Source organism: Falco cherrug, chromosome 12, assembly GCF_023634085.1.
Source record: "Falco cherrug isolate bFalChe1 chromosome 12, bFalChe1.pri, whole genome shotgun sequence".
NCBI lineage: Eukaryota > Metazoa > Chordata > Aves > Falconiformes > Falconidae > Falco > Falco cherrug.
In genome coordinates, this window is record NC_073708.1 from 3,320,760 (window position 1) to 3,564,480 (window position 243,721).

General features: G+C 40.2%; 1 long non-coding RNA gene across 1 annotated transcript; it reads right to left on the minus strand.

Moving 5' to 3' along the window:
* Nucleotides 1-88,731: 88,731 nt before the first annotated feature.
* Nucleotides 88,732-190,578, minus strand: LOC129737192 (uncharacterized). The gene is made up of 9 exons (XR_008734765.1): nucleotides 190,443-190,578; nucleotides 184,693-184,791; nucleotides 150,697-150,819; nucleotides 129,688-129,788; nucleotides 114,384-123,670; nucleotides 113,137-113,635; nucleotides 105,452-105,684; nucleotides 93,440-93,556; nucleotides 88,732-92,234 (listed from the first exon to the last, which is right to left on the minus strand). It is a non-coding gene; the product is annotated as an uncharacterized LOC129737192 (long non-coding RNA).
* Nucleotides 190,579-243,721: the final 53,143 nt, after the last annotated feature.

Here is a 243,721-nt window from a genome sequence, read left to right on the forward strand (position 1 = left end):
TTTGTGTGATGGGGTTGGTTTATGTTCAGTTATCAGTTTTAATCCTCTCCTTATCATGAGACTTTTTGGAGCCATGTTCTAAGCCAAGATCAATGATAGAAATAAAATCAATAAAAATTCCAAAGCATTGAAAACCCAATATACGGTTAATCTTAACAGATAACTTTGTTTAGGAACAGAAAGCATCCAAGCCTTTTGAAGGGCTGTGGCACTGCCTGATGTAAAGCACAAGGTGCCACATCTGTCTTTAACATCACAAAAAAACCAGACCAAATGTTTTCTTTGGGATAGTTTTTCTTCTTTCTTGCATTCAGTTGCACTGAAATTGAAAAGGAATAATTAACAATATGTGTTTAATGCCACTTTCCTAAAGCACACAAAACCCTGAAGCAGGAAGAAGGTGTTGAGGGAAGTCAGGACTAAAGCCAAAAACCAAACATTTTTATTGCACATTTTTAACATTCCTCCTTGGTATAATTCAGTATCAGTTTTATTTAAGTATTTGTGGCCTACACTCTTTCCATTTCTTAAATGGAGGAGTCCATCCATTGCAGATAACAAGCCTTCCAGAAAGCCTTGAACATACTTGAGATGTGCGTACTCTGCAGGACACCCAGGACATGTGGGACTGAAGAGGTCCATGCAGCTCCTCCTCCCCAGGCAGGATACCCACAGGCAGCGCGGGCTGTACGCCGAGCATTTGGAGGGAGGACAAACAAATGCTTACAGATGCTCCTTCCCCCAGACAGAGCAGACCCAGCTACTGTTGAGGCAGGTTAGAAGTGAACGTACTTCCTATACCAATGACAACATTTCTTTGCCCTTTGTGTGAGTGCAAGGTGCTGTTCACCGGTGTCTCTTACTCCATACTGTTTCCTCAGTCTGACCAAGAAAACACCTTACAATTTTAGAAGACAAACAGATCCTACTAGTCAATGTCCAGTGGAAAAAACACTAGTCTACAGATGACCTCATCGGTTTATTTCTTTAATGTTTATTTCCTTTTTTCCATATTCCACAGAATAAGAAACACACAATATTGTTATATTGGATTAACTGAGACATCAGAAAGCAAATGTACCTTTTTTCTGGTTATATCTCTCCTCAATGAGCTCCTAACATTGCAGCATGTTGCCAAAGAAATAAGAAAGAAGATTAGATATAATTCAGTTCAAAGCTACTCTGATAAAAATCCAACAAAGGAATCTAACTTATTTCAGATATTCTGTCACTCCTTATCCACCTATTACTGCCAAGAGCTACATTGCCAACAGATTGATGGAAGATTTAAAAAAAAAAAAAAAAAAAAAAAAACAACCACCTTCTGATCCAGAAAATCCATGTCAGTGTGTTTGCACCATCTGTCATGCAGATTCAGAGATGCCCAACTGAAGACGGGCTGCTGTTGATCCATCTGTAAAACATAACCTAGACCAATTGCATAACTTATGGTAAATTTGGAAGGCTGTTCAACAGAAGATATCTGAAACACAGCTTAGCATTTTCCACATCCCATCCAGTGTTTTCCTTTTTCTCCATTTTTTCAGAGATCCTCCACACAAATGATTTGTGACATGCTCCCACTCAGTGCATCCTAGTGTCTTGCTTACCCTTGATGGAGAAATGGGTGAAATAACTAACTGGACCGGTTTGTTTCAACTAGTCTTTCGTATTTTCCTCCTGCAATTTATTTTCCACAGAAATTTGTTTTGACTTCCTTCTGATTAGGCAATTTTGTCTAATGTAATTTTACTTTATCTCGGTGGTGGGAGTGGGGAAGGAAACAGGAAGAAAAATTTAAAATCTTCGGTGTTTAGGCTTATTAGAGAGACTTTTCAAACACCCCACTAATGAATTGCTTGAGATCACATAAGTTAAAAAAGCAATTACATGTAATGATAAATTACTTCTTCAGATGTGTTGCAGGTGTCACATCTGATGCATAGTAGAGATGTACAGTATGTGTCAGCTGTTTCACTTATATTTGGATTACTTTCAGACAAAGCAATCAGAAATATCTTTGCTTTCCTTGCTCTCCTCTCTACAGTGCTAGTTAAGGGATATAATATGTGAACATTTCCATTACTAGCAAGAATACATTGATTAAACAACAAAAAAAACCCCAAACCCTTACATTTTTAGATGTCATTAAGTCACACATTTTCACAGACATCCACAAGCCTCAAGGGATTCCATGAGGAGGAAACACGAGGGGCTCAAGTAGTAGTCTAAGAACAAATTAAACTAAAAATACAAGCTGTGATCCTATTAGAAGGCTGCTCCATCAGCTGACTGACCTTACTGACTAATAACAACTTCCTTTTTTTTCTTTTTTTTTTCTTTTTTCTTTTTTTTTAATCAGAATAACATACCAGATGGGGAACCCAACCAATATTCATCATCATGTGCAAACCCAGAAATGGCGTATCTATAATATGAAAAGATAACGTACCATATGTGCTCCAAAAATTAACCAAAATAAAATGCAGCTAATTCACTTCATTTTCATTTAACTGGTCTCATCCTCTGAGCTTTAATTTGCAGGCACTGAAGGTGAAACTCAAACTGCTAATCTTAATCATTGTTATGTACAAAGATTTATGATTATACAAGTTTTCACAGAAACAAAGATGATAATTTACAAAAATATAATGAACATAGCATTAAGTATTATGCATAGGGAAATATTTCAGTTAGAACAAGGAACTGGATAGCTGAAGTCCTTGCTTCTGCCATTCATAATCTATTTGAAATGGGGTTTGGGGACAAGTACAAACACATCTTTTGAAGATCTGACAGGTGTTTAATCCTGTAGCAAAGTTGTGGTTTGCAAAGGTGTAGATACCGGAGTGAAAGTAATTAATAGGGAAGTAGCCATGACTACAGTTAGAGTGAAAATTACAGCAACGGGAAGTATTAGGTTTCTGAAGACTGTTATTGTAAAGTACGGGAGTGCAACCAGAGCTGAGCCGGGGGAATGAAGGCATGCTGGCACCCCCGCTTGCCCGAGCACCACCATAATTGACAATTTAAGGTAGGAGACCTTGGTTTTGCACTGAGACTTGTTCACATGCTCTCATCTTCCTACTCTGGCCCAGCAGAAGAGCAATGGTGATTAAACATCCCAGCCGTTCGCTAGTGAACAGATTTCCCCTATGGTAGTTGCTTTAGATCACACACTGAACCCACAACTGCCTCGGAGACAGAGTGGGTTTGTTAGAGGAACTTAATGGGAGAAACCTGGCCCTCCTCTACTTGCCAGCTATTTCATAAAGGATTTCAATCATGCCTGCATGTTAGCAGGCTTCTTGGGGATTATATAAAGAGGCTATCAAGCTGACCATCTCAGACAGGCAGGGCGAGGGACTAACTGTTCTCCAATTCCAATGAGCTGTGGTTAATGCAGCATCTGCCTTGTCTGTCTTCTGCCTGCCCATGTATTAACGCACAGCTTTCTGCCATTTCGTGAGTCTCTCAAGCATATAATAAATAGAGTTCCAACTCGCTGGAACCTCCTGCAGCAGCTGATATTATAAGTTGTTTTTCTGTGACTGCTCATTTGGAAGTTCCTGGTTTTGGCAGGACAGCAGAAATAACTATGGTTGAAAACACACACTTGGAAAGTCAGTGGCGTTCAAACAAGCTCCCACTAAAGCTGATAGCAAAGCAAACTGGCTCAGGAGCGGTGTGGCATGAGCTGCACATGCATGAGTGCCTGCACACTCCTGGGGCAGGGAGGGATGCTGGGAAAGAAGCTCCAGCCTGGGTAAAAAGGATGGAGGATATACAAGCATGCAAAGGTTGAGGGTTATTTTTCTAGTGTTCTGTAATTTTCTGCCACTTGATAAAGTAAGACAACAAGGGAAAGCTCTTTTCTCCTCTCTTCACTGTAATCAGAGGTTGGCTTTCATTTGTCTCACGTGAAGTCATAAAGCTTATGGTGGTAATTTTTCCTTGAAATAAGAAAGTTTGTGCTGTTCTTTATCTGTAATCTTGAAAGAAACTGCTCTCGTCTGAGCCAGGTGGAAGCTGTAAATGACACCTTTCTGACAGCCAGGCCATTTCTAAAGCTACTCCCGCAAGTTTCTTGCTCCATTATCCAAAAAAGACTGATCTTATTCCGCATCTTCTGCTTGGCAGACAGACTAATGCATCTCATGGCTTTATTTAGCCATGTATTTCAATGAGACCTATAGGAAGGTGACTGTTTTAGTGAACTCTTATCCACAGTTTATTGTGGTTGAAATTGGCCATTGGATTCAAAAAATATAGGGGGAGGAGGAGGAGGGTGAGGCAGAAGGTCTGGCAGACACACAGAGCATTCTCCCATCAGCTGTTTTGCTTAGGGCAACCAAAGCTACAAAACCAAGAAACATATCCACTGTTACGGGGGGGGGGGAAGTGCTAGCCTGTTTTTTTTAAAACTCATTTAAAATTAGAGTACAGACATCACAATGTATGGATGTGAGATGAAACCTACAGTGTCTACCAAGTGCAAAATCAGACAAAAGTGCAAATGTGTCAGCTCCTGGATAAGAACGGGTAGTGTCACCACCTCCTCCCTGACTCTATCTTTTAAGATAAAAAGAGCAAGCCTCACCAAGTTCTTGTGGGGAAACAACATGCATGGACCCTATGCCCCATGGCCACTTCAGGGGTTTCTTCCCAGTGCACTGGTGTCTGCTGTGAGGCTGCTTCAGACTCCTGCTGCTAATTCTATGGAAAGCTCAGTCCTAGCAATCAGGACCCTAAAACCATCTCCTGCCACTCCTGACTTTTTAGTACCAAATCCTATATGGGCTTCAGAGCCCAGAGTTCCAGCTAAAAAGGCTGCCCCATCCAATAAGCTGTCACCATGTAGCTTAGAGGGAAAAGAGATGGATATCTTCTCATATTGCTCCCAAAGCTATTAAATACAGGGAAGATCAGTTTAGCACATATCCATTTTGGAAAGTCGTCACGGACCTGCTTGTGGGGTTATTACTCTCTGTAAAACTAACTCCTGCAATCACTGCTGGTGCTGCTTCTCTTCCTCTATAGTAAGTTAAACAAATCTGCTCTCTAGGCAGTTAAACAAATACAAATGGCAATACTATTCCCCCCACACTATAATCTACCATGTTGTTTCCAGCAGCCTATGAGAGTTAAAGTAAAAATCCATAAGAGTAAATTCAGCGCAAATAAACCAAAGCTAAAAATCCATAAAAGTAAGTGTGACACCCAGAAGCCAAATGCAGTTGGCAGGCAGGAGCAGCCCTACTCTGTCATCTTAACAACCCAAGTCATTCACTCCAAATCCCTGCTCTGACAGGTAATCGCCTCTTTCACTTGCTCCTCCTCTCCTCCAGAAACAGCTACCAAGCAAAGCAGCAGAGAGTTGCTGGCAATCTTCAACATTTTTCATAATGCAATTAATGGAAATGTTCCTTCTGCAGAGTAATGCTGTCAAAAATATACTGTTCTGATTTAAAATGACATATAGGACTATGTGTTTATTCAAGTGTTTCCTGCTGACTTTACCTCTGGCTCAGTACTGGGTGACTGAGGTACAGTTTCCAGAGCCATTTATTTGGCGACCTAGCACCCACAATAAACTTGTGCATGGGAAGAGCTGCCGCTTCCCTGAGGAGTGAGCAAACCTCCCTGTGGCTGTGGATTCTTGCCTGTGACCATATCAAAATTCACCTGGGATCCAACGTTAGCATTTGACAAATATCCTCATATCAACAATCTTTGCATTGCAAATACAATATACATATAGGCATATCAAAGATCAAAGCTTCTAAAGCAGCTGTATGAATTTGAGAGCTGCTGTATTTCCTTACTTCAGGCCTTCTACAGAGGGCTTCTTGTTAAAGAATATGGTTGGGGGCTTCTTGTGCACAGTTTAAAGGAAGGTGAACATCACTGAAGCCATTGCACAGTCTGTTATCTCCTCCCCAACCAGCACTATCATCACCTAAAAGCTTTTCAAGCTGAAATAAAAGTGGCTTGGAAGGAGTTGTGAGATTGCTGTGAAAAGGCAGCTTGAAAATAGATTCTAGCTGAAAGGAAAATCTGTCCTGGGAAACTTTCATCTACTGATCTCAAACAAATCCAGAGGGTTTGCTTTCAATGCCTGCTGAGATCTTAAAGGCATTGTAGTTGTTAATGATCCCTGTATCACATGAGCACACTGACATTGCAAAATGAGCCTGGACCAGTCTCTGACTACCATCTTTTCAACAGGAAAAAAGATGACAGGTGGGGTCAGTTCATCACTACAAATAAACCCCAGTTGCAGCTACCCAAGTGGCAAGGTGTCTTTTAATACCCTTCCCTCCTCCTCCCACCAGTCCCACAGCACAGCCAAATTTTCTGGACTTCCCAGCCCAGAATTCTTATTTACTACCCCAAAACTCCACCAAGTCCAATGTTCTTCCCTAATCTTTCCACCTTGGAGCTCCTTTTTGGGAGCTGCATTTCTTCCTTCTCACTCATTCACTCAGTACTTCATTTGTTCTTTCAGTATTGTTCTTCCCATCCTGGTCCGCTTTTCCCTTGGCTCATGTCCCTTCCCACCCAAGTCAACTACATCATCCTCCAAGCTTCATCTTAAAAGCTCATTTGCTTGCTGCAATCTCAACTGCCCTAAATCAGGTGCTGCTCCATAATGTCCCCAGTGCTGCTGCTGGCCACCAGCTGCCATCACCACTGGCCAATGCAGAGATCAGACCTGCGCTGTGTCAACTGCCTGGATCTCTTCTTAAAAGCTTCAGGTGTGTCTGGAAGGCTGAAAAAGAGGTGCCATCTGCATTTTTAAAAGCTTGCAATAGCACTGATATGAGCTGCACTGACAGCAGGAGCTTTTTGGGGCGCTCATGTCAGGGCAAAAGCCACCAAACTCTGGAATAGCACAGAAGTTTGAGAAAACTACTTACTTCTCAAGAAATTTATTTCCCAATCCCTGGCACCTCCTTTTCCTCTGCAGAAGGTGCAAAGGGTGTCAGGGGAGATAAAAGAAAAGAAACTATTTGTTCTAACTTCAGCCCTTTAAGTGTCACTTACTGCATGGAATATAATTGAAAAAGGACTGTGCCAGAAACGTAGGCATGTGATTCACTGCTCGGCTGCAGGTTTACATGTCATTGCTGCCATGCGTACAGTGCTCTTCTGCTGCTTCAGGTCATTTTGCACACTGATTCGTGCTGTGAGATTTTTTAGCGCTCTCTTTACAAACAAGGCTCTGGGAAATACGAATGCAAAACAAGTGGCATTCAGGGCTTGCTACTCATATATATTTTGCTAGGGAAAAAAAAATTGTGCGTGGCTTAATTACTATTCAAGCACACAAAAAAAACCTGCTTACCCACACAGGTGATTGTTTTATATCATTAGTAGTTGATCTGTGGAAATACATTGATATTTTGGTTTCCTATACAAATCCACATGGAAAAGTTAATGATTCTCTATTGGTCCAAAAGGGATGTTTTGCATTTTTCCACTCTGTGGAAAGGCTGCAATAAAACTCAATCACAATCTGGTTTGGGCTGAACAAAATCTTTTATTCCCACCATTTTTAAACTTGTGACGGCCTGTGAGAATAAACCCAACAGCATTATAGTTTCTGTTCAATACATATGAAATCGATAACACAACTATATAGCTTCACCAGGCACAATACCATCAGCTTTACAACAGACATGCCAAGTTCAGCCTCCAAATAAGCTGAGATTCATTAGTTAGCCCCACACTCAATGTAAGGTCATATCCAGAAATTACAGAATGAAGAGAAAAATCCCTTGAGAAAGGGTCAAGCATAACAACTGTAGCAGCTGTTGCCTGGGCAGAAAGCTGCAGGCATGCAGGCATATGAACGAGAAAAAAAAAAAAAAAAAAAGTTATAAAGAGCAGTATAGGGCTGGCACAGGTGGTTTGGGAGGACTAATGTGTCCAGCAGAAATTTATCCAGCACGATGTCAGTAGCAATATGCAGCCTTCCATTAGGCAGGGTCTCTGGTGTGATCAGCGTTCCTGTCTAGAAAGGCTTAACTAGGAAAGCTATTTAGAAAATGTTTTCCATTTAACTCCCCAAATTCTTAACTTTTTAACATGAAAAGGAGAAGGTGTATCTTAACTAAAGTCAAAATTTCTTGCAGGAAAAAGATTGTTCCCATAGGACATACCTGTTAATTAAAAAACATTTTTCCCTCTGAGAAAAACCAACTGATTGGACCTTAAATTTCTTATCAGCCTTTAAAGATCTCTGCCTGTCAAGTAGCTGCTGTGAGATGCCTGCAAAAGGAGAGGGATGGGAATTTGAAACTAGATAGAAGGGAAGAATTGATAGCAGGAATTATTGTATTGTCCCTTTTCTTCCCCTCATCAGTTTGCTTTCCTTGCATGTACATGTAAACCGAACTCTGATGAAAGGGCCTCACAAGTCTTTGGATAGCGAGTGAAGATCATAGCGGCCCACAAGCTTTTTAATGAGCTCAGGAGGTCAAAACTCGCTGTGCCAGCACCTCATTGCCCATCTGTCCCTGACGGCAATGGGCAGAAGATCAGTATTGGTGCGTGGGGAGCAGCAGGGCCCCAAGTCGCAGGAGCCCTGGTTGTGCAGCGCGGCCAGCCAAGGCGCTGGGTCCGCTCCCAAAGCCACCATGACCCTCTGTGGCCTGTGAGGTCTTCAGTGGAGCAGGAGGAACCATCATGCAGGCTTTTCTCCCTTTTGTTTATCTTTTTTTTTCTTTATTGTTTGTTTTAGTTTATAAAGAAAACATATCTTTCTGTAGTGATTTTAAAGTATTTATAATAACCTCACAAAGTTGGGGACCACATTTCATTTAGCTTTGAGATATAAAAAAAGGTTGTTTACTCTTTTTCATTTGAATCAAATATGCACTGTTTCTATAGCAACTCCAACACTTCATAGCCCTAACTGTTGCACAGGCAGAAAGTGTTTAACCCTTTGAAGTGTAGGGATCTGAAGCCTTCAGAATCAATACCAAAATAATTACCCTTCTTCATACTGTCAGACTACATCTGACAAAGGATGGTGCAGGCTTTTTGTTTTATTTTGTGAAAAATATCCTGCCCAAGTATGTGGCTTATTAACTCATGTGAACAAGAGAAGCAAGGAGTCATTACTACACTTGAATTTATGACCAAGGTGATGCCTCAGTGGAAAAAAGCGTTTCAGCATTGAGAGCTTGCAGTGCTAAACCCCCAAATCTAAGAATTTAACTTAAAATGTGTGGAATCCTTAACAATAGGTACAGAGCCGATCAGGACAACTTTATTTTTAGAATAACTTGATATAACAGAAATCCCAGGTTGGAAGCTGCAATACATGGCAGTCCTGACCTCACACTTCATTCATCGCTCTGCCAAGCATTCATATTCTGGTAACATCTTCACAAAACAACTTTCTTTTCTTATTTCTCCTACCTCTAACCACACAGCCCCTTTTTTTCAAAGCTGGACCTCAACCAGCTTATGGCACGTTACACTTCCCTCTAGTTAAACCTCTTATATCCCCAGCTGGGTAATACAAGTGTAGATAGCATTGAAAAAGATACCTAAATGTTCTTAGCTTTTAGGGTGGTTGTGTTCTGGATTTAAATGGTGTGACTAAACAAATGACTCAAATATGCAATATCATAACATATCTGGTGATGAAAAATTCAAGGACAATCAATCTGAGACTTATGATGCTGTCTTCACCGCCAGAATTACCTGCTAGAAATCAGCCTCATTACTATCCTTGATTTAAAACTGAGGGTCTGATGAGGTGGGAAATTTATAATGTTTCTGTATTTATTGCTTTATGACTTCAAGAGCAAGGGCTCCCATCTTTTCAGACTTCATTACATTGAATGAATTGTGTAATGCTTTTATGAAGCATCACTAGAAAAATAATGTTTTAGTAAGAAGAACACAAAGCGGAAATAGAATGAAGAAAATAATTTTAAAATAACAAAAGCAATTAATAAGTTAAACCATGCTATTTTTAAATATAGTAGCAAAAGTGAGTCATGAAGAACCCTTTTCTTTTTGAGCTAAGATAAACATGTGTGTGGATAGACTTGCAAATATTTTTTCCCATAAGAGGTGTGTTTTGCAGGATACTTTTTACAAATTAGATTTTTTAAAAATCTATATGATTTAATAGATTGATAGATGATTTAATAGAATAGATGCTGTCCACGTCTATTGTATCCAAATCTAGAACTCAGAAGAGCTGATGTTACCAACAATCTAATTCAATGCATGACTACAATGTCAGACACCAGAAAAGAAAATGTCAGTTAAAGCTTATGTGGATTACAAACATTGTGTCTGCATTTTCTGCTGTGTTCATAATACAGCTAGCATTGCAAGTTGCAGACCTACGTAGCTGGCATTTAGGTAGGTCCTTAGCAGTACAAACTCCTCATCATCTTCAGCACAGATTTACCAGGGACTGTTGTCACAGGCTAAAGCCCATGTTATATTGTCAACCCTGTTGATGATGCTGTCCTCTTGACAATAAAATCCTGTTGACCAGTCCCCAGGATTTGTTGGTTTAAAGCTAAACTGCATTTGGTCCATCCGGGATGCCCCAATTATCTGTTTGTCCATGTTGCTGCCTTCACCCATCAACAGATAATTTCAGGAGACTGGTCAAATCACAACCTGAATACGAAGAACAGGACAATGTATTTTCCTTGAAGAAAACAACACTGTGACTTAAAGAGTGTTAATTTTGCTTTAGCCTCTCCCATCTTTTACTCCCTACTTGCAGCTTCTAGGGTAAGCTGTTGTGTGTGAGAAAAAGATTCAGAAACCAGAAAGGAAACTGTCCTTCTATACTGCCTTATAACAGGTTATGAAAGGACTAAAGCAGATTATGGATCTTTTCTATGAGGTTTGCAGAGGTTTCCATGAGACTATTTTTTTTCTATATGTCTACCAGAAGCCATAATAAAGTTTTTCCTTGTATGAGACAAACCATATGCTATTCCTAAATAATTTCAGACAAATTTCAGTGACACACTACTAAGGAAAATATCTTTCTCAAAGCAGGATAGTTTCAAACACTGGTTTGGTGAAATTATTTGCCTTCTTCAAAATCACTGTAAAAACTTCATTGCTGGGTCCAAGGAAGAAAAAAATCTGACAGTATGCACAATGGGAGCTTTGTAGTCTATCCTTTCAGCTAAATTGCTCCATTTCTTGCTCTTCAAGCTCCAAATTGGACAACTTGCAGTGTATATATTCTATATGGCAGCTGTGTGTTTTTAAATACCTTATATTTCAGATCTAAAGGAATAAAAAGGATGAGAACTGACATGCAATATTACCAAAAGGAAAAGAAAACCCTCCATGTCATAACAGCTTGAATACCTATACACCATGAATATACCAGCAGAGCATACTTTAGCTGATTAATTGGTGGACAAATCTCTCACTGGGAATCACAGCACCAGTTGCCAGATTTGCCTGAGACTTTGTTTTCTAGCGTTCAGGCTGAGAAAGTGTTGAAACATATAAATTACTCTTAGCAGTCCTAGCAGAAGGACTCAGCACATCAGTGACTGACCCTGCAGATTGTGATGCCAAGTTCGTGGCCAGGCACTGCCACAAATGTGAGGATTCAATCAAAGTGCAGAACAGAATGATTCTGGAGTTTGATTGCAGCAGGCAGGGGTCATGATGAGAAACAGTGGTTGTTCACCCAGGAGAAATTTGAGAAGAGCATCCTGTCCATGCAATGTACCTGAAGCCATTGTATTAGCATTCACAGGAAAAGCTTGCAAGGAAAAGGGAAGAAAATGAAAGTAAAATGAATGCATAAATGGCTGCAAGGCCCACCAATGTATGCATTTTTATGGAGTAAAGATGAAGCTACATGTGGATGTGCATATGCAGAGGTATTTGTGAAGCATTCTTCACTTTCGTTGCCAGTAAAAAATCAGTGCAAGACAAATAAAGTGTCAGAGCTATAAATAAAGAGGATATTACTACAAGGGATCCTTAAAAAAAAAAAAAAAAAAAAAAAAGAGCAACACCCATACAGGCAATAAAGTCACAAATTTAACACAGCTGACAAGGTAAAATTGGTTGCTTCACTCAAAATATTCTTTAACGTTGTGATCCATAAGGATGATAACAGAAATATAAAATGAAGCTGGCAAGTTGTAGTCATATTAAAGACAAAGTGGCTTAATAGGGAGACTGTCCTTAAATGTTTTTCTGGAGTGGAAGTTTGACTGAATCAAAGTATATGCAAAACAATAGACATGGTGGTTCTCTAATGTGATTCTTTTAAGGTAGACTTGATTGTAAGATTTATTTCCATAAATTTCAAAGTATAGATGGTCCTGAACAATAAACAAAGGTTTTACGTTCTACCTGTGAGTCCATAAGAAAATGACATTACGTCTTTTAAAAGTTGATTTTAAGAGTCAAGCCATACCAAATTTTAGCGAGGAGGGTTTTTTTTTAAAAAAAGGTAGACAATTCAAATGAGCATTACTGCACTACAGCAACCTTTTCATTGAAACCAGACTTACTGAGCTTAACTGCCTATACACTAATTAAAGCATCTGTCATCCTGTTAGTCCTATTCAGCTTTACACTGGAAGCGTTGAATGGGGTTCACAAAGCTAAGGCAGTGATAAGTGTTAATAGTATTTTATTAGTTCTCAGGTGTAATGAAGATATTTCTTTGGCTGCAGCCAAGAGCCTCCGGGGAGAAAAAGAAATTATTAAGAATGGTGGAAACACAACATCATAGCATTGCTGCTTCACCATTTACGTTCTGAAGTGTGACCATAAAGCTTTTGACTACTCCTCATGCAATGGAAGGATGTCGACACATTCATCTAGAAGTTGCCTTTATGCATTGTGTTATCTAGAGTGGTGTACTTTGAGGGAGATGCAAGCAGCTCAGTGAATTATTGGAAGGCCACGTAAAAGAATGGGCAATGAAGTTGATTCAATGACTGGCACTGGGGAAAAAAATGTCAGGATCACTTGGGGCAAGAATAGCATTTATGGAATGCTGTTTTCTGTAAATAAAGAGCCTTCAAAAAGAGGTGATGGTGACTTACCAGTTCTATATGAATGGCTCTGCCACTGTCAATGGAAAGGCGGCTGCCGGTGGAAACCTTCGTAACAAGGATACTCAAAGGCAGGACAGAGAAACTCAGAAGTGCAGAGCTTGGAAACATTCCTTCTACCACCTGTGAGTTTGTACTTTCAGCAGATCTGCAACGAGACAATCGCCTCTGCCCTGCGCAGGATCTGAGCTGCTGGAGGAGCCAAATGCCAGAGGACGTCACTCCCTGCTCAGCTGCTGACCTGCTGCCATCTGCGGAGAGGTTGCTTCATTTTCTCCTTCTCTACTCCTCCTCTCTGTACAATGGGACAACAAGATTCAGTCTCTATGATCTGCTGACAACAGCATTATATAAACACTAGACATTGACTATTAATTAGGGAACTATGAAGAAGAGTTACTTTTTAAAAAAAAAATGCTATCTCTTAGCAACTCAGCTTCTCCAGCTCCAAGAACTAGAATATGACAATGTCATATCATTTTCCACAATACATTTGAAATTTGGCTTAATTAAAGCTTATGCTCTAGCTGGGTTACCAAATCAGTAACGGGCAGTTACAGTGATAAATAATTTCTGTCCATCTATGTAACTGGGTTAAAAGTCCTGCATTAATATTTCAGTAGTGCTGTGTATGAGACACAATTGGGCTCAGGCAATTGTTACCAGGTTCTGAGCACTTTCACTGCCAGGCCATTAGTGTAGTCCAGATCAGCTCCCCGGTGACTGCAAGTGAGCTGCCTGGAAGGACAGCCATGCAGAGACCAGAGCTTTATGCTGTAGAGAGATTCAAGACTGGATGCATCTTAAGAAACAACTCTTAAACGCTGCAAACCCAAACTCCTTTCAGGGCCTAATGGCATTCCTGGGATCCCCCTGGTTTTTCACTCTTCACAGTTGCCATGTTACAATAACTTCTTGCTTGCAAACATACACAAAGACGTATGTACACGATACACATGGAGCTGCCGCATATTCTGCAAAATCCATCAGAAGCAGTGCTCCAATATAGTTACCCAACCACAACACAGCTCAGTGCCTTCAAAATAAAATAGCTCAGTTCAGCTGCATGAAGACCACCCTCAGGTCCCACTGCCATCATTTTTACATAAGGTGTCCATCGAGTTGCAATAGGTGGGCTTTGAAGAGGAATGAGCCAAGGCGGCTGGCAAAAATGTTCTCTGAAACTCCCCAAAATTGGACTGTCAATAGAATCCTCATCTTGGTGGTATAAACAGGGGTAACTTCAAAGCCAGCACATTTCTACCCATTCACACCAGCAAAGTTGGGTACAGTTCAGTGATGCTCAGCTTCAGCGGATCCCTGAGCCTGCCACGCTCCAGTCACACAGTTTGTTTGCTGACACGAGCCATGAATCAGAGGACTTTGCCTACCCCAGCAGTGTTACCAGCAGTTTGATGAAACCAAAAAGCCCACCATGAGCCCTCCGAGCATGCACCTGTGGTGCACAGCGATGGTCTACACCCACCCATGCTCTACCAGCCTTCAGTGCCACGGTGCACCACAGTGATTCACGTGAGATCCACGGCTGCTAGCACAGGCTCAGTACAGGCTCAATGTATACACAGGTATATGTTAGAAGTCTGGTGCAGCGTAAAACCCACAGCTTTGTAACATGGCCAGAAACAGACCATGGCTCTCCCAAGCCCCAGCTGAGCACTTTACCTATCTAGTCACTATCCCACCACGTCATGGGAATAAAAACCCGGCATTCATCTCCAGATAAATATATGATTTTATTCCCATAAAAGAAAATGAGGCAAAGGAATAACCACAGTTCTGTTGCCTATAGCATATGAAATACATTTTTAAATCCTCCCAGTTCATGGTAAAGGCTCATCATCTTTTTACATGGTAGAAGATATAGTTTTTGAAACCTTAAAATATTTAATTTGCATCTTTTTAAATTCAAGGCAAAGTTTGGATTGCAAGGTGCAATGAGGAAGGGGAATATTTTTGTTCTGGTAAACGCTAGTGTAGCCTGTTTCTAATGAGTAGCAATCAAGAGACACTGCAGGGACACAGAACATAAAATAAAATAGCGAGAGAAACCAATATGCTGCTATTCCTGGCAGTTCTAAAAATTAATTCAAAACTGCATCCATTACAGGAGTAATGGAAAAGTAGAGCTCCATGTCTGTAAATATTAGGACCGTGGCTGATAGCTTCATTTCCTCCCCTACCTCAATTAAATATGGCAGCTTACAGCTAAATTACACAATGTGGCCACAGTTTGTAAACAAAACAATCGATGTTACAAATGTTTGTGCCTAATAGATATACTGCTGTATCAAAATTATGTCTTATGCAATAGCTGTACACTTCCAAATAGGTATATCTCTTATTAAGCATTTGATTATTAATTTCTCCATTCCCTGTGCAAAATGATACAACAGAAAGAAGCCTTCTACTGTAACATCTTTTGCAAATGACACCCAAATTCTTAATAAAGTAGCTCCCAATCTGTTTCAGATCTAATTATCCCAGACAGTTGTATGTTGTCAGCCTGACCCAGATGCTTAAAATGCATTAATGTTTATGCTTTAAACTGGAAAAAACAATCATTGAGTATGATAATCCAAGAATCAGCCTGTGCCCCATTGCACCTCGGTGGATTTGACTGCCTGATCTTTTCTCATCCTTGTGTAACCCCAGCATCCCTGGTTCATTTAATTCCTTAAGCTTTAATTAAAAAACAGCAAAGAAAGCCAGGAAGACAAAGCAGCTGAAAATTCCTTTATAGCTAGCAGAACCGCTAATATCACTTTGAGAAGAGACAACAAACACCACGTTCGAATACAAAGGTGGCCCACTGAAACTTAATCTCTCTTCTGTTGTATCCTTCTGAGGAATTCTCTACAGAGCTGGTCTTTTATTTATGTCCTTGTGTCAGGGGAAGAGGAAGCCCTAAAACTTGTGCAGGAGTTTGTGCATCACAGTCACTACTTTTTTATCTGGTTTCCTCCTCCTGTCTTCAAATGGTGAGACTGGAGCCTGCTTAACTTATGCCAGGAGAATAACAACAGGATATTATTAAGGATGCACATTTTTTAAAACACAAATTCCTCACCTCAGTGGGGGGCTACAGGGAGACTTTGCCTTAAACCAGGAGTCGCTAGTTTGGTTTGATGCTGCAAGAGGTGGAAATGGAAGAACGATATCAGAACCGAGTTTCACTGGCCGAGCGTGGTCGGTGCCAGGAGAGCCCAGCTGGCTATCACCATATGGGTGAACAAAAAGTAATGTGGCTTCTGACCCAGTCTCAAAATGCTCTCCCACCACAGGGATAAACAGGGGAGTCCCCAGGGGCCCAGACTGTCTCAAGAATAAGTTTTCCTGCCACCACATCAGCTTTCCAAAGTGATGTAGACTTGATGCACACATAAGCTCTGTCAGCACCAGAGACCACGTGTAGGTCACTATGTTGTCTGGAGCACACAGGATCAGCCAACATACACCACCAGCAAACCCACTGATACAGACTAAGACACGGCAGTCTGGACAATCTAGGCTGCTGAGGGCCTCAGTGCAGTGGGCTGCTTTGTCAGCCACCTCCTGACTTGCTGTGGCGACCACGAGCTATCACCAACACAAGCTGGCCACAGAGCTACAATGCTGAAAGGGAGGTTTTCATGAGAAAGAACCAACTCTCCTGTCCCTCGGCAGCTTATTGTGCTCATACTTCCCTGCCTGGACAAAGCCTTCAGCACCTGGTGGGACCAAAGCACAGCACTGGCTCTTTCAGTAACTGTCAGACTAAGGAATCTCACATGCCCATCACAAAACATCTGCCTATTCAGTGCCAGCAACCCTGCCTGGTAGAAAGAGGAGCGTCAGCACTCAACACTGTACGCTCCAGCTCATGCACAGCTTTAGCTACAGCTCCAGGAGCTGGAGGAGAAGCTTTGCTCATGTTCTGAGTGGTTTTCATTGTTTCAGATGAAGCTGTGGTCTCTGAAGGTGGCCAAGGAATGCTTTTCCCCATTTCAGGATTCTTTGGATTATTTTAGATTTTGTCTTTTCACCTAATCAGACAAATTTTTTATCATCTATAAAGTCATTTCCTGACTAACTTTAGGCCAAGGGAAAGGTTTTGTCTGAGTATGAACCTCCTTTCCTTTATTTTTTGCACATGTACTACAATTAGCTTGCATTTCAGAATGAAGTCATAAGTAAATCAATAAAATCTACAGGAATCTTTTCAGGTGTTTTCAGGTAATCCTGAAATAGAAATGAAAAAATCTATTAAGATGCTCAACAAAAACAGACTTCCTCACAAAATTTTTATTTTAACAAACTGGCATATTTAGATAATGGATAATAAAAATAATCCTAACCAAGTTCGGTAATTTTTATAAAACAGTATTTAACATTACTCAGTGTGATTCTGCATTTCCAAAAGAAAGCTGTACTTGCTAAATCCTTTTGGCAGCCACAATCTCCTTACCCACTAGGACTGTTAGAACCAGTCCTGTCTAATACATATATTTTGCACAATTGCGTTAAAGGCCACTGAAGCCAGAAACAAACAGGTGCAGCCATTACTGAACAGCGAATGATATTTTATGTCGCAATAAGAGCCAAACAGAGCAGAAGGGCCCAATGTTTTAAACCATCTAATGCAAGCAAAATTATGGAGCACATCAGTGAGACCCCGCTTGGAGCACTGCATCCAGCACTAGGGTCTCCAGTACAAGGAAGACACGGACTTTTTAGAGCAGGACCAGAGGAGGGCCATGAAAATGATCCAGGGGCTGGAGCACCTCTCTTATGGAGAGGGGCTGAGGAACTTGGGGTTGTTCAGCCGGGAGAAGAAAAGTCTGCAGGGAGATCTTATTGCAGCCTTTCAATATATAAAAAGAGCTTATAAGAAAAACAAAGACAGACTTTTTAATAAGCCCTGTAGTGCCAGAATAAGGGGCAACAGTTTTAAATGGAAAGAGGTTAGGTTTAAATTAGATATAAGGAAGAAATTGTTTCCAAATAGGGTGGTAAGACACTGGAGCAGGTTGCCCAGAGAAGTTGTGGATGCCCCATCCCTGGAAGTGTCAAAGCTCAGTTTGGACAGGACTTGGAGCCACCTGATCTAGTTGGTTGTTTAGGAAGCTGATCTAGGAAGATGCCCCTTCCCATGGCACAGGAGTGGATGGGATATCTTTGAAGGTTCCTTTCAAGCCAAAACAGTCCTTGAGTCTGTGATTCTGACCTTTGACCTTCATTCAATGTAAATGTTAGTCTTTCCCAAGAATTGGCGACTATGCCTTAAATTCTCTATTTTCTGACTGGATTTTAGCTGTAATGTGCTGACATTGACGTAAAGTATACTTTTGCATTTCATTTTTATATAGTTGACTTCTTTAGTTCAGTAGTTTTATGGCTTTCAATTTGACTTTTTAAATACGAGTTTATAGCGTTTCACCTTTCTCTCAAATGGATAAGCCTGTAAGAACTTTGCTGTTTGATTAAGTTATCATGCATGAAGAACCAGAAAAATTTAAGACAATTGTTCATTTAAATGGCTGTTAATTACATCCTCCTGACATAGTTATTGTACTATAAGCACACTTTGGATAAAACTGCTGTATTATCTAATTGAACTCAAAAATATTTCTGACATTTTAATGAACACACCAATTAGTTTTATTTTACAAGACTTTCAAATGAACCACAGAGGATTAGAAAATGACGTTCAAGGACTGCATATAATTAAATTGCGTATCACAGAAGGGGGGAAACTTAGTATCATGTTGTAAAAAAAAAAAAGTAGGGACACATTTGCATTCAAGATGTGTTAGAGTAAATAAGGTCTTTGTAAAACCGAAGTCATTCTTTTTTTACCACCAAGGTTCACAGCAGTCAATGGAATGACAGCATCATTGTCACCAGCCACAGACTGTAAGCCTGGGGATTCCAGAGCAGTTACACTATTCCTTGTTAAAGAACCCATTTTGATTTCGCTTTTATGGAAATTTTGCATATTTATTTGTAGAAGTCAAGTGGAACTTCACAGAGCTGGTGGAGCTACACTGCAACGAACTAAATGTGAGAAGATAAATAGTTGTCTGGACTTCAAAACAATCACAGTACATATGAGGTTTTCTATGTGAGAGATCAACCAGGTAGGAACACAACTGCAGGCATTTAGTTCAGTTAAATTAAACTTACAGATTTCACAGTTATCCAGTCATCTGGATGCGTTTGAATAAGACACTGAAGCAGAGGGCCAGATCACATGTATTTTCCAAGGAAATAAAGGGTTCGATGTCATTGACCTCTCTACAGCAGTAAAGTCATGTCAGAGGAAGTAGATGGTCAGAGCAGCCCATTTTTCCATGATCAATATCTCTGTAAAACAATCCTAAGAGTGAAGAAAGTATAAATAAAATAGGCACACTGAGGTCTATGTACACACTTTAGTATGCAACAAATTGTGCACTCGTTAAGCTTTGGACTCTTTAGTCATCGGTTCTTCAAACTCTTTAAGCTTTCTGATAAGCTTCCCATCTCTCTAGGTACTTTCCGTGCTCCAGACACTAACGGCAAATGCAGCATCCCAGCTGCACTGAGTGTCGCGGTTTAACCCCGGCCGACAGCTACGCCCCACACAAGCTGCTGGCTCACTCCCCCCAGGTGGGATGGGGGAGAGAATCAGAAGGGTAAAAGTGAGAAAACTCGTGGGTTGAGAGTTTAATATGTAAAGGAAAAGCCATACATGTGAGCAAATCAAAACAAGGAATTCATTCACCGCTTCCCATCAGCAGGCAGGTGTTCAGCCACCTCTGGGAAAGCAGGGCTCCATCACAGCTAATGGCTACTTGGAAAGACAAATGCCATCGCTCTGAACATCCCCCCTTCCTCCTTCTTACCCAGCTTTATGTGCTGAGCGTGATGCCATGTGGTAGGGGATATCCCGTGGGGCAGCTGGGGGCGGCTGTCCCGGCTGTGTCCCCTCCCAGCTCCTTGTGTGCCCCCAGCCTCCTCGCTGGTGGGGTGGGGTGAGGGGCAGAGAAGACCTTGGCACTCCGTGAGCCCTGCTCAGCAATAACGAAAACATCCCTGTGGTATCAACACTTGTTTTCGGCACAGAACCAAAACACAGGCTCGTACTAGCTACCATGAAGAAAGTTAACTCTACCCCAGCCAAAACCAGCATAGTAAGACAGAGACAGAAAAAAAATCATTGCTTTCCTGGTCACAGAAGCCATCCTTTGAATTTATAACAGATCAGCATTTGCTTCCTTTATACGAGGAAAACCTGCTGTGCTAATATTGAAATCCCTCACTGTATTGGTCTTGCTTTCACCTTGATGGGTAGTGACAAAATAAGCATAGTAAAGTGAAAAAGGGGAGGGAGGAAAAAGGAAATATCAGTAAACTTAGAATAACATTCAGTTATAAAAGTGGATACAAAATGCTAATAATTCAGTGCTCAATAGCATCCATCTGAATTTCATTATACTCTAAGCAGAATTTGGTATTCGTTAAAAAGGATGAATGTGCTTAAAAGATACGTTGCTCACAACCATCTCACGAAAAAAAAGATGAATAAAATTAACGAGCTGGTCTCTGTATCAAAACAAAGATGAAAAGGAAAAGAGGAAAAGCAAAACTCAAGGATGAATATTTCAAACCACTCTGGAGGGGGTTGCTGCTTAGACAAATAAAGCCGCAGGATCTCGGTTTTTCTATGTAAATCAACTTACGTCAATGGAGTTACTCAATATGTACCACGATGTATGAGCAAGTTTGGACAACACTACATCCTGGCTGATGAGATGTAGAGAGAGAGAGTGGTAACCCTTGCTAAAGGATAGGAAACCAAATGAAATATTAAAAGAAAACACTGTTCCTAGGAGAATGTGAATCAGAGAACAGGCTTTTGCTCTATTTTTTTCTGTCAACACAGATGATATAAAACTGTTTCCAGCAGCTTTTGTTTTATTATATTATAGCAAAAGATGTGAAGGGGGTTAAAGGAACTATTGAAACTTATTATCTCTTTGGAAATTGTGGGATTAGAAAACTGAAAACTCAAACAGGAAAATATCGCTAACTTAAAAATACCTCTCTTTACTAAGACACAGATTTTCCAACTTTTTTCCAGTGAAAAACAGAAAGTTTTATTCTGGGAGATTTTGTTTGCTTGCTTTGGACAGTGCATCTTCATTTCCATCCTCCAAAATGCAGAAGAAAGAGGGGAAAGCCATTGTTATAGTTTTAGTTAAATGTATCTGGATAGTTAGTAATGCCTCCGCAGTTTTTCAGGTTCTAGGACGGTGTCATACCCCTAGAAAAACCTTAAAATTCTCACACTCATCTGTCTTAACAAGAATTTAGACATTAATAGAAATTTCTTATTGAAGCAGTAGAGAGAATTCAGCATAAGCCAGATAAGTAAAATAAATCAATAGCTGAGTAATCTCAGAGAAACACAACTGATCCAATTTGTCCTGAAATTAGGTATCTGCTATCATCTTCAATTTGCCAGATCCCATACAAACATAAAATAAAAAAGTCCCTAAAGCAATTTCACATCCTAATCTTGATAATTTTGTAACACTAGAACTATTGAGTATTGTAGCATTGTTCCCAATCTCCTCCAAGGAGTGAAGAACTAGATCCTCTATTTTAAGTTACCTGTATTTACTTTCCTAAGTCATTTGTTCGTTCCCTATATGTAGAGGCAACTGTGCAAATTTAAAGCCTGATATTTACTCATTATCAATCCAAACAGTGATCAGGGCAGAAAAAATAATAGTATAAGACCCCTTAATGAGTCAGGCACTCTCACTAAATGTATCTTAACATCAAAGATTGCGAAAAAATATTTATCAACATCTAAACCAATTCAGAACCTACTTAATAGGTATGGCTGAAGCATGGAAAACTGCATATAACATTCAAGATTCAGTAAATCAAATAAAAGGTTTTCACATCGGAAAGCTGTAGCTGCAGCCAGAAACAACAGTATTCCCAAAAGTGTTTCCTAGAATGTGTATTTTCATATTGCTTAAAAGCAGTTCTTTAAAAGACTCATTCCTCGTGCAGGATGGAGAGATCAATAGAGATTTTAAAGATAATTTGGAATTCACTGTACAGAACAAAGAGGCACTAAAGTTAGATAACGTCTTACCTGTGTCAGCATATGTATATTCCGCTTTATTTAGCTGTGCTTTGGCATATTTTGTCACTATGTATGCAACGCAAGGTTGGTTGACTAAAACATAATGTCCCAAATATAGTTCTTCTTATTTCTCATGCCTATTTTAACATCTTCAGTGAAGACACACTGCTTCTCCACAGCAGAACGTTCAGTCCGTTACCAACATACCTAAACAATATATATTCACTACATATAGTGTGAAGTCTAAAAAATAGTAAAATTTCTAATCCCTTGTTATTCACCGACTAAAACATGCTTATAGCTTCAAAGAAAAAGCTGTCTACAATTATATTAGTTATCTTCTAACTTTATATTTGCATTGCCGGAGATCTATGAATGTGATCTCCACTGTCAGTGTCATTCTCTTTACACCAAAGACAGTCTCTAAGAGCAATTCCACCCCACAAGGCTGAAGACTGCTGTCTCCATCTTTAACCGGAGAGGAAAACCATGGAAGTGCTTGTGCCATTTCACTGCTGTGGACCCCTCCCCTGCATCTGTGGCTACCTGGGCTTGGTACTTGGCAGACCTCCCTTCCCAGGTGCAGACCCTGATGGCTCATCAGAGCTCCTCTGGTCATGCACAACCAGAGCGAGAGTAAAGCTGAGGTTTCGATAGAGCTCAAATGAGTGTGGAGGATCCCAGTGAAACTGGACATTCCAAAAACATCCAGGAAAATATTTAAAGTGCTTCAGCTCATGTCTGCAAGCAAAGAGGCAGGAACGATAGCTGGAAGGGAGCCATATCTCTGATAACTGCTGATTCAAGAGCACTTCGTGTGTTTAACAGCACATGCTGGGAAGGCTGACTACACTCCTCACAGTAATAAATCTGAGACTGACAGATTTTCATCAGGTTCCGTAGGGAAACAAGGCCAATTGCAAATTGCCAGAGGCTGCACAAGTATCCTGGGAAAGTGTCACTAAATGCTGTTTCTATTCTTACCTCCTTCCCCAATCACCTGCTGTTGGCACCAGTTGGAGGCAGGACACTGGGTTAATTGGATGGCTGGTTTGATTGAAGTCAGCTGTTCTTGTGAGATGATCATGTCGTGCCTTGTACCCCGATTAGTGTGTGAACTCATTGGCTGACTTGCTCAGGTTTTGATGGAGGGGTGTCAAGATGAAGTTTCCAGCCGTGTTTCATTCAGAATTAAAATAGGGATTCTGAGAGTAAGGAGGGTTGTACGATCAAAAGCCAACCAGCCTCACACAGGGCACTGGCACACACCAAGCAGACGTTTGCACAATGCTGTCAGGCTGCCACGAACAGTCGAAGGCCCTCAGCCATCACCAGCATCCTGCTCTGCGTTTTGCCGATGCCAGAGGTCAGAACTCACCAAGTCAAAATTGCCACTTGATGCCTGCACCCGACCTCCTGCCCGGGGAGCCGGGGCACCCCTGCCCCGAGCACCTTCCCTCCTTCTTGCAGGCTGGAGGGGACATGGTTGTGGATGCAAACTGCTGCCCCTGCAGCCATCACCGTCAGCAAGAGTAAAAGCAGTAGATCTGATTCATGCCTCCTCCAGGCACTCTGCCATGGGCCTGGTTTTCATCTTGCATGGCAACAGCCCAATGTTTTTGGGAAAGTGAGGAGAAGCTGGGGTGAGGAGAGGCAGTAGGAACACCACAGAGGAGAAGGCATCTATCTCATGCAGGGGCAGTGTAGGGAGGGAGATTCTGATAAAGTGACTCTGGAGAGATGGGGATTAGTAAGGTTGGGGAATGGACATCAACCATTTTCCTTCACCATAAGTGGACCTTGGACACCCCAAGCCTCACCACTTCCACTCCAGACTTTCCGTCCCAGCATTTCCCCAAGCACCATTGGCCTGTCCCAGCCCCTTTCCTCTGCTCTGATGTGACAGGACCAAAGTGATACCCCCTTCCCCAAGACCTTCTCTCCTTCTCTGCTGTGCTGCAAAAATAAATTTCAACTATACTGCCAAGCAGCCTTAAACTGCTGCTGCTAACAAGGCACAAACACATCAGAAAGAAGACTTGTCTTCTGCTGCTCATAAAGCCAAATATTTAGCAGACAGCAGGAACATAAGATGAACAACAGACAGCAGGAACACAAGCCATGAAAAACTTTTGGATTTATTCAGTCCTCCTGGGTCAGTCTTGGAATTGTGAAGGGTTATGTACATGTGAAGGTACCCAACTCCAAATGCAACATAAAATCCAGAGGCAGACTGCTGTAAAACTTCAATAAGGAAATGAAAATTTGACATAAAAGTAAGGCACTGAATGCACACTACTGAGTACCAAGATAGAAAATACTCTAGCAGCTCCGGTGCTAAGAAAGGTTCAAAATACCCAAAAGACAATTTATGTACTCAGGCTGTCCTGGAGGGGGGTTCTAAGAGATGCAGTATCACCTGTGTGGGGGTAATTTCCCATTCCACTCCTATCCTGTGAGACAGTAAGGTACCTGATTAGCTGCTGGATGAACCTGAGTTGTGGAAGACAGCACTCATAGTGGTGAACAGAAAAGCTGGGTTTAAATAAATGATGACCAGTATCTCTGTGCTAATCCACAAAAGAAAATAATTTAGTTTTAATTTCAGGCAAAGACAATGATGGATATTAGTACCTGCACTGAGCCCACGAATGATGGGTAAAAATACAAAAATACATATAAAGAGCCACAGATGTATACCTGTCAAATACTCAAATGACTAATAGAGGAAGAATCACAAAAAGAAATTAAGCATGCAGTAGACAGTGGCATGGGGTGGGAGGATGTCTAATTCTTGTCAAACAATCACAAAAGAGAATTAAGAGCCAAAAAACTGGAGCAGGGGACTGTGATTCAATTGCAAAGGCAGTGAAGACAGCGGTTTTTGAATACAGCCTCAGAGTTTAAGAATTTGAAGTTACTGGGTTATTAAAATGCCTTAAACAGCAGGTAAACTAGCAATTCCTTCCTTTACAGGCACCTGGTGTTCCTCACACAATAACACTCTGTTTTGACATCCCCGTTCCTTGGCACAGGCTGTCTGTCAAGAGGAGGAGCTGACAACAGAGGGATCCTGGTGTGTCTTTCACAGCTGTTGCTGTATCGACCTTAAAAAAAAAAAAAAAGGCAAGCGATAGATAAGCTTTATCTTCATGGAAGTGGCGCCTTTGCTGTGGCATCTATGCGGGCTGTGGTTAGCACCACCCTCCAGCTCTGCTCTGAGGAGGCGGCTGTCATTCCAAGGCACACATAGCCCCAGCTAGGTAGCTCTGAGAAACATCCACACCTGCTCCATGAGTATCCTGGGCCTAAAATGGAAAAGCTGTCAGGGCTGTATCTTTTCACAGGGGTCAAAGAGGAGGACAGGACTTTAAGCCCTTTATCTGTGTGTGCGTGCCTTGCAGAGGATGAAACCGAGGAGTAGTGCATGGAGCAGGGACCACCTATCCTAACTGCTTCCCCACACCAAAAGAGTATTTTAAATACTAGCATGCAGAGATGCACCAATTTTTCACCTCCTCCAACAAAGTGGTATGTCAAGAGACCTGGGCTTTACAAGAATGGTCTGATAGTCTCCAGCAAGTTGAACCTGCTTGTTCAGACCCTCCCTAGGATCAGGTCCTTCAAGTCAGATGCTCACATCACTACCTGAGCACTTAAAGCACAGCAAAGAGATTGTCCTGTCTGTGAGTGTCTCTGTGAGTCCTTCCCAGCTCTTCAAAAGCAAAATTATCTCTCAGGAATAAACTCATTAAGCCATGTGAAATAAATCGGCATAGTAGTCTTTTGCAAAAAACATTATTTACTTGTTTGGTTGTTTATTTAAAATCAATTTGTGGAAAGTGATAGGTTTCTCTAGAAACCTCTGAGCTGGATGAAACTGGATTCTCTATGAAAAGACTGTTCCATCTGAAGATGTTAATCTTACCTTTATTGTAAAGACACATAAAGGCATCTTCAGATACTATCATATCTTACCTTTTCTAAGCATCTACCTGTGCTTTGAAATGATCACCATACTTCAAAAGAAAAAACACCCCAAAAGTCCAACACCTAGATGCAGTTATTTTCCTTTATAGAGAAGCCTTTCACAAATGGCTTCAGGTGTACATGTCAGCTTACTCTGTGACAGCAAGTCGGGCAAAATAACCTACCCTTAACGTCAGTGTAGTTACGTAAGTAACGTAAGTTTTCTTTTCTTCCTTCGTGCTGACAAATGCTATTATAAAATTAACAGAAGTTTTAGCAAGGGTATTTTTCAAACAGACCTCTATTTAATTCTATTAGTCCATTACAAAAGCATGGTCAGACTGAACCGGTAAGGAATTCTGCACAGAATTGCTAACTCTCCTCTGGCACAGAAGTACCTGCCTTGATAAGATAGTTCAGAAGAATTTTTGTCTGGAGACACAAACCAATAATTGCTGTAGTTAGTGGCAATACACTTTTTAAGATTTATTCTTCAAGAGGCACCTTTCAATTTAACAAATGTACTACTACGTGAGAAGTATGTTATGATGCTTGAACCTCGTCAGCATGTTCTGATCCCTGCAATGGCTGAAGGGCTGTGCAAATTGTATGATTCGAAGCCTTGAAGTATGTTATTCTTCCTTTTGTTACTCAGTTGGATTCGAGTGCTAAGAAACCCCACAGCCCTAAGAAATCTGTCTGGTGAAGTGTCTGCCTTACCTTCGAATGGAGTGTTTAGGGAGGAAAAATAGAAGACGCAGTAACCCGAAAAGTTAGCTGAAAAAGTCTTTTCCAGAAAGGTTTTGTAATTTCTGCTCCAACAGTAGGATCCGGAGAGAGGTGGGGAGGGCCACCAGGAGTATTTTGTTAAAAACTGGAGCCTAGAAGTGTCAATAGATCCCCTTTTACTATTTACTTAGATTATACTACTTGTTCCTGAAAGTCAATGATTCCCTTTTCAGTTCCTCACATCTAAGTTACACTCCAAACAAGTGGTTCCTTCTTCCCTTTTCACTCATCTCTTCAGCCTCTGTTCTATCCATATTACTTCAGTTGAAAACATTCATTTTCATTTATTTTTTTTTGTGCAGGATAAGCATTTTGTGTTTAATGGTGATGGGGCACCCCCTGATAAAGCCTGTAGAGTGAAAAACCACAATGCCTAAAACAAGGTTCTGCACTCTGAACTGCTTTTTAGTCACTCATCACCTAGAAATCTGGAACTGCAGAAGTGTGGGACGTGTGATGAAGATAGATCAATGAATTTTTAATGAGCAGTCCTTCAATATTTACTTGGTGAAAAGACAGTGGATACTTTATCTTGCCTGTCATAACAAATATGTTCCTCCTGGCAACTCCGTGTCTTGTGTTCAACACTACATTGACAAATGTACCTCTTCCCCTTTTTTGGAGAATGCAGGCATAATTTTAAAGGGAATAGGCCTGGGGTTTTTTCTCTGTTCTTCTTTTAGTTTTATAAATGCAGTGCTTATCCTAGAGCTAAAGACAACTCCTGCAGTTTAAGTCTAAAACTCCTATTCAAAGTCACGTCAGTACTCTCCCTGTAAATTCTTAGCTTCATGCACTGCTCAATAGCATAAGTCAATTGAAATAGAAAGGTTAATGCAAAAGTCCTGAAGTCAGATAATAAGGACCAGCTTCTCAGCCAGCCTTGCGCCAAAATTGCGTTTGTCACTCTAAATATGACGACAAAGTGATACCTCCTTATACATGGAGTTTATTAAAATGATTCTTCTGTCCCTTGCCCCAGCAGCATCTTCCTTGCAGACCCCCAAAAAGAACCTGAGTGGGCTCAAAAAAAAAAAAAAAAAAAAAGAAGTCAGGATGGTAAAGAAAATAGACAACTGTCCTTCCTGCCTTCCCTACTGTTCTTCCAGCAACTTTCCCCTTGTCAGTAGTGTTTTAGATGACCTGGAGTAGCTTGGTCATACAGATGTGACTGCAGGAAATGACAGTAGAAACTGATGGTTCCCAGCTTTCTGAGACACCTCAACAGTGATGGAAGCACATCACATTTCCTGACATTATTTCCCACTATTTCATGTGGAATTGCCAACCAAGAGGAGAGTTAAGAGTAGATTCATTGGGCAGCGTTTCCTCCTTTCACAATCCATCTTGAGATGAAAATCCAATTTTCAGGTCAAGAAAAACTTCTTAAGCTACGGATGAGTCACGGGTGACAAGAATAATGAATACGGGAGATGGCAGAAGGAATGGATCTGGTATGGTTTGTATGGATGAGACACATAAGATATGACGGGGAAGGAGCACGGTGTGGGAGTCACAATGAAGCAGTGCAATAGTACGTTTGCTCGGGCACAGCCAGCTCTGTTTTACTCGCAGATCACACAAAAATGCATAGATGTTTGCTCCTCCATTCTTCTGACAGAAGCAATAATATAAAAATATATCTATGGGTATTCTCTTTTCCCCTGGTCAAAGTCCAGCCAGATTCACTATTTATCATCATTTATTCCAGTAGATAGAAGCCACACCCAGGCCAATTATCTTCCTGTCACAGCTTGTAAATGGTGTTTTGGTATCATGGGATTCCTGTTCAGGAGCTTTGTTTTGATTATGAGGCCTCTAATCTTTATCAGATATTACACACCACTCATCACTGTCAGTATCCAGAGCAACATCAGCATCTGTGGCATTACTAACAAACAGGACCGTCTTCAGCATGTGAATCATCCTGCAGCTTATCCTCCAGATTCATACTTGCCTGAAAAAAATTAACTCTGGATAATTCTTTGGATGACAGCTGTTCACCACCCTCCACAGAATATGGGGGCAGGGAACGGTTTTATGAGTAATAAAATTAACTACTTGGATGGCTTTAAAAGGCTTTCATAGCAACAACACTTGAGGGTGGCCCAGCAAGACTTTTGCCAGAGTTGATACAAAGAATGCAATTCCTGATTATTCACAAAAGAAGCAGGAGACAACACTTTCAGAAATCCTCCGTAATGAAAACTCCTACCACATATCACAGACTTAGTAGTAGGGTGGGAAGTAACTGCCATGCCTGGCAAACTGTCACTTGCAAAGTTATGTTCTCCCACACAACGCAAATGCACCAAAGGCATGGTTCTCCCTGCAGGTCTGATTGCAATGTGCGAGTCCAAAAAAACCTTCAGACACCCCACCTGAGTGAAATAACAATGTAAATGACTTCTTATCACATTTGATGCAAATACATGCCAATTTCCACACCACCTTTCTTTGCTTCTGGTCATCTGTTAGGCTTTAGTTCTGCGTCAAAATAAAACTGCTTTATTGAACAAGAGGAGGTAATTACAGCAGTGCCAAAACCTGTTGAAGCACAAAACCTGTGAGATTAAGGTGACTGGTGAAGTTGAAGGTATTATGTGTATAAAAAAAAAATATTCTTCTGATTATAGAGAAGAATTTATAATCATTTTTCATCTTAATAATTTTATAACAGAGATATTAATGGTGTGGAAAAAAAGGCACAGCTTATTAGTGGAAAGTGTGATTTTTCTGCTTTGCTCATATTTGTAAATGAATTTCATGATAAAAGTTCCTTTTCTCCACCTCTACATTTCCCTATGAAGACCAAAAAGACAAAAAGGGAGGGATAAAAATACAAACTAATCTGGACATATCTAACTCAGCATTCTTTGGTTTTGATTTTTATAATCCAACAACCAAACAAAAAGGACATTTTGAAATTGAATGAAAGGTTTTTATAAGCAGAAAAATGAATGAAAAATGCCCTAGCTTTAAAAAAATTATAAACCCCTATTTTCAGCTTGAAAAATATTATGAATATTATAAACCCTTGTCCTTGGTTTCTAATACCAGCTATGCCAATAGAGGTGGAAGTAGAGCCTTGAAAATTTTGCCAATAATTTTACCTGGTTTTTCAACTAGACTTTTGCTGGCGGTTGACTAAAATAATGAGAGCAGTAGTATCAAAACAGTCCTGTAAACTTCCCTGGACATCTCATTTCCCTCCCTTTTTATGACTCTCACTTATGAACCTTCCTCTACAGCTCAGACATCTATCAGAATACAGAATCTGGAAATATACTTATTACAGCAGATATTATTGAATATTAGTCACTTCTGCCCACCTCTTTTCTTACTACAAGAAATACCAATGGCCAGCTAAAGTCTCCAGGATGACAAATAGGCTTTAAAGCATCATCTTAAATTGACAGTGTCTTCTCTTGTTATAGGACATTAGCAACTGCAAAAGTAGCTATGAAACAGCTATGAAACAGAAGAGAAACAGTACAGCACAGACCCCTTGGGCTTTTATTTTTCCTCTTGCTAGTGCATTGTGATTGCTTATTTTGATCCTATTATCACATGTAGAGGAGATGTGAATGCAAATTAGTGGCAATTTCATGTGACTGAAACCATATAGTGACTCGAAACGCCAGCGAGCAAAACCAAGTCTGAGATGTCTGCTATAATCAGATCAGATTGGAGATGATATGGAGCTATATGGATCCGTATAGTGGATCCCTTTAGCTACCGCTCAGCATGGTGTGACGTTGAGGCCAGCTGCACGAGCCTGCTCTGTTGTGTGGCTCACACGACCATCCTGATCTCAGAAGCATTGTTCCTCCTGCAGCACAGGCTGTTTTACAGGGAGCAGCTCACACTCTTTCAGCACAAAGCAGAAGGCACTGCAAAAAATTGTCAAGGTAACATTCTTAAAAAAAAAAAAAAAAAAAAATTAAAGTGAGCCATCTTCCACAAGTAGGAACTCACAACCACAGGGGATTTTGGTAGGCAAAAATTTAGGTCACTCCAGAAAAAGTTTAGATAAAATGGTTAACTTAAAAGGCCTCGTGTATAACACCTACACAAGAAGCCACTGCTTGCAGGAAGGCAACAAGGTTTGCCTAGGGAAGAACGGTGCTAAGCTGGCACTGGCCACGGACAGAAAATAGCCAGGATGCTTTGGTTCCTCCCTCACTTGTCTTTTAATTTAATTCTTCTAAACATTCCTGGCTGCGAGGACCCAGGAGAGCTTGATGTAACCAATGCTGGAGCCATCAGTCTCTCAGGATAGAAACAGTCATCTTCTGCTCCTGTCAGCTTGGCCAAGGAGGATCCCTTCATCCTCCCTGCAAGAGAAAAGATCTCAAGGCACACAGCTGCGATTTATATTTCAGTCACACCAAGCTGTACATTTTCACATTAGAAATATGAACTATGGAAGAGATTTTTAGTGCTATTATTTATTAGACAAGTTCTCTGGATTTTTATCATCCATAACTCATGGCTTTGAATGGATTTGCTGCTGATTCCCCTAAGTCATGTACAGAAGGTCTTGAAGTACAGTATTTCTAAAATACCAATTTTAAAATTTCACATTTACATGCATTCCATCTGCACACCGAGAACATTAAATATCATAAACGTAGAGTTAATGTCTCATTTTTAAAAATTATGTAGATTTGTAATTACATTAAATGAGGGAGTTCTGACTTTTAGAAACTATATTACAAGTCTCTTTCTATTGCCAAAGCAGTCAGGAATATCCTTAAATAAGTTTATGCTATAGGGACCCTTTAATGATACATCTGCCGAAACTGGGAGGAAGAGGAAAAAGTAGTAGAATCATAAGAAATGAAACTTCAGTTCACTATACATTAATAAAAATCTCAGCTATTGATTATCAGCAAGACTTTAATGAAGTTTTTGAAAGTTATCTCCATTTACACTTAAGAACAGGCTTCCATTAGTTCTCTCCAATACAGAAAGAAAATTAAATACATGAACTAAAAATTTCTTACACAAGTCTATCTTTCATGACTCTTGGCTTGAAAACCATTGTAAGTATCTGAAAATGTAGTATTATTTCTATGTGAATCATTTACTTTTTCAATGTTTACCTAATCATGTTCATTTTCACGAACAGCAAGACTGCATGGATACCTGTATCTGACTAATTTTACTTCGTTTCATTTTTTATATTGATAAATGTATCTACAGACTTTACAGTAAACCGGTTGTGAATTGATCATCTCTTGAAGTCTTAGGGAAAGGTCTGGGAACAGTGCAGGTGTGTATGATTTAGCTAACATCTGGTTATTGGGGTTAGCGCAGGAGTAATTGGTGGAAGTCTGTGGATGACCTTACAGTCATTTAAGGGCTGGCACATATAGTCCACTTTAATGCTGCAGCATAACTCTTATGCAGAGTTTATTCTCCAGGTTAAATATAATTCAAGTTAGATAGCAACTATAGGGACTCTGTTCCTTTTAATTCTGCAGAATAACGCTTCATTCCAAGGTAAGCGATATCTCAAATTTATGGGAAGACTTACAAAGCAGTAGATTTTCCCCTGATTGCTTTTCGACTGAAATATGCTCGCAGACCAAAAAGGGTTCGTGCCATTTAGCAGTGCTGCCATGACAAAAAAAACTTCTTTGAGTAAAACAAAAATGGACACACGAAGCAATGTTGGCTCGTGCCTTAGACTGCCTTACAATGTCCTGGTTTGATTTTGAGACCAAGTCTTTACATGCTTAGAAGAATGCAAGTTGAATCCTTTCAGGGATGGAGAAGATGGAAGGATAATGCAGAAGGTTAATGGCCACTAGCAGCTGTCAAGCAGCCTTACTTAATTAAGCCTTACTTAATTAGGAGCAGCATGTTTCTTACATATGTGTGTACCTGTTTGTGCCTGGGTGCATGTGTGTATGTGGCACAGTGTCTGTTATCCTAAACAGACATTGCAGCTGAGCTGTATTTATTTACCAGCTATGGATGTTACATCCCTAGACATTCCCTGCTCTACCAAAGGGCTGTGTTGCAGTCGGTCTGTAGGTAGATCCCTAAAATGACCAACAAAACCGGTAACAGCCTAATCCAAATACTACCAGTGTGTTGAGCAAAATTATGGAGTTAACACTGAAAGTATTTGAACTGCATTTGGACAAAAGGCCTGGATTTCATATACCTGAGCTAAGGAACGTCCAGTATTTAACGTGCTGTAGTTAAGAACCAGGCCACAATGACTAAACTGTACATCAAAACCCAAGACAAGCTGGGAGGGGTTTGTTGTGTATACCTTTTCCCCATCTCCACGCCATCAGCCTCACTTTTCCAACTTCTCCTTTCCCTCTTCCCTGTTTCTTAGGGCTGCTGAACAATTTCAACAGTAATGTTGCATACACAGCCAAAGAGAGAAAATATCCAAACAGGAAGATGTTGCTGTGAAAATAATGCTTCTCAGATAACAGTAGTTAAGGTAACATTGCTTGGTACCACAGTCATATGTAAAAAGCCCAATTAGAAGGCACAGAAAAAGTTTATTTTGCTGCAGAGCAAAAGAAGTGCATAAGAGCAAGAGAGGACTGGGCTTTTACGGTAAACAAAAGCAGATTCTTTTTTTTTTTTTATGAAGACATTCTTGTTTAAGCTTTACAACCTCAAAAATTTTTTACATGGTGCACAAAATGGCGCACACTGAAGGTAGCATTTTGCCAGGACCGTACCTGCCAATGCACTGTGCCATAATGATTGCTTTTAAAAGAGTAAAGAATTTAAAAAAAAAAAAAAAAACCAAAAAAAAACCCCCAAAAAAAAAACCAAAACAAAACAAAACAAAAAAAAAAACAGAGCTGGGGGGAGGAGGGAAATGACAGTTTTGGAGCCAATTTTCCAACATGTTTAGAGTCTGCAGCTCTCACTGAATTCAGAAGCAGCAGGTACCTGCCACCTAAGGACAGGAAGAACGGACTCAAAGCCCCCCACAACCAAAGGGGGCCTTTCCACCAGCTTCAATGGCCCTATATCGGGCAGGCTCCGTGAGTGCAAGCGGTTGATGATCTGTCATTGAAACTAAGGTTTGCCCCATTTTGAGATGCACTAAGTATAGTGTCAGCAGTGCACTGTAGTCTTTCCAAATGGCCCCAGAGCTCAAAGGTGGGTGCAGACAAAGGAAAGCATCTTTTCTTCTCCCTTCTCCTCTGGTTTGCTCTTAGGGACTGTTGCAAAAGCAGTGCCCCAGGATAGTTGGTTTGCATCTGTCTTCCCTTTTCGACCTGGCTCCCCAAAAAGTGAGGCACACACTTTCAGTGCTGCACAAAAGCCAGTGCAGGAGAGGCATTAAATCATTCATTTGCTTCATTTTTTCTGAACTGACAGAAATAAGTAGACAGCATGCTCAGGACCTGGCAGGATAAGACCTGTATTTCCCCCTAGAGCTATAGGGTGTTTTGCATATAGTTTCCAGCCACTGAGTAATAAAATAGGTCAGTTTAATCCTTTTGCTTAGTTTGCAATACATAATCACCCTAGCATCCTCTCATGATCTGATCCAGACTGACAGCAAATCAGCATATAATTATTATTCAGGTTATTTTATACTATTAATTTACCCCTTTGGTTTTGGGAGTTGGTTTGCTTCTAAGTTAAGTAGGGTTTTCTTCTAAGTTAGAAATTTTCTCTTTTTTTTTTTTTGAGAAAAGAGCCTTCTTTTCCATTCTACTTCACCTGTGCAAGACTCCTCTCACAACACTACCCTAGTCTTTTTAAAACATTTGTTGATTTTAGGGTCATAAAGAGCACAAGTCATAAAACTTCCCTGAATTCATTCCTTTCATCAAATATCATAGCTGTATACTTGTGTCTAGAAAAAAAGAGAAAATATATCCACTCTTGGTATAAATATTTCCTCTTCCGTCAAACATACTGATAGCAGTAAGCTATTCCGGTGGTTAATTACCCTGCCTGTTTAAAAAACAACAAAAAACAACAAAACAAAAAACAAGGGGGTGAAGGGTGGGGAGTCCCTCCAAAAGCAGAAAACATATATATCGATATTGTACATTTGTTTAGCTTCAACTTTGGGACATCAGGTCTTGTTATCGTCACCTGTGAAACAAAATTTCTCTTTAAAATTGCTCTTACCTGTGTTGCAGGTTACAGACTCTGTCCCCTCCACAAAGAAGTGGCTTTTGGTTTCATTTCTGGTTTATAACAATAACATCTTTTACATGCTGCATCTTACTATAGCAGCTCTTTTCTAAGGCTTTTGTCAATGTCATGGCTCTTCTTTCAACTCACTCTCAGTTTGCTGCACCGCCACCTCCTCACCCTTCCCTAATTATTCCCTCCCCCCACCCCCAGTGCTCAGCCTGCGCAAAGTCACTGCTTCCCAGAACAGGTGTCACTTACATTTTTTATTACTAAATGAAAACCTTTCTTTTGGATGTGTCAAAATGCATATTGTTTGCAATTGTTCAGCCAACTAAAAAATTAAGGTTAAGTTTTTATCAGCTATCAGTCAACTTAAGTACATAATGCCCTTTTCCTCTTACTCTTTCTCTTAATGTGCCTTTTTTTCCCCCCTTCTACCAATCCAGTCATCTCTTCCAAGTAAGAGATAGAGGTAATAAATTGCTGTCATAGGGTGAATGTTCCCTGAAAGCATCACTCAGATACCTGAGACCTTGGCTACATTTGCTCAGCTCAAACTCATTAGCTGATTCTGGCGTGTACAGTGAAACAAAAGCACAGATAATTTTTATGGGGGAAGCCAAACCAAAAGCTCTGGACTGTGTCTGCCTTGCTCAGACACAGGTTCAGGTAGACATCAGCAGTTTTACACCCTTCTAACACACATTGGGCAGGAGGCTGGGGGGTGATAGTGACCCAAACAACAGCCGTTAATTGGCTTTCAGTAGGGAGGAAATCAAAGAGCTTGGCTCGGGTCTATGTGACTAGTAGGGCCATTGCCTGCTTATGCCAACCAGCTGAGTTCTGAGTGACAGAGCACTAAACAGGGAGGGCAACAAGCCCCTTGTATTATTTATACACACCCACCCAATATCATGTAGGAGTCCAAGCCCACAGTGGGACCATTACACGCAAGGTTCAGGCTGCATCCCAGGGCTGGACACATCGAGCAGTGGGATGTGCGTGTCCTGAGCCCATGGGGGGGGGGCAGGGCCAGGAACGGGGAGTGTGAAATCTGTGACTGTCAGAGGATAAAAATGATACCACCGAAACCTTATCATAGAAAACACAATCCACCTGCTATAACTATCATACTTAATTTATAAAGGTAACATCCCTGAGCGGTGTGGTTCTGTTCTCAGGGCTCCCTCCCCACTAAATTCCCCTGAAACACCGACAGAGAGCACAACACACTGCATTTCGTGCCCTGCTCAGATATGGCCATTCTCCAATAAAACTGCTTTGGTTTGCTGGAGGGTATGTTGTGGGTGTTCCGCTTTCTTTTTCTTGCATGCAGCTTCTTTTTTCCAGCTGAGACTGAACGAGTAAAAAGCGAGGCAAAAAATAATCCCATAAGTATTTTCTAAGTGATTCCAAGTAGAAAGAGCTAAGTTAAAGTATCTTTTAGGATTTTGAACTTTACTCAACTATGAATAACATGCACAATGCAAAGAAATTACCCAAGTGTAAAAGACATTTATCTGAGCAAGTAAATTACAATGGCACTGAGAGCAAATCCGCCTGTGACTTCAATTGTGAAAATCCTTCCCTACTTTTCCAGAGTTCCATCATGAAAGCAGGGAAGCCAGAGCCAGTTACTAATTCAGCTCAGCACGTCTTGTCTGCCCAAGCTTTTGCGGTAACTGTACACAGGATGAGATACTGGGTTGTCGATGGCCCAGAAAAGAAGAAAAAACCCCAATATATCTAAAGAAGCCATTTGCATCCTCTGTTCTCCAATGATAGGGATGATTCTGTCTCTGTTGGCATTTGTAAATCACTTCACTGGTTTCAGTGAGATAATTCAGATGTTTAGAGGCAAAAATGTGTCTAGATGTGTGACAGAGGGGCCTTCAGATTTTAGTGAAACATTTTATGCTACAAGAGCCACCTACATATATTAACTGTAACAAGGTTGTAATTTTACGGTGTCTTTTGTCCTTGTCTTCCAGTGTAAGGATAAAAAAATAGGTGTGATATCAAATACAGAGACGTGCTACCTTTTCTTTAGATAAATGTCCATGCGTTGGCAGTGTGACCTTGCTTCCCTATATTACTCCAAGAGGAACAGTTAGGAGTACTGCAAATCGAGTGCTGAGTTATCCAAGGTGTTACCTGCAGCAATTACCAAGACTTTAAGGGCAAATGCTACATAATTCTTCGAGCTGAAAAAGGTGTTTCCATGAGATAAAACGGCATGGCTCAAAATACCAGAGGTTATCGTGTAACTAGGTGTTAAACTGCTGGAATTGTTTTTAACACCTTACACTAGCAGTACCTGGAGTCTGCGATCCAGCATTTATTGATTTAAAGCAGTGTTGTGGGGGACTAGAGAGCCTTCTAATCCTTATTTTGCCAATAACCCACTCCTGGTCCTTATACCAGCCACTTGACCTTTGTGTTTCTATTTCTTCTCAAGCATTTGGTGGAGTCATCAACTTAAAATTCATTAAGGCAAGAACTACCCACCTGTTATGTTTGTGAAGCATCTTGAACACGGTGGCCTCGGTGTCTAGGGCCTGTAGTTCCTGCGGCTATATAAATAAAGGCACAACAAGTACCAAATAGAAGCTTCTCTTCATACTAGGGCTGTTGGTTCTTTTGCTGTTGTGTTTTTTTGTTTGTTTGTCTGTTTGTTTTTTCCAGAGAAACCGTGAGGAGAGCTGCTGCAGGTACAGCTCAATCATTCTGGTCATCACAAATCCCAGTCTGAACTGGAATATTCATTTTAGCGATATTTTAACCTGCTGGTAGAGTCAATTACTGTGAGTGGATAGCATCTTAAAAACATTTATTTCCTTTGAATTGAAATAACTTTTTAAGGCAGGAAAGCCATGTGAATAGCTGCCATCTGGAGGCAGCTAACCTCCTGGAGGATACATTGAGCCATGGGTGTATGCATATAGATTATATTTGTTCATTTTAGTCAGTGATCCTATTTTTTTGTCATTTCCCATTTGACCTGTCTTGAATGGCAGCTAAAAATTTCAATTTAAACAACTGGTTGAGATTCATTTGCTAGAACTTATAAGCAGAAATAGTGTTCTGATTAGCAATGAGGCTCTCACCCTCCAAAGAACAAAGATAAATCAGTTTTGAAAAAGCATATGAATTTGTATCCAATACCAAGGCTGTTACACAAAAACCAGATTATTGATTTAAATTACCTTTGGTTATTTACTGCACTTTTAAAAAGGCCTACAGTTTATAAGAAGAGTCAAAGCTACACAAAGCGCTGGTGCCACGCAGGCAGCAGCATGACACGTACTGGGTCATGCGCTCTAGTCCCAGTTCACAGCCTTGCTGTTATATTGTTCATTTTCCCCTTCACCAGTCACGCTGCTTATGTCAAATACCAGCATTTCTGTGATGGAGATCTCGCCAGTACACCTTGGTTTTATCGCCGTGGGGTCTGCAACATAAGTGATTGAGCAGGAAAGAGGCAACCCCAGACTTCAGGGGTTCCCTCTTTGTTAGGAACTCACAGCTTTTGCCCATTGATATGTGATTTTGTTCCGAGCTCAAGATCCAATTTATAGTCATCGGTGATCTTCTAATTTACCAGGCATAAAAAAATATTAAAAAAAAAAACCAACCCAACTTTAAAAAGACAACTCAGGAGAGAAATCAAACCCAAAGCCGGGGCAGGCTGTAATGCAGTTGTTTCTTCAAGCTGAACAATTTCTCCTTCCCTTTCCCTGCAGTGACCTGTTGTTACAAATGTGCTATTCATGGCCCTACATTCCTAGCAAGTTGCTTCAATGGAAACCATTCCTCTAGCACCAAGCACTGCGCTCCCTGCCTGGGTGCCTCAAACTTGTCACATTTTTTCTTGGGAATTTCCGACTTGGTTTTGCCGTTAAACAACATGAAACAACTGAACTGAGTGATGTGGCTGAGCAAGGTAAATTATGGAAGGTGGAGGGAACTGAAGCCAATTGCAGCATTTTCATTATGTTCAGACTACCCAAACATACATTTTGGTTTGGAAAAAATTGTTATTCATGTTGAATTCGTATCACATGAATGTATATATTCATAGAAAAATGGTGCTGTGGTATTATATCTAAATGGTAGTACGGAATACATTTTCCCATCTGAATTTAATTTTGCACAACCAAATAACATTTATTAACGTAGACATTAAAAGGATCTAATTGAAACAGCTGACAAATGCAATCCTGTAAGATTAAGACTGACGTTGACTAAATGTTATTATGAAAACTGGTTGCATTCCCGTTTGAATTGGCAAACCTCCAACTGATTTCCAGAGTAAAGTGACCATGCATTGACCTATATGAATAAAAGAGTGCCGACTCAAGCTGTCCCAAGAACAACATTTGCATTACTCAAATCCACAATACCTAATTCAGCAGTTTTCATGCCCCTTGTCCCAGCTATAAGTGTTCGTGCAAACAGCCTGTTTGCACAACTCCTTGGCCACAGACATTTACACAAATATCCGTATCCGCATGCAGACACGACTACACTTGAACAGACAATGGTTCGATACTCGTTATTTGCTATTCACTGTTTGCCATTTGTTATTTTAATTATCTTTGGCTATAATCATTTCAGCTGGCTGATCAGGGAGTAGTCAAGTCACTCATGGAGAAGATCACACGTCCTGAATGTCAAAGAGTTCAGGAAGCCAGAGACTGATGTGACCATTGTGGTGAATACTGCAAATAAATACATCCATAAAAAACCCCAAAAGCAACATTGAGAATGTGTGAGAGCTAGGCAATAAATACATTTGACTAACTAGCACGCAATAGTTAAAGCATCTAATGGTTATTCTGGGCCTAATTTAGTGGAAAAAAAAAAAAAAGTTCAGTACTTTTTCTTTCTTTTTATTTGTGAAAGTCAGACAAAAGATTAACAAGCATTTTGAAAAAATGACAGAGCCAGCTTTCCAGCTATCAGCACCATAGAAATATCTTTGATTTAACTACTTTTCCTCCCTCCCCGTTTCCTACTGCTTTGAATATCTGTAAATTCTCTGTATACAAAGCAAAGAACTTTTTCTGGGTTTTTTTGCTTCTTTGGTTGGTTGGTTTTGGTTTGGTTTTTTTTGCACTGGTTCATTTCTTCTTTTTAAAAAAATATAAAAACAACAACAAAGAAACAAAACCCCATCATTTTTCACAGCACTGCTGGACTGTTGCTCCCTGGGACATACAGAGCTAGACTAATGGCTCAAACACAGCAGCTATTTTTAGTTCAGCCATAGAAGTCCAAATGACCTGAATGATTAAATCATGAAACAGGTGTCCTGAAAGAAGTTGTGACACTGTGTAAAAAACCCCAGCATTGTCACAGCCAAACAAGCCAGCACAGATCATTTTGTCTAATCTAGAAATGCAGCTTTGCCCTTGCTTTCTCCTGCAGCCTTGAGTACCACCAGCAGCAAAAGGATGGAGTAGAGCTGCCTGAAGTTCATCCTTTTCCATGCTTACAGTAAATGGCTTTCCAGTAGCTAGAAGCGCAATGTTAGGTATTGTCAGACAATTGTCTTCAATTGATTCTGTAGGTATCTCATTGTTATTAAATCATTATTTTATTTTTTTTACTTTTGGGAGATTAATACTAGGATTGAAGCCCGTTTGGTGCTCACACACATGTACTACCATGTAAACATCATAAATTAGACCTCCTTCTTTGAGAAACTGAAAGATAAGGGCTCACAGGTGTTTGCATATGTAATTACAGGAAAACATGAATTTATTTAAACTTAATGTCTTACAGGTAAAACTGAAAGTAAATAGCTAGATGACTTGCCTGATAAATGCATTTGTCTTCTTAATGAGCCTCTTTTTCTGAGGTATTCTGAACAACTCGTGTCTGAGCACATCATCAGTAACCTTGAAAACTAGAAGTCAATATTAGGGAAAAATCCTTGCACCGAGATGCAGGAAAACTCAAAGCTGAAAATCTCAGTGGGGACACCTGGTAGCTGATGGCTAGGCATGTTTGACATGTTGTTATTTAGATAAGATTAAGCATACAGAGCAAATGATGGGAGGGTGTTTAAAATATCCCCTAAGCAGGAAAATTCCTCACAATGTTCACATACATTTGATCATCCCGGTGCCTTGGCTGACTGCTGCAGATCAGCTCCTGCAGCCCAAATATGCTTTAACAAGACAACTCAGAGGGACAAGGGTATAGAGTTGAGTTTCATGTCACTTGGCAAAGCAACTGCAAATTGCATTCGTAGGACCATCTGCTGAGATAGCAATTCCTCTCCGTCAAAGAAAGAGAACATGGGTGGAATCACTGTTAAAACATAGTGCCTTTTAAATAAATCACTTTATGCATACACAGATCATGTTGTGATATTTTTCATTTAGGATGATGTTTCTCCGAGGGCAGCAAAGTAATATAATGTTTACATCCATATGGATTTTAGGGTTGTTTGCCCCATTAATCAGCAGACGGTGCAAAGTGTATATGCTAATAAAGCCTCCACATTGCACAGGCGAGTGTAACATTCCTGCATCTTACCTGTGCAAAAAGCAAACTGTCCTGATGATGGGGAAAAAAACCCACCAGAATGGATCTAGGGGGGAAGAAGCTGAGGCTGTAACTTGGCCTGACAGTGATGTGCTGCATGACCTCCTGAGGTTCTGCCAGCCAAGAAATTTTCCAGCTGAACAACCTTCCCTTGAAAAACAGCAATTCAGTGGAAGTACAGCATTTTGAGCATTTTGTAGGAGTGTGTCAAGTATATCAAGACATTTGACAGGATGAGGCAGAGATGGTTTTGTCTGAATCTTTTACTTCACCCGTGAAGAAAAGTCTCTCCACTCAGGGCTGAGAAGAAGGAGCTCCAGTTCCTGTGTATCTGCAGATCCGCATGCAGGGCTGCAATGTTTTTAGCATTATCCCTAGTTATTTATTTGTGGGTTGCCAGGGAAGTGGTACGGCAAATTCTGGGATCTGTTGTCCTTCAGGCACTTTAGGCCAAATTCTTCAATGGGCTCTGATTGCCCCCCTGCCTTCACAGCATGCCTGTGATAAGTCTGGAGCTGGTGAAGTACCTCCCGTGCCCCTGTGCCTATAAAGCCAAGGGTCTGAGTCACAGGGGCTCCAGCTGTGCATGAATCAGAGACATTCTAATGTCCCAGCAAAAAAAGTCTAGCACGACTCCCTGCTCTTAGAACTGCATGCTGAAGGCACTTCCAGGTGGAAGCACCTGAGACCCCAGGGGAAACAAGGAAGTGACAAACTCCCCTTCCTTTACAGATAGTGAGGTAAATTTTCATACTCGAAAAGAACAGTAATAAGTAGCAATGATTATTTTTTTTTCATTTATAATTATACTAGTCAGATAACAAACGCCAAAATCAAATACTTGACAGACTTTACTCATCATTGGTATATTAGAGAAAGAATTAATACCATGGACAGATTGGTGCTGCTACTATAGGTATTTTTCTTTAAATAAATTTTAATTAGTGCCTTTAGTATGTTCACAGCCTAGATGCAGGTAGAGATTTTACTCTTCTCCTTCATTGTCCCTTGCTGATATTTGACAGCTTTTGTTTATCAGCTAGTTGTATTATTACCAGCCCTAACATGCTCCAGTAGCCTCAGCGATCTGAGAGCACTGAAAAAATAAACCCTGAAAATGACAATGCTGGCAGCTTAGAGGAACAAAGAAGCCAACAAGCTATGCTTTAAAATGGCAATCAATATTAACTTGCATCAGGCTTTAGAAACAAGATAGATTTGACAAATGGTATCAAAAACTTACCTCCAATTGACTTTTGTAAAGGAATGTTTCTCATATTATCCATTTACGTTTTTAGGGGTTATTGAAGCTGTTTAATAACGTTTTCATGTCATCAAAGAATTTGTTATTGCAACTGAGTATTTTATTTTTTGTGCTCAGAGAAAGAAACCTTTAATCAGTGAAAAAAGACAAAGATACAGAAAAGATATTCCAAATAGCTCAGTAACCTATAAGTAACCAAGAGACATTAACATATTGTTTGCTGTCATCATAAGATAGCTTCTTACTGTCAGATGAAATTCACTTTATTATTTAGTCAAAACTCTTTTTCATAAAGATAGCAACATAGAAACTTACACATGATTGATTGTTCACTAAATCTGCATGTAATTATTTTATCACAGTAGTACCAATGATATAGAGTCAATACAGACAAGGCAAGAGCCCTGCTCAAAAAAATCTGAAATACAGTTTCTCCATTTTTCATAAATAGCTGGACAGATCAACTCCTATGCACAGAAAAAGCCTTTCTGACAAGACCGCTGGGAATGTTATTTAAGTTAAATGATCTCTGAGCAGTTTACAAAGCACAAAGAAAAGCTACATGTCAGAATTGGGGAGAAAAAAATGGAAAAACATGATTTTGGAAAGTACAAAGAGGTACATATGAGTTGCAGAATAAGATGCATGGAAACACTGAAGGAGGGCTACAAAATCATTTCCCTGTGCCAGGGAGGACCACCTGTACCTCTGCTGTATTCCTCTTGGATATAGATACCTCGGTCTTAAAAATACCCAGTGACAGAGATTACATAACCTCCTCAAACAATCTATTCCAACACCTATTTAAAACTATTAGAAATCTTATGATAAGCCTAATTTAGCCTTATGATTAGCCTAAATCTCCCTTGCTACCATCCAAGCCAATTAACTTTTTGCCCTGGCACACAGAAGGAGCTAAGCAGCAGTAGTAGAGGTACTGGACTACCATGCTACCATGCCTCCCTTATGCCTTTTCTCCTCAAAAGTTAACCAACACAATTAACTAAATCTTTTCTTGTGGGTCATGCTTTCTAAACCTGCACTTTTGTCCTGCCCCTCTGGACTCCCTCTGATCAGCTCTCATCTTACTTGAAATGTGGTGTTCAGCTGGCACGAAATGGACCAAAGTCTTGTTCCACTTATCTGATGAACAATTCTCCTATTTCAACATCTACATACAATGTTTGCTTTTTTTAAAAAAGCACAATCCCACTGGAATTCAGCTTTTTTCTGAAGAACTGTTGCTAGTTAGCTAGTTCACTCCTAGCAAAGGATAGACCTTTTTCCTTACTGAAATGTTCTCAGAGACTGGCTTGACTGGAAATTTATTCCCATTAAAACAGGGCAAAATTTCACAAGGAAATTCAAGTGTGCCCATTTTAAGAAGAACATTACATTGATTCCACTCTGCAATAATCATCTCAGTTATGCAGAAAATGATCTATGATACACTGAAAAACACTATCAATAAACAAAGAAAATACATGTACTTCATTAATGGACTTGCATAAAAATTCATATTGTTTGATAATATTGGTCTAATGGACCTACTGAGCCCATCATACAGCTCAGGTTGAATCCTTCATTGCCATGCATGGCATGTAGCCATCTACATCAATGGGGAAAAAAAGATAGCCAACAGAATACTATCAAATCGAAATGGCCTATAAGTCATATTGAACCAATAGAGCAGATTCCACAAGGCAGGCATCAAGGAAAAATCAGCCCTGTTCAACACTTCAAATCCAAACAGTCGACCTTGACTTTTAACAATTAGCAAAGGTAGATGCCAAAACATAAAAGTATGAAGTAGCAATGTTAATCCAGCTACCAGAGCAAAGCCACAAGAAATGTTACAGCAAAAAATTGGGTTTACAGATACTCAGTCAGCCTCGAGCTAACTAAATGCAAACCAGCTTCCAAAGAGTAGCATATTCAGACAGTGCTGTTCACAAGTCCCACACTCACTGAGGGTTTTTTTTCCTAAGGTCAGGATCTGATCTTTAAAAATGGGCACTCAGGAGCAAATCTTGCTGAGAAAGAGGCAGGAGGCATGCAGGGGCGGTGCAGTACAGGCTGCTGGCACTGGGACCAGGTGGGTAGGTGGGAATCAGAAATGGCAATGAACTTGTACAAATTGCAATGGTCAGAAATTGGCTGGCCTTTGCATATTTTTTGAACTCCCCCAGTGAAAGCTAACCAAATTCGCTCCTTTTGATCACAGTGCACATCAGCACAAGCCATGGTTGCCTGCTGCTCAACACAGGGACAACATGTGCATGGGCTCTGCTCGCTCCTTGGCTGGGAATGGCTTTTGCATCATGCAGACAGGCTCCAAGTGTCCTTATTTACAGACCTCCACCTGTCCCCCTCCATTTCTTGGCTCCAGCTTCAGCACGCACCTCCAACAATTTTGTCACCTGCCAGGCAGGAGCCGTGCTGCCCTAAAGTTACAGTATTAATGAGCAATCAGGCACGGCAGGCCTTAATGCTGCATACCCTATGGAGTCGAGCGCGAGTACCTCCCGTTCTGCCTGCTGCTTTCATGAGGCGCAGCCATCGTGCCAGCAAAGAGACAGGCACCAGTGGAAGGGCTTAGTTATGCAAAGAGGTGAATAGCTGGCAGACAGTCACAATATGGAGATTATTTTTTTCCTTCGGGAGACAGAGAGAAAGCTGCAGAAATAACTAGCGTGCAGTCTTTTTGTTTCTGAGCCCTACCCATCTCTCTTCTCAACATAAGCAAAAATCCTACAAAAACTGAATACAACATATACTGTCATTGTTGTTAATATTTTATTATTATTATTATTGTTGTTGTTGTTGTTGTTGTACTGTAAAAGGTGGAACATGCTTTGTTCACCATGGGTGTCTATTCCATTTACTTCACTTACTTTGCTCCCCTTTTCCAGTTAAATCCTCTCTTCATCTGCAGTTCTCAGAACAGCACCTGGATTGCTTTTATCACTATTATTTTAGTCCCGAATCTTGGTTTTTTTCTTGTTAATTAAAATGTGATTTTGCTGAATTAGAATAAAATAACACTGGTGGCAACCATTACAGACAAATGTCCCTTGGGATAACTTAGCAACATTTTTCTTATGTTCTGGAGTTGTTTTTTCACTGTTCTGCTTCATCCAGGGTTGCAAAATGCACTCTAAACCCTTTAGAGAGCCATGTATGCTGAACACTGGCATAAACTTTTAAGAGTTTGATACTGACTCTTCAGACAAACCAGCCACAGCTCTGGAGCCCCATTCTGCTTCCTCTAAGGCTGCTGCAGACCTGGAGGGGAGCTGAGCTGAGCAGGGGTGTAACTGCTGGGTGAAGCTGGCAGAGACTCAGGGTTAAACAGCTGATCTAGCTTATGCATGTGAAGATCTGAATCAGGAGATAAAAGCAGGTGCAGAGACCTGCCCTTGCAAGGGATTATCCTATTTCTAACAGCAAGTATCGGGGGGATAGTGAACATCCATATGGGGTGGGAAGCGGGGGAAGATGTTTCAGCATCACCTCTAGATCACCAGTTAGCACTGAGATCTTTAGCCACCCCTTGCCTGCCCCAAAGTCCCTGGCTCATCTCATTTCGTTTGTTCTTGTACCAAATCCCACCAGACACCCTATCCCCAAAAACCTCTAACCTGTCCCAGAATGCTCTGAGTTGTCCCAGAATGTCTCCCAAATGCTTCCTGACTCTCATCTTGCTCCAGATTTCCCCTGTGGAAATGTGGCCCTCCAAGCCCCAAGTCCTGACCCTTCCCATCTCTCCTGGCCCTGCTCTCCTCACCCAGACCCCCGCATCTGTAAGAATATCACTACACAGGGCAGGGAGAACCACCAAAGCTTTACCGTAAGACTTTGGCCAGAAAGTCCCTCACTGCACTTGCGTGGACTTTCATGGACAATGAACTGGTAGAAGGTTTGACATAAGCTGACATCTAATGGGTCCTTGTTAAAAATTGCATGAAATAAATTTTTATTTATGGCCATTTATCAGAAGCACAAAGCTAAAGGAATTCAGAGTCTTTTGTACAAATCAGAAAACTAGAATTCTTAGCCAACCTGATGTCAATTTTCAACTGAAGCTTTTGCCATTTTCAGCTGCATGTGAAACACAAACCCCTGTGCTTCACGGATGGCACCAATGTGGGTGAATTAGCACATCTGGCTGACCGTCGTCATTCTGGGCCCACCATGTGTTCAGGGTGGGGAACCATGCATCTTATTTGCAAGTTCTTATTTCTATAAAAAGAATATTCATGCTGGGTTGTTGGCTTTTTTCCCTCCAAAAAAACCTTTTTATTTGAGTCTTTCACAGTTTCCCAGTCTGACAAACGTGCCGCTCAAGGAATTGAGATAGGGGCATAGATCAATGCTTGGTGTTGAACTAACGCAAATGTAAAAAGGTGCTACCTGGATCATTCCGTAGCGATGAGGACTCATCAGTGCTATTTAAGAGCAATGAAACACATATAAACAGTGTTAGGTTACACCTAACCCCAGCAGTTTATATTCATCTCTTCCAAAGATGGATGACCAAGAGGGACCTTCCCTATACGTCCCATGTTCGTTATATAAATAGCTTCATATTCATCTTAATTATAATCTAAAAAAAAAAAAAAAAAAAAAAAAAAAAAAAAAAAAAAGAAGAAGAGGACTTTCCCTCCTAAGGAGTCACCTTAGTGCCACCACTGGCAGTGACACTTCTTCCTACAGAACCTAGCCCAGGGCCCGTGGCTGTCCCCAGGGAGTTACCCTATACATATGATGTGTTATCTGCCTGACATGCTATCATATTTGAGCCTCTACATCATAACTGGAGAGCCAAACTGCAACAGAGCACCACTATTAATGTATAGTCACAACCAAATTGGATCACAGGTCCTCTGGCTACATGAAGTTTTATCATTTTTTGTCCCCGCAGCCCCATCTCCTCTGCAGCAGTCTGCCCTGCAGACTGAAAGCGCTTACTGCCTGCGGGTAAAAGCTTATGCCGGAATCTTTAGCTCCTGCTCAGGGATTACTTGGCCCTTCTCTTTTGTTCACCTACCACCACAGGTGAGACTGGGATCCTGATTTAGAAGATGTGCTTCAACAGTGGGGTTTTGCTGTTTTTCTCACATTTAGGGGCATTTCCTTAAAGCCTAACAAGGGTTGTAAGCATGAAGGGGTTTATTTCACTGCCTGGAGCAAGCTGTTGTCCTAGTGTAGCCCTGAAGTTTTTTTAAAACAAGTTTCAGAACATGCTCAGACACTTGGGAGACTTGCTTGGGGGGATGAAGTTCAGGTCAAGGCAGTATTAGGGCCTCAAGTTGTAAGTTTCTAGGTCTCAGCCAAGAGCGGTTACTTGGTGAAACACAGAAGCAATGAAACTATTTAATTAACCTGAAATCTCCCACTGGCACAAAATTAAAGTTCTTTTGCCAGAATCATTAGTAATTTGCAAGCTCTGTTCAGCAGGAGAGTAACAGATATTTGATCAAATGTGCCCTTTCCAGGAAAAGACAGCCGTTAGGATGTGGGGGGAGGCACTCCAAAATTCATCTGATCAAGTAGAGCCATTTGGAATGTGTTGGTGCTCAAAAGTCTGTTAACCCTCGCTGTCATTTCACAGAACATGGTAGATGATGACAATACTGCACTGCCTCCCCACGCCCCCACACCTGACATATAGCCTGATTTTAAATGTTTTTAAATACACACATTTCAACCCTACACACAGGCAGTTGCAGGGAAGAAAAAGGAAGCAGAGCCCTTGCCACCTTCCTTGACTTGGTCACGCCCTAAACTAGGAAAAGGCAACTGTGTATTGCATGTATAATTTAAGTTGGGTTTGGGCAGTTTTCAGGAGGTACACTTCGATTTATTGATATGTACTATTAACAAATTTACGTATCAGATAATTGCACACTTCATCCATTTGAATAATCCTCATTTTAACACATTGCTGGGTAAAGGAAGGGATGCTGGTATACCCCCGTGAATGCCTGTGGGAGCCAGTGCTTTTCATCAGGCTGAGTCAAGGTTCTATATAGGAATGAGAGCAACGCTCAAAACGCAGCTGATGTGTCCTAGGGAATCTCTGCCGAGAACTATACAACAAAAGCAACAGACCATGGAGCACATGGTGTGCAGGCAGCACAGGCTGCGGGGAAGGAGCTCAGCATCTACAGACACAGCAGAGGCAGCCCTGGAAACATGACCCCAAGGAAAAAGCAAAACAAAGCAGGGCTTATCTACACGGCACTGGCTGCAGGAGACAGTCTGGTGAGCAAGAAGTAGTCTCCTGCTATTTTATTCTACCCATGTTCAAAGGCAGAACATTTTGTACCATCCTCATAAAAAAAAAAAACCCTGGGATTACATCATAGGATCAGTTATCCAAACAGCTCTTCTGCTGCTGCAGACTGGGTAACCACCCCAGTCAACAGCAGCAACGACACTCTTCTCGTTTCACTTAAATAAATAAACGTTTGGAGGTTACCAAAGAGGAAACTTTGATAAATTCAGGCTGCATTTCTCAAGCCTTTTTATGGGAAAACGTAACATTTCCTTTTGTCTCCCTTTAAAATTGAAAACCCATTCAAAGTGCTGGCATCCTCTGCAGAATGATTTTTTTTTTTTTTTTTTTTTTGGGGGGTGGGGGGGTGGGCAGGGGCAAGATTTTTGAATTTAGGGAGCAGAAAGATTTCTGGGGAAACAAGCCACAGTAGTCAGAAGACCCCTGTGATATCTCTTGCCATCTGCACTGGTACCACAGTTTGTTGTGCAGGGCAGCTACTTTTACAGAGGAAAAGTGAATGATGGAAAGTACATAAAGCTTTCCTCTTCTGACTGTTCAGTGTTGTGTGCCACAGCACAGCTTAAGAATAAGCACACACTGATAAAAGAAACGAATACATAAATTCATGACTGCGTGCTCCTGCAGTGGTGAGCACAGCTAGGACAGGGAAGGGAGAGAAAGATCAAAAAAGTGGCAAATCTGGAAATTATTTTGATGAACTTGCCTAGAGTATCTTGAAGTAATATACAAGATAAATGAGCCTGTTTGAAACCTGTAGTTTCTTTAAGCACTTTGTCAAGACAAGGAGAGATGAGGCTGAGCTGCCAAAAGACAATATTTGTCCTGTACTTTTACACGGACCAGGAGTTTCCAGTTAACTGGAGCTAAAGATAATTGAATTAAAAACCTATATAGATGACAGATCTGTGATTTGAAGAGGAAAAAATGGGCTGAGCTAAAGATAATTCACGCAGATATTTTTTCTATAATTTCACTTCGGTCATATGGACAATTTTAAGCATAAAGCCAACCATTTTCCTGTTTCTGACAACTCACTACTAGGTTGGGTATTTTCACATGCATCTTTCAGCAGACTAGAGCACGTATCCCAGTGTGACTGCAACAGCTCCTGACTTCAGGACGCTCTCCCTGTCAGATCGGATAGTCACAGCAATGTGTTGATGGCTATTGGATTCACAGGTGGACCAGAACTGGGGATAGCTAATGTCTACCCATCTGTAATACCTAGGTGACACAGATAGCTGTCTGTTAGGAAGTGATTTCGTAGTATTGGGCTTTTAGTCTGAAATAAATTTACACTTGATTTGCTTTTATTCTTAATTTCTTTCACCTCAAGAAATTGATGTAAATAAAAATCAGCTTCTGTCTCAGTATTCAGCCCATTTTCCTTAAGGATCACAGGATAACTCAGGCTGGAAGGGATCTCAGGAGGTTTCTGGTCCAACCTCCTGCTCAAGGCAGCAGCAGCTCTGGCATCAGACCAGGTTGCTCAGGGCTTGATCCAGTCAGGGTATGAAAATCTTGGAGGATGGAGATGGCAAAATCTTCCTGGCCAGCCTGTGACACTGCTTGAGCATCCTCATGGGGAAAAAATTTCTCCTTACATCCAGTCTGACCGTCTCCTCTCTCAGTTCTTGCCCACTGCCTCCCACCGCCCAAGGCCCGCCACTGGCCTCGCTCCAGTTTGTTGATGCTGACGTCCAAACCTGGACACAGTTTCTAGATGCGATGTAAGGAGTGCTGAGCAGAGGGGGCTAATCCCTGCCTCGACCTCCTGGCTGCACCCCTGTTCGTGCCACCCAGGACTCTGCTGCCCCTGGCGCTGTGGGCTCCCCTCCCCTCGCTGCCCCCAGGGTCTCTCCCGCGGAGCTGCCCCTGCCCGGGCAGGCACAGCCGGGATGGCTGCTGGGGCTCTGCTTGCCCGGGGCAGCGCTTTGCACCCGTGCAGGCTTCTGCTGTTCCCAGTGTGTACATGGCTTCTAATGGCTCGTGAGGTTCCCTCTTCACGGAACGAGTGGCTGAAGCCCAAGTTCCTTCAGGCACAGCCTCTAACTCCTACGAGTTTCATGTGGCTGGTGTAAAGATATTTACGCTTTGCCCCACTGCACCCAGCTGGGTACAGCAAAACACTCAAGGAGCTCATCTATACTAGATTCACTCTAAAACAAAGCCTTAGCTCAGTCTTAACGTTCTCCATAAGCAAAGAACTTAAAAACTTGACATTTGACAAACGCTTCCATGCCGGTCCATCCCTGTTATACAGAGCTTTCCTCTTCCAAAGCTGCACTGCAGGTGTTTTGGTCCTGAGCAACAGCTAGAGAGGGAACCAGCAGTGCGGCAGGAGCCCGCGCAGATCCACGCGTTTGACTCCATCAAGCCCATCTTCACTTCGCAGAGCAGATACAGCTTAAGTCTGGAACAGAGGAAGGTCCTGAACCAGTTTTCCCAGGGCCCTATTAATACTGTAATTATCCAATTACCTGTCCGCTCAGCTTTGCTTCCTTAATATGCACCGGTGCAATGTTTCAGTTGTGAAGCAGAACGTTTACCTTCCAAACCACCATTCAAAACAAGTAATGCCAATTCAATTTTTATATTGACGCTGCTTTCAGACAAAAACTTGGACTTTAATTTGATAAAAGTTTCCTCAGAAAATATCTTTTAACTCTAGCATAGCTATCAGAAAATCTATTTAGCTTCAGACAGAACAAAAGAGGCAAATCTGGTTTTATGTATTTTGATCAGAAATTACATTTTCAGGTATTTTTATACATGATTTTTTTCTTTAGATTTCCTCCTTCTTACTGCACGCCCTCCGTCTGGAGGCAGTCTGATAGCAATTCCACGTCACCAATTTTAACCCTGCCACTTCTCGCAACGTGCTGTCCGATGTATGTGTTGGATGGACCGAGATGACAGTCTCACGGATACACTTCCAGAAGAAAACCTCTCTTCAGCTTCTGCCCCCACCCACCCCCTCTTTCTCTCTACCCTTTGCACTTTGCAATTTCCTTGCGCTTGCAAACTGTTCGAGGCCAGGTCGGATGGGGCTTTGAGCAACCTGGTCTGGGGAAAGATGTCCCTGCTTACAGCAGGGGGCTTGAAATAGATGATCTTTAAAGGTCCCTTCCAACCCAGACCATCCTATGATTGTTTTCCTGTATACCAGGCAAGACACAAGGTGAGCCTCCTGAGAAAAAAAAAAAAATCCTATACCACAGGGCTATTCTCTATAGCTTGCCCTTCACTCAAAATGTTGCTTGTTTCTGTAAAGTAGCATTAAAACTGTATTAAAAAAAATGGAAAGTTATAAACTCTCTGTGACTTTGTAGCAGAAGGAGATAGAGATGCAGATACAGCCTCGAGGCGTGTACTGTCCTTTATCTATCCCGGAGCTGCACGTCTAGGACAGTTCCACCCTGTTATCCATTTTATTCTTAAATCATAAAAATTAAGAAGAAAAAAAAACAACAAACAAAAAAATACTTTTCAAGTCAACTGTACAATCTACCTTTTCTCAATTGTTATTTTCTTCTTACCATGCTTTCTTCTAACACAAATATAACTTAGCACCTCCTCTTTTATCTAACTTTGTAATACCTTACAGTCTTTATTATAAAGAAGGGATCTAAGAAAACAAAAAATACCATGCTGCTTTCTGTTTTAATGGGAAAAGATTAATATTATGTCTTATGAGAATGCTATATATGGCAATAGGAGTTATATTTATTCATTCCAATGACTTAACATGGGGACATGAAATTAGTACAAGAGATAAAAATGGATGCTTTTATGCATATGTTATGAAATTTATGTATGTACCTTTGCTCGCATTATTCCAAAGGGAAAATTTTTCACAGTAAGCATCAGTTGCTTAATTAGCACAGAATAATTAAAACTCACTGCAGGGAAAATTCCATAGCCCCACAGCAATTATATAGGGAGAGTTCTTGGCTATTGCATGTACAATTCAAAAATAACTTTTAAGTAAGTTACCAAAAAAACACCAGCTATTCAAAATTGCCTTGTTACAGAAAAATTCCTCAAGCAACTAAGAAAATTAAACCAGGGAAAAAAAAGAAGAATCTAATAGCCATCAGTAAGGTCCAATCAAGCAGTGTATTAACTATTTTCACTTCATTTTTCAGGGTCAGTTCTTTTTATTGATTTATGTAGATTCCTGAACCTTTAAGAAATACATTTAGTATAATTAGACAGCAAGAGCAACTTCAGAGTTCATTAATAATCATGAAATAGTTCATTCATTAGCAATAAGAACTCGTTTACAGTATGCTTTTTTTTAGTATTCATAAACATGTAGCTATCCAATTTCAATAGATCTTAGACTTTCAAAAAATATTTTAATACTCTTGTTTGATCTAGAAAAATTCAAAATAATCTGTATGAAAATGTTTTTACCAGCAGAATGGTACATGGCTCTTAACAGAAAGTACCTGTCAACATCAATGGCAAATTTTAATTAGACCATTTTTGGTGAAATTTAAAAATGAGAGCCATTCATCTATTTTATTTTATGTTTCCCATTTTATTTTGGTACCAACGCTGTGATACACGCTTTCTCTTCCATTTTGTTTTAGCCTCAGTTTTTCATTCCCTCTCCCTTGTAGTGCATCAGCCCAACACTTCCCTGTAAGTCCTTTCCTTCACATGATGCCCATTAACTCCAGTTGCTTTAGCGTGGCAAATTCTTTCACACTTGAAAAGTGTTCCCTTCTTATGACTGGAAATCTGGTAGATGCAGTGCCAACTGCCTCATTACTGACAAAAATGCAGTACACAATTACATTGCTTGCGCAGAAGTCTGAACTGATATATCCACGTGGCTTATGCAGCTGCATGTGCCACGTGCTCCTGCATCCAGATAGGTCCTTCTCAGCAAGGTATTATCCAAGTGGGGTTTAATTCTGCATCAGGCTTAGATTCAGCTTGAAGGATGATACAGAGGTACCTGCAATTATCTAAACGACATGGACTAGCAAGTGGATTTAGCACCAGAGCTGCTATCTTGTCCATGTTACTAATACTGCTATGTCCTGTATCATGTTTAATCTGGTGGGACTCGGAAGAGGTAATTTTGTGGGGTGGGCAGAAAACCTTTTCTTCTCACTTTAGCTTTAGAAAAAATTAAGCAATCTCCCAATGTGTTTGGCCTTGATGTTCTACATGGGTCACAATGACACAATTTTTTTACAGAGTTTTTTCCAGTGAAGAAGCTACCACACATAACTGAAATTACTCTGGGCAAGCCCTCTGGAAAATGATGGGAACCTGTTTAGATATCCTGTACTGGATGTGCCCACCTAGTTCACATCTAAGTAGTGGAAGTGGCACAGAACATTTCACACTTCTTGTTTTGAGAACAAATAAATGTTTGATGAAGATAAAGGAAACACTGATTCCACAGCTGAGTTGGTTCTAGATGCATGGGACAGGAGGGGAAAACCAAAACAGAAGGAAGAGGAGGAATTAAGCAACAATCACCCGTGTGTGCTCTCCTTATGACAACCATATACAACATGTATATGTTTACCCTGTCCAACTATACCAGCAGAAGGTGGGAAAAGATGGAGGGGAGGTTTATATAAAGCAACTAATAGATCATTCAACTCATCATCTCCCCAAAGTTGGCCCCCAAAGAACCCCAGCCCCTGCGGCCAACCCCAAACATGAACTGTGGGGTTTGTCCACCTTTCAAGAAGATGCCCCTCTGCATCTCAAAAAAGGCCAAAAAGGCCTCACTCCACCCTCCTGTCCTTATTAAATCGTAATATTAATAAATATTAACTTAAGCCAAACCTTAGTCATCTGCCTTTGAAACACCCCCTTAACTGTAAGTCCTTTAAGCTAGCTGTATTTTCATGAATGGGTCTTAGTTGAAAAAACACAGGAAGAAGCCCTATTTATCTCATTATTATTGACCACGACATTATAATCCCTTTGTACTGGAGTAAATTAATAACTAAAGAAGGCACAATGCAGTGGAGATTCTGCCTACTGCAAAAATAACATGGAGAATTTGCTTTATTAACTTCTGCAAAGCTTTCAGTGAATTGAAAGGGGAAACAAATCCCCTTTTCAGGTCATTTAAGTCAGTTTATAATGGACAAAATTACATCAAGACACCATAAACAGATTTGTACAGGTGTAAGCGAAGTAGAGCCTGAATTACTGTGACATTTTAAAATTCAATTAAACAACTGAAAAATTTCTTTAATATGAACCACTGTGGTTGGGTATATTACACGGTGGACCGTATTTGTTGCTGTATGTAGAAGATTGCTGTGATACATAATCCATACACAGTGTGATGGATTATAGGAAGAGCCTTTTTTTCCACGGGTCTGGTTTCATTAGCTGACACGGCACTACTCCTGCTTATGGCACCGTTATTGACACTCAGGTAACACTTGAATTCTGAATATGTTCTCTTTGGGCAACTGAAGATCCTTAAGATGACTTTACTGTACCTTTTATTAAGTAGTATAGTAATGACTTGGGAGACATAGCAAAGGTAGTGACAGAGAGATTTGCAGGCACACTAAAAAGAGAAGCGAGAGCAGAGTTCAGTCAAGGAAAATGCCAAGGTGATATACAGTGAAGATAAAGAGAAGTTCTGATAGGGTAAGAAAGTTAAAGCCATCGGAATAAATCTTCCACTGTGGAGTAATGTCCCAAAGCAGGAGCTTACCTGATGAGTGAGTATGATCTCTATCCCTGAATATGTCATCAACTTCATGCCCCACAACACACCTATCTGTGTGTTATTTAGTACCACACTCATCATTTTTAAGTGGGGAAAGCCATGTTCATTTTGTCAGCTTCCCTTACCTGGCATTCCTGAACCTATACCCAAATCCTTTTTTGCAGACCAGTCTATAAGCACATGGGAAGCCATTGTTAGTCACTGGCAAAATTTAATTTGCTACTCTTTGCATTACTGCAGCCACTAAAGTGTTCCAAAGAAAGCCAGACCTACCAACTCCTGCAAAACAGTCAGCTCCGGTCTTGCTCTGGTAAGTCACCCATCAGATTAAATTTGCTAAGCTCATACGAGTGTGGTGATGCACATATAATTTGTCTGTAAAAGCTCTGGGAAGTTGTTCAAAGGTAAATCTCTACAAAGCACACAAATTCCCAATCTCTGTCAATGGAATGTGCCTAACTAGCATTTCTGCCTTGAAAAATCAAGTTGGTTTTGGCTCTGAAAGTATGAGATAGCAACTATAAATGAAGGTCCTATGTTTCCTATTTTTAGGAAATAAATCTGTCTAAAAGGCCAGAATAAATCTGTCCTGAAAGGATAGATTGCAAGACCTGAACCTCAACACTCTTCTGGAAAAGAAGCTCTTAAGCATCTCATGTCACAGCAACACACTCCAGGCCATCTCCATCCCACGTGTCCTGGGCTTCACTTGCCACCTGCTACAGCAGTACCATGGAGTCCCATTCACCTGGGCTGAACCAGGCTGCTCAAGCACACGGTTTGATTTGCCTAAGACAGAGCAACTATTTACAAAAGTGCTTCCCAACACATTGTCTCTATTTTTTGACCATTCTGGTTTTTCCATCATATTCATATAAAGAAACAGGTATCAGTTTCAAGAGATGATTATCGGCCATGGAAAAGGAAGTAGGCTTCCCTCTTCCCCATGGCTTGCTGTGACTTTACGCTGGAAGATGTCCCACAGCGGTGCCTGTGAGAGATGCACAACTGTTAGGCTCTACCAGAAACACCTGGATAGTGGTGAGCAAATGGAACAGCACCAAACAATCAAGATTGCTACAAGAGTGACTAATTTTAATAATTCAATGACTTTTCACAAGAAGTGACCCATGTCCCTGTCAGGCTGAACTGTGCTCACCCATCCCAAAAGAGGGATCTTGAGCCCCCACATCAAGTGCTGAATGAGATCTGGTTAAGCCACGTATAGTCCCCTAGATCCTACCCCAACAGGATCCCATAAACCAATGCAGCTCAGTGAAGTTGACTAAGCTCCCAGTATTAGGTCTTTAAGTGTACGTAATTTCAGTGATACCAGCAGCTCAATTAACTTCAACAGATATTATCCATATGCTTAAGGGTGTTACTAGATTGCAGTCCAAGCTATTAGTAGCAGTATCATTTACTGACTGAAATAGACTTTCACATTATAAATATTGTGAGATGGAAGGAGCTTGGTTTCAAGCAGGAGAAACATGTACAAGGAGCACAAGATAAATATTCCACGGTAAGTATTCTATATGGCATTATTCATAAGAAAAAACTGCCATATGATACAACAACAAATGCCTAGCTGTCCCATACTGAAGCAGCTGGGTGGTTAATTAAGTTTCTATCAAATACATAAGCATACCATAAGCAATATGTAGTGGTAGGTAAACACATCATCGCTCCTTCCAGCCAAATTTGCATCCCAGATCTTATTGGGGAAAATTATCACTTAACTAGTTGTACATTTTAAACTGTGAGAAAAATGCAATTATTTTTTTTTTACTTGTTTGCAATAAAGAGGAGCTTCAACAAAAATTGTCAAGCAGTAAGGCGGGGAAGGGTGGACTTTGGTGTTTATTTTTTAAAATAAGTGTCTATTTCATTCTGAAATATGAAACAGTAAACTGTGGTTATTAGTTCTTAAATACCACTTCATCTAAAAATATGTCTGAATTGAAAGACAGCTGGTTAAAGGGATAAATAACGGGAGGAAAAAAACATTTCAAAGCATTTGGACTGACTAAAAATGAAACATTGTTTACTTCATTTCACTGGGAACAAAAAAAAAAATACTTAGATTTTATCTACTGAATTTCAGTGTTGTAGAAGAATCACAAATTTTGGCTCCAGGAGTGATCCTAGTTATCTTATGTGCTTAACAGAAGTAAAGTGCCAAGTTCCCTGCTAGCAGGAAATAAATCCATTTAAACACCATCCAGGCCAGAAAGAACAATTGCAATTAACTAGCAGGACTTTCTGTACAACACAGGTTTTCTGTTTTTTCTCTAGAGGATATTTTTCAGGACTTTCCTCCAACACAAAACCTGAAAGAATACCCAGTCCTCATTCAAGCCCTGACAGCAACAGGGAAAATGGCAGAACCCTTGATATGTGACTCCCCTGATATTAAATATACATACATGTATGCCTGGTTTGCAGTCTGAATTTATTTGGTTTAGACTGAGAAGAATTAAATGCTTTTGGTTTTGGTGCCTTTCTTAATGTCCTGTCCAACAAGAAACTGTAGTAAACACTGCTATAAAAAAACAAGCGAAACATTTCCCATCAGATCTGACCTCTAAAAACTGCACTTGCACCTTAACGGAACTCAGGCATAAAGAGAACATCTTTTAAACATCCCTGTTATCTAGCAAAGGTTGTTGGAAATGTCCCCATAAAACATATGTTCAAGACTATTAATTGTATTGCAAGAAATGAAATCTCAGCAACACGACTCCATTACGCAGAAACCCCAGATGTTGTATCAGCAATACCAGTTTCACCCGTTGCTGGTTGGTATAACTCCCCAAAATTGGTGAAGGCGCCTTTCTATTAAGCAGTCACTGAGGCAGGAGAGTTCACCAACTCAGCGACAGGTTAGTTTGAAGACCAGTGCAATAAGGAAGAAGGCTGCTGCAGAGCAAAGGTTTTGGTATTACAGAACAGAAAGGCACAACATCCTAAAAGGCTTCCCAAAAACCTGCAAAAGGAGGGTGCACAGTCAGCGCACACTTAAGCTTCCTTGACATGCCAAGGAATGTAAGCAGGAGTTTGAAATGAAGCTGCCCCATAAATATTTTTTTCTGAATCAGGACATACAACCAGAGTGTATACGATTAATAACGTATATTCAGTTAGAACACATTTAAAATGAGGAAGTTATGGAGGATGCAAAGTCTTTTGATCGTCTGAACTGAATTCCCTACTTGTCAATGACAACCGGTAGAGGAGACAGATGTGTAAACCGTAAGTTTAAGATTATGGGTGTACAAATGAAAGTAACTAACTGTTGGGTTGTAAGGTGATTTCTATAGTAAAAATGGAAAGTAACTACTGACCTTGAGGGTGGCTAGTGAAAAGGAACAGCAGAAAGTCAGGGTCTTCCAGAGACTGATGATGGTTGGATGAAATAAAGACAAGAGGAATGAGGAAACATCTGATTAGGTGATCGATGGGATCGGATCAGAGATCCCCAACATAAGCACAAGTTTTGTCAGATCAGTTTGGGGAAGGTTCTTCTGAAGATGCTGAGGAGACCAATCAGTGAACCCAACTGCCAATCAAGAGAGAAACAAGGACACTAATCTCACTATGTGACCAAAGCTATGTGGGTGAACTGTGGCCTAGATCCGTAAAAGAGCACCCTAGGCTCCCCCCACCATCACTGTGGGTATCTTCCATCAGTGCCTTAAGCACTCCATGAGAACACGACTTCCATGGTCTTGCCACCTTGAATTGCTGATGGTTAGAAAGGTGGTTGTTCCTTCCCAACGGGATAACTAGTCTGTGAATGAAACGGCATGGTTTGTGCTTGTATGGCTGCATATTGTCCTTCTAGGCGCAAGTTAGAAATTGTTTTGGTTATAACTACTTAACAGTTGTCAATAATAACAACTGGAATATTTTTTTTTCTGTAAGAAAAAATAGCATAACTCAACCACCCAATTCAACCATTTGTGTCTGTGCAAATCTGTCTTTAGCTCCAGAGCTTTAGCTCCCCTACAACACAACCAGCATGTCTTTTAAAGACCGAGATAGTAAAACCAGTACTAGAAACATGTTGTCACTACTAGCCAGACCTGACTTGAATAAAGGAGATGTAGAAGAGCCTCACAGAGGACTAAGCAGGATGAGCTGGTTTAGGCACTAAATGTGTCCATACCGCCACCTCGCTAGAGTGTAAGTGTCACCAGATATTATCACCTTTTTCTGCCAGACTAGGCTTGCACCCAGGGCAGATGCAGATGAATTTGACAAGAAAGCTGTGGAGCCACTTCTGCAGCACACAGGAGCAGGTGACCAACCCTTCCAGAAATAATGAAAAGTTAGTGTTGTTTCATCCACATTAGTGTCCCCTAAATCCACACCAGACACTGCTCAGCTTAGAGCTTTGTTAAGTTTAAAGATCATTGAATCTTAAACCCATGGCACACTCAGGTTTGGCACTGCAAGCAAGCCCATACGTATTTGAAAGTGGGAAGAGACAGAAGAACTGGGAAGCACAAGTACTAGAAAGGCTTGTGTAGGAAAACACGCAAGGCACAGTGATCCACCACAAACAAGTACACAACGTGCTGGGAAAAGGCCACTTTTAATAACAGTGTAGGGGCAGATTAATGACTCATTGTCTGAGAAACACATTACCTGGAGAACCAGTGGGCTGTGACCAGGATCGAGAAGTGTTTCAGATAGCTGTGCCAGCCCTGTTGCTGTACTTGGTGAAAAGCTTTAAGAGGGACAGCTCAGCACCAGAGGTCGGGCGGCTGTTTTTGGCATATATACACAGTGTGTTCCACCACACAGCTAGAGGGAAGAGGAGTCACCAGCAAAGACAACAAGGGGCAAGGCACAGGCCAGCATGTCCCAGAGCCTGAAGGCAACAAGTGTCTAGACCAAGAAGGGTTTTGTCTTTAAAAATATGGAGTAATCTCATTACATTAGTCACACTGCAAACAAGAAGTGCAAGAAAAGGGAAAGAGAAAGAGGGCAAGACCCCTCTGTAGCCAAAGATTAGTCAAGTGCTTAGATTATTTCATTTAACACCTAAATCCACATGTTGGATTCTTTGCAGCTTACAGATCAACTTACATATCAGTTGAATTAGCATTTATTTATCGTATAAAATAAAACCATATTTATTTTGCCTCTTCCTTGGAATTTCTGATAAATAGAGCATGAAGTTCTAAAGTGCAGAAGTGACAGAGAATAAGTGCACTGACTTTCTGTGAACATGTGGCGTTCTAATGGCAGATTTTTCCTTCTCAAATCAGAGCAAAAAAGGGCAACTGATGACTACAGCTGGACGCATATTGCAATCATTACCCTTGTTATAATGATATATTTCAATAACAACCACAATACTTGATCCCCATGGATAAGTTTATAATGACCACGGATTATGCTGAGAAAATGCTATTCTTAATTTTATTCTTAATGGAGTGTGAAAGTCTTGCTATGTGGTGGAGACTAATTGTCACTTCAATGCAATTTACATCACTCAAAGAACATGTATGCTTCATGATATTAATTAAAGGATATCACAAAAGGTTTGGTTGACAAGAAATGGTGGATTTCTTACTTCAAGCCAAATGAAGCGGTTATCTCACTAGAAAAACTCATATTATCATTTAGCACAAAACCCACATTTTACCATAGATAGCATGTGGCCATGTGAAAGAGCATGCATGGCCCTCAGAACATTTGGTGTCTGCATAATTAAACTAACTAATCAAATGCAGAGCAGTAGTCAAAAGTCAAATCTTAATGAACTGGAAAAATGATACTTCAATTTTCTGTCTCAAATCCCCAAATTAGCATAATAACCACAACATACTTCTAATCAGTGACAAAAACAATATTTTTTTTCCTTATTCTTAGATGTTTACTGTGTATTAAAGACATTATTTGCAGCAGCTTTGTAAACCATCAGCTAGTCTAATTTAATAAAAAGAATGTATATGAATTATGCAAAACTCACAAGTTCTTGTTCCTTTCTGCAGCATTTTTTGTTGAAAATGCCGTTTTTGTCAAAATATTTTTTTTTGTTATAAAAATTCCGTTCCCTTTATGCTGAACTACAGGCATTACATATGCAGTGCATATTTCCCAGTGGGTGGGTACCTGCTAGGAGTGGATGAGTATTTTCAGGAAATTGTTACCCCTAGAGAAGCGGCTGCAGAGCTGACTGGTGGAGGTCAGAAGTGACTTTTCATTCACTTTGCCTCCACTCTTAATGCATGGAGAGGGATTTGATGGAGATCAGCAGTGATAAACCTAACAGTGATCGATGTTATTCTCCGTGCTACAGTCATGTGTATCACTAGTCAAGATCCAGGTCCAATCCTGCATGGCTCTACTGGCATGCAAGTCCCAACCTCCGAAAGGCTGAGTGCAGCAAATGATGGAAATTGATTTTTCACCCTTATTTTACTTATCAGAAAATTAGACATATCCATTAAACATCATTCAATAAGATATAACAGAGGTCAGGGATCTAACGAGAACCTGATAGGCTTCCTGAGTCCCGCTGCCTTGTCTGAAGTTGTGAAAACATGGAAAGCAAAGCTTGAGCCAAAGCAGAATTGTTACTCCAAATCAAGGTACTTCAGCTAAGACACTGGTAGATCCTCAATTCATGTGACATTTACAGCAGATGCCTGTTTTTTTCTGAATTCATTCAGCCAGCTCACCAGCATGGTCTATCACCTGTATGAAATGTGCTTTAACTCAGTCACGAGAAGGTATTACCTAACGGAAGGGGTGAGGGGAAGGATCCTAAGCCAGTTTGTTGGGACAGATCAATAATGAATGGATCATCCTCCCGTCCACAAACATGTGACACGGTGAATATTACCATCAGTCCTCAACAATAAACCTAATCTGTATTGCACCGGTGCCCTGCCTCATTTTAGCACTGCAAAATAGCCAAAGCTTTAGAGAATAGATCAGCCATCTGCGCCTGCAGGTGTTTACAATACAGAATAAATTAAGAAGTGACAAGGCATTGAGAAGGTTACAGTTGAATAATTACCACAGAAAACTCAAAATCTTATGCACCATTTCAACTACTGAAGATAGAGTATCTTTCTCTGTCCCTTTAAAATCAGTTTCCACTCTTGTTTAGTTTGCCCTTCTGTCTGAAGGACATCTCCCTTCTTCAAATACGGAACGCTTGCAGAAATTAAGCTATGTCAATACTTGTGCTAACAAGGGTGAGGTTTTTTCATCTTGATTTAATTGATGCAGGAAATTCAGTTACCAGTGTTGAGCACAAAGACCTGTGCTTGCCTATTTCCACCTACAACAGCCTGTTCTGTAAGAACTTCTGGTTCTAGTTGTCTTTTCTCTCTGAAAATCTCTAGAAATGTTCAGTTCAGACATTGTGAAAAGAAATACATGGAAACATGTGGGATCAGGGACATTCCCAAGCTCTTCTCCCTGAATACGATCATGTTCCATGGAAGACATTTGCATTTGCATCGAATGCTGTGAGATGAAGGTCAGCCTTGAGTTTACTTATGCCTCATACATCTTCAACACGGGAGCTGTGGATGTATGGTAGTAACAGGAACACAAAGACCTTAAAGGTCATTAGAACTTGGCTGGCCTTTAAAATTTAGAAAACCATTTTTTAAAATCACCAAATTAATAAAACATCACTATTTTAGCACTGAAACACAAGAAATGATTCAATTGATGAAGTGCTTCTGATTTTGAAAATAAGAAGCTTTTTGATATTTTGCTTCTAAGTACCATATATGATAAATCCTTTATATGTTCATATATATATGAACAATGAGAAATGTTCACAGCATTTTATCACAGAAAATTTTGGAGTTTTTTAGGGGCAACGGTGAGATTTCACTTTTCTAAAACTGTTCACAATTTTTAAAAAAGAATTTTTTTTTAAATAATTAGAACAGTTTAATAGGGAGATAACTATCAGAAGCTATGGCATAACATCTACTATATGGAGCCTTCTGTCTAGCCATAGCAGCAGTGGATTTAAGGATCCTTAGAGACAAGCCATGCACAAGAATAAAGAAATTAGTAATTAAGCATTCTGTGTCTTCCTCATGTGGTGCAAGCTTTTTTGTTGGTTTTTTTTTTGGTTGGTTTTTTTTTTTTTTTGCTATTCACAGAAGACTGTGAACACACATGGTCGCAAATAGCTCAGATGCAAATCCATCTTTCAGGAGTTTCAGTCTAAATAACAGTGCCTGCTCCCCAAAGTAATTTTCTCTCTGTAACTGTCTGGAGAGAGGCAGAGCATGCTCCTCGTGCTGCTCACCCTCGAAAGACATGACATGAGTGAACTGGCAATAGTGTGTGTTATTGGATAGGTTGAGCAGCACTCATGCACTAAGAAGAAGGATCTCCAGAAGTGCAGAAGAAGAGTTACATCCCCCACAGATGCAGTTTGGCCCAGGGCAGCAGACACATCTCCCCACAGCATTATACCAGTCTGGAAAATGAGACTACTCAGGGATAAAAATTCAGTCATTTTCCAAGGAGGTTGTTGCAGGAGTGACACAGCTCACTTGCAAGAGAGAAGCAGCAATATGTTTATTGATATAAAATAGGGATTTAACAAAGTTTGATAGCAGATGTGACAGTAGTTTAACAAGATTTGATGGCAAGGTACACATGATTATCTACTGCACAGAGGACAGGCTCAGACACATCTGTCAGGGAGACCCTCCCGTTGAGTCCTGAGGTCCAGAAAGGACCCCCTTGTGTCCTGAACTCCTTCCCAGAGGGGATATTAGGTGCAGCTGCATCCAGCCTTAGTCTCAGACTTGGACAACAGTTTATATCTATAGGATTATATGTGCATGATCAATCCTTTTATACCACTTAGCTAAGATTTCCAAGTTTAGCATGCTATCAATCACTTACCAAGAACCTGTTACAGCATGGAATGTCTCAGTCTCCAGGAGTTACCTCAAGAGGCATCCGTGCCCCAGGGGAGATCATGTCCTGCAGCCCACTGCTGTGCAGGAGAGCTCAACTGGCTCTGGGCTGTCCATTGATGATGGAGTGAGATAATTGACTCACAGTTGTATTTACATACCAGCTACAGAAGCTGGTTTCTTTAAAACCTGACTGAGTCAGACCTTGCCCAGCACTGTTAGGTGGGCACATTGTTCAAATTAGCCTTTGACTATCTTGTTATTATCCATCTTCCCCAAACACACCAGAGGCATCCATCTCCACCACCACCAGTCATTGTCACCTGAGCATTGTCACAGAAACAAAGGTCAGGATGGTGGGACAGGAGGAACACACTATCACAGAGGTAAATAAAAGCCTTTGGGCTTTTAATTGCTTTTAAATTGGTAGTTCTGCAATGAGGAGAAGCCTCACATCTTTCACCTGCAGAAGAGAGAAAGGTCGGTAAAGTCAGATGTGCTTTTGCAGAGATACAGGCTCATCCCCTGGCTCTGAGGTGCTGATTTTGGAGCTACAGGGTCTCCCAGCTCCCTACTCCTTTATCCCAGACTCATTAAGTCCGTATGTTTGTCAAACTTAAAAAAGGAGACAGATTTCTGTAGCACTTAAAAATGAAGCAATTAGGAGGATTCTGACTAGGACAGGGATTGTGCCTAAAACGGAAGATTTGTCTGGATTTTAGTAACACAAGGTGCATAAGCAGCAGGCTGGGTTACCTTCCATTTCAGCTAGCAAACCAAGAAAAAAATATACTTAGAATTAAATATATAGCAGTATAAAAAGTAACAGCAAACCTGGACATGGGTTATCTCTGTAAAGCAGATGTTATTAATATGTCATATACTAGCTGGTGTGCAGAAGAACTAATAAAATGATTTACAGCTATAATTATTCTTATTTTATTATATGGAATGAACTATACTGAGATGCAAATCTAGTAAACCCTACTGGATTTTCCTAATAAAGGAATTTAATCTTGACCTTGAGCAAGACTGATGGGGAGGCTGGCATAAAAAAGGATACTTTTTAATATGATTTTGCATGCTCCTACCCAAAAGGGAAGCAGTCAGTTACAATAGGGGTTGCTGAACCCAGTAGCCCAGTAGACATGTGCCTTTGTGCCCCTAGGTTCATCCAGCAGCAAGGCTGAGTGTGTGTTCCCAATTGGCATGCATATATACGCTCAACATTTTTGTTTGTTTGTTTGGGGTTTTTGTTTTGCTTTTTTCCTCCTAATTAGCAACATTAATTTTTTTGGTTCAGTGTTGCACTTTGGAGGACAACTACCATGCAACAGAATCCAAAAACATGTATCGAACAGCAGACTTCATCAAATGTTGGTTTTGGTATTTTAACACAGAATTTAGCCAGTCTTACCAATAGGATATAAATCAGGTATCAGGCAGAAGTCCAAGAAAAGAAAAAATATTTCTAATATATGTATTCAGTTCTTAGGTTTTGAAGTGAAACTTTATTTTATGGTCAAATCCAAGCAGAGCAGGTCAGCTTCTCATTTTATCATAGCTCCTCACCAAGCAATGAACTTGGGGCAGCTTCACTTTTTTGGTGTTTCCTGCCTAACCCAGTAACCTGGACCTTAACCCAGGAGCAATCCCAATAGTGGGCAGCAAAAGCCACCTTCTTCTCTTGAATCTTCATTGGTCAACGGGCATGAAAGAAGCCACAGTCAACGGCAGAAGAAAAACCTGAAGACGTACAGAGACAAGTTTTCTTTCACTTGCCCAACTGCCAAGGCAAGAGACCTACAGACCGTTTTGATGTTTGACTCAAATCTGCTTGAGCAGTCAGATCAATTATTGAGCATTTGTAGGATTATCTAATTAACATGTTAGCAGGCAAATTGGACAGCATGGAATTACTCTACAGAATGTTGCATAAGGTAATTTTTTCCCCAGTGTAATAAACCTCCTTCTCCAAAGGCAGATTGTCTTTTCATTCCATTTTCATTTTTTAAAATGCTCTTGGTATCCATCTTTGAGAACTGAAAAACAAATTTTCTCCTCAATTTCTTTTTCTCCTTCCTGCAGCATGTAGTTTTCACTAAAAATAGAGTGGGGGGAAGGAGAAAGGTGGTGTGATATGTGAGAAACCTCGCTTTTAAACTATTTTTATAGTTGCACAAAAAAACAGGAAACTAAGACAGTATAGGATACCGTGGCAGAAACTGGAACGCGTGACAGGTGAGGTGCGATAAAAGTGAATAAATGGGGACAAAGTTTTCTTGTAGGGAGCGCAGAAACAACCACAACAACCACCCTGCACAAAGCCATAAAACATTTCCAACAAGCACCCGCATCAGCAGGCTGAAACCACAAAAAGGAGGCAGGCAGGTCTTGATAAAAACAAATTCAACACCTGAGGCCACATTAGAGCCTCTGGTGTCTAGATGTGACAGACTGGCTGGCACCCAGGTGGATCTTGTGGTCTTTGACATCAGTGATAGAGAATATGTGCGAAAATTAACTCTGTCATCACATTTAATTATACCCAAGTGCTTTTTCCCTGCTGCAGAGGCGAGCTGGTTAAGAAGGCACAAATATTTGCTGGCAGTATTTTGCATGTACTTTTTAGCAATTAACCTTTTGTTTCACAGTTACTGAAAAATATTAATTGGAACAATGAAATTTTGCATCAGCATTTTAGTTTTTTTAAGTCAGCCCTCTGTTATTCCAGCAGTGTGAAACAAAGCTCGCTCAGACAAGGGGGTTAAATGGAAAAGATTATTTATTTTTACCGCACAAATGTCTGCGCTTCATGTGAAAAACAAACTACAGATTTTCATGTTTGCTGCCTTGTCGCTGTGAATGGGGAGACACAACTATCTCTGCATGAGCAAGTTTTCATATTCTCCTTGTACGCTGGTAATTTCGCCTGCCTGCTTCATCATTGCTTTAGCTTGTCTAACTCACCTCAGACCAACGGGAGCTTGAAATTATCTCAAGGTACGTTATGAAATCCATAATAGAAGTGTGAAGAAGATGCACTGAGAAATGGGGTATGGGGACAAAGCTTTTTTTACACCATGGCATGGTGCAGTCTAAATTGCGCTGTCACACATAGCAAATAAAGCAAACAAGAAACAGTATTTTTGTGCTTCCTGCCACTTCGCAATTTTTACATTTCACGTGTTTTACTGCAGCAGAAAACATACAGCTTAATCAGGCTTTGTGTCTGAAATATAACTGCAGTTTGCCGGTTTTCGCTAGTTTTACCCAAATTAAAGCATTAAATTGCAGAATCATGCATTCACGCATATTCAGATCTCAGAGGGTGGATGTGTTAGCTTTATTCATATCACATCCTGACTGGCTTCTTGCTCAAAAACAGTCTTATTCGGTGAGCTGCTGTCCAGAAGGAATAAAGATGTTGGAATTTTGCACTTAATCGCTTAGCTCCTGCATCAGATCTGTGGGTTTGCTATTGACTCCCAGGGTTAACAGAACACTAGAATGAAACCTAAGCAGCCTGATGTCCATCCTCTGATCTGCCATCATCCAGAGGTGGTCACACCAGCCTCCTCCTCTCTGCTCCTTGAATACTAAGGAGAAATAAAATATTATTTACCACTGTAACTACTATAAATGCAGGAGAAAGTGGTACGCTATGCACATAATTACTGTCTTGTGATTCTAAGGCACTTTTTTTCCCAGATAGAAGAGGAATAAAAGTGTATATCCTTGCAAGAGATCAAAACCAGAGAGGTGAGAACTATGGCAGAAAAAGGAATGCACAGAAATAATTGGACTTAGCAGAAATGTGATATCTCAGACAAACAGATACAAGAAACACTTTGTGAAAAATAAATGAAATGGAAACACAAAAAGAAACGTAAGAAAAAAACACATGGCATCAATCTAACAGGCTTAGGCTTACCTAAACTTATATGCTTATATGTATTGACTTTTAATGGGACGGCTCTCGCTGTCGTCTACATTTAAAACTGCAGGACTGGTGTGTTTTTCAGGTCATAACCTTGTAGATCCACATGGAAGTTAAAATATCCCCATAGGCACCAGATGATTTGATTACTAGGTTTAGTCTCTATCTGTAGCTTGGGCATCTTTGGGTGGCTCTGAGGCCTTTTTTGAGCACAGTAATTTCATCCTGGGCTATCTCAGTACCAGAAAAGTACATCATGAAAATGAACTCAGGTCTCCAAAACTTTTAGAACTTCTGTGGAGGACAACACAGAGTAAGAATAGACACAGCTTAGCAAACAACTGCATAGTAACAATGGGTCATTTGTTTTATGGAAAAAAAATAATCATTGATAATACAGGCCTAGTCATAGAACTTTATAAGGCAGAAAGATTAAAATCAAGCCTTTAAAATACTTTTGTAAAAAAAGTTCAGGTTTCTGTTTCCTTCTCATCCTGGGAAGAATAAAATTTTGTAAATGGTACCAGCCTCTAGACAGTTGATCTTGGAGCTTTTTTTTCTTTAGGTAAAAAGTTAAAGCCAAAATATATTGAAGTGAGCTGTAAAAGGGGATGGGCTTATTCATTCCTCACACAAAATGCTGAAAAAACCAGCAATCATTCAGGTGGATTCCTCCCCTTGTGCAGATCTGTGGCACCTGCTGTCCATGCCTTGGGAAAACATTTAGTGTACTCTGGCTTTCCAAAACTTCTTTAAGCTAATCTCTTCAATGTGTGGAGGTTGCTCAAATGTCAGTGATGTAGTCCATGAAATGGCTCTGGAATGCGAAGAGATCAACCTCTTCCTTTGGCTTTGTTTTCTCTGTGTAGCAGAAAGAAGAACCTGGCTTCACAGTCACCCTCAGCATCGAGATGACACCACAGCAAGTGTACATGGCCAGTAACACAGCCCAAACCGTGGTGCTCCTTTGGATAGATGTTAACTTTGTCTCTGTGTATAAATGTAGTTTCCAAAGTGCTGAAGCAAGCTTTTTGCCAAAACTGGAGTTCCTCAGTCCTCTCTCACTACTATAACCAACCAAAGAGAAAAACACTGCCATGAAGACACTCCCCCTCCACCCCAGCCAAATACCCCATGGTTTTTTTTCTCTGAATGTTTCAATGAATCTCCAATTAACCAACCGTCTCCCCAGGGGGTTCGTGTATGCTCCTGTCCCCAGCCACCTTCTTCCTGATAATATTTTGAAGCTATTTAGATGTCTTCCTGCTGTCTCTCCTTATCTATTTGACTCCGCTATACCTTCCATGCTCAAAACCTAGCTGCAGTGGCTGTCCCCGGACAACCAGCTCCTGGATGTGTCATTCGTTCAGCTTCCTACAGATATGTTTGCAGCAAACCAGTTTTGCTAATTTTCAGCTGTCTTGCTGCTTGATGAGAGCACCCTCTGGTCTGGCACAGACTACTTGCAGCCTCCGTCAAACAAATGACAGATTCTGCTTTTACACAGAAATATTCTCCAGCACAGCAGTGTTCATGATAACAACCTCATAATGTTCAGAGGCAGATGCTCTAAATTAGCTGTGCTCTACAAATGGGAATGGCAATGAGGTAGGGGGAATGGAAAGGGGATGAGAAAGACTGAAACATCTTGCCAAAGGTCACATTTCAAACAATTTAATTTAACTTAATTTTAAAAGGCTTCTGGCCACCAAACTCCACAAGATCCACAAGACTCTCTTTCTGCCACCCACCTCTTTTTTTTTTTTTTTTTTTTGTAGCATAGCAAGAAAATGGAAACATCAGCAAATAGGCACTTTGGCTTGTCATTTTAGCTCTTCTCTCTTTTTCTTTCTTTTCAGTGAGGAAATGAAAAAAAGAAAACCCTGGAAATGAGGCAAGTCCTTTGACTTCAGCCCCGAGAACTGCTAAAACCGTTTGAAATCTACAAGCATTTGTTTAGTTCTTTTGCACAACAACAGAAAGCACCACTTCTTTCAAACCGTTTAAGTACTAGTATAATTTCACTGACAATAAATTCTTTGTATCTCCACAGTTTGCTGCCAAAGGAATTAAGGAGACAGAAGGATTTAACATACCTAAACCTCACCGTAGGAGGCATTGCCACAGGCAATAATAAGCACTTCACTGAGTTTTTAAACAAGCCTGTAAATGAACACTATGGAGGACCCAGGAAAACACACCTAAAAAGTGCTTTCTCCTCTTAGGATGGAGAAGGGAAGGCTGCACAGCAAAGAAATAACCTCAACTTATTTTCCTCCAAGGTTTTGAAATACGTCTCTCAGATTTCTATCCCTTTCCAGTTTGTATGTACTGTATCATTAACTCAGATGCCTGAACTAAAGTTCAGTCTAGCCAAAAATGAAACATTATTACCTAGGAAAGACAGGAAAAGTGATTTTTCAACAATTTCAAAACTTTTCATTAAGTTTTCAATGCAAGATTAATTGAAATCAATCCTCCAAGCAATTTTTCTTTTCTGAAGCTGTTTCCTGATCGGAAAGAAATCTGAATAAATGACATCTGACTAAAAAAAATCCATCTAGTTCTAATGAGTACATTCCCAGTAAAGTGTAACAGTCTGTGTGTAGTACTAGTAAAAGAATAGGCAAAAATTCAACATACTTTTAGCTAGTGTGAGCACAGCCTTTTTAGAAAGCAGACATCACATCTATATGAAACTGGGAAACTAGGAGGTCTCTAAAATGAAAGACAGACGTATGAGAGGAGTCTGCATGAAAGGAGATAGAGAATATGCATCAAGCATGTTTAAAAAATGGTACATGGCTTGATATCAGGATGGATGTCCTGGTACGAAGAGGCAGTTAACTTTTCACTGGGATGTTATTTACTCCTAAGAGTGTCTAGTTTATAAGGAAGAGGAAGAAGTTACCTCAGCTGCATTGAAACTCATACAATAAAACACCTCTTCACTTTCAGCAAGTGTTACCGCCCTAAAGCACCACATGAACTTCATGGAACAAAAGCTTTCAAATATTACAATGGCAGCTTTGTTTTCTTGCAGTGTTTAGCATGTTTTATCCACATCTTTCGACTGCTAAGTAGAGCTGAAAGTTGCCAGGTGAAATCCTTTCAGTCACACAATATGCTGCTGATGGAAACCAAAGCAGCTGCAAGTGAACTTCCAGCTGGTTTGGGCCTTGTACGTCTTTCTGGGTGATATATTAGTTATTTGTTACTCACTACTTCCTTTAAGAATCAGTCTTAAAAAAGCTAGTCAACGCTATCCCATTTTGGCTGTTCACACAATTTTATTCCACCTGAACTGATTACAAAAATGAGGATTTTTATTTAAAAACTGTAAAGGCTTCTCTCACTTAAAAATACTTCAGAAAGCCTCACTGAGAACTGAAAATCGATAGTGTTTTTCTTTTTCCTAGAAATGATTGTTATTTCACAGCAGAACTCTGGTGCTGGAGAATACAGCTGTGGGAAACGCATGCACATCCATCTCGTGGATTCATGAGGGCATTGTCTTTGGCTCCCATTTACACAGCATTAAATTCTGCTGTGTTGACTTTGAGTTTGACATGCTACTAAATCTTAAGTCCCCAAGCAGAACCCTCTCAAAATCATGGTGTTTCACTAGCTGTCTCAGACCACGAGTGTCACCTTCATTTGAAATTATCTTGTCCCAAGTGTGCTTAAGGCGTTCTCATACTTTCTGATGAGACTGGGCCATGTTCCAAGGCTATCGCAAAGCCAAAGCCCCTGCAAGTGATTTTTTTTTTCTTGTTCCTTTCATAAGCACCCTTTACAGGTCTGTTCAATCCCAAAGTAGGTCTGCTATTATGATAAAGCAATTTAACATGATATGAGTTATGACTGAGAGGATCCATGCAGGTGTTCATGGATTTTAATTAATGCATTCACTTCACACCTTTAATTAATTTGTGACAACATTCTCAAGTGTCACCAATGTAAAGAAAGACAACTGTGTGCTGTCCAAGGCTCAGCAGAAAGCTGTGCACCCTGAACAGCACATATATTCTGATGCAGGTAAGTTAGTAACGCTAAGCAATCAGACCAGGATGGTGTCTGGGAGCAAGAGTGACATCATAGCTTTCTGCAGTGTAAAAATAAATACATAAATAATCACGCATGGATCAAATTAGTAAGACTGTTACCAAAAAAAGTGGTACCTAAATGTTGTCTGAAAGCAAGAACGAATCCTGCCATACTAATGATCCACCTCTGCTAGATCTCTACAAGTTCATCTATTGAAATACGCTATTTGACTAATATGTGAAAAAGTTGGTTTTTTTAACCAACAGGCTTATTTTAAGATTATGCATCAAAACATTTTTAATCTATTCAGCTCAGTCTACCAGTAAACTCAGAAAACTTTCTTAGCTGTGTGTCAGCATTTGTCTGCATCGCACAAGTATGTGATTTGCTGATACGGCAAATCGGAAGCTGGTTAATTGCATCAAATTTCTCACTGAAAAGGCTTTTTAACTACCCTCAAATATCGTCAAGGCTGAGACTAAGTACATATTTGAATATTTTCTTCAGTTCTCTTGTGAGAAAACTGCTGATGTAGTTGTTCTTACATCTATGATTGATCTAAAAAAAAAAAAAAAAAGAAAGAAAGAAAAAATGAAAAAAAGAAAAGAAAAGACAAATTTTTAATCCTAATGCAAACACACAGATGAGAGATGCTCCAAAGGCGGTGATTTTGTACAGAACTCATTTTCATAAAGATTTTCAAGCATTTCTTCTTTCATCAGTGTTTGCTTCTAAACATCAGACACTAAAGTAAATTGAGGTCTCTCTTACTGATATAATTTGATATTATTCTGGTGACTTTTGACCATCTTTTACCCTGTAATTTGTTCTCAGCTGTAAATATTTGATGAACAGCTGATCACTTTAGGTTATTTTTTGTCTGTGGCATATCAAACTTGTCTTGCTTATTAATTTACCATGATGCTTTATGCTTGCATAATTTCAGGTGGTTATGATTATCTTTATTCACAGATCACTTGGTCCATCCTTTCCTCTTTTCAAATATTCTGATATAAGATTCCATTTTGTTGATCATGAAAGAGAAAAAAAAAATATATAGAAAAAACCCCAGAACCACAGAGGTCATCAGGCTACAGTCCTCCAAGTGTGTAAATCAGAAAGTACTTAAAGCAGCCAAACTGATGGACTGTTTCTGTTGGTCTTGGCCATTTAATACAAGTTGCAATTTCTTAGACTGGGGCTTTGAAAGGATCTTAGAGACATCAGCCACTCAGCCTCCATCACCAGTGTGGGCTCCTGATTCCCTTCAGTTTCTTTTAACATTGCAGACTTCTTTGGGTGAATAAGGCAAGGCCTGGTTTAGCATTTTACATTGCTTGTTTCTTTTCTTCTGCCAGCATTTCCCACTTCATCACCTGGGTTCACAGCAAGGAAAATTTGCTTGTGAACCAGTCAACGTCATGTCCCGTAACCTTGGTGCAAAACCACATTTCAAGGTGGAAAGTGGGCTTGGAGCTGGACCACTGAAGACACTAACTAACATCTCTTTGCCCACTCTGCTATCCCCTCAATGTCCCAGACAATGTTTCCTGGTGTCCTCTGTTACTGTGACATCTGACTTGCCTAGTAACACCACAACTTTGAAATAGCAGATCTAATCGATTCCATAATCCTGTAGCTATAAGTAGGATCAAGTGTTTTGACTTGCTCACAGTTCTGAATACCTGTCCTAGTCCACAAAACCAGAGCTTTCAGTCTGTCTTGCGTGGGCCAAGACATCTTCTCCCATCTTCTGCTGGAACTCAGTACACCTCATTTTATTTGCTATGCCAACAAGTAATTGAGCTTCTGCTAGAAGTAAGATCTCAGCACAAAACTCATAAAAGACATCCAGAAGGGTAGGGTTGTGTTCAGGGTGATGTAGTTGGGGATGGAGAAATTATAGCAGACATGAGAGTCCAAAGGGAGAAAGATGGGTTGAAGGATGTGGGAACTTCATAAGCCAAGTCTCCATAGCAGCTAGAAAGAAAGCAGACCCAGGGTCAGAGAATGGAGAAGGGCAAGCTGAGAGCAAAGCTGAATCTTTAATTATAATATGGACTTGGACTAATGGTGATGAATCAACTGGAACACAGAATCAGAAATGAAAGTAGAGAGTCAAAGAACGAAGATGAAAATTGAGATGGAGTAAGATAATGGGGTGTAACAAGTCACAATAGGTGAATAATCAAATAGAGACAGTGGCCAGGAGGTGGTAGAAGCTGCACAGGACTGGAAAAGAGACTACTGGAGAATATCAAGGTGCTAGTGTGAGGCGAGGAGTGGGAAATCAGAAGGGAGTCTTCAAGATGGAGGAAGATGAGACACACAGAGTTTAGGAGACAAAGTGGAGAAAGGAACCCTGGAAAACATGTTGTGTCACTCACATTCTTCCACTACTCTTAAACCACCAAAAACCCCTCAGTGAACACATATTTATGTGATAATTTTAACGTAATAGTCAGCCTGTAATATCATGAAGCAGTTTTAAGCTAACTCTCTTCTTTCTTTAATGTTCTTCAACACTTTTTATTTCCTTTTCCTTTTTCTTTTTTCTTTCTCCTGCGTTTAAAGATTTTTCTCCTTTCTTTGACCCAAAGACAAGACATTTTTGCAGTCCATCAGTATTCAGCAATCCAGACTCAAGCTGGAGCACCAAAATGTGACTATTCACATAAGTCACATGGTGGCTGTTGTTCTGTTCCCTTCATGGCTGAATGTAACTTATAATTAGTAATTGAAGCAGTCACCAGGGCTTTGAATCTCAATGGAAAAGACAGCAGAGAAGCAGGCTTGTGCTGATTTATTCTCTCTGGGAAAATCTGTTGGCTAAGGCTCATCACACATTCTCTCCATTATTAACCTTTCCAGCGTAAGCTAGCAAGGAAAGTGTTGGTGGGGAGCCTGTGCCACACAGCTTCCTAGGAAGGGAAGGAGCAAGGATGTACAGAAGAATATTTTATTATTTTTACATCTAAAGTGGACAGGGAGAGGCTGAAGCAGGTTTTACAAAAACCTTCAAGTTTTCAAGGGATATATGAATTTCCATGCTCTTGCACACTCCTCCAACATCACGATGGCTGGCATCGTTCTGCACTGGAATAGGTGCAAAAGAGCTCCATCACCGGGGAGGTCATTTGCTTTAAAGATGGAAAATTTCTCTTGTGGCTTTGGGCAGGAACTGATCGCTTCCTTCATCTAAATATTAGTCTTATCCTACAGAGAAAATTATGAGCATGTTCACAATTTGTTCCCTAGCTCCTTGCACACAAAAGTTGCACATATGCATATAGCCCTTACACAATCTAAAAAATTAACCTCCTTCCTTCTCTGCAGATGCATGAGAGAGACCTAATCTGATTTCTAATAGCAGTAACAGTGATTTACTATGTCATAAAACAAGGAAAAATGAAAATGTAACCTGCATCCCACTGGTTCAGTTGTCTGTGACCCAAATTCCATTTTGGTAGTGGACACAGTGGGATTTTAAGCTATGCAAATGTATCTGAATTAATAATACACAAGACAGGAAAAATAAAAACATAGAAAAGAAATATTTCAGATGGTAGTACTTAGCAACTCACAAGAAAAATACAGCTGTGTAAAGGTTTTCAAACTCTTTTAAAAGGTTTTACACCCTAAGGGAAAAAATAAAAGCAAAAAATAAGAAGATGGCAACTCAAGCATTGGCTTATTCTGAAAGGCAACTGAGAGCAACATTTCCTCATCACAGGGGGAACGAACATATTAACCCAGCCTCATTACACAGTAAATATCTACTATGTGTAATGCCGAGTACTCATGAATGATGTATATGGTGAATCCCCCCCCAGCAGAGTCCCCCTGCACACAGGTCAAGGTGCCACAGAAAAAGTGGCAGAGCAGAGGGACAGTCGCAAGGTGTCCCTTTGTGTCACCAGAGAGGGAGTGACTTTTCACCCACTGAGCAGGCGAAAAAGTACTTGCTTTAGCAGACGGGCAGCTAGAAGGAAAAAGTCCCCCAATATTTTTGTTGCATGTTATCATCGAACTAGCGTAGAGGCCCTTGGGGGACAAACAAATATATAATTTTAATTAACGCTAATTGTTCTTGACACCTGAAATTCTGCTAAGCTTCTCTCCTGTCAGACCCAATGTGTGAAGAATGCCTGTGCCTCACTGCATCAAGACATAGGAACGGAGAATTGCTTCCATATTCAGGACAGAACATCTTTTCCTCATTTTCTTGTGGAGAAAGCACAGCATTTTGGTTTTAAATAGTAAAATCAATAAGACAGATGACCAGATTTTCAGCCAATGAAAACAAGCAACGATTTCCATGGAAGTGAGAATTTTCTATGTAGCTAGAACAATTGAAAAGTTACATATAGAACAAATCCATTGCCGATTTTAAAAATATATATGCACCACTGTTCTCCTTTGTGGTGAGGAATTCAGCAAAAATACTAAGCCATGTTAAAAATAATATGTAAATGTAACCTTGAGATTCTGGGGAAAAGCCCACATAGAATAGTAGAAAGCTTAAGGAAGGTTTAATTATATGTTCTCAGAAAGTTATAACATTAGCATTGTCCCACCTTATATTGTTCTACTTGTATCATTAGTTTTTATTAGCACACTAGATTCATCACATACTGGTTTATGACATGCTGTAATGTAAATCAATGCAGTACCTCCCAAATGACTAATATAAGCTAGCTAGCTCAACTATAAAAGAAAGACTTGACAGATGGGAAGCCAACAGAAAATTGCAGAAGGCTGTTAAACTTATTTTTTACCATATTATATCAAAGTATACAGCTGGAAATGAGAGTATTTTTGTAAGTTAAATGTCAATGAAAAAAAGCTAGAGAACGCTGCAAGTTCCCCATCACCTGGGCCCCTGCTGAGCTACTCCTGACACAAAGATCGCATCATTTTAATAATATTGCTGTCCTCAAAACACTAGTTTCCCGTGCATCTCATTGATCCAGTTATGCTGATATAAAGCATCCTGATACCCATGTAGTTTATTCCCCAGTGGGAAGAGGATTAAAGCAACGATACCATGTCCTCTTCCTGAAGAAGGTGCTGCTCAGGTGCTTATCACTGCTTCTGTGCTAGAGGTCACTCCTGCCCAACTGGGTCAGTTGCACAAGTCATCTCACTGCCCTGGTGGAGGTGAGGAGATGCCCTCCTGCCTTCTCCTACTGAGAGGGGCTACAGCACCCTCTGGTTACCGAAGACCCTTTGCCAAAGATCTCTGGCCCCCAGAGCTGCCAGCTCATGGACTTTTCTTCCCTACTGTTTGGGTTAGCGAAAATACTTTAGCTAGCAGGGAAAACTCAGAGGTCACTAAACCTCTGCAGATCACCTACATACCAAGTCTCATGTATACCACTTGTTCAAAAGGAGAGCAAAAAGAGAGAGACAGGCAAGAGGCATAAAACAGCAGAGCTACCACAGCTTCAGCACAAGGGGCTCACGCAGGCTTTGCTTCCTCCGAGGGAAGGTGACAATGACTTTTCAGGAAAGGCAAAGTTGTGTCAGCTGTGATGGGCCAAATGTGCATACTCCTTAAAATGGCTTTGCCACCTACAACTATAGGTGGCAGCCTGAGTTTATCTTAATTATATTAATTGATTTGACAGTCTGAGAGGAAATGGTTGTTAGCAGCTTTGGAGCAGAGGGGGATGTTAGCAAGGAAAGCAGTGGTAAATTAAAATTCCCTTATGGACAGAGAATTGCAAGTAATTATCTGAGGTGTTGGCTGGCCGTGGGTAGTGCTGCAAAGCTAAATGTCTCTGCTAGGTCCACATTTTATGATTCAACAGTGAGTATTTTGCTTCCCAAACTCTCCTGAAGTTATTTTACAGGGCTCAGCTTGTTCCAGTCAGAACTGCTTTGCATTAGTGTTCTCCTATCAGCTGTTTTTACTCCCTTTACTTTTTTCCAAAATGTGAATTCTTTCCGATTTAGGTATTATTTATACTTACTGTCCTTAAGAGGTTAAAAGAAAAAAAGGCACCCAAGAGATAACAGTCTGAGTTTCACCTGTGATGGGCTTGCTAACAATCCAAATGAGACTCTCAATGGCTTTTGTAATAAACAAGCAATGCCTCGATGCTGTGTAAGCCTAGTAAACAGAAATTCAGTTATTCTCCTGGGTAAAACTCAAAATGGAGAAGTGGTTCTTAGGACATACTGTCTTTTGCAATTACCTATCACTAAATTCTGTTTAGAGACATTGGTTAAATTAGAAATAAATGGATAAACGCATTGATATAACTAATTTAGTTTAAAAGGCCAGTTTCCTAAATTGGTACAATACCCTAATGTTTGGACACTTAAATTGTTATAGACCTCATTGAAATGGGTTAGCTTTATTTCAGTGAATTACAGGCTAATACTAATGCTAAGGCACAGGCACAGGCCATCTTTGAGCAGCTAGGCTAGGGGGCTTCTCAAACTGTGTCATTAGCCCAACACGACTCTCTAAGATGGACCAGGCAGCAGTGCACTCAGGCCATTTGAACGTATGTGAGCTTAATAGCTAGCACCTACGAGAAGTACTTAAAGAATAAAGAACATGAAAGCTGTAGATAAAGTTATCAGGTTGACGAAGAATACGGAACATTTAAATATGCATTACTTTATCGTGGCTGCTTGTTGAGCTAGAAAATCAGCTAACTTTCTGGAAGCTGTTTTGGTCTCCTCCCATACCTAATTCACTCCCTGCAATGCTCCACATGCACAGTGAATCCGGAGCCCTGCGGGGCCTTGCCTTGTGCTGGTTATGGTGAGCCGTGATTTCATGGGTATTACGCTGCCAGCGATACGCATGACTTCGGTTGCACAGGTTTATTTAAATAAGTTAATTTTCGTACAGCAAATCTGTTTTCCCACAGGCCTGTTATTTAGATCACATATTTCTTAATGATTTTACCATCTCATTATGGTGTTGCTTTTAAAATGCACAGTCAATAAGAAAAATGGTGGGTTTTCTTAAAACAAATCCACCTTATTTCATTCAAATACAGACATATGCAAGTCTTTAATCATCAGAGCCATCCAGACTATTGTATTTCATCAGCCCCACCTGAAGTTATAGAGCAAAAACAAAGATCTTCAACTTTAGTTGGCAGTGAATAACTGGGATATGAAAATTATCACCTTAATGGGAACAGAGACAGCAGATTTTCATTAAGAACCAGGCAAGGGTTGCCCACGCTGTGTAGAAGCAATGAGGTTTTAGCTCTCTGAGGTTTTACCTGGCATGGAACTACACAAGGCATTTCTGCCTCAGCTGAAAAATACTTGGAGTCTTACCATGCAATTTAATGAAAACTAGCATCGAGTCTCAACTGGATGGAGCCTTTTCCCATGCCACACTAAGTCCTCACATGGGACAGTATTTTTCGGATCAAGAAAATGTTGAGGGCTCAGGTCTGCTGGGCTTCTCAGGGGTGGCGGCGAGAGAGAGAGAAGCTAAAAAAGAAGACAAAGTGACAAGGAAAAAATTACAGTTTCAAAAGAAATACGGCTTAGAACATCTGCTGCTGCCTTTACAGTGAAAAAAATAATTTAATATCGGGAGAGTCTGATGTTGAAGCATTATTAAACAGAGCATGGTAATAAAAAAAAAAATAAATAAAAAAAAAGAGATAACCAGCTCTACCAGAATTTTTTTATGAGGAAAATTTATCCTGAATTGGGACATAAAGCAAAAGTTGAGGTATTTCAGACTTGATGTTCCCTCAGGTTGGATTGGATCCCCTGAAATATTTAATTTCAAAAAACTTTAAAAGATTTCATTGATATTCCGGTTTATTTTACTTCAAAATTTCCACTGAAAATTAGTTTTACATTTTGAAATAATTCGTCGATGTGGCCTTTTGTGGAACAAATCAAATAAACCCGAATCCTAGGACAGGAAATTCTTCAAACGAAGTTCATTCTTACAGTTTCAGTATTAGACAAGTTGGCATTTTCTCAGAGAAAACCAATGATCAGCTTTAAACATAAGCAACTCGCCTGAGGCTGCATTGCAAGCCCGGAGTGCCTGGTCTGTGTGGCGAAGAGGGTCCAGCACCTACCTGCCCTCTGTGCAGCATCCACCGGAGGAGTCTGCAGCTTCCATGCACTTCATTGTCATGGCACAATGGAGGGCAAAAAACAATCTGTAGAGTTGAAGAGGGCCCCTGGATGCCTCAGATCTATTAAAACACAGGTTGTTAAAGCTCAAATGTCTGTTTCATACAGAATCTTTCTCCGAAGGAACTAATTTTCATGTAAATGAGGAGCCTAAATTACAGCAATTCATGTGCATTTTACGACCCCTGCTAGCTAAGACTGTTTTGGTCTAATAAATCAGTGTGAGTGACACACTGTTCTGAAATGTCTTTGTTATCTCCCAGACTGAGGAAAGTAATGCTATCTCCTGGAAATCTAGGAGACGTTCTTGAAGGGATTACCAACTCCAAGTCAGAGTAAATCATCAGGAGTAGATACCACTGCAATACATCAAAGTCTTCTGGCCCACTAGCTTCCCAAAAAGCACTGAGCTGAGGTCAGGTTCCAACCCTATCCTAAGATGCTTATAGGCACAGAGAAGTTACTCACTTCTCCCTGTGTCTGTTGGCTTTGTTAACCAACCACACCGCAGTAGGAATTCCCGTTTTCACATCTCCACAGGACTTTCCCACGTGCAGAAAAGGATTTCTCACTGCTTGGTCTGTGGAACACTCATTCCCCAGGATCACCAGCACCGTCAGCATTTCCATCTCTCATTTATATTTTTCATGACGCAAACATGTGGAAGGTTGCTATAATATATTTAATCTGAAATTCCCACACCAAGCGCAAGGAGGGGAGGAGGGGAGAGCACGAGCTGCAGGTGTCGTTGGCCCCATCGTCCCACCGAGCACACCTCTGGAAGGCACACAGTTTGGCAAGGACTGAGGCTGTCTAAAGCCTGACTGTCAGAAAGCAGTGTTTATAAATAGCATTTACAACTCTACGGGAAGCAGCTTAAATGCCCAGCTGAGACAATGAGAGAGGACATGTGGAAACTTTAATAAAAGAAAAGTCAGTGAAATATCTTATTCTTTTCAATAAGTGGATTAACTTTTCTGGTAAGAAATCTGAGGTTAAGCTTGATGATTTAGGAAGAAAAAAACATCACATCCTAGGAGCTTTTATAAACACTGAAACAAAGGTTTTAATTCCATAAGCCTTTTTCTAATTCTTGCAAAATTATAACAGAAACAAAGGGGAAAATATTCACTAAAGTAGTAAAAGAATGAATGCAATGAGATAATAAAGTGGTTAGGCACCAAGCCATTCCTGTAGCTAATCAGAAATGTCTTGGAACACACCATTCCATCAATACAGCTTCTCTTCACACCCTGTCACATTCTGAAATTGTAATCTTCAGTTTCTTACATTACCTGAGTTTGCATGGACAAGTTTTACTTGGCCATTGGTTTTGGAAGCATTTGGTAAAATGCATGTGTTTTTTCAGGATATTTTATTAACGGGGAAAAAAACCCCACACAATAACCAACCAAACAAATAAAAAAAACCCCAACAAACAAGCAACAATAACAAAAGCAGAAGAAAAGAGAAGACCACTAAAGGAATGCTTTTTCACTGCTATACTATTTTTTCTACTTTCTATAAATATACAGTATAAAGCACAAAGCAACTAGACTTATTCACTATGATTTTATTCAAAATGAATGTAATTTTGAAAATAAATGCTAAGAGGAATTCAATGATTCAAAATTCTATTTGGGAATTAAAATTTGGGTGTGGGTTTTTTGTTTTGTTTTGTTTTTTAAGCTATAGACATTACAAGTTACAGCCCTGACAACGTTATTTTATTGTCAGCTGGAATAGTTGAAGCTGGACACTGCTAAATGTTAACCTTAACATTATGCAATAAGGGCAATTATGTGCTGGCCTTCCATGATCCAAGTTACTTTTAACAGTTTGGGAACCATGAGACAAACCACTAAACAATTCACTGAAATCTAATTTCCACTGGGCTGAATGTCTTCAATGTGCAGGTCCAAGATTAGTGTTAAATGAAAATTACATTGTTCAACTAGAGCTTTAGTGATTTCAAATTACTATTCAAAACAGAGTGCATGTTCTCAGATAAAGGGTATTTTTAATTAAACATATATGTATTAAGTTATTTCCTTAATTATAGTATCTCCTTTGCCTCATATTGTTTTACTGTGTATCAAATTCAATTTCTTACATTATTACATTATTAGATCAGACTGGTAATTGTCAGGTTTTCCTTTCTTCATGCTTATCTAAGCTTGCAGCAGTAAGTGTCACTTCATTTATCTTTTTTGGCAACAAAGCAGTAATGAAAGCCTTACAAAGGAACCTCAGGTCTAATCAGGGCTTCCCTCCTACACCTCAAGCTTGCAGAAACCTGGAGAGCTCCTGTCATCTTCTCAGAGTCCAAAGACACTCTGATGCAGGAGCAGAAGCCAGAACCTCCTGTTCCGGGTCTCCTGGTTTCTGCCCTGTGCTGGGCAGGACGTGGGAACAGAGAGGGGCTGAAAGCCACCGCTGAGGGGGATCCCCAGCACCTGGATGCCAGCCTGCAGTTCACTCCAGGCTTTGCAATTTCATGATTATTGCCAATCTTTCTTATTTTTTTGTTTTCCTCCAAGTTTTTCCTCTTTGGAGAAGTCAAGTTTTTCATTTACAAATGAATAAATGACTTCTCATTTTTTGTCAAATCACATTTGTTACGTGGAATACAAAATCTAATCTTTGACCATCTCCACCTCAGACAAAGCCCAAGATATTAAAAAAAAATATAAATCAGTTTCATCTGAATGAGGTATAAAATATTTAGAGAAGTAGGGAAGCTATAGTTTTATTTTTCTGAAGAGTGGCCTACTGAGATTTGTGGAGTCAGTCATTTAACTTCAGTAATAAAGTCGTCTCAACAGCCACATCCAGTGAAACCCCTTTCTCCCTTTCTTCTGTGAGGCTCCTTAGAAGCCCTCACGATCAGAAACTGGAGATTTTCCATGGGGGAACAGTAAATACAGCCTATTCAGTGTGCTGGCCTCAACCTGCACAGCCCAGCACCCTATTACACGATATGTGCAAGGCCCAAGGTACAGACTAGCCTGTCTGTAACCCTTATGGCTGTAAAAAAAAATTGCTTCCCCGACCTAGGGAGAGCCCTGGGCCAGCTCACCAGAGATCCTCAGATATGAGGGAGACCTTTGGCTTTCTAGGCACCTTTGTCAGGTTGGTCAGAATGACTGAGATTTTGTAAATCAGCAAAGGAAGAATTACCCCAATATTAAAGTCTACTGACCAGGAATTCTGCCATCTTACAGGAGCACAGAAGGCACAACACCATGAGATACTTGCCTCTGGTGGGGCTGTTTATTATAAAAATCAGTGAAGGAACACAGGGTGGGACGAGCACTGGGCGATGGGCTGGGCACGTGTTAACACAGGGCAAAATCCTCTGGATGAGGTGCCGTCCTTTCCCTCCCCTGGGTAGCAACACACCATACCGCAGGGCTTGCATGGAGGGATGTCTCCCAGCCGTAATACTAAACGGCAGTTAATAAACTCGGTATGAGCAATACTGTCGCATATATATAATAAATATAATAAAATTTAAAAAAATATTAAAAATATATAATATGTATCATAAAGTCCATCTGACAATGTGTGCAGAAGTGCTGCAAGCTCTCTGATGCCACTGTTGGTGCTCCCGCTTGTCAAAGAGGTGCTGGTGGTTATTTCAAAAGCATTTGATTTCCCCGTATTGAAGGGGAGAAGGAAATACTGCATTTAGTTATAAAAGCAGAATCTGCTACATCACTGATTGATAGAACCAGAAAAACATTTTTTTCTCGTTAATTTACAAATCACCAAATTAAAGAGAAAAAATGCGTTATTACCCTACCCATTTTGATAACTCCACTCTCATAAATACATGAATTTACTAGAACATTTTCCTTCTTTCTCTTTTTTTCTTTTAAGGAAAAAAAAAAAAAAAAAGGAAGGGAATGACAGAGAATCTAGAAATATGTTAATGTATTTCGTTCATCAAACAACCATGAATATACATGACCATACTATATTACTATTTCTAGCTACTTTGATTTGTGTTATGGATAACATGTTTATATAAAGCTAATCTCCACAAGAAGCAAAAGCAAAAGCAAAAAAAAAAAAAAAACAACAACAGTGGGGAATCAAGTATCACCTAAATTAAACTAATCTCTAAAGTAGGCCAGGCAAAGACTGGTAAAGCATACAGGATTTCTGAGGCACTTTATTGTGACAGGGTTTTTTAATATCAAGATTTGTGAAAACATGATTTATAAAGATACACAGCCAAAAAGTTATTAAGGGTGAGCTCGTCAAACCAGAGTGAAGGTAATTAAGCTGCCCAACCTAGGAAAACTGATCCAACATCCAGTTATTGGTATTTATCACTTTTCATTTCATGTCAGTGACTCCCCATCACATACCCCCAAAATTAATTTAATCTAGAGCAAGCTGTTTTCAGCATGACAGAAGTGTAACTGAACAAATTCCTGCTCATAAAGTTTCCTTGATAAATGCTTTTTGATTGCCACAGAATTTAAGGTTTTTTGTTTGTTCTGCTTTGTGCAGTGAGACTTAATTGATCCCAGGCAGTCATTAGTACTTCGGACTTTTGGCAGGTCTACCAAAAGTTCTCCTAGGTCAAACAGTCCAAATGGTCTAAATGTTGCAGATAGAGATTTTCAGGGTGATTCGGTGCTTACTCCAGTTATGAGTGCAATCTAAAGGACACTCATCCACATGGCTCACTGATCCCATAGATAGACGATATCATTAGGACTATCTAATGAACCTTAATCCTGACAATTAGCATACACCTAATCACACCCAAGTATGCAGGCATGAAGCGTATCCGCTGTATTGTATCCATTTTAATGAGTTTTCTTCACATTTTCCTAGCCCATCTCCATTTTAAAGTGGACGTGAAGTTCTGATATGGCATAGCTAAGCCCTCTTCCGGTCTGAAATATCAAGGTTCCCATACCCGTCTCTTCTACAGCTGATAAATAACTCGGATAACAGAAATGGTCAGTGCGGTGAGATTATGGCTTGTCACTCTGCACTGACCCAGACACATCTGTTCCCATGAGGACCCCTCTGCCATATGATCACTAGAGTATCTTATTATTGAACGATGTATTTCTAGGACACCTGAGTCTGAAAACAAATCCAGTCATCTGCATGTTCTTGGAAATGGCATAACCTTCTCAGGGACTGTTATGAAAGTGGATCCTGTTTCTTGAAGACAGGTGCAACTTTTGCCTTTCCCCAGTCATAGGAACCTCTCCCACTATCTCTGCCCTTCCAGGTGCATAGATAGGTGTCTTCATCCCCCACAGGAGAAAGCCTCGAGTAGCTATCATCTCCCTTTTCTTTCTTCATACTGCACACTCTTGGTTAAGGCTCAGCCAGCTCTGATGCCTCCCCTGATGGGGCATCATCTTCTCACCTGTTTCCAATGCCCTGTACCTGTAGTCCCTATGTCTAGTCTGTAATTGCAGAAACACAGAGAGAGAAGGGGATTTGTTGTTTTGGGGGAAATGCCAAATTTCCAGTCACTGCCATCTTGGAAGTTTCTCACCACTGCTTTGTTGAGGATTGTCCATCTTTCCCTGAATCACTGGTAAGACTGGTATGTGCTTCTGGAGCATGACTGTGAAGAGCTTGTTGATCTCCCATTTGTTCTCCTTGATGGCACATGGTCTGCTCACTTCATTTTGCTGGTGAGGCAGAAGCGCATGCCTTCCACAGGTGGGACCAATGCCATACCCAGTGCTCCCTGTTCCCAAAAACCCGGACAGTCCCATCCTCCCCCAGGGGCTCTGCCTGGGTCAGGGTCTCTGGTGTGCCAAGGGCAATAGCTCCAAGCAATATCAAGCATGACACCTGTTCAGGGAACTTCTGCATTCCTGCTGCTCTTGCCTATAGGTAGTATAGCTGCTCCTAAGGGCATTGGTACCTGCACAATCAACCAGCAGTTGCAGGCAACTGGCTTGGACATCCCAAACTAGGGAATGGCCAAAGATAGCCAACTTGGAGCTGACAGAGCATAAACTCCTGAAGAGGAGCTTTGAGAAGCCAGGCCTCGCTGCCAGTGCCTCATCACCAGAAAGGAGCTGACAACAGGTAAGACCTGAAGAAGCTACCTAAGACCTTCTAAAATTAGTTGTGCTTGCCATTTAAAGTACTGAATTATGCATAGCTCCATGAGGATGCCTATCGGCTCTTCAGAGTAAAAAGACTATTCAATGTTTCTGTAAGCCTGTAGCAAACAGAAACTTTGCCTTTAAACTGCCACTTAAGTGAGGCCTGGAGCTTGTCAAGATTTGTCTCCACTGTTGATATACATGCATAAAAGTGTATTAAATTACAGGCAAAAAATATTGCTTGCAATTATTCACTGACAGAATCTTCACTAGACAGCTCATAATCATTTTGTGAAGATATCTACCTGTTCCTATTTTTCTGCCAAACCCTAAGTGAATCATGAAACGTAGCTTTTTTCCAGTGCAGTAGATGCCTTATTTATTCCACAGCTCTTCTGTACATATGAAATGCACACTGTTCAAAGAATTGCATTGTTATTATTGGAAATAATGATCTAAATGTATTCAGGACTTAATCTATAATTCCCTGAGTGTTTTACAATGTGCAGAAGGTAAAGCAAAAGATCTTTAAGATATTTTGGAGGAAATATATATTACCGTACCGTGTCTGTACGGATTTCTTCAGGCAGGTCTTGTTACCAAAATCCTTTCATTTACATTTCTGCTGTATTTATGTGCTCTGTTTTAATGCTGCTTCGCCTAGTTTGGATATCAGTAAGTGGAATAAGAGACATTTTTATGAGCCATACCCAGTGAAACAAAGAAAAGAAAAGTTAAAAATTGATATGCAATATTTATTAATATTTCACTGCACAAAGAACAAAATCTGATTTCCAGAGCCCTCAGAAATGGAAGCTTTAGAAATATGGATTCAGTCCTGATGGCCATACAATGAGAAATTTAAGTTTGATATGATTATGAGGAACTCTCAGCTCCTCCAAATAAATATACTATGGATGAGAAACTGAGTAACTACTTTACTTTGTTTTTTGAAATAACAATATCTGATTATTATTCTCAAAATCTCTCTTTTCATGGGCTTGTAAAAGATAGTATTAAAGCAGATGGAAATCATGCCAGTTTCACAATTTCATTTATTATTAACATGAAATACATTGTGAAGAATAAACTATTGGTTTTAGAAATGTTTCATCATTTTAAGACACTTTTAGAAAGAAGACATGACCCCCTCGTGCTTTAGGTACCTGCCTTATAAAGTGGAAATAAAGCAAGGTGGCAAGTATGTTTGGGTTTTACTTGTTTTGTTTTGTTTTGAGTGCAAAATCAGTTGGTCCATACCAGTAGTATTGACCACCCTTTCCCCTGGGAAAAGAGTCATGAGTGACAGGTCGGGGAGGAAAAGTCCCCACCTACACCAATCTACACAAACAGTGCCACTTTCTCCTCCCAAACCTTTCAGTAAAATTGAAAACTGTGAACAATACACACTGTTAGTTCCCTCATAACATACTTTGCTGACAGCTCCGTAAAATTAAGTATAAAAGAATATTAACACTTGCAGAGTCAAGGCATAAATCCTACTTAAATAGGTAACATCAGGCCTACCCTTACTGAATAGGCTGGTTGATTGAAGTTGCTTACTTCCTATAGCAGATATTGTAGAAAGATGAGAGAAGTGTATCCCGATTTTAAAAAAAAAAAAAGATTTAAATATAAAGAAAATGTGAGAACACTCCTACCCATGTCTCTCCATGCCATGCTACTATCGAACTGTCAAGAAGTTTGCCCCAGTCTTGCATCTAGGGGCTTGCTTACCAATCTAAAAAGCCACCCAGCGACAGAACAGAATTCGATTTGGTCCAGTATTATGTGTTTATCGGTAGTTAGCTGGGGAAAGGACATTAAGAAAAGAGGAGCGTGATCCCTTCTCCATCATTCCCTCCCAGCTTTTGCCAGTTTGTGGTTCAGGGACTTCCTGAGCAGAAATTTAAGCTGCAACATCACATTTAACCGCCCTCTAAAGACCTGTCTTCCCTCAATTCTGACCCATTTATTCCCCATCCTTGCTACAGCACAGAGTAATGTCAGGATTTTTTCCTTTTTCATTTGGTATCCACTGAGAAAGACTTCCTTTTCTTCTTCCATTGCCACTGGCTCTGGATGCATGTTTAAAGTTTTATCAGCTCCAGCCGCGAAGGAACTTAGCAAATGAAAACATGCTTTAGTTCACTTTTCTTCTTCTTTTTTTTGTTTTTCCCCATTATGTTAGGGAGGAAGAAAGCGTGCTTGTCTAGCTGACAGAAACTAAGTGGTTATACCTGCTGTAGCCTGCTTCCTTATCTGCTGTTTTCTATTGTTTCCAGAAACAAACCTTTCTAATGGTGAAGGTGTTAGATAAAAAGCATAGAATAAAGATGAACTAATTTAAAAGAATTTTTTTCTGTCCCTGGATGTTAAAGCCGTGACCCTGTTTGTGAACAATGGTACATGAATGAGATGTATGGATGTTCAGTATGTCACCACAGCGCAGAGAATATCCATATCTTTTCAGATAGCCTGAGGGATAAGAGCCACAGACACACTCTGCATGTCTAGTCCTAAAGATAACAGAAGCTATTGAATCTTCAATTTTCATATACAAAATCCCTAACACCAATCCCGAAATCGCTCTTTCTTCCCCTGCCGTCTCCCCCTGGATGTGGATGCAGCTTGCTCACACCTGAACGGTTTCTCCTCTCGCGGAGAGCCTCCCCTCCCCAGGTGTGGTCTGTGAGAAAACAAAACCGTCTGCTCGGAAAGAGCACGGACTGCCAGCTGGGCAGGTTTCAGTGCCTTGTTCGCTGCAAGTGGCTCGTGCATAGTAAAACAAAGACATGAAAGCTTGAAACAAAAGAAGCCCAAATTCAGAGTGGTATTTGGGGAAGGGAGAGGGAATGGAAATCGATCCAGAGTCCTGACAGGTACTCATTTTTGTCATTACATTATCATTTAATCTATTATATTATGTATGATATATGATTATAATACATGGTATATAATAACCCTATACATATTATTATATTACCATTTATAATATCTTATATTTCACTCTTTTTTTTTTATCAATAATCCATTCCGGTAGAGTCTACAGTCAACTTCAGTACTGGCCAAAGATGTGATATCACAAATGCAGGTTTTTCGGGACCGCCTGTTGACCTCAAGCACTGCCCCCAGCACATGTTGCACCAGCAGTTGCTGTGTGACTTTAATCATGGTGTGTAGACTGACACTTACAGAGCTGGCTGAGGGTCTCCAGCAGATCCCAGTCTGCCCAGTCAGCACCTCTGTGGGCAGGGGACCAAACCTCTCCCTGCCACAGTCTCCCACAAAGTTCTGTAATATTCCTTTTCCCCTCTGTATTTATTAAGTTGTCGCAATATTTTCGTACAGTGAATTTTAGGCAGCTGTTATTAACCAGCTGGTTATGATTGGGATTGGTGAGTGTAATGCACCACAGTGGTGCCAACACCTACAATGACAAATGAAACTTCAGACTGCTGGCACTGACTGCTTACATACAAATTTATTTTCTGAAATGATAATACACAAATAATAGGAGCAAAATAAAACAAAGCAAAACAAATTATGGTTCTGACTGACAGTTGCTATTGTATTTCAAAATGAAAGCATATATCACTGAAGTGATTTTGCTGTGAGGGAGCATCTTTCAAAAACAGCTATTGGAAAATAACTTTCCATGTGAAATAATAATCACATATATACCTGTGACTGAACTGACAATGAAAGAGAAGGCCTTGAGATAGTCATAAACCTGAGATAGATTAATTTGTCTAGATATGATACTGTTTTCCTACACTGCCCTTGCAAGACTGAATTATGCATCAGGTGGTTACATTTCATTTATTAAATTGCTTCCCTCCCTCTGCCATCCGCAAGCAGCATAACCACAGCAGTAGTAGCACAATGGCACATGAGCTTCTCATTGCCTAAATTGCAATAGATTTTCAGCCTGATAGAAAATACACAATGGATTTTCTTATCATGCCACTCACTAATCTAACAAAGACTTGGTTTCCCACTCATTTCTTACCGCTTTCTTTGCTTTTCTGTTACAGCTTTGCTCTATATTTGTCTAGCTTTTTGTCATGCTAAGCAATAGACAATTGCTGCATGACAAATTTTCTCAATTGCAAATAGCAAGTCAACCATAATTATTTTTTTTTGCTAAGATTATTTTCCAGAGATGCCCCCAACTCTTACAGAAATGAGAAACTGGGGCTGCCTGGTTACATATTTTTCTAGTTGTCTTGAATGACAGGGATTCTGCTGTGCTGTGCATAAAGAAGGAAAGATACCGTCAGTGTCAACGTGCATTCGTAATACCAGGTACCTTCGTGGCTGATGAGCCCTTTCAAGACACAGGGACACAAGTATATGTCATTTCCTAATGGCAGTGCATTAGGTAGTGTTTTGAGCTTACATGAAAATAGTACAGTATTTGTCTTCCCCCACCTCCAAAAACCCTCTCTGTGAACCCAAAAGAGGGTATCGTTGTAGCAAAGAGTGAAAAATAGATGTTTTTTTGAAACCATGTATCATCGAGTCCCTCTTCTGCTTTGCTCTATTGTGCTGCTGCAAACACAGTCAAGGAGGGTGTAGAGAGCCTAGTAACAGCTAAGTCCCCAGTATATGGCACAGACTGGGTACTGTCACACTGGGATGGCAGGAGGCACATAAGGGATGGAGAATGCGTAAGTGCCGGTTTACTAAAGGCTTGACTCAAAGCATACCAACAACTTCATCAGGCTTCAGGCTAGGTCCAAGTTGCACTGATGAGGCCTGAGTATAGTAATGGTAGTTGCTGATTTTCAACATGCTTCTTTGACAAAGTCTCTGAACCCCAACCTTCAACAGCGGTATTCTTCTATGTAGTAGTGCCTGTTGAACAAAGAGCATTACTCCAAATTAGATTGCATTTTTTATGAAGTAGGCTGTAGCAAATCTATGCTTTCAATTAAAGAACATTAAAAAATTGTAATTAAAAACATATTTAAAGCCCATCTTCATCCATCTGATAGAAGAGAGATCAATGCAAGGATGTTGGTCTTTCTCTTCTCACTGGATGCCTCCTCACTGGAGCAGCAATGGGGTGCAGTCAGTGCCAGGAAAACACAGAAACCCGCCAGCAGCATCTGTCTCCTGAAAGAAAGACTTCAGTGACTCCCCTGGAATTACCATAAGGACAAAATTAACCGGATGCTTTTGGCACAGAAAATATACATTATATTCTTTAGGGATAAAAATTTTCAATGAAGAAAGACTTCAATGAATGTTTGTAGGAATTTTTAGATGTTTTCACAGTAAACACAAGGAATTATAAAAGGTACCTTCTCCCACTTTAGCATTTCCAAATATGTATCTGTTCAAAAAACCCCACAATATTACATATTCAGAATGAAAACGTTCACTGTGAGTTCATCTGTGGGATGATAATACATAAGAGTGAGCATCTTATATTTTGAAGCGTGTTATTTACACCCAGGGAAGACATGGAATGTTCTGAAATTCTGAAAAAAAACCCCAAACCAAAACAAAAAACCACAGGGGGGGGGGGGCTTACTTGCAAAATTTACAAGAAAACTGGCCAAAATTTTGTACCTGAAATGCAAATTCATTGCAGAAGGATGCAACATGCTTTTCCAGGCATATCAAATATGCGAAAATATGGTTGCAAATTGAAAGTAAAGCAAAACATAAACACACCATCATTTTCATTCTGCTACCATTATGAGGAGGAAAAGGCTGAGAAGACCGCATATTTATTTTCTATATTCAGTTTGTTCACCTTTTTCTTACTACGAAAGAGACACCCATTAAAATTTTACAAGATATTTAGTAGGTGATCTAAAATGATTAAAAACAGTATGAAAAAAAAAGCATTTCCAGTGCTTGTCAGCATCGGTTTTCTTACCAAATTTAATACAAAATAGCTAATGAGGACAACTCAGCCCCACTAACACTGTTCAAAATGCAAACTTGATTTTGAGAATACTCCCCTCCATATTTAATACGGTGATGATTACAAGAAAAGCTATGCTCCAATATGTTAATTTCATCTCTGTTTTTCTGCTGATCTTACTCTTCATTTGAAGATTAATGTCAACCTCTATTCCATGGGAGATCAAAGTGAGGCATCCAGTTTGTACCAGATGCCATCATACAAAATTACATTTAAGAGATCTCCAATGTAATTAAAAACTCGATATAAACCATCTCAAAGAGAAAGACGTACTGTACCAATTCTCCACTCTTTAAACAACTTCTGGGAAGGTGACAAAATGTGACTTAAAACTTATGCTAAACATGCCATCTTCTTCCTTTGAAGTCCTAATTAATTATCTTACCTGAAAATCACTATAAATAGGAGGCTGCGGGTCTGCTTTTTCATGCTGATCTGTCTGGGTTCCTCATCCCCACCGATACACAGGAAGACCACAGCAAACTCTGGTAAACAATTGGACCTTGGACAAAGAATTGCAGGTATGGAATATGTCCACGGTACTGGGTTTCTTTTGGGGACATACCCTGTCGTGGAAGGCTGCCATGTGCCGTGCAAACAGCTGAAGTCACACAACAGGTCTGGCTGCCCGGTTGTGCTGGCCTGGCTCCAGAAGGGAGCCCCAGTCAGAAGCAGGGCCTTGGTCTCCCACAGCTGTGCTGGGAATGTCTGAATGCCAAAGGCCAGAGGAGAAGGGGTATAGATGAACCAACTCACGTCATTCCCAAAAGCCAGTCCAAAACAGAACCAAGAAGAAACCAGGATGCTAGAGAGAAAAGCTCCTGTTTCAGAACCGACTCTTGTTTAATTTAGCTTGTAATATCGGGGGGGTGGGGGTGGGGGTGGGGGTGGAGGGGGGTGGGGTGTGTGTCTATTACTTTATTGTAGTTTTTGAACAAAATCATTGTTGTCTGGTACCAAAACTCAGAGGTCATGCAGAGAGCAAGAGGTGGCCCAGTACCAGCCAGGCCATACCAATCCATACAAGATGGTGTAGGCAGGCCCAGGCCTGAGAGCCCAGCTATCACCCCTGCCTTCCCTCCCCAGAACTGCTCCAGCGTTGTCTCCCTTGGGCACCCAGGAAGCCCCAGGCAGACGCAGCTAGCCCTGAGAACCCAACAGAAACACGGCGGTTTCATGGGACATGAACGGTCATCAGCATATCGCCATGTCCTCAGTAACCATCAAGAGTTAACTACCAAGGTAAGGCTGTCTCCCGCCGACTGCTTTTATTAAACAATTCACAAAGGTACGATATTGACTCAGTACCACAACAGACACTAATTGAAATGCATCCAGCTGATGATGATGCCAAGAATATGACTATAAGCAGCTTCTACTGTTTATAGACTTGAAAAAGATAAAAACATCCAGTCTGGCATGTAAAGGGGCTGCCAAATCCATCCTGGAGAGCAAGTAATATGGTATTCATTAACCCTTCTCTATTGGCTTTTTTAATAAAATGAGATACAGCTTGGTTCAACCTACAAGCAGGATTTATTTATTTTTAAATGACAAAGAAATGGAAAATACAAGGCACTTGGCAAAGTATTTCTTTGAGTACCTTGGCAGCTTGTCATTGATAATGGATTTGTTGTCTGATCTTCAGTCATTTGCAATTTAATTTACCCACAAAATCTACCACTTCTTCTTGTACATATTTCTCCACAATGTGCCTATTTACCTCCCCAAACCAGGAAGAAATACATTAGATGATTTAAAGGGTAGATCTTAATGCAATTTAAAGCCTTGCAAATTGATTTTCCTTAATGAACTTTATATCCTAACATCCTGCCGTTTTTCCTCTAGTACATTCAATTAGGCTATAATCAGTTATTAAGGGTTAGATAATGGAAACGTGACATCATCCACACAAGACAGAAATTTTTGCAAGAGATTAATTAAAATCTCATTTTCATGAAAGAATAGACCATCTGAGCTGAAAGGTGCCTATAATAATCACACACACACACACACAAAAAAAAATGGAAAAAACAATATCCCGGAAAACACAAGATAAGCAAAGGAAGAACATCCAGCTTGGGTAGATGCTGAGAGGGGCGAGAACTAAAACATGATCCTCTTGGGAGTGTAAGAGAGAGAACCTCTGTACAGTCATTTAGGAAATGAATGTGCTGTATTCATCCAAACCGCAGAAGAGCAAACATTGTGAATCAAAGAATTTCAGTCCATTACTGTAAAAGAGTCGAATACATTTCTTTGTGGATAAAAAGCAAAAGCCATTCATGCTATACTTTCAGATAGACACACACACACATTAATAGCAGTAGTAGTAGTAGTAGTAGTAATACTTAAAGCAGAGAGGCTTTTGTGTTTTTGTTAATATTAACTTCTGATAGAGAGGAGCTTTGGGCTCAAAATATGTATCTAATCTTAACTGAGAACACAGCTCAGCAATTCCATTTGCCCCATATCAAAGAAGGAAAAATGTTGTTATTCTGCCAAGAAAATTGATCTATTTATCTGATGCAACATTCTCTGTCAGCATTTCTGTACAGCTCTCCCCACTCAATATCACTGCAGGATGCCTGTAGAGGATTCACATCTTCAGAGGTCAATATGTCAGGTCCAACACAGGGTTTGTTTTTCCTTCCCTCTCTTTTTTAAAAATAGGTGTATTCTAACTATTCTTAAAACAAACTGAAATATAATGGTTATATTAACAACTAAGAACTTTGTAGTAACAGTATCCGTATTGCTGCAGTAATTTTGGAGATCCTCAATAATTCAGAAATAAATAAAAAAAAGGCAACTCAATAAAAATAGCCAACAGAGTGCATAATAGTTCTTAACATTCATTAATGCTTTTGAAAACAGAATCTCCAAAGCATACCAGCTTATGAGCAATTTTAGGGACATTACCTCAAAGGGAGGTGCTAGATTTAAAAAACAGTGTTCAAAGCCTACAAATGCTCCTTGCTCATGTAACTAATCCTCAACTGACACACCTTGTGGTTGCCTTACTGGCCTCATGTGCTGACTGTATTGGATTTTGTCTCCATTTATGTCCAGGAAAACAAGATCCAAGCCTGAGGGTCACATTGTTCCACAAAGATCTCTTTATGGGGTCTGGGATTTGAGTAGAATCTTTTTTGGGCTTTTGACTCTTTGTTGGCTCTTTTTTGTAGGATTAAAAGTAAAACTCCAGGTTTTGTCCTCGTTTTCACTTATTAGATGGCTTTGAATCTGCTGGATAATTCTTTTTCTCAAAACAATTTACAGAAGCTATAGCCTTCGTTCGATCTAAAAAAACCTGTGCTCGACTTCACATTTTTTTCCTTGAACTTTCTAGGTTTTCTTTTTTCCCCAGACCTTCCAAGCATCCCAGTAACCATCTATAACCACAGTCTTAATTAAGAAGAAAAGTGTTTTGAATCATTAGTTTAAGTCTGTTTAGAAAAATTGTTACAAAATTGTAACTGAGGTTTTCAATGACTGTATTTCTTCCCCAGAGATAAGGCAATTAAAGTCGTTTCACATAAAATCAACCTTCTCCCCGTTGCACCAGTGTAGGTGTGCAGAAGTAAGAACAAATCAATACAAGAATCTATTCGCAGGGAAAAAGGAACAAATATATCTTTATAATTACAATATGTAACACATTCCACAGCTGCATGCCTCTTGTGAATAGTTCTGTTCTGAATGTAAATACATGCTTTATGCTGAGAATAATTTAAAAGAGGAACTGGGAACACACACAGAACGAGCCAGTGCTTTCTATATGCTTTTAAATATATGAGCCAAGTTATTTGTATTTTCTCTGCATTCCCATGATATACTGAAGAGCAGCCTATGTTGTAATGTATGCTGCGGCAGAAATATAAAATAAGAACCAGTTAACTGGCCAAGAACCTGCAATCTCTCCTTAAATCCATGGTCTTTATAGGCCTATCAACATTACCTAACTCATTAGGTGAGACAGAATCTATCATGCAGGAAAGACATCTTGATTTAAAATGAGGTTGGTCAAAGTACTGGAGACCAAAGATGAAGATTTCTTTACTGGCTTCGTGCTTGCCCTTACACTGAAATAAACCCATGATGAAGCATTGGGGATGCTTGGGGCATGGATAATACTAGAACAAGTCTGAGAAACTTGTTCACCTCTGTTCAATATTCACTTAGATGCACAAATGTTGCTCATGTCCATCCCCTCAAAACAGAATTTTCTCAGTCCATGGGAACACCAAATTAACAAAAGTAGTCTTTGCTGTTTCAGAGTTTCCTTGCCTAGGAATTCCACCCTTAGGAGTTTGCTTATCCTCTCCTCAACAGCTCCAAAGTCACACCACCTGGAAAACGCTAGTTCCAGAGCAGTTTATGCTTGTCAGCTGGAGGGAACATGCCCTGTGGGTGGGGTATGGCTGCTGGAGGATCATAGGTGCATGAAATATTCCCAGACTAGCTCCCAGGACATTCCATTTAATCTATGCAAAGAATACAACTATGGAAAAAATATGCAAGGCATTGAACGCTTCCAGAGAAATTGCTATTCTTCATAATTATTTTTAATTTACTTTCTACTGGATGAGAACTGAGGCCCTTGTCTCCTAGTCAGCACAAACTTTGCATTTCTTGATCTGCATCTGGGGCTTACTGAAAAATGAGCATGTTGATTACGACTCCCCTCCTCCCCTGCTCAGCCCCAGCTGCTGCTCTCCTCATGCAGTTCTAAAAACTAAAATGCAGAACCATTTACTTACTTATTTTTATTATTTATTTTGCTTCTGTGATTTCTCTGATCTCCTTTTTAAGCTCCCTGAATATTGCTGATGGGAGCAAACAGTACAATTTTGGTTAAGTGCCCAGCTGCACTCAGGCATGTGCAGGACCATGGGACAAAGGGACAGCTGGGGCAGCACCACCACGATCTAATGATGGTAACGAAACCCAAAGCCCCAAACTTTATAGTTCTTCAATCCCACCTCTTGCTGAGAGTAATGAAGATATTAAAATCTGAAAGAGGAGGAAACTGGGGATGGGGAAGTAATGGAAAACAAATATTTTTCTGTGCTCTCGGTGACCGTAATCCTTTGCAAAGAAAGGCCATGTTTGGTGAGACATAATTAAAGCTGGGGGTCCCAGAGATACCCCTCTCACAGCTCTCCTAAGCGGTACACCACCTGACAGGCAGACTACTCCCATATTCTCCTTTTCCCTCAACACATTGGGATCTGCCCACTCTCCATTCACAAGAAGATGGGTTTTGAGCTCCTGCTTCCTTTCACTTACGTTCTTGAGCTACAGCTGCAGCAAAACCAAGGCAGGAACCACTTTTCCACCTTTCCTGATCTATAGGTAAGTGTTTCACCATACAAGGCTGACATAGGTTGACGAAGAACAGAAATGGCTTAAAACAAACAAACAAAAATCCAGAATGAAACCTTGTTCTTCCCTTCCCTACCCCATCCTTACACATCACTTTATTCTAATAACCTTGAAACTTTGTGACAGCATCTGGACCACAAATGAACATAAATATAGCTGAATACTACTTGATGAAGAAATCTATTTTAAATAATGTTGTTGCATTTTTCCATGGAAAATTTACTTCTAGGCTGCTAGTGAGAGCAACTCCCTGCTCACAGATGATTCACCTTCAGCAAGAAAATTTTACACATCAAAATAGAGCATCAGTCAAGAGGCTTTCTTGCATGGCAAAGCTCGCTAGCGTGCTTCACTCTGTAGTGGATTCAATAAAGATGGTGCTTCAATGTTGTTATTGCCGTCCCCCTCTCCAACCCCAGAATACAACAGGAGTTCATAACCTTCAATAAAAAAAAAACCAACCCAAACTACTCCCACATCAGAAAGTCCTACCTGGTCTCCCATTGATCAGCTTTGCACTTGTGCAGAAGCACTTCTTTTGCTTTTTCAGTGTCATTTCTCCCCTCAGAAAAAAGTTACTTTCTACAGCATTGATCTCTGGTAGATGTTTCCATTCCAGAGATCCCCCTTTTACCCGGTGTTGTTTCAAGACTCGGCAGGATGGCTGATTTTTAATCAGCCTAGCAAGTCACTTGGGTCTCTTACTGCCTAGCAGAGATTTACTTTAGGATTTTCGGTTTTGATGAAAGCACAAGTGGGAAGGAGCAAAGCTTCTGTTCCCTTTGTAATTAATCACAGGTTGAAGTGCTATATGAATTATACAGGCCTCAAGAGAGACATCACTTTTTGAATTTTCAGCAAAGCACACAACTTAAGACATACTTTGCTTTGTATATTTGGCTAATAGAAGCATTAGTCACTGAGCTGCAGATATTTTTTTTTTTCCAAAGTTTGAAAATAACCTTGATAATCTGTGGAAGATGATTTTCTGACATGAGCTCTACCTCTGTAACTTTGGTTATAGGAAAATTTGTACTATCTAAGTTTATACATCATGGCAACTGGGTAACATACAATGGTAAATTCAAATATAACTGTGTTTTTCAAACCAGGATTATTTTTATTTTTATTTTTTTTTGACAGGGAGGTGGGCGGGAGAGTCACTCAGCACATTAATTTGCAGGGAAGCATATGGGTGAGGGTAGAATTACAGCCAATTGCAGCTCTTGCAAATTTATCAACAAATATCACTACAGCTTTTAACATCCTTCCCTGCTATGACTCCAGACTCATTGTTCACACCACATTAAGAGACAATTGGTTAATACATATCACTATCATAAGCAATACTTCAAAAGGTGTTAAATCTCCCCATATGTGCCAGTTTCACAGATCCTAATGAGATTGTCTTTGTTTTGCTTCTCATGAAGTACTTTCAAATTCAAAGAAAAGTTAACGGGGGTGGGGGGGGATGAACTTTGAAAGTTTAATTTCGCTTAAGTAGCAATCTATTTCATTATAAGCAATAGGAAAAAAAGAAGAACGAATCCAGTCTTAGATTATTCTCTGCTACAGCTGCAAAGCCATTGCCTACGATGATGTTACGCCATGGGCAGCATTCCCCAAAATGGGATCTGCAGGGAAACAGCTACGCCAATGCCTGAAATACCTCTGGGGAAGTAAGGAATAACTGAAATCGTCAGCGAAGGTTATCTCAGAGGTAAATAAAGCAACATATAAAACGCCAGAAAGCATCATTTTTCGTAGCTGAATAAAGTAAAAACAATCTAGCCATTTTCTGTCATCTTTACACACAGCCAAACAAAACAGCCTTGGCTTTATTTCTGTAGAGCAACAGCAGCAAAACATGTCCCTTTAGGGAATTTCAGGTGCAAAACCATATTGCCAGCAGCTCTGTGGAAAGATACACCATCTACCCTCTGATTTCTTAAAAAATGTCAATCAGAATTAATGTAAAGATTCCAACCTGCCAATTTGTTCTTTAAGTATTCAAGAGTCATTTTAGAATATCTGGTTGCTGGAGAAAAAAAAAATCTGATTATGTGACTACACATTCAAAAATACGAATGAAAAACTTCTGAGAATATAAACATTTCACAAAACTGTTCAGGGAGAGAAAAATACCCTACTATGATTCATGCATTGTGCTTCTATTAACAGTGCAAAATAACCGTCCTTGTCCTGCCTTTCTCTGCCTTATCACCAACAGCTTTTTTCTTTAATTAGACTTTCTTCTTAAATTATTTTAAAACACGGAAAAGGTACAAACACTGACAACAGTGTATTGATGGAATTTCAAACAGTAAAGCATGAAATGCCAAAATATGGAAATACTTTGTCTTTCAGTCACCTTTAACAAAATGCTGCTTTTTCTGTAAATTGATTAATGCATGGTTCACAAAATGCATTCAAGAGATAATCTTAATTCAGTAATACCAGGTCAGGTCCCATGGCTTTAAGGGTGCTTAATAAGGTTAAATAAAAAGGGATGTAAACTAGCTATGGCTACATCTGAAGTCTCTGAATAGCTCCAGACATACCTAATGGAAGAACTTGGCCCCTAGTGAATCTCAATAAATCTATTTTATTTTTAAGAAAAAAACAAGAAATACTAAAAGGACATCAATCACAATTTTCTTGACAGAATGTTATGGAGTGACAATTAAAGATGTCCCATTGCATCATAGCTTAAATCATGTTACAGAGTCTGAGTATCCGCGGTTGTTACCAACATCGTTTCCTCATTGTATTAAAATTAAGATTTCTAATAAATTTTGGTTTATACTAGTAAAATTATAGAATATTTTTATTATTTTAAAACTTATCTTTGTATTTTCTGTAAACGCTGTTAGAATAAACTAAAGTTTTCTAATAAAAAGCCACGTTTGAGATTAATTTTTAAATTTATGGAGTGATTTATATTTCCAGGTTTGACCAGTTCTATTACTTTAAAAACAACAAAAAATACCCAAAACCAATTACCCCCAAAACAAACCCTAAACAAAAAACAAAAAAACAACCCACCCCCCTCCCCCACCCCCCCCCAAAAAAAAAAAAAAAAGAAAAGAAAGAAAGAAGATCCAGTAAGATCAGTTTTTCCAGCAGACAGCTTTGGCTTTAAAAAAGACCCCAACATTAACAGCAGGTACAAGAGAATTAGTCACTGCCTCCAAAATGTATTTTTGCTTCTCATATTGCTATGATACCAAAACCAGTTGCATGACAACAGGACCTTCAGGTCTTAGGGGTTACAAACTTCTTGCTACTCCTATCTAATACCCTCTCTGCCCCGGAGTGAGCTAGCCTGCCAAAGCGGGATCTGGCACGGAGGAGCAGTTACATGATTTGTCTCCTGGGCTCAGGACAGCTGTTTTAATAACCTAAGGAATTATGTTCCCCCTCCTGGGTGCACATCATAGTGACATGTTTGGATGATATTTTTCATGCAGATATCATGATGTAAGCGTGGTGGTGAAGGGGTGTATCTCCTTCTCATTGAAACCCATCAGAAACACAGTTCTTCAGCTTCTGACGAAAAATTAAATATTGGCCAAGTAGTTCCCTTTAGGGTGGTGCGGTTATCACAGTTCTCCAATTATTTCTTTTTTGTATAAACATGTCTACCTCATTTATCTACCTATCAATACTATCTTCCTATCCTGCGATGAGCATTTTCAGGCTCCTTTCCTGCAAGACTCTTAGAGAAAAGAGATCATTTCCAGTTCACTTCCATGCGTGGCACAGAGCTGTGTGCAAGTCAAACACCTTTGTTTCTGTTTGTCTGCTTGCTCTTTCTAAAGCCTGAAACCAATCTGTGGCTTCGCACAGCCCTGAAAAGACATGAGTTTTGCAAACTACCTCCCAGAGACTCCCGCAAGGGCAGAGCAGACAGCAGATGGCACGGGAGTGCTTGCTGCTGGAGCACAAGGGTGCAAGAGTGCTGGGGTCTCCAGCCCTGGGCTGCAAAACCCAAGAAAGAGACCTTGGTGCTGGCACACGGCTGCAGGCAGCTGGAATGTGGGCTGCCCAAGGTTTCAGGAACTTTTGCAGCCTGTGGTGAGCTCTGGGCTAGCTAATTAAAAAGCAAATTGATTTAGATCTTTACGATAATACATACCACCAGACTATGTCATAGACGCACCCTCAGTTTTATTTGATGTCTAAATGTCATCTACATGAATGAAAGTTACTTTATGACTAATATTTCTGGGCCACACCTAGCTAAATGATTAATGCAAGTAGTGTTGGTCATCTTGCAAATGCAGTGACTGCATTTTACTCGCTTTATTGTGGGCAATTCTATGTACTGCTATGTTTGATGAGTCTAATTTTTCCAAAAGGAATATATGAGACATTTCTGGTTGCACCCCATCCCAAGCAGATACCAGCGAACAGCAAGGCCAGAACAATGATGTCTCAGATTCAAAACTTCAGCGACAAGCCACAGCTATTTCACCTTACAGAAGTACCCCAAATCCAGCTCCTGTTGGTAGTGCTCAGCCATCTCCCAAGGGCCATATGTGAATCATCTGTTTCCCAGCGACTGGTATAAAAAGATGCTTAGAGGCTGACTGATCTTCTAGAGAGGGAACATGGAAAACACACGTTGTCACCTGTTTTTCCAATATATCCCATCCTTTCATCTGCCTAATATGCCCAGGAAAAAGAGATGCCTTCTGCTATGGATTTCCAACACAACAGAAAACCTGGACTTTGCACTTACCAAAGTAATGCAAATAAATGAAATTCTTAAAAGTGTGGTTTATCTTTTTAAGATGTCCAGCAAGATGTAAAAAGAGCCAAATAACCCAGCAAGTTAAACCATCACTTGCAGTAGTTTTCCACAAGCAAGTCTGTAAAATTGTCTCTAATCTTTTTTTTAGGAGCTGCTCTTTTCCACCTGCTTCCATTTTAACGTGTCCTCAATACCAGTTATTTTTACTTCAGCTCTAAGAGGCAAATAACTAGAATGAACAATAGCTCTTCCCTTCACAAACAAAAATATGATATTGTTAGTGGAAGAAAACATAAAAAATTGCCATAGAAATAAAATCTCAGCAAGTGTTTTCATTTGTCAAATTTGCTCAGCAAGAAGGTCCTCAGTAAAGAAAATACAATCTATAAAACCAGCGTCAATTATCACAGAGTGTAGGCACTAGGCTGCATTTGTTCTTAATTTTTGCATGTCAGGAAATTATAATTATACACACTCTGTCAACAGGGAAGTGGTGAATTCATAGAAATGGCAAGAATCCCCATCTCTTGCTGGGCGTTGTGGAAGTCTGAGAAATACTGCAAACCTACTCGTAAACCTCCGAGCTGAAAGACTAAGCTGAACTGATCTATGCCACTGACTCAGTAGCGATGGAACAGCTGCTGGTTTAGGAAAACATGAGGAAGCAGGATGCCTTGTTAACTGGGCATTAGTTCTTCACAAAGATGTGTCCTTCATGACCTTCCGTCCCCTAATTGGTTCGCACTCTTAAAAGCGCACTTATCTTTGCCCTGGCCTTGAGCCTTTCAGTGCAAAGGTTGTTACTGATGCTGCTTGCAGGCTGCATGCATTCCTTCCCCTAAAATGAGTGCATCAACCAGGACAGAGAAATAAGAAACAAAAGGTGAGTTTTCAGTCCCAGATATCTGTAATTAGCTGCTTAAGGCCACATTCCTGATCTCACATCTAGGAAAACTAATTAGTAGGATGGCCAAATCCGTGATTAAAAGTCATACACAGAGTATTTGGATGCAAATTGGCAGTCTAAAATACTACTACTACACTATATGGAGTCATGCTGAACAGCTGGGATTTATTTGGAGTTCTTCAGTTCCTACTGTGGTAAACCAGCAATATATTATTTCAACAAAGAATAAATTAAATAAAAGGAAAGGAGGAAGGAATCTGATGGCAAGGATCTAACTGAAAAAAAGAAAACAGAAAGAGATGAGGCTAAGAGTGGTAACAAGAAAGATTAGAGACTTGTTTATATAAATTCATGGAAATTTCTAGAAAACAAAAAGAAGCCCTAAACAAAAAGAAAGGGAAAAACAGTAAATATGTAGATGGAGATCTACAAAAAATGTTAGGAAAGCCCAGAAGCTGAGTCGATTTTGAGCATTTCTTGTTTAAAATTAAACTAAAAAAATCAGGAGCTTTAGCTGTACCCTGCTAGTCCTTTCAGAGCATACCTTCGTTCTCCTCTTTCTTTAAATTTGTCTTTGTGATGCTGAGCTCAACCCCTTCATTAAAATACACGCACATGGCTTCTGAATTGCCATCAAGCAAATGCTGGAAGCCAGTCTACTCACTCTAACGTAGAATAAAAATACCTGCAATAGATGGCTGGGACAATGAAAAGCAATTTGTAGTTGTTCCAAGCATCCATTCATCAATACTGGAGATGCAGAATACTATTGAAATACTAAGACTTATAGGATGCATCATATTAAATATTCCAATGACATTGTTTCCAGGAGAGGTTTACTGATGTACTAGAAATGAGCAGTATGCTCACCGCTTTCCTCAGCAGTGGTAATCCACTTCACACTGACCTACAGATCCAATTAATTTGCAGCTAATGGAATGCTATGTTCAAAGGAATTCTAAGTATTACTTGAAATTCCCAAATGACATTGTTAGCCAACTATCTTGGAAGGGTTGATAAGCAGCACAAGCACGGGGGCTACTGGTGTTGCATAATTGAGTTTTGCTTCTAACATATGCTGCTTGTATTTTGCACACAAATTATATTTTAAGCTTCTTAAAAGGGTTCAGGGTTGGGTTTTTTTTTTTCCTTTGGTACAAAGGCCTCTGTGATACCTCTTCACATAAAACAGTCTCATGAAAGTGCATTGGCTTGACCCTGAAATGACCCTGAATACCTTAATTGCTCTAGATCTAACTCTTCTTCTGAGTTTGCTTCACTGCTGAGAGCCAGCGGTGAGGTTGGAGTCCCTTGTAAGGCAGCAAGTAGACTTCCTCAAGACTTACTTTTAGGGAAAACTTGGTGTTGTAGATGTGATACTTCCTCTAGCTGCACGGTTTGGGCCAGGTTCCCAGTTTAGTCGTCTCACCTTGTGGCTGGGATCTCAAGGTAATGGTAGAAGTATCCTTTTTTTCTGGCTGAAGCTGTCAGTCCTCTTCTTGGGCTCCCTAAGAGGGGGTGTGTGATGTGCCACAGGATAACTGAGGGACATCTCCCCATCTTCACCAAATAATTGAATCTATGGGATTTAAATCATAAGGAGAAAATGAGAGTTACAGTCGTGCTGTACCTGGGCATCAGGGTTGTGTCTTTGTGCTCTCTCAGCACAATTGGTCATTAATTCCCTGGGTGGGTGAGGACTTCCACAGCCCAGATCTGCATAGATGAAACAGCCTCAGATGAGACAAATCTGAGTCAGTGGGTGGCACAGAGATGGGGTGATTGACTAAACTCTTAGCCAGCTTCACAGGGATGCATTTGACTGAGTGTCAGAGAACCTCTCCAGAAGGCGATTTTGGACTGTCCTGGAGATTGCCCCAGGCAGGTCCTGTTCTGCATAGACCAATCAATGTTTGAATGTCTTGATTAGTATCATAAGGGTAGACACTGCAGTACCAGCATCAACCCCAGGCAGCTGCTGCTGCAGAATCGACTGAACTGTACATAGATAAGAGACATGTAATTAGTCACTAAAAACCCTTCCCGAAGAGTCAGGAGTGAATGGTCACACAGACCAGCCCGTTTTTATGTAGCTAAAGCAGGTCAGGGCTGGTTTGTTCCTAGTTTAAGGGAATAAATAGCAATGGATCCTGTGTTTGCTGTAGTGGTCACACAGGACCACAAGACGGGTTTGGGGTGTCTGATTGGATGCTGTTGGAGACACCACTACAAAGACCTTCACAACCAGCCCTGTCACCACCTGGAAAGTGATTGACTGTCCTGTTTGAGAGGTTTGATACCCCATATAAGCATTAACCTATTAAAAATATTACAGCAAAACAGTTTTTGGAGGTTTGTCTGCAGAGTATCCACAGCAGACTGTGGCGCACAGGCTTCTGCTACAATTCAGCTGCCTGTTTCCATCTCCCCGAGACCAGATCCTCTCTTTCAGCAGCAGACGGGAACAAATTGTCTCTTTAGACAAGGAAGCAGCTATGGAGCTGCACTGCAGACATAAAATAAATCTCTGGCATAACATTAGAGAAGGTAAAGCAGAAAGATATCTATAGAAACCACTGTTCCCTGCACAGAATTGTGTCAAATGCTGGTGCTCAGGAAGATCTTCCCAAGCCACGCTGTCCATACAGCGGAGAGATGGAGCACCTCTGACAGGTCCAATATTAACCATTCACCCTTTTTTCTTGGTGAAAGAGATGAGGTGTTTTATCTTCTAGTGTGAGATTTACCCAAAGGAAAACTTTCACTGAGTAGGAAGCATTACAGTTCTGTGGCTGCATATTTTAAACCTCATTCCTAAGTATTCAAGTCATTATAAATCCACTGACTTCAGCAGAGTTGTGCAGAGTTATGCCAGCTATGAATCTAGCTGTTCTCTGTTTAAGTACTTTCCAAGCATTAAAATCCTTTTAAAAGTAAGTCATCCAGGTGATGTTCACCCGCATATAAATCAATTAAAACATGAAAGGTTGTATGCAGGCATGGGGATTAAAGGGGAACAAGGGGGAAGAGGAAGGAATATTTCCCATTTTAATTTTCTAGGAAGTTTTTTCCCTCCAGTGTGTCCCGTTTTCAGCCCACTTTGTTCTATGTGCCCAGAGCTACCCATTCTGTGTAGCGTGTCTGTGTAACGCTCACCGTGCTGTTAAAGGTTCATCAGGATTTATAGCATATATCCTTAAGGTTGTATTAATTGTATATTGCTTCATGAAATGGGAGCTTTGCAGCCTGGGGTACTTACATGATGAACAGCCTTTGTTAGGCTCTGGTAGAACTATAATTTAAAACCACCCCTCTGTAGTCTTTCTAATGAAGTGACTGGGGGGGTTGGTTGGGTTTTGTTTTCTCTGTTTGTTTTGGGGTGGGGATTTTTTTTTTTCTGAAACAGGCTGTCAATGAAAGGTATTAGCCTTTTAAAATCCACTTTCTACATTCAGACTTCAAAAAAAAAATAGAACCTACTTATTCTTAGAAATCAGTGATGTCCTCCTGAATCTTCTCCAAAAAGTTTATTGTCAAGTGATCACTGAATTCTGGTTTTTTGCTTCTTCGGGCTAAACCTCAAAATTAGAACTTGCTTTGTTTTCACCATTTATCTCAGGATCAAAGCAGCCCCATCAAATCCAAAATTTTTCTCTTTTGAAGAATTAACTCTGCTGAAAAGCACACTCAGGATCATTACTATTTTTCCAGGCATCATCAAGACTCATGGCAGTTTTCAACATGAAGTACTCTTAACTGGAAATATTATACAAGATCTGAGCTGAATTGTCTGACAGTGTTAACAATGTTAACAACGGGGCATGTATTAGCATCCAGTTGTCTTTAACCCATGTCTAAGATGATCACACACTTCCCAGTGAGCACAGTGAAGAAAAAGGGGCAGGTTTTAAGCTCTAACTCAGACTAACATTGAAACATTATTCCTGATGCAGTTTAAAGGATTAACACAGGTTTTTCAGCAATGCAAATAATTTTAAAAGCAGCAAAACACTCTCCAGTGGTCACACAAGTCAGGGAACACAGTGGCCAAGGTCAGCTGAGAGCCCAGATTGCTGAGCAAGTCCATAGGGACAAGGCAGCGTTGCAGCACAAACCAGTAGGTTGCAACAAGGCTTTTACCATCAGTCAGATTCTACTGTCCATGCTGTTTCACCTTCCTCCAGAGCTCAGACCACACTGCTCCTCCTCCATCCAAACCCCTCCCCCACAGACTTCAGGGCTACTTAACTACTTAGCAGGAACGAGCTACAGCTGCACGTCATCCACGTCAATCAACCCGCTGCCTTCATTCCTCTACCAGGCAGGTCCAAGGTGAAGCCTTGAAGCTAGGGTCACATTGGGATCAGGGTGGTGCATGGTCCTGTGCAGGTATAGCTGTGGCATAGCTTGGGTAATGACCTGAGCTCAAGTCAAGCTTTGAGGAGAAGAGGAGAAACCCCACCACTTCTCCCAGATTCATCTCACCAGTCTCATCACAGCAGTCTGATCTAAGGCTATGGTGGCTGCACTGTATCAGAGCTGGCCCCAGTAGAGGCAGCTCATCTTGTTGAACAGGGATAACATTAGCTGTGGATACCACACCCCTGGAAGTGTTCAAGGCCAGGCTGGATGAGGCTTTGAACAACCTAATCTAGTGGAAGGTATCCCTGCTGATGGCAGGACAGTTGGGCTAGATGATCTTTTAAGGTCTCTTCCAAACCAAAGCATTCTATGATTGTATGATGATTCCACAAAGTTTCCTGTCCTGGGTTTGTGCAGGGTGCTCCTAGACCATGATCATATTTCTTAAGATTTGAAACAATAGGAAAACAAAAACAATTTCTTCCCAAAGGTTAGTGAGACCAACAGACCATATAAATCTCAGTTAAGATCTCTAGACATAGCAAAAGCTTTGTTCTCATCCTCTATCAAGAAGCAATTCAATACTAATAGTTCTTAAATATCCTCAAGACTTCAACAGAATGAGCTATTTACCAGTAACATATCAGTGGGTTTACTGACTTTACATAAAAAAACAGAACAAATCAAAGGGTTATCTTAGGATTGTTGTTATTATTATCAACCCAAAAACAATCTTAAAGACTAACATTTCATATCTAATTAGAGTTTGAAAATGCACTGAAATGTAGGGAAAAACGGGCACAAGAAAAAGATGTCAGTTAGGCCTGGAGTACATACATAGAAGTTGAATAATGGGTACTAGGGTTTCATAAGAAATCAGTTTTCCTGCTAGGTAAGAACTATTCTTGACTTAGATACAAAATTAGGAAAAAAAGGATCCCAAAGTTTAATTTATAGCTAAACCTGTTTACTTATAGGTTTTAAGGTGTTCCAAACAGTGTTGAGAGCTCTGGTCTACTGCAAAGTCACCTTTACTCTCCTGGTTCTGGCAGGGGTGGAGGGAAGGTTGCATGCACTACAGCATCTCACAGCAGCTGAGCTCCATCTGGCTTAGATAGTGACACAACCAGAGGACTGCTCAGGCTAATGAGAAAGGTGTTGTGAAGTGGTCATCACAAAATACACTGACTAACAATAAGACAGCTTAACAGAAGATACGTGGAAGAAAAAGTGAAAAGCAAACCATAAAACTAAACCAGAAATACTGATCAACTACAGTTGATCAACTGTATCAACTACAGTTAATCAAAATAGCTTTACTTGGGAATAAATATTTGCTCCATATCACATGAAGCTGGCTTATAGCTTTTTCACTGACAATGTAAGAATAAGTGAGATTTTCCATTGTTCTTTGCTTTTCATTTTACTTATCCATCATAAATTGGCTACTGAGACCATAACTCTCTTGCCTGATAATAATATTTTTCAGTAGATACTCTGCTGAGATCATATCTAGTGAGATATCATACACAAACACTACAAAAAAGACAAAAACCCCAAACAGGTTAAATTCTATTATCTAGGGAACAACAGCACTGTGCTCAAGAAAAGCATTTAGTTAAAAGCTACAGATTTCCTTGCTGAGTTTTCAACCCTAAAATTGCACCTATTGGTTAGTGACTGAAAATTCACAGAACCTTGAAACAAATTTCAAGTTAAATTTCCCTGCTTCCTCTCCCCTGCACCTTAAAAAACATTATAGGCACCTGAGGAAAGGTGAAGAATTGTAAAAGTATTTTTGTTTTAGAGACATTTGTATCACAAATGAAGACTTTTTCTCAGTTATACTTTCAACCTGGTTCTGAAAAACCTGAGACATGCTAAAGGAGGGCTAGATAAAGGAAAAAACCTCTGAGGTTTCAGATTTATCTTGCAGAGAACTTACTCAACCAAAAAAAAAGAGGAATAAAATCACAGTCCTTAGCTGCATGCCCTTGATATTGATTCAGCTCACACAAATCTGCTGTGAACTCCTTCGTTCCTCAGCAGCATTGGCTGTGCCAAGCACTTTTGTGACAGCTGGCTCTTAAAGCTTTAGTTTCAGGAATCTTGTGAATGTGTGAATAGATCAGTCCTGTTTTCATAAAATGGCATTGCTACCCCTGATAGCTGCAGAGAAAAGCTTCAAAATGCGACCCAAGCGGATCATAAAGTGTTCAGAATCTAACGACAAATAAAAGAGCCCACCACATTTATTAGATTGCATCATTCTCCAACATTTGGGCTCAGCAATATCATAAATGTAAAAATAGCACTTACAGAGCTCATGTATAAAGAATGTAGATTATTTTATGAAAAGGTAAGGACCTTTCTAGGTTCAGCTCCCACCTCAGCTGCCTGCATATCCTTGACCGTGTCCCTTTAATCTGCTCTTAGTCTAGTACTTGGTCCAATTCTGTCAATGTGAGTCTAAAACAGGCAGAGCAAGGTGTTGCCTGAAATCACAAACTGCTTTGCCCCAGTGTGCATTCCTGTTAGCATGAATGACCTTCGTGATGGTTATGACAGTCTCCGGACTCTTGCACTACTTTGTGAATCATGTACCAGGAAAAGTATTCATTGCCCATGCAGATTATCAAATACAGCCCTCGGTTTCCTTTGAGCTCTTTGTGCACAATAGTTTTTATTCTGCTGAGTGTAACTTGCCACTAAGGATGTCAGACTTCACATTTAAAATGCCACCTCCTTTTCCCCACTATTCATAAACTCATACTCAATAGCAATCCTACTGGCCAAGGACTGCTTGTTATTGCACCCTTAACACGTGCAATGAAACCTGGAGCGTGGTGAGCACCTCTTCAGTGTTTTTGTAAAACAGCGTAGGATTAATGCCAAGGGGGGAGACACTATGCCCCGCAGAAACAGCATTACATCCCTGTAACAATTTGTACTTTGTTTTATCTCTGTGTCTCCCAAATATGTCTGGGAACCTGGCATTTCCACACCAACATGTTGGAAGAGAGGGACAGACTGTTCCCAGATCTTCTGGTCAGGATTGTACCCACCAAAGGTTTGAGTGGTTTGTAGATACCTGAAGGTGCACATGAAGTTGATTATGCTCCTCCAAAACCACAACTTGCATATTACTAGTTGTAAAAACATAATAATGCTACTTTAAATTCTGCCAGTGTCTCCACCCAGAATAATACTTGCTGATCTCAAAGGAGTTCTGAGAGCCATAATTATTGCAATTGTCTGTGGGCGTCTGTCTCAGGAAGCTGGAGCCCCGCAGTCTCTGCGGCACAATTTCTTGGTCAACAGCACCATCTACCTCTAACGACAGAGTGCTGGAGCAGACCGTACCTCGGCAGCGTTCCCTGGCTCTGCTTGTTGCTGCAAACCTACTAACGGTTATGTCACTGCAAAGCTTCTTCTGTACTGTATGTAAACCAAGGCTTTGAAACCTAGAGCCAAGGGTTTCAGTCTCCATAGCTCATAAAGCTGCTGGAACGGCCAGCACGGTACAGTGATCTCGGTCATTGCTGGAAACCGGCAGCACTTACCAGGCACTGCAAAAAATCACGGCTTTCTCCCAGCATGTATGAGAGTGGAAAGCAAGGACTACTGTATAGTAGGGTCCTGATTACCTTTTTGTGTGTCAGAAGACACAAATACGTCACTTGTTAATTTGTTGGACTTTTTTATAGAATACATCTGCTCACAACAACAAGCAAGGAACATTCCCTCTGGCGAAACTACCAGGTTGACCTTTAGGATGGAGATGCTCCAAAAAAAACGGTGGTGAGACTGCAGTGGCGTAACCACAGTAATGAAAACGGCAGTGGTATCTCTGGGTGGGGTTGAGAGCTGGTGAGACTACCAGGCACCTGGGGTGCTGACGGGGCTGTCGGGGTGTGCTGCAGCCTGAATGACCGCATGGCACACGCCGTTAGAAGAAATGCAGACAAGCTGTGCTATACACTCAGCTACACCAGACCTCCCTCCATAAGCTGGCATGGGAACCAGTGTAAACAATCATTTCTTGACGTGATCAGCTGAAAAGTGGTACAAAATACCCACAGGGAGTACTGAAAAGAAATATTGCAGGTATAATATATCCATAGTATCTCCAAAGCAGCGATAGTCATATGATGTTTAAATGTACATTGTAGAGAATCCTGCTGTTCTTTTGTGTGATTATGTGCTTACAGAGCACTTTGCAGGGCTGGAAGAACAAGAGTTCTTGTCTTTTCTCTTATTACCATCTTTTCTGAATGGTAGGGATTCTGGAGGAACCCACAGCTCCTGTGGGTTCCTCCATCGCTTCAAGGATCAGTAGAACACAGGAAATCAGCATGAACAGAGATTCCTGGTGCCCTACTGAAAACTGTGTCCTGAATCAATGACAAGATCCCACAGCATGGGTGGACTCTGGGCCATTGTAATGGAAAGACCAGAAAGCCTGAACAAAAGTACATGTGAGTACATTTAGCAGAGGCCTGAACTCTTGCCCAAAATTCAGTGCAGTGTCTGAAAATAAATAAATAAACACATAAAATTTGAACTCATATCAATCTTATTAACAGTCATTTATTCATACTACTTAACCACCTGGATTGCAGTTGTGGCTTAGTAGCATAATACAAAAATTATGACAGAAAATACAGACCTATCCTTTGCCTTGTGTTTAGTTTTTAGACATCACTGCACCTTCTAGCCTGCAAAAAGAGTAAATGGAAAATGGACATAACCAAAAATGTCTTCATGCTGCTACTTTCGGTTCACAGGCATGACAAGATGCTGAGTCCTGTCTAAGCTCTGAACTGCTGTCGCCCTTCTGTAATTCTACTCAGAACCAGAAAGAGGTCTTTCAACCTTAAAAGTCATATTAGACTAAAAATTAACACAGTTAATCTGCCTTAAAATAAAAACAATTCGAATGGGATAGAAAGCAACTAAAAGGTTTGGTAGAAAACTGCCCCTCTCCCGTTTCTCCCCTGTGATACTACAGGGTGAGACCTTCCCGTCAGGGTTGCCATCAGCACTGTGACTCAGGTTCCTACAAAGCTGGGTCACACCTACCCTGCACCATCCCTCTGAGCTCCCAGGAAAAGTCATTTGTTCCTTCTTTTCTCAAGCCTGGCTTTGCATTTGCTCCTGAGTCTCTTCTGGAAAGCACAGAGAATTAAGTGCTTAAATATTCTTATTTTAAATAGTATTATTAAAAGATAGAAAAAATCTTAAGTGCTTACAGTCATTTTTGAAAAACAGACTTTGCAATATAGATTAGCATAAGCTAGACAATTCTAACACAGTGAAGTGCAATGTCTGAATGCCTTTAAAATATTGGACCTTGCTGTAACCAGGAACACTCAGCACCTCACAGGACTGAACTGTGTCTGTTCAAAATCATCCCCTAGCTCCTAAGGCGGTCTATCAGCACACGCACATCAAATGTCACCCACGTGTTTTAGATCACTAAGACTATTTTTGCCTTAGTAACAGAAAGAAATTAATATGCACTTTTTGGTTTCTTCAAAGGATGTGGTCCAGCCCCTTTTCTTCACCATGGTTATCACATATCCTAAGGAAACATTGGGAAACTTGATCAAATATACCTCAGGCCCTTCAGCACTCTGGATGCTTTAACTGCTTCAAATGAGCAAGGTGGGCTTGTCTGTATGAGGGAGCTGGGGAAACCCTAACATGCTCTTTCACCTTCAGCTCCTACCTTGAGTTTTCCTTTCTAGCCAACACAACCTTATTTAAATCACTGCTTTCCTTCCCTTGCTATGGCCTTGGATGTCAGGGACTTTCCTGATGACCAGCCCCGAAGGAAAGGGATGGCCTCAATACTTTGTTATGGGAGGGTTTGTTCAGAGGAGACCTGCAGGAGGGAAAACCTTCTGCACCTACCTGTTGCCTCCTTACATGGACAGGTCAGGAAAAGGCACAGTCTCCTTCCTCCAGCTGATCGTTTCCGTGGTGCTGAAGCACATCACATATTTCCGTTGCAGGTGTCCATGTTCTCCTTAATCACAACCAACTTCATTAAGTTCCCACTGTGCTCCCTGAAGAACTCAGATCTGGGAGCATCATTTTCCCATATAAAAGAGCCCCCTCATCACAAAAAAAAACAAAACCCAAATCCCCACACCTGAAAGTAAATGTATTCATAATTTAAGGTCCTCATGCCCTGTAGTGAGAGAAGCCATCCATCTATTATGCAGCTGCCAAAAAAAATTTAATGTGGCAAAGCATTTATGGTAATGAACTGCATTCCAAATAAAACATAAGGGGAAGAAGAAAGCTAACAAGCATGCAAAGACTGGAGAAGAGGATGTACTGTTTGGGGAGTTACTTGTTTAAATTCCCAGCTGCCGAGAGACAGTTCGGAGGTGGTGAGAGCGGCAATTATTGATTCAGCACTGCCACATGCTCAGCAGTGGCAGGCGGGATGCGATGGGGAGTGGAGATGCCTGCTTTCCCACCAGACCCCGTGAAATATGGTTCTTTCTTTCCCTGCAAAAAGGTTTTATTAAAGCTGTCGGCCTGCTTTAAAATAGTGACAGGTGTTGCGCAAATCAGCAGACGGTTTCTTACTTAGGAAAATGCCAGACTGGTCTAATAGCACAAACTAAAATATAAATAATACAAAGAAATAACACAACGGGATGAAAATGTCCAGTCCTGTGGAAAAAAAAATAAAATTATTTGGTGATGTTACTAAGGCACTGGGAGACTTATGACAGCAATTTTAACGTAAGAGATGTAAATACTATGGATATTTTCATTTACAGCACCCTGAGCTGGACAGCAAGAGAAATTTCCATTTGCCTCATCCTTGTAAGGTATTTTAGCCCATTGTCCATAACTGGTTAGGGAAATTACAACAATTGTAGATGGATTCTAACAAAGCCCCAGAAAAATGACAAAATCTTTTCACTGAGAGGAGGAGACAGACTGCAGAGATTTTTTGGTAGAGGTTTGCAGTCTGAAAAACAGTCAGCCAGCTACTCTGCCTTGTTCCTGTTACCTTTGCAGGCTGCTTTCACTGTTGAGTCTGGGCAGTTTTAGCACTCATAACTAGTGATTTATGAAAAGTAAAGTCACATGGAGTCCTGAGAGGACTGATACAGAGTAGCTAAAACCAGCACTGAGAAATGCCTGTAGTTTGACCGGCCCCTCTGCACTGGCCTGAGATGTCTGTACACTGTGCAAGCATGAGGCAACACAGTACCCTGGAACTGCAAAACCTGTCAGAAGTAAGCTGCTCATCAGCATCTGCAAAGCATATTTTAACTATAACGATGTGATTTCAAATAATACATTCATATGCTTTGAAGTCAGAACGTTCTTCAATGCCTTGCTGAATTAGGGCTTCCATGCAGTGACACGAGTAACTCTGGTCTCTGAAGGGTGTAAAAGCAGGTATATAGACTCCTATCCAGCAATTTCCAGCACACAGAGAAAATGGTACTGGCTGTAAAAACCCACCTGCTCCCTCACCAGATTTGTATGTCATGATGCATCAAGGGTAATAGAGGAAATCAGGGAGAAATAAGCAAAGCACGCAAAAGGCAGAATGGCACAGCTCACCATAGGGCTCTCGCTTGGCAGTAGATCCACATTCTGTTTCAAAGCGTTCACACGTGCCCAGCCGTACCAGATCGCTGAGCCCACTGGCTTGACTTGGCCTCTGGGATCAGCTCCAGAAGGTGGTGCAGCAATATCAGAAATGCACCGTGCCGGACAAGCCCCGGGGCTTGTGAAGTGAGTGAAGGTACATCTTCCAGAAGCCAGCACCACCTTGCAAAGGGCACCAAGACAAGTATCTGGAGATGTCTACAGACTGAAGCTTTATCTGTCCTCTTAAATCACCTTTTCTTCTGCTGAAGAAACAGCACTGCCAAAAGCAGGAGGGATGCCTCAGCCAACAGTACTGTGTTCCTCAGTCAAAGTCCTCAAAACCAGCACACTCTTTGTCTGGAACGCATTTACACTGGGTCCAGGAGAAGCTTCCTACCTTGAACAAAACTATTTTCCCACGCAGGTTTTAATTATTCTACGCAAACTTATTCCATCAGAAAGTGGGGTTTAGTGCCTACTGTGCCTCATCTGAAAGGTTTTAGCTAAAAGTGTTTCACATCTTATTTTTCAGTTAAATAATTTTTTTAGCAGTATTAATAGTAGTTGCTGTAAATGGGTCTGTTTTCCAATGCAAAATAACTATTCTTACCTGTTTAAAGTGTTTCAGTGAAAAACAGATGCTGAAGTGTTCCTTTGTGGCTTATTTCCTAAAACCCAAGAGTATGAGATTTCCATTATAAAAGGGTATCTCTGAAAAAAATGAAAAAAAACCTATTTCCTTAAATTAATAGGAGCTCATTCAAACCTCTACTCAAATGAGCTGCCTTGTAAAAGAGAGGAACCCTATCGAAGTGCAAAACTTTATCTCCAAAAGTCACATGTGTGTAGGGGGAAGCCCTCTGAGCTGATTTCAGAAAATGCTATATTCTGTCTTAAACCATATACTACTGTGAGGTGTTAAAGGAAAAAACGCTCTCCCCTAATAATCCCATAAGGTAACCTAGGGACAGGACTTACAGAAGTTTTTTAGTATGACAGAGGGGCAGGGGGCAAATAAAACTTTGTGACACAGTATCCAGTCCCCCTAACCTGGTAGTGTGAGTTGGAACCCTGAAACTGTTGAGCTGTCTTCTAGTTTGGGTCTCTTAGCATTGCTAGGGCAAGCCTCTTCTCAAATCTTGATGCAGACATGCTGAGAAAAACTACCAAAAATGCATTAAATATACCAAAGCTGTGAGTGCTGTTAGTGTTCTTTAATAGGCTGTGAAAAAACCTGAAATCGTTTGTCATTGCTAAAAAGTTGCAGCATAATTCACTCATCATTTACATCAGAGAGGCTACTGATGTCTTGAAAGGGCTGTGGCTGTCCCCAAAGAAAGCCCCCCTGGTCGGGAGCAGCAGTCACTGAAAAACTCCACAGATTTTCTTTAAGAAGGGCAACTCATAAATTCAATCTCTGTCTCTCAGGGATCAATACTGGTGCCAATATTGCTCAATGAGCTTATTAAAAGACCTGGTTGAGAGGTAGAGTGCACTTACATCATTTGCCCATGATTCATAACCAGTGAGAGATGCAGATATGCTGACAGGTCTGGCCACCATTCAGAGACCTCAACAGGGTGGAAAAATGGGCCAGCACGAACCTTCTGAAATTTAATAAAGGCAATAAAGGAAAGTGCGAACTCCTGCCCCAGGGGTGAAATAATCTCGGTACAGGCTGAGGGCTGACCAGCTGGAAAGCAGCTTGGCAGAGAAGGACCTGGGGGTCCTGGTGGACACAGAATTGAACATGAACCAGCAGCATGCCCTTGCAGCAAAGAAGGCCAATGGTGTCTTGGGCTGCATTAGGAGGAGCATTGCCAGCAGGTCGAGAGGGGAAGACCTCAGCTATCTGATAGAGAAGACCAAGGCAGGCACTCCTCAGATGTGTGCAGCAAGAGCATAAGAGGCAATAGACGTAAGCAGTAACAAAGGAAATTTTTATTAGATAGGTCAAAAAAAAAAAATACCATCATACTGGTAAGCTTCACAAAATATGTCCACAGGATCAAAGTCTGTGCTGATGGCCACAGAGCATTTCTAAAACTATTGCCCACATTTTTTTATACTTGGTTCTTACATGTCTTTTTAAAACCTGATTCTATTGATCTAATTTGATAAAATCCTCAAGAATGGCATTAAGGTTAAATTGATCCTTTTAGAAACAATTCTTCCTAATCTTCTGAATAATCTTCCTTTATGACCACAGTAGGAATCTGTTCAATGCTTATCCATGTGCAATGCTTATCTAAGAAGTTTTTATCTCAATGTTTAATGGAAGGGGTAGATTTGGATATTAACTCAAAACCAAAATATTTCCCAGCTGAAGTCGATGAGTAGATCCAAATGCAGAAACCCCTGCTTTACCACTTTGACTTTGACCTAGATGTTCCTTGAACAGCACCTTTCTTTGTTATACACTGAGGTACGCTCTATGAGTCTCGTGACATGATGGAAATGAGCCTGAGTTTTGGAGAACAATCATATGAGGTACCCGGTAGTAAAATTAGATCAGGCAACATACTAAGTCAGGAAGAGCAGCTGAATAACTGGAATCCAAAACCACTGACATTTTTAAGAACAGAGAAGCATATGTTTGACATAATTTTTTACTTTCTTCTCACATAAATTTTCAATATTTTGGATACATTTGCAGATTAAAAAAAAATCAATCAAGAAATAACACAAAATTGTTCCTTTGGCATTCTAGTAATAATAGCATTGTCACTCTCATTTGTGGAGAGCCCCTCCTGTCCTTTAATATCCAGCAGTGTGAATAAGGGAGAATATGCAGAATGTGAGTTTTATACTTACAAGCAATTTACGGTGAAAAGGAAACAATTTTGTACATTTAAAATTGCACTAAAATTGTGCTTAAAAATTGGGTTCTTCATTTATGCTTCCTTTGTTTTCCTCAGGCAAGACACTCAGAAATATAGACTGTATTAGCAGTAGGTACTCCACTGTCTGACAGAACCAGAAGCTTTTAAAATGAAAATTAAAAAAAAACGACATGAACATAGAGTTAAACTGGTTAAAAGTAGGCATGGTTACATGTATGGTCATATTGAGTTAAATTAGTTCTGATTTAACACTGGCTTTGCACAGTCTTGACTAAAAGTCAGTCAAAATATGTAGTTATGAATATTTCAGTTTAATTTTGGTTTGTCAGGTGGCAAATTGCCTGAAGAAGCCACAAGTACCTGCTCAAAAGACAAAGACTCCCTGAATGCTGCCCAGCTCTCATTATCAGTGCTCTCCGTGTTTCTCTCCTTTCAAAGCTAAGAATACCAATCAGCTTTAATGGTTGGAAAGAATTATTCAGCCTGTTTGATAAAACTGCCTTCAAGCCACATATAGGCTGTGACAAAGTTTTCTAATTAAACAGTTTCATTAAGCAGCAGAGCATATCTTTCTAAATCCCAAAGCTGCCAGCTCAGGGCCTGATCCTCCTCCCACTGAACTCCAGAGGAGCAGTATCCCTGTATTTACATATCTACCTGTTCAGAAGATTTTAAGAATCAATAAGCAAAAGTTATTCTAAGTCTCAAAAAACATGCATGCTCTTTGGGATTCTCTGGGCAAATTACTTATTGATTTTTCTCAGCACGTACTGCTGATTTTCATAGGTCTTAGATTGTTTGGGGGGTTTTTTTGGCATCTTGTCATGTAATCATAAAAATTTTCCTCTGATAATATGGATATAACCCAAATTTATAATGTGTTTCAGTCAATATAAGCGTAGGCTGTCTCAGAACACCAAGGGTATAAGGTTAGTGCAGCTGGAGAGCACATATCGTTGCTAGATGCATGTCAATCACTTCAGAAGAGCTCAGACGGAGACACAAACCAACTGAGGTGGACACAGCCATAATGTAAAGGCAGGCGTGGGAGGAAGGTGAGGCTCCTGTTAGTAGCATGATGAAGGCCTCCAAACAGAAGAGGCTCAAGCCCTCTGGCTCTCATAAGCCCCATCCTGGGCCTTGCTGATCCCCATGCCGTGCTCTAATTCCCACCTGCCTTCCCATATCTGCCATTTGCTCCTCTGAGTGACTCCTGCCTCCAGCCCACCTGCCGAGAAGCCAGCCCCAATGAAGGAGAAGTAGCTTAGTCTTCTCATTAAATTAAGTCCCTGCTACCCTCATCCCTCTTCACGGTCCAGAATGGCCCGGATCAGAAGCACTGGAACGTCACAGAGGAGTGTCCACCCACAGCCTTCTCCTGACCTCAGCGGAAGCTGAAAGGATTTAAAAAAACCCACATTCTAAGAAAGCTGGCTCCTAGTAAAATGTCGTACTCATTCTTGCCAAGATGAAAGGCCAGAATTCTTGTGGTGTGAGTCAGGACAGGCGCAGGGCGCCCAGATACAGCTCATAGGCAGCTCCCCACCCCTTCATGAGCAAACCCTCTGGAACCAGTTATCAGGTCATCACACCCAGTCACTCGCTTCACCTGCCTCTAACACATCTGTAGACCTGTTTGCAAGAATTTTCACCAGAATTGACAAATTGTCATTCTGTATTCAGAAGACATGCTCTGTATGTCTCCCATCCAGTCCTTTGACAAGCCCAAGGAAAGCCCTTAGAAAGACTGTCATCAGGCAATTGCACATGAAATAATTTGGTGAAAATGAGAGTCACAATCTAGAAACCTTGAACACTCTAATTAACCTTCCAGGAGAGAGTCTCTTCTTCTCTGTATTTTTAAAATAAATGGGAACAGCACACAGGTCAATGGCAATCTCCCCGGTAGGCAGGGAAGTCTGTGTGACTCGGGGAGAATTTTAAGACTGCAAGCAAGTATATGTAATAGGTTTAAAGAAAGCATGTCTTTCCATGTCTGCCGATGCTCAGCATGAGTAAGGAGGATAGCATCTGGTTTAGCAGTGTTGCATCTTTCCATCACAATCTTCTAAGTGGTGCAAAATACGTATTTTAATGTTCCTTAATTTTTTCATGAGGAAAATCTACCAAGTTTTTACCAGCAAGGAAAATTCATGTTTAAGGACATTTTTTTCATCTTCCTCATCTAAGATGAAAGAAAAAGGAAATTTTTTTTCCATCACAGCATCTTTGGAGTGGCCCTCCAGCAATTGTGTGCCTACTCCCTGCAGATTGCTTTATCTAGAGAGAGCCTGTCACACAGGGAGAGCTAATGTATCAGACAGAAACGAGCTGCAGCGACCCACACACTCACGCATATAAATAATATAGAATATGAGATGTTTGTGTGAGCACAGAGATTTCTGGAGGGCACTTTAATATTTTGTTTACATCTAAAAGTAAATACAGTTCCTTAAACAGCTGCCTCATGATCCCCAGCTGTTCATAAATATAAAAAGAAAGTGACATTTGCTTCAAAACAGCCAGTAAATTATATATCTAGAACAAAAATCTAGCAAGTCTGCTTGGATTTCTACCGCAGTGAAAACTTAAGCAGAGAACTGCATTGCGCATCGGTGGAAAACATGCTGGCTCCCCCACTAACAACTGGTCTGGAGATGGAGGTAAGAAGAGGTCAGGCTGTTCTTCGCTGAGCTCTCCCAGCAGCTGACCCTTGTGAACCAGCAGCATTGCTCCTGAGCTGGCACCCTGCCGAGCAGCCAGCCCTGGGTGGGCACCCTGCTCCCCGAGGGACCGTGGAGCCCACAGAAGCGGCCCCAGAAGTGGGCTGGGAGGCAGGGAGCAACCCTCAAGGCTACTTGCCATTGCTGTGTTATCTCCAAACCCCTCAGCAAAATGCCACCAAGCATTCCACATGACAGGCTGCTACAGGGCCCTTCACGGGGGTCTCGTGGACCCTCCTAGCCCCCTGCAGCCCCCTTTGACCTCTCCCAGCCTTACTCCAGGCACCCACCGTCGGGGATCTATTTCATTACCGTGGCAAAGCTTCAAATGTACCTGGGCTGCTGACAAGCCTTGAATTACTGCTTCTGGGTTTGAGGGGTTGGGGTGAGGGGTGGGGTTGTGGTGGTGGTTGTTTTTTTTTAATTATATTCACTGATCTGAAGGTTTATAGGTTTGCTTTTCATTCCTTGGTCCTATATGTATAAGCCTAAGAAGGGCTTACACACCTGAACAGCTAGTTTTTTTCCAGCTACAGCAATTGTTATAAAAAAAAAAAAAGAAAAAAAAAAAGAAAAAAAAAAAGATATAAACCTTGCCTGACCTTACTTTGATGATATTAAAACAAACTCATTTTGAGTGGGCTGACTTGTCAAGCTACCTAGATTGTTCCCAAGCTTCCTCATTATTTACCACTTCACCAGCCCTCTGTCATCTCTGTGCTTTATCTGCAATGAGTTTGCACTGCTTCTAGATAAAAATATTGAATAACTTCTGCCTACTCCCAATCCATGCAGACCCCAGTTAGGGGGGGGGAATAAAAAAAAAGAAAAAAGTCTGACGGCTATTCCGCAGTAGCTACATCTTCAACTGTGTCAGTCAGTTTTTAATCTAATAAATGTGAACTTCCTTGATACAGTATCACTAATTCTTTTACAGAATGTCATGTAAACTAGGTTAAACGCCTTACAGAAGTCTACCGGACCAGGTATACCAAGCTCATCACTTCTTTTACCATCTAAATTTTTAATCTCATCGTAATTAAACAAGTCTTGCTTGGCAAGAGCCTATTTCCATAAACCACACTATCTGGTGTTCATTCTGTTCCCATCCTCTCATTCTGTATTAATTGAATACCATATTAGATCCACAACTGATGTCATGCTAACTAAGCTGGAAATAGTCAGATACATGTGGACTTTGATGTGGAGGGTTGTTCTCTTTAAATATTCAACTGTGTTGTCATTACTGAGTCACTATTAGGGATCTCATCATCTTCATCTACCACTGTAACACTGCAAAGGTTTCTTCTTCCAAAAGAAGAAACTTTTCTTTCTACATAAGAAAACCCTTCTGCCAGGTGTGGTTCTTTCTTAGTATTTTTAGATTCCATATCATATCACCAGCTAATTTCCTTTTTGTCTGTTTTTGCATTGTTTTTTTTATTATGATTATTTTTACTTTTTCCTTCACTTCTCCACTGAACTAGAATGGACTTTAAGCTAGAAGTGTTTCTTTTTTAATTCCCCCCCTCACCCTGCTTGCTGAATTGTGGCATTTTGGTGGGAGGGTCCTCCAAGCTCCAAACTTCATTCACATTTTACTCTTTCAAATTTTGCTTTCAACTAAGTTTTATCTTTTCACTTCTTTCACTTTAAGAAATTCACCTTTTGAAGCGTTAAGTACATATGGACTGTCTCCTGTCTACGTCAACAACAATCTAGCTGAAGTCAATGATCCTTAAGCAACCGACAACTTTCATTTCAGAGATTGATTTACCTTCATTCCTCATAAAAAGGTCCAAAATTGAGTTACATTGTGGAAGGTACAACAGCTTTTGTGTTAGAAAATTATCACTGATAGTTGTAGAAGACTGCAGGAGATAAGCAACATGTCATTCAGTATAAAGATCTTTTTGCCATGGGATAATAGTGCATCGTTCTTCAGTGCATCATGTGCTGGTATCTCTCAGGGACAGGAAACTGAGCATAGCTGTCCACAGATCTGAACCTGAAAACACAGTGATTTCTTATATTCCATGATTTGCAGATAGATTGGGTTTTATTCATTGCATGCTCATTATCTATTTAGATAACCCACCAGATAAACCAGTAATACCTAAAAGAAGTAGAAAGGTGCTCTCACAGAAAGCAGTCATTTCCTTAAAAGACATGTCTATAATTCCACGCTCCATGCAGTCTCTTATTTCTCATCTTTAACCACGGTCTTGGACATGCCCAGGGTTCCTGTCCTAAGCTTGGCTGCTGTCGGCTCCTGAAGTCTCTGGTGGTACAGCACATCTATTCTCAGCACCATACCACTGGGCCAAACTCTTGTCAATGCATTTAGGACAATGAGGCATGACTGGGGCAGGATGTGGAAAAGCTCGGGCCATTCTGCAGCTCATCAGTACACCCCATTTCCTAAACACAGCATTTCAGCCCTAACCAAGCCAAGCTAACTGCAAGCAAAAAGAAAGGAAAAAGCATAAGCCAAGAAATCAGCATCCTGTGTCCCAGCACAGATGGGATCTATGTATCTTCAAAACCTTAGAGAAAAAAACAATTATTCATTGAGATGGCATCTCATTAATTTGATATAAATTCCCAAACTCTTACTGCAGTCAACACAAAGAGAGTCTACTGTCCCATCCTGCCTCTGACAGAAAACTTCTCAAGGAACCTCGGACTGTTGGGGTAGGTCCAAAGAGCAAAGAGACTTTTGAAATAATAGGGAAAGTGCAAGGAAATATCAGAAATGTTCTGATTTTTCCTAGCATTCAGCAGTGTTTCCAGTACCATGTGTTAAATACTAAAAAGTGATGAATTTGGTGAAGCTCTGAAATGGCATTAGTCCTAGCTGTGTCATCAGCTCCAGTGAGAACATCACATTAGCATGGGGATTGTCTTCTTCTGGAAACTCTGGTGTTAGCACAGAGTGCATACTCCCAGAGTCAGGGTACAACCTGCTAAATGTTTGCAAGACCTGCCTCCCTTCCTGCAGTCACTAATTTCTGTAAACACAATCTCCTGAGCATCTTGCTTATTTTATTATAAAACCTATTGTCTAGCATCCAGGTAAGAGGAGTTCACACATATCTCTCCTTCACCTTCCTCTCTTCTGCTTATGATTCTGTAAGAACATCTGTGGCAGTGAGCAAGACCACCTTCCCCTAAGTTTGCTAAATTAGGCTGATATCTTGAAAATGGTTGCAAGCTTTTCCCCTTTTCTTCTTTATCTGTCACTGCAGAGACAGCCTGTGAGAACAGATTTCATTTCTGAAGCTGGCCAGCAGTAAGTTTTGTCCTGAACTATATTTATTTTTGTGTTTCCAAAAGTTTCCAGTCAGAGTATCAAGTTTAGTTCTTATCAGATAATTACACAGCACTTGCCTCCTGAGGCAATTTTAAATCAATCTCAGGAAAGGCAGTAACTATACACTGTAGATAATTATAGTCCATTAAAGTACCTTAAGATTAGATTCAGAGATCACTAATCACACAAGGTCATAAATGTACCGCACCTTTCCGTGCTCGTGTCTGAATTTTGATATGTAGCCCTTTCATAGGAAAAAAATATTTTCTAGGGGTTTTTATTGAGCAAAGTATCAGGGGTAAATAGCAAACTAATTAAAACCCTGCTAAATTATTGCCCTAAAATCTATTTCAGTTCTAACCAGCCAGTCACAGAGACAAAATCAGCACGGAGCAAGACTGTCATTTTAAAGATACTGACAAAGCATGTCATATTTTCCATTTAAAACAATGTCTAACCAAACGCCTGCCTTCCTTCAGGAAAATGGCTCCTTTAATTGCAGCGAGAGACGTGTGAATTGCGCTTGACAAGTATTTGATTAAATCAAGAAGCTTCCTTACGAGTCCCACTGATCAGAAATCCTCCAACTGTTTTCCCTATGGCAAAATATCATTTTTGCTCAAAACATATAAAATACATTAAGACAATAAAAGCAAATGTATCTGAGGTCAGATTATACCGAGCTGAAACACTCCCTTCCTGCTTTGATGCCGTAGTGAATTGCACCTGGGATGCACCGTAACCATTTAGTATCTTTTGCCGTGGTTGTTGGTGATCACAGCGCCAGCCACGGGGGTTGTCGCTCTTCTTGAGGTGGTGTGGTGCCTGTGTCAAGGTCCCAGGTCTGCAATGCCGACAGACTCTTAGTCGGGAAGTGCCAGCCGGCTGCCTTGTCCATAGAACAGCCACAGCCAGGTTTGGAGAAAATTTGGACAGATTTACTGAACCCAAACCAAGTTGCACGTTTGGTCTAGGGACTTTTAACTCTAAAGGTAAGCCACATGTGTCAGGGGAAAATGGAATGATATAAAATCCAAAAGGCTTCAACAAAGGTCACCGTGGGCATTACCAGGTCTTTATCCTTTTTTGTCATGATAAGACAAAATGGCTTATGTGAGACGCTTCAACCTTATCTTTGTTTTATGGGAACCCTGTCTGAAATTTTCTTGTTCCAGCCTTATCCAGATCCCCTCACACCTGGTACAACATCTCCTGCCTCAGCCTGCTCAGGATACACAGCAGAAACTACCCAGCACCCTCAGTTTGATACTTGCAACTTCAGCTTCCATAAAGTTTTTACCTGCCGGGTTTGCCGGTAGGGCCACGTTTCATCAGCACTTTGTATGAGTAACACACATGGACCGATGGCTGCAGCATCATGGCAGGGATGTTCACTTGTGATTCCTGCCCCTGGAGGGCAATTAAAGGTGCCTCAGTGTGTAGTTAGCCATTTACCACATCACTTGTGGTAAAACGACATCGTTCCTCCATAGCTTGGTGATTAAACTATTTTAGCTCTGCCTTGTAGCAGGAATCTCCGGAAGCATTTCAGAGGTACCTGCCTCTACACTGAACATCTTTTGCTGATAACCAGCAGATGAAGGCAAATACCTGACCTCCTAGGGCACTTCTGAAAGCCACCGAGGATGTCAGCCTTCTGATTCATACCTTCAGCTACCAAAAATTCCAAGAACAAGTGTAAAAGACAATGGAAGGTAAAGATTTACCATCCAGTCAAAACCAAATCTTGACCTGATGCAACTGTAACCTAGTGTTGCTAATTCTGCAGCTATATGGTGAGTGGCTCCTCAGATCCTCACACAACTCAAATCACAGCTCAGATGAGACATCAGGCAGGCATGGGGTACTATCAGACCAAGTCAAAACAAAAAATGGTTCAGTGATTTCTAGTTGATCTTTTAAAGGCCTATTCTTTCTACAAATACTTTAAACTTTTTGTTCCAATACCAGATGAAAGCAGATATTTAAAAACAATTTACCTTGGGACAATCTGCTTTTGCATTGACCCCATTTACTAACATCACAGAAACCAAAAGTACTTCTGTATGATATGAAATACATCTTCTAGTGCCACCCAGAGCAAGTCACCCTTTACTGGGGACTTTCAAGACCTGTATGGTTGTAGTTTCTCAGGTGTTCAATAGGCTGTTACTGTTGTCTCTGGCTCCATGAAGTAGTCTTACATTAAGCGCTACTTCTTAAGGAGAAATTGCATGTGTTTTTCAAAGCCCCAGCCCCCTAGATGAGTTACATTTAGGGTTATCCCTTCTGTAATAGTTGATGTCAAGACAACAACGTAGTGTTTGCAAACACCTTCCAGTGTTTCAGAAAACTACTCACATCCAGACCAGAAAAAGGGGTGATTATAAACATTAAAAAACTTCTCAGTATATTTACCTGCCTCACCCAGCATACCACATTCATTGAGACTAAGTCAGAATCTCTGAAATATTTTACGTTCGTTTGAATCACAGTATTGAACTTCCTCATAATAGAAGAAAACTTGTTTCTGACTTTGGGTGCTCCTTTGGAAAGAAAATGTTCTCAGAGGTGGGGAGGGAGGTTCCTTTATCCATCTTGCACATCCAGAGCTGAGTCTCTCAAAGTTCCCTCGTGGCTCGTCACAAGGGTATTCATCTCACCCAAAGCCAGGCAATTCATCTGAGCTACTTGCCTGCACTGCTGCTACAGACATTAGAGAGAAACAGGCACTCTCAGAGAGTAATCACCTAATTTTCTTAGACATCTCCTTCAGAATGAGATTAATTTGTGATACAGTAGCTTCCTAACCTCAGTCAGAATCTGTGAAGTGTATGTACAGAAATATCCGAAAACTGCTGACTTCTTTCACATGCAGAGAACTGGCTCATTAATTTTGGTTTGCACATAATTAAAAGACACTAAGAAAGGCTGAAATGACATGGCTTTCTATATTCTTACAATGAGGCAGCTAACACAAAGAACTTGACAGTATTTTCACCCAAAATGCCTGCTTTTGAGTGCTAGTATAAATTCATTGTAAGAGTATACCGCATGCAATAACTCATTCTTGTAAGGGTCAGAAATCAGAAATCTTCTATACATGGCAAAGAAGATTTGTATGCAAGATCACTAATCACTTTTCAAAACAATGGAAAGAATATGATTTCTTATATTTCATTCTAAGTCAATAACTCACACACACTTAACATTGCAAACGCGAGCAGCTCCACTCATCAGTAAAACTGCTCAACAGTATGCTCAGGTTTGCAGAGAAGTCATCATAGAATTGGGAACTGAGTTACCAGAACATCAACAGAGGAACATATAGAAATCTTTTTTTTTTTTTTTTAAGATTTGAATTGTCTCAGAAATTGCTTAACTTTCAAAACTGGGCTTTAAGATGCTTATCTGGAACATAACATTAATCATGCACATTTTAAATGTTATATGATAATGACTGAAATGCCTTGGTGAAATCAGGGTTGTATTGTATTTGCTCTCTACATTTCAGTAGGAAAAAATCCCATTCCCAAGAACATTTACAGTCTTTGAGATACAAGGGAGATGAAAGGTTGAGGAGAGATAGACACAATTAAGTAATAAGTCTTTGAGTAAATAACAGGTCCATGATGAAATCAGCAGTAGAATTGAGGTCTCTCACTTCCCAAACCAATACCTTATACACAAAATCATTATATACTAATTAAAAATCTTTATCAGTAGAAAATGAATGTAGCATGAATCTGGGATAAGTCTGGTTTCTATGAGAATACTATTTAAAAATAAAAAGAAAATTTTAAGCACAAGGAAAGTCTCCTGAGAACAAAATTTTTGTGGAACACATCGCCATTTGCTGAACGTGGAAGAAATTACCACTGTGATATAAATGAGGCTCCACTGAAGTAAGCAGGAAACCTCACACTGAAAGCTCCTGCCTCAAGCTCTCTGCAGACTTCAGTAGGCATGGCTTTTCCATTACATTTATTGCATTACAATGCATAGTTATGGTTGAGTAACATTTGGAAGGTTGTCTCTGCAATGCTTTAACTACTTTTTTACAAGTGACAGTCAAGGGGACTGAGGGATCAACAGAAAAGTCCATCACTGCAGAAACTTGCATCAATTCATATCAGAGAAACACCTGTCTCTGTACAGCTCCATGAACAAACACATTCATTTACGTGACAATGCAAATCAATTAGGGAAGCAATCTATTTGGTATTACTAATGATCCATTTGCGGTCCTATTGTTTCAAGGAATGTGTGACAGCACATAGCATGGGATTGACAAACTCCACTAGCACGGAAAACCTCAACAAAGGTCCTCACAAAATACTTTAGGGTCTAAAAATACAAAAATAAATAAATAAATAAATAAAACCAAACCTGTATACTGAAATAGAGGCAGAAAGATAAAGGGCCAGGTCTTAGATGAATGAAGTGTGCACTCCACCACACTGAGATGCAGAATGCAGGACCCAGAGTAATACCAGGAGCACTATGAGACCTTCAGAGACTCTGGACAAAATCCAAAAAGTTTCAATGGTTCTTTATTTAGAAATAGCTAAGAAGCTGAGGACAGAAGTAAGCCCCCATCTTCCTCCTACACCTTTACTCATGGCTGGAGAAGTACTTTTGCCAGTGACCCTAGAAGAAAAAGAAAGAAAAAAACGAACCACAGAAAATAATGATAGACTACAGTCATTTACCCAGAGGTGGGAATGTTCAGTTTCCTGCTTCGCCCAACTGAAATGAAGTCCATTCTACTATTGGACCAGGAAAGATGTTCTTCGCTTTGTTCAACACAAAACTGAAAAAAAATTTCAAGATTAGTAAACACAAAGAGAGAGCAAGGAAAAAAAACAGAGCCTGGCTTCACAAAGTAGTGGCTGGTATATTCATGTGAGTCCTGCCTGGTTCCAGTCCTTGCTCCTAAGGCAAAGATTTTTACAGAAAAGAACTTTCTGTTCTTCCCCATGCCTGTCTTGCACACAGCCAGGGAACCTTGAAGACTTCTTATGTTTAGATAATAAAATTCATGTTTGCTGAGCTGCACTAAAGGGAGATTGCTACCATGTATTGTTTATTTCAGTATAATCACTATGGAGAATTACTAACAAATGTTAGTTGTGCAACATTATATTGTTGAGGGAAAGTTAATCAATAACTCCAAGAAGGAACTAAAGCAAAGATCTTCTTGTAAAGCTGGATCTAAACCCAGACTTGTCAAAAGAAGTTGAACTGTGGTCAAGATAAATCCATACAGGGAAAGCAAATTGAAGTTCGGTTCCCAGTCAGCTGTAAGCAGAGGGTCATCTATTTTTTGAGACCCCCAGAAGACTCTGAAATACCTGTAAGGAGCATGCAGGACGCTTAACTAACATAGCACCACCTATTCTTGGAAATCAAGTGAATATGTATGATTCTTCCAAGAAATGTCACGCATAAACATATGTATGGTCTATATAACTTTTCCTAAATGTAAGATATGGCATGCACATTAGGTAGAACGATCCCCTGTGCATCCAGCGCTGCGATAAAGGAATGTCTGCTTCTTAACGCTGCATTGGTGTGGAGGAGTTTTCTTATTCCTGATTTCAGTGACAGGATCACGACCCTTGCTTCTTGCTTCCTGCACAAAGGCAGGCAGCAATTTAGCATGGACACTCTTCATTTCAAATGACATTTATTTCATGCAGAGGGTTATACAATCTCCATTTTCATAATATTTCATTTAAATACATCCTGTGTAATGGAATCTTGGTATTTTAATATCACATCGCTGGTAAATGAAACTCTCATCTCATTCAGTAAGAACAATGTTTGGGTTTGGCCTAGAGCGGAGAACAGTGATTGAAGCACTTGGGAATTCATTTCAAAGCGCTCTGGAATGCATCGCCATGGCCACATCCTCCTCTTCAGAAAACACCCACAAACAGTGTCAGTCTATAGGGTGCAGGTTTTGAAAGAATGTGTTAGCAATTGTCAGAAGCTAAATAGGAGCCTAAAGGAATGATTAATTAGGAGTACAGCCAGCAAATTGACACAAATGGTGAACATGAATAACACTTGCCTCAACAAGCATTTATAATTTCCTTTCATATTGTCAGAGGCAAAGCCCAGCAAAGATGAACACAAGGCCAGTTTTCAAAGTTTTTACTCACTTTGATCGGATCATTCATACAGTTCTTGATCCCCTTTAATTCTATCAGACAGCAACATTTTCCTCTGTACAATGCAGCTGCAGAATAATTTTTAAAAATTAAGCTGGTCAAGAGAACAAGAAATGGAAGGGACATGTTACAGGCAGAAGCTGGGCAAATGTTTATCGCCTATAGCCATACTGCATCAAATTGAAGAAACAGGGAAAGGTCATTAGTTAATGATCAGGACAGTCTTTTCGATGCTGGACAATTCACAGAAGTTAGAGTTACTCTACCTTGTAGATAAGGAAGTGCATATGATCAACAGGAATTCTCCAATCTGAACAAATCTCAAGGAGTTAATTCTTCTCATTGATATATTACAGGAAAAATAATTCTTTGCAAAGGTCTGTTATCCTTGTTTAGAAAAAGTCACTACATAAAGAACATCCAGATTTGTCTCACATCCATCCACCAAACTTACTTAGACGTGGCCATCTGGAGCTGTAGATGGTTGTGCCAGAGCCTTTCCTTCTTACCCAGAGTCACATCAGACATTACTTTCTTTCAAGGCCAAATGAAGGGAAATTGTTGGCATAATGTTTCTCTTAACTATTTAATACATCAAAGTAAACCAATTTTGTAGTTTTGTACTTCTGACAAGTTATATATATTAATAAAGGAGAACACCTGTCTTCTGCTTGAATACGTCGTGAGTGCCCTGGTTTTGTTGCTGAAGAATTCATTGTTATGTTTTAGCAGAGCATGAGTTTTGGGAATAAAGCATAAAGAAGTAAATTGGGATGAGGCACGAGTTTTAGTAGCACTTAAAGTGAACAGTTTTAGCTTTGAAAACAGAGGGAATCTAATCCCACTCTCTAAGTTGTAAAAAGACCTTATGAACTCGTCCAAGAGTTGGGATCAAGCTCAAGAACAGAGTCACTGAGCAGCTAAAGAAAATGAGCAATTATATAAATGAAAGATTAAAATTAATACTAGTGTTTAATATCACTATTAAAGAAATAAATACTAATATTAACTTAAATTATAATAATTAAATACAACTTATGTACTCCAAAAGTGAAGGGTAGTCAATAACAGCTACCAGTATGCTTGGTGTCTAGAAATTATTGACTAGGCAACATTCACTTAACATCAGGACAAAGGAGCAAAGAATGCTCTTAATGCCCAGTTACAGTAGAAGCCATCAATGTATTTATTATATGCAAAAGATAGAGTGATATGGAGTAGATTTTTTTATATCTTTCTCAATCTAATTAACACTGTTCTTCAAATAATCTCGTAGTCTTCTTTCACAGAAAAAGTATGTTTGAAAGTTTCCAGCCCTTCCTTTCCAATGGAGGGTTTGTCTCAGGTAAGTAGCACTCGGATACACTGGAAAACACCTATTTTTAAAATATTCTAAGAATTCTTCTCAAGAAAATGCAAAATTTAAAGACTTTTATCATTATGCTATTGAGTCTTGCTTTTTGGTAACTATTTAGTTAATACCTATTACCTATTAACCTAAAGTTAATTACCTATTAATTTTTAGGACAACATAAAGCTTTAGCCAGTTTAGCACTGTAGTAAATAAGAAACTATCTGTTCTGAATAAATATCCAAATGTTAATATTTCCATGGTGAAAATAAATACTTCCTTTGTTAGTCTGCTAAAAGTATCTTTAGAAAGATTTATGACAAATTCTGCACACATATGTATATACATATAATAAGGCAAAAGTTTTCAGAAGTGGCAATGGATGTAAGCACACAACCTGTCATAGATAAACGGAGCAGTACAAAACGTTGCTGTCCTACTTTATTTATTGCTCCTCTCTTTGCAGATACGTTATCATGGACACTCAAGTGTTACTCATCAAAATCATTTGGGGCTTTCCGGATAGTTCAGTAACCTGCACAGCTATTTCAGGTTGTAAAGCCATGTGGTGCCCTGTTGTTCGATGGGCTCTTTGTACTCTGTAGTTCTTGTCGTCAGGTCACCGGGACTGGTGCCACAATCTTTGGAACATTTACAAAACAAAAAGGTAGATAACTAGGCAAACCAGTTTACCTGCATAATTATAGCAATTGTGATAACAACTAGCCATGATGAATGTTCCTTTTAAGGGAATCAGATTGGTTTTAAAAATAAAATGTTACACAAAAAAAAGCTTACAAGGCAAACCATGATTTAAAGGGAAGGATGAAATCTAATACCGGTGAGTTAGGTACACACTAAAGACAATCCATCCTTGCTGCTTCCCAGAGATCCCTTTTATCGCATAACCTAAAGAACACATGATGAATACAGCTAGAAAGAGAAGTACACCCAAAATATCAACAAACCATCTGAGAAAGAGAACCAAAAGAATCCTTCAAAGTGTGTTTTCACAACTGAGAACCCAGAGAAAGGATTTCAGACTGTCTTGATTCACTTCAGGGGAAGAGTTGGGTTTGTTGCTTTTTTTTTTAAAGGAAGGTAATAAAGTCCATGTATAATATTGCTCTGCCATTTGTGGGGCCTGAAGGGTAAAGACCCTGTAGTAGCCAACTGTGAATTAAAGAGAAATGAGAAGCAATCAAACTATAGCAATGGCATTAGATAGTATTCTTTTATTAATTTTTTTTTTTTTTTGTAATATGACTAACAATGTCTAAATGAAACATTCTTTAAAAGCTAATGATATTAATTCTTAATGAAAAAAAATTCACAGGCACTGGAAGACTTGTGCCATCTGGCTAATGCTCAGATTTTTACAGAGATCCTAATTAGGTTTCATTACTTGAAAGAAGGCACTAGGTGACGTTTCTTTTATCTCAGAAATCATGACTCCTGCAAAGCCTGTGAAGGAAGCAGAGTGCAAAGGATCTGAGAAACATTCTCAGCTGCTATGTGAAATCCACACTGTTAAGCAAGTTGCTTACTGCTTCTCAGGTATTTAAAAAAAGAAGTTACAAAAAAAAAGTAGTCTTATAATGAATTCTTGATAGGGTATGTATGGAGGTGTTTGGGTTGTTTGATTTTTCTGGACCTTTCATGTCTGAATTGGAAAAATCTGTAGTTAGTATAGTATTATATTTAGTTCAAAAACAATTCAGTCTACAGCCTTTGTGTCTTTCACAGTAGAAAATTCTGTAATCTAATTCCAAAGAATGCAATTGCTATAACCGCAGCAAGTTGAAATTGTTCCAGCGACCAGAGCTAATCCTGTAAAAAACATTGAATATCAAAATAGCAGCCTTTCAGAGACTGATGAGGAGAAAGCCAGTGCAGAGAGGAGAACTGACCACTACTTTACATGCATTTTGTTGCAATAGCTAATACAGGGTATATGGCTTCATTTCTATACCAATACCAGCACAAATTAATCAGATCTAGAGGTTTTATGAAGTAAAATGCATTCTGTATGAAACACATCCAAAGACAGGTGTGGTTGGATGAAGACTAGTAATTTCACAGTTCACTTGACTACCCAAAGACTCATTTAGATCAAGTCTAGACACATTTTGTGAATTTTATTCACAAAACAGGTCTGAAACCCATTTGTGGACACTAGTCTTTAGCTATAACATACCACAACCACCTTTTGGCACATCTTTACCCCTCTTACCTTTCCACAATATTTTCCTGAAATTGTAATGGCAGGGAAATGAAAAGACAAATAATATGTATTCAAATGTTAAAAAACCTCCACTTCATTCTAAAATCCAGAAGTTTTTCTTGTACTGGAAACTGTCGTAATTGTACACACAAGTTACAGTCATGGTCTTTAAATTATGTTGCTTACATTTCACATGTATACATATTTCATAATTCCTCCATTTCTTGAAGCCCAGGAGATTATGTCAGTTGCTTTACTTTCCTTATAGAGAAATGGCACCAGCACTAGCTAGCAGTTGAATCTATAACATTGACATGATACGAAAGATGCAAAAGTATTGATCAGGCTGCAAAAAAGAGAAGACAAAGGAGAAGAGTCTTTAAAAAAAAAATCACAACATTTTAAGACATGTGGGGCAGGCCTGGCTCATAGTTTTTTAATGCTTCATGTGCACAAATGCTAAGCACTTTCATACAAAAGGCAAAATAAGTATCTCCCTCTGGATGGAAATATCAATGGTTTTTTTAGAAATCGTAAAAGAACAATGAATAATTTCCAAAGGAAGCACTTCTGTTTGGAAAAAGCAGAGAAAGATTCAGACTACTCTATTGGGCTTCATGAATGCAGGATTTAATAAATTCCTCCATGAAGTCTTTTATGGCCTCTTCCAAAAAGCAAATAGTTTCCATGTGACCAGTCACTTGATTCATCAGTGAAGGGATTCATTTTGCAAAACAAATTGCCTTTAGCTGCCTTATCTTCCCTATGCTGTATTATCCATCAAAAATAAATCCTCCTTGGTATAAGGTAGCTGTTCTTGTGACCTTCTTAGTGCTATACTGAGTTCTTCAGGAGAAGAGCTGGACCGAGTTACAAATGTAGGACATAGGTAGGTATCTCATGATTCTATAGGCAGGTTGCGAAATCTCCATCCTTGAAGATATTCGGAAGAAAAATGAACAAGGATTTTAGCAAGCTAGAGTGACTTCAAAATTAGCTATGCTCTGAGTGAGGAAAGGAGCCGATGACCTCAGGAATCCCCTAAGGAGTTGGAATGAATAACATGGAAATTAGAAATAGAAATAGAATAGAAATAGAAATAGAAATAGAAATAGAAATAGAAATAGAAATAGAAATAGAAATAGAAATAGAAATAGGATTATTCGGTTTAACACAGTAATAATTAACTTATTTACTAACTAAATTGTAAGTTTAAATACAAAGTCTAAATAATTGAATAAAGTGAAATTCTATTATTTAGAAAAGCAGATATGAAATTAAGTGCTCTTTGAAGTAAAAAATTGAGCTTTACTACCGGAAAGAACTCCATTTTTCATGTAGGCCACTCATACCCTTAAGTAGTTGATGGCATATTAGATTCCCACTCACAGTAAAATTTGCTTTCCATTCTTCTGTACAGCAATAAACATTAATTTTTAAATGCTTTATTTTAAGCACATATTTAAAGCAAATTTATGTATAAATTTGAAAAGGGTGTGTCCTAATACACAGGTTGGTTTTGGTTCTGTTTGTTTTTAAAAATCACGATACAAGGCCTGAGATGTGAGGGCACTTAAGGATGCAAAATCAGGGCATAGTTTGAAAGGCTTTAAGACCTATGTGGCCATGAAACACAGCTGTGTAACGGCTCACCCTGAAGGACACCACCACTTGTACCCACGAGAGCCTTTAAGCTCTGCCATCATGCAAACTGCACACCCTGAGGAGCTATAAGGAAGACAACTGACTGCACAACTAACGTTTGCTAGATTGAGTCTACAGCCTCTTACTCCTTGGATAGCCCCCCATTCCCCGCCAAACCCATCACCTCATTTAACTACAGGTCACCGTGTTCACAAATATTTGTTCACTAACATGATTAACATGCTCGCGTAAAGCTATTGGATTTTACTCCTATATTTGAGACACACAGCTGAATGAAACACCATTCGTGGAAAAATGCTGCTGGGTACTTTTCAATCCTCTAAAGTAATGTTGCACCTAGAGTGAAGAAAATAACCTGAACCCTTCAAGTTACTATCTTTTCTCTGGTTTATTGAATATTTTATAAGAATTCCAAAACAAGATTGAAAATGTTTGTGCATAAAGAATCATAATATTGATTTAGTTCCCATAGTTATAAAATATAAACCAACTACCAAAGAACAGCCATTCCCAGCCTTTCAGTTGTTATATTTTGTATTCCATTTCATGTTCACAGGATGGTACAACACATTTATTTATGTTATTGGCAACAATCTTCACTGTATCATGGGAGTTCATTATGGGAGTTTTCAGCATACTGGCTATAAGAACCTGTCTCCTGGATTCATAATTCAGTAACAAAATACAAGTGATAAGTCTTATGATGATTTGTACATGTTTTGCATTTTCAGTAAGTATCATTATTTATCATTTACATATGAGGAGTAACCAGAATATAGGCAGATTATCTTGGAGGCTTAGATTGTGGGGTTTTGATGCATTTTTGCTAAATTTCAAAAAGAAAAACATTAAAAGTACTAAAAAAGCATATAAAATCAATTTTAAAAAAAAATCTGAATTCATAGGTGTTTTATATGCTAAACCCTAACTTTCATTCCTACAGAAGTCAGTAAAATTACTTTTACGTAAAATTACTAAATGCGCAATGCATTTGCTTCTTGTGCTAACCAACCAATTTGGAGTACGTAACATGTAACTCACAAGTTCAGTTCTGTTAGCTAATGAAATGCAGATTGGCAGCCCCAGCCCTTTGGTCCCATAGCTGTCCATCCAGCCCAGCTACAGCTGGGCAAAAGAACAGGACATGCAAGCAAAGCTACAGCAGACCAAACTCTGCAGGAGATGCCCCACCAGCTGACAGAAATGGAAACGGTTCCCCACCAATCTTCCAGTCTTACCCCGTTTTCCTCACTCTCTTCCACAGATTGCCCCCCTATCTTTTTTTTTTTTTTTAATTTTATTTTATTTTTACATATCTTCCAGGTTCCCTCTCAGTGTCCTGGGTGGCACAAGGCAGCAAGCCCTGGGGCTCAAGTGAATGTAGAACTAGAAGGCTGCATGGGCAGAGAGCATAGAAATTAAATCACTTCCTTCCACCTTGCTGCCCCACCAATTCCAGCAAACCTTTTTCTTTCACCTGAATCCTCACTGAATTATTCTGGTTTTTTCCAGCCCCAGTTTCCCCCTACATCCTTCTGCCTTGTCCCCCCAGCTCTCAGCCCCCCTCTCCGAGGACTTCTTTTGTTGCTCCAGCAAAGCTGAATTTTGCCTGCGTACTGAGCGCTTCTTGTCTTAGGTACACCAGGACTAGTTGATCCACAAAAAGCAAGTTTATTTTTTTGTGGATCCCCTTTGTGCAGCTAACGAAATCCTTGCTGAAAGGCTTCTAAAGCCCAGGTCCTGCCTCCTAATCATATGCACACAGTAATCACAATATATTCACAATAGACAAATGCAAAAGAAAGTCTTACATGATTAGACCTCTCAGTAAGAAAAGACTGTGTAATTTTTCAAAAACTGCCAAAATAAGTGTCGTTTCAAGGATATTCATAACCCTGAATCCTTTTAACAGGCAGCACCCACCAAGTAATTCCACCTCACTGAATTATTTTAGTAAAAGTAGTGAAAATGCACAGAGAGAAGAAAAAGGGGAAACTGGCATGCTGAGGGCAGCACAGAAATCCCCCCTAGAAGGCTCACTGGCTCACTGGTTCCTCCCCCTTTCAAAGCCTGTAGTCCTCATTTTCTGAGATTACCACTGAAGTTAACACCTGGATAAACTTTTACCCATGATGAACTAAGGATGTTAGTTTACTGCAGACTGAGAATGGAACAAAAGCAAAATTAAGGACAGAAAAACAAGCTATTCAGAGTCTGAATATTGTGACTGTTGCTTGGCCAATGCAATGCTTAACTCCTGTTTTATTCTACTAAGAACAAAAAAAGCATAAACTGGTACATTTTGGCAAACAAAAATAATAGCTAGTATTAAGCTAACAATTTATAGCCACTTGTGCTATATGGCATACGTTGAAGCTATGGAACAAGATGAAGGCTCAAACATATTTCAGCAAAACTGAAGCCAGTTTATAGAAATTAAGGATCTGATCCTTCAGACTGTAAAAAAAAAAAAAAAATGTGGCAGATTCTGATTTTCTTTGTGGAAGTTAACATCTCACTTTGGCTCCTGTGTACCTCTTAAAAAAGGAGAGATGGAAAATCATGTCAAGTCTATTATGCTTTTGTGCAGAGAAACATTGCAACCTAAAATTTCCATGCCCCCAATTGCCAAAAATGTCAGAAAAGTGTCAGGTTTTATGTCTGCTTAAAAACAAAACAGTAATAATACAGCTTCTGCAAGAGATCTGATTTCCATCTGACAAGCTGATAAGGCAGGCTGAACAGAAATTAGACAGGCCTAGAAACAACAAGTGAACAGCAAGCTCCACCACGCCTGAGGTTTTCACCAGCCTACATCCCTCCTCAGAGTTATTAAGCTGTTGATTTAATTAATAGGACCAAAATACGTTCTATCCTTTTGAAACATTTCTGTCCAGCTTGTTTCACTGATGCTGTTGTTCTTAAGAAGCCTGAAATGATGCAGCAAATGATGTTTGGCTTTTTAAATGTAATGTATTGTATTATTGTTGGTCTAATGCTTTTCATGTTAATGTTTTAATTTTTATTTTGGATACTTTAAAAATTTTTGAAATGCAATGCCTACAAGACAAGCTTCTGCTTTAGCATAATTTCACTTTTGACAGAAAAATAAAAATTGTACAAACAAACAAATCCAAATCATACGGGTTCGGCTTCTGAGTTTAATACACCTGAGGGATGTATGATGTAGGGTCTTCCACAAATAGCAAGCCAGGTGTTGGACTCAACATCTGTACTCAGCAACACAAATGTCTTCAAAGGTGATTCTGGCCATTCCTTTGGTGGTGAATGTAGTTCTAAAATAATAGGAAGCTTTAGGACCTGAATCATCGAAGACCTTCTAATTTTACACTTCCTAGGCATTGTTAGCATAATTCCCAAGAGAATTCTTTCTCCAGAGAAGGATCCCAGTCCCACCCAGCTGTACACTCTCTTTGGTAATGAGCATGCTAATGAGCCCACGTGTAAATATGAACTGCCTCAAGGACCTCTCCAAGCACAGCCCTGGACCTGCCACTCACTTCGAGACATCTAGCAAACTTAGGCAAATCTCAGGATTTGGGGTCTCCATCATTTCCTTCTATAATTTTCCCTCTGATGATGGCATGTACTTAAATTGAAGGTCTGCGGCATGCAACTTCATAGCATGAGGCCTTTCAAATTAGCCTTAAAAAGATAAATATTTTAATGAAAAATCACATATAGTAATAAGAAAGAAAAGGAAGACAGGGGGGTTTTTTGGCAAAAGTCCTTTACAAGGAAAGACAAAAATAATAGCTATTTGGTAGGTTGCGAGTGGTTTTAAAGTCTATACCCTGAGGACAGCACAAGGGAATGCTTCCTTCACTAGGAAATGTCTTATCTGGATGAGACAGGATGCTTTACAACACCCAGCGAGCAGCACGCTGAGGAGCAGGACATGCTTGGGCTGCAGATGAAAGCAGCAAAAAAGCAAGAGTCAGAGGTGCCCAAACTGCAAGCAGTCTGGGATCCAGATGTACGCTTTGACTCTCCCCAAGGGAACATCCTGGAACAACACTCTTCCTGAACACATCCTTGATGGCAGAAATCTTCCCCAAACACCTGCAGTTATACCTCTATGCCCCTCCAAAAGCTGCATCCAAGCAGGTAGGTGCTGTCTCCCACCTTAGCCCAGGGACCAGGTAGACGAGTCACAACAGGCAACTCACCCTATCTGACCCGTCTAGAGCAAACCCAGACCTCAGACAGGGCTGAACGTTTCTCTAAATACAGGGACCCCACCCTTTTCCTACCACTTTTTGTCTGTAAGAGCAATAAAACAGTAATACGTGTCCTCTACAATGAGAGCATCTGCCTCGGAGTGTGTGCGCGGATGCCCTCCTCTCCTTCCCGAAGCTGGCGGCTGACTGCTGTGCTGCATGTTGGGGTGGGGAAAGGCACTGCCCCCCTCCCGCATTAAAAGCTGTGCAAGATGTATAGGGCTATAGAGAGCGAGAGTATAATGCCTTGCAAGCATTTACTTGAAAGGGGTGGAAACAAGCAACAGTTTCAGTCTCTGCTCTCACAACAGAACATATTATATGAAATCAATAGTTTTATTAAAAAGCAAAAATAAAACTGCCACCAAAGCATTCCCTTCCCCATTCAGGTAAATTACAAGTCATGGAAGAGGGATGTTGCCTGGTGTTTTCTTAAGCACATACTGATAATTGGTTAAATAAGAAAGAGCTAAAACTCTTTAGAAAAGGTTTTTTCTTCTCCTGATTTTAATTTTAAAGGGTAAATTGAAAGCCAATATTCACAACAAACATTTTGGTGTGTGCACAGCTTGGAAAGATTCTCAGTGGGCTACAGCATATAGGATCTGCCTTTCAGATGAGGATTTTGTAGTTGTTGGAATATATCCTTTAATAGAGTTAGAAACATTGCTTAAATTATTTGTCAGTCATGATTAGCACTGATATAACAACCATGCAATCAACAAGCTAACAAGTTCAGCATCTTCAGTGCTATATTATACTAAAACTGTTTAAGCAATAGAACTAATATCTTGCCCGAATACCTTCATTAAAGAAAAGGTGAAATAGGCAAACTTTCATTTTTATGTATTACAGACTCCATTTCACCATGCTCATTTACAAATTCAGTTGCGTTACTTCTAATATCATCAGAAATAAGTTCATCTTCAGTAAAACCACTAGCCTCTGCAGCGAAGTAACTGAGGGTAGAAAAAGTGGTTTTATTCTAATCTGAAACCTTTTCCATGATTATAACAGTCCATTAAACCAATTTAGTGCCTCTTTGTCAAGAAGGATCTGAACCTAATGTTATGCAGAAGCCTGCTCCGAAAGTCAGCAAGAGCATTACTCTTTGTGTGAATTCTTACCACTCGAGCTGAATGCTTCGGTCACCTGTATAATAAATGGTAAATGAATTACTGAGAGGACCCAACCTCTTAACCATAACTACACCATATTTTCAGATAAAAATTAAATGAGAAAATAACTGCTAAGAAGTACTGTGAGCAAAGAGACATCAGACTAAGTTAGTCTTCACACAGAGACACTAAGCCAAGAAGCAAGGGCAGGTGAGCTTTCGCTGGCCAGAAGAGCGTCAGGAAACCCTAAACACCACACAATGGCAGAGCTCAAGGCTGGTGGCAATACAAAGACAACATTGTGTGCTCATAGATTGTCAGGGTAACCGATTATATCATGTCACAGATAGAAGTGATTACAGCCAGAGCTGAGATTTCAGGCCTCTTGAATATAATGATAAGAGCTAAGCAAAGTTACAAAAGCAGTAATTGCATATGATGTTCCTGCAAATGATCCAGCAAAAGCAGTGACACTGGCCTTCCTTGGACTTAAGGAACTGCAAATGTAAATGCTAACATGCTACACCAAGATCATCACAGCAGACTTTGAGCCTGTATCCCCAAGCCCAGATTTGGGGTTTCCGGAACACAAGAGTTGCTCAGTCATTGTGCCGTGACTCTGCAACGTGCAGCACCCAGTGCATCTTTGGGGCACATCTGGGTTGCTGGCAGCTGCTGGCCTGAGCACCCATCAGATCCTGTGCCAGGAACAGCACCCCAAAGAGTCATCTGCAGCATCCAAGGCATCTTACAAGCCATCTGCAACACTGAGCAGGTAGTTTCATCCAAGGTAAAGGGAGGTGATTGCACTTGTTAAATTATTGGCCTGGCCAGTCTAGCCACAGCTCCACATCACGTGGATTCCCACCACACAATGGTGCTCCACCTCCCAAGAGACCTGTCACAGCCAGGAGCAGCTGGGTACTCCTAGAAGCCAAGGCAAAAGTTACAGCCTGAGATTCCTTGGGTTCACCTCTGCCACAATTTCAAAAGTATTGCTAAGAAGGTTTACATACCTGCTATTGAAGTGCTCTTTTATCCTGCAAAGCAACTTTTAAAATGACACCCAGCAGTTCTATAATTAGTGTTTTGAAGAACGAATTTGGTCAATCTACACGTAAAAAGATATTTTCTGACTGATATTATGAAAAAAGATATTTTCACACAGACCAGCAAACAGTGCACGAGCAGTGATTTGCTTTGTCTCCTCTCATTGTCAGCAAGTAGCATTGTGCAGTGCTGAAACGCTGCCTTTCAGCACACTTTTCTGTGGGTTTTTTTTTGTTTTGTCCTTATCACCTTTCTACTTCCCCTCATAGACGCAAAGACAGCATCTGGTCCTGCTCTTTTCTGACAATGTATTGCTACAAAAATAGAAAAAAGCTCCACCCCTCCAACTCCCCCACCCAAAAAAAAAAGCCTTCTCAAAAGAAGGAAAAAAAAAGCCTTCTCAAAAGAAAAAAAAAAAAAAGAAGAAAGGTTCTTCGGGAGGTAGTTTTAATATGATTCTGTCTAGTTTGTCTTGGTAATGAAAATACATCCAGCTGAATAGCTCAGCCCATATTCCCTTCAGAAGACCAGCAACCCTAAAGCAGCAAAGTTCACCCTGTTCTGGTGTAATTTACACACACACACACACACACACTTGCAAAGTCCCTGTTTCTCCTCATTCCTTCAAGATCCCCAAACTGATGTGACAAGTTCATTGGACCTTGCAGCACCTCGGCTTTAATTGCATCTCAGCAGGTCTGTACAGCTGGCGGTGGCCACCAGCCTTCTCAAGAGGGAGCTGGTAGATCTGCATTGCCCTTTCAAAGTCACAGCTGAATACGGTTCTGAATACGATGAGACAAACACTCCAGCTCCCTTCTCTCTGCCGTTTCTGTGTCCTCCTTGAGAGTTCAAATGATGTGATGAGTTACAAAAATGCCATCTCATTTTAATCCCCAAAGAGGGTCCTGAGTGCAATTAGAAGCAAAGAAAGAGATCATTGTTTAATAGGTATGCTTCGGCTGGAATCAAATTGCCTCCGAGACCCTAAATCAAAAACTCTGTGGAACGCAGATAACTTTAGAGAGCTGTTTGTTAGAGAAAGCCAGTCTCCAGGGACCTGCGCTGCATTTCAGCTGGGAGCTCTGCTCTTCGCCGCTCCTGGCAGCCCTGATGAAGGGCAATCCAAGCGAAGTGCAGCACTTAGACCTCTGCAGGCAGGCAGAGAGGAGCATCTTTGGCACCAGCCTTGAAGGACTGAGCAATCACAGCTGCTGAAGAGCCCGTTGGCTGGTGGGAGGGTTCAATGCCTCAGATGTGTTGGAAACCTACTTCCCTTCAAAGGCTACACTTGACTGTGGAGAATGGTATGCGATGTAGCCTTCAACTTGCAATAGGTTTACTTGACCACAAATGCTGCTGCAAAGTGAATGTGCTGAGAATTACTCTTTAGCTACCTTCCTCAATGTGCACATACACATATTTTGGAGCACTTTGGAAAATACATTTTTATTGGCTCATCAACAGGAAAAATAAAGTTGCTGGCAGCAAGAACTTTACGTGCCCTAAAAACAAGAAATGCATTAGCATCTTTATTACAAATGTAATTGGGTTTTTTTAATTTGTGATTGGGGAAAGGGTCACCAGTTAAAATACACCACTGTAAAATTTGCAATTTAAATTTCATTTCACGCTGGAATGTAGAAACAGTTTACATAAATAGTATCCATTAATCATTAAAAAGAAAGGTTAGATGTAAATTAGGCTGCTATTATTTTTTCATGTGATTATTTATGGGTTGGTCGTGAAATTTGTTTTCACAAGGAAGAAGAATTAAGGCTTTTTGAAAGCAAAATCACATTCCTACAGAAAGTATAAACTTCAAGCAAGGAAAACAAGAGTACTTATTGATTTGACCCCCAAGGGCAACTAAAGAAATGCAGAGTTTAGTTTTGTTTACCTTTAAGGTAGAAGCCTTTCACTTCAACTAAGTTCAATGTAGCACCTTTTGTCACCTCTACTCAGACTGCCATTTTCTGGCAATCCATTTTACAAATCTCACTTTAAATTTTGGGGAGAAAAAAAGTACAAAAGAAAAGGAAATATTCTAAGGGTAGAGAGCGCTACTTCATCAGCTAGTGTAGACTGACTTAATGCCTCTGTGATTAGCATAGATAACAACAATCAGCATTTTACCCCAACCTTTCAGAACAGCCTTCTTTAAGGCATCCAGTTCCAGAAGCAGGAACAACCCTTACTTTTTCAATGAAAATCGCTAAGAACAAATCTGCATACTATTTTAGAAGAATATATCCAGTCAGCCAAGATGCAAGATGTTCAGCATCCTCTGCAAAATCATTCACGCAGACCGTCTTTGCACAAAACCCCAAGAAAAAGTACTTTCCCTTCAAAAATATCCATACTGTACTATGGAATACCATGTAGGGTATATCATATATGATACACCAGTGTGGGATACCATACTGTGGTATGGTGTGCTATGGGCAGGAACATGTTCTGGTTGCAGCAGAGGAGATGACTAGCAGCAGTGCATTCATGTGCCCTGAGACCATGCTTAGGGATCATAAAAGTTTAAGATTTTTTGCTAGATTTGAAGATAAGAGGAGAACCTACTGTTACACATTTAATTTTACTTTTTTAGGATACCTTAGGCCGGTTTAAATTAATTCATGTCATCACTCGTTGTACAACTGATGGATCGATAAGAATTGTTTTCCCCTGGCTGAAAGAAGAATCTTATCTGCTCCTCTGGGATGGAAAAAAAAAAATATGATCTTCAGATTATCTGAAACCTCTTCTTTTATAATAAAGTAACTCTCCTTTTTACAAACTACAGAGACTTAACAGATGTTGTCAGCTGCATTTCCAGGCTTTGGGGGGAAATCTCTCTTCAAATTTATGCTACATATTAGCACTTTGGTTTGCACTAAACTTAAAGCTTATAATGTATAAACCTGTTACATAAAGATGTATTAACATTCCAGGACCTAATCTTTAAGCTCACTCTACACAAGAACTTCCTATCAGGATCAATAAGTTGGGTCCAAGCTTCTAACATGGATAAGACATCCCAGAGAGTGAGGATCTGTCTATAAATCCTTCTTTTTCCTCAGAGAAAAATGAAATGAGACAGGCACAGGAAGAGTATGCAATTCAAGAGTACTTGAATTCTGGACCTCCATGATGGGTGAACCTGCTGCACGTCGGTAAGACAACGTCCCACAGCCAGCAGGTTCCCTCCAAATGTACCAGGAGGAAGGATGCAACAGCCTCTGGTTTCAGGACTACAGCTTCCAGCTCTTATATGTTAGAAATTTCATATCTTGACACATTGGGATTTCACTAGCCCTGAACCCACACTCTTAATTCATCCCCGAAAGTGATGATCCCATCCTAATTTCTCACAAATTAACTTTATGCTTCCCTGAATTAACTCCCACCAAAGAAAGGCTTTTCACAAACTCTCTAAAGAATTTTGAAATAGAATTATAAATAATAAAAATTATTGTCAAAGTGACTCAGTATCATCACCTTTTTATAATATTTCTTTACTCATTAATACACAGACTGTGCTTATACACAGTTAAGGGTCAAGTCTTTAGTGGCACTCCTCTTTATGTACTATCTGATTTCTCATGGGGCTTTGGCTTGCAGCTGTAACATCTTATAATTTATGATTTACTGGAGACATCCTGCTAACACTTGAAAAACAATAGAAAAATAACAATCACTTAAATTAAATAACTCCGTATTTAAAAAATAAAAAAGGGGCTTTTTTTCTTTGCAGTCTAATAGTTTCAAGGTTGGTATTTTATCAGTTCATGGAGTGCCCATAGTAATGTGATCTCAAGATACACTTCTGTCTCCCATTTGTAAAGGCTTACAATAGCACATTTTTTTCAACCCTGGTGCACTAGACGATTCCCATTTTCATCTATGTTATTACATTGATTGTCACTACTTTAATATGTGTTATTGTATAAAGGGTTTCAGCATAAAGTTTTATGAACGCATCTGTTGAGATCCCCATAGACACAACAGAGCACCCCAGGGCTCTTTAGAGTGAAGCAATTTAAACATCAGTCTTTGCTCGAGGCTGTATTCAAAACCACAGTCAAGGCCTCTCCAGCAGAAATTTTTTGTTTCCACTGTGCGTATTGGTTATTTCACCTGAGTATTAAAACCAGCAAGAAGACAGAAAGGCTTAAGAGCTTTTGTAATCTCATTGCAAATGCATACAGAAGGAGTGCTTAAGTTGTAATATATTATTGACTAGATCATTGGCCTGAACTTCTTTCCACTTATTTTTCTTCCCCCAATTTGAAATGGAAAATAAGGTTAAACCTTATTTTATGCCCCCAGCTGAATGGGAAACCACTCATAACTTACCCCATTTACACAGGGAAAAAGTGAATAATCTAATTTAAAATTTCAGGAACAACTGTCAGACAAAACAAGTTTCTGATGTTATTCCTGAAGGACAAGCACCAGCCCTTGAACTCTGTATGTGGTCTTCATTATGGTGCCTTGGCGTAAACCCAGAACACTGTCTCCTACAGACACCTCTTTAAAAATGTATGAGGGCCTAGAGAGCACAGCGGGGCAGCAGAAACCTCCCGAATTCTACATGTTAGCATATTCATTAAGCACAATCAATAATTAAAATGTCACTTCAATGAAACATACGGATTAAATTATGTCTTGGCTAGGACTATTCTGAAAAGATTCATAAGTATTCAGTCCATTGTTTATTGTGCAAATGTAATCTCAAAGTAGTCATCCTGGCATTAACAGAGCAGGACTTTTCATCTTTTTTTCAACTGACAATGCTAAGAACTTCCCAGGGGAAGGAGACATCCCTCAAGAGCAAAACCAGGCCTACTGATGATAGACTTCTTTTTCTAAGGTGGCTTTTGCAGCTCCTTCAAAGGTAGCTGAGTGACCAGGGGTCTCACAGGGCAGGCACCGGAGGCAGTGTAGCACTTAGGACAACATGGGTGCACAGGCAAAGATGGGGATCCATTAAGTGTGAGCCCTGCTGACTATCACCTTGACCTCCAGGAGCATAAATATATTCAGAAAATGAGAACCCATATAAAGGAAAAAAATACGTTCTGATATGTTACAAAACAACCTCTCTTCTGGCTGTGAGAGCACATTATGACTCTACTAGTGCTGAGGCAAGGAGAAGACTGCAAGCATCTCTAACAGCAGAACCTGCAAGCACTGTGGAACAACATTCAACCCGTGGTAGTGTGGCTGAGCTCAGTTCCTGTTCCTTTCAGACGTGCACACCTGAACACCTTCTTTAAAATATATATATATAAAAAAAATCTATCTGGGTTTTGTTTTTAAACGGCCAACATATCTTTAAAGTGGCAAGTGTTATAAACACGTATTGGAACAAAAAGATCCAAAACCAGCCTCAGCCTTTCCCCTCTTAAGTAGAGTATCTCCCTTGTTCCCACCTTCTGTACAGGATGTAAGTCCTTTCTCCCTCCCTGCATCGCCATGAGCTGTCTACCACTCACAGCAGAAAAGTTAAAAGTAAATATGCATTTTCCATTCTCCATTAAATCTTCATACTGAGTGGGAAGGGTAACAGAACAGCAGATTGCACATTATTCTGTAGAAGTATTTGGTTGCACTATTCTAAAGTAGAATAGGGGAGGGAAAGATGAGATAAAAATGTCATTGCAAAAATGAGAATTTCCTGCCCTGCATCTGTCACTTCCTTTGTGTTTGTCTCTGCTTCAATCAGATTTAAGTGATGTTCCCTTGGGTTTCTAAATCATATTATTATCACTTCAGAACCATTAAAGGACTGTGACAGTCGGAACAACATTGTAAACTATTTCCCAACAAATTCTCATTTAAAGTATGTTATGAAATGTTAATGTATGAGATGGAGAACCCTACAGAAAGATTATATAACAAACTCAGGTTTTTCTTCTAAAAATCCATTTCCATAGAATTATTAGCTTTTCAGAGTGAAATATTTCTGAAAGATGATTTAATTTTGCCAAGAGCTATTGGTCTTTGCTTGAAATGGGATATTGGGTTCTGTCCCTGATGATTAATTTGGGATGTGATGAATAGCATCAGATGCAGAAGTTGTACTTTGCATATATTAATAATATTAGAATTTAGGCACTTTTTCCCATTTCAAAAAAATGTTTTGACACCTAGAAAATAAGAGGAACACAAGTGCATTATCTAAAAACATGATTTATGACAAAAATAAACAAATTAAGAGTCTAGTCCTGAAACTTCTAAGAAAGACTGGGCTGTACAATACCTCTCATACTAAAACCTTTACACAGACAAACATTTTGGGCTTGGATATTATCTTCTGCTTTTAGGTGCTTATGGTCTTCATTTATTATTAGTGAAATATTTTTAAAAGGCTAAAAGATACCTCCAGTCATCTGCCCAAATAAAATTGGATGCTAAAATATGGTATATCAATACGCATGACCAGAACCATGTACTGCATTCCAAATTGCTAATTAAAAGAACAAAAATCTTCAAATAAGGAAAATTATTGTTCGGCTAAAAATACCTTCATTTTCATTTAGCTGTAACTGACAGTGTTTAACACAGATTTTTTACCACAACACATTCATTGCCTGACCACAAATTTCTAATTAGGGATGCAACACAACCAACTTTTCTGAAATTAAAAAAAAAAAAAATTAAAATCGAAAGATGAAAACAATTTATTAAAACAGTTTTCCTCTCTATACCTTCTCCAGAACAAGTTCCACCACCTAGCTCTCTTGTTCTACCTAATACACACTCTGCATATCAATAAAAAGCAAGAATCACACAACAGATACTTCATGTCTCTGCTGGCTGTTTGATTATGGCTTACTGGCTTTAAGACCAGAGTGGACTCATTTTTGTAACCCAAATGGCACTTCATACACCTTGAAGACAATAGAATTTCCTTCAGCAATTTCCTCCCTGTAAACAAAACTCCTTGTTCAACTAACATATATATTTACATATTAGCCACATATTAAATTCTGATCTAAAGATTTCAAGTGGTAGAAATTTCACCACATCCCTAGATAAGTTGTTCCCATGGCAAACTGCCCTCATGGGTAAAATCTTGGAACTTTACTCTTAGCCTTAAATTGTCTAGCTTTACACTTGGGGTAAACAACTAATTGTCAAAAAAAAAGATAATAAACTGGGTTTTTCAATCTATGTTCCATTATCTGGAGTTATCAGTTGCTGTCAGAAAAAAACAAAAGCCACAAGCATGTGGGTGAAGAGCATCTTTGTCCTGGCTTGTATCCAAAACGGTGTGGCCAGCAGGATGAGGGCAGTGATCGTTCCCCGTACTCAGCACTGGTGAGGCCGCACCTCAAATATTGTGTTCAGTTTGGGGCCCCTCACTCCAAGACAGACACTGAGGTGCTGGAGCAAGACCAAAGAAGGTCAGCAAAGCTGGGGAAGGGTCTGGAGCACAAGTCTTGTGAGGAGCAGCTGAGGAAACTGGGGCTGTTCAGTCAGGAGAGGAGGAGGCTCAGGGGGGACCTCACCACTCTCTACAAATATCTGAAAGGAGGTTGTAGGCAGCTCAGAGTCAGTCTCTTCTCCCAAATAACAAATGCTAGAACAAAAGGAAACAACCTCAGGTTGCATGAGGGGAAGCTTAAATCAGATATTAGGAAAAATTTCTTCACTGAAAGGATGGTCAAGCACTGGAACAGAATGCCCAGGGAGGTGGTGGAATCACCATCCCTGGAGGTGTTTAAACATGTAGATGCATATGAATTAGTGATGGGCTTGGCAGTGTTAGGTTTACAGTTGAACTTAATGATCTCAAAGGTCTTTTCCAACACAAACGATTCTATGATTCTGTATTTTTGGATAATAGCAAGAGCTCAGGCAGCAGCCCAAAGTTCACATGCAAGATGCAAATACCTCTGAAGGTGGTAGCATGTTGTGGAGCCAGAGGTGTGTCACATCTGTGTGCTTCTAACTAACCCGTGTCTCCAGACATTGCATCAAACAAGGGCAGTCTTGAGTCACCTTCTTCAGAAACACCTGGAAAGAAAAAGCATACTATTTATTCCGAATATTTATACATCAATTTTTTTCAGAACCTGTAACTTGTAACTGCATATTTTAAATGCCTTGTTAAAGCAGAAATTTTTAGACTTTTTCCAGGCTTCTTGTTCAAAACTCATTTCTACACAGGTTTCTATCCAGCATGCAGTACCAGAGAAGATGTTTTGCAATTCCTAAGTTTTACTTAACCAAAAACCATTGGGAAATCATGTCGGTATTATGAAATACAATCACTTGCATTTCTAGTTTGTGGAACAAGAGGTTTAATATTAAACATACATTTTTCATGGATACTCAAGACCCATTTCACTGTCTTCAGATACACTAACCTTAAATGGTTTGTCTGATTCCCATAGTATTTATATAACTGTCTCTTAGTAATGTATGAGCAAAGTCTATTGACTGTGTTATTCTGTCCATATAGGCAGATCTTCTTTTAAATTGCAGAAATGTTATTCTCATTTTCCCAGATAGAACACCTGGGAATTTTTGCTAGTGATGCAGAGATTTCAAACATTGATACTATGAAGTAATTTTGCTCTGTGTGTATTTTTTTAAATAAATATTGCAGATATTTAAAAATATAAATTAAGGAAATGCTCTTGGAATTCAATTTTAAAGTGGTAACTAAAAAAAAATTATTAAATCATACCTCTGTAATTTAGTTAATAATTCCACTACATTTCTTTAACATAAACTTGATAGCTGTTTTCCAGTTATATTTTAGTCTCTCTCTCACTCTCCTTGATTAAACATTATGCAGCAATATATGGCAGTGCAAAACTCTGAGTTGTAATGATAATTGTAATTCATTAAATATTGATCAAATTAAATCTAAAATTGCTTGGATGCCATATATGTCTGCTAAATATAAAACAAAATTCTATAATATGCAAATAACTTAGTAGCTGTATACATAAACTAATAAAACAAAAATATGAGTGCATAATAATATTCTCAGTAAGAAAAAAAATACTTACATTAAAAACTAATTTGAACAAGATGATTATCCCTGATATTGCCCTTGAAAGCCTGCCATTTGACTGCTGTCACCAGCAGCTTAATTCAGAATACAGCGGTAAGTTTCTTTTTTAACAAAAACTTACATAAAGGTTTCATCTGCACTTTGGACTTAGTAACTGCATATCAAACATCTGAGTTTTGCAGGCTAGAGGCCTCCATGTACCATTACATATAGAAAACTGCCACTGTTTCAAATTTTCAAGCAATCGTTGTACCTTCCTGCCAGATAAACACTGGATCCAAGGCCCACGGAGCAAAGATGCTCCTGCTGCTTGCATTTTGACCAGGCTGTTGAGCTTCAAGCTGCACATTTCGTACTACCCTCAGCAGCCACTGATGCTAGTAGGAAAACCTAAGCAGGAACAGAGGATTTTAGCATCGCTGTGGGCTGGACCTCCGTTTCTTAGTTCTATTTAGGTTTCTACACTATTAAGATTTTAAAGGGTTGGAGGTGCTGATTAACTTAGCACCAATATAGCTGAAATGCCTCACACATAAACTGTTAGGGATGTTTTTCCTACTCCATTCCTCACTGAACTGCTTCCATGCCTCAGGCTACTAGGGCAGTACTGGCATTCCCATGGGATTTACCAACCAGTGAGAACCCTCCAGCTTCCACCTTGACTCACAAAGAAGGTATAACCATCTACACATTGGCACTTGAGACAAGCTGGTCCAGGAGGCTGCTGAGGAGGTTTTCCTAGGGGCTGAGAAATGTTTCCACAACAGAGAAATTAATCCCATCCCATTAAACAGCAGCTGTGTGTTTATCATGCCTTCATCCACCTTGCTTGCATGTAAGTATTGGAAGGTCATATTTTTCCTTTTCCCACATTTTTTTAATTACCTTGTTATCTAAAGATTATTTAGCCTTTCATAATTTAAAGCCCTAAGTGAAACCCCACTGAGATCTTAGTGTCATGACAGAATTATGGATATAGTTGCTTAACACCCTTTATTGTAAACATTTCTACAGGTTTTCCAGATACATTTCTTACTGGCCTTAAAAAGCGATAAATAATAGAATTAATATACTGTCTAATTTGTATTACTCAGGAGTTTATGATTTTCTTTTCTTTTTTGAAAGGTTGTTCACATAAACACACATTGCCCAGAAAAAGAATGCCGTGGGGAACAGTTGTCTGTCATGGCAACTTTGGAAATAAGGAAATTTGAGCTGACATAATTCCATACTGTGAAAATTATACCAGGTGGTTGATGGAATTGAATGTGTTGTTGGCAGTTTGACTTTGAGGCAGCTGGAGCAAGTGAGTGGTTAAGGGTTAATTCAGGTTACATGCCTGTTAACTCAGGTATGCCCTGCTGAGCCCTTTGCTAGGCACCAGCAAATCTTCCCTTCAGAAAAGGAACTCCACAAAGGAGGAAGCACCTTCACAGGATGGATGGGCTGATAGGAAGCTAATCACGGGCAAAGAGCTCAGCAAAACTAAGGGAAAGGTAATTCCAGCAAGGGAAGATGGTAACCACCGACTCGAGAAAACCCCCAGACCCAAAAGAAGTTGACACTGAGCATATGGACTAATTAACATGAGAAGCAAGAGAATTATTTGACAAATGGAAAACAGAGTACTAAGCAATGAAGGAGTTGGGCAACTTGTAACCAATGAAGGCTCATGTCTTTGTACTAAACTGTATATATAGTATAAAGTTCTGGCAATCAGGGAGCTATGCATTGGCAGGTTACCAGCTAGCTCCCTACTTTGCGCAGACTAGAATAAAGAAATAAGGAATGCCTTGCCTAGGTGTGTGAATTGGTGCTGCGCACTGGGTAACAAACCCACCTATGGGACAACAAAAATATCTGAGACTTTTTTGTCATAATGTCAATGCAGAACTAAAACAAAGATAGACAGGAAATTTGGGTGGTTCTTTCTTTTTCAGAAAGTTACCAAAGTTCCATGGACTACAGAAGGTTTCCATTAAGCAGGTCACCAATTCAATAAGCCACTACTTTGGACAAAAGTTAGCCAGTCACCTCTTATGAGTTATTGTTGGCAAGTTCATGAAATAAGGTCTTAAATACAGTTTTAATAGAAAAAGAAGGAAAATACAAGAATCCAAATCTACTACTGTACAACAGGCACCACACAAACCCAGAACATCTATGGCTGACCCATTTCATTTTTACCTGCAATGGTAGGTGCTGCATTCTATTCCCAATTTATTTCATTATAAAGGTACAACATGAAGCATGCTGATAATAGTTATATTCAGTACTTTTATCCTTATTTGCATTTGTTCTTATTTAGGGATGTATAGCATGTTTGACTTGATGTGTGGGAAAGAACATCTTTTGTGCATTTGATGCTGATTTTAATGCTTACTGCACTCTTGGTAAATTCAGACATGGCACAAGGCCCCATATACTCTGAGTCCAGACACTTCACCCTCATGTTTTCTTCACAGGCAGTTCAAATTCATGTTCCCTGCAAGCCCTACCCAGACTTTCAGCAAGGGCTATGGCCATCTGGTCTGCCCAACATCAGATGTGTAACGCAGGACAAGTCACTCTTCACCCAGTCTCCGTGAGGTTCCAGCAGGCAGCGAGTCTGGTCTTCAGCCCCACATGGGAAGGACAAGATGTCTAATAACATTATTTGGAAAGGAGGTTGATATATGAAAACTCTCAAACGTCCCAGAAAAAAATGTACTGGCCACTTATTTTGGCCATGGTTCAACTCATTTTTAAATTTGTTAATAACCTTGAGCAAATGCTTTGTTATTTGGGGATGTTTTGGATTTGTTGTTAGGGTTTTGGTTTGTTTGTTTGGTATTTTTTTCCCTAAGTAAAGATAATTGTGAGATTTTAAGCAAAAGCAGCTCATGTCAAGGATTTTGAAGGGAGTCAGATGGGCAGGGATGCTTTGTCAGCACCTGGTATAAAGAGAGACCTCAGTAAACAAGACCCCACAGGCATGCTGTAGAGATTTCATTTACATTGCATGTTCTACATAACTGGGGCATGTCCGGTAATGATAGATAGTTTTGTAAAGCTGAGGGACTTCTTATGAATTCTAGTATTGCAGAAAGAAGGAGCAAACCAGGGAGCAGACGGGCTGGCAGGGCTGAGCAGCCAAGCACATGCAGCAGGGGTGGCTGATGAAGAACACAAATAGTAGGAAAGATCAGCAATGCGATGTGAATGGTGAACCAATTTGGTAAGACAAGCTTGACAGTGGGAACGACAAGCAGATACACAAAGACCAAGAGCTGCTGAGAGCAAAACACTTAACTTTAGCAAAAGAGCAGCTCTGGTGAGATCTCCTTTCTAGCAGCCTACAGCTGTTGAAACTCAGCAATTTCCTAAACTTTGTATGTGTTTCATTGAGAAACTTAAAGAATCAGTTCAGTTTATTCTCCTGCAGTTATTGTCACCAACTTTGTGTGTGCAGCAGAGCACAAACCAACTGTCAAGATCTACAAACCTTCCAGATTTGGAGACAAACTTGAGCATCCACAATCAATTTTAACACAGATTTAGCACCAGGAGACGTAATAATAGGACATCAAGAAATAAATGCTTACTTGAGAAATTATTTTAACAACTAAATCAATTGGTTATAACACAAAATTTGACAGAGGTGTGACTATGACAAACTTGTCATGTACCTTGAACAAGCCAGAGGACAAGAGGGTAACACCAACACAGAGGTAGTACACCAGATATCTGTCCAATGACTTGAGCAAGACTGTTTTATTTTTCAGATTGAAATTTATACGAAGAAGCAGCAATCCAACTTGTTTTTCAGAACAATAGTTTATCACACAACAGAAAGGTGAGTACTTATTTTCCCTAAGTAATTTCATTTCTGATAGTTAGTATGCCACAGCACTTATGGACTACTTCCACAAACCAGAGAGCAAAGTCACTGATGCTCAAAAGAGTTTGCTATGGTTAAATCAATAGATAGACCAAACATCATCAATATAGTCCTTGTGCACCAGGGTTCATTCATTTACAGGTAAGTAAGAAAAATGATTACTGACCAAGTCAGCTGCATGGTCCTTAAAGTGTCTAAGAAAGAGTGGGATACTAAGAGGAAAACTGTTACACTAGTCAAAAACTAGTATTCATTTTAAAAGACTGAAAATCGAGAGTAAATGTCTCCAATTGGGAATTTATACCAGAAATATTGTCTGAAATCAACACCTTTCTCACATGACAACCAAAGACTCTACAACAAGTTCAAAGGTTCACAACCTAAAGATGATGATTCCAACTCAAAATAGGTGCTCCCTTGCTGTTCAGTAGGTGTTGGTGCATCTACCAGCCTCAGGATGGCACTAAGGAAATAAAAGAAAGTTCGGAGCAACATTCATCCTGGCGGTAGTCAGTAGCATGGCAGACAGGCAGTTTTATGTTGTGCTAAATTTTCACAACTATGTTGTATTTCTTTCCTCCCTCTGTGAAATAATGACACCCATAAAAACTTGGACTGAAAGATTATCTAAAATTACTAAAGAAAAATGTAATTTAAGAGGAAAAAAATAGAGTACTAGCAATGTGTAGCAAAGTGTTACGAAAACAAGCAGATGTTTTCACTGAGACTCCCAGCTTCAACATGTGCTATTATTTTTTAGAATTCATTATTTTTCCACATTCTTATTAATTTTATATATGATATCTTCGATGTAACTACTTAGAAATGTTCGGATTTATGTCATAAAGTCCTAAAAACTGTAGCTGGAGTCACTATAACAAAATGTATCTCAATGAACAATTAAATTTAATTTTATTGTTTCCAGATAAATAGGAGGTTATTATTACAAAGAAGTTGTGGATTATGAATAAAATCAAGACTGCTACTTGTCTTTGTTGTTACACATTACAGTTGTTGTACAGTTATTTTTAAGTTTAATTGTACACAATGGGAAATAGGATATCTAACAGAAATTGAACATGATTAAATAAGATTTTTCAGTAGGCTAAGTTACAGAGCCTGATTCTTATTTACACCATGGTCTTCTCATTTTATACTGACAATAGATGTAATACATAGTATAACAGATGCTCAAATACTGGTATAAATTATACTTACACAAATTACAAGCCTGTTTAATATGGGGGTAAATCATCTAATAGATTGCAGAAGCTGAAAATCTCATTTGTGTTAAAAAGCCTTCAGATAATAGAGGACCAAGAAATGGCTTATAATCAGTTAAATTATTGTATGCTATATTAAGAACATGGACATATGACAAAAACTTCAGCTGGCAGGGTGTAATTAAGGAAAGATAGTATCTTTATCAGCCTTGTTTAAGAAAATGAAACAACAAATAATGATGAAATAAGTATTAGTGTAATCAGTATAAAAGCAAATAATTTCCATCAAAAATTGAGGCAAATTTTTGTTACCAAAGCTCTCCACTAAAACAACTCGGCCTTTCCTCTTGCTGGTGGCGAACCCAATGCTGTCACCCACGACTGAGGCCACCTGCTGCCCACATGTCCCCAAGAAGAACCACAGCTTCAGAATTAGAGATGAAATAGAGCTTTTGGTTTTTTAAAATAATGAAAAATAGCCAGACTGGCATGGGAAGGCCAGCACATGTTTCAGCCCACAAAGTGGAAAGTTTGAACAGCAGTTTACAGCAAGGCTGAACTAACTTTCCCCAAGTGTCTTGAAACGGTGCATGCAAAGCTGCCACAAGAGGCTTGGGAGCTGAGTGAGGATGTATTGGGAATGCATCAACGCACATAATTTAGATGATATATCAATGTGACACACAGATGGAGGAGTCCTAATTGCATGCCAATAAGGAAAGAAGGTCTGCCTATAAATTTTCATACTAGGAATAATATTCTTTTTAATTTTATATGTTACTTTGAAAACTATATAAAAAACCCTCTATTAAACTCTATTATACTGTCTTAGACATAGATTATATTTCAATGGAACCCTATTAAAGGTAATAAATTACCTTCTATAGAGTTTATTAGTTATTAATAGTTAATTTTTTCAGGTCTTTCTGAAGTGATCTTATGAAAAAAGATAATAAGTAGTTACATCAATAACACCTGTCTACTCCTACATGTCTACTAAACTTCATAACTTGAATAATTTTCAAATGCATTACCTGTATATGTTCAACCTACTCCAATGTTCACGTTAAGAATTTAAGTGCTCTAATCACATAGTAAATGCTACACTATTGTCTGTTACTTCCTTTATTGTTAGACAATTGTTAGAAAATTAAGAGGCCTCAGAAAAGAAACCTTTTTATTAAAGGTCACCTTTATTAATAGCAGAGATTATCTCACCAGGTTATCAATGTTCAACATCTTTGTTTTGATTAAACATCACTCTAACATGCAATGACTATAAAACAAGCTTTTCCAAGTTATCTTTCTGTGGCTAACAGATATACATTCTTAAATATAGTTAATGGCAGGGTGGAACCATTTGTTTTATCCGAGTTTTCCAAAGCCACAGTATTGTGACATGTAGGGTGATAAATGGGTGCCATTGATGTTAAGTAAGCATTTATGTCCTGGGAAAGTACTGTTTTCTGTTTTTCATTCACTGTAGTCTAAGAGTCTAATGGCAGGCAGGTAATCTAACATCCATTAAATGTGTAAATTATGTAGTCATTTACAGACATGAAACAGTAGACAAATCTGTTAAGCACTTGGGTAAGACCATAATTTGAAAGCCATGACATTATCAAACCTTTCCACAGTTCACCACAGCTAATGCATTCAAATCCAACACAGTAAATTTGTTAATGCTGTCAAATACAGTTTATTTGACACTGCTTATCTGCCAGGGGCAAATGTTTACATTATCACTCCTTCTGAGACATCCCTTTGGTTTCACTGGGAGGAGGGATGTTGGCCTTGTAGCAGGGAACAGAAATACCTGAAATTATAGCATTTTTCAGAAGAAAGAAAAAAAAGGACCTTTTTTCAGTTTTACTCTCCATTAGCAAGTTAGTTACAAATTCTGACAGAGGAAGGCTCAGTGATTTAAACAACATTTCAATCATTAATCACTCAAAATTTTATATAAGAGAGCTGAGAGTTGCATGAGAAAGAACGAGGATGGAACTGAAGCCAGTACACAAGTATGTAATGCTCTCAAGCATCTGGGGGATTGGTAACACTTCCATTTTTACATGCTTCTCCAAGTCATTGTTTTAAACTCATAGCAAGACAAATGTTTCAAGGTTTCTATTCCTTATGTAAGCTGGATTAATACAAGAATGTTTCATTTTTAAAATCCAGTTTTTAAAATTATACTACATTTTCAGCAACCTTGAAAAACCTAGAGTAGTTGTCATTCCTTCCAGTATATTACTGCAAGTCTGAATAAAAAATCAGCTATCTAATTCATCTAGTACGGGGCCTTGAGAGACAGGAAAAGATAGTTCTGTGCCAAAGTGTTATTCTCTCTGGTCAGCTTGGGCATCTCTAGCCTGTGCTAGATTTGCCATGTAAAGATACCCGTTAGTTTCAGTGCCATCTTATGACTCTCCTCCTTCCTTTCACTCAGTATACAGGCTACATCGTAGCAGGTTATAATTTTCTCAGTTATCTAAAATACACAACTTTTTCCATCTGTTCAGATTAGCAGCCAAGATTGCATCCCTTATGGTAGCTAAAGCAAATTCCCACTGTCTGGTATTTCCAACACATACCTCACAAATACATTGGCATTGACTTTGTAATCCTGTTGTCTGCAAGATTGTTACAATATTTTACAATCATAGCAAATATCCATAATAAATACATCTCATCAAGCTCACAATCTCCACTTGACTTTGGTCCACATTTGAAATCAATAGTCTAGGTGCTGCTTCTGCATTAGAATACTCATCCAAGTACCTCTAAGCTTATCCAAGTACCCCTATGCAATCCCAGAAGCCTATGCTGCTACCATGACTATGATTTTTTTCTTATTTATGTGTGGGGCTTTCTGGCTTTGGGGTTGGGCATTGTTTTGCTCTTGAATGAAAGTGAATAGGGGTAAGCAAATGCAGTTTCAGAACTGAATGTGAATCAGGGTTTCAGAACTGAATTTGGATCAGGGTACAAATTTCTCCTCAGATACTCACATCAAAGGTTTCCTTTCCCAGCAAAGTATTACCTTTTGAACAAGATGTTGCACTTTTGGTAGAATGGTGTCAACTCCAGTTTTAGCTCCTTGCTATTCAATGCATAAAAGTATGTGTGGATCCATAAAAAAATCCCACACTCACTACAAGTTCTGGAGCCTGAGCTGCCAAAAGCATTACCAATGATGTAACCACCTCTGTAACCTTGAGCTTAGCACAGGATTGTGATGCCATGGGCCTTCCACAAAAAGTGGGCTTCTAGTGGACATGACTTAGCTACTGACTCCCAAGGACTCTAGAGAAGATCAGAGGTCCTCAGTACATTTTAGATAAAATACAAATCACTATTCTTGATATACCAGGACATATCATGAGCTGCTTTCTCAGAATGCTCTCCAAAGATCTCACTCTATTACAAACCTGATGTTCTTCCTCATTTCTTGCCATTTGAAAGTAACTAGTATAAAAATAATTCAAAAGGACTGACTAAACATGTAAAGATCCTTCTTGTTTGCTGTCTATTAAAAAAGATCCCCAGCAGACCTACTTCAAAAGAAAAAGCAACTCTACATCATTAACCTGCACAGAAAGTGTTCTCTAGGAGAACAGAAGCTATTACATTAGCGGGCAATTAAAGCCCTCAGATATGTTTCATACTATATTCCATGCACGTGCCAATATCAAGCATCTGCCAGATAGCAGGTGGTTTGTAAATCATTATCTTTTCAAATTATGTTGCTAATGGCATGTGTGAAATGACTGAAAAATTACATGTTTCCTCTTCTCCATCATTAAAATAAAATAAATTGCTGCAGTACATTATCTAAAGCTCAAAAGCCATAAAGCACTGGCAAACCTGGTTTTCCCATTTTCCACCCTACTCCGTTAGCATTGCTTCCCCCGTTAATGGTGGACAACGCAGTCTGTGATATTTGACTATTAGTACTTCCCTTTACTGCAAATAACTAAACACATCATCCAAAAGCATCAGCATCAACTAGTTCTCAAATGGCGCACAGTCTATTAATTAGGAACAATCAGCCAATTCTTTGACCAGTATTGACAGATAGGACAGTCTGGCTATAAAAATAGTGAAAGATTCCTGTAACAATGTATGGACATAAATGGAAAAACAACCCCAAAATCATTGTTAACTATCATTTTTATTTTACTGCGGAATGGCAAAGACCCTAATTATTCAAATACCAAAGGTATTGGGTTGGTGTGGCAAGGGTTTGGTAGCAGGGCCCCATCCCTGCACTGCGCGGGGGAGGAGGCAGAGGGACGAGGGGTGGTGGGAAGGAGTTTTAAGATTTAGTTTTATTTCTCACTATCGTACTCTGATTTGACTGGTAATAAATTAAGCTGATTTCCCCAAGTTGAGTCTGTTTGGTCGATGACAGCAACTGCTGAGTGATCTCCCTGCCCCCCCGCACCCCACCAGCCTTTCCTTACATTTTCTCCCCCCGGCCCAGCTGAGGAGGGGGGGAATGGAGCAGGTTTGGTGGGGACCTGGCATCCAGCCTGGGTCAGGCCACCACACTAAAATACAGACAAATCTCCTGGGTTTTTTAATCATGCTTCAGTTCAGAGCTCACAGTGACTGCTCGCTCCTAGTTCTTAGTACAACCTGGCAAGTTAGAAATTTACCTTCTTTTCTTCAAGCTTAGTGTAGACAGCATGTGGTGTGCAAACATTTGTCCTTCCAAGTTGCAATGACAACAGCTCAAGCTTTTGAGGATAAAGCACTTTTACAAGTCCTTGTTTTGGCTGCCCAGATGCTGAGCCTGGTGGCTTTTGTTCTACTTTTCCAGACCAGCATACCCACCACAGCCTGCTGGGCGGTACAGGTATCTGAAAGCAGAAGGGATGCAATGAGGACTGTTCTGTTCCTCTTCTTCCAGAGAAAAAACATTTCTGTGGCCACAGATATCCTGGCTGAAACCAGCTGCTAGCTCAGAGGGAAAGGTCACTTTCGGCTTTACCAAGTGAGTATGATGCTTGGAAATCTGGTTTATACCCTATATAAACATATAGACAAAGGGAGAAACCTACAGCCCTTGTATCCACTCCATTCAGAAATGACCTGAAAACAAGTAATCTTTAAATAAGTGGTTTTCATAATCTCCCCATACTACAAATGAAAGTGGTAGAAAGGACACAGGCCCTATCATAAAATCAGGTAGCCAGCAGTTAAGGATTTGGATAGCAGGCTGACTTGATTTTTGTGCTGGAAAAGTCTCCTGAAATAAATTAAGCAAGACAGTTCACATTTTTGTCCATGCTAATTTTATACCACTTCTATTAAATGAATAGTTGCTTCAGAAATTCAGACTGTTTCCAGATCCTGAGTATTCTAGGTGATTCGAGACTTCCAGATATTTTACATCAAGATAACTGCCAGTTAAAATGACGGATGAGCAATGCAAACGTGTTCGTAAGTATTGGAGGATAGCTGTTAACATGCTCTAGCTCAGTAGCCTTCTGGCACAGCTAATAAAGACAAAACAATAGGGAAGATTTACTATAGAAAGTAACTGTAAACAAGGCACTAGTCACTGAAAAAAAGAGTACTGCAGTGCAGACACAAACTCAAGTACCATGCAATTCAGGGATATTTCTATTTTGCTACTAAAACAAACATATAAAAATCATAGCCAATTTAAACTAGATTTTTTTTTTCATTTTAGACGAGAGGATCAGTACCTTAGAAAAGCCTTGCAGTTTCCAAGGACTTCATACAGATCTCACACTGTGAATTAAAATACCATAGCACCGTCACTGATTACTATTATATTTTGTCTGCGTCCATCCTTTATTGCCTTTCCCATATTACCTGGTAGCATCAAAAGTTCTGCTTCATTTACTTTAATCAAAACTTCCCCGCAAATATCTCTAGTTAGTATTTAGTCTAAATGAAGCACCTCATCAAAATCTCTAATGATTCCACTAAACACACCCCACCCAGCTGAAAGGCAAGTAACAGCAAAACCACAAAATTAGAATAATAAATCACAGAGAACGGGATTTCTCCTAAATATTTCCAGCTTCATTAATTATGAGAGCCTTATCCAAGCCTGCTGAAGTCTTCAGTGAGTTTTAGAGTATAGCCATGTCAATGGTTCTCAGGTCACCTGCATCACTGTACATATTGAATTATTTACCTGGAAGGCACAAAACAGTTCAATATCAGAAGTAACTTGTTTAAGAGGTTTCTGCCATGCTTGGATTGAACTTTCCTGACTATAAACTCAAGTTAATTGTGGCCAAAGACTTCTGAATTATTTTCTTCACATTGTTATAATAGAGGAGGGTGGATGACCAGTTCAGTATTTGCACCATAACCAAAACAAGTACCTGCAAATTGCAGATCTGTTTTGTTTCTACAGAGCCTTTACCACAAAGGCCCAGATGAATGGTGATGAACGATGTACGTGATGACAAACAGTGTATGCACATCTGGGTTCAAGCATGGAGATACTCTGTTTTAAGCACATGTATATGATCCAGCAATACCAGAAGAGGCCATAACCCTTTCAAAACCCATGAACCAAAAAATCTGAACTGGAAATGTAAATGGAAGATTCAGGGGAAAAATAAAAATCTTTAAGAGATCTTGCCAGTAAGACAGCTAACGTTGCAATGTTAATCAGTTCCTTTTAACTCTTGCTCTAGCATGCTGTTAGCAGATGTACTAATACTGTACATGCTTTGTTTAAGATGCACCCCCCCTAACCACTCTTCTTATACCCATATACAATGCTGACAGGAGCAGTGGTGTTTCCAGCACAGCTGGTGTTGTGTAGGTCGGCAATATATCAGATTTCAGCATGTTAGTTATAACCTATTCAGACAGTCTCGTCTGCATTTCTGCTGTGTACAAAATTAACCTTAATTTCCCATCTAGGGTTGTAATTTAATCTTGTTGATTACATTAAGGAGCTGTCCTTCACAGTTAATGACAGATACAAATACGTAGTATAGACTATAGATCTCAGATAAAAGATTTTAAAATTATTTAGTAGCTTTAACTCCAGGGAGATTCTTTAAAAAAATAGATTTTGTTTTCAGAAAGCAGTAATTTCAGAGGACAAGTAGTTAAAGATGACATTTTTAGTGGTGTTTACCTAACTAAAGATGCAAAGATATTTTAAGGTAGGAACTTGTTAAGCTTTTCCAGAATATCTAAATTTGCATCTTTATTCATGTAAGCACTTGTAGAATTTCCTCCTCTGTCATGTTTGAAAACGTAATTTCAACTCCTCATTTGCTCAGGCTTTCTGAAACAGGTACCTGCTGTGAAGAATGCCTGTAAAGCAGTTTAAAAGGTAGTTACATAAAATAAAATGCATAATGCTATAACAAGTACACTGAGATTGTTATTTAATCTGAAATCACTTTTGGCATTAAAATGTTAGAAATAGTTTCAAATTCCTGTGTGTTCAAGATGGAAGGTGCCTTATTAAGATTTTCCTATTCATCACTACAGCAAGTGAGAGTCCCTGATGGTTGTGTTAAGCATAGTGATTAACACATTTTGGTGCAACTAATGGCCACGTTGCACTTGTTTCAGGCTACAACCTTCCCTCCTGTCTATCTGAAATTTTCTTAAAAGAAGCAGAGAATGGAAAAAGAGCACAGGAATAATCTCATCAATGACCATATCTACTCCAAAGTCAGACAGTTTTCTCCAGTGGGTAGCAGAAAAGGTACAAGAGGCCAGGAGTTGTGGGGAAGCCCTTAAAATGCATCACATGAGGAGCAGTGCAGTCCGTTTTCATCATACTTCACTCACACTATACTTACTCCGCTTGCTAAAAGTTATAGAAATAACTGCAAACAGAAGTGGGCACTGCAAGCGAACCTCTGCTTCACAATTCTAAGCTGGTATCATTCTTATTACTCCAAGATCATGAACTTTACAGACGACTCCTTGCTTCTAATACTACATTTGGAGCCTTCTGCTCAGCTTGCCAGAGTTCATCCTAGATGCTCTCCAAAATGCATTCTAGGCAGAGTTTTCATTAAGGTCTACATGAAGCAGATGAAAATGAAAGACTGAAAACATTTTTTTTTTTCTGAAATAGGGCAGAGTTTGATCCTTGGACTGCAGAAGGTATCAAGTTTCAGGATTAAAACATGACCCAGAAAAAAACACATTCTTTGTTACCAAAACCTAAAGAGTAGTCTTGTTGCTATAATTGAAGGGCACCTCTAGTTTGGGTTTCTTTTTTAAATTTTAATCTACAAGTCCCTCATCCACCTAAAAAATGGTGTAGAACCATATTTGCACATTAATAGATACCAGCAGCACCTTCATATTGCTCCACTCTTTCCAAATTAGCTAAAACTTTACTTCTTCGATTAATTCATCCACTGTAAAATGTTAATCTGAGTTCCATTTCTCCTAGTAAAAGCCAATGAAAAATTTCACCTTCTTTCACTCTAAGGAGAGCTATCTCCCATGCATCCAGCTTCTCCTCCAATCTCACTGCTGAAATTGAAGTCATGCTAGCCAAGAGCTGTATGACCAGCTTTATTCACAGGAATAAAATGATGGGGGTGGTGCAACCCTCATCTTCCCACCAATCTGCTCCAGGACAGTTACAGAGATTATCACCTTGTTACCTCATTAAGGTCAATGGGAATTAAGTTAATGGCAAGATGTGAGGGATGCACTCCACCCCTTAGCCAAACTAGCAGTAGCATGGTACAGGCTCCCAAGGAGGTAACGGCCTGAGCCATAGCCAGGCCAAGAACTCCTCTAGCAAACCCACAAAGGAGCAGAGTGACAATCAGCATTGATGCATGTGGGCTTGGAACACCAATCATGCTATTAACACATGAATAGTGGGTGGCTTTTCCAAAACCCATTTATCAAGGAACAGAGAAAGTTGTCTTATGCATACCTTTCCCATTGTAGCAATTTGACTATAAGCCAACAAATATGACAAATATGAGAGCTTAATGAGCCTTCCCTGAGCTCTCCACACTAGGCAGTGCAGCTGTATGGTGATACCTCTCCTTGAGGTGGGACGCCTCTCAGGGTTGCTCCTTGAGGCAGAGAGACCTTTTACCAATGACAGATCTTTGGATGAGTACAATTTCAGTTCTCCCTAAATTGCAACTGGACTGCACGCCAGGTGACTGTACCCTTGAGCAGGGACACATCTCAAGGTTTGAGATTCCTTATCTGAGACTAAGAGATCCTTACCCAAGGTGGAGACACCCTTTACTCGCAACAGATCCTCGATGACTGATAGCATGCTGAATTGTTAATACTGATGAAACATTACTAATCCATGTACTCAATATTAATTATTACAAACTTTGCATATATCATTCTTCATACATAAACCATTGACCAAGTCTGGCACTAAGTCTGGATCTAGCCGCACCTAGACTTCTCTCTGTGAAGGAGTTTAGAAGGCAAAGGGGTCCATTCTGAACCTCATCACTCAGTGGAAGGGTCTTGCTTACCCTTTTGCACCTGTCTCTGTGTAAATCATTCTAGCTCAACTCTAACTCGATTTCCCTCTGTATGTTTCATCCATATAGTAAGCAATAGACTGAGCCTTGCCACTGGACTTTGTTAAGCTGCACTTTTATAAGTTCATATATAAACCCCCTTTTTCTAATACATTTGACACTAATTCTTTGAGCGATCTGAATCACTCATTCATGACAAAAGAAGATAGCTTTATGCAGAAACATATACATTTCAAAGTGATGGCACGTTAAGAACTACAAAAGTATGTGCTGTAGATAGGAGTCCAAGAAACAGGGACACAATCTTCAGGTAATTTAAGCCCATGGGGGAAAAAAGAGGATGATATGCAAAATTTTCACCTTGTTAGCACTTCTTAGTAAGTAAGAAAACAAAGCAAACTGTAATGTATCAAGTGTTGGAGAATGACTAGTTCTCTACACCAACTATGCAACTAATCTTAGAGAAATGCAAAATTGGTAATAAAAAGAATTAACTTGAATTTAAATAAATTATTAATGCTTATATTCAATAACAGAAGTTGAAGGCAAATCTGGAGCCTCATTTTGAAACTGGACATGATTTTGCAAATCGAAATGTTGAAGATAGATTTTTTAAGTGCCCTATCTTGATCATCTTTAATACTGTGCATTAATTATAGATGGGTAATTTTTTAATCATGAAAATCACTCTTAAGGAGTGATAGTGAAAGATTACATAAATAACTTCATCAGATGCAATGAGAAAATAAGTGGAAAAAACCAATTCAATACTTCATAAGCAGAATAAGGGGTTATTTTTGCAGATTTGGCTATTTCATCTGAAATAAGACCTTCTGAGGAATGGAGTACAGCAAGAAAGAGTACAATTTAAAATTTTCATTTTTTTAATAGAAAGCTAATTTATCTCAAAATCACCATATTCAATGGCTGAAATAAATGATTGTATAAGTGAATGGGAGTCTAATTATGTACCACAGGTAGTGAATGTAATGTTATGTTTCAATGATTCTATGTATAAGCTCATTTCTGTGCTATTTCCAATAGGAGTTTTACAACTAACACTAATAAATAAAAGAAAATCTGTTCTGATTTTTAACAAAATACAGTTTCTTATCACAGCAGTTTATCTTATATATCTAGGGACAAGGCTAGGGCAAAGCTTAAAAAGCAAGTTTTATTAATTTTTCTCTCCATTGCATAAATACATACTATATTCTTTAATTGCTTACCACCACTATAATTCCTTCCCATAAAGTTAATTGGCAATAAACTTTCTATGATGATAGTAAGACTAAAAAAAAAAAAAAAGAGAGAGAGAAAAAAAGCTCCCAATCATTTTCCAGTTCTTTTTCAGGAGTCTCCTTTCCCTAGCAGTCAACAAAACACTATTACCATACCACAAATCACGGCATGAGATCTTTTCTAATTTCTTTTTTCTTCCTATGAAGAAAGTTTTTGCCCTTTCTTCTAACTCCAGGTTACCTTCTTAAGTTGTATAAATCAATATAGTAACATTAGCTTTGACAGCTAAGCCAGTTTACAACAACTGATGATATATCCTCTTGTCTGCACACTCAATTAAATATTAATTAAAACCAAGCAAACAAACAAAATATCCTGCCAATAGAGGATTTGAAAACTATTCAGCATTATACTATTTGAACTAACAGGACATCACAAGTGAAGGTCTAGATCTTGCAAAGAGTGAACTGTGGTAGAGGAAGGGAGTGATCTAAAATCTCTGCAATGCAGTGCCCAAAGCTTTCAAAATATCCTTCTACTCAGAGGTGTACGTCCTACGAGGGTATCTGTAAGTATAAAGTGTGCAGCAACATGCTGCCTTGTTATTGAAGTCATGCTTCTGTCCTGATTTATACCAGTCCATGGAAAATGTAGATTTATCACATTTTATAATGGTGATGGGCTCCCAAGCACGTAATCCATCTCTGGAGAGAAAGCCAAGACTGGCATGAATTTTACATTGTCTGTAGTTATTTCCAGATCTAGAAATTTAAGGTATATTTCTGTAGGGTTAAAATGTGGAAGAGAAATGTTCCATAAACCAGAGTGAACCAGGCCTGGCACTGACAGTTACTCCATAATTCAGCTCAAGGGCAGGTCTCAAATCAGCCTTTTGAAAGCAGAATCTCCTTAAAAGGGGAAAAATGGGGGGGAGGGTGCTTTTCAAATGATTATAAAAATGGTCTTTCCTAACTGCTTGCTAACTCTATAGACCTGAGTGGATGTCAGCCCATAACCACTGTACAAGCTAATGAGCTTAATGGACCAGCTAAATTAATCAAAATTATTTGCAGTATACCACAAGAGCAGGCAATTTATAGCAGAAAGTTTTGAACACCATCATTGTCACCAGTACAGTTATAAGCATCATAAATCCAGATATGATGGATGACTCTTTCCTTTTGCTGATAAAGGGAACTGCCACCGTTTTCTATATGCTCAAGGTTAAAATCAGTGCTTTACCTGTTAAAATATCTGTTTGCAAGCTTCTCCAGGACAGATTTAGAGGTCATTTATTTGCCTGGCTACAAAGACAGAAAGAAGGTGAACAGCCTAAGCTTGTGCCAGCCAAATTTCAATCTGAGCCATTAAAATAAAAACAAGTGAAAAGTGATTTGTTAAGAAGATGTGTATATTCAGATTAAAAGTTACAATAAGACTTAGATTTTTAAATTTTATTTCAAATTAACTATTGTAGAATCTGAATTTCTGAATATATATAATTACTGATTATTTATCATTAAACGTAGAGCTTCGTAAGTATAGGGCTTGGGTCTAGCTTTGATAACACCCTCACGTCAACTTTTCCACTTCTACCCAAAAACTGCTGATAAAGTTTTGTCCCTAAAATAGATTTTCAGACATACCTAGGGATCAATGGTGTCTTTATTCCGGTATTGAGATAAAGGAGGACACAGATCTGGGCTACCTGAAGACGCAAATGGGGAAAGAGGTTTCTTATCCACAGTAGTTTTAATGCTATGACTGCTAACATTTACCTTCTTTACTGTGTTTATTCTAAAACTCACACGCAAATGTGGAAACGTATTTGTCACAGGTTTTATTCCTGTGATTCCTAGAAGACAGTAGGCATGGCTGCCTTGAATTCCAGATGATAAAGGGCATATTATTGCACTGGTAGGACGTGCAATTTCTTTCTTCTTCTTCTTTCTTCTTCTTCTTTCTTCTTCATTCTTCTTTCTTCTTCTTCTTCTTTCTTCTTCTTCTTCTTCTTTCTACTTTTTCTTCTTTCTTCTTCTTCTTTCTTCTTCTTTCTTCTTTTTCTTCTTTCTTCTTCTTCTTTCTTTCTCTTCTTCTTTCTTATTTTTCTTCTTCTTCTTTCTTCTTCTTCTTTCTTCTTCTTCTTTCTTTCTTCTTTCTTTCTTCTTTTTCTTCTTCTTCTTCTTTCTTCTTCTTCTTTCTTCTTTCTTTCTTCTTTTTCTTCTTCTTCTTCTTTCTTCTTCTTCTTCTTTCTTCTTTCTTTCTTCTTTTTCTTCTTCTTCTTCTTTCTTCTTCTTCTTCTTTCTTCTTCTTCTTCTTCTTTCTTCTTCTTCTTCTTTCTTCTTCTTATTCTTTCTTCTTCTTCTTATTCTTTCTTCTTCTTCTTTCTTCTTCTTCTTATTCTTTCTTCTTCTTCTTTCTTCTTCTTCTTCTTCTTTCTTCTTCTTCTTCTTCTTCTTTCTTCTTCTTCTTCTTTTTCTTAAAAGGAGTTTCATTTCTTTCCACAAAACATCTAGGATCAACAAACCCTTTCCAATGCAGAACCCACAGACATTTGATTTATTTTCCTCTGGTATTAAGGATTCGGTTTAACCATAGTGCTGAGAAACTTTCCCCCTCTTCAATATCCATCATGTGCCAGGAAAAATATCTTTCCAACAAGTGATTCACAAGTGATAGCACAGTTCAAATATCCTTCACAGATTCTTAAGGATAAGAATGTGAGTAAGATGGATATCCCAGTACATATCAGAAAGCAATTAGACAAATGGAAGTTCATCTAAACATATTCTGTATCTTCTCTAATAAAATGATACCTTGAAAATGTCAAAATATAAAAATGCAATACTGGGAACCTAGATTGATGGACAGCTGAAATCTAATCCATTAGTATAAAGAACAGACAAGAAACAACTTGAATCAGTCTGTATATGGTTAAAATTAAGAAAGGAATTGCTTTTTGTAGAGAAAAGAGTCAGAAGGAAACACCATTAAACATGTATTTTTAGTGAACAAAGATAAGAATAATTTAGGTGTTTTTAAAGAAAGTCAAGAAAAATATATATGAAATGTATTTGTCTATCTCAGCAATTCAGGGCTGCAAAGATTAAATGTAGAAAGGAAACATGGTTCCCAGAGGGAAAGAAAAGAATTACTAAACATTAGGAAAACTCATGACAGTTCTCTCAAGGGCATTAGCATTATTACAACTTCTAAAGCCATGATGGATACTAAATCTTATTTATTATGATTACTTGCTTTTGCACAGTCACAGTGAGAAGGTTTTGTTGAGTTTTTTTAATACTGTTCCATGAAGTATAGAGGACACTGCAACTGTGGTACAGGTGGTACACCTAAGTGCTTCAGGATTTCAGAACATCTGCTTCTCATCAACATCAAGATATAAAGACATTCCTTGATTTTAAATGAATTATCTATAGCCCATTAGTTTTAACACTGACTTTTCTTTTGGAAGGACAGTTGTGGCAAAGGAAGAGTTTCATGTGAAACTTCTATAATGAAGTTTACAAGAAGAAATGTGTAGGATATTTCTCTTTTGGAAAAAAAATGCAAGTTAAGGAGATTTGCTGACCTAATCGCTCCCATTTTCTCTAAACTGCCCATTACTGGAAACTATTTACCAGGTTAACCAACAATTCTGGTCACCTGGGACTTTCAGAAAGTTGGCCTCAATCTGTTCCTAGCAAAGAGAACAAAGCACATTTAAGGTTACAAGGAAAGGTTTAAAAATCCTATTTCGTACAAATAAGCTTTTTCTTTCTTGACTGTTGCTTATATTCTGAAATTTCACTGGCTACAAAGAAAAAGAATGTACAGTCCTAATGCAGACCACAGCACAAGCATGTGCACTGGTCTCAGGACCCCTGCCTCCTGCTTAATCCTGTCATTATTGGAACTAACGAAGCATATCCACGATAAGCTTCATGAGAATATGAGATTCTTATGTTATGAAATTTATGATGTGAAACATACGTTTCATATGATATAACAAAACAGTTTTCTGCAGGTGGCAGTATCCCATGCAGACTTTCACCTTTCAGTCTGGTAGTAAGCAATATTCATGCCTTCAGAGCACTTTATTATGGGAGTTTTTTAAACATCTCCTTAATCACAGCACGTATCTCAAGCCTGTCTTTTTCATAGCTGGTGCCTCAGAGTTATTTTCCACAGTTAATTATGTATTCTGTGCAAGTAGCATATAAAACTCTAAGCTCATCATTGTCAGTAAAAGTCTCATGCATGTAAACAAGGACTGAACTTGCCTGTTATTTGAGAACAGAGCTCAAGTGTCTTTTTTGATCCAAGCCCATGCTGCTCTTACAGTTTCTGAAGGTTGACAGAAGTCTGTTCTTAAAAAAAAAAGATGACACACAAAATCAAATTCTTATTGTATCTGGTCTCTAAATCAGCAATTTAATTTAGCTGCTTTTTGTAAATGTCCTACTCATGCCATGTTACACAATAATGTCCTTGCATAATGAATATCAGGTCATATAAAAATGAAAAGACAAAATTAAGAAAATTGCAAAAAAAACCCAAAACCCCAACCAAAAACTGCATGTCAAACCACTACATTTATTCTGCTTTTATAACCTTCCTCCTTTCATTCAAGCTGAAATCCATCTGAGTTTTACATAGGCCATTAAAACTTGAGATTTTCTCTTGAGAAAATCATGATTAATAAACAATGCAAAAAGAACAAACGCAGCTGTGCTTGACCCCTTCTGGCAGTTCATCCGTGTCACAGCTGCAGACTTAAAGCAGCTGTTCCTAGGAGCAGTTTATGAGTTTCTTCCATTTCCCCGTTTTTGTCACTACACACTCAGTGAAACTGTCATCAAATTGTTGAAAGCAATTTCCACTGCTTAGGAGTACTAAAGCACTTGCTCAAACCACAGGTACAAGGAGCTGAGTTTCTGTACTGAGGTACAGACTTCTTATGTCCCCGCCAACACACACCTCCGTGTTGTGCAACTGTGCTTCACCTGCCTTCCAGAGCACCCAAGGGTAGCCATGGCATGTCCAAAGAAAAAAAGATCTTACGGAAGCCAAATGATAGCTAGTCCTCCACAAATAATGTTCCCCAAGGTCTTCGTACACATAAAATGAAGTTTCAAAACAGGGTTGTACTGTAAGAGAGTTTGAGATTGAGATTTTTGTAGAGGTTTGAAACTGGGCTGTGTTCCTCCTCCTCCACCCATCAGCGCTACAGCCCTAGCAGACATGAGGTGGCCAAACACCAGGGAAGTTAAGTTGAAGTGTGGTCTCCTCTGTCGTTGCTGTTGAGGCCACATCCGGACCCGAGTTAAGTTTTAAAGAGCGGAAAGTTAAAAATATTTAGTACACCTGAAGGCATTTCACAAGTCAGGATGGAAGAAAGTAGCACCAAGTTACGTACCCATAAACATGGTTGTGGGTGCAGAAAGGGAACTGCAAATTTCTGACTCTTGACGTGGCTTTGATATGTATTTCATTAGGGAGAGATTTTTTTCACTAGCACTTGGAGATTGGATCAGGCTCTCAAGCTTTAAATATGGAAAGACAGACATACTCTTTCTGTTATTTCCTAATTTAATAACAAAGATCAGCATATATAAAAAACTTGCATTTCACCTGTAGTCAAACCTTTCTCCTGCTTATAAACAGTATCCCTGCAGGACAGGTGAAAATAACCAAATATATTATTCAGGAATATAGTAAGAAATGGTTGTTTAAATTTAAAGATCTAATTAGATTGCCTATGTATGAAGCTGTATTGGGCTTGCATGGCAAGGTTTTGGTAGCAGGGCAAGGGGGGAGGGCACAACATGTGTAGCTTCTGAGAGAAGATTCCAGAAGCTTCCCCCGTGCCCAGCGGAGCCCATGCCGGCCAGCTCCCAGACGGACCCGCTGCTGGCCCAGGCCGAGCCCCTCGGTGCCAGCGGCAGCGCCTCGGGGGAGGGGGATTAAGAAGGGGGAAAAAAAGTGACAATGGCTGATTGAGGCAGAGAGTGACAACAGCTGAGAGCAGCAGCACTGGCCCCCGGGTCGGGGCAGGGGGAGGCTGGGGGGCTCCAGGCCCGGAGCAGAGATTCCTCGGAAGCCCACGGTGAAGCCCCCTGCCCATGGGGGTCCATGGGGAGGCAGATCCCCCCCGCAGCCCGTGGGAAAGGCCCACATTGGAGAAGTTCATGGAGAACAGTCTCCTGTGGGAGGGACCCCACGCTGGAGCAGGGGCAGAGTGTGAGGGGGAAGGAGCAGCAGAGACACCCTGTGATGAACTGGCCGTCACCCCCATTCCCCGTCCCCTGGCACCACTTGGGGGGAGGAGGCAGAGGGACCAGGGGTGAAGCTGAGCCCAGGAAGCTGGGAGGGGTGGTGGGAAGGAGTTTTAAGATTTAGTTTTATTTCTCATTATTGTACTGATTTGACTGGTAATAAATTAAGCTGATTTCCCCAAGTCGAGTCTGTTTGGTCGGTGACAGCAACTGCTGAGTGATCTCCCTGCCCCCCCTGCACCCCACCAGCCTTTCCTTACATTTTCTCCCCTCCGGCCCAGCTGAGGAGGGGGGGGATGGAGCAGGTTTGGCATCTGACGTCCAGCCTGGGTCACCCCACCACAGAAGCAAAGCAAGGTACTGATTTACACGGCATGTGTCTAAAATGACATTTTCAAAACTGCTTGCAAGAACAAAGGTACCATTGTGTTACACAATTTAAATTATAAATTGAATCCAAGGTAAAGCATTATTATTGTATTAATAAATATTTTGCAATTTCCACAGCAGTTCTCAGCATCTTACAGCTGTCTCAAACCTGTAAGTACATAAGTATTGCAGCACTGATGAAATGGCTTTCCAGCTAATATATTCACAATGTAGGGTTTTAAAAAAGAAATAATAAAAAAAAAAGAATAAAAGGTCACCTACATCTTTTTAACATTAATCCATGACTGAGCGTATGAAAAATTGTTCGGTCATCAAGGTTAAAAGTAGATGTGTTCGACTGAACTGAAAGCAAACTTCCCAGTGCAGTATTAATTAGAGCAGGCATGTGAACAGCCAATAAAAACCATGACTTTTTATGTCTTTGTTCTAAAATATCTTCATGCCATAATTAGAAGTCTACTCTGCAACTGTAGGAGCAGAGACATTGCTTTATCCCACTGCAGCCACTGACAGTTGCTTTACCAGGTTCTTGCTAGCAAATGGGCCAGGAGGAAAAGTATATTTAAATTAAAACACCTGTGAGGGAATGGAAAGAAAAAAATCTGATCTTGTTTGTGAAGTGGTTTTTGAAAGCCAAGAAGGCTGACAAACCTTACACAAAGTGTAAGCACCTTAGTGATTGCCGTTACCTATGTGAACAGAAACCGTGTGATAGCCAGTTTCCCACAGCAGTAGCTCAACTTAGAATTAAGAGCAAATTTAAGCACTTGTCTGAATATGAACATACTTAAGTATATCCTTAAATTCCATACGCATGCTTAAATGATTGACTAGATTGTGGCCTAAAGAAGGAAGGACTGTATAAAACATAGATGATCCAGTAAAAGCGTCAAAATTGGAGTGGAACCATGCATCATATGCTACAGGAACTTGGATATTCTTACAAGATTTGTTACAAATTATGGTGTTCTTCTTCCATGTTATGCAGTAAGTAGTGGACAGAAACACTCATGCTATTTCACCCGTTCCGAGGGAGCTGTATCATTGCACATGACAGCAGAAGTTGCCCTGTAGGCAATTGTAAACAATTTCAGGCAGATACCTGCCCTCAACCCTGATCCTCTCTCCATCAGTGGAAACTTTTCATGCCAATATCTTGGGGCATAGAGATGATCTTTTTGTTCTGTCTTTCTTCAGTGACAAGCACAATGCTCTGTGATTTGTGATTTCAGAAGGACCCAAATGCTCCTTTTCCCTACATTTTCTCAAGAAATCTGAGACCTTCTAGCTCTTAGATCAGTTTATTATCCCCTCAAACAGAAGATATTAAAAATCTGACATTTTAAATTGTAACCTAATTAAAATGATACATATTTCTAGACTGTTTGTGATATTTTGTGCGAAACCACTTGTATTATAAAATATCATGTTAGGAAGTTTCTTTATGGATGTTGATGACTATTTTAATAAAGCATGTAATTTAATGAAGCATTTACTCTCTTTTTCATGGAAGACTAATTGAAAGGTTAATTCAAACCGGATCTGACAGATCCAAAACCTGACTAATTGAATGTAAACAAAGACAATAAGGAGTAGTAGTATGCCAAGTTGACATCTTCTGCGGTAACAAGGGAATTGTGGCTATCATTCATATTCTTTAATACTTTCCTAAATGATTTGGAAGAGTGAGAAATAATGATATTAATAAAACTAGCAAACGATTCTATTTTGGGAGACATGGTTAACAGCAGAAAGGCAGAGTGGAAAAATGGGCAGTGGTAAAAACAAAAGACTTAATTAGGACACCTCTGAGGTCTTGACATCTTTGCTAAATACAGATGGTGGAAAATAATCCAAATTCTATATCCTTTCAATGAAGGAGAAACAAGGGGAGAAACAATCAACTGGCAGTGACAAAGACCCAAATAGAGAGAGATGAAAAAACACAGCTGAGCATACACGTGTGTAGAGTAACATGTCCACATAGGAACCGTGCTCCCTCTCAGTAGAGTTACTGCAGCAGGAACAGCTTTCTCCAAAAAGCTTTCTGGAGTCAACATCCAGGAGCAGTCTGGAGGAACTGCAGTCAACGAGAAAATGGGAGAACATGGAAGATGGGTCAGATTAAATGTTTGCATGCATAAAGGTAATCATACGCTAAAGCGCCTTGTTAAAAGGGGCCTCAAGGACCAAAATACAAGCAGCCAGGGTGAAAAGAGATAAGAACTAGTCTACACCAGTCCGTGTATATATTTTTTATATTAGTCAACAGCTGAACTTCCCTTAGTCCTTTATTCCAATCCAAGGCGGGTACTATTACAAAATGGTGTTACAAAAATGGACTGAAGTGATCGTATGAAGTACATGACCTGGATCTCTGAAAATAAAATGAGTGATTCAACATGGTGAGCTGAACCATAGTATTATTGCATAAAGAGAAAAAAAAAAATTCAGAGATTAATGGACTGAACACCTATAAAACTTGCATAAAAGTCTTCTCAAGGAATATTGGAAGCTGAAAGGAGGATTAAAGAGGTGCTGGGAAATAGATAGTCCTTTTAATCAGAGTTGGGCTAGCTTACATATCAAATCTGCCTTCCATCTATAAATTATAACTCTATATTAAATAATTTGAAAAGGAAATTCAAATATCTTCCCCTGTTTTTCTGTATGTAAGTGGCATCTCAATCAACAAATGTGATTACATATTTTAAAGACCATTATAAATCATTCTTCTCTCTAACTGTAGTTTTCAGCAAAAGTATCATTTTATGCTCCTGATTTTTGCAGCTGATGTTATTAGCATCATACATTATGTCTAAAACAATCGAAGGAAATAGAATTGATAAAACAGAAATAGAAAGTGTCCAGAAATGAAAAAGTAAAACAATAACACACTCTGAAACATTCATCAGAGCATATTAGCAATAAATGTTAATCAACAGTATGTCACTTCCCATTGAGTGAAAACAGAGATGCTATGCTATTCCTACTTACTGACATAATATAACCAGCGTCACAGAAAAATTGGTTATCAGGTGAACTTTCAACTTAGATCAGAGGAAAGTAGCAGCATAAAATAAAACTGAAATTGAGAAAATCAATGCAGAAGAGTGTAGAAGACTTACATGTCCAAGAAGCAAATTGTTCAGAGAAGATATAGCTGCAAAAGGTGTATTAAAGGCCTGAAACAAAAGTCCATCCCTATCAAGTCAATGGAAGTTTTTCCAGCACATCGTCTGTCCCTGAGTGATTTGCAAGGAGCCAGGCACAGGCTGAGTGCGCAGTACATACCTAATTTGCTTTTGCAAGGCTTACTGCAAATGTGCGTATGCAGTGAAGCAGGAGAAGGGAAACATCCTGAAGACATACCCAGGTCAACATCAACCTTCCCACCTGGGCACCTCCTGTCGAACTTTGTCCGTAGCTTAAAAACCCATCCCAAAAGAGAGCCACGACCACAGGATCACTCACACCCAGACTCCCCAGCTGAAAACCACCACTGAATTCTACCAGCCCAGGATCTGTCTCCTTAAATCACCCTTTATTATTCTAGTGATATAGGAAAACTATTTGAATAATGTTCAAAATACAATTAATAATCTTCTTTCTCAGCCTCGGGGAGAGAATTCCATTTGCATCTTATCAATCAGGAGTCAGATCACCAGCCCACACAGTGCAGTCTTAGACAGTAATGTGTCTAACAATTAATAATCACAAGATGAAGAAATTACCAGTGATACTAGTATTAAACTCAATTGCAATTTAGGGTTACAAAAATAATCTATAAAAGAATACGGATTCATCTGCAGAATGCTGCTTGCCTGTGGTAGGATTTAGTTGAAGTACTGCCATTTAGACTTAGGGAGAAGACTAGCTACACGCGCGCACAGTCAAGCAAAGAGTAGTTTGCCCTGTCCCACCTAAAGCTAGTATTTTAGGGATGATAACTGGACAGAACATATATTACAGCACAGTCTCCATATTCTCAGCAGAAATAAATAATTTTTCACAAGTCCATTTTCTGCCATTTAAGGAACTGAAACATTTAATTTTAAATTTGGTCAAGTTTTGACTCCTACAACATGACTTTGAGAGTCAAAGTATCTGGATGCAAGAGATTTACACCTAGGAGAAATGCTTATTATCCTTCACCTTACCGTTCCTATGAAATGTTATACAATCTGTCAGTAAGGTATGTTCTGCCATAATCTAACTTTATGAGCAAATGTAGAGGAGGTTTGAATTACATCTGTATAGTCAAGTCAGATATCATGTAAAATCAAATATTCACATTTCTAAATCCATTCTCTTTTTGAAGGGTACACTTCTAGTATTCACACAATAAATCATTCACATGTTCAAAAATATATAGCCCAAACTAATTATTTTATTAAAATTATACACTCATAAGTACAAAACAGTTTATATGGTCTAGTACCTTACTGTCATTTAACAACTTTATTCTCTGTCCTAGAGTGATAATGCTTTACCAATTAAAAGAAATTAACTGTCCACTTTGGATTGTGTTACAATCTTAACATCAAAACCTAGAAATCTAATGGAGAGTGACACGTTTTTATTTTGCTGAAAGAGAGTATCCTTTTCTTTGTCAGACTTCATCATATACTCTTTGCATTCTTCCCTCTACCTGTTTGACCATATAGCTATAATTTTTCATTAATGAAAGAAGTGAAAAGAAAAGTTCATAATAGCATTCTGAAACTACTAATTAAAAACTGAAGTATCCCTCCCTGGATTGAATATCTCACTATATTTCTAAAGGCAAATAATGATACTGAGATCCAAAGTAATCCATCCTCAATGACTACCACTCCTTGTCATTTGATTGCCTCGATACAGCAGATAAATTCAAATGGTTTCAGTCCAATTTGAGGCATAAGAGTGTGAAGAGCACAGTAATAATAAAACCAATTGACTTAAAATGGCTCTGCATGTGGAAGTGACTACAATTGATATCTCTTCTTCCGCTGTTAATACAGGCAAGTAGATTACATTTTTGCATCAAGGTCTGTAATTATAAAAGAATTAAAAATAATCTACAGATAGCTAGATATAGAGCTTAATATCAGGACTAGGTATATAAATGCCAAATATATATGCTATAAGATGATTAGCCATGGACTTCCCTGAAAGGCAATTTAAATCAAGGGGAGCATCCTCAGTGGTAGAAAGGAGCTTTCAGACACACTTACTTTCATGTTCCTTAAATAACTTCATCTTTCTAAACAAGTTGCCACAATTTGCTCTTGCTTAGACTTGAATAAAATATACTATTTTTATATATATATGAAAAATATATCTAAAAATATAACAGAAATGAATGTAAACCAAAACCAATGACAAATGGTAGAGGGGACAAGAAAATGCAGGTATTTGCCAACAAGCAATACAAAAGAAGAGAGTACAAATGATGCAAAACAAAAGCAGGTAAACCAAATTATTAAAAGAATCACCCCCAAACAAAGGTTAACAAGCAGTGAAAAGCTTTTATATTCACCCTATGTTGAAATCAACTTTAAAACACTTCTTGGAAAAGAAAGAACTGCAGCTGTGGCAACCCTACTCCACATTAAACTGTCTCTTTTTGAAATTCTCTGCTCCCCAAGGTAACTGATCCCGAGGGACGCAATCTCAAATTATGGCTAACATAAAAGTCAATGGATTTGGAGGGGACATTCTCTTTTCATCAGGATAAATCAAAGATATAGTCTCAAAGGAGAAAAAAAAAATACCTGACCCACTGCATATGAAAAGGCCTCATGCATATTCAAGCATGTGCTGCATCACAACTGACACTGTCCTGGTCCTGCCAGCTCTTCCCAACCTGCCTGTTACGTGTGTTTGGAACAGCCGTGATTCCTGCTGTATTTCAGTCTTTTCATAGACCCATGACTCCAAGCTAAATTGAGACTGACCAGAAATTATTCCTATAGCTTCTCAGCTGAGGATGCTTTAACTTCAAATAAGGCTTTTGGCATCAAACCAAGAGTTACTGTGTTTTCAGAGCCATAAACAGATCCTGTGGTTCCACAGACGTTTACAGAGATATGGGTTTGGACCACCTGGGAGAGACCAGCTATTCCAAGTTCAGATCTGTAAGTAAAAGTCAGAGGAGAGTTTCCTCTAGATCCACCATAGGGAAACTGTATGGAAACCTTGGGGCACGCAAAGTCAACATTACTCCGCTTAAAAGCTTGAAAACTTTTAAATTCTGTATTGTTGGGATATTAGCTCTAAGCCTGTGGAATACAATGTGGATTTCAAAACCCTAATGAGGTTTCATGGTATTAGCTTCAGTACCCTAATGTAAATTTTATCTCAGATATACGTACTCTCCCTCTCCACATCTCTACAGTGGAAGCTGAACACAAGATTTCCATTCAGTCTTGGTCATAATCTACTGTGAATCACTCTTTCCTACCATACTCCCTCCACCACTTTCCACTTTCAGAAGGCTACAAATTAATTTGGGATTAAAGCTATTATAAATCCAGTATTGCTGCATAAACCCACAACCTACTGAATAGACAGCTGGTTTGTAAATTATTAATCATCATTTTCAGTCTCCTTGGAGCAGGAAACAAGGTCATTTTATGGGCAGAAGTTCCTATTTATTCGCCTTTAATTTTTCTTCCCGTTAGCTAAGCTCTCTAATTGAAAGCCTAAAACAAAATTTTTACCCGCTCTGATGCTCTGATATATCACCATCCTGGGGTGAGAAGTTCTACCAAGCCTGATAAATGAATTTATTCCATCATCTTGCTTTTTTGCTATGCAGGCTGAGTGCTGAAATGAGTTTGGACAACACGTCCACTTACGGCACTGCAGAGAAGTGCACTTCAACAGGAGGAGAGAAGAAAGGTCAGATGCCATGATGAAACTCTGCACACCTGTCCACTGGGTCAGCTTGAGCTTCCCTCCTTATATACACAAACCTCTTTTTAAATCTCCTCTTGCTTCACCTGAAATGGATAGAGAGCAAGTGCCTCCCCAGATGTCACCAGCAGGGAGACTTGCCATGGTTGCCCAGTCAAGAAGTGTCAAGCCTCTTCCCTCCAGTGGAAAGGCATCAGATGCCCAGCTGAGTTAGCCCACAGACACACCAAGTTAATTCTTCCATTTATTAGCCTTATAAACATGTCTGAATACTGCCACTCCTTGCATGTAACTTTACTGCCCACGGGAATACAATGAGCTCTCCATTAAGCCCTGAATTTCCTTAACTTTCACGCTGGGACAACCACCACACTTGCCACAGTTCCTCTAGCTGTTTTAGGAAAATATTTAAGCCTTTGCAATGCAATTTCATGGGAATGACACTGAGAGTTTGGTTACTTGTTAAACTTGATCTCAGTCACTCATTAGTCCATGTGCATTTTCATTTAAAAAACAGAGAACCATATCAGACATACAGAGATAAGGAAAAAATCCTTCAACTCTAAGGGGGGGGGGGGGGGGGGGGGGGGGGTGTAGGGGGCAGGGGTGTGTGTGTGCGTGCGTGTGTGTGTGTGTATGTGTAGCACTGCTTAATTAAGTTACCCAAAGAAACCCAAGGTGCACTATATGGGAACGATGACGAACAACACCAGCACTGATCAAACTTGGTATGAGCGAATCATGTCACTTGAAGTAATTATGCCATACGCTAACCAGAAGGGCATCACACACAAGAAATGTTAATTATTTTTTTACTTATTAATTAACATTACCTACTCCCTTTTCCTTTTCACTGTTGCCCAGTGTCGATGGAAGGCTGCTCATTTCATAGAATCATGGAATATTTTGGGTTGGAAGGCAACTTTAGAGGCCATCTAGTCCAACCCTCCTGCAATGAGCAGGAGCATCTCCAACCACATCAGGTTCCTCAGAGCCCCCAGTCCAACCTGACCTTGAATGTTTCTAGGGACGGGGCATCTGCCACCTCTCTGGGCAACCTGTACCAGCATTTCATCACCCTCATCATTAAAAATGTCTTCCTAATATCATGTTTAAACCTACCCGCTCTTAGTTTAAAATCATTACCCTGTGTCCTATTACACAGGCCCTACTAAAACATCTGTGCCCATTTCGCTTCCAGACTCTCACCCTTACCTATGCTCCTTCCCCAAGAGCTCCAAAACCTTGCCTGATCAGTTTAACGCTATCTCCGCACTGGTGGTGCAGCTCTTTCATCATTTTGTTACCCAACAGGGACAATCCAAAAGCACTGACCTACAAATTCAGAGTGAGTCTTAATCGATAGGCTCAAAAATGTCACAAAACAAAATGTGAAACTGCAGCCTGACCTATTCTGCTGCTTCCATGAGCCAAGATTTCACTTCTCGACTCAGCTGAGAAAGTGACAGCACTTCGGTGGTATAGGAATTAACCCATCTGTCTCCAGCGTTCCCACAGAAATAACTTACTGGGCTTACACAAAGTGCTGCGCAGCTCTACAATCTTCCATTCAGGAGCTAAGTACAAAAATACCATTTAAAAACTTAGAGTGAGAATAATAACAAATCTAATTTCTGTTGTCTTTGCCTCTGAAATAAAATACCCTGAGGCCAGAAAATGACAAATAAAGCATTTCCTTTCAGTTCGTACACTTTTGGGGTTTCCTGTAAGGGAAAAAAATGGAAATGAAGAGTTAGGGGCAGATTCCCAGACCTGCAGGGGAAGGAAGAGAGAACTGGCCAAACTTTTATCTGTCCCATAGAGGTAAAAATGTTAGTCTGAATGTCTTCCTCTGCCCAGGTGTGAACCTTGTCTCCTCTAAACGCTTGAACCTTTTGGCATAGTCTCAAATGCATTTTTGTGCAAGGAGGCTACTGCTAACACTGCTTAACTTCACATAAATAAATAAACTTCTATTCCAGGAAGGAACTAGCATATGGGAAAGTATTCCTCCTCTAGGCAAGAAAATCAGCATTTCAGCTCCTTTTTTAGTACGTCTTCAAGCCTTCAAAATGGAAATGATCAATTTTTCACAGTTGTGGAGCTGGGATGAGGCATCCTTCTGTAGCTCTACCTCTTCCCATCTCACCTGAGAGCACAACGGGACCTTGCTGTTCTATCCTGATCAGAAACTGGGCAAGAACTTCATGAAGATAAAAAAAGGTAATTAGAAAGTGTTATTGCCCTTTGCATTATTTTCACAGCTGACACATATTAAACCAACAGTTAGGAATTTAATTTACTCGCAAAAAGAGTAATCTCTTCTTTTTGTCAGAAAACTCACCGATCTTGCTGAAAGTCTTATTTCCACTCAATTACAAATTTGCCATCAACTTCCCTGGGATCTGGAGTTCTTCTCTGCTTTTATGGAAACTGAAAACGGTCATTACCAAGCAGAGCAAGGGGGTATTTTGAATGAATGAATTACAGCAAATGCCACATTTATTTTGATGGATGAAAAGGAAGTGTTACTGCAGGAGTGAAATATTCATCTATGCATAGTTTTAATGTAAAAATACATAGTTTTTGAGATAAATTTGGTAGGAAACAAGTCTGGTAGGAAAAATGAGCTAATCTTAATATTACCACAGGGCTAATCTTCAGAAATGTATGTGCATATATGGGAGCAGGGCAGACTGGGAAGACTGAGTACCTTAGAAAACTCTTCTGTAATATGCTGAAATTGTATATGAGGTAGAGGCTGGAAGAAAGAACACAAAATAAGGTTTTAGCTTTCAAGTAACTCTGGGAATTGTGGCTGCAATAAAGAATAAATAATTTTTTTTTTCTTTTGTCCAATCTAGGTAAGACTATCTGAAGCAGTTGACCACAGTCATGCTGTAGATTTCTCCGAGCTCCAGACCCGAGGCAGGTCCCAACTTAAGGTTCAGTTTTACCCCTTACAAAGAGAATGTGCAAAAAAGAAATCATAGGTTATAACCGGCTCTATGAAAACTACATTATTCAATGCCCTTTGATAAAAATTTGGTGAGGCTCAGAGGTGAGCACTGAGAGAGTAAGAGAGAGATCTGTATAGAGAGATTTGGGATAACCGTGAAATTACATCAAAAGACAACAAGAACAATAAATGCAGCTTATACACCTTTGCATTGTATGTGAAAATTACCTTACACTTGAGGAGGGTTGATTCAAAAACTCAGGTTTACTCAGGTTTATTCTTTAGCAGGATGCTGTCAGTAGAAAGCCTGTGATTTAATTTGTGTCTGTGCCTGTGCAATTTACAGGTAGTTTATAATGCTGGAAACAGGCTTCCAGATATGTTTTCAAGGAAGATCACATCCCGTCCAGGAGTTTGAAACTGTTAAGTCCAAATTTTGGCAATTCAGAACCTCAGAGCAGGATGGCTGCTGAGCCTGGGAAGAGCCCTTACCTGTTCTTCACACCAGCCAAGGGCCAAACATCTAAAGGCTCCTTCAGGAATTTACTTGAACATTCCATACCTTATCTCCCGTAGCAGAACTGAAGATGTCTAGGGAAGAAATAAAAATAATAAAGAAAAAGAACACATAAAGAAAAAAGAAAGACAGACAGACAATAAAAAATCATGCATCATTAACTAGGAGTTGCTAATTTAGAAGTAATGAATTTGCTACATTTCTGTCTTCCTGAAAGTTTTGCAGTCTTATTATGTTCAAAGAGTCCAGTTCTCTGATGTTACTTACATGCAATAAAACAAAGAGAGGATTTTTTGGTTTTGTTAAACACATGATTTTGGGGGTTTTTTTGCTTTAATTTTTCCTTTCTTTTTATCACTGTCCACTCTCAGAGTGCTTCACAAGCTAAAAAAAATAGTCAACAAACAATTTCCAAAAGGACAGGTATACTCTTTAGCATATATTTTTGCCCAAATCGGAGATTTTATCTAAGACAAAGGCAAGATAAATTGTGCTATATTTCCTTTTCCATTTGAAAAAGGGTTTCTGCAGATCCCAGATCCTGCAGTTCTTTATAACTCTTCCTATTTCCCAAGAAATCTCTTGCTCTGTATTTCCTTGGAATTGGTTCTTCTCTTTCTTACCCTTCCAAACACCTCCCCTTATATGCTCTCCATGATAAATGGAGCATAGCTGAAAATTCAGGTCATACATTTGAAGCAAAACCTTTTGTATGAATTCTAAACTTTTTGACTAACATTCCACAATATCTATAACTATCTATATCTATAGCTACAAGTAGTAATGGGGGTCAGGGGGAACCTCTCTAACTATCTACTCCAAGCCCTAAAAGCCTCCCTTATGCCAAAAGAGCAGCAATTCAAACATTTTCCTGCCCTTTCCCTGCAAGTCTTTCATTTCTTTTTCTTAGCGTATCACATAGTGATTAGAGAAGCTACAGCAGCTGATGCCCTTCAGTGGTCTGTGTCTTCTCCACACTTGTTAGATGGGCTCTCCTTCATGTCAGTCGGCTGTGTCAGATTAGCAACTAATAAGAGCATCACCACCAGGAAGCCAAGCTCCCTGCCAGGAGTGATGGCTCTCCAAGTGTGTTGCTTTCATACGTAGCTGAAAAAGTGTCTGCTAGGCTTGACCTTGTCTCTGCTTTTGCATTTTATTCCTTCTTCATAGCATCCTGCATCACAAAAAAATACATCTTCCCCTACCTTTCCACCCACAGTGGAAAGGCAGGTTCTCTATTTTTTCAAAAGCTTGTTACAAATACATTCTGGGAAAATTTTACACACTTGGCTAGCAAAGGGTTACGTTTGACTCTGCATCCTGTGCTACTGATTATTCGCTTCTTTGTTTCTTGATAATATGCTGATGTTGGATGATTGCAATGTCAGGGGCTAATTCTCACTCCATTTGGTTCAGCTGTCCCTCTGTCAATCCACACTGCAGCTTTCACTTCAAACCTGCCTCCGTGTATTTCTCACTTCTGCACACCCCTTAACTTTTGGAGTCCTTTTCTGGAATCCATGATCCTCTTCCCATCTCAACCCATATTTTGCAACACCACATTAGGAGAACTTTCTTATTCAGAAAAGCCCTGGAACATCTTCAATTTTACCACAAGGGTGTTGTTTTGGGTTGTTTGGGGTTTTTTTCTACAGGTTCTTTTCAACCACAGCCTCTATTTAACCCACTTAGTTTTGTTATTGATGAGTTCCACTACTCACAGGCTCAAGTCAGCAAACCGTTTATGCATATTTAACTTCTATTGACTCCCATGGATTGCTCAGGATTAAGCACATGCTTAGATGCTTCTCTAAATTGCAGCCATGACTTTTTTTTATTTCCACAGGGGCACAGCAGTAGAGCTATGAACCTAATTCCTCAGAGTCTAAAGAGGAACGGACTGGTTTCCAGTTAAACCACTTTATCAGGTAGGCCAAGTCTTAAAAGATTCAATGACACCACTAACCAGGTTCACAAATACAAAACCAACATCATTGCTTTGCTCTACATTCCATAGATAAGAACAAGACGTGATGTTATACTAAGAGACAGGCCATTTGAAACGGCCACAGAGCACAAATGTGGAACCAGACTGTGGGTAAGTCTTGTCCATTATTTTTTCCACTTGACATCATCTTCCTATACTTCCTTAGAGGCATTTATGTTAAATGTCCTTCTGAAATTATATTTTTCTTCTTCATATAATTAATAAGAATTTAGAATACTTATTGGTTTTGAGGTACAACATAAACTTTTACATCAATTTCCTTTTGGTATTTACTCAAAAAATAAAACCCTGGAATTAGAGAGACAAATGTTATTATCATTCTTAAGCAGATTAATGAGCTTATACCAACAGCCACCTTTTCTGCAAAGTGGAAAGATTTATTTTGTGTAGGAATTTCACATTTACATGCAACTACTTTGAATTAAATGCTGATCACTTTATACCCATAAGCAAAACCTGCTCACTGGGATCGCAGAAAACAAGGCTTTTCAGGGAAACTCCTTAAGCATGCATGGTAAAGAAAAGCACACAAAAAACCAGCTATGGCATTGTTATAGGAGTGCCCAGTTAAATAAAAACTTGTCCATCCCATGTTACCAGACTGGAAAAAACACATAGGCACTTAGTGCTAAGCATCTCGGTAAACTCAGTAAAACCCAGAGGAATTCTTACATTCTTCAAGATTTTTACACAATAAAAAACTCCATGTCTAAAATGTATTATTTTCAGTAAATGGATCATATTAGAACTAGTGATTTAGAAATCTGAAGGTTTATAGTGCTTTATGAACTAGTTCCCTTCTCTCCACAATTGTTCTTCATTATCCTTCAGTTCCTGCTGTATTGACTAACAACCATGCTTCCTATAAAACAAACTGTATTTCCACGCTATCAGAAGTGCTCTGGAAATAGCACTTCAGACTTTCTAAAATGTCTAAAATGATCTGCTGTGCTAAAGTCATTGCTCAGATAGCTTGGGAAGGTTATTCTCTCGTCAGCACCTCGCATAATCACCTTAATAGGAAATACAGTAAAAGAAGTAAGCAATGAGAGGTTTTACTCCAAGCATTTGCACCTGAAGTAGGCAGACTGGCTTTGAATGCAGTGTTAAATAGCATTTTTGACACCCAACTGTAAATGATGCGTCAGATTTTAACAGGTCAGTACTGGTAGGTCTGTAGCAGGGATTATTTACTTGTCCCTTGCCCACGATGAGAAAGTCAGGAGCTGCCCTTCATTTCAGAACATATTTCACTTTTTGCTCTCTTTCTGCTCACGTGGAGAAGATGAGTGAGAAGAGATGTGGCATGCAGGGAGACCACAGAAAGAGTCTGATTTCAGAGAAAGAATAGTAATGACAGCGGTTTGTTGCTTTGTGTCATACAAGTTCAAGGCTGCTGCAAGGACAGAACCAGCACCCCAAAGGAGAGAGTGGCTTTTGCTAAACAGTGGCCTCTAATGTGCTGGGTTTACCCTTAGTCCTCATATATCATTTAACCAGGGAACTGTGCAAGGACGGTTTGACTTAGCCAAATACTTTGACCCTTTATCCGGTTACCTTCATTTAGGCATCTGAAATCTCCCCACTGTTCACACTGCTTTCTTGTTTCTGTCTCTGCTGTTTGTACATTTTCTTCACCCGCATCATGAGCTGAAGGAAGACAGTCATTGAAATACTTTGCTCCTGAATATCACCCTCCTACTGCACATAACTCGTGAGAAGGAGGTTGTGAAACTGCGATGGTACTCATGTCAAGAAGCAGCCACCGAACTGGACAGCACTTGCAGGTTTTCCACTGCTTCCCCAGAAGGGATATAAAATAACACTGAGGGAGACTATAATCAAGAGTAGTCAGGAAAGGAGAACATACATAGGAAAATAATGCTGGTGCTAAAGACAATGTGCAAAAAACTATTTTTGTGATTTTATTTTTTTTTAATTCTAAGGAAACTTATATACTGCATTTACTTGAAGCAATAAAATACAAGACGGAACTGTCAAACACAACTATTACAGAGTTTATGGGGCCTTAATTGATCCTCACTGTATGATCTGTGATGATGACACAGCAGTGCTTCCTCACTGAAAGTTACTGAAACCTCAACAAAAAAAAACCCACCTTATTAATTTTTAAAACTACAAATAATTTATTTCTCATTCCAATGTTTCACAGAAACCTATGCCAAGGCCAGCTAGACCCATAACAAAACAAGGAGCTGGCTTGAGTTCAGAGATTTTGTTGTCAACTCAAAGCTCAATTCAGATGTTCTCAGGAGTTTATAGTTCATCTGTGAAGAGCCTGACTGCACTACCAAAGTTTCCTGTTTGAGACTCCCAAGAACTGTTTTATATTCTTTGCCAAACTTCTGATAAAATAGTAGACAGTAGGTAGTTATTGGCATGTTCACCAGACATCTAATCTGTCCCCATCCTGCAGCAGTGTAAGTTGAATTTAATTTTGGAAGCCATATAAGAAATCCAAGCAAGTCACAAGATGTGGAAATCCTGTGTAGGTTACCCCCTTGCCCCACTACCTTTCCACAGGGTATCTCCATACCTAAGGACCACAAAAAAACTGACTCAATGGCTTTGCTATTAAGAACTGCAAGAAGTCAGCTATTTTGATTATTCTTTTCTTAAAGACACAGGAAAAGAAATCCAAATCAGAAAGCGGTGCAGCACAAAGGTCACAACACTGTCATCCTTCCACTAAAATTTACATGGAATATTAATGAAAAATTTTGATAATTTATGCTCGTGATACAGGTTGTAACAAGAAAAAGAAAGGGAAGAAACTAATTCTTCATATGGGAAACAGTAAAATTATAATTCATTGAGATCACTGCTTTAGATTTTCATTTACTGATTCCCTTGGGCTCCACAGTAGGAGAAACTCAAGGACCCACAGAAGGAATAAAAAAAAATTATATCAGAGAAAAAAATTAACTCATAAATAGTTATAGATCATATCATAAGTTCTCAGCAGACCTGTTAAAAACAAAACAGGAAGCCTTATCTAGTTTGTCCCTTCAATTAAAAATCTGATAAGTACATAATGGGAAACTTATACTCTTTGCAGTAAACAAAATTGTGGGAAGAGCTAATGGAAAACAACATGCTAACCAAAAAACTCTTCTTCCTTCAATCTATTTTACTGTCCAATTTTACCTGGTTTTGAGTTGGTCTTTAGCTAAACATGGAAATAGAAAGCATCACCAACCCACCATTAGCCTAGAAAGTGCAGTACGTCATGGGAAATCTGGCTTTGCCACCACAAGACAGGGATGCAGCCCTACCAATGCCCAGCAGTGGCAGCACAGAAAGCTTATATATTCCACCCTTGTTTCCAGAAATGTGGTTCACAATTGACAACAGAGACCACAGAGCTGGGAAGCTGTTTGAACTTGACACTGGCTATTAGGGCAGTGTTTACATGTGCACGGGTCTTACTTGGTCTGCAGCTGATGGATGTGAGTGAAGGGAAGGGGGTGAAAAGAAATCAGTGAGACAACACCCAACACCCAGACTGCGACAGCAGCTTTAAAATCCTAAAAGTCAGAAAGCCACAGCTTTTTTTTCACCCTCTTCTCCACCCTCCCCCCCCCTCCCCCCCCAAAAAAAAAACCCAAACAAAACAACTCCAAAACTATTTATTTGACAAAATTCCCTTTCCTAAACACAGTCTGCAATTTTCATGTCGAATGGAGCACTACTCACTGTAAGGAGTGCACCTTCCACGTGCAGGGCTGTCTTTCAAAGAGCATTTTGGCAGTATCCCAAAGAAATTCAGAGTAGACATGTCTCACTACAGGGCACATCCCACAAGTGCTCTGCCATGGAATGCTGCTTTGCCCACTTCTCAGGGGGCTTGATTTCATCAGAAAGCAGAAGTAAGACAAACGAACAAAACAACAAAGCCAAAAAGTCCCCAAAACCTAATAATAACTGACAAATGCAGAAGTTCTGGTTTATTCTTATAAGGAACAGGATTCATTAGCACTTTTAACAAGAAATCATTTTATTTTAGTGCAAATTCATTCAGTTTATCTATTCATTAGCAAAACACAGAGATTAGATACATACTCAGTCTTGAAGAAAAATGTAGAAGCTACTTGGCCAGAAAGGTCTGGCATCTCTGAGTAAAGCAATGCCAATGAGATGGGAGATGCTCATCTTCTGAGAGACGAGCACTCTCAAAAGGCTTCTAACCCTAAACTGCCTTGGACATTTCTCTCTCGTCCTCCAGTACCAAAAGAGTTACGTGATGTGGAAGAAGAGTAGCCTTCACCGCAGGCCCTATGGGCCTTGGAGAAGAAATGGTTGCCCTCAGGAAGGAATGGAGTCTCTTAAACAGTGAGAGCATTGTATATATCAAGATAAGGGGGAGCAGCACCCAAATACTTCTTATACTAAGAAAGTCACAGAACAAGTCAAATTTGCAATTAACAGTCTACATAATATTCCTATCGTGCAACTGCAAATCTCACTGAAGATAACAGGACTCTTGACCTCCATTCAGTTTGGAACAGTCATGAAAACAAGGCAATACTGGGGGATAGCGAGTGCTTCTTTCACAGGATGCTACAAGACAGGTTTAACAACACCTCTGCCATCTCAAAGCTGCACATACCCAACCCCATTATGAACAGCGGGAGCTATCGCTCCCACCATAGGAGCAGCTGAAAGGAAAAATGCATTCTTAAGCACTAGGATGCAGGAAAGCTTCCTCTTCTCCTTGTCCTTTTCATTACAGTCCATCTGAGTCTGTCTCTGGCTGTGAGACAGACACCTATTGCACCCATGGTACTGGCTGATGAAAACAAACCCATTCAGAAGCACTGGAGCGCTTGAGAAAATATATAAAAGTGTTTTATTTCTTACACAAAGAGAATGAAAAGGTTTGGTGGGAGGGCAGATTCCTGGATAAAAATGTGTTTTTCTCTCTCACGCTCGAGCTAGCTGGGAAAATGGAAAAAGAGAATAATTTAGATCTACCTTTACTGAATTTTTTTTGGGTTTGCCTGAGGTTCTTGATCGTGCCTTGCTCGGTCTCTTGTTTTCTGCATGTCTTTCTAATAAACCAGCATAGTTTACGTTGTCTGTATTTTTTGTGTGTGTTGGATAAACCCATAGTTCATGACGTTTCAAACTACCTTATGCAGCTGAACACATGTTTCTATACTTTATTATACAGCATCTTAGCGCTGTGCATAGCTAAATCAGGTGGGTTTCCCGTGCCTCACCCCAGGCGTAGCAGGGCTAAGCAGAACAAACGGGGTCTGGCCACAGCAGTTCCCTGCAGCCTTCTCTGCCTCTCCAAGAAAATTCAGAGCTCTGTTCCCTCTCCCTACAACAACTGCAGCAAATCAAAATTCACCGCCAGAGTCCAGCTGAAAAATGTGCATTCTGCAAGGCAGTTTCATTTAAAAGATACGAAGAATCAATCGTAAGTATAACAGAATAAAGAAAGGACACCGATATAAAGCTAAGAAAGTAAATCCACACCCTTTTCCAAAATATTTATCTCACATTGTACCATTATGGTCAGTTCTTCACCTGCAAAATTGTCTCTTCCCCAGCTGCAAAGTACACGTTACCTGGGAAGCTGTAGGCAGGGTTTTTTATTATTATTTTACTTTTTATTCCAGAGACGATGGTTTGTATTCAGCTGTGGACTTCTAGATACTTCATCCTCGAGGTTAAATACGAGTGTCAAAGAAAAGAATGAAACTGATACACAAGACTGTATGCCTTCTTGTAAGAATTGGCCTGATTAGCTTATTACTGACTACTGCATGTAGGAACATTGGAATTATTTTCTGAAATACTTTACAATAAAAAAAAAAGTTCTTTTTCATGTTTCAATTTGCACTGATGTAAGAATACATCTTTTGTAAAAAAAACTTTAAAGTATTTTCCTACTTCAAATAAATCCTTTTATCTAAGGGTGAGACCAGGTTGCTACTTGAGATTGTTTGCATAAAATCTCATTAGCCTATTGATTCTGCTTCTAACACCTTAGGTAGCCCTTCATTACAATGCAAATAAAGACAGACTTTTTACATGTAGCTTAATGCAGGACTGATTATTCCTTTTTACATAGCAGGACAACAAAGCACTATAAATGAAAGTCATCAATAATTGTTCAACAGGTGAAAAAGATTAGAATCAAACAGAGCCTTTCTTATCAGCAGGAGCCTCCTTTTCCCCTCCAAAACACAAATTTGGTTGACTACCACCCTCAGGAAACTGCAGGACACCGAGTTTCATCCTTTTCTCCCACAGATGGGACACACTGTGCTAGCAGAGTGAAATATTCTAAAATTCACAAAGTGAAATCCAGACCCCAGTGAAAGCAGTGGGGTTTTCGGCGCTGGCTTGCTCCCCCAAATCCCAGCCCTGTGCCTTCCAGGTCATTCTAGTGATGGCTCTGAAATGCACACCACCTCTGCTTTTAATTTTAAACACCTCGGATGTGAAAGGTCACTGTTTTAATGTGGCCCACAGTTTGTGAGAAAGAATAACATGTCCTGTGAACTTGCACTGACTCTATGATTTAGAATATAATAATAATAATAATAATAATAATAATAATAATAGCCACCTAGTCTATTGCTACGCAGATTTTAAGAGTAAGTCCTCATAAATAAAATTGTCATGCAGTTCAGAGGGGATAGCATGCCAGAGAAACAAGAAGAGGCTATTTCAGATAGCCTGCTAGAAATCTTATTTCATATAGGAAGTCCTCAGATACCTTAGAAGTAACACCTTAAATAAGGTTGTATATTCACTCTTTTTGCCCTAGTGGCTCCAGGTGATAAATGCTGAGAAGGCAAACCTGTAACAGATTGCTTCTCTTCTGAGAGGAGAAGAGCAGGAATGAAGGTGCAAAATAGGGAAGTTTTAGGAGTTTTAACCACTGAAACCTGCATGTGCATGAAGGTAAATGGGAACTGGTGTAAATAGCATAGGCCCTGGCAGAGATCTCGCACTGCCCTCATCCTGTAAAGTGGCGTTCGCAGTATTATCCAAAAATTCACAGTATTCCAAAGCTAATTTGAGTTTAACCATGGCTGCCCTCAGGGATGTGCCCTTGGGACAGAGACTGCAATGCAGAAGCTCCAGCAGGGAATGTGCTGGCCAAACAGCCTCTGTTGGGCTAAGGAAGGTGCAAGCAGGTTTGCCCAAAGCAACTGGCTTCCTTCAGAAGGCCTTCAGCGCAGACTCAGCAAGGAGCAGGAAAGAAGCCAGACAAAAGGAAAGGGAAAACCACAAAATATCCCCAAAGCAGATTTGAAAGGCAGCAAAACACAACTGGGTTCACCGGAGCAAAAATGTCTTGACAGGAAACCCAGCATGAAGCATGTAACCTGCTAAGCCTGATTGAGTGGTGATTTTATTGCTTTCCCTTTTGTGTGATCGCACACATGAGAAGCATGCTGCCATTTCAGACACCACAGGCATGATTAATAGGGGCAGGCATGATTAGTGGGGTAAAATTTGCGTAAAGCCTCGTTGAAACCAAAAATCTCATCTTCTTCATCTCACAATCTGCATAAAGGAATTGAGGGTAGCTGGCTACAAAATCCTGCTGGGCTGATAATGCAAAAACTACACATGAACAAGCTCAACCAGAAGCAGAGGTACGCAAAGAAGAAAACCGGGAATGCAATAAAAATGCTAGAAGTAGCTTCCAGCACTTTTTCCATAACGTACAAATACAGGCACAAAGCAGCAGATAGAAAGCGGCAGAAGCGGCATTGGAAACACGGCTGTGAGACACAGCCCTTTTTGAGCAAAGTGCTACCTGGGAAAAAAAGAAAAATAAAAAAAGACCATTTTTGAGTGAAGAAAACAGTCCTTATCTGTTTTTTGTAATGTTAAGAGCAATGGGCTTCCTGTATAAGCAGACACAGCTCGGCTATAAATTTCTGCTGCAAAAGAGAGCCTGCAAGAAAGTAAGTGTCAAGCAACTGACCAAATCAAAAAGAGAAAACAATTTTGGTCTCATAGTAAAAAGTACATGCACTGGTTATTTGGTCATTTTTTTTCCCCTAAGACCTCTAATGAGTTGAAGTAATTCTTCACTCTGTCTGCATCCTGTTGGCAGTGGAAATACAAGGAAGAGCAGCAAGATGCCTGTGCCTATTGTATTTAGTGGTGTTCTCCCCTCGTTCTTCTGCAATCTTCTGCAGCCCAGCAGAAATTCTAGTAATTGCCTGAGTTTCAGGTTGAGTTTTTCCCTTAATTAAGGATAAGAGATACACAGTATTTTGGGAACATGTTTATGAAAAAAAGGAAGGAAATTTCAATTACATGTGCATACAGTACATAATGAATTGGGCCCAATTTCTGTAGCAATTGCTAGCTGAAAGCCAGAGCTTTGCTATAATTCAGTTTGATTACCGCTGTTGATTTCCTTTTCATTACTTTTCCAAAAGAGGCAGCTTCTATTTAGAAGCAGTAGGAATAGCTAAGAATCTATTATCAAAAAGTACAGCAAGGGGAGAAGGAGGACTGAATACATGAAATACCAAAAATATAGGTGTTCTGGGCAGAATCGCCTGCTTAGAAGAAAAGGATTTTGCTGCACAGGCAAATGTTGCTTAATTGCCAAGAAATAACAAACAAAAGCATAAAAAATAAATAGGTAAGAGATTCTGTTCTGTTTTGTTAAAAGCAAACCAAACCAATTGTGTAAGTATACATAAAATACTAATGATATTATACAACTCAAGCAAAAACAGCTAATGAATCCCACTGACTAAAAATGCCTGGTTCAGTTATTAACATTCCAGTCACAACTGCCACAATTTCCACTTCTGCTGTCAGAAGACAGAGAAGGCATAAAAAGAAAAGCAAAACTCTTAGAAATCCATGTATAATATTTACTAATCACTACTAATTCAGAAAGATTTAAGAATTCATATGCCTTGTACTGCCAAATACCATCTGAAATGTTTTAATACTCTCTAAGACCCTTATTGTCCTTTCACTTGCAAATTTTATAGACAGGATTACATTTTCCTGGTTTGTTTTTTTTTTACAAAAATTGTACTCTGTGCAAGTAAGCAGCGTTATACTATTAACACAGACAAGAAAGAAACAACAATGTTAGTACTGCAAAAGCAGCACTGGAGTCGTATGTGAGATAGGAAAGAAATGCTATACCCCTGGCACTGTGAAGCAGATGGTTCCAACTCCTCAATACACATCATACACAACATGTCAGTCAGAAAACATGATGTCTTTAACAGAAAAGATACCGATGCTTTTGTCATTAAGAGGTCCTGGCACAAGATCATCTTAATTTGCTCCACTGCTAATTCAGACAGATGCTGCTATTGATCTCAGACAACTCTCTCCATGCTCTCTTCTTCCATGGTCTTCCGAAAATAAGAAAAATTAAGCAAGCTGACAAAAAAAATGCTGTCCCAGAGCTTACCCAAACAGGCTTTTGTTCACTTAAAATTTGTTTTCTGGGTTTTAAGAGCTACAACACACGTATAGAGATTTGTATTTGATTACCCAAACCATATGTTAATATAGTTAGCAAAGGACCTTTCTGATGGGAAGGAAGGAAGCAGCAGCCCATCGTCTCTGAAAGGGTCGTTATTGGACAGGGACAGTGTTAATAAACGTAAATGCTACCTGGTTTGCCCTTGATACTGAGCCAGTATATGTTAATATGCAACTAGGTATATGGCTAGGTGAGTTGATTCTATTAGAATTCACTTCGAAAGCTATTAGGTTAAATTGGACTCTTGCAAATTGTGAGACAATTTGCATTCCTGTTTAAAAATCTATAGTCTGAGTAAATCGCCCTCAAAGCTTCATCTCAGTTAAACTAGAATATAAGATGCAATATTAAAGAGCAAAACATACCTGTTGGCAGTAGTGATGGGCTATCTCTGCCTAAAAGACATTGCTTAATTAAAAACAAATGGAGTTAACATGAATTAAAGCTACTAGCTCAAGTGCAATCAACAGTCAAGTCAATCTAAGGGTGGTGTGACCTTTAAAGGAGCATGTTTTCACTTGATAAATACATTGCTGATTTGTTGGAAAGAAATATGAAGTTTAGAAAAAGATAAGGGGGTGTTAATAGGCTATGAGAAAAGAATCTAAAGAATAGCAATCTTACATCTTGCTCTTCTGTGGCAAGTAAGGCGAAGACCTATATTTTTAATGGATATTTTCTGTACACTTTCATTTATCTGCTCGCTATTGTTCTCCCTAACTGCCTACAGTTAAATCAAAAGAGATACTCACTAAGGAAAAATAACCCAAATGAGCTTAACAACAACAAAAAGTACTATTATCCACAGGAATAACACAACTTCCAAGAAAAAAAGAAAATCAGGGAGCCGTTAATTAGAAAATTAGTTCCAACCAAGCTAGCAAGGTTTATTTTTATGTGTAAAATGGGAATGCTGCTGCTTACATCTCTCAGAGGCTTGTTGTGATACCAACTGTGAAGAAAGTTAGAAAGTCTCAAAGATAAAGGATTTTCCACACTTCGAGGCTCAGTGGCAGAAGAATCAACAAATGACCTCTGGTTTTCTCCACCCGCAAGTAAATGACTTGGCAGGGCCAAGCTGCCGTTCCTGAAACCAGGAGGTTTGTAAGAGCATCCTGCAGACCAGCACTGGCACCTGCCACCACTGGAGGGGTCGGGGCTCCTCCCCTGGCAGGCTCCTGGTGAGGCGGAGGTAATTGGAAACAGGCCAGCAAGTACGAACCCCGTTCAGAGGTGTGGAGCTGCTCCTTTTTTATTTTATTTCATTTGTAAGCCATGGTAAGTAGGCAGAAGTGGTAAAGTATCGTGAGTTTTCACATCATTTCATCTGACGTCTGTTTTGAATTGGCAACATATCAAATTGATTTGCTTCAAATTGAGTCTGTTTTGCCCTTAAGGATAACTGGCAAGTGTCTTTATGGGGTTTTTTACATCTAATTTTCTCCCCATGACCTGTTGAGGAACAGGGAGTGAGAGGGCAGCTGGATGGGCATCTGGCAGCCAGCCAGGGTCACCCCAACCCACTGTTTACCCACAAAGATTCCTAAATGCTTGGGAAAGTGTTATATCCCTCCCTTCTGAAAATTACTAATAAAAGAGTCTTTGGAGGATGCCATACTGCCAGCAAAGCCGTGGTCCTGCCCATCTGGGGATTTCTGTTAGGACAGAAACACAGGCCCGTGAAGAACTTCCCACACAATGAATGAGATTATATGTTATATAGCAGAGTTACCCGCAGAAAAGTGATTTTGTCTTTTACAACTTGCTTGATTGCTTTTTCCGTTATTATTGGAAAGTCATTCCAGAACCTCATTTCCTCTATCTGTGAGAAAACTTCTGAAGTCCAGCCTGAATTTATGAGCAGACTATTTGAAACCACTCATTCTTATGCTAACATTTTCCTATAACTTTCTCCATTGATTACTTTTCTCTCTCAAGCGCTTCTAAAGAGAAAGTCTATCACCTGTCAACCTTAATTTCACAAGGTATCATCATATAAAATAGATCTCTATTTCTTTGGTCAATCTAATCATTTTAGAAAAATATGAGACATTTTGTAAGATAAATGTTAGAGAGTTAGGATTTAACGTGACTAATAGGACTTTGACTCAGAGAGAGCCTTGAGGAAGGAGGCCTTTCTGTTCTCCATCCTTCCCGCTCCCTTCTTTAAAGTGACACCTCCAAAAGATGCTTGAATGAGTCTGAACTATACAATAAAACTTCACAAATACTTGTCATCTACAAATAAAATAATCTAGGAATTGTCCTCAGTAAGGCAGTAATTTTCAGGGACTGAAGTATACAATTCTTTCCTTTCTTTCCAAAGCAAGGGTGTATGCACATATTTCTTTTCTCAGTTAAAAATCAATTTAAGGCTCTCTTCCAAGGAATATAAATGGCTACAAGAGACTAACGGTCTTGCAATTCATTTTCTCATGAAAGCTCCCAAAGTCCCAGACTGAAGATTAAATGAGCTAGATCAGGTTGATCACACAAGGTTCCCAAAGCCAGGAGAAGAACAAGCATCAGGAGTGCTCTGTCCGCGTGCTGTAGAAAGAAAATACGGAGTCCATCACTTACTTCAGGAAAGCAGTATGTAAAAAGAAGTTTCCATTACACAAAGGATTCTGGGATCAATTGTGGACTCCAAAATACCAAGCAGTTTTAGACAAGTTACAGATTTTTTGTCTTTTTTCTGTGTCTATTCTACGTGTGGTTTCCATGGACCACATTTTAAAAAAAGAAACCATAATTTGTTAGGTGTTTTCAGGATCTGCACTTGGGGTCCTGGAACACGCTGAGATGAGCGCACCCACCCACGCACCCCAGCGAGGAGAGCGCACCGCCCCTATGGAGCGCACCGAGGCCTAGGGGTATGATGGCATTGCGGGATGAGCGGGAACAGTAAGAAGGGCAACACCACAAGATCTGACCTGCTTTGGAAAACTACAAATGCTTCAACTAAAGCTAAACTACCCAAAAATACGTTTCATGAGTGGTTTAGAGCTGCTATAAAACAGGGGAAGACAAAAGATAGAATAATTTAGTGATTCATAAAAGGTTGCACAAGGTTTGTGACAGACAAGAACATAATCCATTTCTTCCACATCACAAACACGAGGCCATTCTTTCCTTTCCCAGATCAAGGTTATTTGCCTGCCCATGTCTTCATTTGTAGATAGAGATCATGGACTTCCATTCTTTTTTTTCCAAAATCAGATAAAATCTGGAAAAAGAGGCTGCATAATGCATCCCCTCAGAGGTACACTATGATACACAATGTCATTCAAAGTCTCCCTGATGCGAGTAGCTCAAATTCATTTACTGTCTTGTCTGGTGACGAATTACAAACAGCAGCATTTACTATGACCCGAGATACTCTACTTTCCCTTTCCTTTTCCAGACATGTTTTAATAAGTTTCAGAGAAATGCAGAAGACAGACACTAAGTGACAAGAATAATTTACTGCAACTGAGAGATTCATATCCCTCTTGATTTGAACACAACGGCAGCTTTCACTCCCTTTAAAAAGAAAACCGAGGAGCTCGGCACTCTGCAACAGCTGGGTTTAAAACTCTCTCCAGGCACTTCCAGTTTCTCTGAAGTAGGTACGTGAGGAGAAAACAAGAGACCGTGCCGAGTCAGGAGCGCCACACTCAGTGCCAGGACCAGGAGCCGTGGATTTAACACCAACTACCAACAGGGATATATGAGCCCCAAACACCCCTGCCTGGAGTCAGAGGTGACATAAGGAATGTTAGAGAAGTGTTTGGTGCCGACAGGATCTGCAGACCTGGCAGAGCAGCTTTGCTCTACCTGGGGCTCAGGTGGACTTTAGGGAGACAAGAAGAAAGTCCAAGCTTTTAAAGCCAAACTGTCCATCTCTGCCCCAAACCCTTCCTCCCACAAGTGTTTTGAGAGCATTTACTTCACTGAGGATGGCTGGCTCTGAACTGCCAGCCAGCTAACCCTTTCCCACAGCTTTGGGAGCACTTTGGCAGTTTTTAAGAGTATTTCTATAGCTAACCCAGGAGCTCATTAACCTTCTCCCTGTCAGGAGGAGAGGAGGAAAGCAAGCCACCTTTGAGGGTGATCTTCAGTACAGTTGTCTTGTTATGCCTGGCAAGATGGGAGAGGAGATCCCACCTTCACACAGAGAGGGCTGAGGATGATCATCCTTTGAACCCACGGGAGGGATGTTTTGCAAGTCAGACGTACGCTGTGAGCCCCGCTGAGGGCTGCCGGTGTCACTCCTGTAACACTTTCTGAACAAAGAAAATGTTACAGATTTACTGGCATTATTGCTTTTGACCTGAGCACTGATAAAAAAGTTGGTTTACACAAAGCAGCAGTAAATGTAAAAAAAAAAGCTGATTTTTTTTTTTTATATTTTTATCATCATTGCTGCTGTTATTTCAGAAGGAAGTCAGGAGAGGGATTTCCCATGAAACACTAGTTTTCTCAAAGACCTACTAATATCAGATTGAAACGACATCCAGTCATCACCACTATGGGAGTAAAAAGAAAGGAAAGGGTATAAGGAAATTGCAGCACTCAAGGACACTTCAATTTTATCACCAGTCGGAAGGGAAATGCCTGGTTTTCTGGTAGCAGCTCTCTCAACATGATGAGAGTGCAGGCGAGACTCACCCACTGCCCGCCCTACAAGCATGCCTTTTCACTCCCCCTTTCTAGCTACTAGCACATCTTTAGGGAGTATGGACTGCTGCCCATAGCCCACCAAGATGATGACCTGCTGCTTCTGCCTAATGCCAGACTAGCTGCAACTCTGGGGCATCAAAAAATTCTGGGAGCGTTAGATGTCTAGGATATTATTGGAACCAAAAAAATGCTTTAGAGTTAGCACCTTGTCTATCATATCACATTACTTTTTCCTTTAGCAACTTTTAAGTCCAGTAGCTTGTTCTGATGCTGGAAGAATATGTACCTGACACCTCAGCTCTGCCAATCAGCGTTTCAGTATGATAGCTTAATTTATCAGTAATACCAAAGTGTATACAGCCAGGGCACAAATGCCAATTCCCTCCTGCCACTCAGTAACAGAGCGAATGAAACCGATTAAAGGGGTACAGTGGACAGCTAAACCTTAAGTCTGTTACACCAAGAGGTCTTGAAGCCCTCCTTAATGCAAACCTCTTCCAAAAATATCCCGCACAGGAGAAAAATACAATAGAATTTCAAATAAGAGGGGGAAACACTGAGTTTAAAGCACACTAATGCATTGGTAACAGGGTTTTGTGATGGAGTAACCATAGCAACATAATGTACTAGTGGCTTTAAAAGAAAAACAACATGAAATCCCACACAGGTCTAGGTAAATTCTGGCACTCTTACAAAACTAGGCTGTCAAGGGGCTCTGGATTCACTTACCAAATATATCCCATTTGAAAAGCCCAGACATACAGATATGCGCCTGCTCAAATGCATATTTTACTTCCTAGTTTAAGTACTCAAAAATAGTTTGATCTAATTGGTTGCAAACATGCAAGTACCAATTTAATGCATGTAAAGCAATTAAAATTCAACTCACCAGCCTGTACATAGACTAAGCATAATCCTTCTCACACACGGGGCAAATAGTTGACAAGCTGCTTCCTTTCTGTAAGAAATAACGTTTATCATAGTGCTTCCCAAATCAATACTAGGAAACTGTAGCCAAATTAGAGGCCTCTGATACTTGTACATTATAAATTTACCACTCAGGATGTAATTACTAATAGTGCAGATATAATTAATATTAGCTTGCCTCAAATCCAGAAATAAGCGTACTAAGCTAGTTAGTGGTATAGATGTATTTTTGTAACGCTGTGGTCAGGCACAATGCACAAGTATGCAAGCAAAGTGACCCCCAAAAGGGTAAAGACAGCTGTGTGTAGCTGCACGCAGGATGCATCCAACAAAACTTGTCATAAAAAGGACAAGAGAAGCACAGGGGACCACTTATAGACTGCCAAATACACAGCAAAGATGGCTGGCAAACCAAAGGAAAAAGGGATAAAAAACCAGGCGTCAGCAAGGAAAATGGGAGAAGACAGACAACCCACTTCAGTTTGGGCTTTTCTCATTGATGAGTTCTCAACCTTGTTCACCTGAACCTCAGCCTCTGGGACCACCAGGAGCCACAGCCACCAGCACGAGGTGGCATCGCCTCCCTTGTCCTGTGTACTCACAGCTAATTTAGAAAATTAGTGGTAAAGAATAATGGCTTTATATAAATAGCACTGATGATTAATACTGTGTGAGAACTGACTACTTGCCAAGAGTGTGTTAATGAATGAGTTTAGTACTGTCCTGCTTTTTCAGCCTTTGAAACCCCATCACAGCAATTTCCAATTCCCTGATTTATACGTATATACACATATATTCAGTTCACACAAAAGCTGTTGATCTTTTTATTCAAATATTGTACTTGGGCAACTTGACCTCCGTTTTGAAGCCGATCTCTCCAGAGATTTGTCATGTCACTCAGTCCATCCCTACCTCCACTGCAACACAAACAGAGAATAAAGAAGCTCCATTTTCCCACTTCTTGTACATCTCATCCATTTTGATTTAAGTGCTCCCTCACAAGCTATATAGTTCATTCTCTATATACCAAAACTTGCAAATTAACAAGGCTATCCCACAGGAACACAGATGGGTGTGTCCTCTCTCTCTCCATCATTCAAGGTAACAGATATTTTTCCGAGGGTGTTATGTGATGGAGCTGCAGAGCTCCTGCTCCCATCTCCAAACACATTCCTGTGCACCCACAGTACTCTCAAGCTGGATATTCAAAAGCCCCAAACTGAAACAGTAGCCCAGTATAATTTCAGTATAGCACTGAAATCAGAGCTAACAGACGGTAGGAACCTTCTTCAGGCATCTTTGAAACTCCCTCTAAGGAAAGACAATGGGATATTGTGAATATGTTATCACTTAGTAAAGATCAAAGTTGGAGTCATGCTGTGGTTATGATAAAAACTTTCTCTCTTTCAGTTTCTGATGTTCTGCATTTTTTAAAAAGGAAGTTTCTAACAGCTTGTCATTTCTCCATGAATATCTTCTTCAGTCTCCTCTCCAAGTTCTATTTATCAAAATTTTATCAGAGGGAGCCATGGATGAAATTTCTACGTGCCTAGCAATATTTCTGGATTTGTGCTGCCAGATAAATGAACACATAAATGCGTTCTCACTGGAAGTACAGCTACAGCAGTATTTGGGAACGAGAAAGGAGCTGGCAGCCCATCTGCACAAACAGTGACATCTTCCCTGAAGACAAGCAAAGGTTGTTTCTAAATATCCATGTTGACAGCTTTTTGAGGAAAAGTTTGATTAAAACAAGCACAGTAAAATGAACATTCTTTATTTCAAGACTAAATAAAACATAGTATTTAGATATCCAGTCAGCTGAGGGATGTAGACCCACGTCTTCTGTTTCTTTCAATGACAAAAGATGTATTTGCCAGCATAATCTGAAAATCTATAGTAGCGTGACACCAGTGTACTATAGGAATATATATCTAGAAACATTCATAATCCAGAAGTCTATCCATTAAATGGATGCCAATTTCCATAAACAATATGCAAATTTCAAAAGCCCTCCTAGAGAAAACGGTTGAGATACCATGTCTGAAGGCCATCAGATCTCTCACACCAAAATTCTGAAATCCTACCTGCCTTGACAGCATATTTATTTTGGCTGCAGTGCCCCACTCTCCAATTCTCTCTGTGTGGCCTGGTGGAGAACGTCCTTCCTGTACAAGGCAGAGAAAGCTCAAATGAACTCCTGTATATAAAGTTATGCTTATAATGACATTTTTTTAAGGATCTGGAAGTTTGAGGAATAGATTCTGGTCAAAGATGAACTCTTTTGACAAGATCAGGTGATTTGTGAAGAGAAAATTGTTGCCTGTGTAAATGTAATTAGGTTGGACTAAAGAGAAGCTGCCAAAGTCACAGCACCCTCCATTGGGGTAAGCCGGAGTAATTAAAGCAGCGTTAATGCCTATTTACACCAGCAGAGAATCTGGCTCTAACACTGGCTGTCAAAAAACAGAGGTGGTGAAATTGCATAATTTCACAAAAAGATATTGCTAAATAGTGAGATGCCGGTACTGAAATACCTAATTATCCATCGGTATATTAACCTCTTTGCTCACAGATGTCAGAGTGTTGAACAGACGCGGTGCATTTGGCACAGTCACATGTTCCCCAAGCTCCTACCAACGTGTAAAACCGCGAGCCACTGCCAGCAGATGAGTTAATTTGCTGTGAAGGTTCAGCTCATGTATTCTGCTTTGCAAAACCCCCAAAAAGGGTTAGCCAAAGCTTTCTGCAGAAAAAATATACTGACAGAAAGCTTTTGGAGCAAGGGAAAAGCAGAAAGAACTTTGACAGCTCGAGCACAAGCTGGATAACCCAAAACACACATTGCCCAGGCTGCTGAGTCGAGGAAGCTCCACCTCAGCTCTGCTGTCCCATCTCCAGACTATAATATTCTTGATCTTACGCACTGTTTCTCTTCCTGTATTTCCTGCGAAAGAATTTGCAGTTAAGATATAAATACCATCCATGGGAATCTAAGAGAACCTTAATGGGTGAAGATTTAATAATTTCCTGAATATTACCAGTGTTTCCATAATTCCCATATGTTTCTGAGATTTGAGGGACAGGGGTTGTTTTGCCTTTTTTTTGTTTTTAATTAAACAAAGCAGACAATCTGTCCTTGCTATGTAATTTTCCCCTCGCCAACAGAAGACCTTTGAACAGCAACCGCTTCTTCCAGTTCTCTCAGTTTTCCCTACAAACTCGAAGCTGACTTTCCTCTGCTGCTGACAAAGTGAACTTGAGCAGTGGGAAGCCAGTAAATCTCAAACAGCAGTGATGCTTTATGTACCTTAAGTACTGTAAGATTAAAAATGTGGTTTTATCACAGTGTGATACCAACGTTAATAACTAGTCTGGAGCAAGAATTCAAAGCTTTCAGTATTCTATAATTGAAAGTAGCCCAGTTGCACATGGACTCATGTAGCAATAGAGGAGCTCAGATCATCTTAGTCAGTATTTTACTCAAATAGGAAAGCCTGAGAAGGGCAGTGAGGCATCGCTCAGTCATGGATTATCAACAGTGGTGCACCAAACGCAGGGTTTCCATTAGCAAATGAAGCTACATGCAAGTAACCATTTGATGCCCTCTGATTACCAAGAAGGTCAGGCATGCATCAAAATGTATTTGTGGCATTTGGTGAAAGCAGAGCAAACATTAAAATTTTAGATTTTCAGCCCAAGATGTGCAAATTAACATTACACATTAAAAAGCCATTTTTCAAGCTTTGTCCTGGATTAACCCATATTACCATCCCAGATATCAAGTCTCCCACCAGATATATGATAACATCCTGTGTACATACCTGCTAAATCTCCTGGTGTGGCATGCATATGGCTTTGCCCGCCTGCCTTGGCTGTACACTTGTTTTCACGAACCTTTGGGCTTTGTCACTGTGTTCTCATGCCAAGTCTGACACAGCACTTTGACTATCTCCACTCAAAGACTGGTCATGATAGCCTGCATCACCCTTTCTGCAAATAAGGGCACATCCGTTTGAGACATACATGCTTAATCTTAAATTTTAAGTGAAGATATTTCTTCAGCCTTGTAAATAAATATTGCATCATCAATAAATGTGTTCCCTCTTGTATCTGCTTTCCAGTGAGCTCTATTAGTAGGGTGGGGAGGACAAGCCTACTCAGGTTGCTAAGCAGAACAAACATTTGAATTCCAGTAATTCCTTTAAAACCTCTACACTGCATATAACCCCCTTGAGAATATGGAGATGCACGACAGGAAAAGAGTAGGAGAAGCCAAGCACCAGCAAGGGCAATCTGAAAACCACACAGAGTTCCGTTGCTCTTTTCAGCACACGTCGTGCGTTGTGCTCCAGCGGCAGGCAATGCATCCCGCTGATCATGCCTACTGCTCCAAACACACCATCTCACTCTAACACGTGGTTCTTCCCCAGACCTTTCTGGGATTCACACTGCTGTGGCACACTTTGCTGCTTCCTTGTTCTCTAGGTCTTGCACTGTGTCGGATGTGCATCTCTTCTAACTTGTAAGGATTAACTAAAACATAAACCAATCAGAAATGTAAACATTGCTCTTTCACAGCTGCAACCAGCTGGAATTTGTTGATTCTGTTCATGAAGACCACGTGTCAGCAGTTGCCTGGTACTGACAGCAGCTGATTTTCTCTATTAGAAAGCATCAGAAAGAAGAACGGCAATGATCTGTGAATAATATGATATTATATACAATGCACTAATTCTCAGGAGTAATGGACATATTTGGATCTAATAAAAATGTCAGAATGTCATTTTAACAGCTTTTGGTTATTATTTCGTCTCCCCTTCTCACACTACACACATCTGCACCTGACCTTAAAAGATAATAAAAATGTCAAGGACACGAAAGTGCTCTGTCTGTGTGTTCACATGTGTGGGTCTAAATCAACTCTACAGCTACAATTACTTCTGAACCACAACAACAAAAGTCTCTCGGCACAAACTGTCCCCATTTTTATTTTTTAAATCAGCTTCAATACAATTGAATATGTAGGACTCAATACTACCTATAAGCCTGTGCAAATGGTGCTCTGTGCATATACATTGCTCATTTCCCGCATGGATTTTCCGGTACTCCATTTCATTTGTGCAAAGCAGACCAAGCCCGTGTTTCTGTTCCAGATCAGGCTGCAGAGGAGCAGAATGCAGTGAGGAAAGCTTCAGCACACAGGAAAAAAGAGCAGTTCACGCCTCCCTCATAAATCATAATGAAACTAAGTAGGTATAACACTACATAAATTCAGGCAAATTCCGAAATTTCTGGTGAAAGAAACCTAAAAGTATCAACCAGAAACTTGCCTGACACCCACAGTAATTAAAAAATAATAATCAACATATGTAGTTATACTTTTTTTAAAAGTAAGAAGATTTAAATATGTGTAAATGTGCTAAGGTGGAACTGCAGGACTATTATTCAGCCATAATTCCATTCCAAAAGTCTAATAACACTTCTTGATTTAAATTCTACACATCATTCTGCTTTTGTTTTCCAGTTGCTGAAAACGCCATCATAAGAAAATACTACACATTATTTATAGTAGTGAATGTTCATGGTTTATGGCTTCTTTGTCCGAACGAATTACCATATATGTAAAGAAAATCAATCTTTTCAATTCCCAAACTGTTTAAGAATTTATGTTCATTTTCTATTATAAGCATTTGACTTGGTTTATGAAAAGTCAGATAGAAAAGTTTCAACACTTTACAGGCGGGGAAAAAAATGCTCTTGAGTCTTTTTAGGTTCTGCAATATAGAAATTCTAAAGCCTGAGATATCCCTTCGTATTTTCTTTTCTGATGCTTAATATCTTTTCTGTTGCCCATTTGTGATAGCAATTCCTGTGAGGGATAATGAGGAAAAGCAAACATTTGTTCCGCACAGATTCTTTCTTCCATTAATAACCCTGACAAGGATATAGATGTCAAAGGCGGTTTCTGTGCATTCGACACAGACCTGATATGGAACTGTAGAAGCATTTTTAGTTGTATTTGTCACTGGATGTTACATTTAAAGATCGACATGTTTGCAAAGTAAACAAAACAGAAATAACAAGCACAGCCACACCTGCAGAAATTAAGTAAAAAGGGAGGTGTAAAACTGTCACCTCCTGAACCTTGTCAGCTTGGCTTGACACACAACTTTGCAGGAAAATATAGGCATGTGGTGTATTTTCAAATTTAGGTCAAATGTAGCAATTAGCCGTTTTGCTAAATACATAGGACTTCTGCTCTTAGTGTAGGTCAGGAATCTGGAAAAGCTGTGAGCCACTACCACAGAACAGCTCAGTGTGTACCGGTTTATCACTTGGCATCCTTAAAAGCGCAGAAACTTCCAGACTGTCTGCCTTTTCATCTTCCCGTTCAAAAATGCAACTTAAAGTAAAACCTTGCATTGAAGTAATAACCAAGCCACAAACAATCATGTTGCCAAAATTTTCAAAAATAGCTCATCATTTTTTGTTCCATTTAGCTTGTGACCGAGCTGGGGGTTGCATACCTGCTGACAGTAAGGGATCTGGAGATCCTGAAACTGTTATTATTTTCCCTCTTTTCAAATAAAAGAAGTACAGCAACCACATCCAGGAAGCTGCTGACACCATTTAACAACCAAAGCAATGTGATGAAAAACCACATGAAAAATCCAGCTGGAATTTTTGTTTGCCTGTTAGAATAAGTAGGCACACTATCAAAATTAAAGATCAGGCTCATAAATAAAAGATGCTTAAAACTCCATCCCAGCTGCGAGGAGCACTCTCATGTCACAACTCAACATGGCAGGAAAAGACTGAAATAAGATGAGCCTAACTCAGCGCATCCTTAAACACCCCCGCCGGGCTGGCATGGCTGGGGGGGTGACCACCTTTTGCTTCCCCCCCCCTCAGCCCCTCACAGGTGCCCAACAAACATCTTTTACCCACAGGGTTCCCACTACAGAGGATGGCAATGGACAAGTTCCCACCTTGAGAATAAGGTTGGAAAGTCACTTCCGACAGTTTAAACCACTAACTCGAAAATCAAGGGTAAAACCAAAGGATGCATGGCACAATTTGGGATTGGTCTGCTGGTATGAAGGTCCTGCCCACACAGTCGGGAAGGAGGACTGCCCCCAAAATGCCAACGGATGAAAGAATATGGAAGAATTCTTTGTTCCATAAATGATTTCCCTGGTTTTTCTGTCAGCACCGAGACTCTACACCGGTTCCTGGCCATCATAAATAAGAACTGGGCAGAGAAACAGGAACCTCAGTGCAGTGGGTGAGAGGGGAGGAGTACTTCCCCAAGGTTATGTTGTAAACTGCTTTAAATTTAGTGCATTCTGGTAAAATTGAAAAGTAAAATGTATGCTTGGAGAAGCATTTTATGAGCCCGAAGGATCTGCTGTTTGACAGAAACAGCAACTATGTGGGGAGGGAGATGAAGTGGCAGAGTGAATAAGTTATACCGACACTTTCTTCTCTAGTTTTTGACAGCAGAATTCTTAGAGGACATAGAGAAAACTTAAACCCATAGTAATTCAGAGAGCCTGCAGGCTCTGCCAGCAAGCGACAGTTATATTCTTCAGTATTATGGGGAAACTTTTGTCTTTTTGGAAACCCGTAACTTAGTAGGATTTCAAAAAATGTGTTGCATCTAAACTCATGGCTGAAGTGAGATACTCATGGGTTACAGCATGCTCACTGAAAATCCTCCTTTGCTGGAAAATATTATGATTTGTAGTACTTCCTCCCCCTTTCCCTCAGGCAGGGTGCTCAGCACATGCATACCCACCTCACCATTTTTGCACATTCAAAGGTTATGGCATAAATATACTGGGGAAGGAGACAAGAACATTCCACCACTGAATTACCTGGCAAGTTTTTGCTTACTTGCAGGCTGGCGGAACTCTTGTGAGTTTCTTTATTAATGAAACTGGGGAATCTTCGTATTTTATTCCTTGCTTTCTGTCTCTGTTACCACTGCCTAACCATACTTTCAGCACTGTCACCAGCAAAATACATCTCCCAATGTTAAACCACAGTCATTTGATGATGATTCTAGAAGATGTCAAGATTTTAAAGGCTAAATCTAACCTAATGTAAATTGAAGTAAACATGCAAATATGGTTAAGCAAAAAGTCTCGTTTGTCTCTTTACCCTACTTACATTTTCTGTGTTGTTTCAATTATTTTAATTTTTTTAAATGGGAAGACAGTCACAGGAATTGTAATATAACTGCAAAATTTAAAGGTTACTATGGAAGTATATTTTCATTTATCCTATTTAGCTCTGAAATACACCACTAAGCTGCTAATATCTAATAATCCATTTTTAGAAGCTGAATGTTATCTGTAAAAATTAAATTGTTTACATCCACAATGTCGCATAGTAAATATAAATGCTCATTCATTATTTAAAATGTGCGTCTCTTTGCAGCACATTTACATCATAGCAAATTTTACGTTTTCCCTGCTTAGTTTTGGCTAACCAACTCCAGATACGTTAGCACCATCTTTTGGCTAAACTGTATCCTGACCTCTATTTATATCTTTTTCTTAGAAAATCTCTTACAAATAGGGTTGTTTTAAGGGGGCAGCAGGCAGGGTAGAAGATGCATTCAAACTCATATTGCTGCCATAAGCGTTCAGGCAGAGCTGTGGAAAGCTTTGGAAGCAAAGATCTGTGTGGTTGGCTACCTGCTCTCTCTCCAAATGGAAGATTTAGATTGGGACTAAGGTGGACGACAGCCATCCAAAAACCACCTCTGACATCTCCCTGGGGGATGTCTTCCGAACATGAAGAAGGGCCCAAATGGGTATTGAAGCTCAGGCTCTGGATGATAACCCAACTAAGAGAACCCTATTAGTCCCAATTTATTTTTACACTGAGGAGCCTTTACAAAGTTGTAGCCCTAAAATTATTTTTTTATAATTACTTTGTTGTCCTAGAATTGTGTAAAAGTGATTTTGTGTATAGATGCATACCAGGTCCACTAATTATTAATAATCTATGGATGCCTGTTGGCACCATTTCGTTTTCATAAAACATAAAATGTGGGCTTGCTGGAGGGACTTGCTGCTACTTTGCCATTCACTTTTACTTTGCACTTTATGTTACCTTGTGTAAAAAGCTCTTAATCCAGACTGAAGCTGATTTGTAAAAAGTATTTTTCCCTCTCTATTTTTATGTTGCGTTTCTTAGTGTTTATTAACATCAGTTAAAAAGGAGGATGAAAATGCTGGTTCTTACTTAGGCAGAAACCTCCACTCCCTTCTGTAACGTCATCCTTTTGTCAACTGACGTCACATCAGGAAAAAAATCTTACCTACCCACCGAGTAATGGACCCTCAACTGGATCATGTAAGAGCCCAGATGGCTATTTGTGCATGCACCAGGATGGAGGGAAGGTACCCCAAATAAGGCACAAATCAAGGACTTCAGGAGACTGTAAAAGCTGGACTGCTAGAATTTGCTGCATTCTTGACAATACTCCAAAAGAGAGAAAAGAACTATCTTAATATTATTTTTTTCTTTTCTGGATCTGGACAGATTCTGGCTAAGCATTTATTTCCCTAACTTCAAAAATTAGGACTTGTGGAGCACAAATGACCTCATAAAATGTGGAGTTGCCTTGCTGCCACAGAGGCAGAGGGCCCTCTTGGTCCAGTCTTTACCCAAGTGAGGTGTCACATTCTGCTTCTGCTGAGGTCTCTGGAGTTGTCAGTCACCTCAGTGAAAACACGCATAGGGTAACCTGAACTTACAAGGCGCACTGGGATGACTAAGATCCTTAACTACTTAATTTGCCTTTAAGAGCTGTGTTTGTTGTCTCTATGTAGATCAAAGCATATCCATGTCAGCGCATCACCACGTACGGGCAACGGGGTGCACCACCCTCTGTATCAAGGAAGTTCCATTTTAGAGCAAGACAAACACAGTAAACTGCAAACACAGGTGATACCTCGTCGAACAAGGACAGAACCTGGCATATTGTGCTGTTGAATTCATGTCATCAGTAGAGCTATGAATCCCACCAGCATCCCCTCTACCTCACCTGTAAAAAAAAAAAACATTCTCTCAGGGCCAAACATGAAGCATTATGTCTTTTTAGTGTGATGCTTTATATTCCAACTACTACGATGTGTAATCAATTTGACATTCTGCTTTGCAAAGCAGTCATCATTCATTGCCACCCTGATCTATGAGTGTAGATACATCATGATTTGCCCATGGCATCGAGTATTTCAGCTTTGTTAATCTACAGCAGAAAGATAATTTACTGCATGACAGCAGCAAATATCAGTGCAAAACTTAACATAAAAGAGAAGAAATAACACTTGAGAGAGAAATACATGCTATGTGTATATGTAGTATGGGCATATCAGAAATACAGATTTGCTAGTAACAATTACTGGAGCAGCGTCAGATTCTAGCAGCAGTATTGCTTCAGATTAGTACCTTAGCTCAGAAAACTAGACTTTTTAGACTGGAATTTTCATGCCAAATTATTGTGATTAAATTGTTCCTTGTATATTGCTAATTTCAAGTTAGACTGTAGTCTGGTAACCTAGCAGTTCTGCTGTGGTTTGCAATGGGATTATATTTACTATTTACTTCTATGCAAGAAGTGCCATCTTGCATAGAACTGTGGAATCGGAAGGTAATTTTACTTTCTTCAAGTTAATTCTTTGGATTTATTTAGAGACAATAAGCAAAACTGGTAATAATTAGCTAAATTACAACGTAAGTCTAAAGCCATGCAGTTAAAAAAACCTCCTTTACCCCTTTGGTAGGTATATATGTACTTTTGGAGACAGAGGTGCAAGACAGCTGCTGTAACGGAGCACACCAGGATGGACAGGAAGCATGTGAAAGTGAAATGTATTTAAATAAAGGCATCTAATAAGTACTGTTAACATTGCTATAACCAGATGCCTGTTAAGGTGTGAATGACAAGTACTGACAAAGGTATTATGTGTGTAATATAATATAAATCTGTCGTCTGTATCTATATAATATACATACCTATACCAAAGGATCCAATTTGATCTCTGCTTATGTAATTTTAATTTCAGGGTTAAGAAATCTGGAAATCCTGAAAAATGTATGTATGAACAAAAATGTTTTAAGTCTATGTGGAACCAGATCTGGAAATAGGAGGAAGACAATCACATCTTAAAAGAATATTGACATGTATCTGAAGAAAATTATACCAAAATGGACAGTCAAAAGAGAAACAGGTTAATTAAGAAGAGACACTGATGGATAGCAACTGTAATGGACAGGCTATCGAAAAAAGAGAGGAACCTTCTGTTGCAAAACAATTAACCTTGAGTAAGGAATCACATAATTCACCCATGCATAAAAGTTGACTGTACAAACAGCAAAGGTGGAGCTACCTCTGGACTGGATATTTAAAACTGTAACAAGCTGCGCGTAGTTGTTTCTTTGGCATTGGAGGGGCAGGACAGACCCCACTGCTGCCCCACATATGTACCGCTACACAGGTACGTACTGTCTTGTTCCCATCAGAGGGGAGCATACCTTAGTATTTCGTCTACATGTGTGCAGGCTGTTGGATTGTTCTGGTCACCTACCCCTTTTCGGGGGGGTGGGGGGGGTGGGGGGTGGTTAAATGTCCAGTCTTCCCAAGCCTGCCTCTGGGACTGGTCTTCCGATATTCAAAAAGCCGTGTGAATTACTGTGTTGGTGGATGTGATGCCAGGAGTGAAGCAGAAGCACACAAAGCAAGCAAAAAAGCAAGAAAGTACAATAGTTTGTCTTACTCTAGCTAGCGACAATTACCCTAACCAGGAACCGTATGATACCAGAACTGGAGATTTATAGGCTGAAAAAAACACACAGCTTGAAGTTTCAAAAACGTGGGGGAGGTTTCTGTTCCCATTATTCGGTAAATAAGTGAGGGGAAATGGTTACAGAGCTACACTGCTTACAGGCTTACACTGCTCATATTTTACTAGCAAAGGGAAACCTTCAAGGAACTAGCAGGTTTCTGCTTGCCGTCTAAATAGCCAGCGTGTTGTAAGTTTGCATCATTGACTGAAAGTACAGTGTTCATAAAATGGCTATCGAGGGACCCAGCCTGGCTGAATCTCATTCCAGTTGCTTCCAACCACATCTAGTGGAAAAGCTACCCTGACAACACACACAAATAACAAAATCTACTACTGCAAAATTTAATGCAGGCAAAAAGGAAGGAAAACGTTGATCATTATGCAGACAACACAGAGGCAAAAACTGTACTCACCTAAAGCAATTTGAAACTGCTAGAACTGAAAAATTAAGAAAAAAATGTTTTTCCTTGAATTTTGGAAGTCTAAAAAGTCTCATGGCATACCTATTTACATGAGAAAGTTTAAGGTCAAGGAGCTGTTTTGGACACTAAAGCCTGCATGTTCCTTCAAAGGTAATACCCCAAGATTTTGCAATTAGTTTAAATCGATTCAGAAAGAATTTAAACTACACCAAAAAGAATTTCTAAGTGAAAATAGGCTGAAATAAGTGGAAGGGAGGGATTGTAAACTTGCAGGAGGGATTTTTCTCCCTGTTGCACTGACTGTACTGATTATTTTTAAAAAATCTGTAAGGCTTCTGAATCTGTAGTTCATCCTTGTTAAAAATTTTACGTGTGGAAGCTTTGAATTTTAAGCCAGAAGGATACAAAACATACGAGGCTTTTTTTGACCTTCCCAGTTAATGTTTGATAATTGGCTATGAAAGCACTTATTTGAACAGAATCCAGACAATCTCAAGTACTTTGGGTACCTATCGTTAAAAATAGTATTATGCAACTTACAAATGGCAATTTTCCCATGCCAACCACAAATTATTTTTAACACTCATTTGGCACAGTGTGTGTCTGTTGTATCATTATCATGGTAAATGTTTTGTTTATTGAAAACCCACTCTCTGTGAACAACTAAGCCAACTAACATTAGGTATTAAATAGCACCCTGCACATGGGTCCCTGAGAAAATGCTGTTGCGCTAATGTATTCAACTGCATTATTGTGAGCAGCAGAATATTAGCTACTGCCAAACACTTAAATATTCTTTTTTAAACCAAGAATGAACATCTTAAGGAAACTGGCTCATTTGAGACATTTGGTGTCCCTGTTAGCGGAGGTGAGATGGCATCGCCATCACCTCCTTGTGCGCAGCGAAGTACAGCATAGGGAGACAGAAAGCAAACAGCATGTCGTGGAGCGTCCCAGTTCCCAAAGGGTCCAGCACTGGTTCAGCTGAGGGGCGTGTGGACAGAGGATGGATTTTTCCATCCTGATCCCCACCATCCTTCCAAGAAACATCAACAGGGAGAAGAATGGGAGAGGGAGCTGTCAGGGACATGATCTTTCTGAAGAAGAGGGAGAGAATAACCAATTTTTCTTGTGCATTGAGGGACAGCTGGGAAAAACAGATTGTCTTTCTACTATATTGTCCTCCATAAAAAAAAAAAAAAAAAAACCAACAACCAAAACCCACAGAACACAAGCCATACTGGAAGACAGTTAAAAAAATAAAACAACAAAAACCAACTAAACAAACAACAAACAAATCAAAGAGCAGTTGTCATCTCGGATGATCCATCCGCTTCTGTAAACACTGTAAACACTGCTTCCCTTTTGGCAGGAAAGGATCATTTTAAACATCGCTAACAGCCATGCTTCGCTGCGCAGCACTCAGGTTCTTTTACCATATGAAACCATCCATCACAAGTCAGTGAAGACCCAGGAAGAGAGGAAATACTAATCAGGCTAGGCTCTCTCCTAATCAACATAAACATGAAAAAAAGGTATCAAACCTCTCATGAGCATTACACTTCATAGGCTAAACCATAAAGTCAGCCCTTGAAACTTTTCATTTAGCTCTATGAAGATAAACAGTAGATCAGCATTTTCATTAAAAAGAAATGTCATGGTTCATGCCTTTCTGTGATTGAAGAGGAAGTAGCAACAACTTTTAAAACTCAGGAGAAAAAACATATGCTTGCAATAAAAAATAAATAAAAATGCGATTGTTGTTCCATTAAATGTTTTAGTCTGTGATTATAGTAACTTCCTGATTGGGAAGAATTCCAGTGTTAAAACCCCTATGTAATGATAGCTAAAGTAGATCAAAACAGAAATGGTGAAGCTCACTGGGTCAGCCAGGGGTTGCTTCCCTAGACAAGGTGCAGGGGAGGAAACCTAACTGCTGTTCATACCTTCTGTGTTTCATTATAGCTGTGCAGCTGAAGAAATTTTCATCCCCCAATACTGCTCTATTCTCTCCAACCCCTATAATTTAGCAAAGACCTGGGACAAAACTACTTAAACAGCTTAAGTTACAGCAGATTTTGATTGAGGCACGTCAGAAAGTCCTGACACAGGCAGGTGTGGAGGAGGAATAATATTTAACAGCTAGGATTTGCTGAGATGGTGGGCTCCAGCTGGCACAACAGCGCCAGAAACAGGTTTTTCCCTTTGATGTTCAGCAACGACAAGATGGGGGATGGCTCAAAGGCTGGATGTGAATGAGTCATTGTCCACAAGGGAAACCACTGTCATGGAACAGGAGGCAGTGTCCTGGTGTCTGGCAGACACAGACCCTGCAGACTGTTTGGTAGAGCGATAGCCTGTGATTAAAGGCTGCTAAGATATAGACCAAGGAGCAAATATAAAGCAAAGCAAGTTGGAAGGTTTTCGGCAAAATGTTTTCCGTCACTGTAGATCTTTTGAAATCAGAACTTTTCACTGGAGGGTACAAGTTCCAAGAAAAGGTTTGTCAAGAAATATTTCTTCAGGATGAAATGACTGGTTCAAACAAAGGTCTGGTGGAGAAAATGAGGGAGAAGGAAGGAGAGCGCCTCAAGAAGCAGCAGCTGACCTACCCAACATTATGAGCATTCCTGTCATGACCCAAAACTAATATGTACCATGAAAAGTAGGATATACGGCAACTCTGTCTTACAGGCAACACACAACAACTCCTCTAGAGTCTGCAGCAGGGTGACATTGATAAGGATGTAGCCAAATCCCAGGCAAACATGGCCAGACTGGCCTCAGCCTCCCCTCACGTTCTCCTGCAGCCCCCAGCAGTGCAACCTCCCCGCCACCTCCATCACTCTCCTCCCAGCAAACCCTGCTGCTAGCAGGCTGATACAGTTTGGGATGGGAGTTGCCCCTGAGCTGCTGTGTATCAAGGTGGAGGCTAGTGCTTCGCTTAGTGAGACTGCAGCGTGGAGCCAGACGCCTGGGGCCCCCAGGGAAGCTGCACAGGAGCTCCTGCTTGTGGGGCACGTTACACCAGGAGGACTGGTCAGAACAGACTGAAAGGAAACAGAAATGGCAGGTTGGGCTTTAGATCCCTGGGAGAGGTAGGAGCAATAGAGACAGGACAGGTATTAGAACAACGGTTGGAAATGAACTGCCCATGTATTAAATCCATCTTTCAGAAAGTAGGTCTCCTGGGAATTTGTAAAAACATTCAAAACACAAAGAAAATCTCACAACTGTGCATCAGCGATTGGATGTTCCATATGGTAAGCTGGAAGGCAAAGGCCTCCAAATCCTTTTCTTGAGAAGAGACAAAATAGGTACCAATCACTGGAGAAGAATTGCTGAGCAATCTCAAGGCAAAGTAAGCTTCTAAATTTCATACTTTTTTCCCTTTCATACGTTCTTTGTTTCATTATAATTGTGCAGCTGAAGAAATTTTCATCCCCCAGTACTTCTCTATTCTCTCCAACCCCTATAATTTAGCAAAGACCTGGAACAAAACTACTTAAACAGCTTAAGTTACAGCAGACTTTGATTGAGGCACGTCAGAAAGTCCTGACACAGTTGGTGTGTCAGTTTCAGGCAAGAGCAGAAAACACCAGTAATCTTCACAGAGCATCTTTCTGCAAGAATCTAAGCCCAAATTTACAAACCAAAGTGAAGGCCTGAAAGAGTTTTGGATGCTTATACAGGATTGTTCTCCAGCTTTTTAGTACCATAACGTAGTATACTAGTAATTTAACATAAATATATAACTGTACATAAAAAGTATATACAAAGCCACTCAAAAAAAGCATCCAGAAAACCTACCGACAAGGAGTTGGAAACCTTCAGCGTTGATCATGACTACTTTCTTTGTGTTAACTTTAAAATAGTAATGATTTTCTTTTATCTTAAATATACGAGCAATGAAGTAAAACAATGTCAAGTCAGATGACAAAATCCTATGTCACTTCAAACAATTGAGATCTGATATGTACTGTAAGTACCGTTCTGCTTTCAACAGATTAAAGTACTCTCAGATCTATTTTTTGTTCTAGTCAAAGGCAGACACATTGCATAAAACATCAGGGGGCTTTCTTTGATCAGATGCATATCTTTACATTTCTTGTTAAACAGTTATAAAAATAAAAAAGCCTTATAAGAGATAAACTCAGGGGATATTTATACTTTCCAAATGACAGCTCAATTGGGGTCTTGAATTTAGTACCACTTTTGAGGTGTAAAAATAATTATTTGTGCAGTAATTTTTTGAGTTATAGCTCTAGAGGAAACCAAGGAATAATCCTCAGCTCTGTGCAAAACAAGTCCCGCTTGGAGAGTGCTGTTACCTTCATTGAAACGGAGCTCTGCTGAATATTGCCGGATTAGAACAGCGAGAGTTTCTGAGCATTAATAGGGTCTTTCTGTGCCACTCTGGAAGTCCACAGGAATGATAAAACTGTCTTAATTAAGGCTAAAGATTTTCTCAGCATAAAAGATTATCCCTCTGAGAAACAGCCAGAGCAGTTCTTTGTCTTCAAGAATTAGATCAGATCGGAGGTACGAATGGCAAAGCCCAGAACAGGGTTTTCTAAAAATAAAGCACGGCAAGGACGAAGAGGTGTTCAGCCTCAACCTATAGCATCGTTTATCGTGGGTTTTTTAAGGCTTTTTCCAAAAATAAATCTGAATATGAGCTATCAAGTTTTTATATTGATTTTCCTCTGTATCATGAAAAAAGAATGTTAATCAGCTGCTAAGAAATTAACCATAGAAATGAACTTGTAATACAAAGGAAAATGGGGTGTTAAGACCCTCGTCCTCGGGTGAGATAAAAGCCACACTGGAGTAGAAGGTTCGTTTCTCCATCTCCTTTTTATATTGCAGCTCTGCAGACGTTAGCACCCAGCAAAACAAAGCTAACCGTGCCGTGAAATGCTGCTTTTCCTTGGACCACATTTGTTTGTCAGATCACCAAGTCGCACTGAGCACCAGGGATGCATGGTAACAGCTTCCCTTTTCTGTGTTACCTAGGCAACCTAGTTTTAACAGTCGGAGCAAAAGAGAAGGAATTCTTCATAAAACATGAAGAAATCAAATAGCATTCTGGCAGATTAAAGGAGTTTTATCCTCGTTTATCTAAACTACTCATCAAAACACTGAAACTCAAAGAGATGTAGGTCAGCTGTTCTGTCCTTTCTTAAGTCATATCTGAAATCGTGACAGGACAAACACTTTGAACAGTGCCTTCCCAGTGTCTGCTTGCCAATCCCACCCCTCATCTCAGAAATTATAACTTTCAGCATCCAAGACATCTAGGGACTTTTCAGGGTGGCCCTGCTTTGTGTTTTGAAAGTGCATTTTTCTCTCATGACAGCAATGTGTCGACTACCAGGCAGCATTTCTAAAGCCCTGGCCTTTAAAGAAAAATGCTTGCTGGTTGTGCAAATAAAGGCCAGCTCAACAATTTATGTTTTGAGTTAATCAACACAGAGCAACGTATTTATAAAAACAATTTTATCAGATTGTGGAAAGCTATTTCATCCTGATTTGCAAGACAACGGCTGAGAGCTCTGTAGCTCCATTCCTTTAGCGGGCCGCTCTCCGCACAATCCCTGCATCTGTTTTACAATATATTTAAATGCATGATACTAGACCAATACATAATTAAGTTCCAACTCTACACGTGTTAAAAGTACATATATGTACCTATGCTGTATACCTGTCAATACATTATTTATTCTCCTTCCAAAAACTGGAGTAGATTGTGAGAACTTTCTGAAGCACCTCCACATGCGCACTGCACTATCTATGTAGCGCAGTTAAAGCAAGGCTGGCATTTTTATGTTTTCTGAAACCAAGTGCGACTTTAATACCTGAGGTAGGCTTTCCATTAAACTGATGTAAGAGGTGAGGAATTATGCCAAACTAGCTGTACTAGACCATCAGTCTTCGTTTCTTTGTAGGACTGGAATCTGTATGAACTACCAACATTTATAGAAATAATTTATAGCGATAGAAAGATATTTTTGTCTGTAGCTTTGATATTCTCAGACAAGACTGTTGGTGAGATGGTCAATTCATGTCATCCTTTGCAGGATTTTTTTCATCTCTCTGAGATGAGAATCTGTCCACTAGGAAATCTACTGAGACTTTCGATTCATCTTTCAACTGCATATCCAGCATTAAAGAGAAACATCTTCCCGGTAAACAAATACCTTTGTAACACAGCTAGGGAAAAACAGCTCCATCGTGGCAATTTCCAATATTAGACATTCTCTCCTGTCCATATTTGTGCAAAATAATTTACAAATACCAGATACAACAGGATAGGGGTGAATGCTGAGAAAAACTCTTTTTTGCATTCATAGGTTTCAGTGTACTCTTTCCAAGTAGTTCAACACGGTTATGTGTTAAAATGCTAATGCCAACCATTTGCATAGTCTCCTCTGAATAATGAATAGCAGAGACTTACTGAATAAGAATCACAGAGTGAATTCCATGTCTACAGAGACACACCTTACAGACTCTTTTACCAGTTTCAGGACATTTTCTTGTTTCACTACCCTGGGAAACCTCAAGTGACATTTTTCTTTCATTTTAATGTTTATATTCACTATGATTTCTCTTTTGTTGAACTGATCCCCACTGCGTGTGCTTCTCCATGCCTAAGAAAACCTCTCACCACCCTCCATGATTTGGTTTTCACATTGGTTTTGACACTTCTCTCCCATATCTGCAATAAAATCCTAGATTCCAAGTAGCAATAATTGTCCAAAGAAGAAATTCTGTCCATAGAAGCAAATGACCACTGGAAGGCGTTTGGAAGAAATGCCATCCATCTTACAGGACTGCACCCACTTGTAGGTGACAAATGGGAGCATGTTGGCAAACCAACATTATTTGGACACAACAGCATTTTAGCCAACCGTGGTCTTTGTCAGCTGGCTTTTGGGACCTTTTGTCTGTGACAGGGTGGCTACTGTATCATGCAAATAATGTATTTAACTCTTCATTACAATTATGCAAAAACAAATCTACACAGAAAATAAAGCTTCCCTTTGGCTCTTAATTTTGCTATCAGAGAATTTTTCTAAGCCAAAAATGCAACATGAGGCCATGGTGGAGAGAGTCAACCTAACTTCATTGGGGGAGGGGGATAAGGGTAAAAAAATCACCTCTAGATTGATTAAGAAGCTATAGTTCTCTGTCTCTTTCAAAAAAATTACATATGAGGGGATACAAAGCAAGCACACAAGAAAAGCAGTTTCCAAAGCATTTGGTTTTCCTGAAGTTACTGCCAGGACCCAGGCTCCGTACCTGCGCCATAGACATGCATTTAGCCTTGCACACGAGTAGCCCGGCTGCTGCATGGGCACGATGGAGGTGGCTCCTCAGAGGACATGGCTGAAGGACACATTGTTTTGCAAGATGGAGCTTCTAACTGTGGAGAACAAGGTTTCGTGAATGTATTTTTGGTAAGTGTTAGAGTATGATGCCTCAACCAGATGCAAATTTGGGTCTGAACAAGAAGGACCTCAGCTGCAGCCACATAGCATAGCCCAAGTCCAGTTTAATTGTACTATTTCCAGCTAATGAAGCGGTGCAGATGAAAACCTCTTAGACAACTGTTACACATATACACACACACCCGTCACTAAATCTTTGCAAAAAGGCTGAAACCTGGTCATAAAGTCAACAGCACACATTTCATAGATGTGAGCAACCAGGACGTTGTTCTGAATCTCTGAATTTTCACATTAAAAAAAATATTGCAAACTAAAATCTACGTTGTGCCTCAATACTGTAGAAAGTGTTGCTGCTCTGTAGGTTTTCGGGGGGAGGGGGAGGGGGTGAGACGACAACAGAGATGCTGTTCATTTTCTAAAGACAGTTCATGTGTATGTCAGCCAGGTCAGAGGAACATGTGGCCTCTAACCCAGGGTCATCAGCCTTCATTTCTCTAATTACTGATCAGAGAGGACGAGAAAGCACAAATAAGAGCCTTAAACAGAAAAACTTTACTTAAAACAGAAAAAGTGCAGAATTAAAGAATGAATACACTAAACTTCAGGGGTGTTCACAGAACCACAGAATGCTTGAGGTTGTCTGGGGCCTCTGAAGACCATCTGACCTAACCCGCCTGCTCAAGCAGAGCCACCAAGAGCCAGCTTCCCAGGACTTCCCAGACAGCTTTTGCATGCATCAAAGGATGGAGACTCCACATCTCTGGCCAACCTGTGCCAGTGTTTGGCCAACCTCACCGTAAAAAAGTGTTTCCTGACATTCAGATGGAACCTCCTGTTTCAGTTTGTGCCCTTTGCCACTGAAAAGAGCCTGGCTCTGTCTTCTTTGCACCCTCCCTTCAGGTATTTACGTACACTGTTGAGTTCCCTTCTGAGCCTTCCCTGCTCCAGGTGGAACAGCCCCAGGTCTCCCAGCCTTTCCTTACAGGAGACATGCTCCAGTCCCTTCATCATCTTTGTATCCCTTGTCTGGACTTGCTGAAGTATGTCCATGCCTCTTTTGTACTAGACACAGGTTCCATTATTAAGCAGGAGGATCTTGGTTTTAAGAGGGAAACTAGACTGAAACAAGAGGAGGGGGTTTCTGTGTTCTCCCAGGCAGAATTCCCATGACTTCCGGCAGCTCAACCTCAGCTCCCTCTGTATTGCGACTGATGGAGCAATATCCACGTGTCCCACAGCAGTGCTGGAAAATGTATCTGTAACTGATGTATTCATGCATTTCCCTTATCAGAAAGTTCTGATTAAGTATCACAGGTGGTTTCATAGTGTGACGGGCACCACAAAGGAACCACCATGGCAGCTGCTGCATAGCTACTTGGTGCCTCCTGGAATACCACTGTAAAGCAGAGAGAACATGGAACTGAATGGGAATATTTTCCGCGGGATCCCACAAGGATTAATTACTGTTTTTCATGGTTTTATTAGTGATATGAGGAAGGAAAACTTTCCATCATACCCTCACTAAAATTTGCAGGGGAGACAAAGAACAAGGCAGCGGAAAACATGAAAGAAGAGTCATCACTGATAAAGACTTACATTAATCTTCAGGAGACCAGGTAAAGCAAGCAGCACTCCTCTAAATGTGGAGAAACAAGAGTTGTACATCTCTAGGTGTATGGCAGAGCTAACAAACAGCAACCCCCATCTTGTCTTGTTACATATAGTTCAAAAAGCCTACCGATAAATCAGAGATTTGGGAGGTTACTTCACATGGAAAGAGTCTAAGACATAAGTCTTCTTCATTTGAATAAAAGAGAAGTCAGAAGACAACTTAATCATGATCTACAAAAACTGATATCAGCAATTTATCTGTGGCATTGGACTCTTCCAATTTAGTCAATAAATCTATAACAAGTCCCAAAGATAAAGAAACAGCTATCAAATAAAGCAGAAGACAGAATTAATATATTTTAATAATTCTGGTGGTGGCACTTTCAAATGATCACAGAGATTTTTATATCTAAATTTTTTTAAAAAGCTTTTTTTTTTTTTAACAGATATGTTCTATCTCCTCTTTTTACTGAAACTTAAACTAAGTGGTCAGAATATTTCCTCATAGACTTGTCTCTTCATTTATTAAGTGAAACTTGTTATTTTATACCAGATTTAGGAATAATTGGCAGCATAGGCTTTTAAACAAAACACAGGGTTCAGAAACTTTCCATTATTGTCACTGAGGCCAACTGTCAGCGAATATTATCTGCCATGGGATAAACCTTGTTGTAAGAAATTCTGTTCTTCCATACCAAAAATGTGGCATAGCTAACCTGAAGTTTGAAAATCTACTACCATCACCACCTAAAATAAACTCCAGTGAGGTGCCAAGACTGATTTCCCCTTGATTTGGAAAGCACTACACATTTTACCATGGTACAATGCTAGAAAAACATAAGACCAATCACAGCTCCTTTATCTAAAAATTTTTCAAAGGGCTACTTAATCACTTGAACACTTTTAGTCGTAAGTCAATAACATGATGATTTCCTGGAAGCTCCGGGTTGCTCTCCCTTACCCTCACAGCATGCAGATATGCTTCCTGTGCACATTCAAGGGAATTTAATTATTCTCCAACTTTCCCTTTAATTCATGAGGAGGGAACAGCAAGCTAGCCAAGGCCGTCAAGATACTTCATGGCTTCTAAATAACAGAGCCAAGAGTTGCTGAAGTTTGCAGTCAAGGCTTTTAAATTAGTACGATCCTAAGGAGAGGTACCAGTAAATACGTTCATTTCAGGTGGAAAGTGAGCTGTTACAAAAGGACAGACAAAGAAAGGTTAATAAAGCCTTGACTGACATTCAGGTTGAACCCTAGTTAACTTATATGCAGAGCTATTCCCTTTCCGAGAAAATAAAAGGTAGTGCTGACATTGATGCATCAGAGCCAAAGCTGCACAAGTCCCAGAACTGATGCTTGATATCACCCGAGTGAGGGAACCGGAATTACAGATGGCCAACACCTGCTACATTACTGATTTGGATCCTCTTCTTTTAAGCCTGTGGGCATAATTTGAAATTTCTGTTTCATTTGTAGTAGACCAAAGTTTTCTGTCAAGGCACCATCTGTAGCAATGAAATTCCCATCCAATTCCAATTCCTGACAAAAACCGAACCAACCCAAACAAAAATTATACCTGCAAAACAGCCACACAAAAGTACACAACTTCAAAATATCAAAGACCTTACTTATCATATCATATTTACACTCTGTATAAAATGCCCTCTGACATGATTTGGAACAGCCACATCCAGTAAAAGCAGTAGAACTGCTCAGTAAAAGCAGTTTATTGTGAAACTCAGCAAAAGCAAAAGAACAGCAATCTGAAAAAGGCTCATAGGTCTGCATCCCCAAGGCACTGTCTCCAAAATCACTCAGTTTGCTCTTTTGGGAACAATTGGGACCGTATGGGCCAGCTCCGCCACCGCAGGTACACTGGTCTCAGTGCGTACACACGACCATGTGTGCTGTGCCATCAGACACAGGTGAGACAAGCAGTTAGGAGGAGAGAGGGGAATTATTTCTGTTATAAAAGAGCATCTCCGAATTGCTCTATGTTATTTTATTTCGTGATCCTCTGAAGGAAGTAAATGACTGGTGATGGGAAGAGATCAGCAGTTTTGTATAGGTTTTTCCGCAGGAGCATTCAGAAGAGAATTGGATTCTCACCCAGGTAACAAAACCAGGGATTAATATCTTACAAGGGAAGAAACTGAAGCTGGGACTGAGCACACCACAAAGTGTTGCCTAGACACCACATGTAAGCAGAGAAAGTTGTCCACATTCTTCGTTCATGCTGAATTGCGGTAGAGAGGAAGGGAAGGTGTTGTAACATGTTCCTGAGCTCATGCCAGAGCCATTGTGCAACTCATGACTACAGGGTGGAATCAGGAAGAGCTCTGACCAGTAGGGTTGCGCTCAGCACTTCTCTCATCTCAGCAAATATTATTTATTTTGGGCTGGTAACCCATCAGAACTGTTTAGCATGTGCCTTTTTTTCTGTCCTTTAGAAAAGAAATTAAGAAATTGAATGCCTTTGATACCACTGTGGTGGTGACCATGAGCTAATACTCATATTAAGGTTACCACAAAGAAGTTAAGCTTCCGGGCAGCAGAAGAGAAAAACAACCTGTTGGTGAAGGTTCTTTTCTTGGAGGCATGAGTTTAAACCCTTTTAGATAGAAAAGAAAAGCTGTACCAAGGTTTTATGCGCCATGGATGACCATGAGCCCTACCTCTTTTCTTCTGGATAGCTTTCATGGGAAAGAGATCCCACAGGCATCAAATTTCAAAAGGCAGTTCAACATCATGATCCTGCTGTGACCCTTCTCTGCCAGCCACGAAAGGTCTCAGGCAGAGCCAACAAAGCCCACGCTGGGGCGAGACAAGCGCTCCCAAGGCTGCTCTGCTGGTCCACCTCCATCACAGCCTCCACAGCCAAGGACCAATCTGCCAAATCCCATCTGCCCGTGACTTCTCTCCTAGTGCTACCAGACATTAAATAGTCTCTTCAAGAGGTACGATTGGCTTGGTCAAGCCAATCTGTTGAGCTGTTACTACAGACAAAGTTTATGGACAACTTCAGATTAATGAGATGGTGTATAAACATTTTAAAACAGCGCCTACAGAAATAACTAGAATAACCAGGAGATAAAGCTGCCGCAATTTGCTTTGAGAAAGTTGCATTTTTCTTCTGCAAGCATGTACATGTGACCACAGGCTTTACACCGCACATATGTAGTCATGGGTACTGAGGGAGAGGGTTTGTGGCTTTTCTCGGAAGTTGCTTAACAGCTTTAAAACAACCACTGTGCTCCAAGGAGCTGGCTGAAGGGTTTGGTGTACATGCCTTTTCTGGCGTCTGAAAAGAACATTCAAAATTGCACCCTACCAGCTCTTCCACAGCATAAGTAAGTTGTATATTACTGATTAACACTTGTGTCACACACCTAGCCGAGCCTACAAGCCCTTTTCCCCGGTCACTGCACACACTGATAACGAAGGGAAGACTGGTGCAGTGATCAAAACGTGAGACTGCAGAGGCAAGACAAGGCTGAGGCCGCTCAGCAAGTCCCTGATACAGAAATGCAATCTGGGTTTTAAACAGCTTAATCCTGCTAAGGCCAGTATCTCCCTGGGCGCCGAGTCCCTGAACAACCCGGGAAGCTGCCGGTGTTCCCTAATGCTTTAGTTGCAGAAATAGCCATTGATTTGTGATTTAAGGATAACCAGTGCAGCATCACCTCTTTGAACCTGCAGAGAGCCTGAAACAATTTTGGGGCCATTCAGCAGGATATATGGATGGTTTACCCTCCCTACATTCCCCAGGGTGGTAGTACATTGGAAGCCTACTCACGACTTTGTGCACCAGCCTGTTTTACTGAAGGCGTCCTAATCAGGTGGAAGGAAACAGGGTAGAAGTCAAGTCTGCAAGATAAAACTCAGGAGTTTTCAACAAATTAGGGCTGAGCCTATCTAGCAGGTCAACAGCACCAAAATCAATAGACTCACTCCTTCCCACCTCACACCAGGAGCTGGTTCCTTCTGTCCCCAGCCGACAGCTGGAGCTCCTTAAATCCCAGTGGAGAAGAAAACCCCCAAGGAGATGAAGGATGGGATCCTGTCCCCCACCTCTTAGTGGCTGTCTACCACAACGCTCACTTCTTCAGCAGGAACATTTGCAGGGTTTTTTCTGTATTTGCAAGTTTTTTCTGGGTAGGTTTTCTGTTGGATTAATGATGGCACGAGGAAAGTGCTGAAGCTGGTGCCACAGAAGCCACAACCATGTGTGACAGGACTGAAGCAAGCAGGTAGGCTTGCGCTAGCCCTCCTCATTTGGCTGTATCCTTAAATCAGGGGAAAGAGGGAGGACCAACAGGACAGAAGAGAGGCAAAGACACAACAATTCTCTTTAAAAATAAATATTCCTAAGTGGTACTGTAACGAAACAGTGACCAAAAAAAAAAAAAAAAGAAGTTGAAAATATAAGAAACCAAAATTAGAATTAATGATAAAATTCATGACATATTCCTTTATTCCCCATACTAATAGTAGAGAATGTAAAGCTCTGTAGAAATTCTTTGCAGGACTGAACCCATAAGCTCACCAGAGAGTTAAAAAGGATAGCCTTACTTTTTGCTGTTTTGCTCTATAAAGTGTTGCCATATACTGGATGCATTTAATGTGCTTAGAAAAAGGGCAGGAGAGGTCTCTGCAACTAGGAGATTTAGAAGGAAATTGTCACTTTCTACTCTTAAGTGACAATTTTGTAAATTCTAGATGTGACAGTAAGAATCGAAACAGTAAATTATGGTGCCGGGGAGGAGGTTGGTGGTGGTGGGGCAAGGTTTGACACAGAAAGAGCTCCACAGGCTCAGCTACAGAGGTTTGGTCAGGAATGTGCTATAGCTGCTATAATGCGCTTCTACAGAGCAACACTAACATCTAGTGGATCTGGGAGAAACTTCCATGGCTGGACCTCGTGGTTCTGCATTCCCCATGAGGAATGGAAACAGCCTTAAGGAGAAAATAAGGGTATGCCCTTACGTCCTGTCCCCCCCACTTTTTTAAGTACATGCATACACCTACTAAAACAGCCCTAGCCAAATCCCACCGCCTCTTTGCCACTTCTGCTGGCAAGAGAGGTAAATTAACTACCCCCACGCCAAAAAAACCCAAACCACAAAGCCCACAGCAGCTGGGGGAGGCTGGTGGGCTGCAGGAAGGGAGAGCCTGGGGATGCTGAAGTCAGCCCAGGTGCACCCAGCTGCTGCACCAGACGGAGCAGCTCCCTGAGTCTGCAGTCCCAGCACGGTCCGTCCCGTCCTGCACACTGTATAGGCAGAGCAATGCAACATTTTTATCTTAACGCTTCCCTAGAGAGAGCACTATACTTTCATATGATTTACTGCCGTATTATTTGTTACAAAGATTCTGATTATGATGATGATTAGAACTGACACCATGCACAGCTATGCAAGCAGAATGACCAGGATTTTGCCGAGCTGCTGTGGTTAGATAGCACCAGACAAATACACCCCACCCCACCTCCTCAAAATCCATAGGAAAAGGCAATAAGCACACCGATTGGAGAGGGGGGAGCAGCCACAAACCGCACAGGACTTCCTAGAAGGGCTGAAAGCAGCAATGCAGATTTCTGCCTTACTCAACCAGCTTGACAGAGCGTTGGGCAGTTCGGGGCCCAAAGGCCGTGCCTGAGCTGGGGAGGGGGCACGGAGGTCAGTGCATCTTTGGGAAGATGCGTTTCCCCAAGGGAGCAGCAGCTGAACTGCAAACTCATGGTCTTCCTAAGAGGAAGCCAATTTATTAATTGCCAGCTTACACATCAGTCTGAACCTTGGAGGCCCAGGGAAGGGAAGCAAGGTAAATTTTATTCCTCTGTTCTCATGGAGTCAACAGTTAGCAATGGGAGAGACACTGCTCACCTGTCTCAGCTCCCTGTTGAAGTCTCACCTCTGATGAGAAGAGATGGAAAAAATATCAATTCATAACAAAATATCTGAAAATTAACATTTGAAACAGGAAATTAAGAAATGGATATTGGGAAGGTTTTAATATTTTAGCAAGTATGAAATCATTAAGTTTGGATATTTTCATTAATCATTTTTTTAAATGATCAGAAAGTTGGGGGTTGTTTCATTTGTTTTTGGGGTTTTTTTTTAAGATGCTTTAGTTTGTTACTCCAGAAATAGCTTTCAGATCAGAGTCAGTTTTCACTAAAATTCAACGATGAGCCCGGCTGTACAGTACAACCTGTGTCTTTCTGAATGGGAAGAACAATTTCCTATTGCCTGAAAACAAACAAATTTAACTGGATCTTTCTTGCAGCACAAACAAACTAGTAAGCTGTAACAAGGCTTTTACCATCCGTCAGATTCTGCTGTCTGTGCTGTTTCTCCTTCCTCCAGACGCCAGACCACACTGCTCCACCCCAGTCCAACCACCCCCCCGCCCACCCCCCGGGCTATTTAACCACTTAGCAGGAACAAGCTACACCTGCACATCATCCACGTCAATCAACCCGCTGCCTTCGAGGAAAGGCCACAGCTGCTGCATGTTATCAATGCTAATCAACACACTGCCTTCATTCCTCTATAGATCTTCAGCCTCGTTTGAATGTCACCCTGCTAGAAGGTGGCATCCAATGCAAGCGTTGGGAGGTCATCTACTCCTCCTTTCTTAGTTTCTTATGCATTTACTAAAACTCAGAGCCCACTCTTCCCTGTGGCTCCCTTTTGAGAACAAGCATCCAGATGTTTCAGATTCACAAGGACTTCAGCAGCAAAAAACGCGCCAGCACCCTTATGCTGGGCAGATATCAACCAGTCCTGGTCTCTTCCCTTACTGAAAGCCTGCCTAAACATGCAGCTGTTACCACAACTTCTGCCCAGAGAGGACCACATATCCACTGAAAGCCAGTTGCCTCCAGCCCTTTTGCTTCACCTTGGCTACACGTTTTAAAGGAATTTCCTACAGCTGGGCTTGCAGTATCTTTGTTGAAAGTGCTGCAATAGCAATCGGCTGGAACGATGCTCAGTCCATTTCAATTTCATTCAGACCAGCTAAAAGGTTTTCTACTATCCATATTCCATTTTTCCACAGTTGCTGAAAGATATATATAGTCCTCAACATTGTCATGAATATTCATGTGTAGCTCAGTTTTAAACCCCCTACTATCCAACAGCTTTAGCAGATCAGATCAATCAAGATGTGAAGGCCCTGGGATCTGTTCCCTCTCAGCCTTTCAGCACTGTCAGCACATACCCAAGAGAAAAACACCCATTACAGCTGACTACCCAAACTTTCACAACGCTTTTATCTTCCAATTTTGTTCTTTACAGGCAAGTAGCTGCCTGTTGGCTGGCCTGGATGACAGTCTTTACTAGGTGTTTCATCCTGGCTAGCCTTGTCATTACGCCCTTTTAGAAGAATGGGTCACAAATGTTAAGAATAATGTCTTTTAAGTATTTCATTAGTGGTGAAATACCTAGCTTTAACAAACCCCTTGTACCACTTCATCTGTTTGTTCTGGAAGACCACAAAAAGGCCCTTTATCCATCACACGTATTGTTGCATTCAGATTTTACAACCACCTTCAAGGACAGGCAACCTTACCGACACCCTACCTGACCTATCTGAGCCAAAGGAACACACTTGATATGCAGGGCCAAGAATTTATTGATAGTTTAATTAAAGTCTTGACAGTCTAATCCAAGAATTATTGTAAGTCCAATTACAATGATACGGACATTTATAGTCCAACGCATCCAATTATAACAGCCCTTTTGCAATGATGATATAATTAAAATCCTTATATGCAAAACTTTCTCACAGCTACCCATTTTTCTGGTGTTACGCCCACCCTTCACTGAGTGTTGTTACAGCAGCAGCATCCCACACTCCTCACCGGCTGGATTATAACATTGATAATGGGATTTCTTCCTCTTCACTCTTGAGTCTGCAAGGGTTATTTTTTCCGATTTGCCTAACAGTTTGCTTACTTGCTTTCTCCTCGTTGGTGCATAAATTCCATGTTATATGACGTTTTACTGTATATGGTACAGTTACTGTATGTTAAGTTGTTCTTTGTTCTCCTTGTTATACCTAAAATCAGCTTTATCTAATGTCCGTGGTTACATGCTTTCAGGACCAGTAATGACCACTCATGGTACGTGTTTACAAGTAGTTATCATCCCGTGTCCCACATTCTCCAGGCCTCTGTAGCACCTCGTGCTTGTATTTTGGGGGCCCTCTGCTATGATCTTCTGGGGTTTGTGTGCTAATAAGTTATCAGTGCAGGCTACTGGCACATTCATCCTTGTTCCAGAGTCACTGGATGGTGCACTCTAAAAATAGCAGTCTGTTAGAAGGTACACAAACACATAGACATACACAGGCACACTGTTCTGCTCTCCATTTACTAACAGCACCATAATACCTACACCAATTTCACTGGTATACCATCAAGACTGCTCTACACCATATCGGACTCCCACATTACTTAGGGAGCTTATAGCAGGAAGCTTCCTTTCTGTTGGTACGTCCTGGTGAAGAACTAGAAGGAAAGCCACAAGCTCTAGAGGAAATACTACATTTCTCTTATTTACACATGAAACTGACCATCACTAAATTACTCTACTACCAGCAGCTCTTGATAGTTTCTGTCGATCTTTTGGCAATTTGAGATATCCTTTCTACTCGCTCCAGACCACTCTCCAAACCTCCCAACTAACCGTAATTAATGGTTACTTGAAATTTTAAGTAAATATCCAAAGAACTAAATATAAATAACTCAGCTCACCCTCTCTAGGGTAAATTTTGCAGGACCATCAGATTTGGGTTCATTTGGTCTTCTTCTTAGATGTTTGTTATTGCTTGTTTTAGGTTTTACTCTAGCTCCTCCTGTGAAGTTTCCAGCTGTGATAAAGGAAGCATCCAGAAAGACTGGTACCTGCTCCATATGTGTTTTAAGATGATTAACAGCTTCTCCTGACAACTGGATCCCATCTATGGTGGTCTTATGCTAACTCTTAAGTACATCAAGAATTGTGAGATGATTTGGCCAGGAGTCAAATTGATGGTGGAATTTCTGTCTTCTTGATAGTTCCTTGTTGTTGGAGAAGTCAGACCACCACAGTCTGCTTTCTCCCACCAGCTCGTAACACATTAGGTGGCTTCCCCTTCCCTCTACTCTTCTCCTATCATCCCTGAAAATATATTAGACTAGCTGTGAATAAGCGATTACTTTTTTTTTTTTTTTTTTAATTTCCCGGAGGTAAGAAAAACCTCATTAAGTTTGCCACAAAAAATTTTACCACCGGGAATCAACTGGAAGTGGCACTCAGAAATAGAAATGAGCTACGCCAGGCAGTGGGGCCCCCTGAGACAGAGCAGCTCGTACCTCAATGTAATGGACCTGCTCAGGCAGGGGTGCCCGGGGACCTGCTGCACAAGTGTCCTGGGCCTGGGGAACTCCTGAGGACCAAGCTACCAAGAGAAAGAGGTCAATAACAGCACTGAAGTGAAAAGCAACCTGGAGGGAGAGACACTGGGAAAAGCCTGCGTGCTCTTTTAGTTTCAAAAGAAAAGAAAAAAAAAAAGTTTGCACACTACACTATGCTAACCAAGAAAATTGCAAGTGACTATATTCCTGCAGACAGTTCCTCCACCACCCACCCACTGGGAAAGCAATAAAGCTTTATATCACCTTGGAAGCAGCCTCTGGTACTTCATGCAAACCGGGGCCTGACTAACGATACAGCCTTGGAAGCGAAATTCCCAAACACTCTGGTTTAGGACCATCCGACTTAATATTCAGGGTTCTTCAGCTGAAATGCTTTGAAGCCCTGAGAGGCCACAGTATGTCACGTTTTACTCCTCTAGCTTTAAAGATAGATACGATATCTACAAGAGGCTAAATTCCCTTTTACTATAAGACCAATTTAGCGACATAAATGTGCAAATGAGAATGTATCCAACGGCATCTATACGCCAGTGTTCAGTGCAGGCTTGCTAGAGCCCAGAGTGACACATTAGCATCATTCCCATCTCAATCTCTGACTCCCTCCCCTCAAAGAAATAAAAATGTAATTTTATACAAGATGTTAGGAGCTGACATTATTGATAAAAGCTAAATTTCTTAAAGAGTAATTCAGTTTGTTACTTACTGCTTGCTTGGACTACAGATTTCTTCTTTCAATGCCAATCTATCTTTCCTCATTTATTGTTTGTATTAAAACAATGGCACATGGTCAAAACTGAGGTTAAAATTAGAAAGGGAAATTCAGAGCATTTTGTCCATACCAACACATACATATTGACTTCTTGGGATACTTCCATCAAAAATTCAGCTTTGCAAGATCACATCAAAGCACTAACCAGTTAAACTGTCCTTTGAGCCACTTCCAGTTTTCCCTGACTTACCCCTTATGGGAATAAATCAGTGGAATAAAACCTCAGTCTGTATTCAGCCTAGAATATACACCCTGACTTTCGAAATCCCGTGTTAGCCACCAGATTTCCTCAGCCTGTGCCTTGACTCTCATTTGCTTACCACAGCCATTATGTATTTGCTAAATTTGTCTGAAATTTATATTTCAAATTAAATTTTTGCATTCATGTAGCTTTTTAATCTCCAGATTAAACAGTTATAATTAGTGATTTTATTTCAGCTTGTTCCCAGGCTCCTACCAAATAGGAAAGAAAATAGAAAACACTTTTTTGTTTGTTTGTTTTTAACAAACTCAGTTTCTACCTGGTTTTCTTTTTTCCCTTGTCTTTTTCTCCACACCCCCACCCCAGGAGAACCCGGTCACATTCTAGGCAAGGAAAAAAACAAGGAGATTTGATGGAGTAATTCCAATTTTACTGCTTACCACACAGGAGCTAGAGGAGGATAAAATCAAATCCTCAGAAACAAGATACTGCAGTGGTAGAAGCCTTATGAGTGTCTGGGCGGGTAGACACAAAAACACCTCTCAGCCTTCCAACTTTTGCACATACCAGCCAGCCAAGGAGGATACAGCTCCCTGGGATATACCGTAGCGAAAATGGGCAGTGCTACATGTCTAAGGCCATCATAAGGGGTGGCCCATGGGACCAGGTTGGTTCATCACAAATGTTTTACTCTCTAGTAACAGAAACTAAATCAGAATAGACTCTCTGCCGCCTTTGGTACCTAGCTGAGATTACAAAAGTAGAGAAATTACATTACCCAAGGTGAGTAATAATACCCGCTTCTTTCTGTTGGCGATAACTAGGCTGCAATTCATGCCTCAGAATCAACTCCAAGCATAACCCATTCACAACGATTTTACTTTTATGGAACAAAGCTGGTCCCTTGAATTATGACTGGGGCAGCAGAAAACAGTAAAAGCTATTTTGTAGAGTTGACACTCATCATTATGCACTTGAAATAAAGCCCTTTATTTGGCTGGGGGGGGGACGACACATAGATCATCCCATTTTCATCATTTTAGGAAAAAAAAAAATTACAGAAATATCCAAACCAGCATTTCATTCCCCAGTGCTTTGCTCCTGCCATGCTGGTATTGCTGTCCTAGTTAATTCAAGCTGTAATGAGAGTAACTGACAGACCAGTTAGAGATGTACCGATTTCCAGTTCCTTTCCTTCTTAATGATTGTGCATACTCTGGGCACAACTGAGCAGAGGGATGCTAAATATCTTCCAAAAAAGGAAAAAAAAAAAAACCACAAAAAAAAGCAACGCTGTCACTGCAAACTGCGCCAAGAGGAAAGCATGGGCTTACTGAGTCTTCTTCAGAGCATGGACCTGACCTCCCCCATCCCAGGGTGCAGGCGCCCTGTGACGAAAGACAGCCACAGGCTCTGTGGAGCTGAACGCGATTCCACCTCTGGTTGTAAAGTCCAGGACTGCTCTCAGACAGGATGGATGCTCCAGTCATACCTGTGAGAGGAATGAAGACTGCAGGGTGTGGGGGCCAGTGAGGACAACATTTACACTAGATTTTCACTAGTGCAGCTTAGTCTTGTTACTTTTTCTTTTGTCTTTACTACCTGCACTTTCCAGCCTACTCTTCAAATATCTGTAGGCCTTCCTCCATTCCTTTAAAACTTTCTCTTGCCTCCTTCAGTGATTCCTGAACACCTGATTAAGATAGACTAACACGAAGGAATATCCTCATGCTTTTCCAAACCATCCCACAGCCCTATAAACTCATGTTATTATTAGTTATGCTACTCTCTGTCTACCTCCTGGCAATTAATGTTGTCTCCCTCAGCTACAGTCAAACTACAAATACAGACTAACATAAAAATGTCAAATTCCCATCCATTACAAAAGGCAGAGGTTGGCACCCCTTGTTGCTGGAATTTACAGACTGCTTTATAGTTTTATCATTTTATCTTCCTTTAATGGCAAAATCAGTTAATCCTGGGTGGCATCATAAAACTTGCAAACAGAGGCAGACCCTAAGCCAGCAAGTCATTCCTAGAGCTTTGCTGCACAAATCCCTGCTGTAAAAAGCAGCAGCACTTAACTCCTTCCACTTCTGCTCCTCTTTCAAGGACTCGAGGCAGGCTGCAAACCTGCTATTTATCTAATTAGCACCACTAATAGCGCTGCAATTCCTGCCCTTTAAAGGTAGAAAGTGGCCCGGAGGCACAAGCCTCTTAATTAGTCAGCGAAGTACATTTAGTTTGAGAGCGGGGAAGTGAACCTTTTCGAGGAGAAGGTTCCGAGGCTGATGACGTCGGAGGGCTCAGGTGCTGCGATCGTTTGGGTGCTGCGATCGTTTGGGTACCGCGGGCGCAGGGCGGGCAGGTTCATCCCAAGCCAAGGGCCTCACCCCGCCCCCCCTCCGCGGTTTGCCATCCCTCAGGGAACACCCAGGAGTCACTCAGCACTAAGGAGATAACGACTGAGACTTTCATCCCAATGGTAACGCAGGATCCCAAGGGAAAGCCAGCCGCATCTGCTCAGCCTTCCCTCCGCACGCACGGGGGCTGGCGGACCCGCATGGAAAACCCTGCAGCAGGCACAGTGCTGGGGAAGCCAGCTTTCCCGGGGGTGGGGGTGAAGGGGCCGAAGTGCCTTGACTTCATCCGTTAGTGAAACTTTAATCGGGTATGCAAGAATTTGGGCGAATGAAAAGGCAACAGAGAGCTGCGCTTGGGCTCCTCCGAGTCAAAGGCCCGCGACTGAACATCACCCTTTGATGTTTTCCTATCACACTGCTTTCTCCCTAGAGGGCACAGTGGAATTCTTAGAAAGATCTGGCACCAACTAGTCGTAGGATCTAAAATCCCCTACAAAAATAACAAAAATAAACAAAATAAAACAAAACAAACAAACAAAAAAAGCTAGACAAACCTGATCTGATCCAAAACATTAGGTTTTGTTTCTGCTCACCAATACGTGGTTCGCAGAGGACGTTTGGGAACTAGTTTCATAGATGTGGCTTTTCCCCATGTCCTCAGGATGGTGTTACTAGTCTCCCAGCGGGTGCTGCAGGGATGTGTTTGTGTTCGGTGTCCAGGGAGCAGCGTCCATCCAGCGCAGGACACGTCCCTCAGCGCCGCGCTGGGTACCGGCTGGAGGAGACCGCGCGCCCCAGGTCTCAGCATCCCAGAGAGACGCTCAAGAGCAGGATGGGGAAAACGCACTGAGATCCCCCAGCCGCGACCCAGCTGTCACTGCCACCTGCACAGCCGCTGCTGCTGTGGCAGGGGACAAGCTACCGAGGCGGCGCTGTGAAGCCCCGCTGTGCCCTGCCTCTGCTGCCCACCGCACGGGCAGCACCGCACCGCGAGGTTCCCACCTGCCTTACGGTTACCGCAGCGGGGTTTGCTGGGCAGCCCGCCGTGCCACGAACAGAGAATGTCGAGTGAGAACGCGACAAGCCCGGCAGGGGGGACCCGTCCCCGGCCACCGGGAGGTGGCGCCCAGAAACCAGCAGATGCTGCCTGTGGGACTGGGGGGACCTGAACGCTGCTCACATCAGGGTCATCGCGGCAGGTGGAAAACAGCTGTCAGGACCTGGCAGGTCTGGGGGGCAGTGTATGAAGAGAGGCACAGCCCTTTCCAGCCGCGGCTGGGCAGCTCCCCTGACCCCGGCAGCCCCCGACCCCCCGCAGCCCCCGCAGCATCTTACTCCTTCCCCGCACCTTCGGCGATGGGTTTAGCCAAGACGCCCTTGGCTGCTTCTACTGGCCCCAGCTTCAGTCTTACACACCCCTTAGAAGAACGTTTGAGCGCAGGAAACGTGGAAACCCACAGCAAAAATTCCTGTTGGCTTTTTCAGTCCCCTTTCCAATTTAATTAAGGCTAGAAGTGAACATCCAATATTCACATTTTAAGCACAAGCTATTGGAGGTTCAAAGAGTTTGACTATATCGTGTTGAAGTTTTGGGTACCACAGGTCTTGCATTGCAACATGGATGTGGTTGGGTAAAATACATTTATACATAGTCCAGTCTGGAGACAAACAGCCAACAGGAGCATTCAAGAATAAAATAAATGCAGGTGCACAAAATACATTGGCAAAAAGAAAGACTTTTCAAGATAGTGTCAGAAAATAGAGTTCAGCATTTAGAATTTGTTAGTAACAGCGTGGAAAACGTTAAACATAGAACAGCACAACCTGGGCTCTGCCGCCAGCCAGCCACGGGGAAAGCTCCGTCACCACATGCCTCGGTTTTCTTGAAGAGCAGAGGTGAAGGGAACGGCAACTGGCCTGGCTTGCAGCTTCAGTGTATTCCCGGATGGAGAAAAATGAACCATTTAGTGCAGAAATGAATAAAGACAAACAAATTGAAGTGCAAGTTATCGCTTTGATTTTTCATGCTATGAACCCAAGCGGGTGATCAGCAATACACCAAAAGAGAAAAAAGAAGAGAGTAGGGGGAGGGTCTGCTTAGAATTTGCCTATGACATTCACTGTCAAGAGATTTCACTGAGGCCAAGACATTATAAGCATTTAAAAAATAGATTTTTATACAAATAAACTAAATGTTTGCAGGATTTTGTGCAACTGATAAACCAGTACTTCAGATTACCCAGTCACTGAGTAAGAGTTATAACTATTATGGGCTGATTTTTCTATAGCTGCTTGTATTAAAGCTTTTCTGAACATGAAGGAAGGACATACCAAGCTTAACCACAATTAGCAGCAAGGAATACATCCCGTAAATCCACTCCATGATTTTATCAAGCGAAAGGAGCTGAAGGTGAAGCAATCTTTTAACAACTTTATTAAATGGGATTTGTCTGGGTTCATAGCAGTCTTCCTCACAGCTGTGGCTTGCCAAAAAAAAGAAAAAGAACCCCCCCCAGGTGGGCTCCCAGTATTTGAACATGCTTTGGAGAGAACCTTGAGGTTTCATTTTGCACTGAACCCAGCGGACCCTCTTCTGTCTCTTGAAGAGGGAAAAAGAGCTCTGGAGGATTTATGCTGCAGGCTTCACACTGTATACACCTGCTTTAAAGCTGTGTTCCATCTGGAGTGCTGTAAGTGTTTTAATTAATCTATTTTCATGGCATAATAGCAAGACAACAGAGCAGTAAAGTCAAACACAGCCACATGGTTTTCTTTCCTTCACGCAGTAATTCCTGCAAGGTCTATGGGTTGATTTTCATCTTGTGGCTTTGGCTTTGCATCTGCCTGCATGGTGTACAATTTTTTTCTTCTGTTTCCCCTTCGATTGCTCTCCACCTAACAGTGGGATGACAACAGAATCAAAAGCCATTAGTGCCACGGCCAATCTTGATGTGACGACGGTAAAAACCAACAACAGACAGAAGTAGCTAGTTTGCCAGCAATGTGCTGATTTAACTGGAAATGCTGCAAATGGGAGAATGTATTTATTCTTCTCATGAAGCTTAACAATACGGTTGAATTATTGCACTTAAAAAGGGAGTCTTTCATGCATATATTAATGCGGCAAAAGCCTACTATATTCTTCCATTCCTTATAGCATACTTTTTTTGACTTATGTCTAAAGTCACCTCCAGCTGCCTTTGCAATTTGCTTGATCTGCTTACTAGCAAGCAATCAGTGGAAAACTCTACTGCTTTTTGTGCTTTCTATGTTTTCCTTCTAAGCATAAATTACTTTAGAAGAGCACTCTCTGTCTTCACTATGAGATTTTTCAAGCATGGGAAAATTAACCTCTTACCCAACATAGTGCGTGCTTTGTGTTTATTTACACCATTTATTGTGAGTGCCGAGCAGTGCAACAGATAAACAAATTTCTTCAAATTACTCACAGAAACAACATTTGACTTTAAACACTTCACCTACAAGAAAGAAAAGTCTTTAGGGTGCCTGGAATGACATATTTCCCCCCCTGCCCCATCCTTTTATTACTGGCTCTGCCTTACCTGTTCTGCTGTTCTGATTTGGATGACAACACACAGAGGACAGCTGGACACTTTTGGAAGGTCAGCTGGAGAGACCTTCAAGCAACTGAAGTATGGCTGAATCACTTTGCTAGAGGACAAGGAATAAAATTTGAGCATTGCTGCAAATGCGGGGTCTACAAGAACTTATAAAGGCGAAACAGTGAAAAAATATTGGACTTCTGGGCCACTACATAGATTTTATGTCTGCACTGATGGACTAACCCAAGTAGGGGTTTATATATGGCACGGGTGGCATTTGTATTAGTACCACTCACCCCATGCAGCCTGAAAGAGCTGTTTGGGGTTTTTTGTTTTGGGGCTCGGCTAGGCACCAAAGCAGCAGCTCTCAGCATATGAGAAACCAGGCACAGCCCCAACCCTGCTGTGCGCCTGGCCCTACTGCTCTCATGCTCCATCCTCAACAGCGATGACCAACGGCGCACCACCCCCCCAGACAGTGCAGTGACTTCTTTGCCAACCAGGATCATATCCAGCTCCCCTTGGAACAACCCCGATCCTGCAGCCAGATGCCAAACAGTCAACAGCCAGCGCTGGCTTAGTGATGGGAGGAGTGGCTCTCAGCTGGGAAGTGGTCTTCTCTGGAGCACCACACACCCAGCCGGGCCCCCGCAGGCAACCGACACCCACAGAGATGCTGCTCGGTCTCCACTCTACAGGGTGGAGGCAGGACCAGGCTTAACTGACAGATTCACATTCACATCCATTTTAGAGCTAAAACTGACCTCAATGGAAGCCTTCGCTGCCGTAACGAAGCAGTCCGTGCGGGTGAACTAGACTCATCTTGGAGCCAAGGATCGGTAAAAGTAACTCAGGGAAAAGTTTCATCCGTGTATATTCCTTCCATGGCCATCCCTGTGGGAAGTGTTTGCAGAGCCTTAACCAGGTGGGATTTCGGCAGCTTTACCCTCACCTGCCGAATCAGTTCAAACTGTTACCCAGTCACATTGTACGGAATTAAGACTGTCCAGAAATAGAATTTAAAATTAACCTGTTTCCACTGACAAAACTTTCTCTGGACTCTCTTTTCTTTTTACATCAAATAAAATTATCCTGTATTAATTCTAAAACAAAGAACTGTTAAAGTTCTTAACAATTGTTAAGATTTCTCAGCCTTACAAAATCCATGACCTTTAGAGACATTGCTGGTAGTTTTTACACAATACTGAAATATTCCTTAAACTCTGAAACAACTTTCATTATGGACTTACTTGATGAGTTCCAGAACAAATCTAGCTATTAATTTGAGAGAGATTGGTTTAGATCAAAATACAGATCCTAGTGCAACTGCACTGAAGCAGAAATCCAGATGACTATGAGCTACAGTTTGACACAATATTTTAATTGTCTTTCAGCCTCGGGATTTTGTAATTCACTGTCAGGAAGAGAAAACTAAACAGGTAGCTATTACAAGACAACCTGTGAAATACCCACAGCCTTATTTGCACAGGTAAATATTAACCAAGAAGGAACTAAAAGTTTGTTTAGTTCTGGGTTAGAGGCTTAAAACAATGCTGTACACACCTGGGAAAAACATGACAGCTAACTGGTATTCCTGTTTGGCTGAAGAACTGGGGAGTTTGAAAGTGTTACTAGCTAGCAAGGTGGAAAAAATGGCAAGATGACTTTATTTATTTATGACTTTATTTAATGACTTTATTTAGTCTATTGATGTGTGTCCACGATGCGTGTCTGCAGCTATGTGTTTGTGTTTGTCTGTGGCTATGAAATTTATTCTCCCTTGCTTAGTCACCCTCTGCTCCTCTTGCTCTTCCCCCATCCCTGCACCTGTGTGACTCCTGTCACCACGAAATTCTGAGGAAGTATAAATTTAATCAGAGATTTTCACCTACTGCTTACAAAACGCAAAATTTCTCAGAGGTCACGAGGTGGTCTATTCAACCCTTATAGCCTTCCTAGGATCAGAAGCAGGGGGAAAAAAAGATGGGAGCAAAGAGCAAGCAAGTTAAGGAAATAGTGGCAGCAATTTTTACTACTGGTAAGAAAAGGGTTTGAGATCAAACCTCCTGTCATATTATCAGCGCATGTAAATTACCTACACTGCATCTGAATCAACATCTGCTTTTTTAAACAGCTAACCAAAAGATTTTACATATGAAAATACGGTATGTCAGTGACGGCAGTGGCAGTTGTGGCAGCCTGGAGCAGAGCACACCCGAAGGCATTGCCCAAGACACAACCCGAAGTCCACAAAAAGCTGGGGGTTCCTCCACCACTACATCCAACACGTTTTGAACGTTATGTCAGATCTGTCACTTCTAAGGAACAGCTGCTATAAATACATGTATCTATCTATTTATCTATCTATCTATCTACATACAAATTTCTTATGTGTCAAAATTAAGTCCAACTACAGAGTCTCATTTGCTTTCTTGCCTACTCAGACCAGAGTGATACATTATAATATATCAGTGATCTCTCTCTTAGGTCTTTACAGCTGAAAATACCTAAAGGCAAGAAAAACAATAAGGCACAGAGCAAAACATTAGCGAGCCTGTGAAGGAAACCCTGTTCCCTGTGGATTTACCTTCCATTCCCAAGACTAAATCCTCAGCAGGGATTGATCGCAGGAGTTGACTCACTCAGTGTACAGATGTCCTAATTTTTCTTTATTTTTTTATGCCTGTGGCTGAAATTCACCCAAAACTACTCTCAATCCAGTCGTAACACAACAGTGACATGGGAGTTATTTATCAAATGTAAAACTTACACAGAACCGCAGAGGGGACAGCCGTCCTTCCGCCGCCTGCACGCAGGTGCGGCAGGAGCCTCGAGCACGTGTGCCCCGGCGTTGCCGGCGGAGGGGCGCGCAGGGGCCATGTGGCCGTTATCAGCATGGCCAAGGGCACTGACTCAGTGTGGTTCCTACCAGATAAGAGAAAGGGCCAGCAGCTCTTCTGGGATTTGTCACCACCACAAAAACATTGGAAATCTGATTTTTCCTATTTTTAGAACAGATTTATTTTCTCTTTATTTTTACTTGCAGTTGTCCCTGTTCATAACACGAGTTGCAGGTTGAAAAGGATTTTAATAACCACAGAGTGCTATGAAGCAGGTGGGCTGATATGCAAGTTACTTTTAGCAAATAACCATACTTTAATTAAAAAAGCTGAGTCCTGAACAGCGCCTACCAGGTGGAGCGAACCAGGCTGAGCTCAGGGACTCAGCCCATGGAGGCACTGACAACGTCTTCTCCATGTCTTCCCTAAACTTAACTGCAGAATCCACAAAATGCATAGCTGTTCAACAATCCCTTCATGAACGTCTCATCTGTAGACATTCTACTGAAAAAAAAAAAAAGTAGACTTACAATTACTTTTACTGCAATTACCACTGAGAAGTAGAAAACATTTTGGGATAAGATTGTTGGAAAAAAACTTATGACAAATTGGCAGACATGGCTTACCGTAAGGAAAGAGTGAAACCCCTTCAGTTTTACACTAAAATTATTTCTATTCCAAGGTTAATTAGCTCTTTTTGCAGCTTGATGGACTGATTCTGTGGTGGCCCGTCCTTGAGTCACGGGAAGGACTCATTCAGCTCCAGCAGGTTACGTCCTCACCTGACGGGGACCAGATCGCTCAGAGGCACTTAGCCTTAATGTCCTGCTGCAGGAAGGGTGTTTGTGCATCCAAGAGAAAACTCATGAATCATTAAACCCCCATTTTCTGAGCTCACACATCACAGCGTTTAGCGCCTTGTGCTACCCTGGGGAAGGCCCCTATCCCCTCTGCAGGCTGAGCAAGGCTGCAGCTTGCCCAGGCTTTCTGGGGAGCAGTGCATCACTCACCGGCACTGCCCCTACTGCGCTGGGTTGTACCGCTCTGCTAAAACCATCAGCCTCCAGCAGTGAGGAGAGAGGGAACGGTGGTGATGCAAACGCTGAAGTAGCCGAAGCTGGCACTAGGGAGGCACTGGAGCACCGTTTCCTCCTTCTACCAGGGATAAGGGCTGAATTTTCATTATTTTTGTTTTAATTTTTCCTAAACAACCTGTGTTTACTTAGAAGGCAAAAGACCGTCACTTGGGTATTACCTGTAGATACATAAAACAAAGCTTTGGGTTTTGCAAGAGCTGTCCACAGTGTCCTGCCACACAGGGAACTAGGAAAATATTAGCAAAGGCTGTTTTGCACTGTGATGGCTTGCCATCAGA